A 250,661-nucleotide genomic window follows, 5' to 3' on the forward strand; every position below is an offset into this window, starting at 1 on the left:
TGTTCTTTTTGATGATGGCCATTCTGACAGGTATGAGGTGATATCTCATTGTGGTTCTGATTTGCATTTCTCTGATTAGCATTGTTGAGCATCTTTTCATGTGCCTTTTGGTCATCTGTATATCTTCTTTGGAAAAATGTCTATTCAAGTCTTCTCATTTTTTAATTGGTTTTTTTTTTTGTTTTTTGATATTGTGTTGTATGAGCTGTTTATGTATTTTGGATGGTAACCCCTTATTGGTCATAACACTTGCAAATATTTTCTTCCATTCAGTAGATTGTCTTTTGTCAGCAGTTTCCTTTGCTGTGCAAAAGCTTTTAAATTTGTTTATTTTTGCTTTTGTTTCCTTTGCCTTAGGAAACAGATTGAAAGCAATATTGCTACAATTTATGTCAGTGTTCTGCTTATGTTTTCCTCTAGGACTTTTATGGTGTCTGATCTTACATTTAGGTCTTTAATCCATTTGAGTTTACTTTTGTATATGTTGTTAGAGAATGTTTTAATTTCATTCTTTTACGTGTAGCTGTCCAGTTTTCCAAACACCGCTTATTGAAGAGACTGTCATTTCTCCACTATGTATTCTTGTCTCCTTTGTCATAGATTAATTGCCCATAAGTGTGTGTGTTTATTTCTGGGCTCTCTATTCGGTTCCAGTGATCTGTGTGTCTGTTTTTGTGGCAGTACCATACTATTTTGATTACTGTAGCTTTGTAGTATAGTTTGAACTCAAGGAGTGTGATTCTTCCAGCTCTGTTGTTCTTTCTCAAGATTGGCTTGACTATTCAGGGTCTTCTGTGTTTCCATTCAAATTTTAAAATTATTCCAGTTCTGTGAAAAATGTCATCAGTGTTTTGATAAGGATTGCTTTGACTCTGTAGATTGCCTTGGGTAGTATGGTCATTTTGACAGTATAAATCCTTCTAGTCAATTAACACAGTGTATCTTTCCATCTGTGTCATCTTCAATTTCTTTCATCAGTGTCTTATAGTTCTCTGAGTACAGGTCTTCTACCTCCTTAGATTTATTCCTAAGTATTCTTTTTGATGATATGGTAAATGGGCTTGTTTCCTTAATTTCCATTTCTGTCAGTTCATTGTTAGTGTATAGAAATGCAATATATTTCTGTGTATTTATTTTGTATCTTGCAACTTTACTGAATTCATTGATGAGTTCTAGTAGTTTTCTGGTGGTGTCTTTAGGATTTTATACGTATAGTATCATGTCAGCTACAAACAGTGAAAGTTTTATTTCTTCTTTTCCAGTTTGGATCCCTTTTATTTCTTGTCTAATTGCTGTGGCTAGGACTTACAATATTATGTGGAATAAAAGTGGTGAGAGTGGGCATCCTTGTCTTCTTTCTGATCTTAGAGTAAATGCTTTCAGCTTTTCAGCATTGAGTATGATGTTAGCTGGGGGCTTATCATATGGCCTTCGTTATGTTGAGGTATGTTTCCTCTATACCCACTACTGGAGAGTTTTTATCAGAAATGGATGTTGAATTTTGTCAAAAGCTTCTCCTGAATCTATTGAGATGATCATAATGGTTTTTATTCTTCAATTTGTTAGTGTGGTGTATCCCAGTGATTGATTTATGGATATTGAAAAATCCCTGCATCCCTGGGATAGATCCCACTTGATCATGGTGTATGGTCCTTTTAATGTATTATTGGAATCAATGTGCTAATGTCTTGTTGGAGATTTTTGCATCTATGTTCATCAGTGATATTGGCCTGTAGTTTTCTATTTTGTGTGATATCTTTGTCTGGTTTTGGTATCATAGCATGAGTTCAGATGCATTCCTTCCTCTCTGATTTTTTGGAATAGTTTTAGAAGGATAGGAATCAACTCTTCAATTCTTCTCTAAATGTTTAGTAGAATTCACCCATGAAGCCATCTGGTTCTGGACTTCTGTTTGTTGGGAGTTTTTTCTTTTTTTTTTTCCAATTACTGATTCAGTTTGATTACTGGTAATTGCTTTGTTCATATTTTCTATTTCTTCCTGGTTCAGTCTTGGGAGATTGTACACTTCTAGGAATTTGTACATTTCTTCTAGGTTGTCCATTTTATTGGCATGCAGTTGTTTATAGTAATCTCCTATGATCCTTTGTATTTCTGTGGTATCAGTTGTAACTTCTCCTTTTTCATTTTTGGTTTTATTGATTTGGACCCTCTCTCTTTTTTCTTGATGAGTCTGGATAAAGGTTTATCAACTTTGTTTATCTTTTCAAAGAACCAGCACTTAGTTTCATTGATCTTCTTATTCGTTTTGTTTTGTCTGTATTTCATTTATTTCTGCTCTGATCTTTATGATATCTTTCCTTCTACTAACTTTGGGTTTTGTTTGTTCTTTTTCTAGTTCCTTTAGGTGTAAGGTTAGGTTATTTATCTGAGATTTTTCTTTTTTCCTGAGTGTGTATCGCTGTAAACTTCCCTCTTAGAACTGGTTTAAAAAATTTTTTTTTAATTGAACCATAGCTTATTTACAATTTTGTGTTAGTTTCTGGTGTAGAGCAAAGTGATTCAGTTATGTATATACACACATATACGTATATATATTCTTTTTCATATTCTTTTCCATCATGGTTTATTACAGGATACTGAATATAGTTCCCCGTGCTGTACAGTATGGCCTTGTTTATCCATTTTATATATTGTAGTGTTTATCTGCTAATCCCAAACTCCTAATTAATTCTCCTCCCCTTCCCCTTTGGTAACCACAAGTTTGTTTTCTATGTCTGTGAGTCTGTTTCTGTTTTTTTTTTTTCTGTTTCTGTTTTGTAAATAAGTTCATTTCTACCATATTTTAGATTCCACATATGAGTGATATCATATGATATCTGTCTGTCTCTGGCTTCACTTAGTATGATCATCTCTAGGTCCATCCATGTTGCTGCAAATGGCATGATTTCATTCTTTTATGGCTGATATTCTATTGTGTATATATATCACACCTTCTTTTTTTTTTTTTTTTTTTTTTTGCGGTACGCGGGCCTCTCACTGTTGTGGCCTCTCCCGTTGCAGAGCACAGGCTCCGGACGCGCAGGCTCAGCGGCCATGGCTCACGGACCCAACCGCTCTGCGGCATGTGGGATCTTCCCGGACCGGGGCACGAACCCGTGTCCCCTGCATCGGCAGGCGGACTCAACCACTGCGCCACCAGGGAAGCCCCTATATCACACCTTCTTGATCCATTTATCTGTTGATGGACATCTGTGTTGCTTCCATGTCTTGGGTATTAAGAATAGTGCTTCTGTGAACACTGGGGTGCATGTATCTTTTAGAATTAGTGTTCTCATCTTTTTAAAAAAATGTTTATCTGTTTGGTTGCACCTGGTCTTAGTTGCGGCAGTCAGGCTCCTTAGTTGCAGCTCAACAGCTCCTTAGTTGCGGCTTGCCAGCTCGTTAGTTGTGGCTTGCGATCTCCTTAGTTGTGGCAGGAGGGCTCCTTAGTTGTGGCTTGTGAACTCTCAGTTGTGGCATGCATGTGGGATCTAGTCCCCTGACCAGGGATCAAACCCGGGCCCCCTGCATTGAGGGTGTGGAGTCTTATCCACTGTGCCACCAGGCAAGTCCCTGGAGTTTTCATCTCTTTCAGTTATGTGCCCAGGAGAGGGATTGCAGGATCATATGGTAACTCTATTTTTAGTTTTCTGAGGAACCTCCATACTGTTTTCCATAGTGGCTGCACTAATTTATATTCCCACCAGTGGTGTAGGAGGGTTCCCTTCTCTCCATACACTCTCCAGCATTTATTGTTTGTAGACCTTTTTTTAAAATTTTTATTTTATTTATTTATTTTTATTTTTTGGCTGCATTGGCTCTTCATTGCTGTGTGTGGGCTTTCTCTAGTTGTGGTGAGCCGGGGCTACTCTTTGCTGCGGTGCACAGGCTTCTCATTGCAGTGGCTTCTCTTGTTGCAGAGCACGGGCTCTAGGCACACGGGCTTCAGTAGTTGTGGCTCGTGGGCTCTAGAGTTCGGACTCAGTAGTTGTGGCACACAGGCTTAGTTGCTCCGCAGCATGTGGGATCTTCTCGGACCAGGGCTCAAACCCATGTCCCCTGCATTGGCAGGTGGATTCTTAACCACTGCGCCACCAGGTAAGTCCGCATGTATCTTTTTGAATTATGTTTTCTTCTGGATATATGCCCAGGAGTGGGATTGTGGGATCACATGGTAGCTCTGTTTTTAGTTTTTTAAGGAACCTCCATACTGTTTTCCATAGTGGCTGCACCAATTTACATTCTCACCAATGGTGTAGGAGTGTTCCCTTTTCTCCACACACACTCTGGCATTTATAGTTCTTTTTTTTAAATTCTTTTTTTTAAAAAAATTAATTTTTATTTTTGGCTGCATTGGGTCTTTGTCACAGCGTGTGAGCTACTCTCTAGTGGTGCACAGCCTTCTCTCTAGTTGTAGTGTGTGAGTTTTCTCTTCTCTAGTTGTGTGCAGGTTCCAGAGCACGTGGGCTCTGTAGTTTGTGGCACGAGGGCTCTTGAGTTGAGGCATGCATGCTCAGTAGTTGTGGCACACGGGCTTAGTTGCCCCATGGCATATGGGATCTTAGTTCCCCGACCAGGGATTGAACCCATGTTCCCTGCATTGCAGGACAGATTCTTTACCACTGGACCACCAGGGAAGTCCCGCATTTGTTGTTCTTAGACTTTTGGATGATGGCCATTCTGACTGGTGTGAGGTGAAACCTCATTGTAGTTTTGATTTGCATTTCTCTAATAATTAGGGATGTTGAGCATCTTTTTATGTGCTTTTTGGTCACCTGTATGTCTTCTTTGGAGAAATGTCTATTTAGGTCTTCTCATTTTTTGATTGGGTTCCTTGGTTTTTTTTGATATTGAGCTACAGTGTTGTATATTTTGCAGATTAATCCCTTGTTGGTGGCATCATTTGCAAATATTTTCTCCCATTCTGTGGGTTGTCTTTTCATTTTGTTTATGGTTTCTTTTGCTGTGCAAAGCTTTTAAGTTTAATTAGGTCCCATTTGTTTATTTCTGTTTTTATTTCCATTTCTCTAGGAAGTGGATTCAAAAAGATATTGCTGAGATTTATGTCAAAGAGTGTTCTGCCTATGTTTTCCTGTAAGAGTTTTATAGTATCCAGTCTTACATTTAGGTCTTTAATCCATTTTGAGTTTGTTTTTGTGTATGGTGTTAGAGAATGTTCTAATTTCATTCTTTTACATGTAGCTGTCCAGTTTTCCCAGCACCCCTTATTGAAGAGACTGTCTTTTCGCCATTGTACGTTCTTGCCTCCTTTGTTATAGATTGGCCATAGATGCGTGGGTTTATTTCTGGGCTTTCTATCCTGTTCCATTGAGCTATATTTCTGGGTTTTTTTGCCAGTACCATACTGCTTTGGTTACTGTGGCTTTGTAGTATAGTCTGAAGTCAGGGCGCCTGATTCCTCCAGCTCTGTTGTTCTTTCTTAAGATTGCTTTGGCTCTTTGGGACCTTTTGTGTTTCCATATGAATTAAAATTTTTTTGTTCTAGTTCTATGAAAAATGCCATTGGTAATTTGATAGGGATTCCATTGACTCTGTAGATTGCTTTGGGTAGTATGGTCACTTGAACAATATTGATTCTTCCAATCCAAGAACGTAGCTCTCCACCTGTTTGTGTCACTACGCTTTCTTTCATCAGCATCTTATAGTTTTCAGACTACAGGTCTTTTGCCTCCTTAGGTAGATTTATTCCTAGGTATTTTATTCTTTTTGATGCAATGGTAGATGGGATTGTTTCCTTAATTTCTGTTTCTGATATTTTATTGTTAGTATATAGGAATGCAACAGATTTCTGTGTATTAATTTTGTATCCTGGAACTTTACCAAATTCATTGATGAGTCTAGTAGTTTTCTGGTAATGTCTCTAGGATTTTCTATGCATAGTATCATGCTCCTATGTATACGCTCTGCCACTGCTACCCATCTCCATCTCATTGTGCTTCCTTCTTTATATCTTTAGTTGTAGAACATCTTTTCTGGTAGGTTCTGGTCTTTTTTTTATTGGTAGTTGCTCTGTAAATATTTGTCATTTTGGTGAGCTTGGGGGTCTTCCTGCTCCACCATCATGGCCAAACTCCAAGAAAGGGGCCGAAACATCTTAACTTTAAAATGGAGAGAAGGGAAATTTACCAACCGCGAGGAAAGAGCAGACACTAAAGAAACGGAGCTTCAGCGGGTCACGACAGCCGTCGATTTCCCAAGAGTCTTGGCTCCAAGGGAACGGTTTGCTCTCGCCGGTTGTGGACTCCCGGCAGAGGCCTTACTTGCCTTCACGGAGGTCAGAGCCCCCGGGAGCCACAGCCTGGGGACCCAAGGAACTGGGTGGGGAGAGCCAGGACCCAGGTCCAGACCGCTCTGGTTCCCCTGGCTGTGCTCCCCACATATGGGCTGTTAGAAAAGCAACATTCAGCCTCCAGAATATAAAAATATTTTCTCACTTACTTTGTGTCATCGTGTTTGTTTCTCTTAAGCTTTAGAAACAAATACGACAAAAATAAAATCAATGTGATTGCTCAGTAAGTTTTGTAAAGTCACATTGACATAGAAACATATTGTAGGAATACGGAGGTTTATTACAGTTTAAAGATACACATTGCGTATTTATGTTGACACCCCAAAGATACCCACCAACACTCCAAGTAACTTTTACTTGTTTACGTTTCTCAATTTTGGGTATTAGTCTAAAGGTAACTTTTCTCTAGGATGTGAATAATGCACAACAGTTTATTTTTAGGCTTTGCTACTTTTCTTTATAAATTCCTCCTGGGAATTTAAGCAACTACTCCTACATTTATTTTGCAATAGACAACTCCATGGGTCACAACAGCAGCAAGGGAATAAATGGAAAGAAAAAGAAACAGGACAGGGAGATCGAGGGACCTAACGGGAGGGGCAGGGGGGCCACCCGCTTGTGGGCACATCGGCCCTGTACGGGTGAGCCTGCACTGGGGGTACCAGCGGGGGCGCTGGCCAGGTGTCAGGAAGCGTCAGGAAAGTGGAATCTTCGCACGGAGAACCCAGGTTGGCTCTGCTCTGTGGCCGGGACTCTCAGCAGGGGACTCTGGGAGCAGGGCGGCAGCAGCGACAGCTCCCAGCTCGTGGCGGGGGGAAGGTCACCACTGTCTCTGGCCGGGCCAGCGAGATGCCCGCAGCGATGACCTGCACGTTCCCACGAGCCGGTGGGTGGGTATTTAGCCACGCTGGTTTCAGGAGGGCTGAAACAGGAAGGACGCTTCTGCTCGCCCCTCCTCCGACCCTGCATCCGCCACGCCATCCCCGAGCGTCGCCTCCGCGCCCCTTCCCCAGCAAGTGTCGCCCAGTTGTCCAATCCACTGTGCGAGGCGGTGCTGTGGACATCGCTTTTTCTTCATTATGTTGTCCTTCAAATTGTAGAAGAATGTTAATTAGAGAAAGTACAGAGGTGAGAAGCGTCATGTTAGAGAAGGTCCGCCCCCTTTCTAATGTTCCCGCTTGTTTCTCTCGTGCACCCCCTCCCCCCGGTGCACGGCCAGACTGTGTCCAGGCACCGAGAGCCCAGGTCCCCACAGACAGGAGCCGCGGCTCCCAGGGAGGTGGCCGGCAGGGGGCAGCACCGGCCAACCCACCCGCCCGCCGGCCCCGGTCATCTTTGAACCTGGGGAGACCTTGCTTCTGTCTGTTTTCCGTTGGCAAGTTCACTGCCGCCTGGCGCCCGGCTTCGTTATTCTAATGATTTAGCAGCAAAGCCCTTCTGCCTTCCCGGGGTTCTCAGTACAGGTGTCGTGTCCTTTCTGTTAAGAAGGGCAGGGAGGGAGGAAAGGACGGAGGCAGTCGACTGCCATTGGGGGTGGGGCTCCAGTGACAGCACAGGACATTGGGCTTGGGAGGGGACATCGTCAGACTCCGTGGTAGAGAAGGAGAAACTCATCATTTAAGCAGCTTGGTAGGAAACGGTGGTATTTCTCCCCCCACATATTTTCATGCATAAGTGACTTTAATTGGTCCAAGTTCTGCACGATCTTTTTCTCTGAGCTGCTCGGCACACAGCGGGCTGGGCTGCGGCCACCAGTGTTCCAGAGTAAGAAATAGAAGCGTTGTCGGGAGCGCCGTCGTGGGGTGACGGTCTCTCCGGAAAATAGGCCGTTCGTTTTGCTTTGAAGGTTGTCTTCTCTGACTGCTGGGTCTTGTTCTACGTAAGATGAGTGAATATTCCATCCCGTCGTCCCCTGCCTCTGTGTCCTTCACGCGGGTGGAAGGATTGGGCGGCGAGCACGCCTGCCGCGAGCCGACGTCCTCTTGGCCTCGGTCTTGCGGACACGACACACGAGGCTTGAAGGAGGGCAGTGGGTGCCTGGCTCCCGCGGTCAAGGGGAAAATGACCTTCCAAAATGCTCCCAGGAGGAGGCGCAGCGTCTGGGCTCGTGTTCCGTGTGGATGATTCCTCACACCGCGCACGAGGTGCTTGGCCCGCCCGCTCCAAGGACGGACGCAGCGGACGTGGCTCTAATGCCAGATTCTGCGACTTCCCTGGACAGAGAGTCCAGGCCGCTGTGGCAGGAGCTCTGTTTTTCCTCTGAAGAGATTCTTCCCAGCTGCCTGGAATGTGTGGCATCTGCCCTGAGGGAGAAAAGGGCCCTAGAGAAGCTCTGGCTTATTCGTTCCCTGGTTCCCTTTCTCTGTCCCTCCGCAGGGCTTTTGTCCTGAATCGTCTTCCAGATTCTTTCCAAGTGTCTCTGCTCTTCCCTGAGCTCCCAGGTGGTCAGGTCTTGCATGGAATCAGCGGGTCCCCTTTTCCAGTGGCCCCGTGGTGGTAGGGCTGAGCCTCTGGGGGCCTCGGGCCCCTCGTGCGGGGCTGGGCCTTGCGGGGTGGGCCGGGCCTTCCAGGCTCCGCGGGGACCAGCCTGGCGGCTGGGGAGCCGGTGGGTCTGCATCGGCCTCCCTGGCTTGGGGTCAGGGCTGTCCGAGGCCAGGCTGAGGATCGCAGCTCGGTGGCCTCGGCCCAGGGTCACTGACCCCTGGATGTCCTTGCCGGCATAGGGCCAGGTGCGCCCGCGGGGACGGCCTCAGGGTCCATGCGGTCAGGCCCTTCTGGCTCCCAGCTGGTCCCATGTCCTCTTCCCCAGGGACACACACACTCAGGTTCTCGTCGGGTGGGGCCGTGTTCAGGGCTTACTGGCAGCCGTGGTGAAAGCCCGTCCGGCTCAACCGGAGCAACAGGAGGGCCGGCGGCGCCACACAGGGGGCTGCTGTCTCCTGTCCCTGCGCCCCCGGCGGTCAGACCCGTTGGCACAGGGAACCACAGACCTGCCTCAGTGCCCTGTGGTCTCTCAGACCCGGGCCCAGCGGCCTCCCCCGGGGCTGGTCAGGACTGTCCAGGGGGCTTTTAGGCCCGGCCCAGCCCTGCGCCCCCCTGAGCTCCACAGCCCTGGGGAGGGGACAGCATCCCAGCAGAGAGCAAGCCAGTCTCAGCACTGCTGTCGATGCTGGCGCAGCAGTGACCTTGTGGGCTAGTTAGACTCCTTGGCATGGGCGTCCAGCGGGAGGGTCCTGAGCTGGGGGGGTGGGGGGATGGGGAAGTGCCCCGGTTGTGTGCAGTCACCCCCTCGGAGGTGCTGGGGGCTTCTGTCTGGGGCTCCCAGACACGAGCCAGGCGGTCACTTGGCGGCCAGCGGGCTGAGCTCCTGAGTGTGGAGGGAAGCGTGGGAATCCGGGGTTGAACAGGCCCCATGCCACATGGTTCTGAAAACCACAGTTTGGAAACCTTGTTTCTGCCTTAATTGCCCGCGTCCAAGAGAAACAGCGCTTGGGAAAAGACACTGTCCCCCTCAGCTTCCCCGAGGGCCGCCCGATGTCCTCCTGTTACCAGCGTCTTGAAGGCGGGTAGAGCAAAGCCCTTCCTATTCTTCCTCGCAGCTGTTTAGACTGCTCTGGGCCCTTTTCTCTCTGTACGAGTTTTAGGATCGGCCTGCCAAGTTCTAAGAGAAATCTATGAGAATTGCACTGACTTCATAAATTACTTTGGGGAGAGTCTCCGATATCTTAGAAATTCAGGGGATTACAGGCGTCTTTTCTAAGTAGAAAACATTGATAAAAATATCACTTGATTAGTCCTGCCATCAAGAAGGTGGAGGAAGCAGCCTGCCCGTCAAATCCATCCCATGCACTTTGCAGGGAACCAGCAGGGGCGATGACTCGTCCAGTGTCACTGGTTGGTAACCAGGTTGGACCAAAATTGTAGGATCAGGACACTGACTCCAGGCCACCCCTTTAAGAAAGTCTGTTTTGATCTTGGGATCTAGGGACCCCGGACTGTTGAGGCCACTTGGTTCCATCCGTTGCTTCTGGGCGGAGGGGCCTTTCCCCACTTCTTCCTGGCTTTGGGACCTGGGGTCTTGGTATTGCTGTGAAAGAAGTGATCACACAGCCTCTGCTGTTTGAAATTAAACTCATTTGTGTTTTGCAAAGAGGGAGGATGGGTTTGTGCATAAACACGGTGGCGGCTCTGCCGGTGACCTGCTGCACTCCTCGGGGAACTGCCTCGAATTGTTTCCTACCCTGTCCAGGGCCCGAGCGGCTCTTTTTCTGGCCCTGCCGTCACTCACATTCCTCTGGGCTCGGTTTCCATCCCTTCTCCTCACGTCCTTTGTTCCTGGATTAAGCTGGGCCAGCTGTCGCTCCCTGCGGCCAAGCTTCACACGTGGGGTCCCTGCAGAGGGGACCTGGCCTCGCTCCTGCATGTTCCTTCTGGCTGGGTGCGCGCGCATGGTGGCAGCAGAAGCGGGAAGGCTGAGGCAGTGGGCGCTGGGGGCCATTCGACCGCGTGTCCTTGCGGGGCGACAAAGGATCCCTGCTGGCAGCTTGCTTTACCCCGAAAGCACTCCTGAGGATTTTCCCAGAATCTCAGGGCAGGGGGTTGGGGTTGACGGGCCTGCGTCTGTCCCACGTCCCGAGGCTTCTGGACTTTCCTCCTGAGCCCCACGCCCCGTCGTGGTCCCCGCCGGCCCCCCACCTGCAGTGCTGGGTGTCGGGTGGGATGGATGCGTTGCACCCCGTCCCGTGGTAGCACATTTCTATCCTGAGAGAAACGCCGGCCATGAATGCTGAGCCATCCATGTTCCCATCCCAGGTGGGGTGGGCAGGGGTCCCATTGTCACAGTGCCTTGGCCAGAGGTGTCCCTATGACAGTGGAAACTTCAGTCCCTCGGGCCAACTGGCGGGAGTCGGGGGGATATTTTTAGTCGGATGAGGCTTCTGACCCGTCACCACATCCAGGCGGCCATCAGGTCCACCTACAAAACTAGCACGTGACACGGGGACTGTCACCTGTGTAGAAAGAGAAACCCCAGTTGTTTGAAAGGAATCCTTACGCCCTCAGGTTGGGGCCTCCCTCCCACACCCGATTCTGTCCCATGGCTGCATCCACACAGCCGTCTACACTGCCGTCGGCACGAGCTTCCTGTTGTCAGCCTGAACCTGTCTGCGTCTCACAGCCCCTTGTGGCTTCCGGGACCCGTAACTCCAGACTCTCTGCTCTGGGCTCAGGGGTCCTGCCACGTCGCAGATTCCTTCGCAAGTCCCTGCCCCACCGCACACATGCGTGTAGACACACACGCGTGCGCGCGCGCCACTTCCCCTGGCTCCCTCCCCCACTACCTGCGAGCCCAGCCCTCTGGCCTCACCTCACCCCTGGGCCTCCCCTGGGTCCCATGCGCGGGTGTGTCCGACCACTGGCTGCGCGGCGGGAGCTTGAAAATCGAGGCTCACTGCTGACCTGCCGAGACAGGTTCAGAGGCACACGGTCACTGTGTGTGTGTGTGTGTGTGTGTGTGTGTGTGTACACACAAGTTTGGTAGTTTCTCTAAAAGGTAAAGACTCTTCGTTAAACAAAACCACAATACCATTGAACACACCTAAAATTGAATACTTCCTTCATATCTTCAAATAGTCCAGTTTAGATTTTCTTGTCTCGTATTTTTAAAACTTAAAGTTTTTTCTTTTATTACTTAATTCTTTGCTTTGAAATAATTTAAACGTAACAGGAAAATTTGTGAAATGAGTACAAGGAAATCCCTGTACCCTTTACCCAGACTGCCCAAATGTCAGCATCACAGCTCAGCACAGTTACCAAGATGAGGCGCTGCGTGGATACGGTGCCATATTCTGAACTGTGACCGTCAGAGGGTTCCTACTCGTGCCTCTTCCCTGCCCCAGGGTCCAGCCTCTGCAGCTCAGGGCCCTTCAGTCTGTGACAGCCCCTCAGTCCTTTGTCTCTCGTGGCTGTGACACTTTCCATTGTTTTGTCCAATGTCCCTAAGGGTTTGATATGTTTTTTAAGCAACCATATAGTTTCTCATGCAAATGAAAACACTTGGGAATTGGGGCTCAACTCCTAGCTGCACCTGGTCGGCTCGTGTAAACCAGGTCAGCGATGCCCCAGTACTTATATCACTCTGCTCAAGGTGCTCCATTTTTAAAATTGAGATACAGTTGACATGTTATTAGTTACAGGTGTGCGATATAATGATTCAGTATCTGCATATATGGCAAAATGATCACAGGAAATCTAGTTAACGTCCGTCACCACACAGTTATACATCTTTTGTGCATGACGAGAAGTTTTAAGACGTACTCTCTTGGCACCTCTCGAATATGCTATATTGTTTTAACATCTTTATTGCAGTATAATTGCTTCACAATGCTGTGTTAGTTTCTGCTGTATAACAAAGTGATTCAGCCATATGCATACACATGTCCCCATATCTCCTCCCTCTTGTGCCTCCCTCCCCACCCTCCCTGTCCCACCCCTCTAGGGGGTCACAAAGCACCGAGCTGATTTCCCTGTGCTATGCGGCTGCTTCCCACTAGCTGTTTTACATTTGGTAGTGTATATATGTCTATGCCACTCTCTCACTTTGTCCCAGCTTACCCTTCCCCCTCCCCGTGTCCTCAAGTCCATTCTCTACGTCTGCATCTTCATTCCTGTCCTGCCCCTAGGTTCTTCAGAACCTTCTTTTTTTTTAAGATTCCATATATATATGCGTTAGCATACGGTATTTGTTTTTCTCTTTCTTACTTCACTCTGTAGGACAGACTCTAGGTCCATCCACCTCACTACAGATAACTCAATTTCGTTTCTTTTTATGGCTGAGTAATATCCCATTGTATATATATGCCACATCTTCTTATCCATTCATCTTTTTCATCTTTCAGTGGACACTTAGGTTGTTTCCATGTCTTGGCTGTTCTAGATGCTGTGATAATAATGCAATGATCATACATTTTTTCAAGTTAGTGTTTTTGTTTCCTTGGATAAATACCCAGCAGTGGAACTGCTATATAATTTAGTAATTCTATTCTTAATTTTTTTGAGGATTCTCCATATTATTTTCCAGTGTCTGCACCAACTTACGTTCCCACCAACAGTACACAAGAGTTTCCCTTTTCTCATCTTCGCCAACACTTATTTCTTGTCTTTGGGTGGGGGGCGTATTTGCACGGACTTTCTCTAGTTGCAGCGAGCAGGGGCTACTCTTCATTGTGGTACACAGGCCTCTCGTTGCAGAGCACGGGCTCCAGGTGTGTGGGCTTCAGTAGTTGTGGCTCATGGGCTTTAGAGCGCAGGCTCATTAGTTGTGGCCCATGGGCATTGTTGCTCCGCGGCATGTGGGATCTTCCCGGGCCAGGGCTCGAACCCATGTCCCCTGCATTGGCAGGTGGATTCTTAACCACTGCGCCACCAGGGAAGTCCTCTTGTCTTTTTGATAATAGCTATTCTGACAGATGTGAGGTGCTTTTGATTTGCGTTTCTCTAATAATGAGCAATGTTTGAGCATCTTTTTATGTGCCTATTGGACATCTATATGCCTTCTTTGGAAAAATGTCAATTCAGGTCTTGAGCCCATTTTTTAATCAGATTGTTCTTTTGGTATTGAGTTCTATGAGTTCTTTGTATTTTGGATATTAACCCCTTATCAGATATATGTTTTGCAAATACTTTCTGCACATCAGATACATACATGCTTTGCAAATACTTTCTGCCATTCAGTGGGTTGCCTTTTCATTTTGTTGATGATTTCTCAAGGCTCTTTTAATATTTAGGTTCCCCTGCCTCTTTTTTCCCTCTTGGAATGAAACCTCTGTTGAGTTTCTTTTATTTGGTATCTCTCTATACACTTATGTGAATGATCTTACTTAACTACTATTCATATGCTAATAATGTAAAAATCTCTGTCTCCAGCCAAGATCTCTCTTGGCTCCAGACCGGTTTCCACTCTGTAGTCTGAGGGATCTAAAATTCCGTCTGATGGGGTCACTTCTCTTTTTAACATCCTTCCTCTTGCCTTCAGGGTCAGATCCAAATTCCTGTTGGGAACTGGAGGCCCCCCCCCGGAGGCCCCCCCAGATGGCTCCAGCCCCAGCTCTTGGTTCTTCTCCTGTGCTGCGGCTCCTATAACTGATGTGGTCCCTCACATCTAGGCTTTGACCTCTGCCCTAAATGCCCTTTCTCCTTCTTCATCTGGATGAATCCACCCAGGTTCCACTTTACCAGGAAGCCGCCTCTGCTGTGATGGCCAGGTTTAACTTTGTTTCTTTGTATGTTTATCCCCTGAGAGGGTGAGTCCTTGGATGGTAGATTAATTACAGTATTTCATCTATATTCCTACTGCCTGAAACACCACTGGCACTTAGGTGTTTGTTGAATAGATGTTGAATGTGACTGCAGACATCATAAATTCCTTTCAATGTAAGTTAGGGCCTATTCTTGACCTAAGGGTCTGGAGGACAGGAAGCTGAGGAGTCCAGCCTCACCACCACCCTCTTACCATCTACTGAACTCTTCCTCTATGCGGGCGCTGTGGTGGGCTTGTTGGAGCATGAGAGTGAGTCCAGATACAGTCCTTACCCTTCCCTCCCAGGGGAGGACGTGGAAAATGTGCAGTTCTGAGAGGCCCAAGGTGTTACGAGAATATGGGAGAAGAGGTTAAATCGGAGGAAATCTGAAAACTCTGTAAGATAATGACTTGCATTTGACCTTAAAACATGGCAAGTCTTTGCTGAGTTGAGATTGGTTTGGGGAGAGTTCATCTTGAGCCAAAGGTTAGCCGTGGCCCCTGCCAGGCGTCCCGCTCTGGGGTCGGGTGTCGGGCACGTGGACGGCTGGGAAGGTATGTGGGTGAGGGGCAGGTCGTGGAGGCCTCTGAAGGCAAAGCCGAGGGGCCTGTGCCCCTGGAGGGGATGGGAATGAGGCATTATGGGGGTGGAAAAGCTGGAAAGGTAAAGTTCTTCCAAAGGCAGCACAGAGGGAAAAGTGATGATACGCTTAGAAAAGGTATTTTCAACTCCTTGTGGTAATGCGGGCAGGATGGGGTTGCTGTGGGTCTCCGTGTCCCAGGGGCAGGCAGGTTGCCTTCGCAGGCCGGCCCCGCTGCCCTCCTCCCGGTGCACAGATTTCCAGGGCCCCTCCTTGCACAGCAGTGAGAAGGGAGTCAGAGCCAGGCCTCCCTGCCCCCCCGTTGCTATCCTCCTGGTCACCCCGACTTCTCCCCTGACCTCATCCCCACATCCACATGGTGGCCAAGGACTCAGAAATGTCCCTCTGGGCTCTGGGATGCTCAGGGGCAGGGCGGTGTGGTCCCTGAGTTTAAGCACCACCCTCCGTCTTGTGGCATCCTGAGGCCCGCCCCTCCCCTCCCCACCGGCCTCCTCCCTCCCTCAGGCCCAGGCCTGACCCCGCCTTAGTTCTTTCCTGCTGTGTAAGTGGCACGCAGTTGGTGTCAAGCGTGAAGATACCGTTCCTGAGGCTGTCCACAGGCCACGGGCAGTTGGCCCGGTTGACGCGGCCTCCGGTCCCCCATGCTTGACAGCTGGCAAGGTTCTGCCTCCCGGCCCAGTTTTCCCAGTTCACCCATCGCGTGCCTTCCCGCCTCTGCACTTTTGTTAACTGGTTGTCAGGTCCTTCTCATCTGGAAACTTCTTAGCTTGGCTGGTACCCTGCAGTCCTGCACGGTGAGGGCCGAGGGACATTAGTCCACAGAAGTTGCGTGTGAGGGACAAGAAGCTTCTGGAAGCCTGGCCATGCCCTCCCGGCGGAGCCCCAGGTCCCAGGGGTGGGCACGCTTGGGCACATCTTGCTTGGCTCGTTTCCTTCCTAGGCTCCCCTCGGGCCAGCACTCGGGGGGCCTTACCGGGCGTGGTGCTTGGTGGATGTATGGATGTGTGTCCCTTGAGAGGTCAGGTCACGGCTGTGACTCTGAGACTTCAGGGTCACAAGGACCCAGCTCCAAAAGTAAGAGGGCAGATGAACAGAAATGAGAGTTTGGGGTCTTGGCGATCCCATGAGGTGGGGCAAGTGTCCCCATACAAGGGGACGTTAGGGAGGAGTCTTGGTCCCATCAGTGACCTCCTGGTTTCAGGGAGGCGAGGGCAGGGTCCAGCCAGCAGCCACAGGATCGTCCTGGGTGCCGACACTTGGGTCTTGGCATCTGACCAGAAAGTAGGGAGACCTGGAGGAACACGGAGAGTGGTCCAGTTTAAGGCATCCTTCACTTCCCACCAGTCCTTCCTGCCCGCCCCCCACCGCCTGGTGTGACTCTCGGCCCCTTTCCCACACGCGGGAGGGAGGGCACGTGGACCCTGACGGACGGTGGGATGCAGGGTCTCCTGGACAGGTAGGTGTCTGGCAGCCGCCTCTGCTTGAGGCTCTGTCAGCGGCGGGGAGGTGGGGTGGTGAGGGCCCAGAGCAGGGTGGCTGGGTGGCTGGGGGCATCTCATTGAGCACGCGGGCTGTGTGGTGTACACCTGTCCTACGGGCACTGGTGCAGAGTCTGAAGCGTTTGCAGGGAATGTGGCGGCCTTACACTGTCTTCACTGTAAATACAGGGAAGGCCAGTGGCTGCTCGGCTTCAGCCTCTCGCTTAGTCAGTGACCCCAGTCCCACCGGCCCAGAAGCCAAGCCCTCAGGGCCCGTCCTCTCCCCGCAGGATCTCCTACGACCCCGGCCGCTTCCCCAGGTACCTGCCCGAGGCCTACTGCCTGTGCCGGGGCTGCCTGACCGGGCCGCGCGGGGCGGAGGACGTGCGGCTGCGCAGCGCCCCGGTGCTCGTGCCCGCGGTGGTCCTGCGCCGGACCCCAGCCTGCGCGGGCGGCCGCGCCGTCTATACCGAGGAGTACGTCACCATCCCCGTGGGCTGCACCTGCGTGCCCGGGCCAGACAAGGATGCAGACGGCGCCAACTCCAGCCTGGACAAGCCGGCCCGGCCCTGAGCACCCATCCGCAATCCGGGGACCCCGAGGCCCCAAGGAAACTCGGACGGAGCACCCAGCGCCGGACTGCACTGCACTGCGTGCGAGCCTGACCTCCTGCATCCCCCAGGCTTCCTCTTGGGCAGGAGCGAGGGCGGTGAAAGGTGACGGGAACTAACCACGTGGCAGCCCTGTGTGGGCGGCCCAAGGCTGGGGCCACCACAGGTGACCCGCTTCGCCAGAGTTCGTTGAGGCTCCCGGCCACCGGCCCCTCGCACTGCAAGGACCGCTGGGAGGGGACAGAGCCTCGAGGACAGACAAACACCACCTTTTTTTAAAAAAAGTAGAATATATACCTTCTTGTTTATTCAGGTATTTTCAGTAGGGGCAGAAACTTTATATTAGCCATTTTGAGCAAGTATATTAAAAACATTTTACTTGACATGTAAACATTTTATAAACATTGTTTTCACTTCCTCGGCAGGAGTATTTAGAAGCACACCCTCTAGCCCGCCTTGTGGCCTGGGTCCCTGAACCCCGCCTGTGGCCGATGGTCACCAGTGGACATGGCTGCCTAGGGAGGCTCAGCTCACCCCAGAATCTCACACTTGTAAGGTTTATACAATTAATTAGGAAGTTTTTTCATTTGCAGACAATCAGGAGTGGAGTCCTCTTCTACGGGCCACAACGTGAGCTAAACCTTTACCCTTTTCTTTAGGCTTAAGTCTGTCCCTGAACACAATTTACTTGTAAAAGTAAAGTTCTTTAAAATCCTTAAAACAACTGTAGGTGAAGGGCATGCTGGCTGTGCATTTCTCTCTGGGCTCCACTAATTTTCAGAGGAAACAGTGGTAAATAAGGTCTATCACTGTATCTTAATTTTATGGTTAACGTTCAGGAAGATGATCTGCAGAGTCGGCCTCATTTACATGCTCTTGTCCCTACTCACACTCAGTCTTGGTTTGATCTGGACAGAAGGTCAACCGAGAGAACTTTCAGTCTGTACCAAATATTGACAGAGGTTGTGCATGAAAAATTCCAAATTGAAATTGATAGCCGTGGGGAGTTCTATACCATTTGGGGAGCTTTACTTCTGTGCTCAACCTCTGGGGAAAAAAAAAAAGGTAAGCCTAGTGGTGGTATCTAGCATACGTCAACAAAGAAATCCACGAATTGAAAAGAAAAATTGCCTTTCAAACCTTGGGTAATTATTTCAAGCATTGCCACTGTTGTGTAACATTTTCTAGCTACTCCTCCAACGTAAATAGTGCAAACATCAGAGGAGTGGACTGAAGCAGAGTAAACGGCTTGCGTGGGGATAATACTGCTATTCCATAGACTGTATTCATCCTCAGTTTAACTAACTAACGTCAGCCGTTAACAGGTGACGCATTTCCAATGGAAGAATCAGCTTTCCCTTCCAAGATCTAGAAAGGCAACCTGTATTGCATTTTTTCTCTGACTGGAACACTCGGGCACAAATACCTCCTGAGCACGTACCCTCTTCTGGGCGCTGAGCTCCTGGAAGGCAACTGCGCACCGGACACAACCCTCGTCCTCACCGCATGGCTGTCAAAGCACACGCAGGTGTCCACAGCCACCCGTAGTACACAGGATGCGCCCAAGGCAGAGGCCCAGGTCCTGGCCAATCACTAAGCCGCCTGTACTTCTGCTCTTTACCTGCGTTAAGTGGAGAGTAGACTAGATGGCTTCTATGACTTCTTCCAACTGATTCAAGTTGGCAAAAGCATGGCAAAAGCATCCCAAGCTCTACGGATGCCCTCACTAAGGAAATCACAACAAGATGTTGTCGTCTTCATCTTGAAAGTTAGGCCAGGGAGAGCCCCAGTTTGTGAGGGAGGAGGGGAGGTCGTAGCTTTTCAATCTACTAAGAAAATAAAAAGAGGGAAATGTCACATGGGTCCTTTACTACATTGTATTACCAGCTGCGTTCACAGTTCACGGTCCAGCCCAGAATCATAATTCACGTAACAGCGAAATTCATTTCCCAAGGTTCGAGTGTGTTTTGGAATAAACTTGCACATCTTCACTCCAAGAAGTTTTGCTGCCTCTTCCTCCATGACGGCACCTGAAGAGAACAACCAGATGAACCCGGAGACTGAGGCACCAACCATGTCTCAGCTCCACACCCACCAGGCCAGCCAGGGAGGTATTCTCGACCAGATGCGGGAAGCGGTGAGTTGACAGTACCACTCAGCGATAAGGGGGCAGGTCAGTGCTCTATATTCCTTTTTTACTTCCTCCAACATTTATGCAAATTACCTACGTTTTTCCTTTTCTTTTTCATTTAATAATTTTCCTACATCTGCAAGGCTGAGGTACTTAATAATTATATTCCACAAAGTAACATAAGGAAAGCAAAAATAATTACTAAAAACCACCATTTTCCAACTTTGAGTCAACAACCCCTTTTTCAATAGTAGAGAATCGTGCAAACTTGTACCAATACATTCACACCAGCCCATTCCTCCCTCCAGCCCTGTCCTCCGCACCCACTGCACTGGGGGAAGCAGGGCCCACACAGCAGGCCTGGATGCCAAGCTGTCCGAAGTAGGGAGACCAGCACTTAACGTTTTCGTTCTCAGTCAAATGCCAGTATATCCACCTTAAGAAGATACATCCACATCACCAGTGCGGAAGTCTCTTTCTCAGCTTTGGTAAACCTAATCTAATGTCTAGCGCTGTAACCTTTGGCATCCACTTTAACCCCCGAGATTCCAAATTTCTTTTATCCACTTTAACCCCCAAGATTCCAAATTTCTTTTATCCATTGTACAGGCTGAGTCAGATACTGTTACTATTATTGACGTTGATGAGTACAAGTAACACGCCTGGTGCACTCACCCAGTGGCGAACCCCGATTCCCAGGCATCATGCCACTTAATTCTCCCCAACCCTGAGAGGCAGGTAGCATCTCAGCCCCACTGTACAGATAAGGCGACTGGGGCACAGAGAGGGGAAGAACCTTGTTTAAAGTCATGGGATGTGTGTTGCCAATCCGGCACCTACCTGTGCACAGCAGAATCTTGCCCCGGGTCAGGTACTTGATGGTTTCCGACGTTTTTCTGAGACATTCCTCAGAGAGATAGGGGGGATCTGCTATTACAATGTCAAAACTGTGTGCAGCGATTTTCTCAGGTAAATCCACTGGGTTATTGTAATCATAGAAGATAAACTCCTCTCCGTATATGGCAAACCTCTGGTCATATTCGAAGATGCAGATAGAGAAGTCGTCTCTGTGCAGCTCTCGCAGCTTCTGGTAAACGCTGGGGGCACTCACACATGCTACTCTGGAACAAAAGGAGCCAGCTCATGACTGAGCTTTGTGACAGCACATGGCGTCAATGACCACTTCACTGAAAAGCCACAGTCCCCGTGTCCAGATTTTCTTAAAGGAAACAATAATGCAAACTGAAGTAGTAACAGCAGTACATTTTGAAAGAAAACTTTCTACTGCCTCACTTTTAAGGAATCTACTGTTTACAAATCTACAACTCATAATTTTAAAGTATGAAAGGATAAATGTGCTTTTCATGGTAAAAAAAAAAAATGTAAAACATTATTAGGACAAGGGTTATGAAGCCCATGGCCTGAATTTACTTAGTATTTTCATGGTGGTCTCTTAACATTTATTTCAAATACTTTTTAGCCTCAAACTAAATATTTTGAAGTTACTTTGTAATATAATCTTGAAGAAAAAACTCCAAATAACTTCCTAAACACCTTTAGTTTTCCAAAAAAGTACATTAAAACTAGGTCTCAGTGCAGACAGACTACTTCGAATTTCTGCTGCTGTTTTGTATAAGTAAATTAAAGAATCTGTCTCATTACATGAATGGGCAGTGTTCCAGTAGTTAACTTTTAAAGCCAACTGCCAAAAGTGCTAGAAGTACCTTAAATGTTGAATTACTCAGCTGACTGTGGTACGTCTGTCGCAGTGGAATACTGTGTTGTCATTACTCTCCAAGACAGTCAAGTTCAGGAGCGTGTAGACTGTGCCTCCACAGGGTAGGGTTTATGCTTACCTCTTGGAGATACACAGCACAGCTTGTCTGCAGACAATGGGAAAGAGACTTTTTGTCTCCATCCCCTTTGTCACTTTTAGATTTTTATTATACACACACACACACACAAAATCATTCAGAAAACTACTTAATTAGAAAATTAAAGTCAGTTTTAAAACTGTGAGATGCATTTCTTCAGAGAAGTGTTACACGTCTGGTTAGGTGCCCACGCTGGGCTCAAAGGCTTCTTGGCCCAAATGCACGTGAAGCACGTAAGAAGTCTGGGGGCATCCCGACCGCCTTCTGTGGGGACCAGACCCCAGCCCGGCTGCTGCCAGGGCTCTGGGCCGGGGGTGCAGAGGACCTGAACCACAGCAGCACCTCCTTCCCTAGAAACCCCAGAGGAGGTACTTCCGGCGGAAGGACAGTGGTCTGAGGTGGAGGAAGGCACGGGGGCAGGGTGTGGCGACAGCGGCAGGGGAAGCGGACGGCCTGCTGCTCCCAGCTGGGGCCCTTGTGCGAGTGATGTGACCGCGTGGGCCTCAGCGTCCGTCTTTAGGATGGAGAGGGTAACAGGAACTACCTCCAGAGGTGTGAGGGTTAAACAAGATGACCCTCAGAAAGCACTTACCCAGGAGACAAGCCACACAGTAAGTACTCAATGAATGCTACTCTTACTACTCATCTTTAGAATTATGACATAACTCCTAAAAATACTGACGATGCCTTTCAGAAAAAAGAAGTTGCTTCCAAAGCCCTCATATGTAAAAATAAGAAAATACATGTAAAAACGTCATTAAGAAAAACGTAATAAAGGACAGAAAAAAGAAAACCTTTGGACTTCCAGTTAAACTTCCAGCTCAAGATGGCAGAGGGAACACATTCATTTAGCCAGGTCCCAGACTGGCAGCCAGGAAGGCTGAGCAGGAACCCGGCTGACAGCACAGCGCCCGTGGCTCAGGAAGCTGCACAAACAGGTGGCTCAAGGAGCGGGGGGGACGGTGGGGCAGCAAACAGGAAAACGCACCCCTAGGATTCTCTTCCCTATCCCAAGCCTCCACAACTGTGGTAGGAAACTGGAGGGATGTTCTCTGGATTGGGGGGGCTTGAAGGGTGGGTGCCAGGCACCATGTGGAAATGGCAAGGATCACGTTAAACCCGTTGGATGATGTTGGGACCCCCCAACACTCTTTCAGAAATAAGCCTTCTGGGATGAGGTCAACGAGATGCGTGACTTCCAGGCAGGAAGACTTCCTGGGGCTCTAACCAGCCCACAAGGAAAGGCCTAGACATGCTGACCCTGGGCGTTGATGGGGAAACAGCCATCTGCAGACACCCAAGTAGAGAAGTCCCGCCCACGTATCAGAACCTCCAGCCCTAGAGCGCCTCACCCTTAAATACGGACGGACAGCAGGGGGCCAGCAGACATTCAAGGAAAGCATCTAATAATCCTAGAGGCCAAAACAAACAAGATGCATGTGTGCAGTTTGTTAGAGACGGCGTAGGGAGCCAATTCTTCTTCTAAAAAACCCTATAATATCCTCAGAAGGATGAACAAGATACAATAATAAATATTCAGAGACACCCAAAAAGGAACTATGGTATAGATGACTACATGACAGCGGAAATGGTAAACTCAGTAGAAAGTTTCAAAGATAAAGTTGAGGAATTTTCCCAGAAGGTAAGGTCAAAAGATGGAAAAAGGACAGAAAAACAAGTATATAGGTCCAACATTCAAATAATAGGCATTCCAGAGGGAGGAATCGAAAAAAAAAAGTGGGAAGGAAATCAAATAATTTAGGACTGTTTTCCCAAACTGAAGGACCTGAGTTAGGAGAATGGAAGGGCTTTCACCCAGTACAACAGATGGACGCTCCACACCAAGACACATCGAATACTGGGGATCAAGAGAAAATCCTAAGCTAGCAGTAGGCAGGGATGGGAAAAAACAGGTTTCCCACAGTGGCACTGTATTTTCCAATAGCACGACCGAAACGTGCAGTCAATGAAGCAATGCCCTCAAAACCTGGAATTCGACACCCAACAAAACTTAACACATGAAGAGAATGGGTGGAATAAAAGCATTTTCAGACATGAAAGGTTTTAAGAATTTCCCTCCCATGGAAACTACTGAAGGATATACCCAACCAGGATAAAGCTGTAAACTAAGACCTGGGGTACTGGACAGAGGGAGTCTGGAACACGAGAGAGGTAGACCAGAGCTGCAGCAAACCCAGAAATCAACCAGTCCACGTGGAACAGGGGGCAAAGCCCTGGAAGTCATTTTTTTCAAGGAGCTGAAAAATATGTTTGAATTTGTGGATAAGAGATTCACACCACTGGGGAGAATTTGAGAGTTAATTAGTAATATGGACATAGAAATACTAAAAACAAAAATAAAGAGAATTATTTTCTTCAGGGAAGATGAAACATTGTACAGAAAAGGAAGACTCAGCTGTAAAGAACATCTATGTTGTCCTAACAACATAAACCCTGTTCTAACCAAAATTAGGATATAACTAACACCAATTCTACACAATCACTTCCAGGAAATAGAAATACAGGCAACACTTCCCAGCTCATTTTATTAAGCTACCATTAACCAATATGAAACCCAAACCAAGAGAATAAAAGAAAACTTCAAACCAATATCACTCATGAACATAGAAGCAAAAATCCTCAACAAAATATTTGCAAAGATGGGGCTTCCCTGGTGGCGCAGTGGTTGAGAGTCCGCCTGCCGATGCAGGGCACACGGGTTCGTGCCCCGGTCCGGGAAGATCCCACATGCCGCGGGAGCGGCTGGGCCCGTGAGCCATGGCCGCTGAGCCTGCGCGTCCGGAGCCTGTGCTCCGCAACGGGAGAGGCCACAGCAGTGAGAGGCCCGCGTACCACACATACACAAAAAATTAGCAAAGAGTCCAGCCATTAAAAAAAAGAAAATGAAAAAAGGATATAACTCTATCGGGAGAGTGGACAGAAAGCAGACACGTATGTGGCAGTTGTGGCCTGTGAAGGGAGCCAAGTCCTCATTCTCTTAAGGTGAGAAGTCAAGAAATAAGGTCTACGAGTGACAAGTCAAGAAGTGCCAATATAAACGTTATTTAGAAATGTTTGTAAATACCAAGAGAATCAATGAAAGACAGCTGAAAAGGCGAGTGGGTGGACAAGGGGGAAATTAACAAAGGATTATTTTTTGAACAAGTCTTTTAGGACCATTAGACTTTATGTGCGTGCAAAGTTTTGACAGAAGTAAAAACCAAATTTAAAAAATCTATTCTTAAAACTTCAAAAAGGTCAAGATTTTTTTCTTTTAAAGCAAACTAGAAAATGTTAAAATAAGGAACAGAGATAAGCTATCTTACACTGAATAGATTTCTGTGTGTGTCCCCAGACTCAACAGGGAAGCACTTCTATTCCCTCATGTTCTGCGAATCACAAACTACAGGTTTTGCAGATTACAGTCCAGCCTTCTTACCAACCAAGTCTCATCTAGGAAGGACATTTAAAATAGTACTTTAGATTAAAAGGTAAAAGAGACATGAAACTGATCTCACCTGCCACCTTCCCCAGCAGCTGCCACGGCTTCCTCTGCAAGGCGCAGGGCGGTCTCCGGAGTGTACCAAAACTGGCTCAGCTGCTATGACAGAGGAATGAGTGAAATCATTTTACAACTGGCATAGAGTTTATCCTTTTAATTTATATCTACTATATCAATATATACGCTATCAATTATCAGTGTTCACTGCTGGGCCAAGTAATATATGGTCCCTCGTTTTTCCTAGAGTTAATACAGGATTGTTTCATTTGCTTGGGCTCTTTGAACCCATCCCTAATTCTCCCAACATCCTGCGGCTTCTGAGAAGTGGTGCGTAGTGAGACTTACCACGCCTAAAACACTTTACTTTTATCCTCACATTTGACTGATAACTCAGCTGGGTGTAGAATTCTAGGCTGAACAAATTTTCACTCTAAATCTTGAAGGAATTGCTCCACTTTTTTCTAGTTTCTAGTAAAGCTACTGAGAAGTGCAATGTGACTTGTAGACCTGAGACTCTGTAGGTGTCATGCTTTTCTCTGGAAGGTTCTAGGATCTTCTTTGTCACCTATATCCAGAATTTTCAGTCATAATAATGCGTCTTAGCGAGGGTCTTTGGTTCTGGGAAATTTTCTAATATCATTCTTTGAAGGTTTCCTCCCCTCTTTTTTCAGTTCTATTTTTCTGGAACTCCAGTTAGTTGAATATTGAGCTTCCTGGATTTATCATCTAGTTTTATGTTTTCTTTCTATAATTTGTATCATTGTCTTTCCCCCCCCAACTTCCTGGGAGATCTCCTTAATTTTATAAACAAAACAAACCAAAAGAAAGTGTCAAAAATATACAAGTAGTTAATTCAGGTAGTGGAGTTATGACTTTTGTTTTTTTGTTCATGTTTTTATATATTTTCTACAACAACCATAGATTACTTTTAGAATCAGAAAAAAGTACATAGTATTTAAATTAGCAGAAGGAAAAGAGAAAAAGACCACCTCAAGAATAATAACGTACTTCAAGTTTCTAATATTGACTATTCAAGAATCAGGCTAGAGACAAAAGCACATGAAGAAGGGAAGCAGTGTGAAAGAGGCACCTGAGTAAGTGGAACGTTTAGAATAAACATCAAGACACGTCTCTGCCCCAGTCTCAAACATGGTAAACAGGGAAATTTTATATAACTTAAGAGATCTGAACTCAACACAAAATGTAAGTCTGCTTAAACACACACACACCCCTCCTTCCAGCTGCAGAGAGAGGCAGACCTATTATCAAGGGGTAGCCACAGACAGAAATTTCAAGCCTCACCTATTTCTCAACTATCTCCTTCAAAAATGTAAATTTCTACATTCCAGGTTAGGTTAGTTTTTCTGAACTCACTTTTTTTAATTCCTATTTTTATTTGGACCATAAAAATACAATTAAAATACACAGCGTGCCCCAGAAACTATTAATACTTCTTAAAAACTCAGTTTCATCTATTTTTTTACCACATGTTTAAGTCCAGTTACCCCATTACTGCAATGATCAATTTTTCCCTTTTCTCAAGGATTGCTGGGCTCCATAACAACCAACAGAATGCATCTGTGTACAAGAAGGAAGCACAGTTTGTGTTGGATATAATGATATGCTGTTCTTCTATCTGAAATGTCCCCTCCTCTGATCACCAGGCAGCCTGAGAGTCAGAATTAGGAAAATCTGCATTTATACTGTCTTAAAATGTCCGTGGACTGCTTTCTGTCTTAGCTCCTGAACAGGTTATCAGCTTCGTAGTGACAAGTGAGATAAACTTGGGTATTAGGTCAGATACAGACAAACACTGGACTAGGTACAGAATAGGCTCCACACCAACACTTCCTGATGGGTGGGGAATGCATTAACTTACCCAGTTCTCTTCTATTATTCCAATGTTATACTTGTCATCGCCACCGAGGTCGGTGTACTGTTTCTGCTCAGCATAAAATTCCTGCAGAGCTGCCAGGGCATGGGAAGAGAGCTGGGGGAGGTCCTCATCTTCAGAGTTGCTCATTTCACACCTGCAGGGAAATGAGTATAAGTGATGTTTGTTTTTTCTTTTCCATCAAACAACAATTAAAAAAATTTTATCTCACAGCAGGGATCCAAACTGAAAGTGAGTTGTATAAAGGAAACACACCTGTATGATTCCTTGCAGAGTGAAATCTTTACCATAAATACTATAAAGATGTTTCGCTTTCTTCTGGTGCCCCAACGGCCACATGCAGCTAATTCACAGTAGATTCTCTTAATAAGATCTTTTTATGTGTGAATGTCACTGTTTTTAGGTGACCTAAGGCTCCTGGGTGTCACTGACAGGATAAGTGAAGGATCATAAAGGAGGGGTATAGGAAGAGATATGAAAAATAAAAAGGACAAGAGAATGCAAATTATGATAATAATGAGATACCACTATATACCTACCAGACTGACTAAAATTAAGAAGACGGGATAATACCAAATGTTTTGGGGGATGTGGAGTAATGGAAATTGCCTATTCTGCTGTTGAAATGTAAACTGATGAAAACATTTTGGAAAACAATTTGACCTTTACCCCTGCTTCAACTCAGTAATTCTGTATCTACATATACATATAGATCATATAACTACATGAAACTACTGTAATTCACATAAATGGACATGTAAAATACGTTCGAAGTAGAAATGTGTACTAGCAACAACTAAAATTACTGAAGTATCCACCCACTGGACATTATAAAATATACTGCTATATTCCTACAGTGGGATACTATACAGCAATGAAGACATTTTATATCACTCTTTTCTCCTTTGTTGGCTTGCTACCTATAGCTTTGTTATTTAAGTGGTTGCTTTAACGTTTACAGTATATATATCACAGCATACATTCAAATAACATATCACTTCTTGTATTACATAAAAATTTTATAATTGTATATAACTTCCATTTCTCTCCTCCAATCCTTCGTGTTACTGTTTGACCAACATCTTATTTTTACATTTGTTATGAACTCCACACCACACTGTTAAATTTAAAAACCTTACGTATTTACCTACTTTGTAACCCCTTACACTGCACTTCATTTTGTTGTACAGATTAATATTTCCATCTGTTGTCATTTATGGCTTCTTTTAACATATCCTGTAGCACAGTTCTGGTGCTGATGCATCCCTGATTTCAGCTTTTATGTCTAAAACTGTCTTTACATTGCCTTGCTTTTTGAAAGATTTTATTTTTTGGAGCGATGGAATTCTAGGTTGAGTTTTTCTTCAGTACCCTAAAGAGATTCCTCCACTATTAGCTGCATTATTTCCAACATAAAATCTGCTGTCACCCTTAGTTTTCTTACTTTTTGTTTGTGTCTTCCTTCCCTGGTAGCTTTTAAGATTTTTCTCACTATCACTGGTTTTGAGCATTTGGTTAATGATGTGTCTCAGTGTAGTTTTCTTCATGTTTCTTATGCTTTGAGTTTACTGAGCTTCTTGGATCTGTGAGTTTACAGTTTTCCTGAAATTTGAGACATTTTTGGCCACTATTTCTCAAAATTTTTTTTTTTTTTGCGGTACGCGGGCCTCTCACTGCTGTGGTCCCTCCCGTTGCGGAGCACAGGCTCCAGACGCGCAGGCTCAGCGGCCACAGCTCACGGGCCCAGCTGCTCTGCGGCATGTGGGATCTTCCCGGACCGGGGCACGAACCCGTGGTCCCCTGCATCGGCAGGCAGACTCTCAACCACTGCGCCACCAGGGAAGCCCTCTCAAATATTTTTCTGCTGTCCTTCTCTTTCCGGGATCCAAATACATGAATGTTAGGTAACTTGAAATTGTCCCAAAGCTCTCTGATGCTCTGTTCACTTAAAAAAAACCAAAACCCAAACTTTTTTCTTTGTATTTCATTTGTGATAAGTTTCCATTTCTGGTCTTTGAGTTTGGTAATTTTTTATTCTTCAATGTCTAACCTGACGTTAATCACATCCAGTGTATTTTTTTTTTCGTGGTACGCGGGCCTCTCACTGTTGTGGCCTCTCCCGCTGTGGAGCGCAGGCTCAGCGGCCATGGCTCACCGGCCCAGCCGCTCCGCGGCATGTGGGATCTTCCCGGACCGGGGCACGAACCCACGTCCCCTGCATCGGCAGGCAGACTCTCAACGACTGCGCCACCAGGGAAGCCCCAGTGTATTTTTTATTTCAGATATTGTAGTTTTTATGACCAGAAGTTTGACTTGGGTCTCTTTTATTGGGCTGGCCAAAAAGTTCATTTGGGTTTTTCTGTAAGATGGCTCTAGTAGCACTTAGATGTCTTTACCTTCATTTGAAACAGTTTTGTTAGATTGTATTGTGACAGCTGTCACATCAGCATGCATTTTAAAAAAACTTACTGATGTGGAGTTTGCATCTCCTCACAATTAGGGCACCTACCAGGTGCTGGTGGGGGACCTCGGACACCTAAGGGGATGGGAGGAACTCCCAAGTGACTGGGTAGGACGTGGGGGGGAGGGAGGGGGGAGGAGAAGTGGAGGCAGGACAGGACCAGCATCCCTGAGGGGTGGCTGGGGGAGGGGCCCACTCACAGTAAGGGGATCAACGGGGACAGGGAGAGACCCTTGGGGGATCAGAGGATCAGAAGGGAACACAGCCAGAATTTCCCCTGCCCACTCGGGCCCCAGGGAGCCTGCTGAGGCCCCCTCCAGGCAGGCTGAGCCTAAGCCCTGTGCCTGCCCCGCCCACTCAGGGCCTTTTCTGGCTGCAAGGGTCCAGGGCCTAAGCCCCGCCCCCCACAGCCAAGGCCTTTTCTTTTTTTGCTGTTGAGGTTGTTTTAACTTGTATTTATTTATTTATTTGTTTGTTTTGGCTATGCTGGGTCTTAGTTGCAGCACACAGGGTGTTCGTTGCAGCATACCGGATCTTTAGTTGTGGCAATGTGGACTCTTAGTTGCAGCGTGCATGTGGGATCTAGTTCCCCGACCAGAGATCAAACCCGGGAGCACAGAGTCTTACCCACTGGACCACCAGGGAAGTCCCTGTTTTACCTTGTTGTTTCATTTATATTTTTATTTTTTCTAATATATTTTTTATTTTTCTAATTTTATTTATTGTTATTGTTCAGCTCTTTTGTTTGTTTGTTTGCAAGATCTTGGTTCCCAGGCCGGGGTTCGGGCCTGAGCTCCTGTGGTGGGAGCACCAAGTCCAAACCGCTGGACTAACAGAGAACTCAGGCTCCAGGGAATATTAAGGGAAGTGAGGTCTCCCGGAGGTCCTCATCTTGGCACCAAGACCCGGCTCTACCCAACTGCCTGCAATCCACTGCTGGACGCCTCAGGCCAAAGAGCCACTAAGACAGGAACACAGCCCCACCCATCAGATGACAAAAAAATATGTTACAGGTGAAGGAGCAAGGTAAAAACCTACAAGACCAAATAAATGAAGATGAAATAGGCAACCTACCTGAAAAAGAATTCAGAGTAATGATAATAAAGATGATCCAAAACATCAGAAATAAAATGAGGAACAGACTGAGAAAATACAAGAAATGTTTAACAAAGACCTAGAAGAACTAAAGAACAGTGATGAACAACACAACTGAAATGAAAAATACACTAGAAGGAATCAACAGCAGAATAACTGAAGGAGAAGAATAAAGGAGCTGGAAGATAGAATGGTGGAAATAACTGCTGAGGAAAAGAATAAAGAAAAAAGAATGAAAAGGATTGAGGACAGTCTCACAGACCTCTGGGACAACATTAAACACACTAACATTCAAATGATAGGGGTCCCAGAAGAAGAAGAAAAAGAGAAAGGATTTGAGAAAATATTTGAAGAGATTATAGTCGAAAACTTCCTTAACATGGGAAAGGAAATAGCCACCCAAGTCCAGGAAGCACAGAGTCCTATACAGGATAAACCCTAGGAGAAACACACCAAGACACATATTAATCAAACTAACAAAAATTAAATTCAAAGAAAAACTACTAAAAGCAGCAAGGGAAAAGCAACAAATAACATACAAGGGAATCTCTATCAGGTTATCAACTGATTTTTTCAGCAGAAACTACAGGCCAGAAGGGAGTGGCAGGATGTGTTTAAAATAATGAAAGGGAAAAACCTAAAACCAAGATTACTTTACCCAGCAAGGATCTCATTCAGATTCAACGGAGAAATGAAAAGTTTTACAGACAAGCAAAAGCTAATAAGAGAATTCAGCACCACCAAACCACCTTTACAACAAATGCTAAAGGAACTTCTCTAGGCAGGAAACACAAGAGAAGAAAAAGACCCACAAAAACACACCCAAAACAATTAAGAAAATGTAATAGGAATATACATATTGATAATTACCTTGAATGTAAATGGATTAAATGCTCCATCCAAAAGAAACAGATTGGCTGAATGGATACAAAAAGAAGACCCATATATGCTGTCTACAACAGACCCATTTCATACCTAGGGACACATACAGACTGAAAGTGAGGCAATAGAAAAAAGATAATTTCATGCAAATGGAAATTAAAAGAAAGCTGGAGTAGCAATACTCATATCAGATAAAATAGACTTTATAATAAAGACTGTGACAAGAGATAAGGGAGGACGCTACATTATGATCAAGGGTTCAATCCAACAAGATGTAACAATTTTAAGTATTTATACACACAGCATAGGCGCACCTCAATACATAAGGCAAATGCTAACATCCATAAAAGGGGAAATCAACAGTAACACAATAATAGTGGGGGACTTCAACACCCCACTTACACCAATGGACAGATCATCCAGACAGAAAATAAGGAAACACAAGCTTTAAATGACACAACAGACCAGATAGATTTAAATGATATTTATAGGACATTCCACCAGAAAGCGGCAGAATACACCTTCTTCTCAAGTGCACATGGAAAGACAACCCTCAAAATGGGAGAAAATGTTTGCAAATGAAGCAACAAAGGATTAATCTCCAAACTATACAAACAGCTCATGCAGCTCAATCTCAAAAAAACAAACAACCCAATCAAAAACATGAGCAGAAGACCTAAATAGACATTTCTCCAGAGATGACATACAGATGGCCACAAAGCACATGAAAAGATGCTCAACATCACTAGAGAAATGCAAATCACAACTATAATGGGATATCACCTCACACTGGTCAGAATGGCCATCATAAAGATCTACAAAGAATAAATGCTGGAGAGGGCGTGGAGAAAAGGGAACCCTCTTGCACTGTTGCCGGGAATGTAAATTGATACAGCCACTCTGGAGAACATTATGGAGGTTCCTTACAAACTAAAAACAGAACTACCATATGACCCAGCAATCCCACTACTGGGCATATACCCTGAGAAAACCATAATTCAAAAAGACACATGCACCCCAATGTTCATTGCAGCACTATTTACAACAGCCAGGACATGGAAACAACCGAAATGTCCATCAACATGTGAATGGATAAAGAAGATATGGTATATATATACAATGGAATATTACTCAGCCATAAAAAGGAACGAAACCGGGCTATTTGTAGAGATGTGGATGGCCCTAGAGTCTGTCATACAGAAGTAAGTCAGAAAGAGAAAAACAAGTATCGCACATTAACAGATATATGTGGAATCTAGAAAAATGGTACAGGTGAACCTAACTCCAGGGCAGAGACACAGACATAGAGAATGGATGGGTGGGGGTGGGGGTGGGATGGGGAAGGGGAGGGTGGGATGAATTGGGAGATTAAGTTTGACATAAATACACTATACCAATGTGTAAAATAGCTAGTGGGAACCTGCGATATAGCACAGGGAGCTCAGCTTGGTGCTCCGTGATGACCCAGGTGGGCAGGATGGGGGAGGGTGGGAGGGAGGTCTAACAGGGAGGGGATCTATGTATACATATAGACGATTCCCTTCGTTGTACAGCAGAAACTAACACAACATTGTAAAGCAATTATACTCCAATAAAAAAAACTTATCAGGGCTTCCCTGGTGGCGCAGTGGCTGAGAATCTGCCTGCTAATGCAGGGGACACGGGTTCGAGCCCTGGTCCGGGAGGATCCCACATGCCGTGGAGCAACTAGGCCCGTGAGCCACAACTACTGAGCCTGCGCATCTGGAGCCTGTGCTCTGCAACAAGAGAGGCCGCGATAGTGAGAGGCCCACGCACCACGATGAAGAGTGGCCCCCGCTTGCCACAACTAGAGAAAACCCTCACACAGAAATGAAGACCCAACACAGCAAAAATAAACTAATTAATTAATAAACTCCTACCCCCAACATCTTCTTTAAAAAAAAAAAACCTTATCAAAATTGGTGAATTTTTGTGTAGCCATTTTAATATTGAAGATGGAAGAAAAAAAGCAACATTTTTGGCATATTATGCTTTATTATAGGTAAAAACAGAACTGAAATGCAAAAAGAGATTTGTGCAGTGTATGGAGAAGGTGCTGTGACTGGTCGAACATGTCAAAAGTGGTTTTCAAAGTTTTGTGCTGGAGATTTCTCACTGGACAATGCTCAAGGTTGGGTAGACCAGCTGAAGTTGACAGCGATCAAATCGAGACATTAATTGAGAACAATCGACGTTATACCACGCAGGAGACAGCCGACATACTCAAAATATCCAAATCAAGTACTGAAAATCATCTGCAACAGCTTGGTTATGTTAATTGCTTTGATGTTTGGGTTCCACATAAGTGGAAAAAACTTCTTGACCGATTTCCACATGCGATTCTCTACTTAAATGTTCCATTTTTAAAACAAATTTGTGAAGAGCAATGAAAAGTGGATACTGTACTCTTGGAAGAGACCGTGGGGCAAGCAAAAGGAACCACCACCAACCACACCAAAGGCCAGTCTTCATCCAAAGAAGGTGATGTTGTGTATATGGTGGGATTGGAAGGGAGCCCTCTATTATGAGCTCTTCCCGGAAAAACCAAACGATTAATTCCAACAAGTACTGCTCCCAATTAGACCAACTGAAAGCAGCATTCACCAAAAAGTGTCCGGAATTAGCCAACAAAACGCATAATCTTCCATCAGGATAACGCAAGACAGCACGTTTCTTTGATGATCAGGCAAAAACTATTACAGCTTGGCTGGGAAATTCTTTTTTTTTTTTAATATTTATTTATGGGACTTCCCTGGCAGTGCAGTGGTTAAGAATCCACCTGCCAATGCAGGGGACATGGGTTCAAGGCCCAGTCCAGGAAGATCCCACATGCCGCGGAGCAACTAAGCCCGTGTGCCACAACTACTGAGCCTGCACTCTAGAGCCCAAGAGCCACAACTACTGAGGCCCGCGCGCCTAGAGCCTGTGCTCTGCAACAAGAGAAGCCACTGCAATGAGAAGCCCATGCACCGCAATGAAGAGAAGCCCCCGCTCGCCACAACTAGAGAAAGCCTGCGTGCAGCAACAAAGACCCAATGCAGCCAGAAATAAATTAATTAAAAAATATATTTATTTATTTGGCTGCACCAGGTCTCAGTTGCAGCCTGCATGTGGGGTCTAGTTCCCTGACCTGGGATCGAACCCGGGCCCCCTGCATTGGGAGCACAGAGGCTTAACCACTGAACTACCAGGGAAATTCCGGCTGAGAAGTTCTGATTCATCCTCTGTATTCACCAGACATTGCACCTTTGGATTTCCATGTTTTGGTCTTTACAAAATTCTCTTAATGGAAAAAATTTCAGTTCCCTCTAAGACTGTAAAAGCCACCTGGAACAGTTCTTTGCTTAAAAAGATAAGACGTTTTGGGAAGGTGGACTTACGAAGTTGCCTGAAAAATGGCAGAAGGTAGTGGAACAAAACGGTGAATACATTTTTCAATAAAGTTCCTGGTGAAAATGAAAAGTGTATCTTTTACTTAAAACCCAAAGGCACTTGGCCAACCCAATCTTTCTTTCATATTTCTACTTAACATGTTCGGTCTTTCCTCTAGCTTTCTGAATGTGCAGAATACAGTTATAACTGTTCATTTTCCTTGTCTACTAGTTATAACATCTGTGTCTGTTCTGGGTCAGTTTCAACCAACGGATTTTCTCATTATGGGTTATATTTTCTTCTTTGCATGGTTGGTTAATTTTTTTTATTGAATGCTAGATATTATGAAATGTAACTTGTTCGATGGCAGATATTTTTGTACTCCTTAAGTATATTTATAAACATAAATTAGTATTTATAAATATAAGTATTCCTGAGATTTGTATTGGGACACAGTAAAGTTACTTGGAAACAATTTTACCCTTTCGGGTCTTGCTTTTAAGACTGTTAGTAGAGAGGAGAACAGCAGTTAGTCTAGCACTAATTACTGCTCACCACTGTAGCAAAATAGCAGTATCTCTAAGTACTTTATCCAACGCCCCATGAATTATGAGGTTTTTCAGTACAGCTGGTAGAAACAGTCACTATTCCCAGTCTTGAGTGAGTTCTGTTCCTTCAAATCCTTTCAGGTATTTGTCTTCTCTAGCCTCAGGTAGTTTCTCAAGGAGGTCCCTCTGCAGTTCTCTAGGGTTCTTTCTCTGGTACGGCACTCTGCCTTGCACTCTGGCCCCATGTGGCTTCCCCAGGATCTATGAACTATTTCCTCAATTCAGAGAGGTCTCTGGATTCTGTCTGGGTTTCCCTCCCCTGCACAGCAGTCTGAAAAGTCTCTCAGGTAGTAAGATGGGGCAATCATCAAGCTCATTTTGTTTGTTCCCCTCTTTCAGGGACCACTGCCCTTTGTTGTCTTGTGGCCAATATTTTCAAAGACATTTTTTTTTTTTTATATTCAATCTTTATTATTTATCAATTCTATGCTTACTTTTTTTTTTTTTTTTAAACATCTTTATTGGGGTATAATTGCTTTACAATGGTGTGTTAGTTTCTGCTTCAAAGACATTTTTTTCCCACATATTTTATCTGGTTTTTGTTGTTGTTTTTTAGTTGTATCAGATGGGAGGGGAAACTTAGTCCTTGTTACTCCAAGTGGAAATTCACAACAGTAAAAAATAATTAACTACAGCCATATATATGCTAACAGGAATGAATCTCAAGAACATGTAAGTCACTAAGTTACAGAAGAATACATATAGTATAAATAATTCTATTTAAATGAAGTTCAGAAACATGAAGATAAAAGCAAGTTAATGAAAAACTGAAGATTAAAGATAAGTGATTACCTCTGGGAGTGAGGATACACATAATTTTTTAAATGTTTATTACATATCTGCAGAGACCCATGGACTTGATTATGTAAGTAAAAAGTGCCTAAAATGGCTTCCAAACAGTTTGATGCCACCCCAGGGTACTAAACTTTTTGAAAGAACTTAGAATAAATCTCGTGGAACAGCTCATCTATCCTTCTATCCGTGTTTTTCACACTGTACAATGATCTCCCTTAAGTTATGAAGTCAATATAGTAGGACAACATCAGCATTTTTTTTTTTTTTTTTTTTTTGCGGTACACGGGCCTCTCACTGGTGTGGCCTCTCCCGTTAAGGAGCACAGGCTCCGGACACCCCAGGCTCAGCGGCCATGGCTCATGGGCCCAGCCGCTCCACAGCGTGTGGGATCTTCCCGGACCGGGGCACGAACCCGTGTCCCCTGCATCGGCAGGTAGACTCTCAATCACTGCGCCACCAGGGAAGCCCAGCATTTTTTTTTAAATAGAAAAAGTTGTATCGAAGTATATGGCTTAGAGTAGAAGTTAAATATTGCTTTGTGAAATGTTTTAGCAAAAAATACACGTGTGTACAGGGTCATGTATCATGATACAAAACTTCTTACTACAGGCTGTCGTTTTAAACGTTTGAAATTTTTCATCTTCAACTATCTGTAATTTGTGCACACACCCATCTCAAGATGTAGATGTTCTACTACTTTACTGGACTAGATCACATAAACAACTCTTACTCGAAGCAGATGATCACATTTTTTATACTTGATAACATTTTTTATACTGATTGTGAAAAAGTATTTCTGCTATTATTTAGACATTCAGAAAAACATGATACAGGATTAAGAGCATGGCCTCTGGAGCCAAATTACCTAGGCTTAAATCATGGTTTTGCCACTTACTAACTGCATAGCTTGAAGCAAGTATTTAACCCCTCTATGCCTCAATTTTCTCATCTATAAAATGGACAAATATCAACAAACACCTACTTAATAGGGTTATTTTGAGTTAGATGGATTACTATCTATAAAGGGCCTAATAGTCCTTGGCACACAACAGGAACACAAATATTACCTTCAGTACTCCCTGAAGTTGTAAGTATACCACTAATAATATGGTATCTGTTATAACCACTAAATAAGACAGTTTAGCACCTTCATATGACTGTCTACTTTACAAAAAGTGAATTGGCAGAAGAGGGAATGAGTGAAACTGGAGCACAGGAAATTAGTAACTAAAGGGAATACTATGAAGTGTGACAGGAAACTCTGCATGGAGCCTGGTGGATGCTGTCTGCATGGAGCACGGTGGATGCTGTCTGCCTGGAGCACGGTGGATGCTGTCTGCCTGGAGCAGGACTGACTTTGACTGACTTGTCACATGTATCACATTCACGGACTTAAGATACACATTTTTAAAAATTACTTTAACAAATGGCTTTAAAATGAGTGTAAGTTTGTCAGCATGTTTTCTTGAGATTTGATAAAATACAGTTATCACTATTATCACTTTTAGACAAAATGCAGATATAGCAGATCTATCATTTTACAGCCTCAAAATAAAGTGGTCAGAGAGGTGAGACTGTTCTGAAGGTTGACACCATCAAGGTGGTATCAATGGGAGTGAATGGTGAGAGAGTGTGTATAAAGGTTATTAGAAGGTTCTGGGAAGACTGTCTCCATACCTAGATAATTTTACTGGCAAAATCTATCCGATGTAACTATCTTGGATCCCTAGAGTCTATTCAAAGGCTTGCAACTCCCAGGGGAAGACTTAACATTTGGTTAATTTCACTCCATTTGGGCACTTAACTCGGCAGTGGCTACCCACTCCTCACTCCTCATTCCTGCCTCAGGAAGGTGTGCACAAATACCTGTTTTGTGCTCAGGGATTAATTCATACAGCTGAATGAGGATATGGAGAGGTCAATGCCACTGAAAGAGGAGTCTGTTATTCACAGTTCCCCAGGAAATGAGAGGCACAGCACATGGTGAAGGACCACATGAAACCTGTCACATGCAGGAACAAGGAAGCAGAGAAAGAACTGGGACAGTGTCTTTATTGTTAAGACAGTGGGCAAGAAGGGAAAACACACATTCTATAATGTGTGGTTTGGGAGGTCTGTGATATGACTTTCACGTGCCCATGAGAGCTAACGTGCAGAGAAGATGTAAGGAATTACAGGGCCATTACTTTTGCCCTGTAATTAATGGATGCCAAGTAGACAATAAAGTCTGAGAACACACAATTTCAACAGCTCCAGGAGCAGCCTGTGGGAGCAAGGTGAGCAATAAGGACCCCGCCCTTCAAATAATGGGGATCTGTATTCTGATCGTTGACAGCTACTTCTAATCACGCAGGCAAAGACAGAGTCAGGCAGCCATCGCTGCAAGGCTCATATTGTTGTTAGCACTTCCCCCTCCAGCAGAAGCAACTTCGAGGGGATTTAAAGTGCCAGCACCTCCCCCGCTTCCATTTTTCTCTTTTTGCCCTTTTGGGGGCCACACATTTAAGGACTAGACCATTATAAATAGCAACCGAATATATATGGAGGAATTTAGGTCACTGTGCATGGCCAGGAAAAGGTGTAGGCTTAGAAAGACCTTAAGTTTCCTCAGGCTGGTCCTTGGCACAAAAACAGCCTACAATAATAGCAACAACAACAGAATGACAAAAAAAGCAAATCCTGGGGAAGGGGGAGAATCTGAGATTTCCAGCGTTTTCCACAAAAAAATCACAAGGCATACAAAGAAACAGGAATGTATGGCCCATTCAAAGGAAAAAAGTAAACCAACAGAAATCATCCCTGAAAAAGATCAGATGGCAAAACAACTGTCTTAAAGATGCTAAAAGAACTAAAAGATGTGGAGAACATTAAGAAAACAATGTCTGAACAAAATGGAGATATCAGCAGAGATGGGGTACACCTTCAGGTGGCCCAACATACGCACTGTGGGAGTCCCAGAAGAAGAAAAGAAGAAGGGAGAATTATTGGTGTGTGCAATGCTGAGCTGAGGAAGTCTGAGAACACAGCAAACTTATCTGCAAAGTACTAAGAGGCTTCATTTTAGTCCTGTATTTCAAGAGTCAGAATCAGGCAAATATTAAAATCCAATGTCTCCTGAGAAATTTGAAGTGTACAACCGATTCCTGATCCAAGCTGCCCTACAATACTGTCTAGAAGAGTACTGTCTAGAAGAGTACTGTCTAGAAGAAGGACAAAGAAAAACGTGTGTCCATATACATTCATATATACACATACACGTGTGTATCTTTCATACAGACAGGAATATCTGAATTTTTATTTATTAGTACTAAACACTTTCCACAGCTGCATTTGTGGATGGAGAAAGGTTTTCATTTGCAACTTGGAATCCGTTAGCTAATTATTTAGAAATAACACATGAAAACCATAAAAAAAAAGTTGACTTCGTTCAAATGAAAGAATTCCAAAGAGCAATTTAAGAAAACTGCCTACTTTTGTGGCTGTAAAAAGCAATTAAATTTCAATCTGTATTTCAATATGAATTGGGCCCTAAAAGTTTATTTTTAAAGCTGATAATCATTTACCAAGGCACTACCTTGCACTAGCACTATTCCTGGTGATGGGAATCCAAGTCCCTGTCCTCTTGGCGCTTACATTCTAGTGAGGCAGGGAGAAAACAAACAATAGGAATAAAATATATTTTGGATTACGGTAAGACGCTCAATGGAGAGACATGAATTGCAAGTGTTAGCAATCATACACTGTTTCACATACATTATTAGAGTGAGTTCATGAGAGCATCACAAGTAGGAAAAATTAAAATCTGTTTATATAATAAACATTACTAAATTCTAAATTAACTGAACTTTAGTTGTAATACAGTAAACTTTTTTAAGCTTAAGTCACTACTTCATCATATCTTTAGCATCTTTAAAAATTTTTCTAAGTGGGCCTGTGAAACTGCTGTGAGATTTTCAATTCCAAAAGAGTTGGGAAGGGCATTCCCTGGCAGTCCGCTGGTTATGAGGACTCCATGCTTTCACTGCCCGGGGGCCGGTTCAAGATCTGGTTGGGGAACTAAGATCCTGAAAGCAGCCTGGCGCAGCCAAAAAAGAAAAACAGGAGCCAAGAAGAGTTGGGAAGTGCTGTGCTACACTGCTATTAAACTGATGCTAAGCCTCGTGTGGCTGCTACTGCAGCTCAGTGGTTCTCTGCGGAGGGCGCGCTGGCATCTAATGGGTAGGGGCCAGGGATGCTGGTAAATACCGTACGGTTTAGAGAATCACCCTCCACAGCAAAGAACTCCCCGGCCCCAAAGTCACCAGCGCTAGGGCTGAGACCCTGCTCTCGGCAGAAAGACGCACAGGAGGCAGCTGAGTGTGGCAACGTGCCGAGCCCTCTATCCGAGGGGCGCCGCTTAGTGCCCTGAGAGCAGAACGAGCAGCGCGTGCGGGTGGAGGGCGGAGACAGGCGGCAGGTGGCTCGTACCTGGGCCTCGACGGACAGGCAAGGATGCGGAAGGGGGCGTGCAGGCGGACAGCACGCGCGAAGGCTGCACGTCAAGGAGCTGCGTCAGCAAGGAGGAGCGGGCTACCCTGCGTTGCCGCGAACAACTCCACAAAACCAAAGCGACCCTCCCGCCAGAGGCAACCTTAGGCCATGCACGTTTGAAACGCACACAAGCCTACTTCCACGTGTCAGGTTTATAGCCGGCCGCTCCTCCCTGTCCACATCATGCACACAGTGTCTCCTGGCCAAGGCCACCCCGGGGCCGCGCAGGAGGGGGGGGGCGCGGGGCGCGGGGGCCTCCCGAGTGACCCGGCGGAACACCCCGGGCGGTCCCCGTGGTCTCCCGCTCCGTACGGCGCCTGCTCTCCCGCCTTCGAAAACTCTACCCTGTTATTTTACAACTAAGACACGGGGGTGAAATCCACCTGCCTGAAGCGCGGCTCGACGCGCACGAGCCCCCGGCCCGCCCCGCCCCCTCTGCCCGGCCGAGACGCCTCAGCCCCTGCGGCCGCCCTGAGGGGACGGAAGGCTGCAGCCCCTCCGCCCCGCCCCCGCCAGCCGGGGCTGACCCTCCTCAGCTCCCACCTACCCCGGCCCCGCTGACTACAGCCGCAGCCCCCAGGCTGCGCCGGGAAACCCGAAGGAGCAGAAACCCGAACACAGGAGCACGGAGGCTGCTCTGGTTACTCACCAACGCGCCCCACTCGCCTCCGCCCGTGCGCCGCCGCCTCCCCTCGCTGGCCCGGACAGCCGACTGCGTCTGCGCGTGCGCACACCGTCCCGCCAGGCCGGAAGCGTGGGCGGGGCCCCACCGCGCATGCGCAGTAACCAGCAGAACCCGGGCGCGGGCGGGGTGGCTGGCTACGCGCACGCGTACACCGCCCAGTCGGGCGCTTCCGGCAGGCGGTTGGGTCCTGCGTCAGTCGCTGGGCCGCCTCGTGCTGGTGGGAGGCGCCGGACTCAGCAGGTGCTTCAGATGGAGGCAATAAAAGGTACTTGAGATTTTAACTAGATTCCCTTCAGGTCAAACGCATACCAAGGGACCTGCTCTTTTGCACTCGATACGCTTGTACGTTTCACAGACAGTAAGGCTCTGTCTGCTCCGTCTCCTCCGTCTAATCGAGAAATTCGGACATTAACCTGAAGCTTTATAGTAAAGATAGTATTAGAAAAAACCTTTAAAACCCTGCGCTCGACTTCCTCCGCGGTGTGCTCTCCCTTCCCAAACCTGACGTGGTTAAGGTGAGACCAGCACCTGCACCTGTCACGCTGGGGTTCGCTGTGAAGAGGGCGAGAGGCGCCTGAACCGAAGACGCACGCGCTGTCTCCGCGCTGAAATAAGACCAGCTAATAATCCGGCAAATAGTCTCATTATGAAGCCACTACAATTTCTATGGAAATGACCCAAACGTAGAATGGTGTTTGGTCAGCCCACTGGCTCAGTCTTCCAGAGCCTCCAGGGAGGAGTGTGCTCGCAGGCCGGCTCTAAGGCACCCAACACAGCACCTGCACACGGAAAGGAAGGCTCCCTTCCACCCTGGCAGTTACCAATTATAAGTGATGTATTTACTTTCCATTCTCCAAGGCTACCTGTCTGTATTATGTTCCTACCTTCTTTTCCTTCATTTGCCTTACCAATTCTATGATCTTGTTAAGTTAAATTCTGCTGAACAGCTTTACATCCTTTCGGTATAAGGTAAGGATATAAATGAAAAAACAGGTTTACAGCTTTGGCAGTACCATAATTTCCATTTTAAAAACTGTTTCCAGGCTTAACAGCAATCCATACTTTTTTTTTTTCTTTGATTGCTTTGATGACAACTCCACTAAGCCAGGTATTTCAAAACCAGCTGTAACTTATTAGCAAAGGAGCAGGAAAGAAAACATACACAAGCTAAAAGAAAGCAACAACATGAACCGAGAAACAATAACCAACTTTTACGGCAGTATATTTTTTACAGAGGTAGTGTTCCATACATAGGAAACTGCCTTGGCTTAACAGAAAGGCTTACGTTAAAGCAAATTATTTTTGGTTTGAAACAGATTTTAAGCTTTCAAAGTTTCAGTTGCTTTCATATCATGTGACACAACAGTGTTATCTGCATGTAATGTGTATTACTATGTTGTTTTTATAATCAAAGTGACCATAATTGTCAGGAAGTTCAAATAGTTACACCTCCACCGATAGTGTTGACTCTCAGACAGCATGTCACAGTGATACATGAAGGTCAGAATTTTCCAGATGAAACTTATGCAATGTAATTTAATGGTTTTTGCAAATCATAAAAAATTTAAAATATTAAGAGGCAATTTTATCATCATTGAAATAAAGGGGAAATTACAGGAATTCCGTGGCGGTCCAGTGGTTAGGACTCCACGCTTTCACTGCTGAGGGTCAGGGTTCAGTCCCTGGTTGGGGAACTGAGATCCCCCAAGCCGCGAGCTAAGTTAAGTAAGTAAATAAACGGGAAATTATTTGTCCAGTAAACTGGACTTGCCAGGCAAGTTCAAATCAACCTTAATTCAGGAATTACTCCTTTTGTGTATTCAGAAGTGATTTTTGTTCGTCATGCTACTCTTCAGAAACGGGGCATAAAAGAAATGGAGATTACTCTGGAAAGACCTCTTCAGAGATGGAGCAAGACTTGGTTTTCCTCTCTAAAAATATCTAGTATAACCTATACTCACAAGAACACGGATTCAGGTTTTTCTTCCTTCTTTTAGTGGTTTGTTACCAAATTACTCAAATTAACCCAAGTATGCCGCAAAGGATAGTCCCTAGAAGTCTAGTCCCATAAGGTGCTTTGTGAAGAGGCCACCACGTAAGGAAAGTCAGATTAAGATCTTCCCCTACAGCCTCCCAACGTGCACTTGTGCAGTAAAGCATTTAACTCACACAGTAAAGAAACTAGTTTTATTTCTCCAATTACTTGGTAACAGCTAAGTTATAAAGAATTAGTGGTGCATGAAACTTATTTGGGGAATCACTATTAGGCCTTTTTGTTGTGGGAATAATACGAGCATATTCAACAGAAACTGAAACCACTGACTTAAATAGATCAATTCTCTCATTTAGAAAAGAAGATGCAGTAAATAATACAGTTAACTCTATCATAATACCACCAGAGTGAATGACTATCAGGTGTCAGACTCTGTGTTAGGACACATTTATCTAATGGAGCAAAATGTGTTCTTATCAATGATCTTTAAACAGAATGGAATTTATTGAGCATCTACTATTATATTTTATCCATCATTGTGCTTTAAATTTGTTCTTTGGGAATTAACAACACTTCTGGTCCTATGATAAGATGACAGACTGTGGAAATCCATGTAAACCCTAAGTAGTGTAGCTGTGAACTGAATCTAGGTCTCCCGGCCTCTACCCTGTACTCTGCCAGTTCAAACAGCTTTACCAAATCAGTCCTCAGAAAGGACCATCCAGGGCAGTGCAGTTATGAGCTGCAAAACTGCAGCCTAAGATTTGGAGCTTACTAAAAGGAATACTTGAAAACTGACCTGGCAAAGTAATCAGTAGTGAACACTATCGAAACTTAAAAACAAAATTGCTAACTACTATGGGAATAAAAATACTTAGCACATCCCTGTTTAAACTCTCTCTGCAGGACTTCCCTGGAGGTCCAGTGGTTAAGATTCTGCGCTTCCAATGCAGGGGGTGCGGGTTCGATCCCTGGTCGGGGAACTAAGATCCCACATGCTGCGTGGCACAGCCCAAAATTTTTTTGAAATAAAAAATAAATAAATAAAAATAAACTCTCTTTGCTTCCATTTTTTTTTCATTTATCAGTTCAGGGAAGCATCAATGACTTAACCACAGCTCACTCTCTTGCTAGATAAAATAATTTCCACTGCAAGAGCTCAGCAGGCTGTTGACTTACGTGCTAGAACCGACAGAGTATACAACCATTAGGACTGTACGGAGACTCCAAGCAAAAGATTTTCTCCTTAACATCACCGAGTATGCCCTTTGCTTCCATTTAGTTTTAAAAGAACTGCCATTCGAGATTACAAAGAGTGCACGATCCTATGTTTAAGAGACAAACAAAAATGTTTCACAATCTAATTAATGCACCAAAGTCATCATTCATGAACCACTCAATATAAACAGACTGCATTTTTAGAGGGCACCAATATTTTAAAGATGTCTTTTAAGAAACAATACCAGATTTTTATATCTGGGGCCTCTAAAATCATCCACAGCTCCCTCCAATGAAAGGTGATCAGCCTGGGCCTAAGTCTTCCCCCTTGAAAATGAACGAGCTCTACTTAGCTCCTAAACAGCCTGATGATTCTTTATCCATCCTTGGAGTGGAATCAGATCTCAATATAACCTAAGAAATACCATTACAAATCAATGAACATTCCAAGCAATATAAAGTTTAAAATAAATATATTTTCAAGACACATTTTCTTCCTTAAAAAAATTAACTTTTCACTGCATATGTTTACAAGATTTAGAATTAGGTAAAAAGGAAGTCTGTCTGACGCACAGAAGAATGGTACTTTTCCACTTTCCCTGAAAGGCCAAAAAGAATGACCCAAACTACATTTACTACAAATATGCCCCGAATCCAATGATTTAACTAATAACTCTGAAATTGTTTCTAAGATTGTGAGCTGAGATAAAAATAAATATGCTCAATATTACAGAATATAAACGAAACTTCGATTTTCTTTCTGAATTCTGGAGATTCTGTTAGGGTTGGGTGTTCTCCCAGAAGGTAATGCAAATCCCTATTTTACCTGTGCAGATATGTCCTCATGTTTTTTATTTAAAATTATTCTGATTGTGTAATGTCCCCAGTGTCAGTCACCCTAGGCTGGTAAATGAACTATAGCACCATTCAATAAGTTTCATGCAACAGTCTAGCTAGACACCCATGAACAAATCACACATGGTCAAAACAAAAATGTCATAAAAATATTTAGTGAAAAGACATATTTTAACTCCCATTTATGGATTAAAAAATACAAATAAAATTTTATATTCAGCTTGTAACTGGCTCAGTACACGGCCTTATTTCCTAAGATCGTATTGTAGCATCTTTTGAAAAATGAAATGCAACTTTATACCTTTATTAATAATGTTAATAGAGGTAAATATTTGAACAGTATTACTCATCCCTGGGTCTCTTAAAAGAACTGAAAAGTCAGTATAAGTTTAAAATTTTAATATTTATAAATTTAAAAAATTTTACACGTGCTGAATGGTAGCAGTGCTAACATTTTGTGACCATTAAACCAGAAACTCACTGCATGGAGCCTTTTCCTTTGTACAGAGAACCAAATCACAATACCAACCTTTGCAATCTGTCAATAATTGTATGTGGTAAAAGACACCACACCAGGTAGCCCGGGCTCAGGACACACTTGAGGTCACATCCCCGTTAGGTACATATTGCAGATGCAGTGTTGAACGTCAGGCTAGGAAAATCAGCTGTTAGTACACTCTGACAGCTCCTAAGAGCTGAGAGGCCTCAGAAAACAGACTTAGAAGAAAAGCCAAAAACAAAATCTCTCCACTGCTGGGAAGTCTGGGACCAGGCGAAGAGCAAACCACAGAGGACGAGGGGGACAAAGATAGTTTGCAGTGTGAGCCTCGGGGGGCTAACACACGGGCCTCCCCGCCAGCACGTTTCCGCCTTTACAAAGGCTTACGTGTACAGAGCTAGGGGCCAGAAACACATCACCTCATCCATCCTCTTTAGAACAGAATGGATTAAGCTTTTATCTTTACCTGAACCAAATACAGTCTTTGGCTAAATATGTCATGGGTTCCCATTATAATCAATCAGGAATACTTCACATTTCTTACATCTAAATTAAACTGTTTAAAGTTCAACGTGAACCATGGCACTCACTGCAAATGAATTTGAGCTCAGCAATACACCTAAAGCTGGACATTTTAAAATTTTAGAAAATCAATTTTTCAAGAATTCTTAGATGCAGTGTTTTCAGAATATAGTTACCAAGTCAGAGAATATCCACCTACATTTTAAAATAATTTAAAACATTATTACATCCTCAAATCAGCTATGTTGTTTTATAGAGGAATTTACAGAAAATTATAATGTTAAGAACTCATATCCAAATCAGTGCCTTATTCTCTGGTTTTGAAAAACCCCTAAGAAGTACTGAGGTTTCGAAACAGTTAATATTTTATTCAGGAGCTAACAATGATAACCATCTGTCAGAGACAGCGAACTTACTAAGGTCTAATGACAGAGGTGGCAAACAGAAAGAAGTAAAATTGTAACAGACAAAAATAGTATTTTAAGGGTCCAACTGACACTGTAAATTACGATACTCAAACTTGAAATCCTTAAAACTGACAACTTGTTCCCTTCAATACTTGAGGGGTTCATACAAGTATTAACAGAAACGGGAAATATGGTGATAGGAGAAATACGAAGACTTGACATTTTTTGGTAGAAGAGAAAGTTCAACCAAAGACAGTAAGGGAAGTTAAATAATGCTGACTGGGGTAAGCATCACAGAGATGTTTGGTTTTGAAATGCAAACTGTGAAAAAATAGTAGTAACCATCTCCTCTGAACAGAGTGATGTAATATAATTAGAAACACGGTTTACAACGAAATAAGACTAAATTCTTAAAACCAGTTTGAAAAAAATTACAAAGCTTTTTTACAGAAAAGGTCACACTGTTGAAAACTCACTGCAGTGACGGTTACATGCCACTGTCTCCCAACAGATGAAGGGACAGCAAGGACACTGTCAGATACTGTCTCAGGTGGCCTACCCCCCAGGCAGCCACCCATCCAGGACCACAAATGCAAACCGATCCTTCAAACAGAGCTACAAGAATTAGTTACAGGTGCTGCCACACAAATACAAACTGTGAAGGTACAAAGTCTGCAGAGACTGTGCCTTCAGAAATAAAAGGGCCAAGGAAAATAAAAGCAAGCAAAGACTGAACTGAAAACGGAGGTGATAGGATACTGTGTACGAATAAGAGAAAGTTTATAAAACACAGCATTCTAAAAAACCAAATACTCAACAGTGTCCCTTTAACATATATAAAAAGGGGCACAAATAATGTCTTTGTTTTTAAAACTCCTTTGACAACAGTTTTAGCAGTAAAAATCAATTTACTAGAATTAAGCCAGTATTCTTGACACCCACTGGGCCAAGAGCATTAAAACAAAACCCCCCCAAAACTGAAAAGCCAACAAACATAGCTGAAGACAAAACTCGACAAAATAAAACAAAAGCCCCAAACTAAACAAATATCCAATCAGGAAAACAAACTGCGAACAACTGAAAAAAGCCTGGCTGTTGCAATTAAGTGGCCTTTCCCACTACCTAAAAACGGTGGTGGCGTTTCCTTCCAGTTTGCCACTAACCAACATTCTGATGATACCTTATGTATTATTTGGTCCAATCTGAAGAAAATCTTGTTTCAATTAAAAGTGGTCTAATGAAAATGCAGGACTGTAATAAAATCTGGGCAAACAGCAAATACATCTGTCTAGATAAAAGATATTAGATACGGATGCCCTTTTTGTTTACCATGGCATTCCTTTCCTACTCATCTTTATTTTCAGTAACAACTTGATTACAGTTTTGTCGCAGTCAGTGGACCAATCCAGTCGGCTGCGTGTCTTGGTGCCCTTAGGCAAAGGAACAGGGACATATTTAGCTCACAAATGCTGGGCGCCAGGGAGCTGGGAAACATGAAACACCAGAAACAATGCAAACAAAGTGACTACCGCTGCCTCTGACTTCAAGTTCTTTAAGGGAAAGAAGAAGAAATCTAAAAATAAATGCACTGTATGTTTAAGAACACAGTAATACGTATACTTCAGAAAGAGTGATACTAGTTTTGCCCTAGATGTCTTTTAAGACTTTTTGCTCCACCTCGGTTACTCAATGGTGATCGAATTAAAAGAAATGTTCCTCAGAAAGCCGTGGCTCTAGGCTTTGCTTTCATCTGCGTCCAGCGGCACCTGCCCAGGCTGGATGGAATTCAGATGCTCCGTCTGGTTAACTGCAACTGCCAAGAGCACGGAGCTGCCCTCACGGCTGTGCAGCAGTGCATGGGAAGGCGCATCCGCTCTGTGAAGTCCAGCTGTTAACACCACATTCGGAGGCCAGCCGAGCACACGATGATAAGGACGGGACGAGAAAGCCCGCCCCTCGGAGGCGCAGTTTCAGAACGCGCCTGTTACTGTGATGTGTGATTCTGACACTGAAGTGGGCACAGTGTCACGTGCCTGGTGTTTATAAGTTAGCTTTCGTTTCCATAATTTAAGCTGGCACACAGAGTTAAGGGGAGCATGGCAGCAGTACAAAAATCCTGATTAGAAAAATCAAACTACAGGATCTAAAGTGAGTTTTTTAATCTCTTAAATTAAATTTACGTGGCTCCTGGGAAATGAGTATAATACCCACTCTAGAATAATTACTGCCCTAATGTCCCAATGTGTAAGAGTCCATATGAATCAGTAATTCACACCCTTTAAATAGTTATTGCTTAAGCAAGCCATTCAGAGCAAATTATTAGCCATGGGCTACGTGGCTGGACAGAAACATACTCAGAAAGCTACACTACATCTGAATGAGCCTTTCATTTCACCCATAAAACCACAGAAATACACACAATCAAAAGGGCCCCACGTTCACAGCAGCTAACACCCTAAACCCACTCTGAAGCACCGAGACTTGATTTCTTACTAAAACAAACCTGCTTTTTGTAATTTCTTCTTAAAATTAAGGCAATGAAATGGCTACAGTTCCTAAAGTTCTTCTTATGGAACAAAAACATACATGTATTTTCCTCCTCAAGTTCAGGCATCAGAGTAGGTTCACAAAACCTGCAATTACCAGGCTGCTGTGACACAAGACAGACAGGGAGAGCGTGGTAACAGGAAGCCACAAACACCTGGCGGTGCCCTTCCCCCTGCCCAATCACCTCCCCCTCCTCAAAGGGAGGGCTGGGCAAGCACACACCTCTAGAAGCTTTCCGGCCTTCTGCACTGACTGAAAACTGCAGGGGTGGCAGAGGAGAGGCGCTTATTAAAACCAAGAATCCAAGGTCCAACAAACAAATGCTGACTCTGAGGGTCTGTCTACAGGTGGGCCCAGGAATCTGTCTTTTCAACCAGCTCCTCAGTGATGCAGACGAGCAGATATCCAGCTGATATCTGACAATGAAAACGCTAAACTTTGGGTAGCCACCTAATGCTTTGATAAAGAGGGAAAAGGCACTGAATACGTGTTTCATGGTGCCCATATCTCTTTGCACATATGTGGAATTTCATTTTGAGAATCTGAAATAACCATTCAAAAGCTACAAGACCTACGACGGACTGAGGGTAACGCTTCCCTGCACCACACAGTGCCCTGCCAGGCTCCCAAAATCCAAACGGCCAACGAACTGACAGAAAGGACAAGACTCAAGTCAACTGTTAGCAATTCAGTGCACTTTGCAGGAAGGATCTGATTAAGCATAAAGCTCTGTTGTTTATTTTACACAAAGGAGACCACCAACATTTGCCATAAACTCTTCTAAACTCTTCAGGAAGGCCATCTTCTGCTTCCGGTCCAGCACAGGGGGCGTGCTGCTTGCAGTGAGCTTGTTGAAGGCGTCTGCTAATCTCTGGTAAATGACTGGGTCTTGCTGACTTGACAGTAATGTTTCAACTAGTTCAGAATATTCCGCCTGTTGAAGAGATAAGTACACATAAGCACACGTACCTTCCTCCAGTACCACACGAAATGCGAAGTAGTGGGCTATGGGGGTCCCAAAGGCAGGGTCTGACAGCTCTTTTGAATATTTACCATTTACTAAAAGTTTACTGTCATCTAGGTACTGTTCCAAGCTTTTCCATGAGTAACTCACTGTTTTATAACAGCCGTGTGAGGAAGATATCGTTTATATCCCTGTTTTACACACCAAAGTTCTTCCACACAGTGAGATCACACAACCTACCCAAGAGCACAGGCCGCTGAGCAAGAACCGGCCATGCGGCGCCAGAACCCATACGATCACCTACCTTGTCACGCTGCCTCTTCCTTCTGTGTTTTCAAAGCACTTTTTTTTTTTTGCATTTTACGATAGATTCTTAGTACGACAGATCTACGGTAGATTCTCAGGCCCTAAGTCTGCAAGCTGACTCGCAGATTTCCTGGAGGTTTACGCAGACGTCTTGCCCACACGGCGGCAGCCACGACACGGCAGATGTGCACACGTGCAGACGGGGGCTGCGTGGGAAGTGGCGAGGGGCGGAAGGGAGCGCTGTGCAGAGGGGCTCCCTGAGGAAGGGGCTCAGCGACACAGAACAGTAGGGCATGGCTGGAGTTTTCCTGGTTTTACTGCCCTGCATGTAAAGTCTTACACAGAGGAGAGGGTGTGGGGTTAAGGGGAACGGAACCAGGGCAGCTCTCAAAGCTAAGCTCTCATGAGAAAAGCAGGCCTGTCACTCTTACTCATTAGCTTCTTGGGATGTCATGATAGACGCAAATGGGGAAACCAGATGTTAATTCCGTTTGGAAAAGAGTAGTAAGGCACACACCCCCACCGCACGGGTCCAGGGCGCCACGCTAGCTGCCCTTCCCAGAGGCAGGCCTGCGCACGGGGGTAAGTATAAACTCAAGTCCCCCCCCACCCCCAACCGCGCCCCCTGCCTGAGAAATGGCAGTGCCTCCAGGGCCAGCCCAGCCCCAGTGCCTGATCCCTTGTCTACTACGTGCACCCAGGTTTTTAAAAGGACATCAGAGGGGCTTTCCTGGTGGCGCAGTGGTTGAGAGTCCGCCTGCCGATGCGGGGGACACGGGTTCGTGCCCCGGTCCGGGAAGATCCCACGTGCCACGGAGCGGCTGGGCCCATGAGCCATGGCCGCTGAGCCTGCGCGTCCAGAGCCTGTGCTCCGCAACGGGAAAGGCCACAACAGTGAGAGGCCCGTGTACCGCAAAAAAAAAAAAAAAAAAAAAAAAAAGACATCAGAACGCAACGGCTTATGTATGCAGAGCAAGGAGGTCCACCCCCAAGAAGGGCACCATCCGCAGAAGGCAGTATCCAGGGCAGAGGCAAGAGATGAGCCCAGAGCCGCCCCGCCTGGGGCGCAGGTGCTGCAGGAAGCGGGTCTTTAAGTAGCATGTAAGACTCCTCAAAATCCTCCCTTTTTAAAAGAAGGGAAATAAAATCAAACCCTGCGTACCAGTCACAGCAAATGCTATAGCCTCTATACTGAAGGAAAAAAAAAGCTGCTCTGGCCGATGACTTGGTCACACTGGGCTGTGTGCCTGTGCGTGGGGGGGCGGGGTGGGGGTACAGACTGGAAACCGGGGCAGCTGAGGACCCGACACGGCTCTCCTCGCACTCCTGATGGGCACCCTCCACAGGGACAGGGAGGGACAGGCAAGCCAGCCTAACTCTCCTTCTGCTATGGCCCCCGTCACGGAGTGCTGCAGAGGCTTTACAGGCTCCAACCAACCACGGTTTTCCAGACTGCGCTGCGAAATAACACACTGTGGCTTTCCATGCTTTCTGAAGGCAGACTCGTCGGGGTCCCCAGGTTTATCCATCTTGTTTCCTTGCAGAGCTGTGAGTTCCTCAAGGACAGAGACTGTGTCTCCGCTACTTTGTCCTGAGTCCTGGTTCCCAGCACAGCTGCGTAAGGACAAGCTTTAGGGCAGCGATCGACATAAAGGACGGTTCATAACAGTGGAGAAGGGAAAGTAGTTGCTATTAACAGCTTGTCAGATAAACACAAAATTAAAAGTTAGAGCTATTGAGAGTGTGAAGAAATACAGCCTTGGACTTCCCTGGTGGTGCAGTGGTTAAGAATCCGCCTGCCAATGTAGGGGACACGGGTTCGAGCCCTGTTCCGGGAAGATCCCACATGCCGCAGAGCAACTAAGCCCGTGTGCCACAGCTACTGAGCCTGCGCTCTAGAGCCTGCGAGCCACAACTACTGACGCCCGTGCTCCGCAATGAGAAGCCACCGCAGTGAGAAGCCCACGCACCACAACGAAGAGTAGCCCCCCGCTCGCCGCAACTAGAGGAAGCCTGCGCACAGCAATGAAGACCCAACACAGCCAAAAAAAAATAAAAAAGGAAAGAAATACAGCCTCACTGAATGGTGCGGAAGCACCGAGGCGCAGACCCTCTGAGGACTGAGGGACAAACGGCCCATCTGTCTGAAAATCCCCTCACTACACAGAGCGAGGGGCCCAGGGAGGCGCGTCCAGTACCTGATGCAAGCACACCAGCGTGTAGAACGCCTCGCCAGCCGCGGTGGTCATCTCTGTGTTGTGCTTTTGCAAAACCAGCATATCAAACACCAGCTGAAAGTACACAGTAACCCCTCTCAATAAAGACACACGATGACCATATAACCCTCCAGCCCCTCCCCGCTGCGAAAGGGAAAAAGAGGGACAAAGAGGTTATTCTTCTTTATTAAACAAATCTGAAAAGTAAAGAAAATAGTTTTTAAAAAAATCCAAGGATAACATGAAGATGTTACTGCTTGCTGTGGTGTATGAAATAATCAAATTATCAAATTCCATGTTATATTCACCACATAAAATTTCAGGAACACAAAATAACCGTGGAGGATAACGTATCCAAGAAAGCTGATCTCCAAAAACTGCAGTGAACAGAAAGGCATGATCTCCTCATGGATGAAGGTGCCAGCACTGCCCCCGGAGGGAAGACCCCCACCCCCACCCCGCGCAATGACTGCACCCAAACATCTCACCTTGAGAAAGTGCCGTGTTGCCAGGAAAAGTGGCGAGTCTGTCTCCTGTGCTTTTGCACACTGCTCAGCTAACGGGGTCAAAGCTTCCAGGCACAGCTGGCAAACCTCCGAACTCATTCTGATCACGAAGGTCAAAGAACAAACTAGAGATACGTGACTTACAGAAGATAAACAATTAACGCTATTATCCAACGGATGGCTGTTTCTAGAAGGTGAGTACGCTGGTGAGTCTTTACTGAGCTAGGTGAGGACAGGAGAGTCCCAGTGTTTCCGAGATTATCCGTATGTGTCTGGGGCCCAGGACTGGAGCTTTGTGTGTGTTCTGACTGTGATGCACACAACCAAGTGGCAAAGATCAGAGACGCGGCAACAGGACGTGGCACTACCACCTGGGCTCCATGAGACAGTGACTTTGGGGCCCGGGGCCGAATGCCTCTGGGTCTGTGAAAGGAGGACGAGGGGGCAGGTTAATGAAAGAAACACAGAAGTAGGGCAGCTATAGGCATGACTGCTTTTTAAAGAAAGAAGACTGAACCACAAAAGAAAAAATACAAATTTTGACAACTTTTCTTCTAGCAACCTCTTTTTCCCTAGTGACAAGTGATCACGATGTTCACTCAAAGGATATGACGTCATTCCTAGTTCCAACGAGTACATCAGACTTTTAAAAAGATCTTCAGGAAGCTGTGGTATTTTTTCAGGAAAAATCTCACAGATAAATGTGATTAATTTGTAGTATTGATTACAAAGGGTTGGAAACTGAAAAAGAAATATTAAATATTTAGATGTTTAATGATATCTAACTTGTTTTCATTAATGGAATAAAGTAATAACCATCAAGCTTCTAAGTATAATGATTTGTTTAAAACATATACAGGATACAGAAAACATAAAGACCTAATTAAATGTAAAAATGAGTTACAAAAACGGGAACACTTTAGTAACTAATATGAAAGTAATACGTAGCAGAAACAGTCATCTTCTGGATAGTTACAAAAGCCACAGCCAATTCCAGATATTCTATGTCTACCCTGGAAAAGTGAACAAAGCAGCCAAATCTCAAATTACTAAACGACCTGTGAATAAAACCATTTGCATTCAAGCATGCTGGAAAAATACAAGAACGTAATACAAACTGTTAAAATTAGGATTAGAACAGAGTATTCAGCCTTGCACACTTCCAACATCTATTTACTGGTTGCACAGAACTGAGGTAAAAAGCAGGTAATCTACAGCTAACCTCATTTAAGAAAATACACATCTAAATGTCTAATGGTTTATTTGATGAATAAACACCGAAAAACAAAAGAACCCGAAAAGCAAATCAATACACAGAGCTTCCTAAACTTCCCATCCTGCTGGCTGCTTTCCGCAGAGACCCTTCTCCAGGAGGGACAAGCCTACGTCACAGCCGCGCGCTGGGAACCTCACAGCTCTCACTCTGACCCTCGACTGCACAGGCCCCCCACCAGCCCTGCTTCCTCCCCAGGCCCCTCCCTCTGCCCCTCGATTTTGTCCACCTCACTCTTCCTCTCCAACCTCCCACCTCCTGACAGGAGAAGAGACCCTCCCTCAATGGTACTCAGAGTGAGAGAAAGGGCAGCCTCATCACCACCACACCCTTGACATCAACCAGTGAGAGAAACCAAGGCCCAGTACAGTCAGAACGTACGGAACTTGACCAGCTGTATGAGCCCTGGTTTCTTACCATTCCATTTCTCCACGGAGCGGCTGGGAAATGCCTTCTGTTGCCCAAACCCTCAGCCTGAGAATGATGTTGGGAAAGCACCAGAGAAATACACTACACGTGAAACTTCCTGTATTTGCTGAACGACAAATGACGAGGGAATCAAAACCGCGAACATCGGCACTTCTAGAAGAACCAGTCTTTCCCTGACACTGAGGGATCAGTGAGTGCAGGGCTCCAGGGAAGGCATGGGTGTGAAGGACACAGGACAGCCACACAAACACTTTATTTCCACACACACCTAACAGATGAGTAGGTACTGGCCCCCTTAATTAAATCGGACGTGTATTCGTGCCTGAAATATCTTGAACCTTCGAGTTCAAGCATATGCGGTTTTAACGTTCACATTCCTTTCTTCACTTACCTTCAAGAGGTCCTGCGACATCAAGGGCAGAATCAGGTTCACTCCATATAACACAACATCGGCTGCCGACACAGATCTGTTTGCCGCTGGCCCAGGCTCCTGACCCCTAAACACTTCATCTATAAAGTGAGAACAACGCAGTCTTACAGCTGTAACATCAATAAACCTACGAAGGTGGGTATGTTCTCCTGCATGAAAGTGAAGCGGAGTCAAGCCCCCAAGACAAAATACATCTACGAGAGGATAACACAGCCTTTCGTGTTGTACTGTTTAGGGTGTGAATACTGGATGCAGATATGCTGTGTTTACATTATCATTCCACAACGCTGAAAGTAAAACTAACGCTTAATCAATGGTTTTTGCAAAGTAAAATTGACCCCACTGACACATTGGTCATACTGTGAGTTAAATAATTTCCATAGTACTATTCACTTTTCTCCTAGGTGTGTGGGATTTTTCTAAGCTGGAAAGGAATGGGGGGAAATATAGGAATTAAATATTGCATAAAAAAAGAAAGTTTTTTTTAAAAAAGCTACTAATATGACAAAGGATTATTACCCTTAATCCATAAAGGAGGCATATAAATTACTCAGAATCTTAAAACCTTAACAGATAAAGGACCAAAATCCACAAACAAACACCTAACAAAACCATAAGCCCAATGAAAAAAAACAAGTTCGATCCAATCATTAAGCAAGCAATACAAAGTTTCTGAAGGTACTACTTCTGATTCATTAGATTACAAGTGACTTCTGAATGATAACATGTAAATGGTGGTGAGGATACAGTGTGACAGTTACCCTCAAAAGCAATATAATAAGAGACGTTTGAGCACTGTATATAGTAAGGATATAAACATAAATTTAGACAGTGATTCATCCACTGAAGTAATTAGTTTATCACTGTAACGGCAAAGTTGTAAATACTCCAGATGTCCTGTATTACAAAAACAGGGTTAGGTTCCAAAATGTGGATTACCACGCAGCCATCAAAAAGTCATGAAAAATTTTAATGACAAGGAAGAGGCTAATAATACATTAATGAAAAGGGCAGAATATAAAATTATATTTGGAGCATAATCACAAAAAAATTCTACAAAATAACCAAAAGGGAAATTAACAAAATGCAATTACTCTGGATTATGTCAAAGCATGGGTGATTTTTCTGTCCCTGTACTTCAAATGTTTTCTATTATGAGCGTATTTACTTTCACAACAAGGGGGAAAAAAAGGACAAAATGTGGTAAAAAAGCACTTCTACTTAAAAACCACGTTTTCAGCCTAATTCTGTACTTTTCTCCAAGAGCCTCAGTTCCAGCTGCAAGAATCCCATTTTCCAAAGCCGGGCATGGCGAGCCTGGATCCATCCAGTAGGAAGCCTGGGCCTGCTGGCCGGGGCCATGGCAGGCTGGCCACCGCCGCTGGGTCTGCTCGAGAGACGGCTCCTGGCCTGGGTTGTGGGACTCAGCTCTGCAGCCACGGGCTCTGCCAGGGGCTCAAGAATGTCGTGCAGAGGCTCATTTTCAGTTACGCTTTTATATCTCACCTGGTATGTTAATTTTATTTCATAATATTTAAAATATTTTCTCTTATCTCACCTATTATCTGTATTTTATTTTTTAAATAATTACTTAAAAATATTCTCTCCCTTTTTACCATCTATTTTATCTGTTGCTTGATCATTTCCTATTTTAATTGTCTTCATTTTCTTTTTTCTAGACCTCAACCCTATCCACCTTATTCTATTCTTTTTACCCTTATTTTGTACTTTCAATCCTGAGCATTTTGGCCTCGATTTCCTTTCCAACATTGTATTACCATTTCAATCCTTCTGCTGTTTTCTTTTGAAAACCTGCCCGTCCACACTTACCCATACTGTTTACTCCACAGCTCACTCCCAGGGGAGCCTGAGAGGGCTTCTGTCCCCTCCAGATGCCCTTCATACAAAGCTCTCCCATCCCTCTCAGTAGCAGTTCTTAACTGAGAGTCAGTTCATCAGGGTACAGGGCTCTTATCCTGGTCCTTACACCCCTGGCAAGTCTACAAATCAACTAACACGGCATGTGAACCTCAGCGGGTCATATAACATACACCCTTCAAGGCAAAGGCTCAGAACAACTTGAGGCCTCAGAGGCACATCTGATCTAGAAAAGGTGAAGCAACCCCGGCCTGAAGGAATCAGAAAGCCTGGGACCGACACCCGCACGAGTGGCTGGGCCTGGCAACAGCGGCAGCGGACGTCCTTCACCTGGTGCCCTGTCAGCCGCCCAGGGCAGTAAAGCTCCTGGGCCGGAGCTGACGGTGCCTGGCACAGGGCAGCTCTGCCAGAAACCTCTGCTGAGTGAACCGGTGGAGGGAACAGAGAAGAACACGTCCAGTGTCAGGTGTGCTGAGCACAGGGGGCGAGAAGGGGTCGGAGGAGGGAGGGGCAGCAGCACCCACTGCCCGGGGGCAGCTCAGCCCGGGGCAGGACACGTGGACAGCACATCTTCCCCGTGGAGCTGGCGGCCCCTGTGTCCTGAGGCAAGGCAGGCGGTGGGCAAGAGGTGGTGAAGGAGAGCTGCGGACACGCGGGGCTCCGGGCACCCGGACACGCCCGCCTGTGACAACAGCGGTGACGACAACGGCAACGGCAGGCACCGGAGGTACCTGCCGGCACATCGTGAGCACAGTTTGGCAGGCGCCGATCGTCACAGCCCCTGTAACAGCAAGGGAGGCCTAGGAAGGCAACAGGCTCCGCAAGGTCATGCTGCTGGGGAGCCCCAGGTTAGGGCTTTGGAGTGTCGCCTGTCAGCCCCTAAGTCCAGTGGCTCCCAGGCTGCAGTGGGCACAGGGCTGGGGCTTCCTCAGAGGACACGGAGGGGGAACTCGTCAGTAAAGCGAGCTCTGACACTGGCCTCTGAAGTCAGACGCTGGGGTGCACGAGCTGCACATCTGCAGGCAGGTGGGTAAACTCCTGGGCCCGTTTCCTGGCCTCTACAACGCGTGCACCAGTGGCACCAGACTCATGCTGCCGTGACAGGGACAGTGCCCGGCACTGGCCAGGAGCCTGGGACAGGGAAGACACGAGCACTTTCATCTCTACCAGAGGAAGGCCAGGCACAGGGCTGTTGGTCCCGCGGGGACCAGCTGGCTTCCGCCTGTTCGGTAAATGGGACCTCCTCGTGGGACGTCACATACCGCAAGCACTGCTTCGCTCGGACGGAAGCAAGCGCGGGCCGAGAGGCCGAGCGCGGGCGCACCTACCTGTGTCGCTGAAGTCTATGAACTCCTTGGACAGGAGGTTGGTGAGGAGCTCCATGATGAGCAGCAGGTCCTGGTACTGCTCCTCCTCCTCCGCGGGGGCGTCGGCCCGCTGCCGCCCCACGTTGTTCCTGGAGTACACGCGCAGCAGGGTGAGGCACGCCTCGTACAGGTTCATGGCTTTGGACTGGGAAAAAGCAGGCAGAGGTCAGGCTGCTGGGGCAGCCTGGCTGGGGAACATAAACACTACAGAAGTCCAAGATGTAATCCAATAAATTTACTCTGAATTCCAACAGCAGCTCTAACGCTTGTCGTAAACTACATTACAGCACTGACAAAAATGAGAAAGCATAAAGATTACGGTTATATTTAAAACATTAGTGTTCTAACAATAAAATCTGACACTCTTTTTGTGTGCATTAGATTGTGCCTACTAGAGAGACAAGACAATTTTGGCGACAGAACCGCTTTACTCCTGCTCTTCAACTTCTTGTACGACGTGGATTACTTTAAGCTGTAGAATGGTTTAAGGTGCAGAAGCACAGAGCACCAAGCATTCGAATAAACGGCACTGGCCTGAGCTCTGAACGGTGCGCCTGTGACGACCTTTGTAACACTGACCAAATGTAACCTCACTTTTAAGCCGGCTCCTTTGATCTACAACAACAACAAACACACAAATCACGAACATCTTTGCTGACTGAATATAAAAGAACTTAGTGTATCTGAACATTCATCTGACTTACAAAACGAAGATGCAAACTGCCACTTAAAATGCTAAGTCCTAGGGTTCTACCACTGAGCGATTTATTAAAATTTTCTACCATAATCCATTTGTTTTATCAAATATTCCTCAAGTGAATGAGTCTGACAGAGTAACATATTAGCCCAAAGAAATGCCTCATTATTAACATTTTTAGGGCAAGAATTTACATTCATTCAACATGCCTTCCTCTGAACTCTGAGTTCTTTTGAAAAATCTTTTGGAGGTATAGAAATATTACTTCAAATAACGTTCATTGAATCTGAAGCCAAGTATCTATCATTTTGTTATAGCTATCAGGAGTTCTGACCTGGAAGGGATCAAAGGAGACCGCGCTCACCTCTCCAAGATAGCATATCTGCTTATGTGCAACTTCAACAAAGACTTCTATGATGAGATTGACGGTCTCGGGGGTGTTTTTGTAAACTTCCATCAGTCCAATGCAATTGGTAAGGAAATCCATTAAAAAGTTAAAAAGGATGGCTACATTGTCAACCTGGGTAGCCTCAGCAATGCCACACAGGGCCTCCAGCGTGGCAGTGATCTCCTGCTTCACCTCCTCCTGCTGGCACATCTGCGGAAAGTTTTCCTGGTTTATCACTCTTAAGAATCGCTGCTGAAGAGGCTGAAGAACCTACAAAAATAAAGCGTGAATTTTTTAAAAGTCTGATTTACATGCTGTACAACCATTATGCTATACACCTTAAAGTTATACAATGATGTATGTCAATTACATCTCAGTAAAACTGAAAAAAAGAAATTATTACTTATGGAAAAGAATATAAGTGCATGCTATCATCATACTTCCTTAAGTAATTTAAGTTCAAAAGAAGAAAAAAAAGACTTCCTTGACGCCATTCACAGGATTCTGCCACTATCTTCATCTCTTTCCCATTAGCAAAAAAAAAGAGAAGATATTTCACAAAGGGCAAGAGAGTAAATCTTTTACATTTTACAGGACATACTATCTCTGGCCCAACTATTCAATTACGATTTCACTGTAGTGCAGAAGTAGCCATGGAAAATATGTAATCAGTTAAGCATGACTGTGTTTCAATAAAACTTTATTTATAGGGATTTCCCTGGTGGTCCAGTGGCTTAAGACTCCACGTTCCCAATGCAGGGGGCCCGGGTTCTATCCCTGGTCAGGAAACTAGATCCCACGTGCCACAACTAGAAGTTTGCATGCTGCAACGAACACCCGTCACAGCCACATATATAAATAATTTTTTTTTTTTTTTGCGGTACGCGGGCCTCTCACTCTTGTGGCCTCTCGCATTGCGGAGCACAGGCTCCGGACGCGCAGGCTCAGCGGCCATGGCTCACGGGCCCAGCCGCTCCGCGGCATGTGGGATCCTCCCGGACTGGGGCACGAACCCGTGTCCCCTGCATCGGCAGGTGGACTCTCAACCACTGCGCCACCAGGGAAGCCCTAAATAAATATTTTTTTTAAACTTTATTTATAAAAACAGCAGGCCAGATTTGGTCTGTGGGCTGCAATGTCCAGCCTCTGTCCTACTGGGTGAAGACCAACACAAAGCTCCAGCCTGTTTTTCCCCTTCCACCTCCCCTGGGTGTAAGAGTAAACAGGCACATTCATGAAGAGGATCTCTTAATTCTATTTAAAGCTGTACGTATGAAAATAAATGACTTAAACTGGAAACACATGGTCAGGCTGATTTCCATTCTGGCTCTGAAGTCGCAGACTACTGCCTATTTCTGTTACTGTGCCCTTTCTCAACACTAAGGGCATCCAGTCACAGGGATTACAGGCTGGCAACCTACATGCACTGGTAACTCTTGGTTCCCAATTTAAACCTTATTATATAAGACGACGTGTCCAGGGTGGTGGCTATGGCTTGAATTACATCCCGCCAAAATTCATGTGTTGAAGTCCGAACCCCTGGTACCTCAGAACATGACCTTATTTGGAAATAGGGCTGTTTCAGATGTAATTAGTTATTAAGGTGAGGTCCTTTGGGCGGGCCCCTAACCCAGTATGACTGGTGTTCCTATAAGAAGGGGAAATTTGGAACAGACATGGGCACACGGAGATGCAGGGGAATCAGGGTGATGCACCCACAAGCCGAGGAACGCCGCAGACTGCCAGCAAAGCACCAGGAGCTCCGGGAAAGGCCGGGAACCCCAGGCCCTCCATCACAGCCTCAGAAGGAACCAGCCCTGCCCACACCCTGATCTCGGATTTCTGGCCTCCAGAACCGTAAGACAGTAAATTTCCGTTGTTTAATCCGCTAAGTTTGTGGTATTTTGTCAAAGCGGCCCTAGCAAGCCAACACAGTGGTTAATTTGCATGTCCTTGTCCAAGACAAAGGAACATGTCACGGGTTCTTCATGGAGAAGCAACACACCAGCTCAGGCTGTCATTCGCGTTGGGGAAAAGGTGTCTAAAGTGCCGGGCACTCGACAGCGTTCAACGTCCTCACGCAAGCAGGTCAGCAGGTCGGACAAACTCTAAGCGCCAACCCACTCGTCAGGAGGGAAAACACCAGAAAAGCTATGTTTCCACAGACCGTCTGCGGCAACACATAGATGAAACCCCGGCAGGGCGATGCGGAAAAGCCGTCAAAGGCAGGGGAATGGTTTTTACCTCTGTCCAGTACTGCTGCTTGGTCTCTGCGTCCATGTGAGCGAAGCCCCCCAAGACGAGCGCCTTCATCAGCGTCCTCTGCACGGGGCTGGACAAGAAGTTCAGAGGTGGGCTTCGGCTGGCAAACTGCTTGGCTAGGTTCCACCAGCTTTCGCACTGGATCACCAGGTTTGCCCTGCAGGGAGAGGCAGGACGCGTTACTTCCTTACGCTGCATGTGCCCTAAGTAAACAAAGTGCACGGCTACAAGCTTCAACTTCTGTTTAAAGTCCAGCACAGACAACTTGGTATAGACTTTGGAGTCTTGTATTCAGACCCAACTAGCCGTTTGTCAATGTAAAGTTTATTTAATCTCTCTTAATTATCAGTTTCCTGATCTATAAGATAAAGATAACAACAGTAATAACAGCCCTAAATTTCATGGCTGAGACTGATGAAATGATTAAATCAGATACTTCATATGAAGTGTTTGCAACAGTACCTAATAAATTACAAGAATTCAATAAATAGTAGCCAATGACAGTAGTAATAACAATCATTTTCCCATGTAGTAAGAAAACTGAAAACATCTCCAGAATTTGTTGTAGAAGGCACTAAAAATTTTACTTTGCAAAATTAAATTAATTGTCAAATTGTCAGTTTTTCTCATCTTTAAAATGGGATAATACTAATGCGATAGCTGAAAATTCAAATAAGACTATTCTATATTAAAACTGTAAATTACTAAATTAAATGTTACTCATAAAGATTCTTTGATAACAAATCCTTGAACATCTATGCAATCTTCAATCGTAACATGGAAAAGCCCTGTTTGCATTTGTAACAAGACTATGATATATTTTTTAAAACACATTGCTCCAAGAACGCTGGGTCTACCTAAACCTTAGGACCGTGTAACCGTTCACCACTTGAAAAGACTCCACTGAAGTCACACGTCAGCTCACCTCTCCCTTCTCTCCACCAAAGTGACGAGCAGCTGCACCGTGTCATTTGCGAGGTCCTGCTCACTGCTGCACACCGAGAGGTTGCTGAGGACCTTCTGCAAGAGGTAGCCAACAATCCACTGAGAGCCCTCTGTGTCTGCTCCAAATGCTGTACTGAATGGCACGCTTATCTTCAGAGAAAACAAATTTTTTAAGGTCAGAAAGAAAGATCTGCCGGAAAAAGGAAAGAAAACAAAAACAAAAAACCCCGTAGAGAAATCAAACTGAAATTAGCACTAAATCTGAAGTACTGCTTACTTCACACCAATTTTCTAAATGTATTCATTTCCAAAGTCCAAAAAGGAACATCATCAATCCACTGACGTTTCCCAGTGTGGTTTTCCTATTAGCTTTAATTATTCTCATATTACATACACAGTCACACATTCACACCAAATACAAAGAACATAAATTAATCCATTCCCAAACAGTACTCTGAACTTAATATAGGTTAAAATAAGCAGAAATCACATGATATGCTCTAGGAAAAGTTAACAAAACGGCATGCTGTCCACACAGTTTTCTCCAGTGTGGAAGATGCTCAGCTCTTACATTCTGATGAGAAAATCACCAAGAAAAAAGTTCTCATTTCTATAATTCCCATGCTCATAAATCCAAACGAAATCAAACAGTTTTACATTCTGACCTGATCGTACAGTTTCTCATCCACCAGGAGATAAGTCTTTGCCCAGCGTTTTAGAAACCAAACAATATCTTTGCCCATCTGAGGGCTTAGCAGGTGCGTGAGATCTGCCCTTATTGCCCGAGACTCAACTTCTGAAACTCTGAGCACAGCAGACAACAGCCTGTAGGTACAAAAAGGAAGTCATTTATTCCTTTATCAGTTTATTGGCTGTCTAACCATATTTTTTTCCTAAAAAGCCCTTTTCTGTTTCTCAACTCTCTGAAGTTTTCTTCAAGAGGGTTGGAGACAGATGCCCCATTTTACTGCTGACCTTTCAGGAAGCAGGAGAAAAGGAAGAGAGTCATGGCTGGACTAGTCATGGCCTCTGTTGGGCTGTGATTACACGTGCGAGTCTCAGCACTACTGTCTGAAGAGATTTTTCAGGTTCAAAACAGAGAAATGCACACAGTTAAAAGCTACTTAAAACCCACGGACACTGGTCGTTTTATGGTGTGGGGACCGGCCAGCGACTCACCCAAAATGTTCTGAATACTCAGTCTTGTCTCTAAATCTGACAGTCCTATTTATTTCCTAACAAACTTGACTTTTAACGTTATTTTTAAATAAAAATGTTGCTAGAATTACCTACATAAGTGCATGTATTGTCCTTTCTACACGACCGAATTCATATGCTGAGCAGCGTAAAAAAAAAAAAAAAAAAGGCTTTGTTCTGGGTTTGGAAGGGGGCACAAGGGATCTATATTTAACCTGACTTTAGCTAAAAGGCAAAGAAGCAAAGGACTTAGGCGAAAGAGCCCATCATGACACCATTCTAGGAATATCAGCGTGAAGGCAGGAACGCTGCTTTCATCGCTGCTCTCAGGGTGAGTGAAGCCATCTCCCTGCTGTGAAACCTCACGGCAGTTTCAGCCCCTCACCCACTGCTACCTCCTTCGCAGCTGGCGACATCCCCCTTCTCTGACCTTCTTCTTTACACAGGTGGGTTTAAGGTCTTCTTGTTTCACTACATGCACTCGCTATGCCAACAGTGCTCACAGTTTTAAAAATGATTTTACAGTGTATGTGAGCAAAACTAAGCCAACGATCTCACAATGCATTTTAAGTTGAAGTATCAAATTTTCCCCATAAGAATAAAGAGCTTAAATATGTAATCTGCAGGCTCTCAGAACGTGCACTAAGCAATCACAGTAACCATGTAAATGTATGCACTGGGATGTAACTATCCTAGAATTCTGATGCCCATCACCATCCATGTGAAAGAGAAACAAGTTTTTCTTTCACAGTTGGAAGCTTTACACTTTCTTTTTCGCCTTAAATTTTTATTCCTATTTCATTTCCCCGCAGACTATTATCCTAATATAATAAACTTCTTACACTCGCTTTATCGATCACACCATATACTTCTCTGAAACAAGTATGTATAGGTATTAAAATATAATTTTTAAAAATCTCCAGTGATAAGACTGTGTTAAAAATGTCTTCTGGATTGAGTTATCGTTACAAAACTTAGTAGTACACAATTGAGCAAAATATCACACAAATTTAAATAAATTATTAAACACATTTATTAAAAATGAAACTTTACGTACAACACAGGGAATATAGCCAATATTTTATAATAACTATAAATGGAGTATAAACTTAAAAAACTGTGAATTACTATATTCTACACCAGTAACTTACACAATATTGTAGGCCAGCTATACTGCAATTTAAAAAAATTAAAATAAATAAAACGGATGTATCTTAATAAGATTAATGTGGCAGGGTTTGATTTTTCCAAATTAGTCCATGTGTAATTCGATTCCTGTTTTTCATTTCAATAGATATGAGCACTGAGAAAACGCGTTCACATAAATTAATGGGAGGCGTCTTTAGAACAGTGGGGTCCCTCAAGTACGTGACGTAAAGCTCACGCTGACGGCACCCTGTAACACCGACAGGTCTGTAACACCCTGAGGTCTGCACACCTGGCCCTCGGGCAGCCGGCCTCCTTCCCACGGCACTAACAGTCTGTTAACAACCGCGCCATTCCCTTACTTCTTCCCTCTCCCACACGAGGAGCTTGAAAGGGGGAGCAATCTGTCTGCTCTAGAACAGTGCCTGGTACGGAGTAAGCACTCGATAGTTACTTGTCAAATGATGATTTCTTCAAGAAATGCAAACCACTTTCTTAGTAAACAAGGCCTGTCTCCCTCCTGCCGTTCAATGTCACACTCGCTCTTTGGACTGAAGAACAACGGTGACTCCTGTTGTTCCGGTCCCCACCTCAACCCTTCACAGGCTTTGCTCTCAGACACCAAAATGTTTTGCTCCCCCACTGATACCCAAGACTGCAAAAATTGAAAAAGCACTGAAAATACAAGGAAAGCATTCCTGAGGGTACTGCCCAGGCAAGAACAGTGACACAGAATACAACAGGACAGCACCCTGAAATGAACTGACTCTGCAGGTAACATTCACCATGAACCAAACCAAAGCAATTACTCCACCTAACGCTGAAAGCAATCCCAAAAGGAAGAAATAAAACTTTTCCAATAGAGCACTGACATTGACATTTTATTTCAAATCAGAGAATCCAACAATAAAGGAAATAAATTCCCAAACATTTCCTTGATATCCACTTAACAGTTTAATTAAAAAAAAACATATTTTCTATTGCACAGGTTTAAATGGTATCTATGTTATTTTGCATTAAAATAAAAAGAATGAGGGGACAGCACCTTGTTTGAGTTCATGATTTTGCAACAGACAAAAACCAATATTATGTCATTATTCTCTCTGTCTGCAACCTAAAGTTTAAGATGCTGAAACTTAAATTGCTGTTTTCAGATCCACTTTTAGGAGGATATTTAGTTCACGTTCATCCCTCCTAACTTCACCATCAAGAATTAATGGAAGTTTTACCACTCCTCTCAGGAAGATCACAGTGAATTCTTTCATTTGAGGCACACTGCCATCTTATAACAGGGCTCTCAAGGTTCACACACACTCAGGACAAATATTTCTACTTTATGAGAGGCCAGGAAAGCCACCGGAAAGTCATTCCAGCTTCCTGAACAATAAATACGTGTTCACGTTCACCTGGTTTCTAAGAATGTGCCATTCTTGGTGCTTTCACTCAGGCGCCTGAACCCGCATTAGCACTGCTTTCTGATGGTCAAGGGATGTGTCTGCAGGAATTAGACCAAATGTCCCTTCAAGGCCTCACTGCATCCAGAATAATCTTATACTTGTCCTCCTCGGTACTGGACACAGCTGTCAATTCCCACCAGAGTGGCACCGCTTAAATGTGCTGAGTACTTGCCATCCTTGTTTGTTTCAAGGCTTCTCCGAGTTTTATCTTCTTTCGTGTGTCAGCTTTACAACCCGCCTGTCACTCGAGTCATCTACCCGTCAACTCAGAACTTATAAAACAGAATAAATTACAAGAGCACAGCTATAGAGGTCATATTACCTAATCACAGAATCTGTTCTGTTGTACCCTGGGATGGAAGAAGCCTTTTCTCCTGGAGATCCCAAAATTTGAAGTGTTGTATTAATGTCAACTTCAGATGAATGCTTAATGGAATATTCCATTATTTCTGGAGGTATTAGCGGAGTCTCTCCCTGAGTATCATCAGCTAAGAGGTAGCCTTCAGTTTAAAAAAAATTAAAAATGAACACTTAACAATCTACATTTAACAAATTGTACTATAAATGTTTTCAGTTTTATCTGATTTATATACACCATATAAATTGATGTAAAAGTAAATTATAAATGTTAATATGTTAATTCAAGTTTGATGAGAAACTTGCTGTTTCTAAGATAATTAACCCTCAAAAAACACAGGAAAGGACAAAAGTTTTATTCACCAACTTTATAATTCATACTGACATGTAGGCTTTTTACTCTGTGATCTTTTAATAATTTTCAGTACTATATTCTGTAAAGTTAATAGGAATTCTACTATTATCTTTATCAAAAGTCAATATTTGGGAATGCCTTTCCAAACATTAAAGTTGTTTTTTTTTTCCCTGATTATTTAAAATACAGAAACACTGACAACATGGTTACAGAAGAAGACCCTAAAGAAAAGTAAGACTGCTGGGATTTGAACTCTGGCTCCAGACATTAACACCAGTGTGACCAGGGCTGGTCTCTAAGTCTCAGATTCTTGGCGTATAAGACGGGGTGATAATTAATAATGATAGTAATAATAACAGCAACAAGGACAACCATAATACCTAATAATAGTACTAATGCAGAGGCTACAATGAATGCCACATAAAACATGTGGTACAGAACAGGCACTGAACACGTGCCAGCCAGTACTGTAGAGAAAAGCAGCCGTAGCTCTGTGACATACAACAGCTGTGTCCAGATCTCAGGCCAACCCTACGTATGAACTACCATTATTAACTCAGGAAGCTTCTCTTAGGGCTGAGACTGCTCTGCTGGCAATTACATTTTACAAAGAAACAACCAACCGACCTGTAACTAAAATAAGCCAGTGGATATCTTCATACAGATCATCCAGCACCTTGCTGTCGGCAGAGCCTGAAGCAGGTGAAGCGAGGAGCTGTTGTTGCCGCCGCTGCAACTGCCCGTGGAGCCGCGTTACTCTTTCCTCTAATAAACTACAAGAAGGAAAATATCAACGGCTTCATGAAGCTCAGTAAGCAAAGACCCAGAACGACTTATTGCCACTTATTAGACAGCAGAAATTAAGATGTTAGCACAAAACACATATACAAAAATATTTATTATGTACACAATGTTCTCATGGCGCTATAAGAATTGTGATTTATTGTTTATGACATAGAATTAAAACAACGCTTTACAAACAATCAAGGTTTATTACAACAGGCATTTGAAAACCGGTTATTCCAAGATGTTACTGATACGGGTCCCATCACTTCTCATACCATGTTTTCCATAATCTCTCTGCCATCTATGCTGTGGTACCTGGGCTCCAAATGTACAAAAGCCAAGGAACGCAATCGTGAGTGGGTTTCTGTCCATTTGTTCCGTGTGCTGGGGTACGGGGAGGGGGTGTTTAAAGTCTTTAAACACTTTAAGTGCTCGCCGGGGGATTGTGAATAGACAGTATTTGTCCATGGGGTGTCTTTGGACTGTGTGTACCTTGTCAGGAGAGGTATGCAGTGCTCTGCAGCAATGCGTCCTAGCATTCCTACACTGGCTAGTTGATCTGAAAACTGGTCTCGATCATCCTCCTGAAGTTCACTTATCTCTTCTTCCTCACGAGAGGCCACTCCGTTGGCAGTCTGTTATCGATGAAAGAAATAAAGACGGAGCTGTCACGTAACCGCAACACCACACTCGAAGAGGAAGGCCGAGCAGAGCCATGCCGGCCGCCCAGGCAGGTACCAACAAGGGGGAAACTCGAAGAGCAAGAGTGGGGGTATGGCCCCCCCACTATCGCACGTAAACACAGCCAGTGCACACCTCCCACCCACCTCCCACACCAGAGACTTCAACTTCTGTCACTGAAAAGATCTGACACCTTTAAGATCCACAGTCCTTTGGATATCACCTGACAACTAGCAGGGCACAGGTGGGTTACTGAAAACTAAGGAGATGAAGGTAACTACAAGCCACATCCCACAAAACACGAACCTGTTTAGACTTCTGCTCTCCATCTGAAGCTCTCAGCAAGTCCTCTGAAGGAGCTCACCTATGTTTCTAGTATTTATTATATGATGAAATAGATTTTTAATTACAATCTGGCTTAAAACTTACCAAATTCCTTGTGCCATCGGGAGCTGCTAGGTGGCACTGAATGTAGGAATTGAACACTTGAACTGCGTGTTGGGTGAAAAAGCCTTTGTGGAAATGCTTGTCATCTTGGACCAGCGTCAGCCAGGACTCCAGCAGCCTGTCGTATGCTTCCATGTACACCATGTCGTCTTTATCCAGCTGAGAGCAAAGGACATTCACAAGACAGATGGCCAGAGAGTAAGACGGACATCACAGCAAGCATCCCACAGCCAGACAGACAGGGTTACAGGTTTTCCTTTAACAAAGGTTCCCAATTATTCATCAATGATCAAGCTAACTGAGCTCGTCTTAAAATTAACTGATCAATTCAAACATTGCAGTAAATATGTATAGGCTTCTTATTAAACTTTCTAAAATCTTTCTAACTTAATCTAAATTCTTAGGCAAATAGGAATTCATGTTTATTTCTGTAAAAGACTAGCCATTCGGCGCTTTGCAGATGTGTTTTTCAAACAAAAATAATGTTAATGTTTTTCTGTAGTCAAGATGAGAACTGTTAGATTAAAGTAAGATTAAATGATTTTAGAAAAACTGAAGAATGATGAGAACAGACTGGCCTAATTAGCATGTTTAAGAACACATGGGGAGAGCTTCACAGATGCTCCTTGACATTTTATTAGAAACCAGGAAGGCAAGGATGGGCCTCAAAGAAGCCGGAGGAGGGCGCAGAGGCAGGAGGACACTCGGGAACAGCGCAGCACGTGTGAGGACCCACGGGGAAGCCCCGTGGACGGCGAGCAGACAGACTGGAAGGAGCCAGGCCTGGATGCAACCACCATGTACAGGCTGGGTCCTAACACAGCTTCAGAGTAAAGGACTCCGCCACTTGAGGAGGAAGAGCTCACACGGAGGACGCCAGACAGCGCTGCTCATCTTCTCACATGCCGGCAAGAATCCACGTCCGAATTCTGCCATTAGTTAGTAATGTGGTACATAATTCAATCTTTGCATCGATTTCTTCATCCCCAATTCACTAGATCACTATTCAGTGAAACCCGGAACACTTAGGTGTCAAGCACTATGGCTGGTGCAAAAACATAAATAACACACCATTCGTCGACTTTCAAGCTCAACCCAATGGAAAAAAGTGAGAAGCAAGCAGAGCACTTGCAGAAAATACACTACAGGCCACAAGAGATAAGCACACATTCCGGGGTCAGTTTTTAATAATGGCATCTCTCGTAAGTAATTTGTTAAAAATAAAGGAGCAGGGCCTTCGAGCTATGTATTCGACCTTAAAAGGTTTTGTTTGGCACAATCCACAGTTTCAGATGTTCTGTTAATAGGTAGCGAACCAGGAACCAGGAACACGAAAGGTCTACAGGTCTGGTCTACAACTTGCTCTCCTCGTTTCCAAAACAGACAGGCCTCAACCTACAAATACACCAACTCTAGAACCTCCATCAGAGAACGCCACCCCAAACTGTTATTTCAGCAATTTGTCAATGACTCAAAAAAGAAAGTAATGGGAGATCTATTTCTAGTATTCCAGCGTAAGCTGGACCATCAGGATACCACCTCCAGATTAGAATACACAAGCACCTAAGGAACTGCTTCCAGTGAATGGTGTTTTATGTCTTTTGCTTTTATTAACCCACGGAATACAAAGAAAAATTGTCATATTCTGGATCAAATGAACCTTTAAATTTTTAAAAAATATTTAAAAGTAATTTTGTGGGGACTTCCCTGGTGGCGCAGTGGTTGAGAATCCGCCTGTCAATGCAGGGGACACAGGTTCGATCCCTGGTCTGGGAAGATCCCACATGCTGCGGAACAGCTAAGCTCGTGCACCACAACTACTGAGCCTACGCACCACAACTACTGAGCCTGCATGCTGCAACTACTGAAGCCCGTGCGCCTAGAGCCGTGCTCCGCAACAAGAGAAGCCATCACAATGAGAAGCCCGCGCACTGCAATGAAGACCGAACACAGCCAAACATAAATAAATTTATTTTTTTAAAGTAATTTTGTGAAAACTTTACATCAGACTAAAGGGAAAGTGAAAAAAAATTCACTAGATAATTTTATTAAGATTTTAAAATAGCAAACCCAAATTTTATTCCTATTTTTCTGGCCTTGAAAGTGTTTATACTGAAAACAGGAAACATTCTTTGAATGTAACTAACTAGGACATGTTCACGTTGTGAATACTGGACTCTTACTATTACCTGTGGTGTTTGTGCCCTACAAAGTCCCCGCAAACACTGAATTAGCTAATACTCTGGTCGCTGCAGCTTTCACCATGCGCAGGTGGAGAGGTCAATAACCACCTTGTTTATGTGTGTTTCTGTGTACAGACACCTTATTTCACATGCACTGCTGATTCATGGCCAGCAGCCTGTCCCGCAAAGCTCATCTAACACCCACATTTTCTCCCTAAGGCTCACCCCACCCTCCCTGCACTTGGGCACAACACCTGGAGGCCATCGGAAACAGGAAAATCATCCTATCAGTCATTGCACTGCAAGAACTTCAATATTTTGTGACAGAATTTTGGAAAATGCCGTTTCACACAAAAATGCGAAAAACGAAGCACTGGAGACCATGAGAAGGACACCTGTTTATGGTGTGAGGGTGAAAACAACAAGGCAGAGGGCGACTACCCGGCTTGACCCCTGCTGGGAACAAGCAAGACGGCGGATCATAATTTTCGTCACTCTTTGCACACACATGTCCACGAACAATCATGAAAAGTTCCACAAGTGCTGATTTTGGGGTTGCAAAGGATTTTTAGCAAGGAAGTGAATTTGTAAATATGGAATCCACAAATGATGAGGACCAACCGTACTTGCAAACTCTAACTCTAGGAGGCTCTAACTTACTACTCATGCTGGCTCTGCTCGCTCAGGTACCACCAAAATGCTTCACACTTTTTAAAACCTTGACAGCGCATAATTTTGTTGAAGGACAGCCATATTCCTGGTTCCATAAATGCAGTATAACATATTCATTTAGGTTTATAAATACCAATAAAAATGATCAAATCAACCAATATTTTCATTACATCATTTATTTCCTTCCAACCCCTTTTGTAAATACTGCTTTCACCATCAATACAATTACAAACCATATTAAGTAAATGCTGTTGCATGAACACCAAAAAAGATACAGAAATACTCTAAACTCACAAAATATTGGGTGAAGGTTTTCCACGGAATAACTGACTGGATGGGAATGCCATATTTTTGTTTTGTCCTTGGAAATATACTGCTTGCGCATAAATTATTGAGCTTGAGAAAACTGATCACCTAAAACTCAGTCCCAGATTTCACTTATACTATCAATTTTACCAACGTTATTACAGCTCAGAGTGCTGCTGTCTCTTTACATTCACCTTCTGATTTGTTTTATCACTGAAACATCTTATTCTGACAATTTCCTTTTCTTTGTTACTATGGGCAGAAAAATGAAAAATTCTGAATTTCAAATAGCATCCAATGAAATGTTAAAAACAACAATTAACAACAAAACGTAAAAGATGGTTATTTCAAGACTTCTTGAAAGACTGTGCTATATTTTGGAAAATGCAATTAGAAAACTGAAAAATAATGAAGAGTAGCCATTTATTCTATTTGTGGTGATTCATTTCACTACTATACCATCCTTGTAGGTGACTCTATCATTCTTCCATTTTCTTATTCTTTTAGTCTCTTTTTTACTATGGATGGGAGTTGATGAGTAATGGTGAAATACTTCCCAAGATCATGAAATAGCAAAATGCTTCAAGATATGGGAGAAATCAGATCACTAAAAATCCATAATGTGTTTTAGATTTATACTAAGATTAATTACATGGTAATAAGTGTTCTTTTCGTTCTAAAGTCTCTAAGAAAGAATAAAAGTCATGAAAAACTGACATTTAAAATAGTTAGAACTGTTCAAAAACGAAACTCAAAAACTAGACCCTGGTGGTATATTGAGGGTTAAACAATGTTGTAAGAAAGAGCTGAATAAAACCTGTTCCAGCATCATCTGTTGTCATGGGATTGAGGATTCCGTATCAGTCACTATATGAAGCTTTGCAAGAGATTTTTTCTTTTTCTTTTTACTTATTATTAGGAAACATTCCTCTGAGAAGCAGGTGTGCTTCCTCTTTTTGCATGAGATCCTCCTAAGGAACTGTATCTTCAGCCCCTTCTAAAAAGTCAAACTTGTATGTACAGATATTACAGCCTGAATATCAAGACTGCTCTTTTTCGCTAGGCTTGACTTTCTACTCTAATTGTCTTTGGCAAGTTCTGAAAAGATTATTTCATTCTAAATGTTCTTTTTATAAGCCATCAGAAATTTTGCATGAAACAAAAAATTATTAAAAAAATTAAATAATCTCTATTATAGTTTTCACGACTATGCTTATTACCTTTGTTCTATCTCTCCAGGACACATCCACTCTTTTAAAGGCTGACCGATTCATGGAAGAGCAGCTGTGAAAGGTAGCCTTACCTAGACCAAGACACATCTGAGGGGTTAACTGAAAACGGAACTGATTTAAGAATGTCTACTTAACAGGAGAGTCACTCGGTGATTTGTGTATGAGAATATTTGCTGCAGCATTACTGAAAACAGTACAAATAACTTTATTGAACCATTCACTGAATGATTCCCCTAATTTTTTACATTAAAAACGTAACTTCTAACACCAATTAATGACATAAAATTATCATAATATAAAGGTACTATACAGGTCTACGTGTGAATAAACAGATGCCAAGAAAGTGATAAATGATGGATTATTGGAGAATTTTAACGTCATGCACTGTTTGAATTATTTTCACCAATGAGCATATACCATTTTCACATTACAACTGTATTCTGAAATAATATTAGGAACAAAATTACAAGAAATAGATATATTCCACTCTAATAAATGCATTATTAGAAAAATATATCTTTGTATTTGGATCAAGAAAAAAAGAAAAAAGAAAACCTGAATACTCCCATAACTAACTGTTTAAACTTTTTAGTTTAAATTTTTCCCCCAAAGAAAATACCAGGCTTAGTAAATTTACACGTGAGATCTACTGAACTAGCAAAAAACAAAACAAAAACAACCAATCTTATACAAACTGATCCACAGAAAGAGGAAAAGAGAATGAGTTGGACGGTGATCCAGTAAGTGCCGTAACCCTGACACCAAACAAATCCAGCCGTTCACAACGGCCATGACACATGCTCAAGCTGGGCTGACAGAAATGCAGGGGCAATTTTAAGATTAGAAACGTTATGAAACCAATTTATCACACCAACGGATTAAGTAGAAACACAGTTAATAATATTCAATACTCAGTCATGTTGCGATTCTGATAAAGGAGACCTCAAAAACCTTTAGCAAACGTTACTCCTAATGATGAACCAGAAAAGATTTCTATTACCACTTGTATTCCACTGCACCGTAAGAAAAAGAAACGTATCGTATGATAAGCATCAGAAATACAAATTGTGACTACTGAAAAGACTAAAAAGCTTCTAAAGACAAGTTGTTAGAATCAATAAGAATTTTGAAGAAGTAGTAAATATCAGATCAACATACAAATACCAACTTCACTTCTCTATGCCAGCAGCAATCTCAAAAATGAGGCTTACAAAAGATATATTTATAACAGCAACAAATATAAAAGGTACTGAAGAAAATTTTAGACCTAAATTAGTATAAGTACCACATTTATGGATAGAGTTAATAGAGATGTCCACTCTTCACTAAAGAATCCCTAAAATCCCAGGCACAATCCAATCTGAAAAACTGCAAAATTTATATAGAAGAATAAAAAGCCAAATATATCCAAGATTCCTTCTGAAAATCTGGGGTGGGAGGGGGATAGGAATTGACATCCCCTTAAAACAAAGCAAAACAGGGCTTCCCTGGTGGCGCAGTGGTTAAGACTCCGCCTGCCAATGCAAGGGGCACAGGTTTGAGCCCTGGTCCGGGAAGATCCCACATGCCACAAAGCAACTAAGCCCGTGCGCCACAACTATCTGAGCCTGCACTCTAGAGCCCATGAGCCACAACTACTGAAGTCCAAGTGCCTAGAGCCCATGCTCCTCAACAAGAGAAGCCACTGTAATAAGAAGCCCACGCACCACAACGAAGACCCAACGCAGCCATCAATCAATCAATAAATAAATAAAAAACAAAGCAAAACATAGGTGCAAAACTAGACTAACTGACCAATGGAAGTGATTAGAGAGCTCAGGAAGGAACCACTAATATGTGAACACTAGATATATGACACTAATAGTCCTACAAATCATTGAGAAATGAATGGCTATTCGGTGAATGTTGCTGGCAGCAAAGGAAACCAGCAACAAAGCAAAAAGACAACCTAACAAATGGAGAAAAAATATTTGCAAACCATACATTTGATAAGGGGTTAATATCCAAAATATATAAGAAACTCTTGCCACTCTAAAATAAAATAAATTGGGCTTCCCTGGTGGCACAGTGGTTTGAGAGTCCACCTGCCGATGCAGGGGACGCGGGTTCGTGCCCCGGTCTGGGAAGATCCCACATGCCGCGGAGCGGCTGGGCCCGTGAGCCATGGCCGCTGAGCCTGCGCACCGCAATGGGAGAGGCCACAACAGTGAGAGGCCCATGTACCACAAAAAAAATAAATTAATTAAATTAAATTAAATAATTAAAAACCCAACAAACAAAAGCAAAAAAAAAACACATTAAAGAAACAGATTAAGAATATGATTAAGGCTGGGAGATCAAGATGGCGGAAGAGAAGAATGTGGAGCTCACCCCCTCCCATAAATACATTAAAACTACATCTACATGTGGAAGAATTCTCACAGAATACCCACTGAACGCTGACAAAAGACCTCATACAACCAAAACTGGAAGAAAGATCATCACGTAGCCAGGCAGGACAAAAAGGAAAAAAAAAAAAAAAAGGAATTGGGGTGGGACCCGTGTCTCTGGGAGGGAGCTCTGAAAAAGGAAAGGTGCCCTCACCCTGGGAACCTCCTTCACCAGCTGCGAGATGAGCAGGACACACAGGGAGCTTCAGAGACTCGGAGGAGAGCACAGCAGGTGGACTGCGGGAGGCAGAACAGAGAGACATGCAGAGGGTCCTGGCCATCTCCCTTGCACTCCCCAGGCCTAGATGCATCTGCTGGTGCGGGCAGGGACTGGGGGCTGAACTCGGGCTTCAGAGGACACATGCAGGGGGAGGACTGGGGTTGGCTGTGTGGAGACAGCCTGAAGGGGCTGAAGCGTAGTCCAAGCCACAACCAGGGGTGTGTGCAGGAATGAGCCCAAGTCCACCACAAAAGCCCCATTGTTAGTGCCCATGAAGGGTGGGCCAGGACCACCACAGAAACTTCATAAACTGATGAATGAATTCCGCAAGGTAGCAGGATATGAGATTAACATGCAAAAATGGCTGCATTTCTTTACACTAATAATGAAATATCAGAAAGGGAAAGTAAAAAAGTAATCCCTTTTAAAATCACATACAAAAAAATAAAATACTTAGGAATAAACCTGACCAAGGAGGTGAAAGACTTATATGCTGAGAACTATAAAAACTTGATAAAGGAAACTGAAGATGGTACAAAGAAATGCAAAGACATCCCATCCTCTTGTACTGGAAGAATTAATATTGTTAAAATGGCCATACTACCCAAAACAATCTACAGATTTAATGCAATCCCCACAAAATTACCCACGACATTTTTCACAGAACTAGAATAAATAATCCTAAAATTTATATGGAACCACAAAAGATCCAGGATTGCCAAAGCAATTTTGAGGAAAAAGAACAAATCTGGAGGCATAACCCACCCAGACTTCAGACAATACTACAAAGCTATGGTAATCAAAACAGTGTGGTACTGGCACAAAAACAGACATATGTATTAATGGAACAGAATAGAGAGCCCAGAAATAAACTAACTACAGTCAATTAATCTTCAACAAAGGAGGCAAAAATATACAATGGGAGAAAGAGTCAGCAGTGGTGCTGGGAAAGTTGGACAGCTGCATGTAAATTACTGAAGTTAGAACACACCCTCACACCATGCACAAAAATGAACTCAAAATGGCTTAAAGACTTAAATATAAGACATGATGCCATAAAACTCCTAGAAGAGAGCACAGGCAAAATAACATTCTCTGAGATAAGTCATAGCAAAGTTTTCTTAGGTCAGTCTCCCAAGGCAGTAAAAATAAAAGCAAAAATAAACAAATGGGACCTAATCAAACTTGTAAGCTTTTGCACAGTACAGGAAACCATAAACAGAACAAAAAGACAACCTACTGACTGGGAGAAAATATTTGCAAACGATGCAGCTGACAAGGGTTTAGTTTCCAAAATATACACAAAGCTCAAACAACTTAATAACAAACAAACAAACAACCCAATCAAAAAAAGTGAGCAGAAGACCTAGTCATTTCTCCGAGGAAGACATACAGATGGCCAACAGGCACGTGAAAAGATACTCAACTTCGATAATTATCAGAGAAATGCAAATCGTAACTACAATGAGGTATCACCTCACACCAGTCAGAATGGCCATCCTTAAAAATTCTGCAGGGACTTCCCTGGTTGCGCAGCGGTTAAGAATCCACCTGCCAATGCAGGGGACACAGGTTCGATCCCTGGTCTGGGAAGATCCCACATGTCGCAGAGCAACTAAGCCCCAGTGCAGCCAAAAAAAAAAAAAAAAAAAAAAGAAAGATTATAAATAAACTTATTTTACAAAGCAGAAACAGACTCACAGACATAGAAGACAAACTTAAGGTTACCAAAGGGGAGAGGGAGGGAGGGAGGGTTAAATTAGGAGTCTGGGATTAGCAGATACAAACTAGTATAAATAAAATAGATAAACAACAAGGTCCTATTGTATAGCACAAAGAACTATATTCAATATCTTGTAATAAACCATAAAGGAAAAGAACATATATATATTCAGATATATATCTTAATCACTTTGGTGTACACCAGAAACTAACACAACATTGTAAATCAACTATACTTCAATTAAAAAAAAAAAAAAAAAGAATCTGATTAAAACCTGGGCAGAGCCCCCAAATAGACATTTTTCCAAAAAAGATGTACAAATGGCCAACACGTACATGAAAGATGCTTAACGTTACTAATCATCAGGAAAATGCAAATTAAAACCACAAGGAGATTATCACCTCACACCTGTTAGAATGGCCACCATCAAAAAGAGATAACAAGCATTAGTGACAATACGGAGAAAAGAGAACAATTGTGCATTGTTGGTGGGACTGAAACTGGTACAGCCACTGTGGAAAGCAGTATGAAGGTTCTTCAAAAAATTAAAAACAGAACTGCCATATGATCCAGAAATTCCACTTCGGGGTATTTTCCAAAGGAGACAAAAACACTAACTCCAAAAGATATATGCCCTCCCATGTTCATAGCATCATTATTGACAACAGTCAAGACATGGAAACAACCTAAGTGTCGATGGATGGATGAATGAATAAGAAATTGTGGCACACATAACAATGGGATATTATTCAGCCATAAAAGAAAAGAGGAAATCCCATCATGTTTTGTGACAACATGGATGACCTTGAGGGCACTACGCTAAGTGAAGGAATCAGACAGCGAGACAAATGCTATATGGAATCTTAACAGATCAGATTTGGGGTTACCAGAGGTGCGGTATCGGGGGCGGGAAACTGGAGGAATTGTGGTCAAAAGTTACAAACTTCCAGTCATATGATAATTAAGTTCTGGGGATGTTAACGCACACATGGTGACTACAGCTAACACTGCTGTGTGGTGTACAGGAAAGCTGTTCAGAGAGAAGATCTTTCTTTGTTTTTTTGTTTTGCTTTGTTTTGTTTTTGAGGTACGCGGGCCTCTCACTGCTCTGGTCTCTCCCGCCGCGGAGCACAGGCTCCAGACGCGCAGGCTCAGCGGCCATGGCCCACGGGCCCAGCCACTCCACGGCATGTGGGATCCTCCCGGACCGGGGCACGAACCCACGTCCCCTGCATCGGCAGGCGGACTCCCAACCACTGCACCACCAGGGAAGCCCCAGAGAGAAGATCTTAACAGTTCTCATGACAAGGAAAAAATTTTATTCTTTTCTTTTTATTGTGTCTATGAGATAATGAATGTTAATTAAACCTATTGTGATAATCATTTCACAATACATATAAACCAAACTATAGATGTGTAAATCAAAATTACGCTGTACACCTTAAACTTATATGGTGATCTATGTGAATCGTTTCTTAATAAAACTGCCAGCAAAAGAAGAAAAGGAAACAGAAATATAAATGAATGAATGAATGTATGTATGTATGCTGCTGACAAAACCTGTTATCCATATGGGAAAAAGTGAAATGGGATCCCTACTTGATACCATATTCGAAGGTAAATTCTAAGATGGTAATGTCATGAAAGGCAAACTTTTAAAGCATTTAGAAGAAAACACTGGAAGGGTAGGTGTCTGAAACAAGAAACTAATAAAACAAATTATTAAAAAAATGTCAATAAGTTCATTTGACAATGACAACTACACTAAGATGAAGAACATTTGTTCACCAAAAGATACCATCAAGTCTAGGGACTTCCCTGGTGGTCCAGTGGGTAAGACTCCACCCTCCTAATGCAGGGGGCCCGGGTTCAATACCTGGTTGGGGAACTAGATCCCACATGCATGCCGCAACTAAAAGTCCACATGCCACAACTAAGGAGTCCCCAGGGCACAGCTAAAAGATCCCGCAACTAAGACACAGCGCAGCCAAAATAAATAAATATTTTAAAATACCATTAAGTCTAAATGTAATATGGTATGATATAACTGGATCCTCGAACAATAAAAGAACATGGTTGGAAAAATGGTTAAACCCAAATAAAGCCTACATATTAGCTAATAAAAATACACCCATGTTGGGACATCCCTGGTGGCACAGTGGTTAAGAATCCGCCTGCCAATGCAGGGGACACAGGTTAGAGCCCTGGTCCAGGAAGATCCCACATGCCATGGAGCAACTAACCCTGTGTGCCACAACTACTGAGCCTGCGCTCTAAAGCCCGCGAGCCACAACTACTGAGCATGTGTGCCACAACTACTGAAGCCCATGCACCTAGAACCCGTGTTCCACAAGAGAAGTCACTGCAATGAGAAGCCTGTGCACCGCAACACAGAGTAGCCCCCGCTCGCCACAACTAGAGAAAGCCCACACACAGCAATGAAGACCCAACCCAGCCAAAAATAAATAGATAAATAAATTTGTTTTTAAAAATGCACCAATGTTAATCTCTTAGTTTTAATAAATGTACCATGGCTATACAAGATGGTAATATTAGGGGAAACTAGGTATATGGGAATACCGTACTAGCTTTGCAACTTTTCTGTAAATCTAAAAGTATTCCAAATAAAAAAAAAAAAAAGATACCATAAAGTGAAAAGAGGAGCCACAAAACTAGGAGATCTGCAATACAAATAAACCAATAAGAAATGAGTGTGCAGACTATATAAAGAATTTCTTTAAATCAGTAAGGAAAAGACAATCTGATAGGAAAACAAGCAACAGAGTAAACAAGCATTTCATAATAATAATCATGGGAATTATGTATCGATATGTATGAAAAGATGCTCAATGTTATTAGTACCTGGGAAAGCAAATTAAGATCATATTTCATACTGTGAGTCTGGCAGAAGCTGTGCTGGTGAAGATGTGGGTCACAGGAATGCAGACACCACCGTGAGCATGGAGTCCAGTCACTTGAGCAAACGATGGGAAACTATCCTTTTTTTATTATTATTATTCATTTATTTTATTTATTTGACTGCGCCTGGTCTTAGTTGCAGCACGTGGGACCTTTAGTTGTGGCATGCGGACTCTTAGTTGCGGCATGCGGGATCTAGTTCCCTGACCAGGGATCGAACCCAGGCCCCCTGCACTGGGAGCACAGAGTCTTATCACTGGACCACCAGGGAAGTCCCGGGAAACTATCTTTGAAAACTGAACGTTACATAGCCTATGATCCAAAACTTCCATTCTGAGGTTTAGACCTTAGGAAAGTCTCACGAAAGTTGCTAGGAAAAACGTTCAGTGGAAGAACGTTTACTTTAACACCGTAACGGCAGAAAAGGGAAACCCAAAATCTCCTTTACGGCAGAATGGGAAAACAAGGTGTGGTATAATATTCACACAACGACACAGCTTACCATATAAATGATCAGAGAATTTAAGACAAGGGAATGTTAAAATTTAGAACAGCGGCCACCTCTCCTGCAGGGGGGGCGGGGGGGGCCGTGCAGCTAGCAACAGGAGTGGATGAGCACTCCAGTTACAGCAACCTCAGGACCAGGAAAGTTCTTGAGTTGGGCTGTGGGCTCTCCCACAGTCGCTTTGTTATCTGTTTTATTTTTTCTCTTCATCATATATGATATAATAAAGTCATTGATGCTGGTTCTGAGGACAGAAGAAAAGGCATATAAAATGGCCAGGTAGCCTTTCTGAAGAGCCGACCAGATAGTGGAAGTGGAGCAGAAGAAGCAGCGGACCTTCCGCAAGTTCACCTGCCGCGGCGTGGACCTCGACCAGCTGCTGGACATGTCCTATGAGCAGCTGATGCAGCTGTACAGCGCGCGGCGGCGGCGGCGGCTGCACCGCGGCCTCCGGAGGAAGCAGCACGCACTGCCGCAGCGGCTGCGCAAAGCCAAGAAGGAGGCGCCGCCCACGGAGAAGCCCGAGGTGGTGAAGACGCGCCTGCGCGACATGATCATCCTGCCCGAGCTGGTGGGCAGCATGGTGGGCGTCTACGATGGCAAGACTTTCAACCAGGTGGAAATCAAGCCTGAGATGATCGGCCACTACCTAGGCAAGTTCTCCATCACCTACAAGCCTGTGAAGCACGGCCGGCCCGGCACTGGGGCCACCCACTCCTCCCGCTTCATCCCCCTTAAGTAGCCTGCTGGCCAATAAAGGTAGAGACTTGTCTAAAAAAAATAATAAATAAATAAATAAAATTTTTAAAGGCCAGGTAGAGGCGTCGGACGGTAGAATGTGGGAACAGTGGGCATGACGGGAGATGGGGGAGGCACTCGCCTCTCCCGCTCTGCTGGTGAGGGCGGTTCGGCGTTCCTTCCTTCCTCACAGTGTCAGTTGGAATCAGGTTGGCAATACGACATCTGCACGAGTTGCTGTGTGGCTGACAGGGTCTTGGTGCTCTGGCCTGATGTTAGGCCTGAGCGTCTGAGGTGGGAGAGCTGAGTTCAGGACATTGGTCCACCAGGGACCTCGCGGTCCCACGTAATATCAAGCGGTGAGAGCTCTCCCAGAGATCTCTGTCTCAACGCTAAGACCCAGCTCCACCCAGCGGCCAGCAAGCTCCAGTGCTGGGCACCCCATGCCAATCAACTAGCAAGACAGGAACGCAACCCCACCCATTAGCAGAGAGGCAGCCTAAAATCATAATAAGTTCACAGACACCCCAAAACACACCACTGGACGCAGCCCTGCCCACCAGAAAGACAAGATGCAGCCACACCCACCAGAACACAGGCACCAGTCCCCTCCACCAGGAAGCCTATGCAACCCACTGAACCAACCTCATCCACTGGGGGCAGACACCAAAAACAACGGGAACTACGAACCTGCAGCCTGTGAAAAGGAGACCCCAAACACAGTTAGTTAAGCAAAATGAGAAGACAGAGAAATATGCAGCAGATAAAGGAGAAAGGTAAAACCCACCAGACCAAACAAATGAAGAGGAAATAGGCAGTCTACCTGAAAAAGAATTCAGAGTAATGACAGCAAAGATGATCCAAAATCTTGGAAGTGGAACGGAGAAAATACAAGAAAGGTTTAACAAGGACCTAGAAGAACTAAAGAGCAAATAAACAATGATGAACAACACAATAAATTAATTAAAAATTCTCTAAAAGGAATGAATAGCAGAATAACTGAGGCAGAAGACCAGATAAGTGACCTGGAAGATAAAATAGTGGAAACAACTACTGCAGAGTAGAATAAAGAAAAAAGAATGAAAAGAATTGAGGACAGTCTCAGAGACCTCTGGGACAACATTAAACGTACCAACAGTCGAATTACAGGGGTCCCAGAAGAAGAAGAGAAAGAGAAAGAGTCTGAGAAAATTTCTGGAGAGATTATAGTTGAAAACTTCCCTAACATGAGAAAGGAAACAGTCAATCAAGTCCAGGAAGCACAGAGAGTCCCATACAGGATAAATCCAAGGAGAAACACACCAAGACACATACTAACCCAAGTATCAAAAATTAAATACAAAGAAAACATATTAAAAGCAGCAAGGGAAAAGCAACAAATAACATACAAGGGAATCCCCATAAGGTTAACAGTTGATATTTCAGCAGAAACTCTGCAAGCCAGAAGGGAGTGGCAGGACATATTTAAAGTGATGAAAGGGAAAAACCTACAACCAAGATTACTCTACCCAGCAAGGATCTCATTCAGATTCGACAGAGAAATTGAAACATTTACAGACAAGCAAAAGTTACGAGAATTCAGTACCACCAAACCAGCTTTACAATAAATAAAGGAACTTCTCTAGACAGGAAACACAGGAGAAGGAAAAGACCTACAAAAACAAACCCAAAACAATTAAGAAAATGGTAATAGGCACATACATATTGATAATTACCTTAAATGTAAATGAATTAAATGCTCCAACCAAAAGACACAGACTGGCTGAATGGACACAAAAACAAGACCCGTATATATGCTGTCTACAAGACACCCACTTCAGACCTAGGGACACATACAGACTGAAAGTGAGGGGATGGAAAAAGATATTCCATGCAAATGGAAATCAAAAGAAAGCTGGAGTAGCAATTCTCATATCGGACAAAATAGACTTTAAAATAAAGACTAATACAAGAGACAAAGAAGGACGCTACATAATGATCAAAGGATCAATCCAGGAAGAAGATATAATAATTGTAAATATTTCGGCATCCAACACAGGAGCACCTCAATACATAAGGCAAATGCTAACACCCATAAAAAGGGAAATCGACAGTAACACAATCATAGTAGGGGGCTTTAACACCCCACTTTCACCAATGGACAGATCATCCAAAATGCAAATAAGTAAGGAAACACAAGCTTTAAATGACACATTAAACAAGATGGACTTAACTGATACTTCTATGACATTCCATCTAAAAACAACAGAATACACTTTCTTCTCAAGTGCTCATGCAACATTCTCTAGGATAGGTCATATCTTGGGTCACAAATCAAGCCTTGGTAAATTTAAGAAAGTTGAAAGCATATCAAGTATCTTTTCCGACCACAACACTATGAGACTAGATATCAATTACAGAAAAAAAAAACTGTAAAAAATACAAACATGGAAGCTAAACTAAATAACGCTACTAAATAACCAAGAGATTACTGAAAAAAATCAAAGAGGAAAGAAATCAAAAAATGCCGAGAAACAAATGACAATGAAAACACGACGACCCAAAACCTATGGGATGAAGTAAAAGCGGTTCTAAGAGGGAAGTTTATAGCAATACAATCCTACCTCAAGAAACAAGAATACAGAAAGAAGAACAAAAAAACCCCCAAAGTTAGCAGAAGGAAAGAAATCATAATGATCAGATCAGAAATAAATGAAAAAGAAATGAAGGAAACAACAGCAAAGATCAATAAAACTAAAAGCTGATTCTTTGAGAAGATAAACAAAATTGATAAACCATTAGCCAGACTCATCAAGAAAAAAGGGAGAAGCCTCAAATCAACAGAATTAGAAATGAAAAAGGCGAAGTAACAACTGACACTGAAGAAATACAAAGGAACATGAGAGATTACTACAAGCAACTATATGCCAATAAAATGGACAACCTGGAAGAAATGGACAAATTCTTAGAAAAGCACAACCTTCTGAGACTGAACCAGGAAGAAATAGAAAATATAAACAGACCAATCACAAGCACTGAAATTCAAACAAAAGCCCAGGACCAGACGGCTTCACAGGCAAATTCTATTAACACCTATCCTTCTCAAACTCTTCCAAAATATAGCAGAGGGAAGAACACTCCCAAACTCATTCTACGAGTCCACCATCACACTGATACCAAAACCAGACAAAAATGTCACAAAGAAAGAAAACTACAGGCCAATATCACCGATGAACACAGATGCATAAATCCTCAACAAAATACCAGCAAACAGAATCCAACAGCACATTAAAAGGATCATACACCATGATCAAGTGGGGTTTATCTCAGGAATGCAAGGATTCTTCAGTATACACAAATCAATCAATGTGATACACCACATTAACAAACTGAAGGATAAAAACAATATGATAATCTCAACAGATGCAGAAAAAGCTTTCGACAAAATTCAACACCCATTTTTGATAAAAACTCTCCAGAAAGAAGGCACAGAGGTAACCTACCTCAACATAATAAAGGCCATATATGACAAACCCACAGCCAACATCAGTCTCAATGGTAAAAAACTAAAACCACTTCCTCTAAGATCAGAAACAATACAAGGTTGCCCACTCTCACCACTATTATTCAACATAGTTTTGGAAGCTTTAGCCACAGCATTCAGAGAAGAAAAAGAAATAAAAGGACCCCAAATCGTAAAAGAAGAAGTAAAACTGTCACTGTTTGCAGATGACATAATACTATACACAGAGAATCCTAAAGAAGCTACCAGAAAACTACTAGAGCTACTCAATGAATTTGGTAAAGTAGCAGGATACAAAATTAATGCACAAAAATCTCTTGTATTCCTATACACTGATGATGAAAAATCTGAAAGAGAAATTAAGGAAACACTCCCATTTACCACTGCAACAAAAAGAGTAAAATACTTAGGAATAAACCTACCTAAGGAGACAAAAGACCTGTATGCAGAAAAATATGACACTGATGAAAGAAATTAAAGACGATACAAGGAGATGGAGAGATAAACCATGTTCTTGGATTGGAAGAATCAACATTGTGAAAACGACTCTACTACCCAAAGCAATCTACAGATTCAATGCAATCCCTATCATACAGTAATCAAGATGGTATGGTACTGGCACAAAAACAGAAATATAGATCAATGTTAACAGGACAGAAAGCCCAGAGATAAACCCACGCACATATGGTCACCTTATCTTTGATAAAGGAGGCAAGGATATGCAATGGAGAAAAGACAGCCTCTTCAACAAGTGGTGCTGGGAAAACTGGACAGCTACGTGTACAAGAATGAAATTAGAACACTCCCTAACACCATACACAAAAATAAACTCAAAATAGACTGAAGACCTAAATGTAAGGCCAGGGCTTTCCTGGTGGTGCAGTGGTTAAGAATCCGCCTGCCAATGCAGGGGACACGGGTTCGAGCCCTGGTCTGGGAAGATCCCACAGGGAACGAAGCAACTAAGCCCGTGCACCAGAACTACTGAGCCTGCGCTCTAGAGCCCGTACGGCACAACTACTGAAGCCTGCGTGCCACGACAACTGAAGCCCGCGCGCCTAGAGCCTGTGCTCCGCAACAAGAGAAGCCACCACAATGAGAAGCCCATGCACAGCAATGAAGAGCAGCCCCTGCTCACCGCAACTAGAGAAAGCCCGCACACAGCAACAAAGACCCAACTCAGACAATAAATAAATATATATATAAATAAATACATAAATAAATAAATTTACTTTAAAAAAATAAATGTAAGGCCAGAAACTATAAAACTCTGAAGAGGAAAACACAGGCAGAACGCTCTATGACATAAATCAGAGCAAGATCATTTTTGACCCACCTCCTAGAGAATCGGAAATAAAAACAAAAATAAACAAATGGGACCTAATGAAACTTAAAAGCTTTTGCACAGCAAAGGAAACCATAAACAAGATGAAGGGATAAAATATTCGTAAATGAAGCAACTGACAAAGGATTAATCTCCAAAACATACAAGCAGCTCATGCAAGCTCAATATCAAAAAAACAAACAACCCAATCCAAAAGTTAGCAGAAGACCTCGTTTCTGCAAAGAAGATATACATATTCCCAGCAAACACATGAAAGGATGCTCAACACCACTAATCATTAGAGAAATGCAAATCAAAACTACAATGAGGTATCACCTCACACCAGTCAGAATGGCCACCATCAAAAAACCTACAAACAGGGGCTTCCCTGGTGGTGCAGTGGTTGAGGGTCTGCCTGCCGATGCGGGGGACACGGGTTCGTGCCCCGGTCCGGGAGGATCCCACATGCCGCGGAGCGGCTGGGCCCGTGAGCCATGGCCGCTGAGCCTGCGCGTCCGGAGCCTGTGCTCCGCAACGGGAGAGGCCACAACAGTGAGAGGCCCAAACCTTTAAAAAAAAAACAAAAAAAAAACCTACAAACAATAAATGCTGGAGAGGGTGTGGAGAAAGGGAACCCTCTTGCACTGTTGGTGGGAATGTAAATTGATATAGCCACTATGGAGAACAGTATGGAGGTTCCTTAAAAAACTAAAAATAGAACTACCATACGACCCAGCAATCCCACTACTGGGCATATACCCTGAGAAAACCATAATTCAAAAAGAGACATGTACCACAATGTTCAGTGCAGCCCTATTAACAATAGCCAAGACATGGAAGCAACCTAAGTGGCCATCGACAGATGAATGCATAAAGAAGATGTGGCACATATATACAATGGAATATTACTCAGCCATAAAAAGAAACGAAATTGAGTTATTTGTAGTGAGGTGGATGGACCCAGAGTCTGTCATACAGAGTGAAGTAAGTCAGAAAGAGAAAAACAAGTACCGTATGCTAACACATATATATGGAATCCTAAAAAAAAATGGTTCTGAAGAACCCAGGGGCAGGAGAGGAATAAAGACACAGACACAGAGGTTGGACTTGAGGACACGGGGAGAGGGAAGGGTAAGCTGGTACGAAGTGAGAGAGTGGCATGGACATATATACACTACCAAATGTAAAACAGATAGCTAGTGGGAAGCATCCACATAGCACAGGGAGATCAGCTTGGTGCTTTGTGACCACCTAGAGGGGTGGGATAGGGAGGGTGGGAGGGAGACGCAAGAGGGAGGAAATATGGGGATATATGTATGTGTATAGCTGATTCACTTTGTTATACAGCAGCAACTAACACACCACTGTAAAGCAATTATACTCCAATAAAGATGTTAAAAAACTTTTAAACAAAAGGCCAGGTAAGTGCCCATCTGGTCGCTGCAGCAGCTGGTGTGTGCCTGCAGCAGAAATCACTAATGCCAGCTAAGTACCGGAGCAGGAGATGAGTAAGACCGTTTCTGCATACTTAAAGCATGTGCTTTGCAGAAATCATTTGTTAAGTCTTAACAGTTTATGTTGCCAAAATAAACAGACTGGGAACATATCTTAGGAGGAACAGCATCCTCTGACCCCACCGCTCAGAAGGAAGCAGTAAGGCATTTCTAAGAACTCTCATACAATGCATGCTTATCATGGTTTAATCATTCAGATACAGAAAAGTACAAATAAAATGGAAAGGCCTTATAAGCCTTTTACTATTGGAAGAGCATTCCACAATTCCTCCCATAGAGCCCTGATATTAGACAAAACAGAAGATCACAGCGGACCATCAGAGCCCCTATCACTGGATGGTGATTTAAAATAAGAACTGCAAACTTGTACAGGGCCTCTGTTCCACTTGGAAACCAATACAAGTAACTCATCAGGCAAAGTGTGAGAAATTTGGCTGATGACAATTGGCAGCTAAATCTTTCAGTCTAATCACAGAGAACTGAAACCCAGCCGAGTGGTTTTTCCTAATACCTTGGCCCTGCTCCACAGCCCCTCTGGCCAAGACCCAGCCACCAAGCCGGAGCACGTGCCCCAAGAAGACGAGGGCCCAAGCCAGACACTCTACTCGTGCCTGGGGTGTCTCGGGCCTGCTGCCAGGAGGGCTTTGGAGAGGGGCGCAGAGCTTAGGAGGCGACTTGACTCTACTTTCCCCCATTTGGGAACAGAGGGTGGAGAAGGTAATCAAAACATGCTATCAGCACTGACATGTCAACGTCCATAATTAACCTGCAAGTGTACTGGAGGTGAACCTGCAGCTCTTCAGCCGCAGAAAGAAATCTGCTTTTGCGTCTGGGGAGTATTTGGACATATAGAAGCAGCAGTTCATTTTGTCTCTGGACATGCTGGCAAATGAAGCTTGGGAAAGACAACTTTCAGTACGTGGAACTGCTCCACCTTTTAACAATGATGTGAACTTCAGATTAAAATCTAACATTACTGTACGATTCCAACTATACAACATTTTGGAAAAGGCCAAACTATGGAGACAATAAAAGGATCCGTGGTTGCCAGGGGCTGGGTGGGGGCGTGAAGAGCAGAGCTCAGGGGATTTTCAGGGCAGTGACACTAGCCTGCATGAGACTGTAACGGTGGCTACACAACCCTGCACATTTGTCCAAACCCACAGAGTGTACAACACAAAGAGTAAACTCTGATGTAGACCATGGGCTCAGGATGATGACGGCCTCGGTGCAGGTTCATCGGGTGTAACACATGGACTCTCTGGTAGGGATGCTGATGGCGGGGGGCTGGGTGTACTGGGGCAGGGATGGGAACTCTGAATTTTCACTCAATTTTGCTGTGAATCTAAAACTGCTCTAAAAAAATTAAGTGCATGCATGTGTCCCTAACGTTAGATACTGTAAAAGTATACATGATAAATCCTGTGCTACAGTAGTTCTAATATCTGTTATGCTGCAAAGAACTCCAATAGCTTTTTTCTACAAAGAGCAAATAACCAACGTGACAACTCCGAATCATTTCCATGAAATCGGAAAGCTCTTTCTTTGACCCTGAGTGCTATCTTCATATGTAAACATAAGTTACATGAGTCAGTTAAGAAAAGCATTCTGATCCACAGGGGCTTCCTTGGTGGCACAGTGGTTAAGAGTCCGCCTGCCATATACCCTGAGAAAACCAAAATTCAAAAAGAGTCATGTACCAAAATATTCATTGCAGCTCTATTTACAATAGCCCGGAGATGGAAACAACCTAAGCGCCCATCATCGGATGAATGGATAAAGAAGATGTGGCACATATACACAATGGAATATTACTCAGCCTTAAAAAGAAATGAAATTGAGCTATTTGTAATGAGATGGATAGACCTAGAGTCTGTCATACAGAGTGAAGTAAGTCAGAAAGAAAAGGACAAATACCGTATGCTAACACATATATATGGAATTTAAGGGAAAAAAATGTCATGAAGAACCTAGGGGTAAGACAGGAATAAAGACACAGACCGACTGGAGAACGGACTTGAGGATATGGGGAGGGGGAAGGGTGAGTTTTGACAGGGCAAGAGAGAGTCATGGACATATACACACTAACAAACGTAGTAAGGTAGATAGCTGGGGGGAAGCAGCCGCAAGGCACAGGGATATCAGCTCGGTGCTTTGTGACAGCCTGGAAGGGTGGGATGGGGAGAGTGGGAGGGAGGGAGACGCAAGAGGGAAGACATATGGGAACATATGTATATGTATAGCAGATTCACTTTGTTATAAAGCAGAAACTAACATACCATTGTAAAGCAATTATACCCCAATAAAGATGTTTAAAAAAAAAAAAAAAAAAGAGTCCGCCTGCCAATGCAGGGGACACGGGTTCGAGCCCTGGTCCGGGAAGATCCCACATGCCGCAGAGCAACTAAGCCCATGCGCCACAACTACGGAGCCTGCGCTCTAGAGCCCACAAGCCACAACTACTGAGCCCACGAGCCACAACTACTGAAGCCCGTGCGCCTAGAGCCCGTGCTCCGCAACAAGAGAAGCCACCGCAATGAGAAGCCTGCGCGCCACAACAAAGAGTAGCCCCCACTCGCCACAACCAGAGAAAGCCCGCGCGCAGCAACGAGGACCCAGCACAGCCAAAAAATAATAATAATAAATTAATTTACTTATTTATTAACAAAAAAGAAAAGCATTATGATTCCTAGACATAAAAATTGCAGTAAGGTGGGTGTGGGCCATTAGCTCTCACATGGAATGTTTCATTTCTGCGGAATAGCCCTGTTTAACTCTGTGTTCCCTATTTAGAGCCTGGGGCTGCTCTACTGCTCTCATAAGGACTTGGGAACGAAAGCAAACTGAACGGTCAGAGGTCGCAGAGGGTGGGAAAGGAGCCAACAGCACTGGCCAGGGGTTCCCTGGCAGCGCTCATTTGCAAACATGATACAAAATCAACTGGCAGAAATAAGTCTGCACAACATAAACTGTGCTTATAACAACAGACGGGGAAACTCCAGGTAAATGAAGGGGGAAAAGGTCCTATCAATATACTGTTTCTTAATCTGCATGGCTGGCAGACTGTTGTTCATTTTATTATTCTTTACAAATGTTTATATATATATATAAAGCTTTTACTTTACGTGAACAGAATATTTCACAGTAAGTTTAAAATTTACAGGCATTGCCATAACCCCCAAGTCCAATGACAGGTCAAATAATACATGTACTGCACGGTGTAAAACAATAAGAAAGGGCATATGAAAGATTAAAGACTGAATTATAATAGTTCATGCTGCCACTCATCTGCTATAAATATGCCTTCCTAGTGTAGCATCATATAAAGCAACAATGGCAATACAGAGAAAAATCGCAGAAATGTCACAAACAGATCATGAGCTCTCCATTTTAAAAAGAATTTAGAAGTCTTTGAATGTCAAATGCAGAAGAAATTAATTCATTCTCTCTTTTTTTTTCCATAGCCAGTCCTGACAGCACAGAATTAATTTGACTCCAGACTACCTATGCAGCTGACAGTATTCCTGGCTTCTGAAATCCCCCAAGAGAAACTGACTTAGTGGACAAGCAGTGCAGCTGCTAGAAGAATCCTATAAATAGATCACGTAAAAAAAATCGACTCCCACAAACGCACCAAGAGTCCAAGGTGTAATTTTCAGAGAGTTTTTAAATGTTACACTCCTAGATTAACGTAACTTTTTCCTTTTGGAAACATATATGTATTTCCAAATTCTTAATGCTAAAGAACGTATATTCATCAAACACAGTCCCTGGCACATGTAGGTGATGGGTAAATATTCACGGAACTGAACTGACTCAGCAGTACTCCCAAGGGGCCGGCACTGCTGGGACTCACCTGCCTTACCTGAGGCAGGAGGGCCATCTCTTCTTCCACCTCATTCTAGCGTCCATTTTCAAAACCCTGGCCCATTAGATCTGGTTATGTTTCTAATGCTAGTCTTGTAAGCAATACAAAGGTTACTATATGAAACCACAGTTATGACAATAAATAAGCTTTAATCTAAATCCACTACATTCTATCTCAAGTGCAAGAATTCTGTAAAACAAACATTGGTTCTGTGCTAGGACTGGAAGCAGACTGAAAAATCAGGGCTGACTCATATCCAAGTTAGGAAACACTGCATGGCAAAATTATGACCCAACCAGAATTAAATGAAACATGGAAATTATTTTAAGGATTTCTTTTAATAAGAATCTGTATTTAAGTTGTAATAGTAACCAATTTTCTTTCAAATATCCTGAACAGAGGTAAAGCCACTGTTAGGATTAAAAAGAAGCATACTTTAAATGTGCAAGGCTACTCATGCATCTCATTTAATTCTTCTCTGATCAACAAGCAGAGGAAATGAGTGCACACAGCGCAGCTGGACAGCTGGGTGGCCCTCTGGACTATCATCCATTCATTCCTCCCCGGCCAGCAGAATGCTGGGTAGGGAGGTTGGCACAGCTTCTCAAACCATCCCTTCCCCCGGGAGTTAAGGTGCAGGGTCGACCACACATTTGTGTTGTACTGACATCACCATTCCAGACAGTAAGTTATTCCCTCTTATCCCTGAAATACCCGCAAATTCCTGCTTCCCACCTCTCCATTTGTAACTTGGCTTCAATGCATTTCTTTCACCACACCTCCTCTCCACAGAGTAATTATCCATCGAGCTGGAGAAACTAGATTTTGAGTTAAGAATGCTGAACTTTAAATGCACTCACTCACCTAAGGAACTGCAAAATTATTTTACTGCATTACATTCTATAGTGGACTTCCCAACAACTTTATCAAGATTCTTCTTCTTCTACCTTGGCCTGCTGGTCTTGAGGTTAGGGAACAAATGTACTAAAATTAAATATGAAGTTCTTCCTTTGCAAAGTTTACTACCATCAGCTCCCACCTCCCTTACATATCCAACCCACAGCCCTCATGTGCATGTACACACACACACACACACACACACACACACACACTTCAAAGTTTAAGGACCATGATGGTTGCTCTGTTCAGTTAACATGTTATGTGGCTTCTGGCTGATGAACCTACTGGGGGCTGAACTTAACCGACAAAAGAAACCAAGAAACAAATGAAGAGTCTAGAGTTCAAGCCATATTCTCTTCAAATTTCACTGAATCAATTCAAATGCATATACTAGTATTATAGACATTTTATAAAATAGTTGACATAATAATATGAACAATTATTTTGTTAGGATTTTAATTTTTAAGGCAATAATTTCATCTTATAATCCATCTCACCTCTCCAGTCGAGCAATAGACAAAAATTTGATTTCTCGGGTGCAACGAAAAAATTCTTGGCTTCAGGAAGCCTCAAGTAACACCAAGAAATTTTTGTTTTTTTTTTTTTTTTGCTGTACGTGGGCCTCTCACTGTTGTGGCCTCTCCCGTTGCAGAGCACAGGCTCTGGACACACAGGCTCAGCGGCCATGGCTCACGGACCTAGCCGCTCCACGGCACGTGGGATCTTCCCGGACCGGGGCATGAACCCGTGTCCCCTGCATCGGCAGGCGGACTCTCAACCACTGCGCCACCACGGAAGCCCAACACCTAGAAATTTTAACAGCCAACAGTATATAAAGTTGGTGAACACAGGAGTTGCTCTTTTTGAGCAGAGACTTTCAGTTCACTGCAAGTTGAGGGCAGTCATAAATAACAGCCTCTCTTCATACACACGCTACAGCCACCAAACAAGGACATAGTTCAAGAATACATGTTAGTATCAAGAATTTTTCTTCCCATGAAGTTGCTTTAATTCTTGCTACAGCAACATAATCACCATCTAAGACCTGAGTTCCTAAAACAAGAGACAATCTATATGTATTCCTAAATAAATATAGTTTTGAAAAAATACCACAGTAAAACAAAAGTGTATTGCTGGGTACCACGATGTTCACTGCAGCACTATTTACAATAGGCAGGACATGGAAGCAACCTAAGTGGCCATCGACAGATGAATGGATAAAGAAGATGTGGCACATATATGCAATGGACTATTACTCAGCCATAAAAAGAAACGAAATTGAGCTATTTGTAGCGAGGTGGATGGACCCAGAGTCTGTCATACAGAGTGAAGTCAGAAAGAGAAAAACAAATACCGTATGCTAACACATATATATGGAATCTTAAAAAAAAAATGGTTCTGATGAACCTAGGGGCAGGACAGGAATAAAGACTCAGACGTAGAGAATGGACTTGAGGACACGGGGGGGGGAAGGGTAAGCTGGAACAAAGTGAGAGAGTGGCATGGACATATACACACTACCAAATGTAAAACAGATAGCTAGTGGGAAGCAGCCACATAGCACAGGGAGATCAGCCTGGTGCTCTGTGACCACCTAGAGGGGTGGGATAGGGAGGGTGGGAGGGAGACGCGAGAGGGAGGAGATATGGGGATGTATGTGTATGTATAGCTGATTCACTTTGTTATAACGCAGAAGCTAACACACCACTGTAAAGCAATTATACTCCAACAAATATGTTAATAAATAAATAAATACACGTTAAAAATTAAAAAATAAAACCTTCCTTCCTGAGCACAGCTAAAAAAAAAAAGTGTTTTGCTGAACCTGTTTTCCTACTGGGAAAAGAAACTCTTTCAATATTAAAGGAAAACAAAACATTTCACAAGATTAAAATTGTTTTTAAAAACCTAAAATTACTGATTTGGGGCTTTCCTGGTGGCACAGTGGTTAAGAATCTGCCTGCCAATGCAGGGGACACGGGTTCGAGCCCTGGTCCGGGAAGATCCCACATGCCACGGAGCAACTAAGCCCATGTGCCACAACTACTGAGCCTGCGTGCTGCAACTACTGAAGCACACGCTCCACCACAAGAGAAGCCACTGCAACGAGAAGCCCACGCACAGCAACGAAGACACAACACAGCCAAATATAAATAAATAAATTTGTGTTTTAAAAAAGAGATACAGGGCTTCCCTGCTGGCACAGTGGTTGAGAGTCCACCCGCCGATGAGGGGGACACGGGTTCGTGCCCCGGTCTTGTGGGGGGGCGGGGGGTCCCACGTGCCACAGAGCAGCTGGGCCCGTGAGCCCTGGCCGCTGGGCCTGTGCATCCGGAGCCTGTGCTCCGCGGCGGGAGAGGCCACGGCAGTGAGAGGACCGCGTAGTGCAAAAAAATAAAAATAAAAAAGAGATATAATTTGAGAGCAAATCACAAAAGACAACATTTTTAAAAATAAACAAATAATAATACTGATTTGCATGAAACAACAAAACTCAAGATCTGGTCTTACTCATAGGACAGCACACATAATACGGGCTGTCAGTAAAGCCCATTATAAAGGTTCATTTGTGTCATTATATTCCACATTCTATTGTGCACACCGCAGGCGCACTTTCACATTAATCCCCCACGAAACATCAGAAGAGACCAGTATCCTAACTACACCGCAAGGAAACGTGCTCACAGAAGGTGAAGCAACCTGCCCAAGGCCCTGCAGCTGAGGACTCCTTCTGGCTCACGCCGCAGCGTCTCCCTCAAAAGTCCGTGATCTTTCTCACCACGCATGACTCCCCAAAGCAGTTTTTTTAATATGCCTCAACTTTTCAATTTTTACGTATAAGCTCATTTCTTTATACCTTTTGCCATCTTAGGTCAACAACTATGTATTGTGCACGAGGTGCCCTGCCCTGCGTCCCAGAAGCTCCACCGCAGCCGGGCTGGGTCTGTCCCTACACCTCGCCCGCCCGCCGCCCACTCCCCAGGCCCCGCCCCCAGCTCACACAGCCAGAATGAAAACCCCACGCGGCTGAGATACACTTAGGATTCGCTTAGTCTTCTGGTAACTCATCGTGCAGGGACCCCCGTTAGCCCTCGACTTCACCAACCCTCGCCAATCTGGCTGCTATGAGTCATGCAAAAGCATCAGACAAATCTATTCCCTCTGCCTGTTTCAATGGGTAACCAACTGTTTCTAACACCATTTTTTAAACGTCATAAACAGATTAAAAGAAATCGACCAATTAAAAGAAAGGAAAAGAAATAGCCGTTTTCCTGAATGAGGCCCATTAGGTACAGTGCATGCCTCCTTGTGAAGCACCATTAAACATCTACTCTCCGAAAGCGCATCCAGGCTCCCTGTGTCCCAATACTTCTAGGTCAAACCTTGGCAGAAAAATTGTTTTCCAAGTTGTTAGTCCCCTAGGCAAAATAAATAAATTCTAAACCTCACATGTGCAAGCCAAGAATGTTACAAATCTTCCAGCAATTCCTCTAGAAGCATCCTTAACCCACAAACTATAATAAAAGGCAGCTGTGTTTCTAAACATGTAATCAACATGCCATTTAACCAAGGGGAGGGGGTGGGGGAAAGGGGGATGTTACGTGAAACCCGAGTGATTCAGAATTTGTGGTCATTTGAAAAGAGTTTGAGTACAGCTTAAATACTTAAAATTTCCCTCTGTTTCCATGCTTAGTACATGATTTTTCTCCCTAGAAGTTCAGGCCTCACATATGAGGCCCGTAAACTTCTATTCCTCCGTGACCGACACTTTCCAACACATAAATAACTTCCTGGCCTGGTTCCTTTCCCGTCAAACCACTGGGGCGCCCACTGTTGTGAACACAGTCATTCCCGAGTTCTTCGTGCTCTGACACCTCTGAAGGGGCACAAATCACTCCCACACATGTTGCCAAACCCCCAACAAAACAACCGCTCGGACTTAACATGAAATTCTATCAGAGGTCTACAAAGATTCTTTTTACCCTTACAATCTTTGAAAAGAATCTACATTTCATTAAAAAAACAATTAGTTTCAGCAATTTAATAACTACTTGGTAGGGAAAAAATCAATTACTTCCCAAGATTAACGTAGTTATTCCCAGTAACTGTTACAAACACAGCTGTGTTGTCAAGGAGTTTAGTACGAGTTTTCCAAATTAAATATAAAATGTGGAAGATAAGCATTTAAAAATCTGTACCAAAAAACATCTTTACTACAGGAATTGGTCTTAAGTTTAATGCAAATTAAAATTTACCGAGATATATTATTAAAACCATAAAAAAACACCAAAAAAATTAATCAAAATAAGCAGGGTTACAATTATTTGAACTAAATTATATTTACATAATTTCCAGATAAGCCGAAGATTTCTAAATTCTCAAACAACACTTAAAATTATACACAATCACAACCATACCATAAAGTTCCTAGCACCCCTTGAACTTAAAGAGTTTATTATTAAAATGGCTTTCAACATAGTTTTTGATAAAAACATTTCATTCCATTTCCTACTTTCAGGTACTAAATTATCTCAACTTAAAATCTTGAGACCAGGGACTTCCCTGGTGGCACAGTGGTTAAGGATCCGCCTACCAATGCAGGGGTCTCGGGTTCGAGCCCTGGTCCAAGAGGATCCCACATGCTGCAGAGCAAATAAGCCCATGCGCCACAACTACTGAGCCTGCGCTCTAAGAGCCCTCAAGCCACAACTACTGAGCCCGCGCGCCTAGAGCCCGTGCTCCTCAACAAGAGAAGCCACCGCAATGAGAAGCCCGCACACCGCAACACAGTGTAGCCCCCACTCGCCGCAACTAGAGAAAGCCCGCGTGCAGCAACTAAGACCCAACGCAGCCAAAAATTTAAAAAAAATAAAATAAATAATAAAATAAAATCTTGAGACAAATAAAATTTAGTCTACTAAAGTGATTTTCCACAAATTTTTAAGAAGTCATGTTCCCAAGCACAGACTGCCAAATGATTTGCACATATCAACGAACACGCACTCCTTTAAAACAATTAGCGGCCATGAGACACGCTTCAGAGGCAGAGCAGGTCCCCCTGCGAGACAGCGCGGTTCAGTCGGAGCCACTCACCACCTCCTCCAGTGCAGCACTGCGCCCGAAAGAGCACGTGAGGTGTGTCAGGCAGCTCACAAAGGACGAGAAGAGCTCGCTTGGAATGGCGGTTAAGACGTTGCGAGGGAACACAGTTATCAGGTTGCTGATGATGCTGGAGATCCCCACAGCTTCAGAATCTTCTATCTCAATTCTACAACCCAAGGCATGAGCATCAGCGTTAAGTGGAGCAGAGGTAACTCGTTTCCAAACATGCACCCATTCATTTTCAAAGGCACGTCTCTGTGTACTCATTTCAACTGACACATGTAACTCTCCTCTAAAATATAAAAGCAGGGAATCGCTAGTTTCTTTTTTCCTCCACTGTTAATCGTGAGGAAGAACTGAAGCTCCTTTTTGGTTCTAAGGGCCAGGATACCTACCCATTGATGGTATTCAGTAAGCCCTCAATGAAGTGTGCGAGATAATCCACTTGGGACCCTTCGTCGGGGAAGATGGGTCCGTGAAGAGAAGCTAACTGGGCGAGGCACTGCAGGGAGTCTTGTGCCATGTCGGAATCTTCTCTGATTTTTCGATGTACCTGTTAGAAAGAATCGCTAATCCATAAACATAAATTCTTCTTTTGTAAGGGTCACGTGTCTATCGTGCCAAATGAGGTGAGAGAAAAATTCACTGTAGCTGAGCATTTCTAGACAACTAATTCCCGAGTTAAACTAAATTTGAAAATTGTCCCTCAGTCCATTTTATGTTATAGGCCATGATTTTAAACATACCAATTAATTGTCAGTGGAGAGCTACCTACATTTTGAAAACTGAACTGTCTCCGGCGTGTTATGACAAAGAAACAGATGCCGGCCAGTCAGACACGCTGCTTCTTCTAAAAACAGCAGCCACGACAGTCATCTGTATTATGCTAGCTATGCCTCGCTGCAGCTTCTTGCTAAAGTTAGCGAAGTTCGGGCAAGAGCATATAGATGCTGCTCCGCTGGAGCAGACAGTCACACACTCGCAAAACCAACGTGCCCCCCAATCCCCAGAAATTCACTCATTCAAGCAATATATTAACATGGTGTTTCATCAACTCTGATATTGCCTACAATCGATTTGAATCTCATTTTATCCTATATCACTGCTATTAATAAAATTTTTAAATGTTTAAATTTTACTTAAATTATATTTAAATTCGCTTTAAACCTCGCGTAGAATTTATTTCAATGCTGCAATACTGAGGTGAAACACCTGGCATACAGTGTCCTGATGAAGGAAACACTCCCAAAATACTGCTCCCTAATTTTACGGTGTCATTAATATTCTCAGACTTACATAATTAAAACAGACAAGGAGAATATTTTCAGCAGAGAAATCACAGGTAATTGTTTATCTTAATCCACCACATTTACTGTGGCCACTTTCTACTTTCCACAAGGATTTGAATTTTCCAGCCCCTCTTTCCCTACACAAATCTCTGTGCTTTCTGAGTGTCACACAATTTAAGCATTTATTCTCCATCTGTGTCAGGTTATTTCACTCTGACTGCAATCATTTGTAAATTACTTGAAGTTAGGGTGCTTCCCAACTATGCACTGGTACAGCGCGGGGACACAGGGAATACTCATAAACCCTTAATTCACTGGTTGATTCCATTAATCTTTAATTCCTGAACTGCTTAAGGTTCTAAGAAATTTAAAATATTAAAAACTCGCTGTTAAGTTACAAAGTTAATTTATCTACTGACATGCTGAAAGGGGTTTAGAAAAGGGGTTGTCAAACCACAGCCCGCAGGCCAGACCCGGCCTCCTGCCTGCTTTTGTGTGGCCTGTGAGGTAAGAATGGTTTTTACCTTTTTATGTGGTTGGGAAAAACAAAACCAAAGAATAATATTTCAAGACATGTGAAAATTATACAAAATTCACGTTGTAACAGCCGTCAGTGAAGTTTTGCTGTAACTGCTTGTACTGGGAGGCCAGAGCTGAAGCTGCCTCAGAGAACTAATGACCTACAAAGCCTAATATTCTACCCAGCCAATCCCTGGTCTAGAACAACACAAGGGTTTTTCAAAATACATTCTAAGTTTTATATATAGTAAATTTAAAGTACAATCACAAATCCATATATCCATTCTATTCAAGAACTTCTGAACACAGCTTATTCTGAAGTTCCTTATCTGAAAACTGTAACTACATTTCTGTCACCTTGTTTTTTTAACCGTATCAACATTTAAACATGACAGAGACAAACGCAACCTGGGACCACAGAGGGCTGCTTCTCCACCCACACAGCCAAATGGTTGCTCGATCCTGGTCCAGACATAAGGAAGCAAAAGAAACAGCCAACATGGATTATGTAATTAAATAAAATAAAAATAAGAAACTGTCCTCAGAGCCTGACTTTACTTACATTTCCTAAAATATGAACCACATAAAACATGATAAATCAATGGCTGATTCTTACGTAACACGGTAGATTCTTGCTCCCTTCCATTACAAAGGAATTCTACCATATCTGAACCATGTTACACAAATTAAAACCTGAATTCACCACCTGAATAGGGAAAAGCAGAGGGATAAAGAAAAGCAAAGTCTAGCGGAAGACCCAGGGAGGTGACTGGAGAAGCAAGACAAGAAATACGGACAAGGAATAAAGAAAAGTACGTTAGTAAGACGCTGAGTTCTATGGGAACACACTGAATCCGAGACGACTTTGGGCATCCAAGTTAAAGCCCCAGCGCGAGGATTACGAGGCTCTGGGACACAGGAGCAGCCTGTGCTGAATACAGACGAGGAGCCCTTGGTGCAGAAGTGTCTCTCGGTGAGCTACGAGTGGAAGAAGAAGCCCAAGGAACACGTACACAGTCAGCAAAGCTGAGAACTGAGATAGGAACACCAGTATTTATCCAACGAGCAGAGTAAGAAGAGACCATAAATGAGATCAGGAAGAATATGTCAAAAAGGAAAAACTAAGGAGAGTGGTTTCTCCAACACCTAATGGAAAGAAGAAAACTGGAGAAGTTTGTGATCTTGCAGGGGGCAGAAGGCCATCTAAGGTCTCCTGAACCCAGACGGGTCACAGCTGGGTCTCGAGGCCACGACACAGTACACGTAAGTGCAGCGATTCAAATCTAGAGAAAAAGTGACGTGCAGTGGAAAACTGCTTCAAATAGGCAATGAATTCACATAATTGAAAATAAACTTTAAAAAAAGTGAATGAAATAAAAAGATTAGTCACTGACATTTTTCTAACAAATAACAAAATTAAAATTGTTCATAAAGTGCATACATGAAAGTAATAGGCCACAAACACAAAACTGTTAAAATCACAAGGTGAAAGGGGTTAACTTTCAGATGCAGAAGTTATCTGCCTGTGGAGGCTCCCAGCTGACAGGAGCAGCTGTCTACTGCGTCCAGACAGCTGTTCAGACAGGGGAGCTGTTTCCAGCACTGCCAGCAAGTTTTTCACCTTTTCAAAAACTGCTGGAACGGGATCCAATTTCAGTCAAATGAATAACACAGAGAACTGAACTTGGATACACATCAAAACAATTTCTGCCAGAGGCAGGCAACAGAATGTTAAAATGTAGTTACAATTATCTTTGATACTGATAACGTTTTTAGCCATCATTTCTCGGATTTAAAGAAGAAAATGCAAGGTAATACTCAGTCTGAACATTTCTATAGAAAAATATTTTTACGTACACCTAGGGGTGAAATTTATAAGGCTCGTGAATAGTACCTTTAAAACACATGAAAAGGTAAACTATAATTAATGGTTGGGATTTAGCAAAATAGCTTTCTTTTTTCTTTTTAATTGGTCTTTATTTGGACTTTTGCCCCAGTCATTATACCTAACTTGCATGCTTGCCCTACATCTGCAAACCTGTATCCAAAACACACACACACATACTACACACACACGTATTTTCCATATTTTCTCCAGCTTTTGACTATTACATTGGGGGGCCCTCTTGGGCAAACATGGGAGCACATTCCTAACTTCCTGGTATTTAGTAAACAATACGGGACTACTGAAAGTTACAGCTGAAATAAACTGTTATTCAGTCACTCTAACTGAACCCATGGCTGCTAACCAGTACACAAAAGTGTACTGCTCTAGAACAGCGCTTCTCAAAGTGCGGCCCAGGGGTCCCCAAAGCTTCCTGACACCCTGTCAGGTTGTCTGTACGGTCAAAACTACTCTCATAACACCACTGAGGCAGTGTTTGCCTTTTCTATTCCTACCGTCACACACCCACGTTCTACGTGACTGTAGAACACTGCAACTGAGCGAACGCAGGAGCAGATGAGAGGGCCTGGCTGTCTTCTGTGACACCAGACATTGGAGAGGTCTGCAAAAATGTCAACAATGCCACTCTTCTCACTAAACTTTCTGTCTGCTTGTTTTAAAAAACATAGCTATTTGTTCACTGAAATGTTATTTACGTTAATATGTAGTGGTTTGGTATTGCTATTTTTAAGTGAATTAATAAATTATTTTTTAAAGTTCTCAGTTTGAATTTTTAACATGGTAAACACTAATAGCTATAACCCACACAAACAAAAGCCCTTCGGGGTCCTCGATGATTTTTAAGAGCGTAAAGAGGCCCTGAGACCAAAAAGCTTGAGCTCTACGACGTTAAACCCTTCATAATTATATAACATTTTAATAAACCAGCAAAAACATTTCTATATAATCTTTGTTTAAGCAAATATACTGATCAGGAGAGAAGGCTTTGGAGGAGAAAAGCAATCTGTCTTGATTTACTTAAAAAAGATACAAAAGCACGCATTCTTCCCGTGGCACTTTTCTGTGGCTTCCCTGTGGCGAGGGAGAGCAGGACTTACGGTAAAGAAAAGCTCCATGACCCTGCTGTCCAGAAGGGCCTCCCGCCAGGACTCCGTGGGCTTCAGGAGCACATTTTGCGAGGACTCAAACATGGCTATATAATGTCTTCCCAGTTAGCTGGGGTCAAGGTCAACCACAATAACATTCCGACTTTGTCTAAAATGTAAGTATATCCTAAATATAACGGAGCCATCCAGAAAGAATGTAATGGAAACAGTTTAAGCCTCTTCACATATGCTACATAATTCACGCCTGAAGCTAAGGAATAAAAGGCATTAAGTGCTGAAAAAAAGAATGCTAGAGGAATGTAGATAACAGTTTCATCATAATTATATATCATGCTGCAGGGGTACATAAAGTCTGAGCACAGGTGATCTGAGTGGTGGCAACAGGAGGAGAAACACTAACGCAAAACAGATGCCAAAACACATGCAAGAAAAGAACCAATTTCTACATGTTGATCCCATCACGTCCCCCAATATCTTACAGCAGCTAAAACCACTTATACAGAATGTGAGTTTCATACAGTCTGCTTGGAAAAATAGCATTTTCCCAAAAGAAATACACTTACTGGGAAACAAAAAGAGAACAGGAGGAGCAAATATACATCCTACCAAAGAAGAACTTCCAAACATCAGATCATCCAACTCCACACAAAGACAATTATCACTTTACATAAAACTCTATCCCAGGCTAAAAAGTTCAGGTGTTCACTGTCAAGCGGCTTCAAACAGAACACCGTCTTTACCACACAGAGAGTAACCATAAAATACACCTGCAGGTGTTTGTGAACATAACTCATTCAGGGACACAGACACGTAGCTGAGGTTTCAGGAAAGGAGAAACCTGTCTGGGCACAGACAGCGTTACGCCCCTTCCACGCTTATCAAATGCCCAACTAGACCAGGGGTCCGCAACCCCCGAGCCGAGGTCCAGCATCGGCCCCGCGGCCTGTTAGGAAACGGGCCACACGGCAGAAGGTGAGCGGTGGGCGAGCACGTGAAGCTTCATCTGCCGCTACCCCCCCCAACCCGCCATCACTCGCATCACCGCCTGAAACACGCCCCCCGCCCCGCCCGTGGAAAAACCGTCTTCCATGAAACCGGTCCCCGGTGCCAAAAAGGTTGGGGACCCCTGAGCTAGACCATTCTCATCACCCAATGAGAAATTTCAACAAGTTATCCAAACTACGGTGTGCAAAAATTAGATATAAGTTCAAATTCTACATGTTCATTAAAGCCCAAATCATTAACAGAGAAAATGAAAGGCAACGCTATGGAAAATTTTTAAAAAGATTTTTGTTTAACCCTCTTTTAAAATAACTAATATTATTTTGTGTCTGAAGAGCAAGAAGGGGCACCAAGAGTTCTTTCAGAAAAGAAGCCATTGCTTGTTTCTGAACAATCACTCCAGAAATGTTCTGTGACTGCACTTAATTGCTGAATAAAAGTGAAACTCAAACCAGGTTCGTTTAAATCTCACTTTTCTCTTCCTCTGTCTGCCCCCTTGTGGAGGGCAGGGAGAACTGGGGCCAAAAGGAAGGAGCTGCCGGACTCTGAAACAGCAGCAGCGCGGGGCCTCCTGACCCAGAGCCACTGGTGTGTCCGTAGCTTCTAGAACGACTTCATCTTCTCGCGAGGCACCTAGCTGGTGTGAGATTGTTAGTACTGGGCTCTCACCCAGAAGAGAACACAACAGCTAAACACTAGGTCTTTCCATGTGTTGTCTAAAAACGGGGGCTTGATTACCCTTTAGAGAAGCAAACTGAAATGTTGGTGGGTGAAATCTGATGTCTGGGATGTGCTTCACAATAATCTGGGGCTGGAAGAGCAGAGAGGAAATAAAACTTACAGCTGGTGAAGCTGTATTCTATTTTTGTGCACCTTTGGAATTTTCCACAGTAAAAGTCGGGGCATAAAACAAGGAGGCTCGGGCTTCCCCGGTAGCGCAGTGGTTGAGAATCCGCCTGCCGATGCAGGGGACACGGGTTCGTCCCCCGGTTCGGATCCCACATGCTGCGGAGCGGCTGGGCCCGTGAGCCATGGCCACTGAGCCTGCGCGTCCGGAGCCTGTGCTCCGCAACGGGAGAGGCCACAACAGTGAGAGGCCCGTGTACTGCAAAAAAAAAAAACAAACAACCAAAAAATAAGGAGGCTCAGCACATGAAATAAAGCACCTGAGAGTAAGACAATAAAGTTTTTGTACTTCATAAAAAATATTCCACTTCTTTTCTAGGTTAATTCCCTTAATTTTCAATGTCCTATTTTTTCAATTAAAAGGCAATTTTTTGGTATATAAATTGTTCAGTAATGAAAAGTATTTATTAAATACTTATATTGAGTTCTACATTGAACAAAGATGCACAAATTATGACAATCTAGTTACATTTTTTAAGGAGTCGCAATCTGACATCAAAATGGTAAGAAACTTTATGTGTCAGACACCCAAATCTAACAAACAAAATATGTGTATCATCACTAAACACTTTCCATGAGGAAAATAACAGAATGTCTTAATACTTTATCTGCTCACTAACGGTGTCATTATTTTACTTTTACCTTAGGTGGGATGTGAGACAGAGTCACACTGAACCGTAATGAAACGGTCAGGCCACCTGTCCTGGGTCTCGTTCGCACAGCCACCTGGGCAGAGCAAATGCACGCAGCCCTCAGGTAAGGAGCAGCGGAGGCCCCTCAGAGGCACAACACAGAGGAGGGGCGCTGGGGGAGGACGCAAAGAGTGGTGTTTATGGACTTTGCTAGTCTTGGAAATGTGGAAAAGCTCGTTTCAAGCGAGTGAAGAGCCCTGCAACTGACCAAGCCTGCCAGTTACAAAACAACAGGGGGTTGTCCAGGTCCTTTAGCAAGTGAGAGTTGATTAACATCAAAGATTAATAAATATTACAAAAGGAAATGAGACCTAGACCAAGATCTCTTTGCTATCTTTCATTCAATTACAAAATGTGGACACTCCATAAATACTTGTAGATATCAGTTACTTATATTAAGAGAAAACAGAAGGATGTAAGTTTGAGAGAAGCCTTTTTTCCAGGTATGAGATGGAATTAAATGCAATTGCTCACCTAAACATCAGGTGCAAAATAATCCTCAAATTTTTTATTTATTTTTTTTAATCCTGATGTTAGCTTCTCTTGATCTTGGCCTGTTTTTAAACACACTATTCCCAGTGCCCAGTCTGTATGGCCAAATGTTCTTAAAAAGCTGACGACCATAATGGTTTTAGAACTGTCATTCCTTACATGTTGCCCACAGCACAAGGAGATCTGAGACTTTAACATCTGACACAATCATAAAATACTTTTCTCCAATAATTATTTTAAAGTTCCATGTGAGTTTTATTTTTAACTCCAGACCTGGAAAGGATCTTTACCTCTGGCATGACATTTGCCTCCTATTAAGAAAGCTCACTGGTAGCGCTCCTGGCGAAGAGGCCACACTAACTGTTCTTTGAATAGTTACCCTACAGCACTGCAGACTAACCCACCTTCCCTTTTACCAGCCAGCCTAGCACTGCCACCCGGTACCAGTTGTTCATAATAAGAATGAACACATGCTCCAGTGTGTACAATGAGACACAACCGTATGACTTAGTTATAAATAATCTCTCTCTCTCTACGAAAAGAACATGTAATTATCTTCAAAAGCATTTTAATACAAACTTAACATAAAAACAGCAAAAAGAACAGTACTGAATGTACTGTTATGTACTCCAACAGTAATGAATGGAACAAATTTTTAAGAACAGCGCTGTTCGAACAAGAAATACACGTTGTAGTCAGCACACTGGACTGTGAATCTGCTGAAGGCGCTGCCCGTAAAGAGGGAATAAGGGCCCTTCTGTGTTGCCTGAAATACTGTTATTAAGAAGGCGCATGCACTACTTTTCGATTAAAAAGCTAGTTAGAAGCTCATCACAGTGTGAACAGACTTCCACATGCAGATCTGGACCGTTTCTGCACATTCAATTCAACTTTTAATTTGGTATTACCAACTATTTCTGTATCTATGTATAAGTGACCCCAAAATACCACTTCTCCCCAGATAATTCTTAATGTAGAATACTTTAAAAACAACAAGGAGAAGACCATCACTAAAATTCTATCACTTCTCCTCTTAAGACAATATTTTTTTAAATGATTTAAAACTTAAATCAAGCAGTATTTCCTCCTTCTTTCTTAGTTTTGCGTCTTCCTTTATTCCTTCTCAAAAATCTTTACTTTTTTCAAGTTCTTGTTTAATAACCTATAATTCTCTCCAAGCCTAGACTATCATATACAAACGTTAATCATGTTTCTCTCTTCCTGATATCCAAAAATAACTTTTCCCAAAAAATTGTTATACAAAGCAATAGTCTCTAACAGTTTTAATAAAACAGCAGGTTCCTATTTAAAAGTTGCAAAAGTTTCAGTTTACAGAACTACTTTAACAGCCATGTCATAATATCAACATTATATTGCTTTATTTTTATCCAAATATATTACCAATAAAAGAGAAGTCTGACAATGAAGTGATTATTTACTAATTGATCATTTATTATATGCTTGTTAGATTTTAGGAGACATAAGAGTCACACCAGATTGATACCATTAAATAGCAATCATTTACCAAAATTCAAATCAGATTTTAAACCAAGAATTTTCTGGGGCTATGGCTTTACATATTTTTCTAAAATAAATACTAAACTCAGGTAATTTATATTTTGTATCAGAATCATTCATTTTGTGATCAAATAAAATTCAACCCACATGACAGCCATAGAGAGCTGCTTTCAGCCTTTAATAATCCTATGTCTTTTTAAAAATCTGTCATCGCATCAACATCACTTCACCTTGCCGTGTTTTCACCACTTCGAGAACCAGGAGCTACCATACAAGGACTCTCCTGTCACTGGACACCGTACAAGCCCGTCTGTGAGCAAGGCTGCAATTCTGAAGTCCGAAAACCCAGCCCGTCTTCTGAGCTCTGTGCTCTCAGTCCCCTGGAAATCAGTCACAGCTGGAAGTCAACTCAACCTCGCACACACACTGAAGAATTAACTATCCGTCTCCTGGCCCTTCTCCCACGGCCATCCTACCGAGCTCTAAAGCTCTCTGCTGGGGAAGCTCACCTGCTCCTGAGAAACCAGAGGCACAGACACGCAGCACCTGCCCTGCCCTGGACACGCCGGCCAGCACCACACACACCTGAGGAGCCAGGAGGACAGAGCTCAGCCGCAGCAGCCACGACTGCCACTGGATAAACCCACAAAGTCTTCTGTCTCAACCACACAGTGTGACCTGTAAGTGCATGCTCTTAACAGAAGGGGGGTGGTCACCTCTGAAACACACCGGGCCTTCCACATGCAAATGAGGTCTAGTCCATCTATGAACACCTTCTGTATGGGGATCATCTTGTGGTGGTGACCGACAGTAAAACAACAAAAGAGGCACACAACAGCTACAAATCACCCTCAGGCAGACATGGAAAGTGAAAATCTCCACTGCCTATTCTTACAAGAACTTCACAATACAGGAAGACCTTGTAGCAACAATGGACATTTTACAAAAGGAATACTTTAATTTCCCCATATTCTTTTTATCCCACCTCATTAGTAAAACAAAATTTTCAGAAGCAAGGGGAAGCCCAGCTTTTCTTCTTATATATTTAATCTCTGTCACTACTAACTTTTCTAACAACAAAAACTGCTATTTCTGGCACAGCACGGAACCACTGAGCCCGGTCTCACACAGCACTTAGTCCAAGTAACCAAAGTCCTTTGAAATAAAGGAGAACTGACCTCACCTGAATGTTTTCCAAAGCCTTGCCTCCAAATAGTAACGTTGGCTTTACTGGAAATCCTAATTTAGGTGAAAGCTTCTGTGTCCCGTTACTATTTTATGATCTAGTTAGCTTTCCCCAAGAGCTTGAGTTGAAAAAATTTTTACCAAAACCAAATCAGATACACAAAAATAGAATACCAATAAAAGGCAGTGTAACCAAACTAAAAAAAGAATTATTACTGAAGCCAACATACCAAACATACCTGCCAAGCATTCTTATTACAAAACGATATTGTCATTTATGATTAGCATTGCCAAAACCCCGAAGCATTTATGGACGCTAGGTGAGCTAATGGCTAAACAATACGAGCAGCATGAACAGACAGCCAAGAACTGAGACACTACTTCTGAATCACCTTGTCTCAATAACTAAAACATATCTATTTGTTAGGCATCTGTTACTACATGCTAGATACTGCACAGCGTGGACAACACAGTGGACAAAACACGGCCTGTGCTTTCCTGAGCCTCCAGACAAGCAGTAAACAGGTACTGCTCCAGCAGGCTAACAAAAGGAAAATTACAATGGACAAGTGGGCCAAATGGGAGAGAAGTGTGTATAACATGCATATCAGGAGCTGCAGCAGGGGCTTCCCTAGTGGTGCAGTGGTTAAGAATCCGCCTGCCAATGCAGGGGACATGGGTTCAAGCCCTGGTCCAGGAAGATCCCACATGCCGCGGAGCAACTGGGTCTGTGTGCCACAACTACTGAGCCTGCGCTCTAGAGTCTGCAAGCTACAACTACTGAGCCCACGTGCCTACAGCCCATGCTCCACAACAAGAGAAGCCACCGCAATGAGAAGCCCGTGCACCACAACCAAGAGTAGCCCCTGCTCACCGCAACTACAGAAAGCCCACACGCAGCAACAGAAAGCCCACACGCAGCAACAAAGACCCAACGCAGCCAAAAATGTAAATTAAAAAAAAAGCCACATCAAAAGAAACCTGACCTGGTCTGGAGTGAATGACGGAGGCACAACTAGGAGGCAAGGGAAAAGTTCACCTGCAAAGGTGCCAGGGCAGAAGGAAACTTGGCCTGTGAGTGCAGCACCAACAGAAAGAGGACAAAGAGAGTTCGGAGAGAAAGGCAGAGACCAGACCATCCAGAATCCTAGCGCCCGTTTGTAAATGGGGTGGTGGTATAGAGGATGCTAGGACTAGGGTACTTTCTTTACACAATAATAATCTAAAACAGAATGAAAAGCAGGTGGATTTCATCTCAGATCTTTCAAGACAGTAAGACCAGGGCAGAATGGCCAGAGCAATTAGCTCACTGGGCCAGGAGACGATTTTAACACCTGCCAAAGCCCAGGAGCTATAGACTTTGCACCAGGCCTGGAGTGGAGGATGCTTTCCTAAATCACCTTCTACATGTATAAAACCTACATGTAATAATCCTTTAAGAAAAATAATGGTTTGCAGGGACTTCCCTGGCGGTCCAGTGGTTAAGACCCCACGCTCCCAACGCATGGAGCACGGGTTCCATCCCTGGTGGGGGAACTAAGATCCCGCATGCTGCATGGCACTGCCCCCACCCCCCAAAAAAAAGGTTTGCAGAAGACATATACACAGAAAATCCAAAAAAATACTATTTGAACTAAAAAATAAGTTCAGCAAAGCTACATGGTACAAGATCAATATACAAAAATTTGTTTTTCTATACACCACTATGAACACAAAAATAATTGTAAAATCAACTCCATTTATAATTGAATTAAAAAATAAAATACTCAGAATAAATTTAACAGAAGTTCAAACTTCTACTCTGAAAACTATAAAACAGTGTTGAAAGAAACTAAAGATCTAAAAAAATGGAAAGACATCCCATGTTCATGCATTGGAAAACTTAATATTTTGCCATTTGTTAACGTGGCAGTTCTCCTCAAACTAATCTACAGATTCAACATAATCCCTATCAAAATCCCAGCTGCCTTTTTTGCAGAAATTGATAAACTGATCCTAAACTTCAAATGGATATGAAAGAGACAGAGAGAAGACTAAATAATCTTGAAATACTGTTACATTTACAGCCAGGTGATTTTATACAAGGGGGCCAAAACAATTCGACTGGAAAAAAAATACCTTTTTCAACAAATGATGCAGGAACAACAGGATCCTGTTATACCTTATATCTCCACAAAACGTAAACTGGATCACAGACCTACCGTATGACAGACCTACATAAAACTCTTAGAAGAAAATATAGGACTAAATCTTTGTGACCTTAAGGACAAGAACAAAGTCAGAGAACTGACACAACTCAACTTACTAAATCTACAATAACCGAGACAGTATGGTATTGGAGAAAGAATAAATGGATCAATGGCACAGAATACAGAAACCAGAAACAGACCTACATACATGAAGTCAAATGATCTTTAACAAAGTAGTAAACTGCAATGGAGCCAAAAAAAGTCTTCAACAAATGGTACTTAATTACTGGACGTCCACATACAAAAAAAAAAAAAAAAAAAGAATCAAGATACAGATAGACCTTACGCCTTTCACAAAAATCAATTCAAACTGGATCATAGACCTAAATTAAAATGTGTAACTGTAAGGCAGTCCAGTGGTTACAACTCCATGCTTCCAATGCAGGGGGTGCGGGTTTGACCCCTGGTCGGGGAACTAAGATCCTACATGACACACAGCGTGGTCAAAAAAACAAAAACAAAAACCTGTAAAATTCCTAAAAGATAACATAGGAGAAAATCTAGATGACCTTGGGTTTGGCAATGACTTTTTAGCAAAATAACAAGGCATGATCCATGAAAGAAAGAATTGATAAGCTGGACTTCACTAAAATTAAACACCTCTGCTCTGTGAGAGACACTGTCAAGAGAATAAGACAGTAAGCCACAGACTGGGAGGAAATATTTACAAAAGACATCTCTCATAAAAGACTATTATCCAACATATAAAAAGAACTCTTAAAATTTAACAATAAGAAAACAAACCATCTGGTTAAAAATGGACCCAGGTCCTTAACAGACACCTCACCAAAGAAGACATACAGGTGTCAAATAAGCACATGAAAAGATGTTCAACATCACATGGTCTTTAGGGAAATGCAAAGCAAAACAATGAGATACCACTCCACCCCTACGAGAAAGGTCCAAATCCAGAACACTGAGAACACCAAACGCTGCTGAGGGTGTAGAGCAGCAGGAATGCTCGCTCTCTCACTGTCAGTGGGAACACAAAATGGTGCAGCCACTTCGGAAGACAGTTTAGCAGTTTCTTACTAAACATACCCCCCCCCACCAAACAATCCAGCAACTGCACTCCTTGTAATTTACCAAAAGGAGCTGAAATTTTATATCCACACAAAAACCTGCACACACATGTTTATTCATAACTGTCAAAACTTGGAAGCAACCAAGCTGTCCTTCATTGGTGGAATGGCTGAGTCCACTGTCATCCAGACAGTGGAATATTAATCAGCGATATAAAGAAATCAGCTATCAGCCATGGAGGAGCATGGAGGAACCTTAATTGCATGTGACTCGGGAAAAGCCCATCGGAAAAGGCTACACACTGTATGATCCCAACCATATGGCGTTCTGGAAAAGGCACAACTGTGGAGACAGTGAACAGATCAGCGGGTCCCTAGCGTACGGGGAGAGGAAGGGGTGAACAGGTGGATCACAAAGGACTTGCAGGGCAGTGAAACTACTCTATGTGAGACAGTAACGTGGATACATGTCATTGTACATTTGTCCAAACCTACAGAACACCAAGAGTGACCCCTAATGTAAACTACGGACTTTGGGGACAATGATGTGTCAATACAGGTTCTTCCATTATTAAAAAAAGCCCCCCTCTGGTAGGGTGGTGATGATGGAAGACCATGCACGTGTCGGGGAGAGGGCACATGGGAACTTTCTGTACCTCCTGCTCGAGAGTGCTATGAACCGAAAACTGCTCTAAAAAACAAAAGTCTATTTTAAAAAATCTTTGTGACCTTGGATTATGCAAAGCCATCTTAAATATATCAAAAGCAACAAAAGAAAAAATAGATAAATCGGACATCAACAAAATTAAAAATTTCTATGTTTCAAAGGACATCATAAAGAAAGAAGACAACCCACCGAATGGGAGAAAATATGTGAAAATCATACATCCACTAAAGAATTTGTGTTATATATTCAGAGTTCACAAAGAACTCTTACAACCCATAAATCTTTTCTTTTTAAAGATTTTTTTGATGTGGACCATTGTTATTTATTTATTTAAATTTATTTTATTTTATTTATTTATTTTTGGCTGCATTGGGTCCTCGTTGCTGTGCACAGGCTTTCTCTAGTTGAGGTGAGCGGGGGCTACTCTTCGTTGCAGTGTGCGGGCTTCTCGTTGCAGTGGCTTCTCTTGCTGCAGAGCACAGGCTCTAGGCGCGTGGGCTCAGTAGTTGTGGCTCACGGGCTCTAGAGCGCAGGCTCAGTAGTTGTGGTCCACAAGCTTAGTAGCTTTGCAGCATGTGGGATCTTCCCGGACCAGGGCTCGAACCCGTGTCCCCTGCACTGGCAGGTGAATTCTTAACCACTGTGCCACCAGGGAAGCCCCTGATGTGGGCCATTTTTAAAGTCTTTATTGAATTTGTTACAACATTGCTTCTGTTTTATTTTTTGGCTGCAAGGCACGTGGGATCTTAGCTCCCCTACCAGGGGTCAAACCCGCATCCCCTACACTGGAAGGCAAAGTCTTAACCACTAAACCACCAGGGAAGTCCCACAACTCATAAAACTTAAAAAGACCAATAACCCACAAAAGACGTTAGGGCAACGAAGTTGCAGTCAGTCACCGCCCACCACCACTCTCTCTCCAGTGCTTCCTACTCCACCAGACTCTTCCTCCTTCTCATCAACCATCAGTTATCTGCTAGGATAACTGGATATCCACATGCAACAGAATCAAGTTGCATCATTATTTCTCATGATACACAGAAATTAACTCAAAATGGATCAAAGACCTCAATATAAGAGCCTATATGTAAGAAGTCAGTCTTAGCAAAGAACACTGGCATAAGTCTTCATGGCCTTGGATCAGGCAATGGCTTCTGAGACAGGACAACAAGAGAAAAAAAAGACATAAATTAAATATCATAAAAATTAAAACTTTCTGTGCTTCAAAGTTCACCATAAAAAAGTAAAAACAGGGACTTCCCTGGTGGCGCAGTGGTTAAGAATCCACCTGCCAATGAAGGGGACACGGGTTCAAGCCCTGGTCCGGGAAGATCCCACATGCCGCAGAGCAACTAAGTCCGTGCACCACAACTACTGAGCCTGCGCTCTAGAGCCCGTGAGCCACAACTACTGAGCCGGCGTGCCGCAACTACTAAAGCCTGGCACCTGGAGCCCGTGCTCTGCAACAAGAGAAGCCACTGCAATGAGAAGCCTGCACATCGCAATGAAGACCTAATGCAGCCATCCATAAATGAATGAATGAATGAATGAATGAATAAATGTTTTAAAAAACAAGGTAAAAATACAACTCAGAGAAAGGGAGGACATATTTGAAAATCATTTATCTGCTAAGGGACTTTTATCCGAAGATATAAAAAATTGTTACAACTCAATTTTAAAGAGACAAATAACCCAATTTAAAAATGGACAAAGGATATGAATAAACATTTCTTCAAAGAAGATACACGAATGGCCCATGACCACAAAAAAGATGCTTGATACATTAACCACGAGGGTAATGCAAATCAAAATCACAATGAGATACCACTCCATACGAAATAAGACAGTTATAAACAAAAAACAGATAACAAGTGTTGACCAGGATGTGGAGAAATTGGAAGCCTCGTATAATGCTACTGGGACTGTAAAATGGTACAGTCACCTTGGAAAACAGCTTGGCAGTTCCTCAAAAGGTTAAACAATGAGTTTCCTTATGATCCAGCAATTCCACTCCTAGGTATACCCAAGAGGAATGAAAATATTAAGTCCACACAAAAACTTGTACTACACAGGAATGTTCATAGCAGCATTATTCATAATAGCCAAAAAGTTGAAACAATCCAACTGTCAATCAACTAATCAATGAATAAATAAAAATATGGCATATCCTTACAACAGAATATTATGTGGCAATAAAAAGGAATGAAGTGCTGATGCATGCTACAATATGAACGAATCCTGAAAACATCAGGCTAAATGAAAGCCAGTCACAAAAGACCATATATTATATGACTCGATTTATATGAAATGTCCAGCATAGAGACAGAAAGGAGACGAGTGAGTGCCACGGGCTGGTGAATTTGGGGGAAACAGGGAATGAACACTAACAGATACAAGGGCTTCTTTTTTGGGGTGATGAAAATGTTCTAATGTTGATGACAGTCGTGCTGTACAAGTCTATGATCGCACAAAGAACCACTGAATTGTATCCTGTAAATGGGCAGATGGTTTGGTATGTGAAATACATCTCAATAAAGCTGTTCTAGAAAATAACCAATTATCACTGCAACGGACACTACCTGAGCTCAGGCACAGACAAAGCGGGTCCATGCAGATATTCTGTTTAGGGAGCTCAGTGTTTAAACTTCTTAACATCGAAAAGAAAACTTTTAAACAATTAGAGTGAACTCTTCACAGAACATCTAAAATAAGTCATTCATTCCTAAAAATTTAAACCCAGGATGTTTCAGTTAAAACTTAGAACAGGGGCTTCCCTGGTGGCGCAGTGGTTGAGAGTCTGCCTGCCAATGCAGGGGACACGGGTTCAAGCCCTGGTCTGGGAAGATCCCACGTGCCACGGAGCAGCTGGGCCCGTGAGCCACAACTACTGAGCTCTGCGCGTATGGAGCCTGTGCTCCGCAGCAAGAGAGGCCACGACAGTGAGAGGCCCGGGCACCGCGATGAAGAGTGGCCCCCGCTTGCCACAACTAGAGAAAGCCCTCGCACAGAAACGAAGACCCAACACAGCCAAAAATAAATAAATGAATAAATAAATTAAAAAAAAAAAAAAAAACTTAGAACAGTGGGACAAACCAAAAGGACACAGAAGTCAGCTGACAAGGGCCAGACCTGGCACAACGTGGGCAGCAAAATACACAATGACAGCAACAGACTACAATCCATTCTGAAGAAGAAGAATCCCTGAGTCAATACTGATATAAATGAATAAATCAATGAAGGAAGGAAACCTCTTCTTTATGGCAGAAAGCTGCAAATAAGCACAAAAGGAGATGATGGGATCAGAAAAATCACCAATGTGCAACGACCGCACCAACTGTTTCAGGCCAGGAGTACCAAGGGATGCTAGAACTAATGGTTGAAATTTTAGGAGGAACAGGGTATTTATATAAAGTATAACACCACAAATCATTTATTAATTACAAAAAGGAACAGCAACTTTACAATGGAAAAACCTGGCACACACCACCTTAACCAAAAGATCAAAGAGAAACCCCCCCCCGCTCCCCGCAAATGGGACAAACTGGATCACACGCCTCCTGACATAAAGGAACCACTACTCAGTATCCTACGAGAATGAGTAACCCGAAACTGTCAGGAGGGGACATCCAACAGACCCAAACTGAGGGGTATTTTTTTAAAGTAACTGATCTATACACATCAAATATGTCAAATTCATGAAAGACAAAGAAAAGCTGAGGCGCTTTCCAGATCAAAGATGACTTAGGACAACTAAATACAAAGTACTGAAAACAGTTACAAAAGGTATTAGTGAGACAAAATTTGAATATGGACTGCAGATTAGATAATAACAATGTGTCAACAGTAAATTCTTGGTTTTGAAAACCATACTAGAGTTTTGTAAGACATTCTCCTATAAGAACCGCAGTGCAATTTGAAAATTCTTGATCACAAGAAAACAAACAGTGAAGTACTCAGAGGTATATGGGTATAATGTCTGCAAGTGCTCTCAAATGATTCAGAAGAACTGTGTTTAAATATACACATACTGTCATACAAACGCACATACACGTGTGTGTGTGTGTGTGTGTGTGTGTGTGTGTGTGTGTGTAATGAGAGACAGAGACAGGAAGAGTAAGAAATGGGACAAAATGTTAACAGCGGGTGAATCTTGGTAAAGGGCATACGGCAATTCTCTCAACTACCCTTGTAGTATTTCCTGCATGCTTAAAATTACTTCAAAATAAAAAGATACAAAAAAGATAGCAGATTACAAAAATTATGAATAGGAACTGATACTGGTAATTTAACACAGACTCATTGAACATACCATTCTAAATGATCAAATAGATGTGATACAAAGCACACAACGTATTTTTTACAAGGTCTACTTGCTATTCTGTCTATCCTAAAAGACAAATCGTATTTTAAAATGACATCAACTCAATATATTAATTAAGTTAAATATGATCATTAGACCTTTTTCAAGGTATAAAACTAAATAATTGGGACTTCCCTGGTGGTGCAGTGGTTAAGAATCCGCCTGCCACTTCAGGGGACAAGGGTTCGATCCCTGGTCCAGGAAGAACCCACATACCACGGAGCAACTAAGCCCATGCGCCACAACTAATGAGCCTGCATTCTAGAGCCCGCAAGCTACAACTACTGAGCCCGCATGCCACAACTACTGAAGCCCGCGCGCCTAGAGTCAGTGCTCTGCAATAAGAGAAGCCACGACAATGAGAAGCCCGTGCACCACAACGGAGAGTAGCCCCCGCTCGCTGCAACTAGAGAAAGCTGCGCGCAGCAACGGAGACCCAACGCAGCCAAAAATTAATTAATTAATTAATTTTAAAAACTAAATAATTATTCAACTCCTTCCCAGCTTATTGAACAGCAGATCTGCAAGTAACCGCCAAAATTAGAAATTATGGCAGAATTGGGTTCCTTGAAACTAGTTTTCTTAATTAGCACTGACAACGCAGCTTCGTTTAATTCCATTGCCATATTCTTATCCCACACTTAAGCTAATCCACTTAAAGGAAGGAATGCTTAACTGTAGCTGTTACCCAACAAATGGCCGCTGTAGGAACACATATAGGCACAAAGAAGCTCACTTGTAAGCCGTGAAACAGAACGTTGTACATGAAGAGCAAGATCTACGATGAATTCTTTCCTTCAGCAACACTGTAGTCCTGCCTATCATTTTTAGATGACAAGTTTTCCAAAGCTCTATCTACATGCTTTATAAAAATATTTTATGTGTGTATCTTTAGACAAACTTTGTTTCCAAACTCCCAGAGCACTGTTTCCCTTTACAAAACAGTGACTTTTCATCCAACTGAATTTTCCCCTAAAACAGAGACTTTAAAATTGGCTACAATATATGCAGTGTAACTTTCCTTGATTTTCCCATATATAATTAATGTTTTGATAGCTCCATATGGCCTGTTACTTTTTAAATCTGTCTCAAAGTTTTTCAACATCTTTTTTTTTCCCTAACAAAAACTAGAGCAAAAATTAGATGGCAAAACACAAAGGGGAAAATTTTTTAAAAGCAAACCTAAGAAAATATGTGCCTCTTAACAGCCAAAAGGAATATACTGAAGATATAAAATTGACTATTAGCAGAAGGAGGATTAGCAACTAGGGTAGAAGGGGGCATGACTAGCCTCCCTGTGAGCTCTGTCCTGCAAGGCAGCCACTCACCACGACCGCCTCTGAGAAAGAACTGAGAACTCGGGGCTCCCGTCAGAGACCTAGCACCCTACATGGCATCTTACAACTCATTTTCTATTACATGAATGTATTAGCTTGAAAACAGAAGAAAGAGTTACACCTCGCCCCTGCCCCCTTAAAAACCTCACAGTTTACAGCCCAGGTAATTAGCTCAGATATGTGTCGGTGAGTGCAGGGCTCCCTGGCTCACCCTCATCTCTCAAGTGGCTGGATATCTATGTCCTATTTGCTTATCATCTGCCCTTTTCTCCTAAATAGACCCCCACCGCCGTCCTCCTATTAACAATACCTAGAACAGGTTAAAGTAAACTTCCTGTAATTTCCTATACCATAAGCAGTATACCAGACCAAGAAGAAAGAGCACAGCACAGCAAGCTGAGGAGGAGACTTCAAGGAGGCTACCAAGAGCTCAATAAACAGGAGCTAACTCCTGAGTGTATTTTAAATGTATTGTTTCCTTCAATTCACTCAACAATCCATATCCTCATTTTACATTTGGAAAAACTGAGACTCAGAGACGTTAAGTAACCTGCCTGAGATTGGCTGAACCTTGAGCCTGGATCTGTGTGACTCAACTATGGTACATACGGGCAGCCCACCGTACATTACTGCTTTTAATCTATCAAGGTAGCAATGTTCTAGAAAAGCAAATCATAAACTCTGAACTAGAATTCCATTTCTAGAAAAGCAAATCATAAACTCTGAACTAGAATTCCATTTCTAACACAAATTTCTCCACTTTAGTAAATGATAAAAAAGTAGACACTCTGTATCAATAATATAACCTATTTAAACTTAATTTGTATTCCTAATAAATAACCTGCTAGAAATGGAATTTTCCTATTTTTATACTGGGAACACTCTCCGAAGGGTAAACATGTTACTACCTTATTATCTACACTTGAGCAACTGTAATCCACAAAGATCAAATAGAGAACTCCAAACCTGCCTTAAGGAAAGTCAGTCAAAATCTGAATGGAATTTACATGTTACAGGAGAAAATGATTCCGTTTCTTGGTAAAATGCACTTCCCACCTTTTTCCCTTCCCTTCCTAAGGCATACTCCTATCCCTTGGTTAGCAACAGCCCAATGACCCACCAAATGTTTCCGCTTATTCAACCCTCTTCTACAAAGTTATGAAGAAATTGAAAATTTTCTAAGTACTCTACTGCATTGTGGTATTATAAAATAAAGTAAAATTCCATTTCTAAAAGATTCTTATTTTCTTTCAAAAAACATGTTTCATAAATCTGCAGAGATAAAGTACTTTTAGCCATAATTAATTCAATCTATGAAAGTGACCACACATAAACCATTCGGTTGTTGAAAGGATATAGTTTGGAGGAAGGAAGTTCCAGCTCAGGACTTGGTTGGCGAGGGCCAGGTAGCGCTGGAACACGGATGACATCTGGGCGCTGAGGTGCTCCCGCCTGCTGAATTCCTGCAGGACTTCCACCGTCAGCAGGAAGATCTGACGGAGGTCTTCTTCCTGCAGTAAATTAACCACACGTGTTTTTGTATCTAAAGCTCATTCAAGATATGTTCCCTTTTAGAACCATAAAACAAAACAAACAAATAAAAACCTTAAAGCTTCCAACGGAAAACATCGCTTCTTCAAGGACATCTTCCATTTTTAGGCCTGCTTATACGCTACAGTGATGCCGGTCTGAATACATTTACCGTCACATAAATGCCACTCCCTAGAGAAGCAGGTCTTGACGACCACGACAGAGCTGAGGGCTCAGCAGCTTCAGTGGGAGCCCTCGGATTGAAACCAGTGCCTTCACACAACTTTACTTCAGAGCCAAACAATACACACGAAACAAAGAGCCCACACCATCTGCAATAACACTGAAATACACAGCCCTCTCTGGCATATAGCCAGGCCTATTTTTAAGGCCAGCGGAGTCCCACCAATTGAATTAGTTCTATCTAAACACAATAAGAACAAAATTAGTAAGCTAAGGGTCTTAATAGTAGCATTTCCTTTTTAAGACTAGAATTAAACAAATAATCTTAAACCGTCAACTATGTTCACCAAACCTATCACTTTACTATATCCTATGAAATCACGACGCAAACCTTCAAGTATAGGCTATTGTTCAACTAGATAAAAGCAATGTCCTCACTCCATTAGCAACAAATTGAGTGAAAAGTGAGTGATCTAATAATTAAAACACAAGAACAAAAATACCAGTACCTGAAAAACTCTTTTGCAGTTGCCGTGGAACTCCATACTCAGTCCAATGTTGCTAGTTTTACTTGAACTTGAGAATTCACTCAATAGTGCAGTTAGAATAGAACAGGCCAGAGTTTGCTGTAATTATTTGATAACAAATCATTATGAGGCATTATTTTCCCGATGCTTTGTTTCAATACAATATTTGTTCAAACATAATGAAACATTTTTATCTTTAGATCTTCCATGGTATCTTGAGATCTTATACCTACCAGCCAGAAAGTCAGATATGACAAGATAAAGATTAGCTCTCCTTTCGCAGTGGCCTTGGGACTGTTTAGTATTCCTCCTCAGTCCAGTTACACAAACCTATCTGAGACCTGAACTCAGGACACACTCCTGAGTACTCCTACTAGTACTCAACTAGAGTGTAAATGATATTTTAAGATGATCAGTATTTAACATATCATTTCGTTGAATTCACACAACAATCCCTATCCCCATTTTACATTTGAAAGAAGTGAGATTCAAAGGGCAGGTAATTCGGGCCAGCTGAGATTTGAACCCAGGTCTGTCTGACTCTACGTTCTGATGTCTGTAAAATGTATTTCCAAATAGATGAAAAGTGAAACGGATTTTATGGTCTCCAAAACATTAACCACGTAGTACTCCCAAGTTTTTAAAATTGAAAATGACGATTTTCCTTCTCAATGGCTGTATCCAACAAGCGTCTACTCTCAACTCGCTGCTTTTATTCATGGACTGCTCAGAGTCAAGGTGCCATGATGGGGACGATACAAATTATTCTGGCAAGTTTCCAAGGGTTACAGAGAAATATGCACACTACCTCTGAACAACCGAAAGATTAAAGTCAAGATGATACTATTTATGCAGCTTATACAACAGCTGAGCACGGTCCTACCCGCCCACCAACTGCAACATCTTTGCTCAGAAATGCTTCTGATGTCAGTACCTTGACCTTACAGATGCTTATCTTGGCAAATCTTAGCAAATATACATAAAATTAAATTCCTAAAGATTAGCATGAGCTGATATTTGTTGAAGATGAATGATGGTTACATAGGTGACCAACAGACTATTTGTAGTATATCTGTATATTTGTGTATATATCTAAAACTTTCCTCTAAGAAAATGTAAAAAAGAATTAAATTCCTATTTGCCTCAATCTTAACTAGGGTAAGTATGATGTATAATTAACAATTATGATGGCACACTAGCCCAGAGACTCAAGCAGTTTCTCAGACTTTTCCACACCAAGAAGCCCTAACAACACAGAATACGTGCAAATACCCTTGGGAATCCGGGGGTATACAGACAGGGCTGTGTTCAACAGTAAGTCCTCTGACTATAGCTCCATTAGCTTAAACACACACACACACACACACACACTCTCTCTCTCTCTCTCTCTCTCTCTCTCTCTCTCTCTCTGTAACTGTACTTCAAAATATATTGATACATCTGTTTTAACATTACAATGTCCCCTTTTACCCAATTTTCAAGAAAAGTGTGTAAGTCCAACTGCCTTTGCACGGACCCAGGCACGAGGAGGAAGAAACCAAGCATTAAAGAGCCTCTTACAGAGAAACAGTTTATCACACACTTCATCTTACAGTTGAAAGAGACCTTAGAAACATATCAAGTACAATCGTTCATTTTTTTAGTTAACAAAATTGTATTTTAAAAAATGGCTTTCTTTTAAAATGGTGATTAATGACCAAAGTGCCAGCAATCGAAAGTTCAGATACATTTAAATACCGTTGGGATCAACCATGAACAGTTTTTAAATACAGCTAGGCTTTGGTGGGGAAAGTGGGTAGTATTAAATTCAAATTAACGGAATTCAAAAGGAAAAGTTAACTTACAAGGATCTACCATGATGGATTACAAGGCCATATGATCCTGAAAACAATCTTTCCCCATATTTTTTGCTCTTCTCCTACCCTTTCTAAATAAGACTTCAGTGAACAGGACACTATGAACAGATACCTAAATGTTTAAGAAAATGCGTCTTACTAAAAAAAGGAAACTAATTTTGGAATCTCAGGTGAGATGATCAATCTACCGAAAACAGAATTCATGCACAACTTACACAAAAACACGCAGCTGAAGAGAACCCAGAAGCACCATCAGACACAAGCTTATCGTTCTTACCAAGAAATTATCCATAGTAGTTCTGCACAAGTAATTTAGCCACAAATTGCTTTTTAGTGCCAAACTATGTTCACCACAAAACAACATATTTTTAGACTACGACCATATTTAAATTTTTAGTAACACGACTCTAATTAATGATTGAAGCCAACATGTACTCACAATAAAGCTTTATTTTTCTGTGAAATAAACACTTCCTAGGATTACAAGCACGTGTTTGTGGTCAGTGAGCGCAGAAAAGGGCAGGAGCAGTGAAAAGGGACAAGCTTTTTGAGGTTACTACTTAGGAAAAGGAAGAGTTTTTAAAAGTAAAAGCCTCAGCAGACAAACAAGGAGCCCTCGGTGGGATGGGACTGCTTTTGAGATGTAGCAATAAAGACATCCCACCACAACTACAAACTTCACAACAATGAAGTACAAATTCCCCCATAAAAGAAAGTGTGTTCTTAGTGCGTAAGTATGAACAAAACACATTCTTACTGTGGACTTAGCTCGTTGAACATAAGAATATTCTGTTTTTAAATAACTTCTTCCTACAAAAGTAACCATCCATAGGTTACTACTGTAATATTTGTTTACAGCTTTCCAATTTTGAAATGCAGTTATACATTATTTATTACAATACCATTACTATTAACCCAATGTACTGTTTTGTATTCTACTTTTTCCACTTTCCACTTATGAAATAAAAGGACAAATTTTCCAAAACAAGTGTCTCCTTACCAAATTTACCACTCAAAGACTTAAGAAATACATAAAAATAAATTATGCAGCATGGTTTGTGGTAATGCCAGAAGTCAAACGTCCTGGCCTTGACCCACCTAAAATTACCAGCTTTATAAGAACTAAAATTCAGTAAGATATTTTCATCATTAAAAGATAACCAAACAGTTTAATTGCTCCTTAACCTGGAAGCCCTGAAAGGATTTGAGATTAGCATCATAAACATTAATTACAGGGAAATCCCTGGCGGCCCAGTGGTTAGGACTTGGCACTTTCACTGTCAGGGCCCGAGTTCGATCCCTGGTGGGGGAACTAGGATCCCACATGCTGCATGGTGTGGCCAAAAAAAAAAAAAAAGATTATACTACTGTGGCTCAGAGGTGCTAATTAAGAAATTCCTGGAGAATGATGAATAGGAAGCACTGACTGTACATTAAAAGAGCAAAGCACTCTGCACAGATCAGAAAAGCACTTCTCCCTATTCACAGAGGAATCAAGCACACACCGTGTGTCTAAGACGCATTACCCGATACGTTTATTCGTTTCCACAACCATTTATCAATTAAATCTCACTAACATAAAGTGACTTGCGGAGCAGGGGCACTGAGACAGCTAGGGAAGCTCCTTCTCGGGACAGAGAAACGGAGGAAGGAAGCGGGGGAAAGGCACCCACAAGTTCTTGTCGTCCTTACCCTTGTGGACGTTCAGTCTGCCTGCTTCACACTCTAGGTGTCAGGGGTCACTCCGAGTGTGTTACCTCTTGACCCCCCTCCCTCCCCCGACGGACCAGTGCCTCCAGGGCTGCCTCTGCCTCAGGCAGGGCTGGATCTTATTTCTGTACTAGAGATGGTGATTCCAATACTTCAGAGGGTCGGAGACAAAACCTGTGGTGGGTACTGCAGAGAGGTGAGTCTCAATGAAACCAGCTGAAAGGTGACGGACTGACTGGTAAGCAGCATATATGGGGCTGTAACACTGAAGTTAACAGGGATGAGGCCAGTATAGAGTACCATTAGCACAAATCTTAGACTTCCAAGAGGCTCACATGGCAATGCTTCATTTATCCAGGATCATAAAGAATTCAGGTAGTATCTTAATTTTCCAAATGCAGCAAGCAAACACTTTTAATGAAACTTCCTTCATGTAAAATTTTCCAAGAGAATCATTTCTAAGGCAATGATTACATGACGTGGTGACAAGGAGAGCACCTGGACTCTGCTGAAACACACAGGGCAGGGCTCCCAGCCTACGACACTTGGGGGCAGAGCCCCAAGCCCCGATGCGCGTCTGCCCACAGCTCTGCCCAATCACCCTGTCTGTGCCTGTCACCCGCTGCTGCTGGCCACTTGACCAGCACTAACAAGCAGTCCCAAAGCGACAGCTTTCATTTTCAGTAAGTCAGAAACCAAACAACAATCGCTATCACAACTATCTCCCAAATAAATTCTGAGTGACAACACTCTGCAGTCTCTTTCAATAGTGCAGAAAAAGAAGTCAGAGAATCTGGGCTCTGAGAGTCCAAGATTTATCACTTCAAGTAACTGAGAGCAAACCACTTCATCTACCTGAGCCCCGATTTTCTTATCTATGAAAAGGGCTACTACCCTGTACACTGCAGAATTCACACGATTGTCCTAACCTTCAAATCAGATAATGCAACAAAAAGTACTATGTAAATGCAGCAGGTTCTGATAAGATATAAGGTGAAGCGGCAACAGTATTCTCATCCTTATCATAAAAAATAACCTATTTCGGGGGCTCCCCTGGTGGCGCAGTGGTTGAGAGTCCACCTGCCGATGAAGGGGACACGGTCTGGGAGGATCCCGCGTGCGGTTGGGCCCATGAGCCATGGTCACTGAGCCTGCGCGCCCGGAGCCTGTGCTCCGCAACGGGAGAGGTCACAACAGTGAGAGGGAGGCCCGCGTACCGCAAAAAAAAAAAAAAAAAAAAAAAATTGGCGTCTTAGTCCTTCTTGACTGTTATCTGCAATCCACCAAATTAAAATCACAAAATAAGTTATCGATTAAAAATATATATACTAAACTAAAGCATCACTAGAGCAATAGAGCGCGTACTCACTAAACATCACCTGGATTAATAATCCAATGTTTGCCTCTGTGCCTGACACGACACTAACACAAGGGAAGGCAGAAAATGAATAAATGATGTGCTCCCTATTTTTTTCCCTACTGATGAATTTCAAAGAGAAAAGTTAAATATGTAAAACAAGTAGAAGAAATTCAATGAGGTCTCGAGGTTATGAAAGAGTCTAATATGTTTTCTTTCACTGAAGTACTAAAAAATCACAAGTTAATTCACCGGCTAACAACTGAAGTACTGCTGCCTTCGCATTAAAAATCTTTCAGCAGAATTCTCATTTCCAGTAAAAGACATTAATTTCATGACAGTGGAAAAACACCCTTCAGAGACAGTTTGCCTTACTCTCCAGCTTACTGTCACAAGAACAAGATACTCAAACACTAACTCCAGCTGACAAAATAAAATACTCTTGTTCAGAGAGAGGACTGTCTCTTATAATAGCCTGGCTCTTACCCCAGGAGCTTTATTACCAAGAATAAACTTTATGAAAGGTTGCCATACATAAAGCAGACTTCCAGCTGCTCCTCTAAGCAAACATCAATGAGACTTGTGATAAGAGAGATTAAGTTGCTATCACGTCCGGGGCAGCACTGCAGCACACGGGGAATTTCTCACCCTCTTCTCTCTAGCACGGCAAAGAGGAAGAAAGGAGGCTTAAATGATGCGTTCAACAGCTTTAAAAGTGACTTAAATAGGCCTACTTCTTTCAAAGGAACTAAAACAAACATGAAATAGGTTAAAAATTTAGCTTAAATGCTAATTAAAATTAAAAATGTGACCACTTTCTTTGGGAAGTGAAGCCTCTGTATGTATCCCTCCGAGGTCTAACACCACTGCAAAGCAAGGTGAAGCAGCCGCAGAGGGAGGACAGCCTGTGCACAGACTGGAGCAGACAGCACAGAACGTAAGAGCCACACAAGCACTGTCCCTCTGAGAGGACATCACGATACACAGAAAACTGAATGGGGCTACAAAATACAATCTCCATAGGAAATCGTTTAACTCATAAATACCTACAGAGAACAAAGACCATAAGATACTTCTCAGAGCGTTTAAAGGAAAGCTAATACGTTGCTTATATATTTTTTAAATACTCAATTAGTTTCCATCCATGGATAATAGTATAAATACTTTCTTCTGATTTTCAACACTTAAAATATTATTTGATAGAAAGAGATGACAGTTCATGTCCTAAGATTCTATAAACAAAGGGTTGTGAAACCACTAACTAGGGACATAAAACAAACATTCACTGAATGCTTACTAAATGCACTTAATATTGTCTTTCCTCTTCTGGGCCTGGATATTACCACATTTATTCCACGTATTAGTAAATCACCACCTAGAAAAGTTAAACAATTTTTCAAGTTAAGTAGGTAGCAAATGGCAGAGCTAGGATTTGAACCTAAGTGTACATCCAAAATCAAAATCTGTTTCATGTTATCCTGCCCCTAAACTCATTTAAACATGCATACTTGACTAGCATGATGCTGGACCAAAAAACACACTCTTAGAAAGCAAGCAGGAAAGCCAGACTACACACAGCTCCCAGTCAATTAGGGCTGATTGGAAGCATCATTCTAGAAGATGTGCAAGGGTGAAGTTAGTCCCCTAACTTAGTAATCCATGAGGTCAACCCTTTCTTTCATCCAAAAAAAACCAGTCGGTTATCTCTTCCTTTCAAATATCTCTTAAAATCACCTTTATAAAGAAAGTTTCTAGCCAACATTGTATCAATGTTCTGATCTTACCATTTTACTTTCTTATCAAAAGTTTTAAACCTCTCTCCCAATGCTATTCATGTCTCTGAGCCTAAGAAAATCTTAAGTAAATTCTTGAAGCACTCCCACAAATTCTTAACAGTCTGAGAAGAAGACAGAGGAAGATAGATTAAAATGTTTTACTGGTCTGTAACCTCATTTTTTAGACCTGCTGAATGAGCAGGAATGGCTCCAGGCAGGAATTCTGAACTTGCCATATAAACACAGGAATGCTTTCTGAGTTGTGTTTTCAGTGTGGTCACCAAAATAGATTCATCCAGCAATCTTGAAATTAAATTCTACCCCCCGCTACTGACTTCTTACCGCTACAGAAGTTCTCAACCCTGTTAGCAGAAATTCAACTTTAAAAAACTCCTCCTGCTTTGGAATATTTCACGAGGATATTAAATTTATCCACTCCCCTCAAAGTGTATGTACTGTGAACAGAGCAAAATCCTCTCTAACTAGACAGCTACATCTGTTCCAATCATTCTCAGAACATCAGTTATTTCAGTGGCTCAAAAAAACCAATTGCCAGGTTGCAGTGGGCCTACTTTTTGTGGTGGGTCAAATTACCCAGGGGAGAGGAAGCGGAGAACACAATTCCCGAGTGTGTGCTCATTCCTGAGGGGCCAGGGCTCCGAATCCTTCGGCATCCGGCTGCCAAGAAGCTACTCGTGGGGGTGAGAACAGACTGTAGAAATCCTACCTTAATACTGAAACCCCAGTCAACATGATCACCCAACTACAGTCATAAAAGCAGAGATCCCAGAGTTGCTGCTTAAGTTCCCAAAGTTTAAATCCTGGTCAATCCAATGAGCTGGACTCCTTCACTGCAGATTGTCAAGTGAAACGATGTGTCACCTGACACATTACGAAGAGAACCAAAATTATGAAGAGTAACTTGATTTAGAGCAGTAGGGGCTGGGATAATATTTCCAAGTAGCAGCCTCAGTTCCAAGCCTTTTCCCTACAAGTTCTGGCTAGTCAGACCACCGCTTGATTTTCCCTTGACCAACAGTGACGTCCCCGTTGGACTGCGCACACGGCCATTAGTTAGGCAGGAAATGCTAACAGAAATCCACGGAAATGTAAGACTACGGATGTACTGACACAATGAATGTGGGCAGCCCTGAAGCATCAGTATCTCGAGAGCAAAGCTCTCCATCAGAAATGGGAGACTATGTCTACCAATAGAGAGAATTTTGAGAGCATATAGATTATTAGTAGTAAAAAGTAGCTTCCCAATTATTTTCACCTCAAAACATTGTAAATAGAATCTTATCTGGGGACTATTTTCAACAGAGCTCCTCACTATATAAAACAAAGCCAAAATAACTCATAAAACGTAACGATTGGGCTTCCCTGGTGGCACAGTGGTTGAGAGTCCACCTGCCGATGCAGGGGACGCCGGTTCGTGCCCCGATCCGGGAAGATCCCACATGCCGCGGAGCGGCTGGGCCCGTGAGCCATGGCCGCTGAGCCTGCGCGTCCGGAGCCTGTGCTCCACAACGGGAGAGGCCACAGCAGTGAGAGGCCCGCGTACCGCAAAAAAAAAAAAAAAAAAAAAAAGTAATGATTCAAACATGCACATCTTCGAAGTTGTTAGTTTTAGATATACAATTAAATTTTAGAATACGAAGATTAAGTGTTAGGAACATAAAATTAGACCTTTAGATATTAAAGTCTCTAGACTACATGGTCCAATACGGTTGCCATTAGCGACATGTGGCTATCTGAATTCAAATAAAATTTAATTAAGATTATATAAAATTAAAAATTCAGTTCCTTGGTCACACAAGTCACATTTTAAACACTCAAAATCAGCATGTGGCTAGTGCGGTCCCACACACTGGAGAGGAAAGATACTGAACACTGCATCAACACAGAAGGTTCTACCGTACAGCACTACTCTTGGAAGAAACCTGCCACAAAAATGACATAGAACACAGTATCTACACAATCAATAATGAAAACACAGATAGAAACATTCTGTATCTTGACTGTGTGACTGTTCACTGGTACACAGAACTGTCACAACTCACTGAAGTGTATATTTTCAATGGACGCAGTAACGCATGTAAATTATTCCTCAATAAAGTTGATAAGGAAAATTCCAAAGGAAAAACAAAAAATACCTAGGGTAGATACAGGAAATCCTGACTACTTGTTCATTTATTCCTTCGGTGGAGACCCTGCTGGGTCACTCCCAGCAGAGTGGAGGGCAGACAGCAGGAGCGGGAAGGTGAGCACACGTCTGTGTGGCAAGGAGAGACCCAGACACTGTGAAAGGGAAGGGACAGTGCGCGCGGTCCTCCTAAAATGACCACAGCACCCTAACTCACACCACAAACAACCTAAAATCACACCTCGCGCCGAGGGCCCACTGAAGACACCAACCATACAGAATCGTAAGGGGTACAGCCTCACAGATATCTTTCAAATGATTAAAGAAAAGAAACTGGGAAAGTGAACAGACTACCCAAAATATTTAAAGATTTAATACCTGAGAATCAGAAGAGCCAAGACTGGCACAACACTGTAAATCAACTGTAATTCAATGAAAAAAAAAAAAAGAAGAGCTAGGTATTGCCAACCCCAATTCAACCTGAGTTAAATCTCACCCAGCTGATAAAAGTCAATGGTTCCAGCCAACAACCACATCTATCAGTAACACCAGCTCCAGCTCCTCTGGCCTCTGACAGGGCGGCCACAACCCGTCACCCTCCCAGCTGACCGGTTCTCACAGGCAGACAGGAGATGGAGAGGGGAAAAACCAACCAGGCTTCCCAGAAAACTCAGGAAGCTGACAGTCACACCCGGTAGTCGTGGCATACCTTGGCCGATTAGTATTGCAACATTTAAGAGTTTTTATGTCAGATATCATTTTATATTTTATTCACATTTCCATTATCACTAGTACTTGTCAAAGGTTTATTAAAAATAGGGGGAAATGTTCAACAGAAGGGAAACGGTTAAGAATATTATGGTACATTAGCTTGTAATATTTGACACCATTAAACAGGATCATGGAAACCACACGAGGTTTATGAACTTATGACGATTATGAACACTGGCAACATAAAAAACAATCAAATGAAAAAGCGAAGTATACTGCATCTACAGTACGTACACATGTAAAAAACGGACTAGAGGAAAACATGAACAATGGAAATTGCTTGATTTCTTAGACTGTGCCTTTTTTCTTTTACGTAGATATCCATTACTGTTGCTATAACGGTATTTGCGTAATACAAAATAAAACTTTTAAGTATTTACGAATAGTTAACACACTTACCACAGTGGGGTTGCCACTACTTATCAACTGGCTGACTTCATGAAAAATGCTTTTGCAGTCAATTGATTTATCTAATGATCCTCGTTTTACAATTACTGCTACTGCTAATAGAATCTGTTCCCGAACATACTTTTGGAGGCTGTAAAACATAAAAATCATTGTGAAAACTTTTACACAAATCCAATATAAAAATACTCCCCAATTTCTCACTGTGCCTGCAGCTGCTGGCAGCACGGCTCACATCTGAGGCAGCGTGCTCCTGGTTATGCGCTGACTCCACAGCCAGAGACCTGGGTTCCAATCCACACTCCAGTTATTACTGGCTATGTGACCCTGGGCAAGACCGTTCACACTCAGAGCCTCAGTTTTCTCACATGTGAAATGGGGATACCAGTAACAGGGCTGTCACAAGAGTTACATATTCTTAACGCTGCGCCCCGTGCACAGCGAGCGCTGCGTGAGCGTCAGCAGCTCCGGGCGGTGTCATCAGCTCACTAAGCCAGATGGACATTCTACCAGTCAAGAGCCACATTCGGACCTAATCTCCGTCTCCAACCAGCAGTGTCATCTTAGATCCACTCCCTTCAACATGGAAAGGCAACATGCTAGCTAGCCATTATGGAAACATACACGTTCTTCCAAACCTTTGTAAATGTTCATATCTGTCCCTCAGTGTGGTGGCAGAAGCACCCATCTCAGGTGGAGGCCTCCTACAAAGCGCCATTGGGCCACAAGGGCACACGGATTTAACTGCCTTTTCACAACGGTTTCTTAAAAAGAAGGCTCAGAAAACATAACCCTAAACTATAATCCAGCCTCTAGAATGCCATACAGATACAACCACCACATGCCCTTGGGATAAAACCCAAATTCCCTAACACGGCTTATAAGCAGTGGGTCCCATCCCAGCCTTCCTGGGGTACTCCCAATTTACCCGCTATCCAGAACAATGATGAATAGTGCTTTCTTTTACTCTGAAAGGTGTCCCCATTTGGACATAAACGATATGGCCACCCACTTCTAAGGCCCTTCATGGCCAGGGATCTGCTCCCCTCTCATCGCAGCCCCTCCACGCACTCTCATGACCACAGCTACACCAAACCTCTTTCAGTTCCTGGCCTGTAAATGCCACTCTCTGCACGTGGCTGGTCAGTACACAGAAGGGCTCCCTCACACTTCACACAACCCAAAGCGCGCCGCGCCGAGCATGCTGCTGTGGTCCCACAGAAAAGCACGCCGCCTGCTGCGTGACACGCACTCACCAGACATTCATACACACGAACGAACGTGTCCCGCTCTGTCAAGAACGAAAAGGATTCCTTCAAAACAGACTTGAAGCATTCACTAAGCGAATAGCAGCAAAGATCCTACTGTGTGCAAGAGTGTGAACTGACCAAAGGGAATATTCGTACTTCTGAGGGGACACGATAGTTTCAAACACACTGACTGCTACTAGAAATGTACACAAAGCTAGCTTTAAACATTGTTACTGGCAAAAGTTATAAATTACTAGGAAAGTAAATAATAATACCCAACATTTATGGAGTGCCTATGACCTGTCTTTAGATAAACTAACTTCACAAAAATTAGTGCACTTAATCCTCACAATCTTTTTAGTAAAGTACTATCAGTACTGTTATTCACTCCACTTAATAATCAGAAAATTAATGCACAGAGAGGTTAAATAATTTGCCCACGGTCATGGAGTTAAGTGGCAGAGGGGGACTCACAGTCCCTTTCTCAACCACTATGCCATACTGCCTTTAAAAAAGTGTGCCCTGGTGGCCCAGTGGTTAAGACTCTGCACTTCCAATGCAGGGGGTGTGGGTCTGATCCCTGGTCAGGGAACTAGATCCCACATATCATGCGGTGTGGCCAAAAAATAAATAAAAATTAAAAAGTGTACCCTGCATTTCACTCTGTGCAAATTTTAATCACAATTAGGAGGAAAAAATAGAAAAGGAAAACTTCCATGCATGCAATGGGAAGTACAGAACATTACGTACTTAGTATTCTACAGTATATAACTTGTAGCATTCTACCCATGCAGAGCATCAAAAGTTTTAACTAGACTCTAATCCATTCATCAGACATTCTACAAGATTAAAATGTCTGTGTCATGAAAGACCAAAAAAAGGCAGAATTATTCTAGATTAAAAGAGACACAGGGCTTCCCTGGTGGCGCAGTGGTTGAGAGTCCGCCTGCCGATGCAGGGGACACGGGTTCGTGCCCTGGTCCGGGAAGATCTCACATGCCGCGGAGCGGCTGGGCCCGTGAGCCATGGGAGAGGCCACAGCAGTGAGAGGCCGGAGTACCGCAAAAAAAAAAAAAAAAAAAAAAAAGGAGACACAACAACTAAATACAACATGTAATCTGAGGCTAAACCCTGGATCAAAAAAGTAACCTATAAAGGAGGAAAAGGATACAAATAGCGTTTTCCAGAACATTGGAAATATCAAAATATGAGGTCAGAATTATATTAAATAATATAAATATAGTAATTATATCAGGAGTATTGAGATGATCTCTTAGAAGAGACACGCTGCAGTCTTCAGGGATGTAGTATCACTAAATGCTGGCTGAGCCTCTACTAGGGAGAGGGCACGTGAGTGTTCCCAGTACTACTGTTTCAACTTGGCTGAAAACTTTGTTTTCTTTTTTCCAAAATAAGAGTTTGGAGGAGTTCCCTGTGGCCTAGTAGTTAGGAATCTGGGCTTTCAGTACCATGGCCCAGGTTCAGTCCCTAGTGGGGGAACAGAGATCCCACAAGCTGCACAGCAAAAAAAAGAAAGAGTTTGGGAGACAATATATAAGTGAACTATTTCAATGTGGAACCCTACAATCAACTCTAAAATAACTCCTGAATCAAAATTATTACGGTGAGATGATTCTGGATGACACAAGAGATGACATGCATAAACACAGCTGAAACCGGCCGAGCTCAGTGGGGGGTGGAGGTGGGGCTGTGATAAATCAGCAGCTCCAGGGCAAGTTGGTATCCACCCAAAAGGGTTCAGTAAACAACGGATTAAAATTTAAATAAAGGAAGAAAACCAGCATGAAGCAGAAGAGAAAGGTTTGAAATGGGGGCGAGTTTTCCTTATTCTGTTAAAATCAGAAAAAATAAGCCACACCCTCACTCAGAGATATGTATACCTGCTCATCCCTGGAACACGCTGTCCATTAAACCTGTAATGCTAATAGGCTAAGTAACACTTGGTTTTTTTCTCTCATACATTTTTCGATATGTGAAGCACTTACTAGCACTTTACTGAGTGCAAAAGTCATGCCAGTAATTATTATTAAATATTATGAACTCAGAGGCTGTCAGTGAAGTCAGCAGGAACAAAGGTATGACAGCACGCTCGAAAGTTTTATGCATCTTTATCGCCGTCAATCAACATTCCGAATTACCAGCATTTCTGATTATGTAACATTTTCTTCACTGAGTGTGAAACTAAGTATCTATGAAAAAAGTATCAACGGCACAAACTGCATACATACAATGTACGCTGCCTCCTCTTAGAAGACAACTTGGAATTAAGGGGACTTTAAAAAAAAAAGATACAGAGTAAATGAATTTCTCCCAAAGTTGTACGGCTAATAGTTTTCCTCATTTGTTTTTAAATCATACAAGCAATGAATACACACAATCTTGTAAATTTTTAAAACAATACGTGTATAATATAAAAAGAAAATTCACTTTCATCCCATTCCTCAAATCTGACCCCCTATCCAAAAAAAATCGTTAAAGAATCTGGTACTTTTTCTTCTACAACCTTTTCAATGCACGTTTCTATGTATTGACACATATATATACGTGTAACATTTGGTTTGATAATGGTGCCTGATCTCCCCTCACCCTCCTGGCTACCCACTTACGTCTTATAATACATACCAAGAACCAAAAGAAGATCAAGTTAAGTATAAAGGATTTTCGACAGAGTCAAAGATCAACTTTTATTTATAACCAAAATCCCGGAACTAAACAACAAAAAAAACCCTAACATCGAAGCACAATCTCTTCAAAGAAACAAAACCCAGTGACACAAGCTTAAATTAAAAAGTATTCTTTCATTAAGTCCCAAAACAACCTACAATCGTGTGTGGGTTTTTAAAATACAAGCCCACACAGAGCTTAACCATAAATGTCAATCATTAAAAAGTAAAGGAAAAAGCATCCCAAAGGATGGCTCAGGGAAGTGTCTGGCGGCGCCTCCCCTGCGCACTTACTGAGGCCTCTGTAAGACGTAGGTTAAGAGGAATGTGCGCAGTGACTCGACGCTCCCTCTCTCCAGGAGGATCCACTCGCGGACAACGGCCTCCATGACGGCTGTGGCAGCTTGAAAGAGGACGTAGTCTACCTTACTCGTTTCTAAGGAGGAAACAGACACCTTCTTCAAACAGCAGCTCACCTTCCCCTGAACATTCTGCATTTCTTAATTTTAAAGAGAACTTTCAGACAAGGAATGAGATGGTTACCTGTTCCTTTTTTATCCAGTGACCTTTGCTCTAGCACCACAAAGAGGTTAGTTCCTCTCAGAAGACACCTCAGGCAGGTGGCAGCTAATCACCGATCACAATTTTCACAAACTTTCCTCACCTCTCTTCAACTGTTACTTCCAAAGCATGAAGAACTAAAAAATAACACAGCTTTAAAAAAAATAAAATAAAAATATAAAGCAATCAGAAAATTTCCTAAGAGATTCTCACCCTGTGCAAAACAGAACTTTGTATCAGAAAAGTATCTAATAAACTAGTCTTTGAACATTACTATCTGCGAGGAGCCATGCTGTCAAAATATGTTTGTTCAGTAATTAATTAAGCTTTCAGCAGGATGGCCCATCTCCAATAGCAAGTTCAGAAATAAACACAATCATGTTCATGTTCTTTTTCTCAAAATGTTAAAAAAAAAAAGGGGGGGGGATCACATTTACACAAGGTGAGAAGTGCTTGTGCATTTTCTGATTGCAATGCTGATCAAACTGAGTAAAATCCCAAAGCTACACTCAGAAAGATCCAGCTTTAACTAGCAAGTTACAGTATCCAAACTAAGAACTGAATCAGGAGGGGAAAAAAATAGAAAATTAACATACTGAAGAAATATTTTACATTAATTTTCTATTTTTTCTTTAATTCAGCAATACCACTACAGTCAGTTTCCAAATAGCATTATCAAAAGGGAGAAACAGTCAAAATGAAGTCAAGAAAAAGAAACTTTTTGAAGCTCTACAAAATAACCATCATGCGAAACCCATGCAGAGTCTGATTCAACTCCTGGGTATTTGCCAAGATCACTAGACAGGAGTGCCTGGAAGCCCGAGAAATACCTCTAGGCACAGAATAACACCTTCAAGAACTTCTCAGAAGAGAATGAAGATACAGGCAGGCACATCATTTTCTCTCCATTTCAAGCACAGATCATTTAAAAATATTACAAGTGATCTTGACACAATTTTCTATAAAAATGTGCGAGAAAAGGTATGCCTACATCAATTCCTATCACACTAGACTACAGCACGGGAGTTTTGAACATACTAAAACTAGCAAGAGGAACCAATCTGGACCTTTATTTTTTTTTAAGTTCGATTAGTCCATGCCATCTTAACATGAATTCTAATTGAGATGGTAATCAGAACCCACAAAACTTTAGAAACCTTAAAATATAATGAATAAATAAAGCAACAGCTTCCAAAAATGTAAACCTATTATAAAAAGATGCGTTTAAAGTTCCAGGAGAAAAACAAAAAGTGTTTTATTCAAAGAGGACTGGAAACAGAAACCAGTTCTATCTATTTTGCTCACTAAGGAGAAATATGGTACTGCCTCATAAAGGTAATTCAAATCATCTCTTATTATAAACCTCTTCTTGAAAGAAAATGATGGTTGTTTGCCTATCTGTACTTTCTACTGAAATTGTAAACATTTTAAGGACCTGAAATTCTTAACCATGGATTTTAACAAGGAAGCAAAATTGTAGGGACTCATAGAATTTTAGAAATAGAACTCCGAAGATCATCTAATCCGATCCCTGCATTTGACTGTTGAAGAAACTGATGCACCAAGAGACTGTGAGAGGAAACTGCAGCCCGCGTGGCTGGGTGATGTCCTCTGGTGACATGCGCCTTGCCCTAAATGCAGGTGCCAACTAGACAAGGCCCAGCACACACTCCTGCTTCTCGTGAGCAAGGAAACACGCTCCTGTCTAACTCCCTGTGCTTACAGCCTAGCTTTTTTCTGCCCCCTCCCCTTTTTTGCAAGGGTCAGTAGGGGAACAATTACAGAAAGTAAATCACATTCAGAAGTTTTCAAGATACCTCTTTTCCTTAGATTTCTCTGTTTGGTATCAATGAAGATCTCTAAATTACTATTCCTATAAGAAACTGTCTCTAAGAATGGAGGAATCTGAAAAAAAGAAAGCCAGATTCCAAAGTTAAAAGTTTTCCTAACCTAATAAATTACACTTTCTCATAAAAACTGCCATTGGCCTTCATAGACTGCACTTAAACACAACAGAAACGTGCAGAAGATGCTCGCGGGAGCTCCGGAAGCCTGCCAGCAGAGGATGAGGACTTGACACACACAGGAGCCTTATTCTTGCTTCCTGCTGGAAAGATGCTCAAAATTGCAAGGTCCTTGTGCAGAACTCACAGTTCATCTAGAATTTCTAATACTCTTAGGGATGATTTCCCACTGACTAGGACACTGTTTAGATGACAATGTAGTTTAAGCCACTTTAGCAGGAAGCTTTCACTTCCTACCACAGTAACTCTTTAATAATAATTACGTAAATAAGATTCACACGCATCTTGTCGGCCATCTGAAATTCGAGCCAGGAAGACTAAAGCGAGAGTGAAGGTAAGGGCCGAGAGGAAGAGCACTGCGTTCTGGCTTCCGGCAGCTACGCTCCCCGCTCGGGCCCTGGGGCTCCTGTCCAAAGCAGGGGCAACGTAAGCTCCACGGTGACACACACAAGCACACCAACGGTAATGTAACAAGTCTCAGGCTTGTTCTGTTTTGTCTCGGATACCTCCGAGATAAGAAACCAAAGAAATCCTTTTCTCCCTGAGAAAAGGGCAAAAGGAAGCTGCTAAGTTAGCTCCAGAAGTGCTGGACCGAACCCTCAAGGTCTGGGGGTATTTCTTTAACAAGAGCAGAACTCACAGCTTTTTTGAAGGAACACCTGACCCTACAAAACTAGTAAATTCCTAAGTGCCAAAGACTTCTGAGGCCAAGAGGTCTGAAAGTGCTCTTCTAACAAAACGCACAAGCATGCAACATGCACACGCACGCACGCGCACAAACACACAGAAAAGAGCAAAGAAATGAAAACTACAGTGAAAACAAAAGAACAAGACGAGAAAGAAATGAGATAAAATGAGAAACATAATAAAACTTAAGTTAGCAGTGGGAAGGAAGAATTTTAAGAGGCCAGAAAAGGGAAGCATCCAAGAGAAAGTCTCCCCTTCATTAGAATCTATCACCCAGACACTCTATAAAAATGACTTATAATCCCGAAATAAGAATGTGAAAATTCTGGATTGCGATCGACTGCCACGTGCATGAGAAGTCTTCTTAGAGGAATTAACCTTTCTGGGCTGGTGGCAACTGAGTAAGGAGTTAAGATTTTCTGTGAAGTTTAGATGTAAACATTAATGTAACACAAGGCTTTGCAGTACATTAATGATATGCTTATAACACATGCACCCAACCTTTTAAACAGTTAATGTCTCAAAACCCAAACTGCTTCCAATAGCGCGGCTGGAACTAGCAATACTATTCTTTAGAAATTTTTACCAGGAAAACAAAAGTATTCTAAAACAAGCTCACAGCATAACAAAGCAATAGTTCTTCATAAAATATACATACTCTAAAAAGGAAAGAGTGGTATAAACAAATACACTCTAATAACATACTTATCACTTAGATCGGGTATTTCCAGCTAGCACAGAAGGACAACTGAGTCACAGTCAGTCGGAAGTCAGATGAGACACCACTGGGACCCTGTTTATGCAGTGAGGGCACAGCCACAAGAGCCAGACTCAGATCATCTGAGGTTTTCTACATCTATTAACGCTCAGCAGTTTCAAGGCAGTAAGGATGAAGCAAGGCTCCCTTAAATTCTTAATGATGTTTAGTTTTGCTTCTTTTAATTTAACACTGAGTTATTCTCCACAAGATAACAAATTTCCTTAGTGCCAGAAGCAAATTCAACCGAGTATAAAAACAGGCTACTCAAAAAAACCCAAAAAACAAAAATCCCCGCCTCATTTAGAATTAAAGGTGGTTATTAAACTGCTTCTCTAATGTAAGATCTAACTCCTGAAGGAGACAAGGCCGCCTTTACCGCTGATGCTAGCTCCGTGCAGAGGACAGAGCATATTTCAAAGGCCATCTGAAATGAAGTAACGGGGCAATGACATTTACATGACTGTTCACAAAGTGCTTTCATATGTTACTACGTCTGCACCTCACTACGACTTAAGACAGTCAAGTCCATTTAAGGCAAACGACATCATTATGCCCATTTCACAGATGAAAAAAGGGCCTGAGAGGTGAAGTGACTTCAAGCTGCTTCCAGGCCGCAGGCACCCTGGCGCCCGGCCCTGCCCACTGAGCCCCACAGTCCTCACCCCAGCCCTGAGCTGGAGAGCACTCTGCCCACAGAGCTGGAATGGCAGGCTGTTTCCATCCAGAAACCAGAGTGCTGGTGGCTACGGATTAGTCTTCCTAAAAGCACAAGAATAAAAGGTCAGATAGTTTCGTTCCTAACGCTCAACTAACCAATTCTGTGGTCATGGACAACTCAAATAGCCTTCTTTTCTGAGCCTTCAATATGGGTTACAAAAAAAGTGGCTCCAATTAAGAAAAACAGCCAACAATTATCAGATTATAAAATAACAATAACCAATGAAATCTCTCTTAACTATTATTGAAAAATACCTAAGAGGCAGAGAAAATGCCATCTCTGAATAAGTTATGACTTCTGTGATAATTTTTAAAGGAAAGAGATCACTTCCATACATATGTCAGACATAAGGTACTCACAAAACACTTTTTACAAGAGTAAAAATCAATGCTTCATTTTAGGACATACAATGAAGATCCTACACAGAACTAACCAATACTCGCTAAGCGAGCTGAGTACAAACTACATGGTTTTTAAAAAATGATGAAAAAACAACTAAAAGAAACTGTAGAAACCCCCAAAAATAATCTTAATTTTAAAACACTGGGATACGTTATAGTACATTTCCTATAAGTGATATCATACTTGAAAACAACAGAAAAAACATTAGATTTTCCTCCCACCATTAACAGCCTTGATATTACGGTCAATAATAAAACAACTTATTGAATGTTTTATTTAAGGAAGAAAAATCCAAAGCAAAATCAGAGTTTTCTCTCTGGCTTTATGGAATATCTTTAAAGCCACTTCAGTGGAATGATTATTAATGGAAAATTATAACTGTACAAACCTGCTTATTTTTAAAGGAATTTAAAATATCTAACGTTCAAGATAGAAAAACTAGGTATTTTTAAAGTAAACACTTACCCAAAATATGCTTGCAAACTGCAAATGGTGATTTTGATTTCCTAAATGATAAGAATATATGCTCAGCATGCTGGCGCTGCTCAGTGTTAACCATGGAAGGTGGTGCCTTGAGATTTAAAAACAAACACAAACACAGAGCACACTTGTTTAATAAGGAAGCTTGAACAATAGCAATCCTTTTACCCACAACAAAAGAAATACTTTCACTTTCAGGGGACTACCGGAGTACAAATTCTTGCTTAATTTTTCTTAAGTAACTATAGTATTAAACTTCATGATAAATATTTAAAATACAGTTTCAGGGAAAAGAAACAAATTCCTGACAAGGTGTGGATCAGAATCCTTTCAAGTTGCCTACTTTTAAGAAAGATATATTTATTTAACATCTTTTTGTAATTTTTTAAAAAAAACACAGCCTACTCATTGCCTTTTATTCTGAAATATACCACTCCATCTAAACTGACCAAGTTCAAATAATTTCTATTCTTCAGCCCTGGTGAAACTGAATCCAAAGTTACTAAAAATTGAACTTCTAAAAACAATCCTTTAAGATAGAAATATTATCAGATAATTCTACCTCAAGTTTTCTAAAATCACTATTAAACCAGAAAAATTAGGAACAGCCGAGTTTGGAGTTTACCAAACTCCTTTCTGAATAATAAATTAATCAGCCAGAAAAGCCAGCCTCCTCTCTCAACAAAAACAGCTCCTAAAAGTCTGCTCAGGTTTTTAAATTCCATTTTGTTCTAACAGTCTTTCCTCCAAAGATAATACTCTTCTGAACCAGCGCTACCTAAAATATACATTCCTAAAATATACATTCAAAGGTTATCTTTGACCTTACTGAGACCCATCTGAAGAGAAGAAGAGATTGCTTATACAGCATACAGATCAAAATATCAGATTTCTCAATTTGGGAGGGGAGGGGAGGGTGGGGGAGTTGGCAGGAAAATAAACCTTTGTTATTGTAACCAATGTAAAGTGGGGAAATCATCATTTCAACTGTATTCAAAGACTCTGGAAGATGAAAAACATAACCAGGTATATTAGATTAATATTCATTACAAACTATATCAATTATGCAACATTAGTTACTCTACTTTCAGTTAAAATAGAAAAAAAAGAAGTAAATCCAAGAAAAATTAACTTTGATTCTCTTGCCTAAAGCAATTCTTATAATTAGCTAAAGCCAGTTCAGACTACTGTTCCTAATGATATAGCACCCTCTACAGCTCTCTAGATAAAAATGAAAATATTTCCATTAAAGAACTACGTTAAATAGGTAACAAGGATACACTGTACAGCACAGGGAATTACGGCCATTATCTTGTAATAACCTATAATGGAATATAATCTACAAAAATACTGAGTATGGGGGCTTCCCTGCTGGTGCAGTGGTTAAGAATCCACCTGCCAATGCAGGGGACATGGGTTTGATCCCTGGTCCGGAAAGATCCCACATGCCGCGGAGCAACTAAGCCCATGTGTCACAACTACTGAAGCCTGCGTGCCTAGAGCCCGTGTTCTGCAACAAGAGAAGCCACCGCAGTGAGAAGCCCGCGCACTACAACAAAGAGTAGCCCCCACTTGCCGCAACTAGAGAAAGCCCGCGAGCAGCAACGAAGACCCAATGCAGCCAAAATTAAATAAAATAAATAATTTATTAAAAAGATAAATAAGAAATGATAAAATCACCTAGAAAAGTAATACAATAACAAAATAAAAATAAATCAGCACTATTACATTATCCTCAACTTTTTTACTACATTGCTCAGAGTATAACATGATCTTTCAGCAAGGTATAAATGAAATCTGGGAACACCATCTTTGTAGTCTTTTTTTTTTTTAAGATTTCATTGAAGAGTGTTGGGAATTGAGAATTTTCTACCCATAATGACAAAGAGAAAAAAACTGATAAGGAAAGGCATTTCACAATTAAGAGATAAGTCAGAAGCTGAATGCAAAAAGACATACAGCAGCACACTAAACCTGCACTGTCCGAAACAGCAGCCACCAGCCACCTTTGTTAAAAGTAAATTAAACAAAAAAAAAATTCAGTTCCTTGGCTACACTGGCCACATTTCAAGTGCTTAATAGCACTCGTGTCTGGTGGCTACCACACTGGACAACACAGATTCAGAACATTCGTATCACTGCAGAAAGTTTTAACAGACAAACTCCATTAACGATGATAAAACTAATCATAAAAGTGTAACCTCAGAACTTGAGTCTTGAGATATTGACATTCTACATCAGTGGTTCTCAACTGAGGCAACTTTGTCCCACAAGGGACATCTAGCAACGTCTGGAGACATTTTTGGTTGCCACACTGGGGAGTGCTATTGGCAACTAGTGTATAAAGGGCAGGGATGCTGCTAAACATCCTACAATGCACAACCCAGCCCAAAACACCAACAGTGACAAAGTTGAGAAACCCTGCCCTAGGTGAATTTTCTCAAACTCAAGAATCAGTGAATGAACAATATACTTCCAAGGACAAAAAGGAAACACGGTATTCTCATCCAGTCAGTCATTACGCTAGAATCACTTTATTACCCAATATTCCGTGACAATAACTGGAACCAACTTGTTTTGCTAAAAGGATATGACAGTATTTTTTACTCTCTTACGATATCTGTGTAAAAAGTTTGCTTGATACAGTTCATTGAAGGATAAATGCTAAAGGCAGGTGTGTATACAAAGATAATAAAAAAGTAACTGTCTTGCTCATTCTAACTGGTGTCTATAAATCTAAAAATAAAAATGGCTCACAATTAGGAAGCAAAAAATATGGTCATCTTCTGCTCATCAATATTATATGCCATTGGGACCTCCCTGGTGGCGCAGTGGTTAAGAATCCGCCTACCAATGCAGGGGACATGGGTTCGAGCCCTGGTCCGGGAAGATCCCACATGCCACGGAGCAACTGAGCCCGTGCACCACAACTGCTCAGCCTACGCTCTAGAGCCCGCGAGCCACAACTACTGAGTCCACGTGCCACAACTACTGAGCCCGCGCGCCTAGAGCCCGTGCTCCCCAACAAGCGAAGGCACTGCAATGAGAAGCCCACGCACCGCAACGAAGAGTAGCCCCCACTTGCTGCAACTAGACAAAGCCCGCGCGCAGCAACGAAGACCCAACACAGACATACATACGTACATACATACATAAATAAATAAAATATTAAATGCCATCAATGTTTTCAAAAGTATTGTTTTGATGACTCTAAAGCAGGGAAAAGAATCAGAATAATAAGCGAAAATGTATTAAAGATTCATCTGATGTCTAGAATCAGTACTACATTTTGAGGGTGAGAATGTAACAACCAGGAGTAGAGACAAGACCCAAGAGGAGTATTTGAAACCTGGACTCAGTATTTACAGAGCAGAAGATGAACGCAAAGAGATACAGTCACACTCCAGACTCATGCAGCCCAATATGGCAGTCCCTAGCCCCACTGACTCTGTAAATTAATTAAAGTAAAAAATTCAGTTCCTCCTCTGCACAAGGCACGTTTCAAGAGCTCAACACCCACATGTGGCTACTGGCCACCACACTGCAGAGTGCAGATATAGAAGACGCTACTCTTGAAGAAATTTAATTAATTCAACAAATATTTACAGAGTGCTTACTATAAGGTTACCTAGATTCATATGATTTGATGCGATGTTATGTGATAGATTAATGTACAAAATAACTGCTATCACTTACAGAGCACTTATTATGTACGAGGCACTATTCTAAACACTTTCCTTTTAACGTAAACGAAATCATTTAATCTACACATTAACTCCCTGGAAATAATTATTTTCCTAGTTTAGAGAAGAAGAAACAGACGCATAGAGGTTAAGTGACTTGCCAAATGTCACACAGCTAGTCACGGGGTGGAGTCAAGAGGAATGCAGTCTGGCTCCAGACTCTCTATGCTCTACTGCTGCTCAATTCCTAAATGTCAACACTGCTCCATGTGTGCTGCCTAGTCTAGCAATAGGGTGATTTTTCTAACATCTTATCTGATTAGGTCACTATCATACTACTGTTGTTTTCTAATTAGTTCTCTAATTCCTGCCACAAATCCACAAAATATAGATAGACCAGCAAGATTGGGGTCAAATAATTTTGTATTAAAACATGGATATATTATGGACTAGAATAAAATTCCTATTAACCTTTTCTGAAAGATTTTATTTATTTGGCTGTGCCAGGTCTTAGGTGCATAGCTGCAGCACGTGGGATCTAGTTCCCGACCATGGATCGAACCCGGGCCCCCTGCATTGGGAGTGTGGTGTCTTAACCACTGGACCACCAGGGAAGTCCCTCTATTAACTTTTTAAGATAAAAATTGAGAAATTTTAGCTTATACAAGCTGTTTTGGTGTACTCCCTAGCTCCCGCCAAATATATATTCACTCTCTTTTTACCATAAGAGTCACCTTAGCAGTAAAACAAATTTTAAGAATATTAATATATTCCCTTCCACCCTGGCTTTGTTCAGAGTCTCATCATCTCTTTGCAGAACAACTTAACAGCCTCCTAACTGGTCTTCCACCTCACAAATTGCTTCCCTCAGATGAGATTTTCACACTGCTGTCAGAGTGAAACCACAGAACTGACATGTCACACTACAGGGTGAGTCCAAGCTAATTATTGTGCAAATAAGACCTTAGATAGCCCAGCCCCTGCCTATTTCTCTAGGCTCATCTCCCTTCCCCCTTTATTCATTTCTTTCATTCAACAAATATTACCAAGCAACTATTATGTGCAAACAAGGTCCCTAAACTAACACATATTAGCATCTAGCTAGGGAGACCAACATTCATTAATTAACCACACAAATAAATGTAAAATTCCAGATGGGGCAGGTGTTATCTAAGTATAGGACAGGTGAGTCTCACCTTTCTGAGAAGCTAAGGCAGGCTTTCCTGAGAAAGCGACTGTGGGGAGACCTGAAGGATCAGGTGAGAGAGAGAAAGCGCGTTTTAGGCAGAGGGAACAGTGTATGAAAGGTTCTGTGACAGGACCAAGGACAGGAGAGGGAAGGATGGAGAAAGAACTAGTGCGGCTGATGCAGAGAAAAAGATGGGAGAAGGGTCCTCAGAAGCTGGAAATATGGGCTTCCCTGGTGGCGCAGTGGTTGAGAATCCGCCTGCCAATGCAGGGGTCACAGGTTCCATCCCTGCTCCGGGAAGATCCCACATGCCGCGGAGCAACTAAGCCCGTGTGCCACAACTACTGAGCCTGCGCTCTAGAGCCCTCAAGCCACAACTACTGAGCCCGCACTCCTAGAGCCCGTGCCCTGCAACAAGAGAAGCCACCGCAATGAGAAGCCCGCGCGCTGCAACGAAGAGTAGCCCCCGCTCACCGCAACTGGAGAAAACCCGCGCACAGCAGCAAAGACCCAACACAGCCAAAAATAAATAAATTTAAAAAAAAAAAAAAGGAAGAAGCTGGAAAGATAAAAACTTATCGAAAGCCTCACAAGGGAAAGCAGTAATAAAACTTCAGTTCAAACCCGGGCAATCTGTCTCTGGAACCCTTCCCTTACAGCATATTTCCATCCACAAATTACGATCAAATGTCCACTATGTGCCAGGCAATGTGCTAGATGCTTCAGACGCAACAGTGAGTCATTGATAAACAAAAACAAACAGAATCCATGTTCCCAAGGAGCTTACAATCCAGCAGAGAAGTCAATCATATAATCAAATAAGCAGCATAAAACTGTGGATGCCATCAATGTTACTAAAGCAAATGGTGCCATGGGAAGAGAATTTAACCTAGTTCAGAGTGGTCAGACTTTTCTGTCAAAGTAAACACCTACACTGAGATCTGAAAAATTAAATGTCAACTAGGCAAAAGAGGGAGAAGGGTGTTCTAAGCCGAGGGAATCCATGCATGTAAGGTTCAGGAAGGAGACAGCAGATCCAACGTGTGGACTGATGCCCCGTCTGCGCAGCCCAAGGCCAGCTTCCTCAATGTGTGACCGGGGCAGTAGCATGGGGCCCAACTCTCCACAGGGCCCCATGCTTAATGCAATACTCTGCGCTCGCCATCCTGAAATTCTTAATCATTTTATCTCTGAACCTGTATTTTGTAAGCGAAGCCCAATGGGACAATGGAGCGTGCATGGGAGTAGTGAGGACAGGATGGTGGCCAGGCACACGCACACGTGTCTCGAGGCAGCCTGGGGCACCAGGTCAAGGTGGCTAGGGTGGGAGCTGGGCCCAAGCAGGCAGCAGCACCCAGACCCATGGCGAGGCCAGCTTGGCTCTCCATCCCCAGAGCCCGTCCCTGAGGCACCTGCACAGACATTAACTCTCCAGCCTGAGCACTGTGACAGGAAGTCAGTAAACTTTCTCAGTAAACTACAAAACAAAAATGTACACACGGACACCACAATAAAGCATTTCAGGGAGTTATCAGAATTTTTCAAAAAGTTTGATTCTTCTCTCTGGAGACTTCCCTAGTGGCGCAGTGGTTAAGACTCTGTGCTCCCAACGCAGGGGGCCCGGGTTCAACCCCTAGGCAGGGAACTAGATCCCACATGCCGCAACTAAGGAGCTGGCAAGATGCAACTAAGGAGCCCACCTGCCGCAACTAAGACCCAGTGCAACCAAATAATAAACAAATATTTTTTAAAAAGAATTTCTGATTTTCAAACTGCTACAGCAAAGCAAACATCTACAGGTTTAGAAACAGAAATTAAATTCAGAGATTGTCACATTCAATGGAGAAGAATGCTGTTTTAACATAAAGCTCTGTATGAACCATTTATTAATGAGGAAGACAATTTTACTTTTTTCCTACAATTGAAGATACAACCACAGGATACATAAATAGGCGTTTTTAATTACATACAAATCATTAAGCTACTTGTGGTTTCTTGTATAACCTCTGCAAGTAACAATAACTGTCACAGGAACATTAAAATATTCATAAATTTACACCTAAAATTAAATTCAAACTCACATGAAACTGATTTATGTGGAGAGTTCAATCTTTTTAGAAAAACTGTTCTGCAAGAATCATGAGATGTAAATGCACTACAATTTACACTTGTAAATAATCATCATCTTCCCTCCGAATCCACAGGTTCCACATCTGAGGATTAAACCAACTACAGATGGAAAATATCTGGGGAAAAAATTCCAGAAAGTTCCAAAAAGCAAAACTTGAATTTGGGACTTCCCTCGAGGTCCAGTGGTTAAGATTCCACACTTCCACTGCAGGGGGCACGGGTCTGATCCCTGGTCAGGGAATTAAGACCCCGCATGCCATGCGGCACAGCCAAAAAATTAAAAAACAAAAAAAACTATCACATATTAGACCCACATTTCTTGAAAGTTCCATAATATTCCACTATACAGAGTACCACAGTTTATTTACCACAATTTCTTCCAAGGAGACATCCACACTGTTTCGGTTCTTTGCTACAGCAAGGTATATAAACACTACAGTAAGTGCTTTTCCCATATGTGCAAGTATTTCGGGAGGCTGAATGAAGGGGCAGAAGTGGAACAGCTGGGTCAGAGGGCATGCAGACTTTCAAGGCTCCTGTAGCACACCTCCAGACCATCTCCCAAACTTGCAGCCTGCTATGCGTCCACACACGCTGTCCATCTCCATACATCCACAGCCTGAAATATCGTCTCAATCGCAGGTCTGTTTCTGCACTATTCTATTCCAACTTCCCATTCTTTTACCACGCCAGCACCACAACCCTGCAATTACTGTAGCTTCTGAATACATTTCAACAACTGGTACAAACTCCCCCAAACCCTCCTTTCTTCTTTTTCTTAACGTTTTTTGTTACTGTCATGCAATATTCTTCCAGATAATATATATTTTCTAATTAATCAGTCAAGATTTTCTCCCACCTCAAAAAAGGGTGAGGAGGGAAGAGGGATTTTTACTGATATTACATTCAGTATATAGACTAATGTGGAAGGGACTGCCACCTTAACCAGATTAGCTCTTTGGATTGAGGGACACAACCTTCATTTAATTCAGATCTTCTTTTACATTCTTCAAATAAGCTGTCTAGTTTTTGTCACAAAAATGTTGTATATTTCTTATTAAATAGTGTCCTACAGTTTATTCCTCCAGTTTTTGTTCTTAACAGAATGAGATTTTTTTCCATTTTTAGGCTGACCATTGTTGGTATAAAGGAAATCTTACAATTGGTTTATTTGCCTTATATCTGGCCACCTTACCAAACAACTATTGGTTCTAGTAAATTTTTTTAGTTAATTTCCTTGGATTTCTTCTTTCTGAATATCACCTGCAAATTATGATCTTTTTACTTTTCTTTCCAATATTTACTTATTTGGCTGCACTGGGTCTTCGTTGCAGCATTCAGATCTTTAGTTGCGGTAGGCGGAATCTTTTTTTTTCTTTTTTGTAGTTGCAGCATGCAGGATCTTTAGTTACGGCGTGTGAACTCTTAGTTGCAACATGTGGGATCTAGTTCCCTGAAGAGGGATCGAACCCCGGGCCCCTGCATTGGGAGCACGGAGTCTTAGCCACTGGACCACCAGGTAAGTCCCTTATTCCTTTTTCTTATCTTACTGTATCAGCTAGGCCCTCCCCTTCAGAAAGTGTTGAATAATAGTTTTATTAGAACTCCCTATTTTACTCTTAAGACTATCTCCATTTACTGGTGGTTTCAAATAATTATTTTTATCATATATTTATCATTTCCTAATTTATTGAATTTTTAATCATAAAATGCTGTTAAATTTTATCAACTGCCTTTTAGGTTATCTATGGATGATTTCAAACGTCTTTCACATTTCTTCTTTGGATCACTGGTTATGTTCCAGTTAGCTGAGTTTGACACAAATCCAACTGCAAAATACAAATTTAATTAAACTGAATTTTAAATAAAAATTTCCTGTTACCTAGTTTTTTGAGAAAAAGAACTGTTAGTGCCAGTCTAATATCTAGCGCCACAGCAGGGATGAAAAGACAAGGTTGAAATAAATAAAAATGCTTACACGATACAATGAATCTTTTCAATACGAAAAGTAAATGCTATAAGCAAATTAATTTTATGACGTGCACTACTGATCGCACGCACACACACACACACACACACACACACACACAAAGCATTATACCTTATACCTAGAAGGGGCTCAGGAAACACTAAATAAATGCTCAACTATTCCCCAAACACACTGCACTTGGTTCTCTCAGGCCTTCACACAAATATGTCCCTCTACCTGGGACACCCCTATCCAACTGGAGAACTCCAATTTGTCCTTCATGTCTCCGCTTAAGGATCACCTAGGTTTTGAGAAGCCCTCTCTAGGTCCCATCTCAGCCTCAGATAGACGTCCCTCCTCTGTACTCTCACAGAGCAGCAGCATATGCTCCTATTATAACATCACCTAATACTCGCTAATAGTTTTGCCTTTCTTCCCCGTTAGACTTTTGTTCTCCTTGAAAACAAGGCCTGTTTCTCCTGTCTCCTCAGCATACATAGCATCGTGCCCAGCACACGTGTACTGAAGAAATGCTGCAGAATAAGTAAATCAAACAAGATGGGAAGAATTTTTCTACAGCACTACATTTTTGCAGATGCTTTTAAAATGTTAACCAAATTCCAAAATAAAAGCCATGAAAACCAATCATGAATCTCTCTCATTAAAGTTGCATTTAGATTTATTAAAATCCATTCCAGCTTTAAAACAAATATATGAAATTACTTTCCTATAAAGTATCAATTAAGATACATATGAAATTACTTTCCTATAAAGTATCAATTAACATACATATGAAATTACTTTCCTATAAAGTATCAATTAAGATACATATGAAATTACTTTCCTATAAAGTATCAATTAACATACATATGAAATTACTTTCCTATAAAGTATCAATTAACATACATATGAAATTACTTTCCTATAAAGTATCAATTAACATACATATGAAATTACTTTCCTATAAAGTATCAATTAACATACATATGAAATTACTTTCCTATAAAGTATCAATTAAGATACATATGAAATTACTTTCCTATAAAGTATCAATTAACATACATATGAAATTACTTTCCTATAAAGTATCAATTAACATACATATGAAATTACTTTCCTATAAAGTATCAATTAAGATACATATGAAATTACTTTCCTATAAAGTATCAATTAACATACATATGAAATTACTTTCCTATAAAGTATCAATTAACATATGTGCTCTGCATTATTTTATACTGTCACTGCACACACCTGTTATGGACAACCCTTTATCCAAGGGAGCCAGGGGAGCAAAACCAAGGAAATTTAAGACAATAAATAAATCACTCTTTGGATTTATGGTTCAAACAAATGCAATATTAATAACAAAAGAATACTAGGTTTCTCCATTATGGTGTCTGTAAAATCCTAACACATCCTTTATTTTATATCTATTCACATAAAGGAGAAAATGGAAATAAACTTCTTTAAGATTCATCCACAATGAAGTCAACAAAGAAAAGTGCAGGAAGATATGGATCACACCATCTCATTTATGTAAAAAAATACATTAGGGACTTCCCTGGTGGCGCAGTGGTTAAGAATCCGCCTGCCACTGCAGGGGACACCTGTTCGAGCCCTGGTCTGGGAAGATCCCACACGCCACAGAGCAACTAAGCCCGTGCACCACAACTACTGAGGCTGTGCTCTAGAGCCCGCAAGCCACAACTATTGAGCCCGTGTACCACAACTACTGAAGCCCACGCGTCTAAAGCCCATGCTCCACAACAAGAGAAGCCACGGCAATGAGAAGCTCGCACACCGCAAGGAAGAGTAGCCCCTGCTCGCCCCAACTAGAGAAAAGCCCACGCACAGCAATGAGGACCCAATGCAGCCAAAAATAAATAAATTAATTGATTATTTTAAAAAAGGACATATGTGTGCTCTTATATGCTCAGAGATCTTCAAGATGGATACCCAAGGAACAGTGACCTCTGAAGAGAGGAGATGGGGGCTTAGCGAGCCTTTACTTTCCCCATATACCTTTCTGCACAGCTTGAATTTCTTAATATTCAGAAAGGCATTGATAAGATTTTTTTAAATCAAGGATAATATTTACAGTGTATCATTTATACAAAAAGCACTACATAATGTATATTGTAAAGGCACAGGAAATAAGGTCACAGTATATTCAAACTTAATACAGATTGCTTAGGAAAGGGGACTGAGAGTGGGGGAAGGAGGGAACACTTGTTATTCTGTACACTGTGCGTTGTTGATGTACTTTAAAATAACATGTTCCAGTATTACTGTCATAATTTGTAAATGACATAAAATGTATCAGCAACTCCAAATTCTCAGGTCTGTAACTGTAACCTGCTATAAGTTCTTACAGTCAGAGACACACTCTCACTGCTGAGAATGTCAGCACAGAAGTGTGGTCCACTTTACTTACTCTGTATGTATTTAATATCCTCTCAAAAACGCATGGTTAGGTATCTTAAGCAGAAGCCAACAACTGGAATCTTTTTGGAACAGAAAATTTCAAGACCTATTTAAACAACGCTCCATTTGCACACTGTCTTCAGAATAGATGGCGTCACGTGCATACTGTTACTAATTTACAAAAGCCCTTCCTCATTCTAGTTTGTTCACCTTCAAATTTATTTTCCAGCAAGTAACCTCACTGTCTTGAATCAGAAGACTAAGCAGTATTCACAAACATGTACAGAAAATACTCCCTATTACTACTTTGGGGGTTGGGGGCGGGGAATCAGGCTTTATGTTGAGACCTACATCTATAAATCCCATAAACATCTTTTTTACTCTAAAGGTCTAATATACTACTTTATTGGCAGCTTATCCAATAACCTAAAGAGGAAAGAATATAGGTGTTCACAGTGAAGCAACTGCAATAACCAAAAACACATTTTGAAATTTCCCATCAAGCAATAAAATTTAACATTTATAGTATTATAATATGTTGACTTCGAGAAGTAACATGGTTGAGTAAGTAAATTTTAAAAGAGTTCTGAAATGGGAGTCTGGTGATCTAGGTTCTGGATCACTCTTATCACAAATTTGTTCTGTGACCTACCTTTGGCAAGTCACTTCTACCTCTTTGAACCTCAGTTTCCCCATCCGTAGAATGGAAGGCAAAACACTTAAACTAGATTTTTTTTTCAGGGTCTCTATTTCCTGAGAGAGGCTGATAAAAGCTATAAACCCTATTACCAAAAATGTTATGTCTGCACCCAAAAATTTACTTACAATTTCCTTCTAATACCCATTGTGAACTCCCTAAGACCTCTGCACGAAAAGATCTCCTGAGATTGTTTTACACACTAAAACGCCAAGCTGATTTTCATGAAAGAAATATATGGACTACCAAATGGAAAAATTAAGCAAAAATAATTGTGAAAGACATCACTAATTACTTTGAATCCCAAAACATATTAACAGCTAAAATACACAGCAGTTTCCTACAAACAAGATTTCCTCAAGGACTTCCCTGGCGGTCCAGTGGTTAGGATTCCACGCTTCCACTGCAGGGGGCACGGGTTTGATCCCTGGCCGGGGAACTAGGGTCTCACAAGCCGCGTGGCGTGGCCAAAAAAAAAAAAACAATTTCCTCAGATGGATATCCATCTGACCCACAGACCCGATAAATGCTACGATCACCTGTTCTTTTCCTTTTTTTTAATCTTCTAATGCTAAGTAACTGAAGGAGGTTTGACAATCTTAGCTATCCCCAAATTAATGAATCTACCTGCTTTCTAGTCCCACTACCCCACAGGCCAAGAACCACAGGCTGATAACAGACAAAGCTGAGCTGGAGTCCCCACTCTGCTACTTGCCTTGAAAATCTGGGTAAATCACTTAGCATCTACACGTTTCAGTCCCTTAGTCCAGAAAATGGAAATGAAAGTAATAACTACCATAGTCACTGATGATTAAATACGGTAATATATGCAAAGTGCTTGCATAGTGCCTCACACACGGTAAGCACCCAATAAAATGTGAGCTATTATTGTTAATTATAATAAAACGGAGTGCAGCTTTCATACTGAGAAATCACGCAGTAAGCGCTACTCTTCCACATTTTTAAACAGTAAGTGGACACTTCCAAAAAGGAATTTCCTTTTTTTTTTTTTTTTTTCCAGCCGTGCTTCAAGGCTTGTGGGATCCTAGTTCCCTGACCAGGGATGGAACTCAGGCCCCCTGCAGTGGAAGCATGGAGTCCTAACCAATGGACCGCCAGGGAATTCCCAGGAATTTCCTATTTTTAATAACATTTTTTTCAATACTCTTCTCTTCTGGAAAGATTTAAAAGTACGTAAATGGATACCTATACAACACATATGAGAGGTGGTAAGGTAGAGTAGAAAGAGAGCGAGTATTAGAGTCAGACAGATGCGAGTTCTAGACCTAATTCAGCCACTTAGTAATTACATAACCTGGGCCACCTTAAGCTCTCTCTCAACCTTGTAAGGCGGCTGCAAGGATTAACAAAGTACTTAAAGCATCAAGCACAGCATCTGGCAGGTAATGTGCACTCAATTAACAGTATTATTCCGATTCTTCTCAGCTACTCCCTTATAGGTGATAAAACTAGCTTTGCCAGGGAAGACAGAAGGTCCTAGCAAGCACAAATGCTAATTAATACTCAGGCCAGGGGGCTTCCCTGGTGGCGCAGTGCTTGAGGGTCCACCTGCCGATGCAGGGGACGCGGGTTCGTGCCCTGGTCCAGGAAGATCCCACATGCCGCGGAGCGGCTGGGCCCGTGAGCCAAGGCCGCTGGGCCTGCGCGTCCGGAGGCTGTGCTCAGCAACGGGAGAGGCCACAACAGTGAGGCCCGCGTACCGCAAAAAAAAAAAAAAAAAAATTCAGCCCAATGATGAAGGGCACATTTTTACCTGATCGACCTTAGAACTAAAGCAGTGTTTTGAGGGTCACATACTCCTTCCAAAGCCTAATGAAAATGGGGCCTCTAGCTCCTAGAAATTTTTCAGATATTTCAGGAAACGCTGTAAGTCAGAGATTTTAAGAACTTTGTATTGAGGGGGAATAGTAGCTGGTTTTTTCTGGACTTAACTTGGAAGAGTCTGAAAACGTTCTCTAAGTCAGTTTTTGTGACAAAACGATTCACCTAACTTCGCTCATAATGCAGCAAGTAAATCCTGCTTTTAATTAGGCTTCTCAGTTTCATGAGCTAAATTTCATGAGCTACCTGGTGTTGTGTGTGAAAACAAAACTTGAGAAAAGGAACTACAAACTATGCTAAAATTAGTTCAAATATTTTAAACTATGATGCTTGAACACATAACCCAAACACCGAAGCAAAAGGGGAAAAAAGGTGCAAAAAGGTAACGAAGCTGGCTACATTCATTTCTTAGAAAGGCTGTGTCAATTCAAGGAATCAAATAAGCCTCTAGCTTCCAAAGAGATCTACAAGCACGGAAGTCATGATTTACAAAAAACAAAACTGAGCCAGCAAATACAGTTTACTGAGTAACTAAATATGGTTTATCCTTACTTCTACTCCCTGCGTGGAAGGCTTCACCTCCTCCTTAAGTAGGTAAATAACCTACTCACTAAACTGCTCTGTTCACTGTACTGTAAGGGGAAGAAAGAAGTCAACGAGGACCGTAGACCCAACTCTTCTCAACGCGCGACCCGCACAGAGCTCAGTACTAGACAAAGTTTTGCCCCAATGACCTTGGTCCCTAAGATTCCCCTCCCTACCGCCCGCCCGCGCGCCGGTCCTTCCACGTGCGGCCGACTGCGGTTGCCCAGCCGTGGCTGCAGGCCGGAGAAAGCACTCGCGGACCCGAAGGCACAAGGGGAACGAGCGCTGCTAACAGCACCCAGGCCGGGCCAGCCCTCGGCCAGCACCCACTCCCCAGCGGCGCGCACAAGCCCCCGACCTCGCGCCCGCCTCTCCCCGACCCCGCGCGGGAGGGCTGGGGCGCAAGAAGCCCTTTTCCTTCGGCTCCCCACTCCGCTGCGCGGCGGGGGCGCCGGACACCCAGGGAAGGGACAGTCCGGCCAGGGGCACGGAGGCAAGCGCACAGCCGGAGGGAGAGTCCTGCGCCACGCCAGCCGCCCCCTCCAGCCCCGGGCTCCCGGGAGGCCGCGGCCGGCCGCCAGCCCTGCGGGCGCCAAGGCCGAGCGCAGCAGGGCCGCCGGAGGCAGCAGACGCGGGGCGCGGGGACGCGGCTACTCACCATCAGAACTTTGGCCGCGTTCTCCAGCTGAGCGATCACTTCTGGGGGCCCCAGCGCCGCCGCCATCATGGTCTCTCTTCAATGACGCGCCATGCGCTGCATTCTGGGAGCGGGCGCCCGGCCGGCCAATCGCGCGGCGCCCCGGGCTCGCGCGCTCCCGCCGGAGCCGTCGCCGCCGCCGACGTCGACGCGGGGTCGCGGGGTTAGGGCTGCGGGCGCGCGGCGGGGTGCTCCCCTGCCCTGGGCCGGTCTCCGCCTGCCTGCCCGCACGCCGCCCGCCGCCCGCCGCCCGCCGCCCGCCGCCCGACCCGGGGGCGCCTCCGGCCTGAACGTGTCGTCTGCGGCCGCGTTCCTTCCGGGGCAGGGCGGCCTGCGGGACTAGAAGTGCCTGCGACCCCGCGGAGCGCGCGTCCTCCCCGCTCGCGTCCCCCCCGCTCGCGTCCCCCCCTCACACAGCCCCGAGCTGCGGGCACCGGACGGGGACGAGGCCGGAGCCCCCTCGGCGGGCAGCCTAGCTTCCGGAGTCGGTGGAGCGCGCCGCCCCCGCTGTGCCGTGTGGGGACCTCGCAGCAGCGATGTTCGGTGTGGAGCCTGGAGGGAAGGTCCGTTAGGGGACCTCGGAACCCACCCTTCCTCCCCTCACTATTTCAGCGCTCACACCAGCTCCAACTGCTGGAAACCTTGTTCTGTTCTGAGCTGACACCTACTTACGCATAGGTTTCTAGCTCTTGGTGCTGTCCTGCTTCTTGGGGCTGCACAGAAAGTCACGTTCATTTCAGTGTTCGTTAAGTTTCCTCTGTTGACGTCTTCCTTTATCTCTTCTTCCAGTGGTAAATAAGCCATACTTTGGGGTTTTCCCTTCTTTATGTCCCTGCAACAGAATTGCATTATTAGCTCCATTGAAAAACGGGTTTCTTATATTGGGCATCTCTACAACTGAAGTTGAGGAAGTGAGTTAACAAGGCTTTTATTGCTTGAGAAACGAAGTACCTTTTATTTCGTTACAAAAGGGCAAAGAGTGCAGTGAATGGCCTTTTTTACTTTAAGAATTGTGTGAAACTAGGTGGTTAACGTAGTAGGCATTCAATAAATACTTCACTAAGTACAGACGTCTGGACTTAACGATTTTTCGACTTCTTGATGGTGTGAAAGCGTTACCTATTCATTGGAAGCCGTGCTTCGATTTTTGATCTCTTCCGGGGCTGCGATGTTTGGTCCCGATGCGCTGTCCGATATACCCTCGTGGGGCACAGCGCCCAGTCAGCCGCACAATCACGAGGGTGAACCACTGGTACCCTTAAGACCATAATGGTTTTTACTTTCAGTACGGTGTTCAACAAACTACATGAGACAGTCAACACTTTATTCTAAAACAGGCTCTGTGTCAGATGATTTTGCCCAACTGTAGGCTAATATTAAGTGTTCTAACCACGTTTAACGCAGGGGAGGCTAAGCTGTGATGTTTGGTAGGTTCGATGTATTAAAAGCATTTTCACCTTAGGATGTTTTCAACTTACGATGGGTTTATTGGGACATAATCCCATCCTAAGTCAAGGAAGATCTTTATAAAGCAACCTACAAAAAGATTACAAAATGTCTCTACCCACTACAAATAGTAATTACGGCAGTTCCATGATATATCTGCAAAAGTGTAGACAAATGAATGTTTTGTGACATTAAATGTTTGAGGCTTATAATGCTTCAGATTGGGCCCTGTGTTCCAAAGCATTTGTTTTGTGCAATGACATAAGAACTTTACATCTAGACACTCTTGAAGAAAGAGGAAGAAGGAAAAGTATTAAATGTGAGGTTGAGTATGCTTCCTATCACATTAGCATTTTGAAGTTACATCTCCCATAATGGCGCCATGAATTTCAGGGCAGAGTTGTAGAATTTCACTGTTGGAAGATTCTAGAATTTACCCACTAATTTAACCTCCCCTCCAATGCCTGACTCTTGTTATTTCTTGGTTTACTATGCAACAGTAGCGCTCTCCTGGGGGTGCGGGACGGGGTAAGGAGTAGTAGTCCAGCCTAGCCACAGGCTCTTCATATCCTGAAGTAGAAGGGAAGAAAGTTGTGCAAATTCCAATAATTTCTCACTAGACACAAAAGAGAAATATTTATGGCCTAAGAATCTGCTCGAAATGTTCCTGGAATCAAAAACATTTCACAGATATTACATCCCCTGTACTTATAGGGTATGCCTTTAACACCTATGATGTCATGGGGTGCAAAATTATTCCTACTTATTCTGAACCAAAAGTGATTAGTTGAGTATATTATGTATTTCTCCTTGGAAACATAGGTTTGGTTTGGGTTTGTTTGTTTTTGTCAAGTCATAAACATCTTGTCAACATAAACATATTGATGAAATACCTTAGAGCAGCAGTTCTCAAAGTGTGGCCTGGGGACACTTGTTAAGTCCCAGAATACCTAGTAGGTCCCTAAGATCCTATCAGAGGGTCTTGGGTCAAAAGAATTTTCATATGGCTATCATCCTATCAGTAATTACTTTAAATTGACATAGACAAATCAAAAGACACAGACTGGGGGCTTCCCTGGTGGCGCAGTGGTTAAGAATCTGCCCGCCAGTGCAGGGGACAGGGGTTCGAGCCCTGGTCCGGGAAGATCCCACATGCCGCGGAGCAACTAAGCCCATGCACTACAACTACTGAGCCTGCGCTCTAGAGCCCACGAGCCACAGCTACTGAGCCCGCGTGCCACACAGCTGAGGCCTGCGCGGCTAGAGCCCGTGCTCCACAACAGGAGAGGCCACCGCAATGAGAAGCCCACGCACCGCAACGAAGAGTAGCCCCCACTCGCCGCAACCAGAGAAAGCCCACGCGCAGCAACGAAGACCCAACGCAGCCAAAAATAAACAGATAAAATAAATACATTTATTTAAAAAAAAACTTTAAAAATAGACATAGATTGGCTAAACGGATAAAAAACAGGATCGAACTATATGCTCCCTCTTACCACTTCTATTCAACATACTAATGGATGTGCTACCCAGAGCAATTAGGCATGATAAAGAAATAAAAGGCAACCAAATTGGAAAGGAAGAAGTAAAATTATCTCTGTGCACAGATGATGTGATCGTATATATAGAAAATCCTAAAGATTCTACAAAAATCTGTTAGAACTAATAAATGAATTCAGCAAAGTTGCAAGATACAAAATCAATTTTACAAACTCAGTTGCATTTTTATATACCAACAACGAACCATCAGAAAAGGAAATTAAGAAAATAACTTCACACAAATCAAAACTACAGTGAGGCCCTTACATGAATATAGATGAATTATGCAACAGAGTGCGAGATTATTCTATTTTACTTGAGAGACTCCATAGAAGAACAAAATCTCTCTTTTAGAAGGCATCTCTAAAGCCCAAATTAGATGGGAACACTTAATAATTCCTTTTGATATAGAAGACACCTGATCTAGAAAGTGTTAAGGGATCTTATAACCCAAAGTTCTGAAACCTTTCAAGGTAGCAGTATAGAACCGAAAGTATTATGGTATCAAATTTATAGGAACTTAATATATTTCCCCAGAAACAGAAACATGAGACCAAAAGGGAAATATGTCTTTAAAATAGTTCTCTTGTACAGAAAGTGTATTTCTGCACATATGATATGTCTGTGAAATGCTACTCTTTGGAGTTCTTAAATACTAAATACTTGATTAATATAGCACAGTGTTGATGTGTGTATATCGAAGTAATTGCAAAACATAGTCCGTGGCTTTATCCCTCCTGCTCTCACAACCTATCATCTTGAAATTTATTTCTGAACCACTTTACTTTTACAACATGAAATCAAGACTTTCTCATGCTGTTGAACCCTATTCAGCAGGGTGGCACCATAATTATAGAATCTATTTTTCTTTTGCTTTCTTTTTAAAATTTATATGATATGTAAAAACTTAGCAACTCTCCTATTAAGTAAAATGCTTCTAATCAATAACCAAGTACAATACGCCACCTTCCTTATAAAGCTCAACATTATAAGACATCCATCCCATTACAATTTTTTGAGATTGTGATAAAGACCTCTGTTTTTCCAGACAAATCTCTGGAATTGTCCTTACAACCCAACAACCTAAAGGCATGAGTTGTTCACAGATTCCCAAAGGCTTTAACCGAGCCTCCTGCTGCTGGGAGTCCTCCTGACGCCCTGGCCAGAGACTCCGGCTAAGGAGTGACCATCTGAAAGACTGCCGTACCGTTCAAGACAGCATGTCATTGCACGGGAAGGCCACCGAAGAGCAGGGGCTTCCAGGCCCGGAAGATGGAAACTGCGGGCGCCTCGGGGCAAGACTGAGAAGGTGTCATGGAGAGGTGGCAGCAGGGGTGCTGCTGGACGTCAGGGTCAGAGCCCGGGGCCCCGGCAGAGCTGAGGGTGGAGGCAGCAAGGGGATCGGAGTGGGGCCAAGGTCCCCTCAAGCAGGCCTGATGGGGCTCTTAAATGACTTCAGAGGGCTGACATCCAAGGGCAACATGGCCCGGCTTCTGCTGTGAGTCCCCAGGAACTGGGCCAGGAGGAGGTCCCCCCAGGGACGGGGTTGGTTTGTCTCAACAGCAATTGCGACTCTGTCCCTGCCCCTGCCACAGGGGCTCGAGCTCTGCGACCCAGGAACCGACAGTGACGCCTGGGCTGGTTTTGACAGAACAAGGGCTGGTGGAGGCTATTCCTGCTGGATGTCCCTGGGAATAATCACTAGGACCCCAAGAGAGGATCTGGGGGTTTGTCAGCAGAGCTCTGTTCTTTGTCAGCTTTGTTCTTCACATTTGAAGCCAACAGGTAATTTGAGAAAGTGGGGATTTAATTTATAAATGTCTTGAAGCAGCTTCTGTTCATGTTCTTGATGTGTTTGGCCTTGTCCTCTGACCCGCAGGAGCTCTGGGCCTGGGGGCAGAGGTGTCCTGCCATCTCCACCCAGCTGTCTTCTCACTTTGAGCCCTGAGAGCATCCTCCAACCAGACACAGGTGCCATTAACACTGGCACTTGGACCCTCTGACCTGAGGTTTTCTTTGTTGTTTTTTTTTTCTGAGGACTTTCATAGGCAGTATTTTGTATGAACCTGACAATGCCTTATAAAGTAAGCAGAATTTAGCTCCTTTATATAGATGAAGAAACAAGTTTAGAAAGGACAAGTTATTAATTAGTAGAGTTAGGAAGGAACTGGACTTTTAATTTTATTTATTTATTTATTTATTTATGGCTGTGTTGGGTCTTCGTTTCTGTGCAAGGGCTTTCTCTAGTTGCGGCGAGCGGGGGCCACTCTTCATCGCGGTGCGCGGGCCTCTCACTGTTGCGGCCTCTCTTGTTGCGGAGCACACGCTCCAGACGCGCAGGCTCAGTAGTTGTGGCTCACGGGCCTAGTTGCTCCGCGGCATGTAGGATCTTCCCAGACCAGGGCTCGAACCCATGTCCTCTTCCTTGGCAGGCAGATTCTCAACCACTGTACCACCAGGGAAGTCCTGACCTGAGTATTATGTGTCATTATTGATGGCAACTTCCAATATTTTGCCAAACATTCCAAAATATTCTGGTCTTTTTAAAGCCTCTGGTCTCATTTTTATCCTCCTCAGTTCTTCCTGGGAGGATGGGCTCTCCCTGCAGGGTCTTCTGGATCCATCCCTCTACCTGCTGGACAAAGCCCTGTGTCATCAGCGTGGACCTGATGCCAGCAAAACAGGTAAACCCGGCATCCACGGGGGGCGAGGGGCCTGCCTCACAGAGGCCCAGAAGAAGCGCTGTTAACTCCTCTCCCGACCTGACAGCTCAGCCAGCAGCCTGCTCAGTGGGGCCGTCAGTACTTGTTAGAAGTGTGAAGGAGGGCTTCCCTGGTGACGCAGTGGTTGAGAATCTGCCTGCCAATGCAGGAGACATGGGTTCGAGCCCTGGTCCGGGAAGATCCCACATGCCGCGGAGCAACTAAGCCCGTGAGCCACAACTACTGAGCCTGCGCTCTAGAGCCCGCGAGCCACAACTACTGAGCCCGTGTGCCACAACTACTGAAGCCCACGCGCCTAGAGCCCGTGCTCCACAACAAGAGGAGCCACCGCAATGAGAAGCCTGCGCACCGCAACCAAGAGTAGCCCCCGCTCACCGCAACCAGAGAAAGCCTGCGCACAGCAATGAAGACCCAACACAGCCAAAAATAAATAAATAAAATAAATAAATTTATATAAAAAAAAAAAGACCGTGAAGGATCCAAAACGAAACTTTGAGAACCGCTGCACTGGTGAATGCAGCCATCTGGAAGCGCGTCCTCCAATTTGTCTGGTAGGAAGGAACACAGCATTTGGCAAGCGCTGCTTGCTTGCTTTTCTAACAACCTTGGCCAGTCTGGTCCCACGGTCCCCACGACTGCCACCCTCAGCTGGAGCCGCATCCCTGCCTCCTGCGATGACTGCAGTCCTGTGTACCCTCCAACAAAGCGCAAGCCCACCCCTTCTCAAAGACGGCCCCCGCCAGCTCGCCCGACTGTGTCCCCGCACTGTTTACGTAAAAGGAAAAGTCACGTTTCAGGTAAAACTCTGTTCTTTCCGTAGCCTTAAAATAATCTTCTCTCCGAGTCTGAGGAAAGTAATGACTAGAGAACTTATTCATTGAATCAGCTAATCCCATCTGCTTCATACTGTTCGTCCTGCAAAAAACTTGTGACAAATTTATGTAGAGACTCCCATGGCTTTTAAAACATTCAAGCTTCCATTTGAAGGGTTCAGCATGTGCCAGGTGGCGCTCAATATACACACTGAACACAGTGCAGTCCGATATATTTCTGTTGACTCAATGTGTGATGAACAAATAGTAGGTGCCCACAGTGGTTCAAGAACAGAGTAAGCCATGCCATTCCAGGGTCCCTTGACAATTGTCTAGTTTTTGAATTGTGGGGAGGAGGGAAGGGGAAGGACACATAATGCAGATTTGCCTTAACATAGAAATCTGCACGGTATAGTATTTATCACTTCTAAGTGACTGTGTAGGTTCAACAGCACCTTCCTAGCATATATAGGTATAAAAAGAAATAAAGAAAACATTGCATGGATAAACAACAAGGCCCTACTCTATAGCACAGGGAACTATATCCAATCTCCTGAGATAAACCATAATGGAAAAGAATATTTTTAAAAATGTACATATATGTATAACTGAGTCACTTTGTTGTACAGCAGAAATTAGCACAACACTATAATCCACCATACTTCAATTTTTTAAAAATGTGAAAGAAAACACTGCAATTTGCGGGTGGTTTAATAATAATCCCTACTTTCCTCTCCACGGAAGGGGCACGCCAAGACATTTTGTGAGCCCTCAAAGTGAGCACAAATCTCAGTTGCAAAAGCATCCAGCTCCCTCTGCTGTCTGTTGGTTGAACTTGGAACTCAGAGAATCTATGGTACCTTTTGGACTAAAACTCTGTGTAGAACTCAGGATAAATTATTACTGGCGTAGGCACAGGCGAGTCTATTCTGTATGTATATTCCAGAGTAAAGGAAATCAAACCACCAAACACATTTGCAGAAGAGCATTTCTCTATATATTCTTACTATTATATTCAACAGTATCTCTGTTTTTGTTTCAGCTGTGATCATATAACCTCTTATTGCGAAGAAATGACTTGCAACATCTATTTATATCTATTTAGTACAAATTACATGGGCCAGAAGAGAAACACGAAAAAAAAATCTGCTCAACAAAATTCAGATGATCTCTGGAAGTTATTTGTGGAAGATCAGAGCAGAGTAGCCAAACCCACCTATGGAGTTCTAAAGCCTCTAGGTGTGAATCCCCACTTATCCAAACAACTAGCCACTTCAATAGAAAACCCCCAAGCTGCCGAGATGATGCCCTGGGGCCACCTCTGCCTTGAACTGAAGCCTTCATCTTCAGTTCATCAGCTCTTTAAGGTCACAATTCTGGGGGAAAAACAACTAATTTAATTAGGAAGAAAACCTGCAGCTGTATTTAGGGCAACAATTTTATTTTCTTTCCCTAGCTTTAAACTATTTTTCATTCCAAGTACTAAAGCCTTCTTGAAATCGTCAAGGTGGATTCTAGTTATTTCTCCTTAATTAAAGTAAATAATAATTTAAAAAATACTCATAGATCCACTTATAAAGTGCATTATCTTAGTTTCTATATTGTTCCTCTGTTAATACCTATATACCTGGTGTATTTCACCTACATTATTTTACTAGTTCCTACGGACCCCAGATTAATTGGAAAAGACAGGTTTATTTGGAAAAAGTAATCCTTTATATTTTTATACAACAATCACTCTTTGGGTAAAAAAAGTGAAGTGATCCAAGAAAAAGCAACTCTATGGGAACAACCTTTTCTTGAAGTCCAGATCATAGCTGATGTGTGACTGTTTGGGACCCTGTGGGGCCTTCCCAGGACAGACAGACACACACACACACACACAAACACACACACCACACACCACACACACACCCACTCCCCCATCCCCGCTATGCCCTCCACCTGCCTCTTGTCTGTAGAGAAACCTTTGCCTCATAGGTCTTCCCCGAGTTCCAAAGAGTAAATTAATCAGAGAAGTGAGAAAATGCAGAAAGAAAGGAAAACAGTCAAGCAAGACAAAACGATAATAGTTTAGCCATTAAACAAAGTCAAGGACCTTTAGTTCCTCCTCCAGGGCTGTAGATCATATTCTGAGCCATGTTCTTTGAGCTCTTTTACAGATACTAAAACCCCCTCCGGGTGGGAGAAGTTAACTGCATGCTGCCCACAAGCACAGAGACCCCAGACCAATTGGAACCAGAAGGTTGATGATGTTGACTCCCAATTACCTCACCACCAACCAATGAGAAGAACGTCCACGAGCTGATCACGCCCTCCACAAGCCCCCTCCCTCCCCCTGTCTTTAAAAGGCCTTCCCTGAAAGCCATCGGGGAGTTTGGGTCTTTTGAGCGTTGAGCCGCCTGTTCTCCTTGCTTGGTGCCTGCAATTAAACACAATAAACACTGCCCTTTCCTCACCACAACCTGGGGGCAGTGGATTGGCTTTATCGCGCTGGGGCAAGCAGACCCAAGTTTGTTTTTGTAACGCCTGTGCTGCAGGTTAGCTGTCTGGACTAACTAGTAATATAATAAAAGGAAACCTACATGACTCTTCAGAACTCCACTCCTCACGTGAACTCAGGGGGCTGCCAGCCAGTAAATGGAGGCCTCAGCAGTGCGACACCAAAGCCCTTCCAGACCAACCAGGATGCGGAACAAGGTCTCACGTGGAGAAGTGAAGGACAGTCAGCAAAGGTCAATCGTGAACATCAGAAAACCTGGATAAGAAAATGTCACACAGCATCGATTTCTTCCTCAGACTTGGAAAAAAACAATCCCCTGTTACGAGAAAATCAATCAGCAGAAGTGACTTCTGCAGCGCCCACAGTCACGGATTGTCAGAGACAAACGTTTTAAGGTTCCTTTTATGAGGTAGGGAGAGTCTTCTCTTTTTATTTTTTCTCAAATAACCATTTTAACCTAGAAGCTATGAGGGAAAAGCTCAGGATTAGTTTTCTGAGTCTAGCAGGTAAACATCTAATTTTAAAAAATGGATCTGACCTACTGAAGTTTAGAGGAGGAGAAGGTTCCAGTTAGCACGACAACCTTTCCCCTGATTGGGTGTTTCAAAATAATTAACACATTAATGTTGTAGAGACACCTAGAAAGCGGTGACATTTCAAAAGCTTAAAGATGTTCACAAAGGACAGTCATGGAAAGAATAAATATAAATGACTAAAAAAGATACAAAAAAGCGTTTAAAGAAACTAATATTCTAACAACTGCTATTTTTTCCTATCAAATTGACACGTATTTAAAGCTAATGCCCCGACTTTGCACAGAGGTAAGGCAGAGAAGGTCTGTGTCAGCTCAGCCCCCGAAGCCCTTACTGGGGGTGGGGTGGGGGGATGTGGATTCGGGCGCTTTTGTGGCCTCATCTCTAGGATTAAGTTCGTTAAGAAACACAAAGCTTAGAACAGCGCTTGACACAAAGTAAAAGTTAAATAAATGTGAGCTGCTATCACGTGCATTAAATATCTCTAGGACGGACCAAAACCCAGCATCTGCGGTTGCCTCCGTGGGTGGGGTGGGATGCCCACGGCAGGTTCCCAAACTTTCTCACTTCACGGGTTCTTAGCATCTCTCTCAGGGCTTCTATGACAAAAGGACTGCCTAGCAGTTTGTTTATTAGGTAGTTCGTTCCAAACAGTTTAAGAAGTGTCTGTGTCCTAAAAACCTAGTAGCCATCTGGGAAAAAAATACAGTAAACTGAAAGAAAAATGCTATTTTAATTTCATTCTTAAGTAACCACCACTGCGAGTGGGATGTGTGGGCCTGTCGGGCACTGCACAGCTCCTCAAATCCTGGCACAAGACCAGACGCTGCCGCCACCTTTGTTTCCCATTCCACAGTGACTTTCACCAGGAGCTTGCTTTTTATCAAGGCACCCGTAAAACCCCAGCTTTGCAAAGATGTATGTCATTGCGAGGAATGTAGTGTAGGTGCTGTGGAAACTGTGAGCCACCTTGGCTTGTAGGTAGAGTCTAGCCAACCAACATCACTGTCTCCCTGAGAAGCTGAAACCCCCCTCGTTGCCCCTGTGGGTGGGCGGCACGTGGGCACCTCGGCACACAGTTTGAGAACCACAGCGACACATCCTTTTATGACTTTCCAACCTGGGCGACTCAATCCTTTGGAACAGCACATGTTTATCTCCACCCTCACCTCCAAGAACTTTGTCCAAAATCAAACTACCGCTTCCCACTGGGCAACCAGTCCCTTAGAGACATTCTGGGCAGACGCCTTGACTTTTGGTGCATTCTGCATAAGTGCTTTGGTGCCTGAAGTGGGAGTCGAGGAGGTGTGCATCAGCCCCCTTTTTCCTCCTTCCTGGCATCTCTGATGGAGAAAGAAAGAAGTGTGTGGGAGACCGAGGGTTCCTTCTGTGACCCCCGTCAGGTGCAGATCGAGATATGAAGCTCATAAAACTGTATAAAAGGTTGGGGACCCTCACGTAGTAACACAGAAACGGCTCACACAGGTGAGGGGCCTGGACCTGGAACCTGACTCCTCATGGTAAGTCCCCCACTCCCGCCGGTAACCCCCTGCCCTCGGGCTGACGCTGAGGGACCCGAGCCCTGTGGGTGGCCCTCCCCGCGCAGGGGCTGCACGGGTCCCAGGCCGGCCGCTGGAGGGGCCGGAGGAGTGAGGCCCGGGGTCAGGCTGCTGCTTGCCCTGGGACCCGATCTCCCACGTACCTTCTCGAGCTGGCTGCCTGGGGTCTGCTTGTCACCCACGGCCTCGACTCCACCCAAGGGAGGGGTTGGCCCCAAGGCCAGCTGGGAGCTGCTCCCCTTCCCGCCCTGAACCTTCACCTCTCCCCAGCTTTCCTTCTCCCACTGGGGTGACACAGGGTTCCCGACGGGCAACAGCTCTGGCTGAGCCGACGCCCGTCCCGTGAAGAGGTCTCCGATGCCAGGAGTGAGAGGGTCTGGAGGGCTGACTGGTGGCAACTGGGCCGCCACCCTGCACGCCTCAGGAAGCCCGGGTGTCCCCAGGCTCCCTGAATGGAACGTGTAGATCTTACCAACCTCCGGCCAAGCCTTTGAGCCTGGAATGAAGGAAAAGCCCACAGGAAACATCACGTCGTACATTTATTCAAAATACAGAAATGAGGGACTTCCCTGGCGGTCCAGGGGGTAAGACTCCGCGCTCCCAATGCAGGGGGCCTGGGTTTGATCCCTGGTCAGGGAACTAGATCCCGCACATCGCAACTAAAGATACTGCATGCCGCAACTAAGACCCGGAACAGCCAAATAAATAACATAAATAAATGTTTTTAACTTAAAGACTAAGAGAACCTTCACAAACGGTATTAAGAGCTAACGCTCCCACGGGGTGTAAGTTAGCACACCCCTTCCAGAAAATCCACTCGGAAATGTCTGAAGGGTATAATGAGAGATGCAGAAAAGACTTGTGTACAAAGACATGCATTTGTTAAAAAGAAACTGTTTCTTTTCTCTCAAGCGTATTTCTGTTTCCTGTGGAAGAACAGCGTGAGACCGCCGGGTGGTCGCTCCTCCCACGGGGCGGCCTGACCAGGGGAAGCAGCGCGCCGTCCCCAGCGGGGCGCCGTGGGGAGGTACGCAAAGCACCTGCCCCTCCGGACCAGACGTGGTTTCGGGCGACTAGCACAAAGCACCCACCCGGGAGCTGGTGGAAGAGGTGCACCCACCACACAAAGCACCCACCCGGGAGCTGGTGGAAGAGGTGCACCCAACACACAAAGCACCCACTGGGAGCTGGTGGAAGAGGTGCACCCACCACACGGAGCCACCCTGGCTCAGGAGGAGACAGGTACACACCTGGGGAGGGGGGAGTGCTGAAGATGTGGGTTCTGGCCTTAAGGGGGCGTGTAAAGGTCGGCTGTGAAAGTAGAGAAATGGGCTTTTGCAGGGAGGGGACTCAACGTGGGACAGACGGGGGAGGGGAGGGACCAACGGGAATCCGTGTGTCATCACCCAAGGCCTGGGACCTGGTCCAGGATACTTGTCCAGAAGGGGCACCACCGCCTCGACCGTGAGGGCAGAGTCAAGAAGCAGAGGGGCTTCAGGCTGGGACCCATCCGGGCTGGAGGCCCCGCTTTGACCTTGCATGAGCCACCAGAGGTGACTGCCGGGGTGAGGCCCCCTCAGCCAGCCCCCCACAGCGACCTGAGGCAGGCAGTGCCCTCCCTTGCAACGGACTGCCGCAAAGACAGGCCTGGCAAGCCAGGGGCCTCCTACCCCCGCCCCGGGGCAGGCTGTTAAGACCGCCCGCCTCTCCCTCTGCACACCACCTCCCCAGGTGGGAACAAAGACGGGAAATCGGGACTGACGGACGGCACGTGGCCGCGCGCGCAGACGCCGGGTTCACCCCTGGGTCTGCCTTTCTGAGCAGGCTGGGCTCATCGCCTTGCCTTGAAGAAACTGTCAGAAGCATTACCGCATCTTGGAGGAAGGAACACGCCCCTGGGATGAGTAAGTGCTGCACAGCTGCCCAGCCACTGTGACGTCACCTTTACAAGTAAAACGTTATTATCGCGTTACTGTCCTAGCTCAGTCTGGTCCTCAGGCAGCGTGGACAAACTTCGCAGACGAACACGATCCAGCACTTAAGTTCTACAGATGACAATGCAGTCTTCCCGAGATTTAGAAGCGAAATGCCAGACAGCACTGCTATTAGCAAACCTGTACTTCATCCTGCTATACCAGTGGAGGGAAAAACCCTCGTGTGCTGTGAACTGTGAACCGTGTGGAATTTTAGAGCGAAAAGTGCACTTAGACCCTAGAGCCCAGCCCCCATTTCTACCTTCTCACAATTAGGATGTAAAGGATCATGTTTTCATTGTAGGAAACTTAGAAATATACAGAAAATCTGAGTCCATCGATTCAACGCTCGTCTCATCCGGAAACACCCTCACACGCACACGCCCAGATAATGTTTCATCTGCGCAGGCCATGGCTGGTCGAGCTGACACATAAAACTAACCACCACGGGGCTGTTTATTTTGAAGAACGCATGTCTCCTTTGAACAGAGTCTTTGAGAAGGACACGCAGTCTGGAGCCTTGGCTGGGAGCACAGAGGTGACACGTGTTCGCTCTCCCAGGCAGGTCTCCCTGTCCTTGGTTTCCTCAGCTGAACGGTGAATTGCCAGTATTTGCCATCTTTCAGGTTTGTGACAAAGTTTATCTCTTTGTTTATTTATTTATTTATTAAATTGTCTTCTCTTTATTTAACTATTTTTTCTTTACTTTTTGGCTGCGGCCTGCGGGATCTTAGTTCCCCAACCGGGGATCAAACCCACACCCCGTGCACTGGAAGGCAAAGTCTTAACCACTGGGCCGCCAGGGAAGTCCCTCCCCGTGACCAATTTTAAATGAGATCATAGGCATGAAAATAAGCTGAAAAACACCATCCAGTGTAAACTGTTACTTCTCTGTGGGACCAACAGAAAGTACGCTCTTGTGATGGACACTGGGAAGGCAGATTTGGAGAGGCTTCCTGACACAAAAAGGGATCAGCAGTTAGGTTAATAGCTGAAAACTAGTTTTTCTATTTTGTGTAGATATTTAAGAAACTTTAAAAAAATATTCCATAAAAATCACTTCTCAGTGAATCACTTCTCAGCTGTACTCATTTACTAAAGCTGCTTTAGACTCTGTCCCGTGCTCCCACGCCCCTGAATTGCAAATTTCTTACTACAAAAGAGAGCTTATTCTATAAACGCCCTTTCAGAGTCATATGAGCTTGTTAAACACTGACTTTACAGAAACCCTTGAAGGCTTGAATAGCTTTAGAAATGACTTGGCTCTGCGCTGTCCTTTCACAGACGCACAGGCTGAGAGGGAACAGTTGTGTGACTTACCCAGGGCAGCACGGTTTGATGACAGCGATCTAATGCTTTAAAAGGTCATCAGTGCATCCTTTACCTGCAGTGTATCCCTTCATCTTTACCAGTAAAATCTCTGAAATAGACACCAGTATTAGCTCCATTTTACAGACAACAAGAGGCTCAGAGAGATTACGGTCATATTTAACAAGGGCGGCAGCCCTCCCTCAGACGCCAGGGTGGGAGGGGATCAACAGGTACTAATTTTCACTCATTTACTCAGCAGACACTTCAAGTGCTTCCTTCTGTGCCCAGTGGTACTGGGTCCTAGCGATGCCTCCAGGGAGCCTCGGAGGAGCCTTAGCCCTGACAACACAGGTGTGGCTCCCAGGCCAGAGGCACGCTCCCTGGCTGGGCTAGACCACGGGTGCCTTAGGCGGGCGTGCCCTCGCGGTGATGCCGGCAGGTGACCTGGTGTTCAGGGCACGCGGTAGATTTCGGGTGAAGGCCTGAAGGCAAGCACATTTCAGGTAAAGGAAAGAGGCAAAGGAGGGCCGAGTGCACAGGGATTCACGCGGGAGTGGCTTCGGGTGGCTGCCAGGCGGGAGGCGAGAGGGGAACCGGCCGGGCAGGGGCATCTAGCGTATCTGCATCACTTTGCAGATGCTTTTCATTTAATTCTCCCACTGGCACCGTTATCATTTTGTGCTCAGGAATTCAGGGCCCTGAGCCTCTGAGGTGTTTAGCAACTCATCCAGGTTAGGAAAAGCACCCAAGGTCACACAGCTTCAGACCCATCAGGAACTGAAAGTCAAGTCCATCCGAAGCCGAAGCTTCCCACGATTCCATCCCCCGCAGGCGAGGGGCCTGGGCTGGGCTGGCCAGGTTCTCCAGCGCTGCACCACCTTGTCTTGGGGCAACGGAAATCATGGAAGGTGCTTCATCAGGGAGATGATTCACTCAGACTGGGGCTGTGTCCGGGACGCGGGCACCAGCAGCTCACGTCCGGGCAGTGGTCTTGAGGGCCCCAAGGGGGTGGGGGAGGGCTGGTCCTCCACAGCCCCTCACGTCATTCCTTCGCGCAGAGAAATGAGGACAAGGACATGCTCTGGGCTGGAAGCCGTGGCTGAGTCCAGAGCTGGTGAGTGTCCTGGGAGATGCGGCAGGACCTCGGCCCAGCTCTGCCCTCAGTGTCCCCCCTGCTCCTGTCCTTTTGTTCGATGGTGACGGAACCAGTGCAGATTTGGTTGTTTTGGGGGGTTTTTTAATTTATTTTTGGCTGCCTTGGGTCTTCATTGCTGCGTGGGGGCTTTCTCTAGCTGCAGCGAGCGGGGGCTACTCTCTGTTGTAATGCGCGGACTTCTCATCGCGGTGGCTTCTCTTGTTGCAGAGCACGGGCTCTAGGCACACGGGCTTCAGTAGTTGTAGCACGTGGGCTCAGCAGTTGTGGCTCGCAGGCTCTAGAGCGCAGGCTCAGTAGTTGTGGTGCACGGGCTTAGTTGCTCTGCGGCATGTGGGATCTTCCTGGACCAGGGGTCGAACCCATGGCCCCTGCATTGGCAGGCGGATTCTTAACCACTGCGCCACCAGGGAAGTCCCTGCAGATTTGGGTTTTCTCAGCAGGAAGCTGGTGGCTGCATTCCATGATCGTGGTTGATTTTTCACTTTGTATTTGGGTAGATGAAAGTAAAAACATGTTTGTGTCTAAGCATTAACGATTTACTAATATTGACTTTGTGTGCACTCCCAGGCGGGGTTTATTTTGAAAGGAGACTCCATGCTACTGGGAGATAAAGCTTAAGATCAAAGAGTTCCCGGGGAGAAAAGAAGTGGCCGTGGCTCACAGGCTGGCTTAGAATTCAGAGCGCGGAAACTGAACGCCAGCATCTGGGCACGTGAAATCCCAGGAAGAAAAGGCCAGAAGACGGACCCCAGGGCCAGCCACCGCCCATGCCCAGTGCCCAGCATGTGCGGCCTTCCCAGGAGGGCTCTACCTGTGCCTGCAAGATGCACCTTCTGGATCTGAGGAACACAGCATTGCCTGGCTCCGCGGCACAGGGACAAACAGCCGTGGCTGGTGCCCTCGCTCCCCTGGGCTCCTTTTTCGGAGGGTTGTTCCCGTGTGGAGCAGTGTGTGATGGGGACGGGTCAGGGCGAACACAAATGACTGTCTCGTAGGTCCTGCTCAGAAGGAACATATAGGTAAACATATAGATAAAATACAACAAAAATACGAGTGCCTGCTATGTGCAAAAAGGCACAGGAAGTCAATGGAAGAGTAAGACATGTTCACTTTAGCAAAAATCACTAAACACAAAAATACTTTGACATGGATCACAGATCAAATATAAACGCTAAAGCTAAAAAGCTTCTAGAAGAGAACACAGGGGAATTTCTTCACGATCTTGAGGAAGGAAACGATTTCTTAAATAGAATAGCAAAAGCACTAACAATAAGAGAAAAAGAATACATTTGGCTTCATCAGAATTAAAACCTGCTCTTTAAAAGACACCATTAAGGAAATGGGATAAAATATTCTCAATACGTGTGTCTGACAAAGGACTTGCATCCAGATGGCATCCTTGTAAAGCAGTGTCTTGAGTTTTCATCTCGGCATGATGTAATCACTTCCCGTTATGGAAGGTGAGAATTTAGCTCCTTTTAAACCCTCTTCCCCTGATACCCAGGCATGCCCTTCCCACTCCCTTGTCTTCCTAATACACGTTGTCAGACTTTTGGACGTTTGGTTAAGTCAATATTACTACGACTATGTAAACGCTATCCCCAAACGAACCACACTATTCCTATAATCACTTTCACTTTTCCATACAACCTTTAGTTTTCCCTAGAATTAATAATTGGCTCGTGTTTTCCATTTGCTTAGTTTTTTATATCCTCAACCCAAACCCAATCCCAAACTGTTCTCCAAGTACCGAATCTCCTCTAAGGCAGGAGAAGGACCTCTTCCCAGCGAAGGCCACCCTAGACCCTCCGCTGGTCCCGAGCGAGCAGCCTGCCCCCCCCCGCACCTGGGGCACAGCTGTCACTTGGGACCCCTTCAGCAGCTCCCACTGAGCCCCTTCTTCATCCCCTTTGTCAGACCCGTTTCTTGGACCCCATGTCTGCTTCCAGCTTCCTGAAACAGAGGACATGGGAGGAAAACATTCTGAATTCTTGAATGTCTGAAATGTCTTTATTCTACCTTCACACTTGATTAATAGCTTGTCTGCAGATAGAGTTTAAGGTTGAAAACAATTATTTTCACAAAATGTGAAGGCCTTGTACCATTACCCTCTAACATCTAGAGCTGGTGTTACCTTCAAAGCCCTTCTGATTCTTGATCCTTTGTATATGGACTGTTGTATCTCTCCGAAGCTTGTAGCATTCTCTCTCTGTTCCAGACGTTCCGGAATATCTTATGATGCACATTTGTATGGGTCTATTTTTACCCACTGTTCTGGGCATTTCAGCTCCTTTCAATCTAAAAACATATCCTTCGGCTCTAGGTCATTTTCCTGAATTACTGAATTGAAGATTTCCTCAACTCCATTAACATATTTTTCTTTTTCTGAAACTGCCACAATTCAGATATAGACATGGACGTATCTTCTACGTTCCTTACATTTCCCTTTTATTTTCCATTTCTTCATTTTTTGGCTCTTTTTTTTCTGGGAGAGTTCCTTGACTTTACTGTCCAAACTTTCCACGGACTTTAATTTTTGCTATCATTGTTAATTTTCCAAAGACCTCCCTCTTGTCCTCTGAATGTTCCTTTTAAATATATTCTCTTCTTGTTTCAAGGCTGCAACACCTTCTCTTATCTCGAGAACATCAGTGACGGTTTGTCGAAGCTCTTCTTCTACAGTCTCATTCGGGCTCATTCTCGTCTGCGGCGTCCACGTCAGCCTCACATTACTCTTCAGAGGCTCCTATCCGAGGGCTGACCGTGGAAATGCTGATGGGAAGCTCTGCGTGTGCACGTGAAGCTGCCATGCGAGGTAACCCGGCCGGGCCCTCTACTTGGAGAACCTTGATATCAGTATCTTCCAGTCTTTTCCTCCTGGGCTGTTCAGAGGCCCCAGAGGAGACCACCAGTCTCCTGCCCAGAGGATGACAACCTCGTTGCCGGTATTCCGAGAGCTGAGTGCGAGAAGAGGGCTGAAGGAGTCAGGATGCACATATTCACTTCATAGCTCTGTCCCAAACCGTGCCTTGTAACCATAGCAACCCTCCAGCTTACCATCCTCAGAGAAAACTTTCCCGTCTTTTTCCAGTTGGGGGAAGGGCAGCCACTTGTCCGGCTAGAGTTGTGGAGATGATCTGGGTAACTTCTAAAACAGATTTTCAGCCAATCCTCTTTATTTTAGTAAGAACATTCAAGATAGACTGAATTCTGAGCCACAAAACACACTTTTATACTTTCAAAAAACAGAAATCATAGCTCTCAGACCTCAGTGGAATTAAACCTGGAATCAATAACAGAAAGATGTCTGGAAAATGCCAGAATACTGGGAGATTAAGCAGCACGCTTCTAAATAACACATGGGTCAAAGAAGAAATCTCAAGAAAATTTTAAAATATTTTAAACTAAAAGAAAATGAAAATACAGCTTATCAAAATTTGTGGAATGTGGCAGAAGCAGTGACAAGAGGGAAATTTATAGTATTGAATTCATATATTAGAAAAGAAGAAGAATATAAAATCAATAAACTAAACTTTCACCTTAGGAAACTAGAAAAAGAGCAATTAAATACAAAGTAAGCAGAAGAAAATAAATGATAAAGACGTAAGAGAGCAGAAACCACTGAAATTGAAAATAGGAAATCAGAAGAGAAAAATAAAACCAAAAGCCAGTTCACTGAAAAGATCAATAAAATCAATAAGCTTCTAGCCAGACTTATTAACAAAAAAAGAGAGAAAACACAAATTGCTAATATCAGAAATGCAGGAGGGGATTATCACCAGCCCATGAGCATTAAAAGGGTAAATCTGACAACCTAGATAAAATGGACCAGTTCTTTGAAACACAATAGCTGCCAAAACTCACACAAGAAGAAATAGATTTTAAAAAACAAACAAACAAGAAGGAGAAAAAGAAGAAACAGATCATCTGAATAGGCCTGTATCTACTAAGGAAATTAAGTCAATAATGAATAACCTTCCAAAACAGAAAGCACCAGGCCCACATGGGTTCACTGGTGAAGTCTGCCAAAAACTGAAGAAGAAATCATACCAATTCTCTATAATCTCTTCCAGAAGATAGAAGCCAAGGGAATATAACTTATTCTGTGAGGCCAGCATTACCCTAATACCCAAACCAGACAAAGATGTTACAAGAAAAGTACAGACCAATATCGCTCATGAACATAGATGCAAGATCTTCAACAAATATTAGCAAATCAAATCCAATAATGTATAAAAAGAATTATACACCACAACCAAGTGTGATTTGTCCCAGGTAAGAAAGGCTGGATCAACATTCAAATAAACAAACATAAATATAGTCAACTGATCTTTGACAAAGGAGAAAAGGCAAAGATTGTCTTTTCAACAAATGGTCCCTGAACACTTGGACATCCTCATGCAAAAAAGTGAATCTAGACACACATACCTTACACCCTTCACAAAAATTATTTTCACCAAAAATCATGGTCCTCAATGTAAAACAGAAAACTATAAAGCTCCTGGAGTACAACATAGGAGAAAACCTAGATGATCTTGAGTATGACAGTGACTTTTTTTTTTGGCTGAGTTGCACGGCATGTGGGATCTCAGTTCCCCGACAAGGGATCAAATACCCGCGCCCCCTGCACTGGAAGCACAGCCTTAACCTGTGGACCGACAGGGAAGTACCAACGATGACATTTTAGATACAATACCAAAGGCACAATCCGTGAAAGGAAGAATTGATTATCTGAGCTTCATTAAAATTGAAAACTTCTCTGTGAAAGACACTGTCAAGAGAATGAGATGATAAACCACAAACTGGGAGAAAATACTTGCAAAAGACACATCTGATAAAGTACTGTTATTCAGAATACACAAAGAACTCTTAAAATTCAGCAGTAAGAAAACAAACAACCTGGTCAAAAAATAGGCGAAAGATCTCAACAGAAACCTCACCAAAGAAGGGGTACAGACAGCAAGAAAGCACACAGAAACACATTCCGCATCACGTATCATCAGGGGAATGCAAGCAAATTAAAACGACCCACACTACACGCCTATTAGAATGGCCAAAGTCCCAAACCCTGACAACACCAAAAGCTGGCAAGGATGTGGAGCAACAGGAACCCTCATCACTGCTGGTGGGAACGCACACTGGAACAGCCACTGTGGAAGATAGCTTGGCGGTTTCTTACAAAACTAAACACACTCCCACCATACAATCTAGCAACTGCACTCCTTAGTACTTACCCCAGTGGGTCAAAAAGTATGTCCGCACAAAAATCTGCACCTGGATGTTTATAAAAGTTTTAGTCATAATTGCCAAAACTGGGTAGCAAATAACATGTCCTTCAGTGGGTGAATGAATGAATTGTGGTCCATCCAGAAAATGGAATATAATTCAGTGCTAAAAAGGAATGAGCTGTCAGCCATGAAAAGACCTGGAGGAACCTTAAGTGCATATGACTAAGTGAAAGAAGCCAACTTGAGAAGGCTACAGACCGTGTGATTCCATAGTTGTGGAAAAGCCGAAACTATGGAGACAGTAAAAAGACCTCAGTGGTTTCCAGGAGTTACAGGGAGGGAGGGATGAATAGGTGGAGCTCAGAGGGCTCTTAGGGCAGCCCACTCCACGAGAGACCATAAGGTGATACACGTCATTATACATCTGTCCAAACCATAGCAAGTACGACACCAAGAGTGACCCCCTAATGCACACTGTGGACTCTGGGAGATGACGGCGTGTCAGTGTGGGTTCTCCGACTGTAACAAAGGTACCACCTTGGGGGGGGATGCTGACAGTGGGGGGAAGCTGTGTGTCTGGGGACGGGGTGGACAGGAACTCTGTACTTCCGCTCCATTTTGCTCTGAAAAATAAGTTTTGTTAATTTACAAAACCTCTCTCCTGTCATGTTAATGGTGTCAGGGAAGCGGGAGGATGCAGATACCTTCAGAGGCCTGATCCGTAGCCAGCTGGGCCCGTACAACACACTGAGACAGGAGGAGCCGGTCCCCTGTGGTCCCGGGGAGACAGGCAGAGCTCTCAGTGCAAACAGAAAGCGCAGGAACAAGGCACTGAGTGAAGAGGGCCTGCAGTGGTCCATCTAAGAATCACAAACACGCCGGCAGGGCCAGATGCCGAGTAACCGGGGACCATTTTCAGGTAGCCGTCACGCGGCAAGGAGGCTTCTTTCCACACCATGGAAGATCCTTCCCGGAGACGGAGCACACGGCCAAGCGGAAGCAGCAGGGCAGGGCTCTCGAGGGAGGGGGAGGGGTGCACAGGGAAGGCCCGTACCTGGGTGTGTGACCACCAGCAGGTACCAGCAGGCACGCCCTCCCTGCAAACACAAAAAGACCTCAGGCTCACAGCCACCAAAGCACACTCCCTGACCCCCGGGGGGCTTCCAGTCAGTGGTCAGTGCTGAGCTTTTACACGAGAATGGACAGTAAGGACTGATGCTAGGTCAAGTACACATAATGGGCCGTCCAGAGACAGACCTTTAAAACTTTAGGGTCAGTTGATTTTTGGCAAGAGTGCCAAGTCAATGCAACGGGGAAAGAATGTTAGTCTTTTCAGCAAATGGTTCTGGGACTCCCTGCTACTCACTCGCACACTAGTGAAATCACACCCCTCATCTCACTGTACAGAAATAAACTAAAAATGGATCACCGGGGCTTCCCTGGTGGCGCAGTGGTTGGGAGTCTGCCTGCTGATGCAGGGGACGTGGGTTCGTGCCCCGGTCCGGGAGGATCCCGCATGCCGTGGAGCGGCTGGGCCTGTGGGCCATGGCCGCTGGGCCTGCGCGTCCGGAGCCTGTGCTCCGCAACGGGAGAGGCCACAACAGTGAGAGGCCCGCATACCGCAAAAAAAAAAAAAAAAAAAAAAAAAAAATGGATCACCAACCTAAATGAAGGGTTAAACTATAAAAGTCTTGGGAGAAAATACAGGAGTAAGTTTTCACGGCCTTGGGTTGGGCAAAGTCTTCTCTGATAGGACACCCAAAGCAAAAACAACGGGAGAAATAAAAATAGATAAATTGGACTTCAGCAAAATAAAAAAACGGGAGGGCATCAAAGAACACCAAAACGAAGAAATGAAATTGGTGAGGATGTGGAAAAATTAGAGCCATCATACGTTGCTGGAGAGAATGTAAGATGGTGCACTTGTTCTGGAAACAGTCTGGCACCACCTCAGAAGGTTCATAGTGTTGCCATTTGACCCAGTAAAGCCACTACTGGGCTGACAGCCGAGAGAAATAAAGTATGTCCACACAAACACTTGCATATGAATGCTCAGAGCAGTACTACGCACAACGGCCGAAAGGCAGAAATAACGCTAATGTTCACTAACTGTTGGATAAATAGGAGAAATAAAATGGGGTAAATCTACACAAGACAATACTATTTGACAATAAAAAGGAATGACATACGGACAGTGCTACCACATGGGTGAAACTGTAAAGTATGATGCTAAGTGAAAGAAGCCAGTCACCAAAGGCCACTTACTGTATGACTTCATCTATATGAAATGTCCAAAAGGGGCAAATCCGTAGAGACGGGGGGAGATCAGTGGTTGTCTGAGGAGTGCACTTGTCATGGCCGCGAACAATGGAAGTTACGGCCGAAGGGAACCCGGCCTCTCTTGAGTGATAATAATGTCCTCAAGTTGACTGTGGTGATGTTTCTGCAAGTCTGTGAATACACTAAAAACTGCTGAATGATATACCTTAATTGGGTGAAGCTTTTGTACTTATGTGAATTATATCTCATTAAAGTTACTTAAAAAAAAAAGATGGTCCGAGTCATTTAAGGAAAGCCTCCAACGTGAATTTGGAGAAAGAGTAAAACAAAGAACAAGCGGCAAGAACATAATACAAAGGAGCCCGGAGGAAATACAGACAATTTGGAAGCAGAATTTTAAAACCCTTGAAATGATAAGAGGGGTAACAAACGCAAATACTGAAGACATAAAACAGGGATGGACAGACTGATTGGAGAACAAGAATGAGCTCTTGGGAATTAAAAAGATAATACCTTCGCCCCCAAAAATTTAATATGAAATCTGTAAGATGAAGTCAATGAAACCTTAAAATAAAAGAATAAAATAAAAGAAAGTGGAATAAAAAAAACATGGATGACAGGAAATAAATATAAGAAATCAGAGAATCGGCTGAGGAGTTGGAGAATCTTTGGAGGGAATAAAGTTCAAAATAATGCCAGAAGGGACTTCCCTGGTGGTCCAGTGGGTAAGACTCGGCACTCCCAATACAGGGGGCCCAGGTTCAATCCCTGGTCAGGGAACTAGATCCTCCATGCATGCCACAACTAAGACCCAGCGTAGCCAAAATAAATAAATAAATAAATATGTTTAAAAAATAATGCAAGAAAATTCTCCAGAGCCAAAGGGCACACATCTCTAGGTTGAAGCCTCAGTGTTCAAGACAATAAATGAAACCAATGGAGGAACATCGCCATAAAGTGTAGACCACAGGGTAGATAGAGATGATTCTAGAAGCTTCTAGAGAGAAAGGGTATTCAACAAGACTGTGAACCTGGGAAACAGAGGACTAATGCCTCCAAAATGCTGCGTGAATTTCATCCTAGAATCTTAGATTTATCTATATTTTCAATAAAGTAGAAAAGGGACGTTTTTGGACAAGCAAGAACCCCAACTTTTTTCCAGGTGTAAACTGAGGAAAAGGAAGATACAGCATTTGGCAAAATGGGATCCAACACAGGAAGGTGACAAAGAGAATTCCCAAGATGACAGCTGTTTGTCAGGCTTGAAGGGCAGCTGGTCCAGACTGCAGGATGAGGTAGACAAAGCACTCGTGCTCCTGGAAAACAGTCTAGGCTTTGACAGATCCATCGTAGCAACTGGAGAGGGAGGGAGAGAGGGAGGGGAGGAAGGAGGGAAGGAAGGAAGGATGGACAAAACACCTGTACTTTCAAAGAAAACAAAGTAAATGAAAAAGCAAGGTAATTACTAAGTCCAAGAGGAAATTTTTTTTGTATGAGAAGGAAACACAATCAGAATACACTATTTGGCTCAAAGACAACCTAGCAGTCTTTTGTTTTTGTTTTTTGGTTTTTGTTTTTGGCCACACTTCGAGGCTTATGGGAACTTAGTTTCCCAACGAGGGATTGAACCCGGGGCCATGGCAGTAAAAGTCCTAACCACTGGACTGCCAGGGAATTCCCCAGCATAGTCTTCATGATATTTACGTTGATAACTGATTTAACTAAAAGTTGTGAGAGAACTTACAGTAGGAAACAGAGGTTGAGGAAGGCCTATAAGAGAATTACCATATATGTCATTGATAGAAAATATTTAAAATAAGTAAATCAAGAAACATCATTAAGAGCCTATCACTGAAAACGCCAGAAAAATGACATAGAAAACATGGGAGAGGCTGAGTTTGGGAAGCAGGAAATGGCGAGATATGGACAGAGACTCTTTTTCTAAAAATAATATAATTTGGGGACTTCCCAGGCGGTCCAGCGGTTAAGACTCCGAGCTCCCACTGCAGGGGCGGGGAGGCGGGCTCCACGTCTGTACCCGGGTCCTGGATCCATAAGCTACTCTGATCCTTTTGGAGACACCAGTCACCGGCTTAGAAAAGGCAGGAAGCTGGTGATTTTAGGAGGGTCCGCGCATTCAGAGCGGCGGGCAAGCAGGAAAGGAAGAGGGCGCGATGCTGCAGAGCTGAAGGCTGGACACTGTGGGTGGTCAGGTCAGCTGACCCGCTGCGAGGAAGGGTGGTCTCTCCACTACCCAAGAGGGAATGACACATGAGAAAGAGACGAAGGCCAAGTGCTCCGCTAGTGCCCAGATTCTGCCAGGTGTCAGCGCAAGGGCTAACGCACAGCCAGAGGACTCTGCGCAGACCGTGCTGTCCAGCGTGGGCCGCTGAGCACACACGGCGACAAGCTTGCGAAACGTGGCTGGCGTGACTGAGGAGGTGAGTTGTGAGCCTTCATTACTCAAAACTGAAATTGAAACCGAAACCCACTTCCACCTCCAGGAAGATGGAGCAGATTTTTCCTACGCCTCCCACCAAGTACAACTAAAACTCCTGGACACGGCAGGCGGAACGGAAGACCCTGAGAGGTGGGGAGGCGGCGGCAGAGGAGCTGGGCCTCGGGGCCTGAGGAACGACGCAGCGCTCCGCGCTCCGGGGTTTCCTTCCGGTTCCAGGCTTGGAGCTGAGCCCAGCAACCTGCAAGTGCCAGCAAGCCGGGTCCCAGCGACAGCCCGACCCGCGAGCCAGAGGAGACGGGCAGACAGACGGGCATAACTGCTCCAGTACAGCCAGTCAGACCAGAAATCCCTGCCCCCGGCCTTGCCAGCAGAGCCCCCAGCGTCCTGCTGGGGTGACGTGCCGGGACTCCTGCTAGGGCAGGACGCTGGGACCTCCACGCCGTCGGCTGACGATGCCTCCCCAACGTGGCAGCCTACCAGGAGAGCGGGGGCCGGCAGTAAGGGGGGCCCCTCCCCGCTGGGACAGGGTCGGAGGCGGCCTGCTGGCGTCGCGACTGCCCGGTGGGGACCACGTGACTGCACCTTTCAAAAGACCAACTCAGAGTAAAACAAACGATATTTTCTGTATTTCTTAATGCCATCAACCATCTTAAAGCAAAGGTGAGGCGTTAGCGTTGTCCTGTCAGTGTAACTGTCCCGAGCAGGGGAATCAGCTCCCACTCACGATTTACCTGACACCCCACTTAACCCGCTCGACAATCTAATGCCATACACTTGTCACCAACTTCGCGAAGAGAAGCTGGTCACACAACCGCACCCCTGCTTGGACCGTGTGCTTACCTGAAACCCGATCTCCTCTGGGGGGGGGGGTCTCCTCCCCCCTCCCCCTCCCCCTCCCTCACCCGATGGCAGCCCTGGCTGCGCGTGAATCACAGGAAAGCCTGGGGGAGTGGCAACACGTGATATAAGCAGGAACTTACAAATTCCAATGAAGCTTGACACCAGTGGATTTGGATTCAAAACTTTAATAATAAATTGTGCCAGTAGAAGCTTTTCAAAGGCAATGATATATCAATAAATAATAGTTAAATTGAGTTCCTGAGAAAGAACCTACCACATGACGTCTGTCAGAGCGTAAATAACAACACGGCGTTACTGCAAAACTAGAGAAACACTGACAGTCACGACACAGCACAGCAGACCCAGAACCTGCCACTCACACACATGTAAACCAGTACACAGGAATTGTCTTCTTCAGTTTAGCCATCGATAGACGTGTAAGTGTGCTGCCTAGAGGTACACTAACCAATGGATACATTATGCTAAAAACCTCAAGGAAAAATACGTGGAATAATATAATGAAAAATACGATGCATCAGGTTTTTAAAAAGCAAAAAAAGAATTTAACTTTTTATTCAAATATAAATCACTTTAAATAGGAATATACTAATTTGAAATAGGAATATTTTGTGTTTATCTATGTAGTTATATATACATTTACACTCCTAAGAAAATATGTATGGCTTAAATATCTTTTCTTTTTCAACATCACTTTGCTGTTTCACAAAGATTAGAAAAATGTGCTTCTAAAACCAAGTTAAGATGGATCCTTCAAAGCACACTAGAAACACGGTGAGAGAACCCCAAGATCACTGCCCTTCCACGGGGCGTCTGCCGGGTGGGGCTCCGGCTACCCGTGGCGGCTGTACCACCAGGACAGCATCCTGACTCGCGAAGCAGACAGAGGTCCACGACTAACTTACATTTTTTTGGCAGAGCTAAGAGAATCCCTTTTGATGTATACAAGTGTTGTGTAGGACAAACGTCTTTGCCCCCCAAAGAATCCAATCACACCCACGACACATACAATCACATCAGCTCTCAGGCACACGTGCATTTCCTCAACGAGAGAGGAGGGGTGCAGTCACAGCGAGGGAGTCACCACAGGACGACACGGCAGCAGCACACTGTCCAGAATTACTCACTCAAAACGTATTCACAGAACCCGCTGTGAATGGCAAGACACGGTCACGCTTAACAGAAAAACCCTGTTCGTGCAGCGATCTCTCCACACTTGGCATCTGAAGTCACACCCGCGTGATCACCTGCTCACACTTCCTATTGTACTATAATATGCAAAAAGCAAACAGAACAAAACAAAAGCAGCTTTTAACATATATCACAATTTTGAAATGTGGGAAAAATATAAAACAAAAACCACTGTGTGAATAAAATGGTATCAGTAACATCAGAACAGTGTTATCGTTTTTTTTGTTTTTTTTTACATTATTGCACAGAGATTTCTTATCACATGTTCTTCAATCTTTACGTCTTTCCCTAAATGTGAATAAGTGCTGTGGATAAAATACAAACGTAGAAAATAACAGCAGCATGATTTGTCAAAATTAATCCCTATAATTTAGTAAGAAAAATGGCTATAAACAAAATAAGTGCTCTTTCTAAACTGTGCTAACTTTAAAAACATTGCTTTAATGCAGTGAAGGTCCTCAAAAGCCAATTTCCAGGCCATGCTGACACCCGCCCCGCCAGCAACCAGAATGCGGAGGAGACGTCAGAGGCGAGTCCTCTTTCAGAAGCTTTTCTGCTTTGGTTTTGGGTGCAGACCAGACTTTCGAGGGGCGATCGGCCGACTGACCTGAGGGGCTGACCTCCCGGTCCCCCAGGGTCTACACGTACACGGGCTGGCAGCTCCCAGCCTGTGCCCCCGGGGCCGGGCCCCCCGCAGCTGGCTGCTCGGCCTCAGTCCCGGTCTCGGCCACCGCAGGCTTGGGGCACCGGAACGGGTAGCCGTTGTCGTCGAAGAACCTCCGGAAGGTGAACTCATAGAAGGCGTGCTCGGGGTGCCGGCTGCCCGGGGGGCCCAGCGCATCCCAGGCCTTGGAGCTGTCCTCGCTGCCGTCCTGCCAGGGGCCCTCCTCGTCCACTGGGTCGAAGTTGGACGTGTCCATGGGGTGGCTGATCGTGGGCACGTAGGGGGCAGGCTGCCTCCGGATGTCGCTGGAGAAGTCGATGGCACCCAGGAACGGGTGGGCCTTCAGGTCGTCGGCCCCGTTGCGGCCCAGCCGCTGCTCAGCCGAGCAGCAGAGCTTGGCGATGAGGTCCCGGGCCTCGGGGCTCAGCTCCACCTGCGCGGGGATGTGCAGCGTGCTCTCCCAGTTAATCACCTGCGGGGACAATACGGCCGGTGTTCCTTCCTCCTCAACCTCGAGGCGACGAGGGCCGTCCCAGGACAGGGTGTTAAAGAACGCGATCATTTCTTAACATTGCTAATCATCAGGGAAATGCAAATCAAAACCACAATGCAGAACACCCCCTCACAACGGTCAGAATGGCCATCATCAGCCTACAGATGATAAATGCTGAAGAGGGCGTGGAGAAAAGGGAACCCTCCTACACTGTTGGTGCAGCCACTATGGAGAACAGTATGAAGGTTCCTCAAAAAACTAAAAATAGAGCTACTATATGATCCAGCAATCCCACTCTTGGGCATATATCCAGACAAAACTATAATTCAAAAAGATACATGAGCCCCTATGCTCATAGCAGCACTATTTACAATAGCCAAGACATGGAAGCAAAATGTCCATCAACTGATGAACAGATAAAGATGTGTTACATATATACAATGGAATCCTACTCAGCCATGAAAAGAGAATGAAATAACGTCATTTGCAGCAACACAGATGAACCTAGAGATTATCATACCAAGTGAAGTCAGACAGAGAAAGACAAATACCACATGACATCGCTTATGTGTGGAATCTAAAACATGATACAAATGAACTTATTTACAAAACAGAAACAGACTCACACACATAGAAAACAAAGTTATGGTTACCAAAGGGGAGAGGGAGGGAAGGAGGGGACAGATTAGGAGTTTGGGATTAACAGATACACACTACTATTCAATATATATAAAATAGATAACAAGGACCGACTGGATAGCACCGGGAATTATATTCAATATCTGGTAAGAACCTATAATGGAAAAGAATCTGAAAATAATATATACCTGAATCACTTTGCTGCTATACCTGAAACTAACACAATATTGTAAATCAACTATACTTCAGTAAAAATAACTTTTTTTAATTTAAAAAGATCTTGATAATTTCACGATGGGAGAGCAGAACAGACACAGGAGGCTCTGAGCAGCTACAAACGGTCGGGGCGGTTTCAGGAGGAGCCCACAGCCTGAGGCACAGGGCGAGGAAGCCACCCCCAGCTGGTGGCGCTCAACCACACACATCAGCCATCAGGACGCTCACAGAGACCTGTCTGCTGTGAGGAGGAAGCCTAAGGGACTTCTTGTTTACACCTGGAGTCAGGATAAAGCAAGGCCAATATAACCAGGAGTGGCACGGGGCAGGCGGTGCGAGGGCTGGTTCGAAACTGAGTTGTTGTTTTAGTAGAGCCAAAGTTATACAACTCATAGAAGAAAACATAAAGGAAAACGTTCATGACGTCGGATTTGGCAATGATTTCTTGGATATGACACCAAAAGCACGGGCAATAAAACAAAAAGATATATAAAACAGACTTAATCAAAATTTAAAACTTTTGTGCATCAAAGGACACTACTGACAGAGTGAAAAGACAAACCATGGAATGGGAGAATGTATTTGCAAAGCATATAGCTGACAAGGAATTAATATCCAGACTATATAAAGAACTACAACTCAACAACAAAAACCCAAAGAACCGAATTAAAAAAGGGCAAAGGACTTGAATAGACATTTCTCCAAAGAAGATCTACAAACGACCACGAAACATATGAAAAGAGGCTCAACATCACTGAACCTCAGGGAAGTGCAAATCAAAATCACAATGAGATACCACCTCACACCCCTAGAATAACTACTATTTTTTAAAAAACAAAAGGAAATTAAGTGTTGGCAAGGATGTAGAGAAACAGGAGCCTTTGTGCACTGTTGGTGGGAATGTAAAATGGTGCCGCCACTATGGAAACAGTATGGAGGTTCCTCAGCAAGTTTCAACGTAGAATGACCGTAGGACCCAGCAATTCCACTCCTGGGTATGTCCCCAAAGGAACTGAAAGCAGGGACCAAAGAGATACTTGTACACATACTTATGTTCACAGCAGCATTACTCACAAGAGCCGAAAGGTGGAAACAACCCAAACGTCCGTTGCCAGACGATGGCTTAAAGAGATGGAATGTTATTTACACACAATGGAGTATTACTCAGTATTACATACAATGTAATATCATTCAGCCTTAAAAAGGAAGGAAATTCTGACACAGGCTCCAACATGGATGAACCTTGAAGACATTATGCTGAATGAAATAAGCCAGACACAGAAGGATAAATACTGTATGATTCCACTTATATGAGGTCCCTAGAATAGGCAACTTCATAGACAGGAAGTACTGATACAAGAGCTGTTACAGGGACAGAGGGGAGGGAGGCATGGCGTTATCCTTTAGTGGTTAAGCCTGCTTGGGATGGTGAAAATCTCTCGAAATAGGTAGCCGTGACTGTTGCGTAACACTGTAAATGTACTTAACGCCACTGAATTGTACAATTAAAAGTAGTTAACATGGTAAACTTCACCACAATTTTTAAAATTGGGTTATTATCATGCAGACAAATTGGTAACTAATTCAGCAATTCAATTAGGATATAGATAATGCCAAATTCCAATTTCACTGTTACGGTAAAGAAACCAAGCCTTCATTTAGGGTTTTTCTAATTAAGAGGTTATTAATTTCGGGTCTCCTGTGGACTCCGGGGTATGTGACTACATCCTAGAACTGTCAGTGAACATGTGTAAGGGCACTGTTCTGAGAAGTTCCAAAGGTTTCATCAGGTTCTCTATTCAGTCTTTAAGTAATCAAATCATTCATTTCAGACAGTAAATGGCTACCATTCTAAAACTAATTCTTCAGTACTGAGTTATTACTTGATGGAGTAATTTTTTAATTTCTTGAAATGAGTATCAGAAATGCGCACAACTAGCCTGACACATAGCTTATAACTGGCCAACGGTAACGACAGAACATCCAAGTATCAAACCGATTTCCTCGGGCACAGTCTCAAAGCCGTGTTGGTTGCTGCACGGCGCACCTGCCGCCGGGCCCAGACCTGCAGCCTCGGTGCTCCGCCCACCCCTAGTTCTCACCTGCAAGCACCACATCGGCAGGCGACCATGGTTCAGGTTCACGCGCACATCACAGCTCAGCTCTGACCCTGTGCCTCTACTTACCCAGATAAAAAATTAATAGGTAATAACAAGAATACTTGAAAACATCCCATGACATACAAATGACGTCCCTATTCAGAATAAAAGGTCAAATGTTGGCCTAAGCCTCCTGGGTTCATCAGAAAACCACGTGCCCCATTACCTTCAGCTGGGTCTCCGTGGGAGTCGGCGCCAGGAAGGGCGGCTGCCCCACCAGCATCTCGAAGAGAATCACGCCAACACTCCACCAGTCGCAGAGCTGGGTGTATCCTGAAAGACAGCGTCACTCAGCTCCCACCCCGCACACACCCCGAGAGAACCGGCTCACATCGGCAGGGAAGTTCCAGGCGGCACACAGGTGACGTCACCGCCCCACCTGACGGCGCGCGTGTGACGTCACGGACTCCCGCACGTGTCGGCGCACACGTGATGCCACCGTCTCCACACCCGGCGGCGCACGCGTGACGTCACCGCCTCCGGCACGTGGGGCTCAGAACAGTCTGCGAGAAAAACGCTGCCGGGGCGTCCACGGTCTCCACGTGGGAGGAGCGTGGTCACGAGCATTTTCTTATTTTCCACCATTAGTCTGTGATAAACACAGGATGCTCTTGTAATAAAAGGCTTTTTAATTTTAAAAGATTACTGTTATTGTTAGTAACAATACTAACCAGAATTTTAGGTTCTTAACACGAACAGACGCAAGTTAAAATCATAGAAACTAAAGAGCAGAAATTCTGTGACCTGAGGTCAGCTGAGACCAGTGATGAGGCTTCCCGGGGAGGTTTTGGGAGAACCGGGGGGAGGAAACTGGCAAAGGGAACGGCTGCCACCTGTCGCGCTCCTTGGGGGCACCAAGGGAGCTAGGCCCCCCCCCCCGCAGGGCTCCGGCGGCCCGGTGCTCGGGCAGGGCGGCCTCGTGGAGGCTGCGGAGCAGGCTGATCTTTGATTTTGTCCCACATCCCAGTCCGAGCCCCGTTCCGGCCCTGCTGTCACCGAATTCTTGCTAAGTGTGACCTGCAGCCCCTGCCCGTCTGGCCCCAGAGGCTCCGCTGGGCTGCTGCGAACGGGGGGTTGGGGAAGACGGGTGTCCTCCCCCGCAGGCTGGCACCCACCCCTCCCTCTTTGAAAGGAGGGGCAGGGGGAGAGCTTTACTGGGCAGGGAGGTTGATACTCTAAACTCTCGAGGCACTGCTGTTACACGTGAGGCAGTGAAAGGCTAGTAACCCGCGCTGGGTCACACAGCTCACAGAGAACACGGGTGAGGACAGAGGGTCCTGGCTCCAATGAGTGGAAACAACACGTGAGAACAGACAGACCACTGCTCTCTGGGTTGATCAAACGGAATCAGATGAACAAACGCAGGCGCTGCGGGCCCTGCAGCTGACTGTCAGATATGCCTCTCGTGCTCGGCCAGGCGCCCACTGGATGGGACGGAGCACTGCTGTCCCCAAATCTTACCTTGAAGGTGCTTCTGGACCTGCGGCGGAGAACTGGAGGACACAGTGTTTGTATCCTCACACCCGTTGACCAGTGAAGGTGGTTGACCCAGGTAGGACCCCCCCGCATCCCTCCCCCACAGTCCTGTCTATCACAGGACTCTGTCAAAACCAGTTCTGGAGCGACTCCTCTGGGCTCCAGGGAGCAAGCCAACCTCGCACCCGGCCTGTCACTTCCAGCCTAAGGAGGGGCAAGTGGAGACGGGCCAGAAGCAAAGGCAGCTCCCAAACAGAGGGACACACACTGGAGGCTGTGTTTGCTAAGGGAAGAATCCAGCTCTCGCGCTCCCATGAGCAGACACAGTGGGGACACTTTGAGTCTCTGAAAGCTGGGGCTCGGGACCCTCAGAGGTCACCTGGCTTGGGTGCAGGGCGGAAGCACGCACCTTTTCGGAGGAGCACTTCTGGGGCGATGTAATTTGGGGTCCCAACCAGGGAATGAGCCAGACACCGCTGATGCTGCCTCCGCGCCCTCTGCTCCAGGGTCTTGAGCCGGTCTCCACAGCGGCAATTAGACACATCATCCCAGAGGTCGCTGGGCTCCATGCTGTCCTGCCTGGTGTGACTCCCTTTCACCCAGGAAGCGAGCCGAGGAGAGAAGAGAATGAGAAAGTTAATTTTTTTTTTTGAGAAAGTTAATTTTCACTCTTTAACAATGCAACAAATCCATAGCTTCAAAAGGAAAAGTAATCCAACCCAGCTCCTGACACAGTGAGAAATATTCCTCCCGCCATCTCGCAGGTGGCTGAGGTCCTGGGTCTCACACCCAAGCTGTGACGTGCGCTCCTGTGCCAACATGGGAAGCATGGAGGAGGCGGCTGCAGGGGCTGTGCCCTGTGCTGGGTGACGGAGCAGGGCCAGCGAGAAAGGCTCAGAGACTGTAGGATGGTGGCCCCAGAGCCTCTCAGGCCCATCTCAAAGGCTAACACCACCTGTTTGATAGACATGTTTTAAGACGGGCATGGAAAAGAGTGAGAGGATTTAGAAAATATGAACACAAATGACTTCAGTGCCCAAAAATGGGAATGAACAAAATGATTTAGGATTAGTTTTGAGTTAAAAAATAGAAGCCTGAGGGCTTCCCTGGTGGCGCAGTGGTTGAGAGTCCGCCTGCTGATGCAGGGGACGTGGGTTCGTGCCCCGGTCCGGGAAGATCCCACAGAGCGGCTGGGCCCGTGAGCCATGAGCCATGGCTGCTGAGCCTGCGCTCCACAGCGGGAGAGGCCACAACAGTGAGAGGCCCGCGTACTGCAAAAAAAAAAAAAAAAAAAAAAGAATCCTGAGCTATAGAGTATTAAAATCACTATTATAAAAATTCAAGCCATAGATAAGATAATGACCAGCTGTTTCTGACTTTTCCAGGTAGCAGGACCACAGGAGGTGGAGTTAAGCTGGAGCCACAGCCAGGTCTGTGCCTGCAGGTAGACTCAGGGTGGCTGTGAGAGAGGGCTCCTTGGCAGGCTGGGAGGCTTGTGTTTTAAGGCTTGTTTTAATAGGGCAGAGTGATGGCTCCTCAGCAAGGCCCCATGAGACGCTATGGCCTACTGTCCTAAAAACGTATTAATAAAATTTGAAGCCACTAACTTACAAAACAAAAAACCACCTCACACGTCATATGACTTCTTCAGGGAGAAAAGGATGTCACGCCAAATTATAAAATCACCCGGTGACAGCTGCGCCCCCAGGCGGGGAAGGAAAGGCCTGAGGCGGTACCTTTCTGGTAGTATTTGGAGTTGTGCGTCCACCTGAAGCCCGTGCAGAGGCCAAAGTCTGTCAGCTTGATATGGCCGTCGAGATCTATAAGAATGTTGTCCGGCTTGATGTCGCGGTGGATGAAGCCCATCTTGTGGACGCTCTCGATGGCCAGGGTCAGCTCCGCGATGTAGAAGCGGGCCAGGTGCTCGGGGAACACCTCCATGCGGATGAGCAGGCTCATCATGTCGCCGCCCGGGATGTAGTCCATGACGAAGTACAGGCTGTCCTTGTCCTGGAAGGAGTAGTAGAGCTTGACCACCCACTCGTTGTCTGCTTCCGCCAGGATGTCCCTCTCGGCCTTCACGTGGGCCACCTGGTTGCGATTCAGGACGTCCTTCTTCCTCAGCGTCTTCATGGCGTACAGGGCGTGCGTGTCCACCTTGCAGGCCAGGCACACTTCCCCGAAGGCGCCGACGCCCAGGGTCTTCACCTTCACGAACATGGACTTGTCCATCTTGGCCCTCTTGAGCCTGTTGTAATTGGACTCCTTCTGGTAGAGGATCTTCCTCATCTGCTCCTGTTCAGCTTCACAGAGCCCGGCCTGTGCAGGAGGAAACAGGGGAGGGTCACCCTGGGGGAGCCCAGGGGGAGGGGATGGGGAAGAGGCCCCAGAACGCAGGGAACCCCAACCGATCCGCGGAAACCAGGGTGCAGAAGAATGGGGCCAGACACTACAAGCGAGAAAATAACTCTTTGTTCTTTACATCCACACAGAGTCGCAGATCTAGAATCGAAAGGGAAGACATAATAACAGGGACTTTTTTCTCCAAGTGACCTTAGGCTCTAAAAACTACAGGAAACTTATATTAATAAAAATCTGGGGGAAAGGGAACCACAAAATTCCTGGAGCTCTAAGAGCAATGTAATAATTTAATAATAGTTCAGGGGAAAATGGGAAAACAAACAAAGTCAACGAAAATGGGACAGCGGGAAGGGCACAAATCTTATTTTTAGAATTTGCAGTTACCGGCTCTGTGTGATTTAAATTGACCATAGCATTTTAATCTAAATAATTTCATTAATAATTACCTTTTCTAACAGTTTAGTGCCAACTAGGGTATGTTTCAAACCTTATTTTCTAACTATAGACTTAAGAAATAGATGAATCACTACTAGATATATTTGTCTTTATAAATCCCACAATTTCTAAATCCCACAATTTCAATGTATAAAACCTCAAATCTTCTTTCTACTCTTTCAAAATGTTTCCTTAGCAGTTAGGAAAACTTGGTGGATTTGTGCACTAGTAAGGACACACCATAAAAACCAATGTGTTCATTTACGCGCCGGCACATCAGGCAGAGCCCATCCCCTCCCGAGAGCGAGGGGGAAGGGGAACGCAACGTGCAGGACTTCTCCAGGTGGGACCCCCGATACCAGCCCCCCTCCCCAGGAGACCACCGGCCTGGAGGGGAGGTGCGTGAAGCAGAAGCAAGAAGGGACCCGCGGCGACCCCACGACCCACCTTGGCCATCTCCTGCTCCAGCTGCAGCCTGCGAGCCACCTTCTGCTGGTAGGTCTTCAGCACGTTCTCCACATGCTGCTCCATAAAGAACTTGAAGGCGGAGGGCGAGTAGCTCTTGATGCGCGACTCCCGCTTCTCCTCGTCGCGGCAGCCCCTGCGCACGGGCACCGGGGACGTCTGGATCTGCTTGCGGTCCTTGCCCGCCTTCTCCCCTTTGGCGCCCCTGGGGCTCCTGGGGCTCCCGTCGGGGGGCTCGGCGGCCCGGCTGCCCCGGAGGCCCTGCTGCAGCCCCGCGCACAGGCCGTCCACGTCGTACTGCTCGGCGCGGCCCTGCGGCCGCAGCAGGTGCCGGGGGTAGGGCGGGGGCCGGCCCCGCGCCTCGGCGCCCCCCGGGGCGGGGGGATGCTCGTCCTGGGGCTCCAGGCCCTCGAGCGCGGGGCCCGGCGGCGGCACCCAGGCGGGGTGCGAAGGCCCCACGGCCGTCTGGGGCTCGGGCCTCATCACCCGCACGCTCTTCACCGCGTGCAGGATGTGCGCGGCCGTCACGGCCGTGATGGCGTTGGGGGAGGGCGCGGCCGCCGCCTGGTGGCCGTTGAAGGAGCCGGTCCTGCTGGGGCCCGGCTTCTGCAGCGAGTCCCGCCGGGCCAGGCCGGCGCTCGGCCACTGCGGCGCGGGGGGCGCGCTCGGCTCGAACCGCTCGGCGCCGAGGCCGGTCCGGGAGGGGGTGGCCAGGCCCGGCGGGGGGCTGTCGCCAGCGAACACGGCGCCCCGGGGGCCCCCCGCGTGCACCGGGTGGGGCTGCTTGGGGTGCGGGTGGGGCGCGTACGCAGCGGCGCCGCCCGGGGGCGGGAACGCGAGGCCGGGCTGCACCTGCACCTGCACGGCCGGGCCCTTGGCGGCCAGGCCCGCGTACCCACCGACCTCCGGCGGAGTCTTGCTCTGGAAGGAGGGGCTGCGCTGGACGCCGTAGGCCAGGGCCTCCCCGGGCACCAGCAGGGGGGCCCTGTAGTGCGGGCCCTGCAGCGGGGGCGCCGGGCCCCCGGGGCCGGGGAGGCTCATCCCGGCGGCCTCCCCGGCGGCGGCATAGCCCTTGGGTGGGTGCGGACGGCAGTGAGGCCCGACGGCAGCGAAGAGGAAGTCCGGGTACTGGCGGGGCGCCTCGTCCAGGGCGGCGGGGCCCTCGAAGGCCGGCCCGCTCACCTGGGCGTAGGGCGGGAAAGGGTCACCTGCTCCTTCGAAGCTCGGCCTCCGCGGCACAGAGGCTGGCGCCAGGCCTTTTCCTGCAGAGGAGGGAACGGGAGGCTGACGCCGCGGCACGGCTACTCCGCGGCCGAAGGCCTGGGAAGGCCGCTGACGCCAGTGACGGCCGCGTGGGCGGCGCCGGGCTCCCAGTCCAAAGGCCGTGCCCTGCCTGTCTGAGGACGCCCCCGCGGAGCACCTGGCCGAGCCCTGACCGTCTGCAGCTGTGCTTCCAGCAGAAGCCACGGCAAATGACACTGTGTTCTCAGGCTAAGACGATGCATCAGAAAGACCACGAGCAAGGCAGGTGCGGGGTCATCAGAGAGTGGGCGCTGCCTCCTGAGGGGCTGGGCTGCAACACAGACCCCGGGACCCTCAGAGTCTGGACACGGTGGCCAGCGAGGCACTGTTTAAGGGAACTCCTCAGTCAAGAAGAAAACAGAAACCTGTGTCCTCTTCACAAAGAAGATACGGCTACAAAGCCCGTGCCATTTCCCCCTCAGCAGATGAACTGGGCTTCTCCAAGGTCTCCCACAAAACAGGGAACACTCCTGTTCAGTATCCTGAATCCCTTACTACACCCAGGGGCCTCCGGTCCCCAAATGGGCCCCATCTGCTCTACCAGCAAACAGAAACATTCAGTGACCGGCAGCAAGGCAAGACATCTGGTGCTGGGGCCTCTGGCCCTCCCCAGGGGCACCAGGGGGCTTTCCCACACCTCTGCCCAAGGTGTCCAGCTCTGGAGGCACCTGCCATTGGGCAGCCTGCTCTCAGAGGCCACAGAGTGGGAAACGGTGTGTTTCAGAATCAATGAAATAAGCCTCCCCCACAAGCCCAAGAGGAAGCAGAAAGAACCTGCGGGGCTTGCCTCATTTTAATATCCAGTGAATTTTCCGATCTTCCATAAGCAAAACAAGTCCACAAACCCAGCAAGTAGGAGGCACCCAGCTCAGTGTCATATCCGCCACCCGCCGTCCCCACCCTCGGGCGACCGTCAGGATGGCCCCTGCCCGCAGCCCCCAGCGTGCTCACCTGGGGAGGTCTGCTTGACGACCCGCACAATCTGCTCCTTGCCCGGCTCCAGGTAACCCATCTTACTGATGAACTCCAGGGCGGCCTCGATGCTGCGGCTGCCGGTCTGCTTGAGGGCCCTGCCCGCCATCTCCTGGGGATGGGGTGGACGCAGAGACGTCAGTGGGGGCCTGGGTGCGCGTCCCCTCGACACGAAGCCTCCAGGACTGCCTTCCCGCCCTGCGCCCGGCTCCAAGCCAGCACCACTGTGGATGTGTCCTCAGGCGCCGATGACAACCTCACTGACCCCCAGACCACGACGATGGGCCTGGAAGACCGTACGTCCTGCTCCTGCTAGAAAACTTCTGTGACTGGACTGAAATTCTCATCTAGCCTGTGGAAGTCAGAAAACTGCCCTTCCCCAGCCCAGGCTTCCTGGGGGAGGGACCCTTGCCCCGAGGGGAGACCTGCACATCTACTGTTTACGGTGCCCCGTGCCCATGCGGGCGGCGGCGGGCGAGAGAGGACATCAGCCCAGGACAGGCCCCAGCACTGCTGGCGGGATGAGCACCGGGGAAGGGGGCCGGAGGACGGAGAGGGACCAGGGACTGATCACAGGCCAGACGGAGGCACAGCCGGCTCTTCAAGGACAGCCGGGATTCGGGCAGCAGGAGGGCTCAGTGGAGGAAAGGTATTCTCGGCAGCAGGTGGTACAGTCAGAGCAGGGGCCTGGTGGGGGAAGAACGGGGAGGCGGGAGAGGACAGCGGGGAGGCACCACAGACCGGGCCGCCTACCTGAAGGCAGTCGCGGGAGCTTTCCAAGCAGGGTCGGGGTCAGTGAGAGGATGGGCCAGGGGCAGAGCTGCAGAACCCGTGGTCGGGTGCTCAGGCCAGAGGGGGAGGGCTGCGAGGGCTGTGGCCCAGGCGCCCTGGGTCGGCTCTGCAGAGCTGTGGGCAGACAGGGGAGCCAGCCTTCAAGGATGGAACCGGGAGGGGCAGCAAGAGGGGATTCTGTGGACAGACAGGGGTCTTCTGAAGGTGGAGGGGTGGGTGGGCAAGGAGGAGGGAACTGCAAATGCAGGAAGTGGGTGGTGACCGGAGGGGAGGGGTCTCAGAGCAGCAGGGGTGGGAGAGCCCTGACAGAGACTGCTGTAGCTCGGACAGGAGAGGAGAAGGCAGTGAGCAGGCAGCAGGACCCCAGGTCCCCAGGGGACAGAGGCCGGTCAGCAAAGAGCCACGGCAGAGACCCAGGAGATGCCCCGGACCCTGAGGACGGATGAGCCGCTCTCCCCGCCTGCCGGGCCAGAGGCTTTTCAAGGCTAACAGAGTGGTCCTGTCCCCGCGCTGTGTGTCTGCCCCTCTGTTAGGACTGCGACAGCCTGGGGGCCTGACCCTCCTGTGGCTCAGGGCTGCGCCCACCCACCTAACACAGGGACGGGAAGGACTCCAGTGCTTCACATCCACTGACTGTGTACATAATATTAACCTCCATCCTGGCCGGGCCCCACGGGGTGGCTGGACAAAGCGCGCACGCGGCCGTGACCTGTACAGGCCTGTGTCCTCGGGGATTCGGGAGAGAAGAGGCAGGAAGAGCCCCGCCCGTGAGCCAAGGGCTGGGGGGGAGGCGGCCTCTGGGGGAAGCAGAGGAAGGGACGGCTCGCGAGGCTGGGCAATGGCCAGAGCTGCCTTGGGATGGAAGGAAAGGGCACGAGCTGGGGGAGAGCCAGCCCGCTGCGGACAGCGCCCATCTGCTGTGTCTGGGACGGGACCGAAGCCTTGGCTGCTTTGGGGTGACCGGCCGCACGTGTGCGTCGCTTCAGACCGGCTACGTGTCAAGGAAGCGGCGACTCTGAGGACCAACCACGTCAGACAGTGTGTGTGTTCAACCCCCTGCCGCGCACTGGCCTCAGCCTCAAGATTCCGACCTTCCCAACGCTTGGCTTCCAGTCGAGGAACTTAACCAGCAAGAACACCGGAGGCAACCACAGGTGCCGACGTGCTCACAGGGCTGCTTCGAATCGCACAACCGACCGACTAACCAAACGCCCGTCACACACCCGACCACGCTAATGAGCCCTCCTGTTTACTAAGCAACCCAGTCAGGCAGTCTTGCCCTTGCCGTCTGTCCCTTCCACCAAATTTAGCAAGGGTGCAGTTTCCATACCTTAACTCTCAGAGACACCACTAGACACATATGTATAGGCATGCTTTAAAAACCGCAGGGAGGGACTTCCCTGGTGGTCCAGTGGGTAAGACTCTGCACTCCCAATGCAGGGGGCCCGGGTTCGACCCCTGGTCAGGGAACTAGATCCCGCACGCATGCCGCAACTAAGACCTGGCACAGCCAAAATAAATATAAGTAAGTAAATAAATACTAAAAAACCCCACAAACTGCAGGAAACTCGGGATCATTTTTAAACCCATCAGGAATCACAACCCTGCCTTGCCTCCACCCCCCAGGCAGCAGGACGCCCTTTCTGTGGCTCCAGCGCCCAGACGTCAGGCCAGCAGCACGGTGTGTGCCGCTGTAAGAGCGGTGCCCAGGGACGCCCACACCCTGCCCCTGAGCTCCGCCCCAGCTGGACGGCACGCTTGCCCCTGGGGCCTTCGGGAGCCCGGTGAGCAGGGGCCCGGGGTCTGCACGGCTGCCCCCGCGCCACCCCGTTGCCCCTCGGCTTCTGGACCCACGTCCCCTCCCCCCTGCCCTCCCTCGCCACCGGCAGAGCTGCCCGGCTTGAAAGTCCCGCAGCTCCAGAGCCCGGGGGCAGGGCAGCTCCTCAAGGCCCGTTCCCGGTGCTTCCAAGAGCCTGAAGGGCGGGTGGCTGGCTGTGAAGGAGAAGGAAAGGGCGACCCAGCCTGCCTGCGGCCGGAGCCAGAGACGCAGGCCCCCGCGGAGCGAGTGGATCCCGCGCCAGTCCGACACACCCGGCATCCGCGCGGTTCCCGGAGAAGGAGAAGAGAAAACTAAAGCCAAGAAAGCCCGCAAGGGGCCTCTGAATCTGAACTGTGAGTGGGTGACGAGAAGATGAGGCACCACTCCGGCTCAAGGCCCTACAGCAAGGCCGCGGGGCAGGGCACCCACTGAGCGCTTCCGAGGAAAAAGATGTTTTTTAGAGTAACTTATAGGTAGGGAATGAAGAAGAAGAAATTTGGGCTAAAATTAAACAAGCATGGAAAATGCTCAACCTTACCAAGGATCAAAGAAACACTTTTAATAAAATAGCGTTTTATATTGAATTGTTAACACCAAAACAAAATAGTTATAAAGGCAAATGGCTGGCGAAACTCTTCACAGTCATATATTTTTGGTCCTTTGAGGTGACTATTTGTTAACAAGTACCAAAAGTTATTAAACGTGCGCCCTGATTTAATAATTTTACTTCCTAAAATTCTCAGGCCAATTTAAAAGAATCCTATTTTAAAAGTCAACTTGCATAAAAATGTCTGTCCGAATTAGATATAATACAATAAATCAGCCCCTCAAACAGAAGGGTGTAGGGCAGGAGTAGAAAGGGCTTAAATAATCCAATGAGAGAATGATTATGTTCATTATAATTAAAGTATTCCCTGGGACACACTTAATGCAGCCCAAAAATACTTGCTATGGCCAAATTCTCTTACTGGAGAAGCACTAAGCATCTAATATTCTTCTCTACAGAGTACACAGCAGTGAACAAAATGTGCGACTTTCGATAGCGTAAACAACACGAAGAAACATTGACGTGCAAAATGCGTCTGAGCATCGCCTACAAACAAGGGCTTGATCAGAACACGAGGAAAACAAGTTTGACAGTTTTACATTGAAATATGCGATGATTTCTTCTTGTTAAAGAGCGTAAGATGGTGAGAATACTTATGCGTGCGCCCAGTTCCGTTATAATAAAGCTGCCAGTGTTATCCAGCTACATAGTTGTGGGCAGATGACAAAAATCCTCCAGCTCACAGCTGAGTCCAGCGAGAGGGCAAGATTTCACAAGGTCATCCCAGAGCTCCCTTCAGCTGTAAAGTTCCACGATTTCAAGGGATGTTTGCTAAAACATTAAGGATTTTACTGTTGGCAGTATCGAGATAGGTGAGCGGAGGTGTGTGACCCACTCCAGGGAAACTACCAAAATCCCCTATGAGTTTACACACACACACACACACACACACACACACACACAGGAAATGAGAACGTTATCATAATATTGATTACTGGTGTGATCAGTGAACCTAAATAACGTCTTTAGTTCAGTCTATCCAGCGGGTTATTCCAGTTGTCCTACTATGAGCCCAATAATCAAATACCTACTTTGCTTCCATTTATCATAATTTGGCTACACAGTCAGCAGGAAGTGCTGCTTTCTACATGCTCTTGCAACTTCACAGGCCCCTAAATAAGTATTTTACTTGGGTTAATATTTAACTACAAAACCATTCTTATATCTTCGTGGGATTTGTTCTTAAAGGAACACCACACTCCTGGATATGCCTATTATGATAACTTAGGTCCAACCTCTTTTTGAAAACAACACTCCCATTTTTGTCAATAATGAAAAGCCACAGAGAAAGAGAATATAACATACAAAAACACTTAGCCGTGTTCCAGGAAAGGGTAGGGAACCAGTTTTAACAGCACATGTGCTGCCCAGGCTCAGGGCCTCCTGAGGACGGTCAGCGGCATGAACCTGCCCGTGGACACAGTGGGCCCGCCGCTGGGCTCAGGGAACAGGCTCTGCCGGGCCTCCCCAGCATGGCCGCCCCCCGTGCTCTGGCAGGAACCCCCTGACCGCACCCTCACCAGCACATGCCTGCTTTTAGGGAGGCCGACGGGTCCTCTAAAACCTGGCTTGCGCAAGTCACGCAATAAATAGGCACACACACAAAACCACAAAATCTCTAGGACAGTCTCTTCTGCCCCAGGAAACAAGGAAGGAGCCAGACCGTCCCTGCCAGGGACAGACAAGCCCTGGCGTTCTGAGTTCTGGGGGAACCAAGGAGCCCGTGGCAGAGAGCACAGGGGTGGGCGGTGCGGGCCCCTCAGAAGACAGATTCCAGGGGGGAGCTGGTCACCACCAGCCAGAGAGCCTGGCGACACGAGTGGGTAGAGGTCCGTGGTGGCCCAACACAAAGAACCTGACGCTGAGTTAGAGACAGGCGCGTTCAAAGCCTGAGCTGACTCAGCCAGACGGAGGGTGGAGCTGGGGGCGGGCAGAGTTCAGAAGCAAAGGTCTCAGGCAGAGAAAGCCTGGGGACAACACAGCCTCACTGGATGGTCTGAACTGGGGGACGCGGTGTGACGGGGCCCAGGACCAGCCTTCCTGCTCCCCCGCTGGGCAGGGCCCCGGCTCCTTTCAGGGCAGGATCGGAGGTCGGGACAAGGGTTCAGAAGCAAGGGCTTGCCAAGCTCCAAGCTCTGCACACTTGGCTCTGAACCTCACTGTGGGCTCTACAGGGTAGAGAGAAGACACCGGGAGAGGGCAGGCCCAAGAGCCTCCGGCCACTGTCCTCCGGGGCTGGGAGGGGAATCAAGGGGGGGCTTAACGGGGAGCTGTGGCTCGCACTCTTGCTGGGAACTCTGTCGTCGGAGGTACAAGGTTTTCACGAAGGAAAGGATTCGGTTTCTGTCTCAGCCCACGATGCCGGATGACGAAGCAGGAGGTGGCAGTCCAGTGCGTGAGCAGCGGGACCCTGGGCCCAGGGAACGGGGGCGGGGGCTGCCCACCGCCTGGTACCTGCGGACACAAGACGGAGCCACGGAGGCCAGACCTGCGCCGCGAATGGGCGTCAGGACGCCGGGAGATGGACCAGCCGGCAGAGCTCAGGCGCCAGCGGCTCCGCGTGATTCTGGAAGAAGAGACTCTTCATCGGCTACAAGCCCGCCTTGGCCCCTGAAATTCAGTGGCCTGAGTGTGTGGGGAGAGTCTTCCCGTGCAGACAAGAGCCACCGCCAACTCCTGCCATTCAGACGTCTCACCCACAGACAGCACACGGGCCTCCCCACCGAGCATCCTTAGTCAGACCTTCGAGCTCCTTTCTGTGCTTTAAATGAGTAGCTGCTCTTCTCCTGTGTGTCCTGTAGCCCTCTGCACGGCCTCCGTCCCACTTTGCTGGGGACCGTCAGCCCACAGGCATCAAAGGGAAGGGACGTCTAGATGCAGATTTCAGGGAGCTCTCTTCTCTGTGGTTGTTTTTTAAAATGTTATCAAGTAAACGGGGCGATCTAGAAAGCTATGGGCTCATTTAAGAAGGAAGACAGTCTTCTGCTACTTCTACACCCTTGAAAGAGACAGTGAAATTTACAAAAATGTTTAATTATGAAATATGGTACTGAAGACAAACTTCCAAGCTAGTTTTTATGGAATTTTCAGAAAAAGTTAGGGAGTTCCCTGGTGGCCTAGTGGTTAGGATTCCAGGCTTTCACTGTCGTAGCCCGGGTTCAATCCGTGGTTGGAGAACTCAGATCCCGCAAGCCTCACGCGGCCCAAAACGAAACCAAACAAACAAAAAATACGCCAAAACAAAACAAAAAATCTATTAAAAAGAAAAAAAAAAAAGCAAAGAAAAAGCCACAGTGTAACCTTGAAATGGACACATATCGGGGAGCTCCGCACACAGGCACATAGCTGCTATGCAGGCACCCTTCTGGCCGACTCCACCCCGTGGTTCTGAAACCCTTTAAACTGGGACTTCCCTGGTGGTGCAGTGGGTAAGACTCCGCGCTCCCAGTGCAGGGGGCCTGGCTTCGATCCCTGGTCGGGGAACTAGATCCCAGGCGTGTGCCGCAACTAAGACCCGGGACGACCAAATAAATAAATAAATAAATTTTAAAAACATGTTTGAAATCCTTTAAACTGATTTCAGGGTTGAAATGGATGCTGACCCCCGTGTGAAAGCCCATCGAGTAGGCCGGGACAAGGACGCTGACTTTTACCCTGATCGAGGCAGGAAGCCACCTAGCGTTTGGAGCACAAGATCCGACTTCCGTTTTAAAAGGGTCCCCTGGCTGCGCTGTGGAGAGCACAGTCTAAGGGGGATGGGGGAGGTTAAGGGGCCGGCGTGACCGTGCAGACGCACCGACTGTCCAGGTCCCCACGGACTCCTGCTGGGTTCCCGGGAGGGCCCTTGCAGCCCACGGGGAGCTCAGCTCCTCTCGTGCTGCAGACCAGCCTTTGGGAGGGTCTCTTGAATGGAGGCGCAGCCTCGTGAGCCCTGTTGGTGGGCGGACTCGGGACTGAGACAGAGAGGGAGCGGGAGCTGTGCACGAGTCTCCGAGTCTTGGAATCGCCCTAAAATGTAGGTGCTTGTATTTTATCAAAATCAGGAGACTGGGACTTCCCTGCTGGTCCAGTGGCTGGACGCTGCTGGTCCAGACTCCGAGTTCCCAATGCAGGGGATCCGGGTTCAATCACTAGTCGGGGAACTAGATCCCGCATGCCGCAACTAAAGATCCCACACGCGGCAAGGAAGATCCCTCATGCCACAACTAAGACCCGGCGAAGCCAAATAAATAAATTAAATATTTTTTAAAAAATCAGGAGACTTGAGGCTCAGAATGAGTAATCATTTCCCAAGTTCATACAGTCAGTGGTAAAGTCAGAACTCAAAACCCAAATAGTCAAGACAAGTCCAACACGACCAGTAATCAGAGGCTGCATTTTTTAAAATAAGGGACCATCTCACACTCATTAGATGGACAAGTGTTTAAAATACCTGACACCACCAAGTGTCGGCTAGGACAGGGAAGACCGCCCCGCAGAGGCTGAGGACGAGATGCTGACCTGTAAACCACACAGAACACTGTGACAGCATCTGGTAAAGTCAGGGATGCTCACATCCTGTGACCCACAAACCCCACTTCTGGAGAAAGTCCCCACGTGTTCACAAGAAGCACACACAGGAGAACACCTGCTGCACTTCTGTCGAGAATGGAAAACTGGAAACGATCTAAACATCCGTTAGTGGGATAACGGAGACGTAAGTGGCGGTGAAATGACAGCAATTACAATGAACGGGAGCCTCGTCCCTCAACGTCGATAAACCTCAGAACCACGATGCAGACGGGAAAAGGAAGCTGCAAAGTCGCATTATACAGGGGTTTTAAAACACCTGTAAAACAACCGCAGATTGGTCACAGGACGCGCCTAAAGCAACAGCACCGAACACAAATGGGAATGAGGGACCCAGCGCGGAGGCACAGAGAGGCTCCATGTGACACAGCGTTTCTCCCACAGGTCTCTGGAGCAAGGTGGGAAAATGTTACATCATTCTCTCTACTTCTATAAATGTTTGAAATATTACTCATCATCAGTCATCACAAGCATGTCTGACGGGAAGGCCAGCCCCAGTGCTGCCTGCCCACGCGCGGCCTGTGCCCCTCGTCCACGATCCCGCCTGCTCATCCTGAAGTTCTCGGGGCCGGAAGCTGCGTCCTGCTCACGTCTGTGTCCACGGCTTGGCAGACAGGAACTGCTTGGGCGTTCGGAAAGCGATGAACGGATGAAGGAACAGACGTGCAAAAGCCCAGCCCTTCCTGCCCTGGCGGCCCCATCCCGTGAGCGCACAGGGGACGGGAAGAGCGCCGTCCCTGCGTGGTCTCCGCCCTGGAGGCTCTAGAGGCGCCGAATCCCACCCCTCCTCCGCACCTGCTCCTGCCTCAAACAGCCCCTCCTGTGGCCCAGCGGGTCCCGTCCAGCAGTGAAAGAGTGACCCACTGGCTGTCGCTTACGGGTGACAACATTCAAACAACCTGGGTGCCCCAGAATAGACCGAGGTCTATCATCAATTCACTGGAACGCGACACTTTGTTTTTTTAGACAGTGTGTCGGAGAATAAAATGACACGGGGCAATGCTTGCAATATACTGTAAAGTAAAACAAGCCAAGCACAAAAAGTGGGTCCCAAAAACACACACGGGGCTTCGGCTCATACCTGGTGCGTCAGCCGCCAAATCCCTCTCATTACTTTCCATCCGTGCTCTGACGCGACAGTCACAGCGGAGAAGGGGCCTCAGGACGTCTTGGAATAGAGAAGCCAGAGGGAGGGGGTGAAACGCCCAGGAGCAAGCTGTGAGCCCACGGGGCAGGAGAGGATGAGGACCCAGGGTCCCTCCCGGCCCGGCCCTCCCCTGGGGACACTGAACCCGAAGCTCCGACCAGAGACTGCAGCCCAGCGAGGGGCAGACGGGCAGCACGGAAGTGAGGCAGCGGGTCAAGGGAGCCAGGACACAGCCCTTCGGCCCCGCCACACCTCACAGAGCTGAGGGTCTCCCCTCCCCCGGAGAAGCCAAGCCCGGCGTGGGCAGCAGTGAGCCCGGCCTCCAGCGCAGCCCCTGCCATCAGCGCTGTGGCCGTCACTCCCAGCCAGGTACGAACAGCCTCCAACTCAAGCCAAAGCAAACAAACCCAACAGCACACACGATATGACCTCATTTTGTAAATTAAAAAAAAAAAATCACACCAGATACCGACATGTTCACGGTGGCACCTCAGAGCGATGGGGGCCTGATGATCTTCCAGAAACGCAGCCAAGTAACCGCCAGATTCCCTGGTGTTGGGACCCACGACCCCCCCTCACTTCCTCTCACCTCTTCTTTGGCTGCTGTTTAAAAACATCTGCTTCCTTCTCTCGGCTCTATCGAGACGGGCTTCTAGAGACCGTGCGTGGGTGTCAGCTCCGGCTGCGGGTCAGAACCCGTGTCCTCTCCACCCTCCACGGACACGTGTGACACCACTGCAGGGATGCTCGTTACAGGGAGGCCTGTTTTCTCCAGCTGGTCACGTGCCCACAGGCAGCAGACTAAACACCAGACAATGACCACACACGTGCTCGGAGGTGCACGATCGTTTTCTCTGAGAAAACAGCTATTTTGACACACCTTGGGACAGGTCCGTACAATGGGAGGCTCTGCCCTTGGCCAGGAATTTCAAACATCTGGGCCGCTGCAGATTTAAGAGTTCCAGAGACGACAAGCTTCATCAATACCTGCCGGAGATCCACTAGGAAATCTTCCAGCCAAACCTTCTACCTAGCAGTGGTCCCACTTTAAAACGATGCTCTTAGAAAATGCCATTAGCACCCCTTTCGGAGAGTCGCACGTACAGGCTGTTGGCAGATTTGTAAAGAAATGAACAGCAGGAAGGCCTGTGGAGTGAATGTGTAGACAGAGGACCCTGCATCTAAGCCCCGCCCTATCCGCCACAGTCACCCCGAGAAATGAGTGCCGCCAGCCATGTGTCAGAGATGCAAAAACCGAGAGAGTAAGATGGATTAGCAACTTACCCTAAGCCACAGTGTTAGCAAGGACCAGGTAGGAAGGAGAGGCGGGGCTTCCCTGGTGGTGCAGTGGTTAAGAATCCGCCTGCCAATGCAGGGGACACGGGTTCGAGCCCTGGTCCGGGAGGATCCCACATGCCGTGGAGCAACTAAGCCCGTGCGCCACAACTACTGAGCCTGCACTCTAGAGCCAGAGAGCCACAACTACTGAGCCCACGTCCCACAAATACTGAAGCCCGCATGCCTAGAGCCCGTGCTCCACAACAAGAGAAGTCACTGCAATGAGAAGCCCATGCACCGCAATGAAGAGAAGCCCCCACCCCCACCCCCGTGAGCAACAACGAAGACCCAACTCGGACTAAACAAACACACACACACACACACACACACACATATAAAAGACTGAAGGTGCTTATCTATCAAAATATTGATGTTAAAAACGTAATCTTATCAGTGGCTGCCTTTCAGAGGTAAGATTTTCAGCTGCTTTCATTTTCATCTACAATGTCTAGAACGTTCTATAACAAACCTAAATTACGATTTTGAAAACAATATACCTATAGTAGTCATGAAATTATGAGTTGCCCTTTCCAAGCTGGTTGACATTTCTAGTGCACGAGGTCTGGGCAGGGAGTGAGCGAGGGTTCGACTGCTTTCACTGGCACAACTGACCACTGCCCGACAGAAAGCTAACACGGGCCACAGAGGGACTTTCATTTTCTTGTAGCCACATTTAAGAAGAAAAAGGTAAAAGTGGAATTAGTGTTAATACGTTATTTACCCCCATAGATCTCTTTCAAGTGCAATCAATATTAAAGGTACAGAGATATCTTACATTCTCTTTTTTGCACGAAGTCCTCCAAATCAGGCGTGTATCGGGCTCAGCGCAGACTTCAACTCAGACGAGCCGCCGGGGTCAGCGCAGCCGCCCCCCACGGGCCGTAAGGGCCTGGGAGCCTCCGCCGGCCCCACCGAGCGCCCACTGCAGAACCCGGAAGGCTGCAGCTGCCCACTGACTGGCCGTCTCATTCTGTTTTGCTTTTTGGTTCATGGATTTTTATTTATTTAACAGGTTATTGTCAACTACGTTAGTATTCCTTTACGTCTAAGCTCCTATTTACTACTCCCAGTGAGTTCTGCACCGTTCTTGAACTAGAATTCAAGTACACTGACAGAGAAGTTTCTGTTGGTGTCCCGGGGCCAGCACGGGCGCACCTGCGGGAACACCATGCAAGGCATCTTCAGAGGGAAGGCGCCCGAGCTGGTGGCACCTTCTTGTTCAGCAAGTGCCTTTCAGCACCTCCCCAGACGCAGGGTCATTCGGGTGTTCAGCTCTGTCCGTGACGGGACGCACAGCACCCTGAAACCCTGTCTGGTTTTTATTGGCTCGGGATCAAAACTACTGACCTACCCAATCCGGGCCTCGACTGTCCCCGTCAGCATCTAGAATCTCTACACGTGAGTGGCCGGCTGATTCATGGAGGGCGGGGCCTCCCACCCTCAGCACGGAGGAAGGACCCCCGCACGACGCTCCAGGCTGGAGGGACGCGGAGCTGCGTGTCCTGCATCCCACCGATCCTTGTCTGCCGCTCCATCGACCACGGGAGAGCCAGGTGAAGACCTCCACGTGCGACCGTGGACTTGTCTATTGCTCCTTTTAGCTCCCGCGTGGCACCCCTCACCCCATAGAGCCTGAAGCTTTGTCTTCAGGTGTGCTCTCCCTGGTACATCATCCTCACGTACTGGCCCTTTTATTATTGTGTCCCTCTGTCTCAAGTAACACTCACCCTGAAGGGTACTGTCTGATTTCAACGTCGCCACCGCATCTACTTGATGTTTACGGTTTGCAGGGCAGACATTTCCCCCGGACTTTGGCTTTCAGTCTCTTCGTGTCCTTGTTCTTGTAACAGGTGTGCCTTGTAGACGGGACAGAGGTGGATCTTGCTTTTTTATTCAGTGTGACAGTCTCTGCCTTTTGATTGGGGTGCTTAATCGCTTTACACAGCGAGTGTAATGATCGCTATGGCTTTATTTAGGTCTGCATGCCTACTGACGCGTCTGGCTTTCACTCCGCCACTCCTCCATCCCCGGTTCCTTCCACGTTAATCAAATGCTGCTTTAATCGTTCGCTTTAATTCTTCACTGACTCTGTAGCTCTGTCTCCTCCAACTGTATTTTAGTGATTGCTCTAAAGGCTGCAACATGCATTTTTAACTTACCACCACCTACTTAAATGTTGATTTCTAATTGTGTCAGGAAAAATATAGGACCCTTGCCACAGCTGACCCGGAGCGATGGGGGTTGGTTAGGGGTTTCAGCTGCCCACACAGCTGAGAACCCGTGTACAGCTGTACAGTCGGCCGTCCGCACTCGTGGTTCCACGTCCGCGGATTCAACCTACCACAGAGTGCGTGGGACACATTTGCTGAAGAAAATCTGTGGATAAGTGGCCCCGTGAAGTTCAAACCCAAGTCGTTCAAGGGTCAGTGGCATCTCCACTTAAGCCCCACCCCCCAGTGCGTGAGCCGCAACAAAGCGAAGCCTCGTTTTATTGAGATCTGACTGTACCTGAAAGTTTTCACCAAATTTGGGAAGTTTTCAGCCATTACTGCTTCAGATGTTTTTCTGTCCCTTCCTCCTTCAGGGATTCCAGTTCACATACGTCACACATCCTGGACCCCTCGGTATTGTGCCACAGGCCTCTGAGAGTCTGTTTACTTCTCTTCAATCTTTTCTATGTTTTTTGCTTGTGTGATGTCCACTGATCCATATTTAATTTCACCGATTCCTTCTACTGTTGTGGGTTCTCAGCTAATTCACCTGCGAAACGTGCCAGGTGGGCCAGCAAATCCCTAAGACCCCGTGTAAGCCACCACGGTTGCCTGGGGGGTCCTGATGGAAACGGGGATTCGGGGAAGGGAGAACACGGCTCGTGCGGGAACCCACTGCCCAAGGAGACCACACGATGGACCACGGAAGAAGCGGGCCTTGGCGGGGTGGGATGCAGCTGGGTTGCCGGGGAGGTCCCAGCGGGAGGACGGACAGTGCGTGCGGGGCAGTTACTCGGCCTGGAGGCCGCCGGCGTGTAAGGAGGGGGATACGGCCGGGGCAGGCGGGTGTGCCTGGTAACGAGAGAAAGGACGGGGTCGGATGAGGAAGTGCAGCGGCTCCCAAGGGGGTGGCTGCGGCCGCGTTTCAGGAAAAGGCCACCAGGAGGAATGCGGGTCGGGGGACTTCTCAGGAGAATCTGGCGTAGGGCAGGGTGTTAGCACGGAAAAGACAGAGATGTGAAAGCTACTTAGGAGGAAAAAATTGCAGGCATCGGGGAAAGTATTCATTAAACAATGACTGAAGGAGAGGCTCTGGTCAGGGACGAGTCCAAGACAGATCTCATTCATTGCTGGAAGGACTGAAAGCGTAAGTGCAACTTAAACACATCAAGAAATGTGGCGATTCAAATAAAAACTATAAAAATGCCCTTATCACTTGTCCTAGTAATTCCATTTCTAAAATTTATTCCCAGGAAATCAGTGAAATCCATTATGATTCCCGCAGAAGGCTGTTCATCGCCAGCGCTGAGCTGCTCACACGAGGAGGCCGCGAGCCCTGTGTGGTTTGATGCCACGTCAGCCCGGGCACGAGCCCGAAACTCTGCCCCTCGCGGTGGCCAGGCCTCGCTGCAGCCCACCGGTACCTCCTGCTTCCCTCTCCCCTGCCTGGTCACTGGAGCTCCTAACACTTCCGACTTGGTGCTGTCCAACTCAAATAGATTTTTGCTCAAATAAACTCTTAAAATGTTTAATATGCCTCGGTTTACCTTTTAACACCAGCTGTTTACAATAAATTACAGAACATCTGTTTGAACAATGGAATATAACACAGATGTTACAGACGAAAGTGTTTATGATGAAATCTTTATCCCTTCACTTCTGAGGGTTTGCACAGTTTCAGGGCCTAGAGGATGGTGGTCTCAGAACAAAGCCACCGCTTCACAGGTCTGCAACCTGAAGGGAGAGATGGTTACTGAACGAAATACACACCTACACACATAGAAACAAATTCTGATAAACGCCATGGAGGGAACTTCCGCTGTAATGAAAGAACGAAAACAGGGGGTTCCAATTTAGACCGGGGATCAGAAAAGGCTTTTCTGAATCCATGACACTGAGACAAGCCTCCAAAGGGAGAGGGCATCACCCAGGCAAGTGGGGGCTGGAGTTGGGAAGCCTGAGAAGAGGCCACACGGCCGGCAGGGCCAGGGTGCCGACCGCGGGAAAGGGCGGGACCTGAGGCCAAGAACTCGTCCCCGGCACAGTGGGAAGGTTTCCGGAGGGAAAGGACAGGCTCCTTCCTTTCCAGAGTGACCACTCGGAGGGTTCTGTGCAGGGAACAGATGGGGAGAGGAGCCCTGCGGTCCCGGGCCTGGCGGGAGAGCTGAGCGGGAAGGCGAGCAGGGAGAGAGTCAACGCGTATATTTCTGCAACAGAAGAACTGGGATCATATTGTACGTGCTGTTTTGTGACCAGCATTTTTCCACCTGTCACCCTGGGCACATCACTCCTTGATGACTTCCCTTAACTTCCTTTAACTAGAAAAAAAATTTGGCCACTTTTATACCAAAATGTTCAGAGTGGTCATATCTGGGCTGATACAACTGCGGCAATTTTTATTTTCTCTTTATACTTTTATGTATTTTCCGAAAGTATGCAATGAACACACGCTACTTTAATAACCTGGGGAAGCCTGGGGGAAGGTACGACACAAAGGTATGATTTGCTAGTGTCTTGTCTAAATCCTATTTAGAAAGGTATAGTTTATCTTTTGGCAGGGCCGAAATTAATTTGAAAATCAAAAAAAAAAGAAAAGAAAAAACAGAGGGGGGAAAAGGCAAAGGCTGCTACACCCACAGTCATTGTTAAGACAGTTTCCTGTTACAGGACTGACATTCCTCAACTCAAGTGTTTCTTTTTTCCTCCTGCTCTTATTAATATTTCAGGGCAGTGACAACCCTGAACACTAGTCCCTTTTCCAGAGGAAGAGGAGGAAACATACGAGTCACCTGAATCCCTGCATCTCCCTCATTAGCAAAACCCCGGCCTTAGACTGAGACCACCGAGGCCACCTGTCACCAGGATGAAGGGATGGCAGCCTCGCATCAGCGCCCCTCAGGGTCACCCCCGGCCCTTTCCTGATAACGGCCAGTGAGGCAGAGCTGTGCTTCTGTCTGTTCTAGTGCCTGAGACTTGAGGGACAGTTTAGTGGACCAGCGCCCGGAATCCTCTCTGCAAAGCTTGCGTTTCCCACCATCACTGCTCCTGCCGAATGAGGGGCACAGCCCCATGGCCACGCGGGGCCTCCAGGGCACACGGGGCACACTCGCGGGGCACACTCGCGGGTCCAGCGCCGAGAGGGGCGGCCGACCATGGGCCTACGAGTTAGAAACAACGGACCCCGGGACTCTCCTGTAGGTCCAGTGGTTAAGACTGTGCGCTTCCAGGGCAGGGGACAGGGGTTCGATCCCCGGTCAGGGGATCATGCACATGCCGTGCAGTGCAGCCAGAAAGAAAAAAAGAAGAAACAACGGAGCCTGGCGGTCTGACCGGGGTCGGCTCAAACCCGGAGGCAAGAACCAGGGCTCCTGCAGGAGGTGAGCTGATCCAGACGGGGATGAGGGGAGATGGCATCACCGCTGACACAGTGTGACACGTCCACAGAGCTCCGGCGTGAGCTTGTCCGGGGGAAGGGGGGCTGGGCAAGCGTGGCCGGGGGGAGGAGGGGGGCGAGAGGAGGGGACCAAGTCGCTGAGGAGGAAGCCCCTCCGCGGGCACCGCTGTCCTCCCTCCACTCAAGCGGGTGTGACAGGCACGTGCGACCACGCTTGCCAGGGCGGGGGGAGCCTGAGTCACTGGGGTCGCAACTGGAGCCCTCTCTGACCGCTGCCATGCGGTCTCGGAACAGCGCGGGGTCACACGGTCGCAGCCACCGCCACGGCCTGTCCTTCCACTGTAACAGCAGCACGCCCAGCGCCGCAGCCTCTGCAAAAGGACCTGGGTCGAGGAGCACCCTGTGTGGTGGGCTGAGAAACGTGATTCTTCGGCACTTTTTGGCTTGAGGATGCCAAGAATTCTCTCCCTTTTCCTACTGACCAAATCACCCCAGTCTACCTGGTGCTGTGCTCGAGTCCCTGACCACTGGCTTTCTTCCTCAGCCCGAATTGGGCATAAGAAATGGATTTGTTTGTTTACATTTCTTCCTACCTGCATTTCGTTAAAGAGTTTACTCACTTAAACACATACAATAAAGTGAGGAAAACTGGATTAAGTCAGGATTAGGAAAATTATACCGACAGAGAAATTCGGGACCAGGGGAACATAGCCGCGCCTGGACTCAGCACCGCCCACGGCAGAGCAAGGAGGGAGGTGGGCAGGGTCAGGACACAGGTCATCCACTGGGAAAAAGCACGAACAAGTCCCAGGACTCCCGTCTGAAAGAAATTCCTCACCTAAGTCCCCCTCTGGGGACACACCGTGATGGAACGCTCAGCTGCTCTAAGGGCCCAGGAGCCACGGGCATCCTTGCTCTCCCAAGGCCCCAACACAGACTCTGAGGGGCCCCAAGGGCTGCAGGCCTGTCCCAAGGGCGCCCTACTTGCGCTAACCCGTCACAGTGCAGCGGGCGAATACAAATCGGTGCTTCCGAGAAGCAGCAATGTCACACATACGAACATCGCGGCAACACTGAATTCGCCGTTTTTAAAACTGTCTCAGGAAGAAAAAGAGGGAACACCTGGTAATAGGGTCGTTTGGAACCATAAAGATTACAAGAAAAAGCGAAACTAAATTTTATAAGAAAGATAAAGTAAGAGCTAAATTTAAATCATCACTCGTGCTAATAAGAGACGACAAAACAGGATGCCCACAATCAAAAACGTATCTTTCCAATTCCTTAAATCTATATTTAAAGAACAGCTCCTTCCTTAAGAAATATTAACCCACCGGCCTCTCTGTTTGCCCTATAGAAAATTTCATAAGTCTTTAATGATTTATGTGCAAAAGATTATGAACATTACACCGTTTGACATATACATTATACCATTACACAGTGAACAGTCTTTTACATTTTCCCAGAAACTGAATCAGAGTCCCAATAAAATGGGGAAGAAAATGTGTGTACACACGCGGTAGATAAAACACTGCATATAAAGTGTGTCATCACCAACAAGGACCTATAAGACCTTGGGAAAACTGGGAGTTTACTGCCATTCTTATAAATAGAGGGTTAAAATGGCATTTAAACTCAAAATATAAGAAAACAAAACTGAACCTAGATTAAAAGGCAATACAACAGGAGACAAGGGGAAAAGCTGCACCGACAGGAATTCTCTGTACCTGTTACACGGGAATTCTAAGCACCTGCTTTATCCAAGACACACAACTCTAGAGGTACTGCTGAGCTTTTCCTCACATTATTTGGGTTCACGTAATGACTTTCCAACCAGAATTCTCTGAAAGCAAATGTACCCTCTAACCAGGCCAGAAAAAGTCTGAGTTGGAGGGTCAGAGAGAAGGCAGAGTTGTCTTGAGCCACAAAGTAACACCATGCACCAATCTGACGGATTATTTCAGGAGCATCAAAAGGGTAAAGAGTCCTTTCTACCAGCAATGAACATGAATTAAATGCTGATGGGAACTTATGGGTGTCCCGACCCTTAATTTTACCATATTCGTGTTTTACTATAAACGGCGCCAGCTTCATTATTTCTTGCACTGTAGTTGTCACGAATGGATTTTACCACAATGAGATCCCACCTGTACTCCGGATCATTTGCCTGATTTGTCTGTTTTTATCACAACTGCAAGAACAGCGGCTCTGATTACCTCTTTTGTTCGCGAGTGATTTAAAGAAGGTTTCAGCTTTGTTACTGGGCTGAGTACCTGCAATCTCACCCACTATTTCCCCGGGACGGCTCCATCCTATCTTCAAAAGCATCAAGTTCTGTTGGTCAGGGGACAGCTTCATATTTTCACAGAGAGAAAGGCCGTGGCTGTGCTGTCAGCTCGCGCTGCTAACCCTCTGCGCCCGCCATTCACAGCCTGGGCTTCACGAAAGCAGCTCGTTACCCAGGTCAATCCCGGCACATCCTGAAGGGTCAAGGAAGCCCCACAAAACAGCGCCACTGGTTTCCCAAACAGATCATCTGAGAAATCTAAGTTCTCCGGTAAGAAACTATAAGAGGGCTGAGGTAGCTTTTGGAAATAAAAGAGGGCGTTGTTTCTCTTTCCTCCCAGTTCCCGTGACTGTGAGGCCAAGAGTACGTAGTTACGCTGTTCCTAAGAAACTAGAAGTGCTCAAGCCACCCTGATGCGCTCTGCGCATGAAATCCTACTCAGTTTGCAAGGCGGCAGACGTGCCTGCTCTATTTCCACGTTCATGCAGCTCTGACTTTCACGTGACAGGTGATGATACAGCGCTTGCTTTCAGAAGCCGTTTCATAAGACAGTTGCATTTTTACTAGTTACATGTCACGGACACATTTTTACCTGGTTGGACATGAGCTCCATTTTATACGGTCCTGCCCCTCGGTTCGGACTTTATTCAGCCACGTGAAGAGTACAAGAGCGTACGCACGGCCCCCGTGTGTGTTTCTGTGTAATTGATGTCTCCTCCATTAACTGGCCTTCATTCTTAAGCAGTGAGAAGTCAGGCTGTGTTGCCACCATTCTGATGATTTCTCAAGCTTTTTATTTTCTAGTCTTTCTCATTCGCAATATAGTTACGTCTCCTCTAATAGCATAGATGCTATCTTTTAAAACAGGAGAAAACAGAGGCAAAGAGCCGACTCATGTTAACCAACCTTCCCCTTAGCTGAGTTAAAAAATGCACAAACCAAACACAAGTTCAAGGAAGCCAGTCTCTTCCCCACGACAGCTCACAATAAGCCAAATAAACCCCAAGGAGAGGGCTACGTGGGAAAGCCTTCCCATCCTCACAGGGACAGGACAGAAAGCGCACGGGACACAACTTCAGGAGAGTTGAGAAATCTCCGGATCTTGCCTGAAAAGGAAAGCAGCTAACAAGATGGTTTTGGAGAGAAGGTGGAAAACAGTGCAATGGGACGCAGAAAGGGCCTCGGGTTTGTAGCCTAGAAACCCCTCTCCAGGGACCTCTGCTGGTCTCCTCTGCACCCCAGATGCGCAGCCTCCCGGGAGCGTCCACCCACCTGGTCACAGCCCGCGTCCACCAATTCCTGCAGCATTTGTCGGTTTACTTCTGCGGCGGCCGAAGGGCCCGATTCATTAGCAAAGGGCAGCAAGGAGTATCTGATTTCTCTCAGGGCTTTCTGGTAAGGCCCGAACTTTGGGGCTGTCCTCGTCTGCTGCTGCTGCCTAGCCGCGTCCTTGCCCCCCAGGGCCTTGGCATCCAGGGCGGCGTCACTGCCCGGCCCCGCGGGCGGCCCCGGGGTGGGGGTCTTGGGCGGCTGCTTCAGCCCCTCGCGGATCTCCTGCAGCCGCTGTCGGCTGTTCCCAGAGTAGGTCGTGGCGGGAAAAGTCTTCGGCCGCATGGTTAGTCCAGTTTCCTTTGACCATAAATACAATCTTCTTAAAGTGTTTTATTAGTCAAAATGAAAACAAAACTGTCAACAGTATCAGTTAGTTGTAAACACACTTTCACAACAATGTTGTTTTGAAAATGTTCTTTCCTTCCGTTTCTGTAGTTTCTGCAGAGAACCGAACATTTTCCACAGACTTCACTTTGAAGACCATCTCTACCTGAAAAGGAAAATGAGAGGTGTTCATTTGTGGTTCCCACGTAATGTTAATGACACTTTTCAGAAATGGACTATGATCCTGAAAATATTCCACTTGGAAAGATAAAGAAAGAACACGCCACCTCTCAGAAAAAGATACGGTTCACCTCTGGTTCGAGCACGTGACAGGCAGGGCCACCCCAGGCGTCTCCTGTAACATGTAACCTGCAATGACATACCGCTGCAGAAGCCAATACTTTCTTATAAATACTCAATTTGGGGCAAGAACAACAGTATTAACAACCGACAGCTCATTTAAAGTTCTCCTTTATAATATGATTTCACTTGGAAATCCACAGCTCGAGGGTTCAGCGGCGGGTCCATACCACGCCCTGCATCCCCACAGCGTGACTAACAAGCCTCTCCACTCACCTCAACCGGTGGTCCTTCCACACCTTGGGAACTCTTTCTTATAAAACCCTCCCAAACCTCCTGAAAGAAACCACAGCCTGCCACGCTGAAGGTTCACACAATGTGTTATGAGACTTTGAGGGTCACGACTCCTCTGTTTTTTTTTATAAAGTGGTCAACTTCTTGCTGGCATTTTGACCTAAATACTAAAATAAGAATGTCTCGGGGCTTCCCTGGTGGCGCAGTGGTTAAGAATCCACCTGCCAGTGCAGGGGACACGGGTTTGAGCCCTGGTCCGGGAAGATCCCATGTGCCGCGGAGCAACTAAACCCATGCACCACAACTACTGAGCCTGCGCTCTAGAGCCCGTGCGCCACAACTACTGAGCCCACGAGCCACAACTACTGAGCCCACACGCCTAGAGCCCATGCTCCGCAACAGGAGAAGCCACCGCAATGAGAAGCCCGCGCACCTCAACGAAGAGCAGGCCCCGCTCGCCGCAGCTAGAGAAAGCCCGCGCGCAGCAACGAGGACCCAACGCAGCCAAAAATAAATCAATAAATAATAAAAATAAAATGAGAATGTCTCGCTTGTGGAAACTGACACTTGCATGGAGGGGTCTGGTAGCAGCATGTGGGTGGTCACGCGGTGACCACAGTAACAAGGGCTGTGCAGATGCAAGCCGTCTGTGGGCGGCACCCACCCCTCAGCGTGGAAGCAGACTCTCTGTACAGAGCTCGCAGTCACAAGGGCACTTTCCCCACAATGATTCTACCTGCTCCCGGCTAACGCACTGTCATGCTGGTACAGAGCTCACTGTCACAAGGGCACTTCCCCACGATGAGTCCACCCGCTCCCGGCTAACGCACTGAGTGCTGTCATGCCGGCAGTCAGAAGGCGAGCCCAGCCCTGACGCTGCCCTTAGCTGCCAGCTGCCCGGCAGCACCTGGCTCAGGGGCTCAGGGCTGTGTAGCCTGGGACAGGTGAGGTCACCTCCCTCCCCTCCGCCCAACAGGTGGCAGCAGCGGGTGAGTGCAGAGTGAGGCCAGCGCCCCGTGGTCACTGCCGTTCCCGTCCTGAGCTGTGCTGCCCTGGAGGCAGCCCACGTGGCCGTGACCACAGAACCCAGTGAGCAGATAGTGAAGTACAATCACTTTGAGTTTTAATGAACTAAGGAGAACTGATCCCTTCTTGGAGCCTCCTCTAAAAGGAGAGGGGCACAGGGGTCTGGACTTCTTTCAGTGAGGAGCTTAGAGACTGTAAAATGGAACCGTGCTTCACGGCCTTTTTCACCCCTTTTCCCCCACTGGGGTGGGGAGATAGCTAATGTTTATCCAGTATTTACTAAGTGCCAGGCTCTGTTCTAAGCATTTCATGTGAATTAACTTACATAGATCTATTACATTACCATATACAACAGTAAACCTGAAAAAATGACATAAAATTACTATTCCTTTCTTAGAGATGGGAAGATGGAAGGTCTCAAAAGGTTTTACCAGTCCCTTTTCTCACTGTAACTACAAGAAGATTCTATTTAGAAAGTAAGAAAAGCAGGCTACATAAAATTTTCAACGTGAAATTCAATTTTTTTTTTTTTTTGCGGTACGCGGGCCTCTCACTATTGTGGCCTCTCCCGTTGCGGAGCACAGGCTCCGGACGCGCAGGCTCAGCGGCCATGGCTCACGGGCCCAGCCGCTCCGCGGCATGTGGGATCTTCCCGGACCGGGGCGCGAACCCGCGTCCCCTCCATCGGCAGGCGGACCCTCAACCACTGCGCTACCAGGGAAGCCCTGAAATTCATATTTTTAAACACAACATCTAATACGTTAAAGTCGCTGAAATGCCCTTGAGTACGCGATAGTGACCCACTGGCTGAGACACAGCTGAGGCTCCCGTGGAGCGGACCCGAGCCCAGAGCCCTGCTGCACTGGGGTGACACGGGGCACACTGCGCCCACACTCATTGTCAGTGACCTCGCGGTCTAAGCGTCTGTTCTGAAACACCTAACCGTCTAAAACCGCAAGTTCACATTCCAACAAAAACGAACAGATTCCCAAGGAGTTGCTGAGCACGTCTGGAGTCTGAGAACAGACAGGAGTTGTACCTTTTCCCACGACCTTCACACGAACTACTGTTTCCAATCTTTAGCTCCCTTCCCTTCCTTTGAAAATGGAAATACAGAAGTCATAAATCATACCGTCCTCGCAATAAATAACCGATGTGAAGGAGGGGCCTGACAACACGCAGGGAGGGTCCTTCCGGTACCCCTCCCCAACCCATCCCCCCTGCAAACGGTCACACTGCAGAGAGGAGCGGGTGAGGGAGGCAGATAAACTGCTCCAAAGAAAGAGATGCCCAAGAGGAGAAGAAGAATCATCTGACAAATGGGAGAATACAGGAGAAAGTCAGAAAAAGCTCCGGAGTAGAGAGAACTAAACCTCTGTGCAGGGAAGACTGGAACTCCAGCCCAGGGAACAGCATATGCAGAGGAGCAGAGGAATACGCCGTCCACAGGCTCCTCCACCAGCTTGAGGGCCGCGGAGAAGGAAAAAGGGCTGTGAGAAGGTCAAAGCCAGGACGCAGGGCCGGCCTCCCTGCCTGGCCACGGCAGCAGAGAGAAGGGTGTGGGGCCGCCAGGAGGGTTCTGAGTAAATTCCCTGGGAGTTACTCTAAAAGGGAGAAGCACTGAAAGCTGTGACCCACGGCAGAGGGTCTCCCGCCCACCCAGCCCCCGAGACCCTGCGGGCCACCCACAGCCCCGCAGAGCACTGTCAAGTGTGCCCACTTTCCTCCTCAACCACCTGAACCGTAAGCGCCACGAGGGCAGGGGCTCCCCCGCCCGCTGCCCGGAAGCGTCTGAGTCCGTCCCCGCGATCCTGGACTGCGGGTAAAACCTGCCCCACGGCGCCCACGGGAGAACACGCAGCACGGGCTGTGGACGGGGACGGCCCTCGGAAAACACAGTGCCCTTTCTCTGAGGTTTCAGACACAGTGTTCCTGCCATTTACACAAAACTCCTATAAAAAGTTGCACGACTACGGTATGTTACTCAGCCAGAAAAGGAACGAAGCTCTCTGCCACCTGCTACAACGTGGGTGAGCCCTGAGGACGTTACCCTGCGTGACATGAGCCAGACACCGAAGGACGAACAGCGTGGGATCCACTCCTATGGGGCAAATCCAGAGAGACACGAAGACTGGCGTCACCGGGGGCTCGGGGAGGGGCAGTTATTGTTTAATGGGTACAGAGTTTCTGTCCGGGACGATGAACGTCTGTAATATAGACTGTGGTGCTGATTGCAGTGACAACGCTCACGTACTCCACGCCACTGAACTGTGCGCTTAGCGACGGTTACAAGGACGAGCATTACGCAGTCACCTAGCTGTTCACATCCGGCTAGCTAGTGTTTGATCGTGTTCCCTCACTAAACACAGCTCCACAAGGAAAGGCCGGACCTCAGGGCTGGGTGCTGGCAGTGGACAAACTCTCCTGGCAGGAGGTCTGAACCTCCTGCCCCTCCGCACTCCACCAGGACACTGAAACACACAACGGGGAGGGGCTTCCCAGAGCCATGCGCCTGCAAATACTGGGGGTCTAAGTGCCCGTGTGTCCCACAAACATTCCAATTATAAAGCCAAGCAGCACGGGAGAGACCAGACATTTCTGTGCCATCTGTATTTCTACCCGAGCTAAGAAATACCAGGTGGAGGTGCCCCCAAACAGAATCTGGATCAGACGTCCTGGTTTCTTTTTTTTCCCCCTCAACATTTCATTATGAACATTTTCAAACATACAGGAAAGCTGGAAGAGTTATTCAGTGATGCCTCCTAAAGCCGCGCCTGGGAAAGCTCCTTCGTGCGGGGGCGGGGGGGGGGAGACCCCCACCCCCCCTTCTCATCGCCTTCCCACCACGGTCTCCTGGGTATACCTGGCTTCCTAGGTGAGCATGTAGGACACCTACAGGCAAACTGGTCCTGCCTGAATAATCTGGTAAGGATGAAACTTTCCTTTAGTTACACAAAGAATGAAAGTATTTTCTCAGCTTGAGACCTTGTACTTTAGACTTTAGTTTGACAGCAGTTGATTTCGTGGTGAAATTATGAACTTCTGAAAGCATTTTTCACGAGAATACTCATCTGTCAAATTAAGACTGCAGCTGGAAACGAGCTACTCTGACACACCGCGGTATCATTTTACTAAGCTCTCTCATCGAGAGTTTTACAAATACGACCCTAAAGCCTCATGGATGGGTCTTTAAAAAATCGGGGTACTGGAATTCCCTGGTGCTCCAGTGGTTAGAACTCTGTGCTTTCACTACTGGGGCCTGGGTTCAATCCCTGGTTGGGGAACTAAGATCCCATAGGCCACAGTGCAACCAAAAAGAAAAAAGAAAAAAACAAACGGGGGTAGCAAGCAAAGTAATCTAATTTTAGAAATTTCTTAGGTATCATCAACTGATTTAAATATACTTTAAAAGAAACTACAGGGCTTCCCTGGTGGAGCAGTGGTTAAGAATCTGCCTGCCAATGCAGGGGACACGGGTTCCAGCCCTGGTCCAGGAAGATACCACATGTCGCGGAGCAACTAAGCCCGTGCGCCACAACTACTGAGCCTGCGCTCTAGAGCCCACGAGCCACAACTACTGAAGCCTGCACGCCTAGAGCCCCGTGCTCTGCAACAAGAGAAGCTACCGCAGTGAGAAGCCCGCCCACCGCCACGAAGAGTAGCCCCCGCTCGCCACAACTAGGGGAAGCCCGCGCGCAGCAACCAAGACCCAACGCAGCCAATAAATAAATAAATAAAATAGTAAAAGAAACTACAAGACACTGGAATTTTAAAACTGCAATACTCTCGATGTGCAAAGAAAGCCCCTGTATTATCTCCTAACAATGAAGTGTTATTCTCTCATGCTTCTTAAAAAAAAAAAAAAAAACTGCAATACAACTCACAAGACAAAAACAAGTCATTTTCAGATCTGGAGCTGTGACAACTACTAAATCCTATTCCTAGTATAGGTGGCTCCTGTAAAAACTTAATATGAGAGCAATATTTTAATCATCCCTTAATTTGGCCCTACCAAACCCAGTTCTAGTTCTTAAACCAATCCTGGAAAATGCTATCAGATGTTCAAGACTTTTTATTCTAATTTCTCCCAGTACTTCACAACCCACACTGGCTGCCAAACAGACATGCAGCCCCGACCGACGAAACCGACCAAACCCACGGACCGCAGGGCCCGCGCTACGGACACACGCTGGCACTTTTAAAACAGTATTTCTTGGACCTAAAATTCCAGTTATTACTTAAATCATATCCTTACTCTAACTAACTGGCAAAGCTGAGATAAACCAGGCAGCCAGGCCAGGCCTGCAGCCGGACGCCGAATGTCAGAACCGTGCACCACCGTGCGGCAGGACCTCCCCAGGGCTGCCCCAGCCAGGAAGCCCTCACAGGGGATACCCCGCGCCAGGAGGGTCCCTGAGGATGTCTCTCCAACCAAGAGCGCAGTCACAAGGTTTCAGCGGGTACGGAGGTCTCCCACTCGGGCCAAAGGCTGTACCGGACATTATATGGGTTCACTCAGGTAGAACTGGGCCTCACCCCCAAATAAGTTTATGATCCAGGGAAAACAAACTACCACATGTCCTGTTTGCTTTGTACATGATATCTGTATGATATATAGATATATATGAGTGTGTATATAGATACACACATACATACACTTAGAGACACACATTATGAATAACAGCATTAAAAAATGGAGCCATAGAAGTTTTGTTTTGTTCTGCGGTACGCGGGCCTCTCACCGTTGTGGCCTCTCCCGTTGCGGAGCACAGGCTCCGGACGCGCAGGCTCAGCGGCCATGGCTCAAGGGCCCCGCCGCTCCGCGGCATGTGGGATCTTCCTAGACCGGGGCACGAACCCGTGTCCCCTGCATCAGCAGGCGGACTCCCAACCACTGCGCCACCAGGGAAGCCCGGAGCTATAGAAGTTTGTACTCAAGATGACCACGTGGAATGACCAGGCTGTAGATAAATCTGTCACCTGTTCTCTGTAGCAATCGTAACAGCAAGCAACCCAACAGGATGGGTCTCCTTATATTCCATTCCACACCCCGGCAGGGGCTTCCACTCTTTGAGAAGCCTCACCTCCTCTGAAACCCTCTCCCCTTCAAGTTTCGGAAACTCCGCGGCCAGGGATTGGACCACCCATGCCACTGGAGAGTCACTGCTGTGGACAGAGGTGATCCATGACCATCTAAGGAATCCCAGTGCACAGGCCTATTTGGAGAAAACCTCCCAGAGAAAGGATCACTTCACCAAAGTTGGAAAGGCGCAAGGGCTATGATTTGATGGAGGAAGTGTGAAGCTATTCTTGGAGTCCGGAACTTCCTGTGAAAAGGCTCAAACATAGAAAAGATGAACAGGCAGACAATGTCGGGGGGCGAGGCAGGTGCATCTGGGTACATTTAATGAAAACACAGGAGTGACACTCGTGAGACAGGATGGAGTTAATTAATTCATAAGGAACGAGCTGGTCCCTAGCACTCCTGCTGAAGACCACGGCCTGGAGAAGGGCGGTCAGTACTCCAAAGAGAAGCCCACTCCATTCAAAAGCCAGCTTACATCCTCGAGAAGATTCTCACCGTGCTAAGGAATCTACAGACTACAGGATCTGCTCTATGCCACAGTATCGGAACAGTTAACGGTAAACACAAACCACTGCGACACAACATGAGAGTTTCCCTTGTCCTCCAGAGAATTCCTGTGAATGTCAAATATTGGCATATGAACAAAAAGTATTTAATTAACTTAAACAACCACTTGTCACTATTAGGTTGACGTGGTCGAGTGGCAAGCGAAATAAAGCTTTCGTAGAGTGAACGGCAAACATTAAACAACGTCCAGTTTCCACCCTAATTTTAGCACCGTAACTATTATCCTTATTTCCAGCATTACCTTGTTCTAATCATACTTTCAAAATGAAACTGTAAATCAAAGAGCATTAGGCGCAATAGTACTAACACTAACACTTAGTGACCTGAGTGGCCAAACAGGGCTCCCTCCAGGCTCTGGGAGCTGTCACAGGTGCTCTCTGTAATAAAGCCCACTCCCCGCCCCACACAGAGCGTCAGCCACCAGCACACAATGGGGATGGTGACCCCTGGACTCGGGACGCCCAGTTCTGTCCATAGGAATTACTGAGCAATAGGCTTTTTTTTTTAAAAGGAAGGAGATTCAGGGAATTTTTCATGCTGGAAGTCGGAAATGTTCTAGAAATGTTCAAGCCCAAGCTCTTCGTTCTGTTGATCAGAATATTTTGCTCCTTTTTAGAGCAGATTTACAGTCAAAACAAAGTAAATGCAGTGAATTTATCCTCTGTATTTCTTCAAACCTTTTATTTTTTAAAAGTCAGTAAGGAACATTATTTAGAAGTTTCACATCATTATAACCATGAAATAAAACATAAAAGCAGCTTTTCAAAACCTGTGTTAGTCTGGTTTTTCCAATACAAATCAGAACACCCCCGCAAAGTTCCCCCAAATGTTTCCTGGGTGTTTACGGCGAATTTATCAGCTTCAACACCCCTCCTCACGCCCAACCCACACAAGCAGTGGCATTTAGGAGCCCGGGGCTGGCTACTTACAAAACATCATTTAAAATAACAAGGCATCTTATTGTAAAAACATTCCCCTCCCACCAAAGGAAAGTCCCTCCCCCAACCCTGCGATTTGCTAAAGAAAGAAAGAAATATGTACAGCTCCCATTTACACCTAAGTCAAAACGATTTCAAATTAGATGAAGAAGCTAGAAGAATCTTTTCCGGTTCAAAAATTCCGAGATTCTCATAATTCACCTTAATAATTTTTCATGACAGCTTCTGCCCAGATATCATTTAAGTTGCCTGACATTTTGAGATTCGTTAAATGTTCAGATATTTTAATTTCAAAGGAACGCTGGCATATTCTTTAAACAGCGCTCGGTATACCTGGATAATGAGGCCAAATTTTATGACAGGCTGAATAACACAGTGTCTTGTTAATTACAATTTAAAACAGACTTTCTTAAACAGTCTATGCATTCTTATTTTGAAGATTTTTCTGTTACTCTCTTATTAATACATCTGCCAAAGAAAAAACTTTTAAAAGATACAAAGTAGCTTAGTCTCTTGATTGAGCGCTCAGAAATGGTGATCCATCAAGCAGGGATTTGAGTTGAAGCTATGAATCAAGCTCTCCTGAGCACAATTTCCCTAATAATGGGCCAGGAGTTACTTTCTCCATTGCCAAGGGAAGGCCTGTCAACCCCTAGGTTAAAATTCAAACTGAACGCCTGTGCGAACATCACACATTTTGTGACTTTCCATTCATGTTTCGTAGTAAAATGGGGGCAAACCTTCCTCTACAATTGCACGTATTTGCTGAACACTTTGGGAAGAGAGCTGTTTGGCCACTGCATTTCTACCTGCCGAGCGCTGGGTCTCACACAGTCCCGGGCTAGTGAGTTCTGAAGTCTGGACTCCTGTCCAGGGAGACCCCCTCCCCTAACCCCCACGTACGTGTAATCGGTCCACACGACGAACCCAGCACACAGCGCGCACGGTCCGGGTCCCACCGAGGCCTGCGGGCGGGGCACGTGTGTCTCCCCGGCCCCACCTGCCTCCGCCGGGTCGCCAGGCGCCGCGAAACGGGTCGGAACCCGCGTCCGGACCCCGGCGGGCGCCGAGCGCACGGGGGCGCCGCGGGAGGCCGGACTCCAGACGGGGGTCGGGGTGGGGGTGGGGGTGGGGGAAGGTGGGGGAGGGGAAGACCCGGGGGCGCGGCCCGGGGGGAGGGGCGGCCCGCGAGGGGGAGGGGCGGCGCGGCCTCCGTCCGGGGACGACCTGCCCGCGAGGGGCCGAGGTCCGAGGTGGCCCGACGGCGCGGACCCCCCCTCCGCCCGAGCGCACGGCCCCGCCCGCCGCTGAGTCCCGAGTCCCGATCCGCACCCCGCCGCCCCGCTCACCTCGCGCCGTCTACGCCGTCCGCGGCCGCCTGGCCCGCGGCTCCGGGGCCTCGCGGGGGACGCCGAGCCCGGGGGCGGCCGGCGGGCGGGGACGCGGGGCGCCGGGCGGACGGGCGGGCGGGCGGCCCCATCTTCCGGCGCTCGCGCCGCGGCCCAGCGCGCAGCCCGAGCGGGACATTCGCTACATTGTTGGCATTCCTGGGGCGTCACGTGACCGCCGCGTCAGCGCCGCCCCCGCCCGCGCCCGCGCCCGCCGGCCGCCCAGGGGGCGCGGGGCCCGGAGGTCGTCCGTCCGCCCGCCCGTCCGTGCGGGGTCCGCGGCCTCAGCCGCCGTCCCCCCCCCCACCCCCACCCCGCGGCGCTGCCGTCCCGCGTCCTCCCGCGCGGACGGGCTCCGGACTGTCTGCCAGGGGACAGCCCGGGGTCCCCGTGCGCCGATGGCCCGGCCACCGCTGAGCGCCGGGATCCGGCTCACCTGCGCCCCGCCCCCCGCGAGGCTCACCTGGACGCGCGGCGCGGCGCCGCCTCCGCCCTCACCTGCGCCCCGGACGCTCGCACCCGGACAGGCCTCCCTCCCTCCCCGCCCCCACCCCGGGGCTGGCCCCCTCCTCCCTTTGTATGCAGGTAAAGGTCCTGCCCTTGCTATGTCTTCAACGACAGAAACACAGTTAACTGAAAGAAATATATCGTAAATAAAAGGAATTGAATGGACTTTACAATTTATGTGCGAGACACCTAATCAAATTTTGGGATTACAATGACCATTATAGAATTGTTTGCAATCGTGAAAAATCAGGAAGAACCTAAAAGTCCAGCAGTAGGGAACTGTGGGAAAATAAAATATGTAAAATAGCTAAGTGAATGAACTAGCTGTACTTTTCAAAGGATATGTAGATAGACTTCAAAAATCATTGTAGAGTGGAGAAAAGGGAGTGGCAAAATTATATTTACACTATGATACCATGTTGAGAAATAAAATCCCACAGAACCTATGCTAATCACGTTCTTTATACAAGTAGAGTCACGGACTGAAAATGTACACACCAGACTCATTACAGCTGTGGCCGGTGTAGAAAGGAGTGCAGAAATTAGACTCGAGAGAAAAGTAAGGACAACGACTTTCTCTCCAGTGCTTTATTTCTTTATTTGAAACAAATTGTCCAAATCTTAAAATTTGTTGATTCTGAGTGATTAGATCCAATAATGTGTAGTGTATTATTCTTTGTGCCTTTTTAAAAAATATCTTAAACATTTTTACATACATATATATATATATATATATATATATATATATATATATATATGAAACAAATTGGAAACGGGTAATTTTCCAAATAGAGGTTTACTTGAGGAAACTGATACACCATATAGGAGAACATTGTGTTTACTGACATGCAATCATTCCTTTGGGTTTTTTGTTTTTTAAATTTTTTTGAGGACCTGCCATGAACCATGGATTAAACCAAACACCATTGGTACTACAGTGAGCAAAACTACACGATTTACCCATTGGTGGAGCTTACACTCTTGTTGATGCATTCAAGAAACACAGCGATAGGACTTCCCCGGTGCCACAGTGGTTGAGAACCTGACTGCCAGTGCAGGGGACATGGGTTCGAGCCCTGGTCCGGGAAGATCCCACGTGCTGTGGAGCAACTAAGCCCCGTGAGCCACAACTACTGAGCCCGCGAGCCACAGCTACTGAAGCCTGCGCGCCTAGAGCCCGTTCTCCTCAACGAGAAGCCACCGCAATAAGCCCGCGCACCGCAACGAAGACCCAATGCAGCCAAAACTTAAATAAATAAAAATTTAAAAATATATAGTGACAAAATAGGGTACAGGATCTAACTTGGTGAAACAATACAAGTACATGTATTTATATTTAAGCTATATACATAAAATATAAATGATATATATTATATAAAATATAACGTATATTAAACAAACAAAAATATGTATATATGTCCAGTAAAGTATACAGCCAAATATTAAAAGTGGTATTCTCTGGATATAGTGATTCTGGGTGATTTCTGTCTTATAATTCCTGATACTTCTAAATAGGATACTTAAAAACTGTTTAAATAATCAGCTACATAAGTTCATCCACATAATGCATCCAGTCGCCAAGAGGAGAAAAGAGAGACAGCACAAGTCCCACTGAGCACAAAGCCTGTGGCAGTGGCAACCTCTCCATGTATAAATTAATTGATTAACATACATATACTACGTGTGTATACCAGGTGTTGCCCTAAACTTGTGTATTATCTCATTTAATCCTCTAGTCAACCATGTTATTAACCCCATTTTATAGAAGAAGACCCTAAAATACACAGAGCCCAACTAACTCGCCAGAGACCAAAGAGCTGGGATTCCAACCTTGGTAGATCTGACGCCAGAGCTTGGAAGCACTGAATTATAAGGCTGTCTTCAGGTAATCTCAAAAGTCATGATCACAATGTACTTAATAATAAGGAAACCGAAACCAAATCAGCTCCCTTTTACTTTGAGGGGAGAGGAATGGTCTTTGTGGAGTGAGGAAGGGGGGCCCAGGGCCTCCCGCAGCAGACAGAGCAGAGGCTGAGGGCTGGCAGGAACCAGCATCACCTCACCTGCAGATGCGGGGCCAGGATGTTTTAAGGATTCTCCCTGAGGCTGCTGTGCAGTGTGCCCTGAGACTACCTACCTGCTTCCCCTCCCCCACCCCTCCCCCACCTGTGAATGCAAGAAACCTGATATGACTCAGCCTCTTTATACCTTAGTGCCTGGAAAGCAGGCTCTGGTCTCTAGACACAATTTTTGTCTTTTTGGAAAGAAAAGGCCTCCTTGTTAATAATCTGTGGAGGACACACAGCAAATCTGCTAACTACAAAGAATGTTCTCTATGGGAAGTAGTGAAAAAGTAGAGTAGGGTTAGATTGTGAAAGGCCTGGAAAACTAGAAAGAAGGCGTGCTACACTGATTTAATTTTTTTTTATACCCATGTGGTCTGTCTCCTTAATTAGATTATAAATTCCTCAAGAACAAGGACCATTTTCTCCCCCCAAAACTACATATAGAGAACTTAACTGCTGATCTGAACGTATTGAATGAACTTTTTTTTTTTTTTTTTTTTTTGCGGTACGCGGGCCTCTCACTGTTGTGGCCTCTCCCGCTGTGGAGCACAGGCTCCGGATGTGCAGGCTCAGCGGCCATGGCTCACGGGCCCAGCCGCTCCGCGGCATGTGGGATCTTCCCGGACCGGGGCACGAACCCGCGTCCCCTGCATCGGCAGGCAGACTCTCAACCACTGCGCCACCAGGGAAGCCCTGAAATATCAAAATTTTAAAGATCACATTTTTCTCAGGATCAAGCACTCTGGGTCAGCCGGGGAGATCTCCTGGTACACTGTTCTTTGGAGGTTTTGGTTCTGCAAACTCGTAGGAACTTCTAGAAAGACTTGGCAGTACCAAGTTTATTAGTTGGGGGATATGCTTTGATGACGAACTCTTTTTTCTTTTTTTTTTTTACTGTCTTTTTATTGTAATAAAATATACATAATATAAAATTTACCATTTTATCACATTTTCACTGTACAGTTTAGGGGCATTAAGTACCTTCACATTGTGTGCAGCCATCACCACCATCCATCTCCAAAACTTTTTCATCTTCCCAAACTGACATTCTGTCCACATTAAACACTTAACACCCTACTTTCCTCCCCACCTTGTTCTTTTGCGGGATTTTTTGTTGTTTTCCTCTGTTAGGTAATTTTCTGCCACACAGCTTACGGGGTCTCAGTTCTTCGACCAAGGATCGAACCTGTGCCCCCTGTAGTGTAAGCGTGGAGTCCTAACCACTAGACTGCCAGGGAATTCCCACTAATTTTCTGCTTTTAGTCTGCTGTTGGCTATGAAAGATTACTTCGCTTCTCAAAACTGTATGCAAACTAAGAGCTACCAGAACCTCTTATTCCTAAAAGCCTTTCCTATGCAGAGGAGAGCTAGGGCCTTGTGATGCTATTTCAAGTATTAAAACATCTCTTGTCCTCAGTTTCTGGACATTTCCCAAAGGGTTTATACTACTGGAAGTCACACTTATGGAAAAGTGGATTATTATTGTTTTTAAGAGAGTAGTCAATTAATAGATAGTAGATGAATAACCAGAAATATTTCAGACCTTATATTTTTTTCAAAAGCCTTTACATAATAGTTCTACCACTAGGTTTCTTTTTAAAATTATTTTATTTTTTCAATTATGCTAAACAATACCTGATGTAAAATTTACCATCTTAACCATTTTTCCTTTTTTTCTTTTTCTTTTTTGGCCACACCACGTGGCTTCCAACATCTTAGTTCCCCCACCAGGGATGGAACCCATGTCCCCTGCAGTGGAATTGTGGAGTCCTAACCACTTGACTGCCAGGGAGTTCCCTAAATTTCAATTCTTACATGTGTTTTCCAATCTTAAAACCATGAGAGAGTAAACTTTCTCTGATTTTAATTTATTTCTAATTGCTTTGAGCCATTTTGGAAAACAGAGCTTCCTGGAAAATTTGGTAAAAACCTCTAGGGCATATTTAGGGAAAGGCCCAGGGTCACAGCAGGCCCTACAGGGTGGCCACCTTGCCAGTCTCTGCAGACCTGCTCTTCCAGCCCTTTCCAACACAGAACCCAGCTTCATTCTCCGAATAGCCACTCTGCTTCTCAGATGAATAATGAAGTATGTGATTGCATAAGTCAGAATTGCTCAATAAGGTAAGACGTGTTCCCAGAAGACTTCAAAGAAACACTGTCAAGATAAAAATCACATCCTGCATTTAAAGAATTCTTATGTTGACACTTTACATTATTGAGAGACAATTGCTAAAACGCATTTTCTTTTCTTACCACATCCTCTGTTACTTTACTTTTTATGCTGAGTGAGCTGTGACAGCGACACCAGCTATTTACTTACCTCTCATTACATTTAGAGTTGGCTGAAACTTCCGCTTCCTCTGCAGACATGAGCAGAATGTTCTTGTGTCTGTAACTGAAAGAAAAATCCTACTGTGAAGGTCTGTATGCTCCTCGATGTTCTAAAACTTTCCATTCAGATTTTTAATCTAATCTTTTGCAGTGAACATTGGTAAAACTTGCTCTAGGAAGAACAAAGAGTGTAAGGCTCCAACTCGTGTCTCAACAAAATCAATCTCTATAACAAAATTAACATTTTCGAAGGGAAACATCTGAGCCAACCTAAACTGACAGGAAATATTTAATTGTGTAACTGTAAAAAGAACATTTTCATGGTCTATTTTTAACTTTTAATTTATAATTAACTGCTAACTGTCGTTATGGTTGTCATTGAACAGTTGCTTTTAAGACCATGTATCTTGCTTTATCAACCAAACCTGAAAAGAAGAACTGAGTGTGTTTTCTTCAGATGCTGGATAAATGGGCTTTGATCGTGAAACCCATGATGAGATTATCATAAGGTGATTTCATGTGCAGAAGTGGAAGGAGGCCCACGACAGACAGGCTGCCCAACTTGAAAGAGCAAAGGGAAACCTACAAACCTCAGGAAGCAGGCATGCAGATTGCATCTGGTTGCTTGTAACCCCAGGAGAAGAAGCGTTTCTGGGCTTGGGGGCTGGAACTCGAAAAATGTCCCAGAGCTAATACCCTTCAGAAAGTCAGAGGTGAGAGGAGGAACTAGAGTTCAAGGCAAAGATCTGGGAAGGGGAACAGGGCAGAAGTAAGTCACAGGAGGGCAGGCATTTAAGACATGCAGAGAGGGGGCTTCCGAGAGAGCAGAGGGAAGGTGGATGGCAGCTCCGTGATCACGTGCTGTCGAGTCAATGCTTGGGGAAAAGAGGAGCTGAAAAAATATTTGGGAGCTATCACAGGAGGTGAGAGAAAATTGAACTGAGCTCAAGTAGAGGTTGGAGGTGAAAGGACGACGCTCTGGTGGAAGGCGTCACAGTGCCCACGGTTCATAGGGCAGAAGGGTGGAGCCTGGTTTATGCCTACACTGAAAGACGACCTCAAGGAAAAGCAAGGTCTTGAGTTTGCCTACCCTTTCTCTCTGTTACTTTGCATAAATGGGAATTTTTGGTGTGTTCAGGGGTCACGAAAGTTGATCTGCATCACAAAAATCCAATGTTTTCATTTTCACACTTCCAACTGCTTGCTAGACATTTTCCCGTTTGTGTCTCGACAACCTTTGAAAGTCAAGAGGACAAATATTTATTGAGAACTTACGATATACCAGGCTTGTCACCCTCTCCAGCAGCATCTAATTTGTTCAACATTATTGGGCACCCAGATGTGCTAGGCCCTGGGGACGAAACAGTGACAACAGACATTATCGTGGAGCTTCCAAGTCTAGCGGAGAGGCAAATCATCACCAGGTAACGCTACAAACTCACGGAAATTTTGGATTGTGATTAATACTGTAAAGGAGAGACACACAGCTCCTTGAGCTCTTATCATAAAGGGGATGTGACCTGGTTGGTCTGGGAAATGAGGAAGCACTTTAGCCGAGATGCAAAATCAGAGAAGACATTAACAAGACGAACAGGGAAAGCATTCTGAGAGGGGCTGGGGCGGGGGGAAGCACTGCATGTGCAAAGGCCCTGTGGTGGAAGGAACCAAGACCCAGCGTCTCAAACACTGAAAAAGACCCTTGTGATTGGAGTGCAGAGATGCAGGGAGAGATTGGAGGTGAGGAAGGAGAGGTAGGCACCCAGGGCCTTTAAGGTCACTTTAAGGATTTCAGTCTTAATACTCAGAACAGTGGGAGTCATGAAAGGGTCCCAAGTAGAGGAATGACAGGATCAGCTGTGTGGGAATGAGTGGGGGAAGGGGGTGGAGACAGGGGGCCAGAGTGTTACTAGTTGCGGAGGGAGGTGATGCAGCTTGAGCCAGGATGGTAACAATGGACGAGGGAAAAAGTAGCTGAAATGGAGAAATAACAGTGGTCAAACTTTGAGACCCCAGTGATGGGTTGACCGTCTGGACCACGCGAGAAGGGCGTGGCTCCTGGGTTCTCACTTGTGTAACTGGGGTGCTGGTGCCGTCCTGTGGACCGACACCTTAAATTTGTTTTTGGAGGTATCTTCTGAGCCGCTGTGGAGTGGATGGAGATGTTACGAAGGCCGTCGTGGACAACTGATTTGTAGCAGGGGAGATGCGAACACGTGAGTTGCCCTACAGGTACCGTGGATAAGGTGTGGAGGAAGAGCCTCACAGACAGTGTAGATGGAATGGGAGGGGCCCTGACGCTGAGGAAATGCAACATTCATGGTGAAGCGGAGGGGGAGTCCGCACAGGAAACAGATCAGCTGCCGGGGGCTGGAGGAAAACAGGGCTTCTCAGAAACAAAAGGAAGAGTGTTTCAAGGAGAGAGGGGTCAACCAAGATACAGGCTACTAAGAAGCAAGTAAAATGATAGCTGGAAAGTGCCCCCTGCATTTAAAGACGTGGCGGCCGCTGGAGTCTTAGCAAAGAGCTCTTTTGGTAGAGGAGCTGCTAGATGGGAGATACTGTGATGAGCACAGGAGAAGACAGAACACTCTGAGACACACGGTTGGAAAGGGGAGGAAAGTGATCAAGAAGCAGCTGGAGGAGAATGAGGGTTCACGGGGAGGATTTATTTTTTATTTTTTTAAATTTTATTTATTTATTTATTTTTCGATACATGGGCCTCTCACTGTTGTGGCCTCTCCCGTTGCAGAGCACAGGCTCCGGACGCCCAGGCTCAGCGGCCATGGCTCACGGGCCCAGCCGCTCTGCGGCACGTGGGATCTTCCCGGATCGGGGCACGAACCCGTGTCCCCTGCATTGGCAGGCGGACTCTCAACCACTGCGCCACCAGGGAAGCCCCTTATTTTTATTTTTAATGGGAGATTGCTACCGCTGCTGTAACAAACTACCACAAAGTAGTGACTTGAAGAAGCCTACGCTTACTCCCTGACGATGGGAAGGAAGGTCAGAAGAGGCCACGTGCAGCCTCCGGAAGCTTTGAAAAGCTCTCAACCTACAGCCGGCAAGAAAACAGGGCCCTGGGTCCTACAACCACAAAGAACAACCCAAATGGACAGGAAACAGACTCTCCCTAGAGTCTCCAGGCTGAAGGCCGCCCTGCCAATGCCTTGGTTGTAGCCAGTGAGACCCGTGTTGGGTTTCTGGCCTCCGCAACTGGAAGATAATAAACTTGTGATGCTTTAGCCTCGTTGGTGGAATCGTTATGGCAGCAAGAGGAAACTGTCAATACTACACCTTCTGTCATGGCCTGGTTCTACTGCAGCATCGCCAAGAAGCCGTCCTTGATGGTCTCCGTTGGAAAGGACCACTTTCCTTTCCTTTGAATTCCCAGCGGCACCTGCTGAGAAGTGTTTATTCCAGAATCGTGCTAGTTCTCCTGTTAGACTTCCAGCTCCCTGAGGTGAAGGCCCAGGGTTTGGGTGGGTACAGTAGCTGCCAAACTATCTAGCCCCTTGCCTAGTACACAGAAGTCACTCAGTAATTTTTTTTACCTAATAAATCAGCACATGGAAGTCCCCATGGACATGGCAGAACAAAATAACCACAGTAAGTGAGCTTTTCTCACCTCGTTTCCCTCAGGTGAAATAGAATCTCTCTGAAATTAGAAGCCATTCCTTAGTCAGTGGCCCCAAAACCATTTGAATATTTTCTGTTAACAAGAAATATTATTCTTGTCATGTAATTAGTTTTATTTGTTTATTTATTTTTGGCTGCGTTGGGTCTTCGTTGCTGCGTGCAGGCTTTCTCTAGTTGAGGCGAGCGGGGGCTACTCTTCGTTGGGGTGCGCGGGCTTCTCATTGTGGTGGCTTCTCTTGTTGCAGAGCATGGGCTCTAGGTGCGTAGGCTTCAGTAGTTGTGGCATCCGGGCTCATTAGTTGTGGCACATGGGCTTAGTTGCTCCGCGGCATGTGGGATCTTCCCAGAACAGGGCTCGAACCTGTGTCCCCTGCATTGGCAGGCAGATTCTTAACCACTGCGCCACCAGGGAAGTCCCATGTAATTAGTTTTAATTCAGTTCTATTTCATGGCTTTCCTTAGAAGAGGACTTTGGAACTTTAAGGAATTAATACTAAATAAGAATGGATAAAGACACACTTTCTCTTGTAAATGGCTGCTGACCACCAAGGAATTATTTTTCTCAATACTGCCGATAATAGATAATAGTAAGTTACATTCACACGAAACAGGACTTGGCTTATCCTGAAGGACCAAGTCTGCATTTTAAAGTTTCTCTTCCAGGGTGAAATTATGATGGAGGAAAGATGACGATGGTGAATATAAGTTGTACTTCGATTTAGAAAGAGAAAAATAGATAAAAAAAAAAAAAGCTTTCCCCCAGATCAAGGGGCATGTTCAGGGACCGTGCGCCACAACTACCGAGCCCGCACACCTAGAGCCCGTGCTCCGCAACAAGACAAGCCACCGCAATGAGAAGTCCGCGCACCGCAACGAAGAGCAGCCCCGCTTGCCGCAACTAGAGAAAGCCCGCGCACAGCAATGAAGACCCAATGCAGCCAAAAATAAATAAATCTATTTATTTTTTTAAAAAAAGGGCAAGTTCACTTCCACCTATTCTACACACAGCTAAAAGTGCAGAGATGTGGGCTTCCCTTGTGGCGCAGTGGTTGAGAGTCCGCCTGCCGATGCAGGGGACGCGGGTTCGTGCCCCGGTCCGGGAAGATCCCACATGCCGCGGAGCGGCTGGGCCCGTGAGCCATGGCCGCTGAGCCTGCGCGTCCGGAGCCTGTGCTCCGCAACGGGAGAGGACACAACAGTGAGAGGCCCGCGTACCGCAAAAAAAAAAAAAAAAAAAAAAAGTGCAGAGACGTGAAGCATCTTGAAGAGCCCTCTAACAAATGTATAACTACTCAAATATTGAACACAGCTACAGAAATCTGGAGAAATTGTAGAAGAAATCTAGCTAGGAAGGGAAGAAGTGGCAGAATACAGAGGGAGAAGCCAAGAAGTGCAGCTGGCGGGGGCGGACGCTGGGAGGGAACCGGCTGTGAGGGGGCTGAGTGCCCGGAACTCGCTCCTGCAAACACAGGCTGCTGCACGCGCCCCGCCTCCCCCTGCGCACCCCTCCCCCGCCCCCGACTGGGGAACCGTTCTGGACACGTTTACCAGTCTCTTCTCCAGGCTAACTTTTAATTCCTAAGTACAATAAAAATAGTGTAGGATCTCATATGATCCCAAGCCCAGGTCCTTTTTTTTTTTGTGGTACGCAGGCCTCTCAACCATTGCACCACCGGGGAAGCCCCCCCAGCTCCTTTCTATTAGCGGGCCCTAAGAGGGGGGCAAAAGTAAGAGAGGAGGGTCCTTGAAAATGCCCTTTGAAGTCCTGGCCTGATTCCCATGGAAGGAGATGCTGTTCTCTACATCCCACGTGTGGTCACTTAGGAGGCCACGTCTGGCCCTTCTAGACTACATTTCCTCTGTAACTGATAACCGCTGGGTACTTGTGCTTTAGAGGGAACCCAGGAGATGGAAAGCCTTTAAGGTTCAAATGACTGAATCTCTTTAGGTGGAATTTCAGGAATCATAAATATTTTTGCGTTCATTCATCCACCACATGTGTGCTGAATTCCAGGCACAGTGCTGGATGCTGAGATCACCATGGTGAGCAAACCAGACAGGACCCTGTCATTGTAGAATTTACAGCCTCCAGGAGGTGAACTTCCAACCAAATCACGTGGGGTCTGGCCTTCCCCAGGAAGTGGCCTCTGAGCGCCAGAAGGAGTGGCGCTAGCCAGGCACAGGGTAGGGAGGGTGGGCACACACAGCATCCCAGGCCCTGAGGCTCGAGAATCTGCGGGGTGTTGGGGGACAGGATGCCTGGGGGGGAAGCTTTCACTGCTCTTGCTAGATGGCACCCCTCCATTTTCTTCACCAAACAGCCTCCCTCTTGCTGGCACTGGTAGGGCCCCCAGTCAGCTCGAGTAAGGGTGAGGACTTGTCCCCAGGCTGCTTTTGCAGAGCAGTACGTTTAGTTGGAGGGGGCCGGCGTGAGGGAGGATGCTGGTGACCTAGATCCCCCTCACATCCCCCCGTGAGCCTCACCATCGGGCCCAGGCCCCAAAGAAATGTTTTAATTTTGACTGTTTTAAAATCAGAAGAAAAATGTGAATGTACTGACAATGACTGTACAGCAGTAAGTCCAGCCTGGATCATACACAGGTATAAATAGCATTGTAAGTGTTACGGCGGGAGGGGCCCAGGAAGGAGTGGTCATCACACAGCCCTGAGAGGTGCCGTGGAGGAAGGCGCGAGGGCCGCTGGGCCTCCAGGAGGGGCGAGGCAGTGCGGCTCATCTACCCAAGAGCAACGGGAGTCACTGAGAAGGTCCACACCGAGGAGGGACATGGCCTCTGGACACCTCTGTGTGGACAGCGGATGGCAGGCCTGGTGGGGAAGAGTGGAGGCCAGGGCTGGAGCGGTTTGCGGGGCCGTCTAACAGAGCACCGCACGCTGGGGGCTCAAACGACGTAAATTCCTGGCTCTCAGTCCTGGAGGCTGGCGGTGTGCCGTCAAGGTGTCCGCAGAGCTGGTTCCCACTGATGGCCGTGGGACAGTGTGTGCCAGGCCACTCTCCCAGCTTCGGTGGCCGCGGGGGTCTCCACACCATTTTCCTCTGTCTGTGTTCAGACTTCCCCTGTGTGTACGGACACATAACCACGTGGCCTAGGGCCCGCCCTAAAGACCTCATTTCAGCTTGATTTCCTCTGCAAGGACCCTTTCTCCAAATGAGGTCACAGTCTGAGGTCCTGGGGCTGAGGACTCCAACAGGAACTCTGGAGGAACACAACTCACCCTGTACAAGGGGTCAGCAAACCGTGGCCCACGGGCCAGGTCTGTCCCACCACCGGTTCTTATGTGGTCCATGAGCTAAGAATGGTGTTTACATTTTTCAATGATTGGGGGAGAAAATCAGAAAAAGAATATTTCATGACTCGTGAAAATGATACACAACCCGTAATTCAGTGTCTGTGAATGAAGCTTTTGGGGGACGCAGTGACGCGTGCCCGTTCGGTGCTGTCTGTGGCCACTTTTTCCCTATGGCAGCAGCTGTGAGGGACACGGTGTCGCCCGCAGAGCCCCGGTATTTGCTGTCGCGTCCTTTGTCTGAAGCCTCCGCCAACCACAGCTGCGGGCTCGGAGGACGAGGGGGCTGCTGACGCGAGATGGGCCCAGCTTGGCCTCAGGGTTGCCAAGCGGCTCAGGAGGTGCAGGTACCTGCGAGGACCACCAGGTGAGGCCCCCCGAGGAAGGAACCATATCCGACCCGCGGCGGCAGGCGCGACTCGCCTAGAAATTTGCAGAGTCCGTTTTTGAGAAAACACTTCGCTGACGAAACAAAACCCATCTGGAAACCAAACTCTGGCGGGCTGGCTGGTTCCGAGTCTTACCCGACGGGGCGGTGCGTGGAGGCCAGCGAGGCGTAGAGGGAGGGGACGGGCCAGAGTCGCGGGCGCCCGCTCCTTCCGCGGCCGGTGGCCCCTCGGGCTCTGTCCCCACCCTGGGGCGCCCGTTCCCGGGCCGCGTGGAGCCAAGGTAGCTGGGAAGAGCCCTCCCCCATCCCCAGGGACGGGATGCCGCTGGGATGCGGGCAAGGCGGGGGCGGGGGCGGGGCGCGGAGCCGGGGCCAGGCGCGGTCAGAGGCGCAGACAGTGGACCAGTGGCCCGGGATCTGGTCAGGCGCCGGCGGGTCCTTTCCCGCGACGCCCCCCACCCCCACCCCGGTGACAGCTCAGGACAGACAGACCCTCCTCGCACTGCTCCGCTGCCAGGCTTCTGTCTGAGCTTTGCGTCCTGGACGCGCCCTGGACGCGCTTCCGAGGCTCCTGGAAAAGGCAGGGGTGGATGAATTACTAGGTGAAGTCGAAGGAAGGAGAGCCCTTACCCCACTGCGGCCAACAGCGCTGGAACCATTCAGCCTTAGTTCCATCCTCAGCGCCGAGAGCAGGGGCTGGCACATGGGCAGTGACCAATAAATGTGGTAGAACGATTTAAGTTAACTGCTGTCCGACGGGGTGCTTAGCAGGTGCCCAGGAATGCTATGTGTACATTGTGTTTCTAATTATTTTCCTTGTGATTTTGATCCTTAATTCTTTTTCCCACTCATTGCTCTGAAAGCTCCATCACCCTGATCTTGAATCAGCTCCCCATCCTGCCACCTCCAGGAAGCCTTCCCTGGATTGCAAGCACATGACCTCTGGTCCAGGAGGTAGCTGAGTGGACTGGAAAGACCCAGCCTTTGGAGCCAACGGATCTGGTTAGTAATGAGATCTTGACCCAGTTTCTTGGAACTTTTCACAGCCCTGGTTTCCTCCTTTATAGAGTAGGGATTCATATCTGTCCCATGGTGTCATGAGAACCAAATGAGAGAGACATACGTGTAAAGTCCCCAGCATACGGTAGGTGTTTGTTGAAACTTTTATCCAGGGAAAAATCCTGAAGAGCTGGAGCTTACCAAATATCAAGAGGGAAAAGAACGTCTTATTTAGAAGGGAGGGTAAAGCCAATAATCTTTCTGTCAGTTTTCCATCTAATGAATCAAATTATTAATGTCACATTTGGGGAGGGAAGTGAATTTCTACAGAAGGTAACAGCGCCGTCTGCTCCCAGTTACAGCCCATAGCTGTGCATTCTTAGGAATCACGATCAGAAAATCTAAAAAAGGCATTTATGATGATTTTGTGACCAACATCCTATAGATAGTGAATTTTGTTTTGTAAAACTATTGAGCTATATTAAATTCTACATGCTGTACATACTGAAAAAATAGAAGAATCTGGGGACTTTGAATGGAATTTCCCTAACCTCAGGAAGGAATACCACAGGGTGAACATCACGACTGCCAGCTGTGGAATTAATTCTCGGCCATTTTAAGGCCTGACAAGTATTTTGTTTGGTGAGAGCAGAGCGACATGTTATGGTGGGTCTCTGAAATTCAGGGTTCTGGTTCAGGGCTAATCCTAGTTTTCTTTTAATGCTATTATGCAAAGAGAAGAAACGTGGGGTTTACAGGTTAGACGGGGAATATGCAGAGGACTTTGAACTTGTTGACATCCGATAGTATTATGTCACCACTCCACCTTGTTTTGAGTGCTTTTACACTCATTGCATAATTAGCTGAATTGATCAAAGTCGAGCCCTATCGTCTGTCAAACACACACGCACGCGTGCACACACACAAAATGGCCTCCATCTCAGCTGGAAACGGAGGTCAGGCTGGTTCAGAGGGGGACTCCGAGGCCACACCCCGTGTGGGCAGGTCACACACCCATCGGAACGTGTCACTGAAAACCTCTCAGAATGTCAGGAACCTGAGGCTAGGGGCGAAGAGAGATGGTCAACTGACTTCAGCTTCTTCCCCAAGAGGAGCAATACCCCCACCGTGAGGACTGCGTGGAGGAAGCTGCCCTTTCGCTTCCAGGAAACAGCTCTCCTAACGGGCATGGTCTAAAGTGCCACGTGGGCCACCTGAACCCAGAGAGCAGTCCAAGGGGCTCTCAGCCCTGGGAATCCCCTGGCAGTGCTGGGTGTTACTGTGCAGTGAGGTCATCACACGTAAGCGCTGCAAAGAGCACAACTGGCAAAACACTGACACGTGGGGTTCATCTGTGTGAGAAACAAGTGCTTTTCTGCTCAGCTGAGAACAGGTTTCATACTTGAAGTTGCCTTTGTGATTCCAGTGCTAAACGCTGAGCACAGGTCTGGGTGACGCAGGTTACTGTATTGTTTAAAAGGCCCAGGATCGCACAGTCGTGTAACACTCTGTTTCCGTGGGTGCGCTGTCGGGCGGGACAGGTGGGACAGGTGGGACAGGACTGCGTGGCAGCCGGTAGTGTCCACTGAGCACTCTCGTGCCAAGGGCTCGAAGAGAATGAACACAAAGGACTGATGGAGGGACACCCCGCCACGCACGTGGAAGAGGAGTCATGACGGGGCGCTATTTACAGAGCAGCATCAGGACAGGAGACTAACAGCAAGGGCTGAATGCTCACAGGGTATCACAGCTGGAATCTGAAGTTCAAATGAGGGCAGCTGTGGAAAACACAAACGAGGTGCTCGGGGGCCCCCCCCGCTCTGGTGAGAGGCCTGGGGGCTTGCAAACATGATTTTCAGGTAGTTCCCGAGAATTAGGCTCAGAGACCTATCATCTCACCCCCGTGATCCAGAAGGAAGAATTAAATGTTTTTTCTTATTGTATTCTAAAATAAAGTATCTGCCACTACTGAACTGTTATTTCCGTGTAAAAGACAAAAAATTGGTTTGTGTGACGTCGCACAGTTGACTGACATTTGGTTTGAAGACAATTTATTCTTAAACACGTGGTACATGATAGGACAAAAGGCATTAATAAGTGGAATGCTGGTTTCAAAACGGGCTCAGCCATTTATGCTTGGCTTCACAGTCATTTTTTGGTGGAAGTGGTGTAGTTGAGTGGAAATCAGTGAAAGTTAAAATATCCACTGATAAACTGCATTTCACAGAGACGAGACGGAGGCTCAAAGACTTTAATTCGCCCCACATCTAGTTAGTAAGTGGCTAAGCCAGGTTTCAAATCCAGATCTGGCTCCCTGTGTACTATGACCAGAGCGTGCTGGCGGCCAGTGCCCGTCTTCTCAGCGTCTCTAGGAGAGTTGACAGGGCTCTCTCCTCCTGTTCCTCCTTATTAAACAACCATCTTCCTCCTGAGCTTGGAACAGCTTCCAGTTGGGTTTTATAGCCAGCAAAGCAGGGGCCGTTTCATGCGTTTCTGTACAACGGGCCAAGGTTGAGCTTCACCGAAAACTATGCAGTACATTTGCAGTAAATCTACTTTTGTTTTGGAGCCACTGAAAATACTGAGGCTCACACCAAAACTGAGGAATCTGAAGATTATTATCTTTAAGAGCAAAGGCTGTCACCGTGATGATGAAATACCAGCAAATCCCCAGGCCCAGATGGGAGGGCTGGTCCCTAAGCAAGTGTTGTTTCCACTGCCCTGCCCTTGGCTACCTCCCCTCCCTTCAGCTCCTTTGAATTCCGAGCAATTGTTGAAGTCGGGCTGACAGTGCCCTGAGAGCCATGCTGGGGGTGGGTTTCCAACCCTCACATGTTTCAGAAATAAATTTCAGAAATAAATAACATCTCTCAATCTGGCTAAGCAGGATTTTTTTCATCTTTTTAGAGCCAGGAACTTCTTTAACAGTCTGGGGAAGCCAGTGGACTCCTCAGAATATTTTCTAAGGCATAAAATAAAATACATATGATTCCAAAGGAAACCTGTTTTATTGAAATACAGTGATCAAATATTTCAGAAATCTGGTGATATAGTAATATATGTGTTTCTTCATTCATGCATTAAGATCGGTTGGCAGATCTAACAACTTCCCTAGTTTTGAAGCAGTGATGACCATAAATGGTCTTTCAAGAATAACTACAAAATTGTCATGTGATGTGAAAATATCTCTGATTTCTACTGGAGACAAAGGCACAGGTTCTGCTGGCCTGCCTGTATCGTGCTGCCCACATCTGTAATTGGAAGGAAATGCTAAGTTTCAGTTCGAAGTTGGAGAAGATAAAGATGTAACTTTTCCCCGTCCAAGTTCACAAGTCTCTTGAGTTCCATCCACGGACTTTCGGGATCTGTGACCCTCAGGTGAGGAGCCCTGGACTAGTATCCCCCGCACGAAGGGCCAGCCTGGAAAGAGGCTCAATGCAGAATGAAATGTTAGGGGTGATCACAATACATCTCACGTCATTAGATTTCCTTCCATGTGGAATGAGCTTTCTGGAGTAATCAGTAACTATTTTGCAAAATTTGGGGGAAAAGGACAAGTCCTGCTAACAAAAGAAGGCTGTAGTGAAGGCTAACCAGGAATCAAAGAAAGTCTAGAAGCCACAGATGCCTGCAATGACTAATTAAGAAGGAATTCCTGAAGTACTGACGGCAAATGGCTGAACTTCTGGTCAGGCTACCACTTGACGTTCCCTGAACCATCCAGCTATCAAGTGATCGGTCCCCTGCTGCTACACCTGGTCTGAGTTCATGTGGTCACACACAGCCCCTCTGTTCCTTTGGGGGGTGACGGCTGCCAGAAAATTTTTTTTTTTTTGGCTGCGTTGGGTCTTCGTTGCTGCGAGCGGGCTTTCTCTAGTTGTGGCGACCGGGGGCTGCTCTTTGTTGCAGTGCACGGGCTTCTTATTGCAGTGGCTTCTCTTATTGCGGCGCGCGGGCTTCAGTAGTTGTGGCGCACGGGCTTGGTTGCTCCGCGGGGTGTGGGATCTTCCCGGGCCAGGGCTCGACCCCATGTCCCCTGCACTGGCAGGCGGGTTCTCAAACTCTGCGCCCCCAGGGGAGCCCCAGACACAGAATTTTGAAGTGGTTGGAGTGAGGTCCACCCACATCTCACCCCTGGGTCAAAATGAAAGTGAGTCTCAGACTGGATTCAGATACAAACAGGCATTTACGAGACACTGGTTAGAACACAGGCACAGAATGGTTCCTACAACCTGTTCTGGAGGCTCAAAGAAGGGCCCGCTCTCAGTCCTCTGCCTGCAAGTCTGTCTGCCCCACACCCGCAGATGCAACATTCCTGAGCTGCAAAGGCTGAGCCCCCATGCGGCCCCACCCCAGGCCCAGCCTGAGGGGCACAGGCCACGGGCCTCCACGCTCCCACGCCCGCTCTGGCAGTCTGACCGATCCCTAATTAAATACCTTTAACTTCACCAACGCGAGCCCATTTTTGGCATTTATCGCGCTAAGTAACAAGACACCACTGCTACCCATAAAACCCCGTTTTGGACGGCCAGGACGCTGATGAGAGAAGCCCAGGCTGTTGATGGAGTTGGCGGAGGGCTGGCGACAGCCCCGCCCTGAGGGTGTCCCTTCCTGAGTCAGTGCCGGGGGCCAGCTTCCAGGCTACACAGTCTCTGCCCCAACACTTCGTTATGAAGATTTTCAAAACATGCAGAAAACTCGGAAGAGCTGTACGACGAACACCAGCCTCTAATCGACGGTTCTCAGACGGTAGCCTGCGTCGGAATCACCTCCGAGGTTTGTGAAAACCCACCGCTGGGGCCTCCCTCCAGTTCTGATTCAGCAGCGGCTCTGGGCTGAAAACATGCATTTCTAACAAGCTTCTAGGTGAGGCTCTGCTGCTGGTCTGGCACAGCACTTAGGGAACCACAGACCTTGGTGCTACCTGAAAGTTTTGCCACATTTACTTCGTTGCACGTCTGTGTCTGACCTTCCCGCCCTCCCTCTCACTTCTGCTACGTTTCGGGGCAGGTGGCAGGCCTCAGCCCAGCACCCCTAAACGTGCCAACAGGACATCAACTAGACGCCAGTATTCCAAAATGGATTTTTTGAAGTAAAATTTGCAGTGAAATGTGGACTGTGCAGTCTTTTTAAGTTTACTGAAATATAATTTACATCTAGCAAAAACCTCCCTTTTCCGTATAGGGTTCTATGAGCTTGTTTGTTTTAATTTCTTGGCCATGCAGCTCGTGGGATCTCAGTTCCCCGACCAGGGATTGAACCCGGGCCCTCGGCAGTGCAGGCACCAAGTCCTAGCCTCTAGGCCACCAGGGAACTCCCCTCTATGAGTTTAGACAAATATCTAAGCTGGGCACCACAGTCAAGATATAGAACTTTTCCTATGATATAAAACGTTCGTTAAGCCCCTTCGTAGTAACTTCAAGCCCCGGGTGGCCACCGATCTGTTTTTTGTTTTGTTTTTTTAAATTTTATTGAAGTATAGTTTGATTTACAATGTTAATTTCCGCTGTACAGCAAAGTGACTCAGTTATACATATATACATTCTTTTTGTTTGTTTTTTCCGTTTGTGTTTCTGGCTGCACCGTGTAGCATGCGGGATCTTAGTTCCCTGACTGGAAATCAAACCCGTGCCCTCTGCAGCGGAAGCGCGGTGCCGTAACCACTGGACCGCCAGGAAAGTCTCCATACACGTTCTTTATTATATTCTTTTCCATGATGGTTTATCACGGGATATTGAATATAGTTCCCTGTGCCGTATAGTGGGACTTTGTTGTTTATCCATCCTTTATATACTAGTTTGCATCGACTGACCCCAACTTTCCAGTCCGTCCCTCCCCCAACCCCCTCCCGCTTGGCGACCACAGGTCTGTTCTCTGTGTCTGTGATTCTGTTTCTGTTTGGTGGATAAGTCCATTTGTGCACTGATCTACCTGAGAGTCGCCTTTTCTGGAAGGCCCTAGGTGCTGTGCAGCCGTCTCCCCGAGCACACAGAACGGAGACTGAGCTGCCTGTGGGGGGCTCACTCCGGTGACGGCTGAGCTGTGTTTTAGTGCTGGGAGCAGGCGGTTGGATGCACGTTCTCAGAATTGGATGTCAAGCTGATTGGCACACACGTGATATCACACCGGCTGCACTGGAGTATTTTAAGGTGAATTACGGGGCTTCCCTGGTGGCGCAGTGGTTGAGAATCTGCCTGCCAATGCAGGGGACATGGGTTCGAGCCCTGGTCTGGGAAGATCCCACATGCCGCGGAGCGGCTGGGCCCGTGAGCCACAGCTACTGAGGCTGCACTCTAGAGCCCACGAGCCACAACTACTGAGCCCATGTGCCACAACTACTGAAGCCCACGCGCCTAGAGCCCATGCTCTGTAACAAGAGAAGCCACCGCAGTGAGAAGCCCGCGCACCGCAACGAAGAATAGCCCCCGCTCGCCACACTAGAGGAAGCCCACACACGGCAACGAAGACCCAACGCAGCCAAAAATTAATTAATTAATTAATAATAAAAAAATCTCCTAACAGCCGCCCTCGAGAGAATGCTGTGCACTGGACTCTGGCCTTAGCAGCGACCAGCACCTCACCTTCCCTGGGCCTCAGTCATGTTTTCTACTCTGTAGCTATCACTTCCTTAAAATGACTTCATGAAGCCTGGGTCTCTGTCCCCTCCCTCGGCCTCCCAATAACGCTTAGGACAGAGTGCTCTGTGATTCCACGGGTGGCCGGCAGGGCTGAGAATGTGAAATTATAATTGTAACATTACCCTACTCTTAGGCCAATTACTCCTTCAGGCCAACACATTCTCCTTTTCCTTTAAAGACTTTTTTAAAATTTATTTTTTCCATTTAATTGTGTAAAGTACAAATGCTGACTTGTCACACACCCACGTGGAACTCTCTCCCTCACGTTTACAACTCAACGGCTTGGTGACTCCAGAGGGACGACCACCATCACTGTACAGAGCATGCTGTGTTAATAGTTCAAGGTTATTCCAACCCGTTTTCAAATACTCTGAAACATCTTCGTTACGCTATCTGATGAGACAGATACACCAGAAAACGGAGGTGCCCTTGGTCAGTTCAGCTTCCGGCCAGTCAGGCCTGTCGTGTGCAGGTTCCTGACTGTGGTGCTTTGACCGCCACTCGGGAGCCCGGCCGGGCCGGCAGCTTCGAGGAGGGGTGCATAAACGGTCTTCCCAAGGGGCTGCACCACCCTGCGTTCCCGCCACCAGCGACCAGAGCGCCTGCTGCCCCACATCCTCGCCGGCATTGGGTGTGGTCGGTGTTCTGGATTTTGGCCCTTCTCGTAGGGGAGGAGTGGTATCTCATTGTTTTAATTTGCATTTCCCTGATGACGTGATGTGGACCATCTCTTCATAGGCTTATTTGCCATCTGTATGTCTTCTTTGCTGAGATGTCTGTTAAGGTCTTCGGCCCATTTTAAAAATTGGGTTGTTTTCTTACTTATTGACATCCTTCTTTTTTACTTGTGCATTTTACTTCACGTATTTTATGAAAAGGTCTCTAGAAAAGCACGACCCACAAAAATACAGTGCAAATCACATATTAGGAAAAATGAAAAAAAGTGAAATAGATTTTAATTATATATTTTTCTTAACTCCAAATGCTATTTCAACATGTAGTCAATATTAAAAATTTATTGAGATATTTACTTTCTGTTTTTTTTGCACTGAGTCTTCAAAGTCTGGTGTGTATTTTAACTTACAGTATATCTATTATAATATTCAGACCAAAGGAAACCATAAACCAAACAAAAAGACAACATATGGAATGGGAGCAAATATCTGCGATTGATGCAGCCAACAAGGGATTAAGTGCCAAAATATACAAACAGCTCGTACATCTCAATAACCCAAAAAACAAACAATCCAATCAAAAAATGGACAAAAGATCTAAATAGACATTTCTCCAAAGAAGACATACAGATGGCCAACAAGCACGTGAAAAAATGCTCAACACTGCTAATTATTAGAGAAATGCAAATCAAAACCACAATGAGGTATCACCTCACACCAGTCAGAATGGCCACCATCAAAAAAATCTACAAATAACAGATGCTGGAGAGGGTGTGGTGAAAGGGGACCCTTCTACACTGTTGGTGCAGATGTAAGCTGGTGCAGCCACTATGGAGAACAGTATGAAGGTTCCTTAAAAAACTAAAAATAGAACTTCCATATGATCCAGCAATCCCAATCCTGGGCATATATCTGGAGAAAACTATAATTCGAAAAGACAGGGCTTTCCTGGTGGCGCACAGGTTAAGAATCCGCCTGCCAATGCAAGGGACATGGGTTTGAGCCCTGGTCCCGGAAGATTCCACATGCCATGGAGCAACTAAGCCCATGTGCCACAACTACTGAGCCTGCGCTCTAGAGCCCACGAGCCACAACTACTGAGCCCACGAGCCACAACTACTGAAGCCCGCTCGCCTGGAGCCCGTGCTCCACAAGAGAGGCCATCGCAGTGAGACGCCTGTGCACTGCAACGAGGAGTGGCCCCCGCTCGCTGCAACTAGAGAAAGCCCGTGGGCAGCAGCGAAGACCCAACATAGCCAAAAATAAATTAAAAAAAAAGATACATGTAGACCAATGTTCATAGCAGCACTATGTCCAATAGCCAAGACATGGAAGCAACCTAAATGTCCATTGACAGATGAATGGATAAAGAAGATGTGGTACATATATACAATGGAATACTACTCAGCCATAAAAAAGAATGAAATAATGCCATTTGCAGCAACAGATGAACCTAAAGATTATCATACTATGTGAAGTCAGACAGAGAAAGACAAGTATCATATGATATCGCTTATACGCGGAATCTAAAAAAATGATACAAATGAACTTATTTATGAAACAGAAACAGACTCATAGACATAGAAAACAAACATGGTTACCAAAGGGGAAAGGGAGGAGGGATAAATTATGAGTTTGGGATTAACAGATACACACTACTATATATAAAACAGATAACAAACAAGGATCTACTATATAATACAGGGAACGATATTCAATATCTTGTAATAACCTATAATGGAAAAGAATCTAAAAAAGAACATATATATATATATATATATATATATATATATAGGTATAACTGAATCACTTTGCTGTATACCTGAAACTAATGCAACTTTGTAAATCAACTCTATTTCAATAAATATAAAAAAAAACTCTAACAATATTCAGACTAGTCACTTTTTTTTCTTTTGGCCACACTGCACGGCATGTGGGATCTTAGTTCCCCAACCAGGTATCGAACCCAGGCTCCCTGCAGTGGAAGCGCGGAGTCCTAACCACTGGAGTGCCAGGGAATTCCCCAGACTATCCACATTTTAAATGTTCAAGTCACATGTGGCTAGTGGCTACTGTATAAGGGCATCACACGTGTAGGAGCAATGGTTAACCAGGACCCCCTATGGCTGCGAGGGAAAAGTGTTGAGCTGTGGATAACAAGAATAATATTGTAGAGCAGATTTTGGTTTGCAGAGACTTTCCCAAACATTATCTCATGCAGTCCTTGGAGCAACCCCATGAGATAATTATTTTCACCACCGTTTTGCAGTGAGAAAATCCAGGCTCCGAGGGGTGAAAGTGGTTGAGTAGGTAATGCAGCCGGCTCGTCTCCCCTGCCACCAAGGCATCTCATCTCCACACAACCTCCTGTTAAGCAGAGACCCTACAATCTAGGCGTCACCGAGGAACACAAAGCCCCTTTCATGAAGAATACCTCCTCAACCATTCTGGAAAACAACACCCCAGGAAGGAATGCTCACATTAATGTGGTCAAAGGCCAGGGTCACTCAGACTTTAATGCTCATAAGAATTTCTAGATGGGCTTATTTGAAATGAAGATTCCTGGGCCCCAAACCCAGATATTCTTATTCAGCAAGGCTGAGGTGGGAACTCAAGAATCTGCATCTTAATCAAGAGCCCCAGGGTCCTGATACAGGTGGTCCTAAGGCCCATGAGTTTCCAGAGATGACCTGGGAGAGTGTGCAGGACCTTGAAATAAGAGTCCTACTGGAGAATTCCCTGGCAGCCCAGTGGTTAGGACTCTGCGCTTTCACTGCTGAGGTGCTGAGGGCGCAGGTTCAATCCCTGGTCGGGGAACCAAGATCCTGCAAGCCGCGTGGCAAGGCCAAAAAAAAGAAAGAAAACATCTTACTGAAGAACTGAAACTCATATCAGAAGGTTGTTTGACCTCAGGCAATTCCGGAATCCCGGAGAGGCGCGGGTTCACAGAGGAAATCTACACTCTGCTATACAAGAGGATTTAATGCTAGGTTAAGATGACTGTCATGTATTGCATATAAAAGGAGGTTGTGCATTTTTCTGTAGTATATATTGATGAAATGTTTAGAAAAAGATTATCAAATAAATGTTCATTCCACATTGGCACGTATTTATTTATATACATGTGTATCTACACAAAATGAATGAAAAACACCAAAATATTCATAGCTGTTATCACTCTACTTCACAGGGTTATGGATAGTTTAAAAAATTTCTTCTTTCACTTTGATATTTTCTTCTGAATTTTGTGCAATACATGTTATTTTAATAAAAAATAAAACATTTCAGGAAATAAGTAATCATAGAGAAAGGTCTTGAAAGTTCAGTCCAACTAGTAGTTACTTCTTTGTATAGATGAGGTCTTAGGAAAAGTTTACATTTGGTAGGTTTTTAAAAGACCCATGTTTTCTCACTTGGGTGATAAATGAAGACGATTCATGTTATACTTGCACATTGAGTGTAAAACTGAAAAAGTTGGATCTGTCGGGTCCTCCAAGGCTGGAAGCTGCTTAAAGGAGTTTCTGTCCACTGGTGCCAAGCTGCTCCGGGCACTTTGCATCTCGTGCCAGGTAAGCAGAGATGAAGGAGCTGAGGCTCCAGGGTGTGGGGACCCGAGGGGACAGGGCACCTCAAGTTCTTCTGACATCAAAGCCCAGGGGAGCCTTGTGCATCACAGGGCCAGGCAGATCTGAAACCTACGGGGCGAGACAATCCACAGCTGCTGATTTAGCATACAGGTAGCTCTACCCCCAAGCCAAGTGTTCTCTGTTTAAAATGAGAATGTTAACGTGGGGGCATCACAGTTTCAAGGGAGACATCTGAATATGTGTGTGTATTTATATTTTTACATATAAAAAAAATATATATATAATGTATATTTTCTAGAAAGTGCAAGCAAATTTCTAAAGGCAGGAAAAAAAGTGTTTCCAGGCAGCCTCTCCAGTCCTGGCAAGCATGGTACAGCCTTCCGTGGGGCACACGCTCCTCGCTGAGGGCCTGTGGGTGCCCCGTGGGGTGAGTCCTGCATTAGGTCCGGGTTTGGACCTGCCTTGTGTGCTCTTGGACAGTTCCTGAGCTGCGATGACAAGGATGCCAAGGGAAGGCATCTTGAGCCGCCCTTGCTGGGACCCTGCCTGCATCCTTGGGCTCCCAGCCGGGACTCAGGGTCTCCACACCTGAAAGAAAAAGGAAGAAGAGTCGTATAACTTTGCAAGGTTTTTGTGAGCCTTCCATGCACTAATTCATGAGAAGTGCTGAGCCCTCACAGATGAGTAAATTGGAGAAAACTTTGCCAGAAATCCCAGCCCTGTGGTTGCCTAACCGCCAGTTGCTAAGAGCAGGGCGGGCCAAGCACCTGGCGCCCACACCTCCGGGCCTGTCCCCGCTGTGTCCCAGCCCACATCTCTCCTTGAAGCTCACCTGCAGGTCTTAGCATTTACTCCACCAGCTTTTCTCCTTCTTCTTGGTGTCACCCCGTCCTCCTGGGCAGGTTTCATGGGAAGGTCAGGATCTAAGATGATGGAAAGGGCTTTGATGGTCCCATGTGGCCTTCACTCCACCCGGCAGGCAGCACAGCAGACGGAGCTGGAGGAGACAGCAGGAGCCCCCTCTTCTTCCACAGCCAGGGGAGCAGGCCAAGTGCATGGACCTTGGGGACCACAGAAACCTAAGGACTCAGGACAAAACAGGCGTAAAAAGAATGGGGAGGAATTGTGTGAAAATGGCTAAGCCACGTCAATCACTGCAAAACTGCCAGAAAAATTCTCATTTGATGAAAAAGCAGAGTAACTATTCCTTCTGTTCTGTACAGTGGGAAGGTGCATTTCACTCAACGGGACACAAAAATAAACTTTAAAGGAGGAAAAAGACACTGCACAGCATAAGCGAGCTGCTTCTGAAGGAGGCCCCTCCTGCTGCGTCACACACAGGACCCAGAGAACTTGCGCTTCTGTAAAGTTCCTTTCAGGGTGCTCGTCCTGACTGAACTCCCACAGCACCCCAGCCTGTACCACCTCCCCACCCCCCTTCCAGCACTGAGCTCCAGGCCCAGCTTCACCAGTCAGCTCCCACTGGTACCAGTCAGTGTGCTCTAGGAAGGAGGTCTGAGGGCCCTCTGCAGAGAGCGTTTGTCTGGCTTTGGGATCAGAGCAATGCCAGCCTCATAATAAGAGTTGGGAAATGTTCTACTTTCTGGAAACATTTGTGTAGAGTTGGTCTTATTTCTTCCTTAAATGGATGGAAGAATACAGCAGTGGAACCATGTAGGCCTAGAGTCTTCTATATGTAATAAGACATTCCTTCTCTTTTAAGAGGCTTTTATATCCTTCTGAGTGAGTATTCATCCACTTACTTGAACAGTGATTGAACTAGAACTGCTACATGCTTTGGGCCACATTGAAGCTCTCCAACCCAACAGTGTTAGAACCCAACTGAAGTGACATGGGCTCAACTTCTGAGGCACCTTAAAAAGCTCATTGGTCTCTAGATTGTTTGTGAGCTATTTTTGTTATGTAGTCTTACAAAAGACACGAGGATTGGCTGAATACAGCTACAATTCAGCACTCTATTTAAAGTGTTTAAAACCCAGATGCCTGGCCAAGAAGCATATGAAAAGATGCCCAACATCACTAATCACTAGGTAAATGAAAATCTAAGCCATAATAAGATATCACTTTAATAGTGGGTGACCACTATTAAAACAAAACAAAACGAAATGAACGTGGGCTGTGGATCATTTGGGCATGCTCCCTCTACCTTTCTCTAGCTCACTGGTATCTCCCAGAGAAGAGCTTATACGCTCGTCTGGAGTCCCAGTTTTTGTAGCTGCTGCCCAGGGGACACCTCCGGATAGCCTGGCTCTGGTGGCCAGTGGGGCTTACACTTTCAGTCCCACAGGGCTGTATACATTGCATTCTTTTAAAAGTTGCTGCCTGAGGGTCTGGCTTCCAGTCAGCCTGAATCCATGTGCTGAGACCCTCCCCTTTGGGACACTGGCAGGTCTTGGCACACGCCTTTTACCGCGAGCAAGTAAAAATATCATAGGCTGTTTGAGCTGCATGTAAATCAATGAACTGAGAACACACCCTCACGCCCTATACAAAAATAAACTCAACATAGCTTAAAAACTTAAATATAAGACATGACACCGTAAAAATCCTAGAAGAAAACATAGGCAAAACATTCTCTTACATAAGTTGTACCAATGTTTTCTTAGGTCAGTCTGCCGACCCAATAGAAA

The 250,661-nt window shown here is 45.5% G+C and overlaps 3 protein-coding genes and 1 pseudogene across 4 annotated transcripts; 1 reads left to right on the top strand and 3 right to left on the bottom strand.

Annotated features, from left to right (window-relative positions):
* Window positions 1–19,190: 19,190 nt before the first annotated feature.
* EEF1AKMT1 (EEF1A lysine methyltransferase 1) lies at window positions 19,191–26,827 on the bottom strand. Its single transcript, XM_065896203.1, has 4 exons — window positions 26,684–26,827; window positions 24,821–24,903; window positions 20,269–20,549; window positions 19,191–19,327 (listed from the first exon to the last, which is right to left on the bottom strand). The coding sequence occupies exons 1-4, from the start codon at window positions 26,825–26,827 to the stop codon at window positions 19,191–19,193; spliced, it is 645 nt and encodes a 214-aa protein (XP_065752275.1).
* A 23,097-nt stretch (window positions 26,828–49,924) lies between these two features.
* Window positions 49,925–155,738, bottom strand: XPO4 (exportin 4). Of its 2 annotated transcripts, XM_065895959.1 has the most exons (23): window positions 155,670–155,738; window positions 140,475–140,580; window positions 135,152–135,293; window positions 130,918–131,056; window positions 120,886–121,002; window positions 120,021–120,174; window positions 103,225–103,337; window positions 98,809–98,966; window positions 98,405–98,579; window positions 69,258–69,434; window positions 68,640–68,782; window positions 67,989–68,134; window positions 66,972–67,149; window positions 63,515–63,674; window positions 62,830–62,999; window positions 61,887–62,061; window positions 59,619–59,912; window positions 58,519–58,702; window positions 55,274–55,392; window positions 53,794–53,921; window positions 53,163–53,280; window positions 52,657–52,749; window positions 49,925–50,122 (listed from the first exon to the last, which is right to left on the bottom strand). In XM_065895959.1, exons 1-23 carry the CDS (start codon window positions 155,736–155,738, stop codon window positions 49,925–49,927), a joined length of 3,456 nt encoding a protein of 1,151 aa, XP_065752031.1. The 2 variants fall into 2 exon arrangements, with proteins under 2 accessions (XP_065752031.1, XP_065752032.1); XM_065895960.1 differs by lacking the exons at window positions 52,657–52,749; window positions 53,163–53,280; window positions 53,794–53,921.
* Window positions 81,414–82,206, top strand: LOC136137847 (small ribosomal subunit protein uS19 pseudogene; annotated as a pseudogene).
* Window positions 155,739–183,919: 28,181 nt separating the features above from the next.
* LATS2 (large tumor suppressor kinase 2) lies at window positions 183,920–214,237 on the bottom strand. Its single transcript, XM_065896131.1, has 7 exons — window positions 213,896–214,237; window positions 194,443–194,575; window positions 192,172–193,451; window positions 190,665–191,247; window positions 189,338–189,520; window positions 187,619–187,725; window positions 183,920–184,417 (listed from the first exon to the last, which is right to left on the bottom strand). The coding sequence occupies exons 1-7, from the start codon at window positions 214,235–214,237 to the stop codon at window positions 183,920–183,922; spliced, it is 3,126 nt and encodes a 1,041-aa protein (XP_065752203.1).
* Window positions 214,238–250,661: the final 36,424 nt, after the last annotated feature.

This window comes from Phocoena phocoena, chromosome 18, assembly GCF_963924675.1.
Source record: "Phocoena phocoena chromosome 18, mPhoPho1.1, whole genome shotgun sequence".
Classification (NCBI taxonomy): Eukaryota; Metazoa; Chordata; class Mammalia; order Artiodactyla; family Phocoenidae; genus Phocoena; species Phocoena phocoena.

Excerpts from the sequence above, each read along its gene's own strand:
- EEF1AKMT1 (XM_065896203.1), bottom strand. The coding sequence starts at position 26,827 with ATGAGCAACTCTGAAGATGAGGACCTCCCCCAGCTCTCTTCCCATGCC. Across the intron at positions 20,550-24,820 it reads GCTGCTGGGGAAGGTGGCAG|AGTAGCATGTGTGAGTGCCC; the intron begins GTGAGATCAGTT and ends CTTTTGTTCCAG. Across the intron at positions 19,328-20,268 it reads CAAGATTCTGCTGTGCACAG|GTGCCGTCATGGAGGAAGAG; the intron begins GTAGGTGCCGGA and ends TGTTCTCTTCAG.
- XPO4 (XM_065895959.1), bottom strand. The coding sequence starts at position 155,738 with ATGATGGCGGCGGCGCTGGGGCCCCCAGAAGTGATCGCTCAGCTGGAG. Across the intron at positions 103,338-120,020 it reads GAACTTCCTTCCTCCAAACT|TGGGAAGACATTATATAGCC; the intron begins ATATCCTTTCAA and ends ACCCCAGCTAAC. Across the intron at positions 59,913-61,886 it reads AGCAGCAGTACTGGACAGAG|GTTCTTCAGCCTCTTCAGCA; the intron begins GTAAAAACCATT and ends TTATTTTTGTAG.
- LATS2 (XM_065896131.1), bottom strand. The coding sequence starts at position 214,237 with ATGCGGCCGAAGACTTTTCCCGCCACGACCTACTCTGGGAACAGCCGA. Across the intron at positions 189,521-190,664 it reads CTCCAAATACTACCAGAAAG|GGAGTCACACCAGGCAGGAC; the intron begins GTACCGCCTCAG and ends CCTGGGTGAAAG. Across the intron at positions 184,418-187,618 it reads CCACGGAGACCCAGCTGAAG|GTGATTAACTGGGAGAGCAC; the intron begins GTAATGGGGCAC and ends TTGTCCCCGCAG.